General features: G+C 40.3%; 2 protein-coding genes across 6 annotated transcripts in view; one reads left to right on the top strand and one right to left on the bottom strand.

The window, feature by feature from the left end:
* Positions 1-118,318: 118,318 nt before the first annotated feature.
* Positions 118,319-238,506, bottom strand: CEP170 (centrosomal protein 170; the record flags this gene model as incomplete). Of its 5 annotated transcripts, XM_080699142.1 has the most annotated exons (19): positions 118,319-118,608; positions 121,007-121,058; positions 122,248-122,341; positions 138,829-138,917; positions 140,734-140,904; positions 143,538-143,685; positions 150,213-150,447; positions 159,020-160,861; positions 168,609-168,735; positions 171,854-172,003; positions 186,691-186,984; positions 187,170-187,333; positions 192,748-193,224; positions 201,177-201,311; positions 202,765-202,927; positions 203,018-203,074; positions 218,462-218,542; positions 229,305-229,394; positions 238,402-238,506. In XM_080699142.1, 19 exons carry the CDS (start codon positions 238,504-238,506, stop codon positions 118,319-118,321), a joined length of 4,764 nt encoding a protein of 1,587 aa, XP_080555268.1. The 5 variants fall into 5 exon arrangements, with proteins under 5 accessions (XP_080555268.1, XP_080555269.1, XP_080555270.1 ...); XM_080699143.1 differs by lacking the exon at positions 186,691-186,984 and having other exon boundaries at positions 143,508-143,685; XM_080699144.1 differs by lacking the exon at positions 186,691-186,984.
* A 31,469-nt stretch (positions 238,507-269,975) lies between these two features.
* SDCCAG8 (SHH signaling and ciliogenesis regulator SDCCAG8) overlaps positions 269,976-288,358 on the top strand; it is a gene marked incomplete at both ends in the record, with an annotated part of 250,021 nt that continues 231,638 nt past the window's right edge. The window contains 2 exons of the mRNA XM_080698322.1: positions 269,976-270,042; positions 286,688-286,840. Coding sequence (XP_080554448.1) covers positions 269,976-270,042; positions 286,688-286,840 — 220 coding nt within the window. The remainder of the gene's footprint in view (positions 270,043-286,687; positions 286,841-288,358) is intronic.

Genomic DNA, 288,358 nt, shown 5'->3' with positions numbered 1-288,358 from the left:
TGAGGCAGCATTCTGTATAATCACCTGTGCCCTGAGATATGGATGAGTACCTACACCTCATAAGAGAACACATACATGTGTGGAGGGGAAAACACATCAGTTATACCAGTAACAGATGAGGGCCTGGTGAGTAAACCTTTAACCTTTTCATAATATCTTCTATCTTCTTTCTCCTACACTAAATATATATTTTCAATAAAAATGGGAATAATATCATTACAATATTACATGATCCCTTTTAGCTCAGTACAATTACAACCAAAACAGTCTCAAAAAACAACCCCTAAAACTGCCACCCACACCACCAAAAACAACCTTCAACTCTGCCACCCACAACAGTAAAACACAACCCCCAATGCTGCCACCCACAACACCAAATAATACCCAACCCTGCTACTTACAATAACAGAAACAACCAACACTGCCATCCACAACACTGAGAAACAACACATAAACACTGAAAAACAACCCCAACACTGCCACTCACAACAATAAAAAACAACACCCAACACTGCCACTCACAGCACTGAAAAAGAGCCCTCAACACTGCTACCCCAACATGGAAAATCAATCCCAACACTGCTACCCCAACACTGTCACCCACAATAGTAAAACACAACATCCAACACTGCCGCCTACAACAATGAAAGCAACACCCAGTACTGCCACCCACAGCACTGATCCTGGCCTTTGAGAGTTGCTACTTAATTATTTGTTTGGGTCATTTTTTACTTTTATTTTTTCCCCTTTGGAGATTTAATACAAGAGCTTTCTACCTCTGAGCTACACCCAAATATTTTCTGTTTTGAAACAGGGCCTCACTAAATTGCTGCGGCTACCCTCTAACATTGTGATCCTCCTGTCTCTGCCTCCCAAGTACTGGGATTACAAACCTGCACCACCATGCCTGAGTCAGATCACACTTTTTAATGGGTGGCAGGCTAGCAATTAAGGGCTGCAGGGTAGGAGAAAAGCACATGTCATACCTACTTTTATTGATGCATTGTAATTATACTTCACAGTGAGGCTCAAAGCGACACAAACACACATGCGCACAGCACTTGCTCCCCTCCATCTCCCTCCCCGCACCCCCTCTTTCTTCCCTGGGCGTGTTAGTTAGATTGGTAGCAACAGTTTCATATATGCACACAGCATTATTTTAACTGTTTCCCTCCTTAATTTGCCATCCCACCAACAGTATATAAGGGTTCCTAGTTCACCACATCCTTCCCAGCATTTATCATTGTGTATATTCTTGATGTGATCACTGGCAGTCAGAGAAATACAAATCAAAACTACACCAAGATCCCATCCAGCTCCAGTGAGAACAGCACACACTATACTACACTTGTGAAGCCTGGCAGGCTATGAGTTAAGCTCCCAGGAGTTATTTTGCATCTTTTTCTGGGGAGGGGGACTTATTGTCTCATTTACCCCTGATAGGTTTTTACTCGCTTAGTCTTAAGAGATGCTGTTTTCATGAGGGCCCCTGACTATCTCAAGTTCCACCAATGTACTCTACTTTCAACTCACAAATGGATAGGAAAGGACTAAAAAAAAAGAATGAATGGTTCTCCTCTCTTTCTTGTTCTTTGTGTTGTAAGTTTTAATGTAAATGGCTGGCTAATACAGAGAGGCAGTGGAAACAGAAAGGCTATGACAGGGCTCCTCCCCACACACATCACTTAATTTGCTCTTCCTTTCTATGTTGGAAGCAATTCCTATTTTAATGGGAACACACTTACCTTGAGTCTCATAAACTCCTGTGTTTCCCAAATACATCAGAATTCCATGTCTGTGGGGCATCACAGACACTATCTGCTCATGGAGTGGCAGGGATTGGTGGGCAAGCATCTTCCACATCTCTCCTCTCTTCGGGAGCGTGCACCACTGTCTCATAAACTTCTCTTACAAAAAGTAAACTCAAAGATAAAATTAGCCAGGCTGCAGTGCACTTCTGGAATCCCACTACTTGGGAGGCTGAGATGGGAGATCACAGGTTAAAGACCAACCTTGGCAACTTAGGGAGGCCCTGTTTCAAAATAAAAAAATCAAAAGGGCCGGGGGTGTAGTTCAGAAGCACAACACTCCTGAGTTCAGTCTCTAGTACCAAAAACAAAAGACCTCTGTGTTTATAGACTTGTAGCTAAGCCGTGCCCTGGTTTACATGCTCTAGCACAGATGATTGGAGGTAACCATTACCCAGGAATCACCGCCAACAGTTTTTCCAACTGGACAGTGAAGCAACTGAGTCATGTCTGTGCTTTCTCTTCCCTGTCCAACTTGCTGGACAGCTTTACTGCACAGTCTTGCCCAACACATACCCCTCTAGGATATTTATTTAAAACAGGATCAGAGCCGAACTTGATGGCCCACATTTGTAATCCCAATACTTGGGAGGGTGAGTTAGGTTGGAAGCCAGCCTCAGCAACTTAATGAGGCCATCTGCAATTTAGTGAGACCCTGTTTCCAAATAAAAAAGAATAAAATAGGTCTGGGGGTATATCTCAGAGGTAAAATGCCCTTGGGTTTCATCCCCAGTACCATTTAAAAAATAAATAAAATAAAATAAATAAAGCAACTGGAACTTAAAATAATAATAATAAATAAATAAATAAAATAATAACAATAATAATAAATAAAATTAATTTACCTCTCCTTCCTCCATATTCTTAAAATCACATTCAAGAGCTATTCTATCTTTAGACAAGTTTCAGAAACCTAGTCTGTGTGCGTGCGTGCGTGCGTGCGTGTGTGTGTGTGTGTGTGTGTGTGTGTTACTGAGGATGGAACCTAGGGGTATTCTGCCTCTGAGATAATTTAACCACTCTTGCAGTGAGCAATAGGAAATTCTTAAAAGATGTTCATTTTAACTAAAAGCTGACATCTCATCCAACCAAGAAACTGATAACTCAGTTTAATGATCAGGAGCCCCCGTGACCTGTGTGACACATGCACAGTATGAAGGAGGCAGGCATGAGATAAACAGGGCCACAGCAGCAGAAAAGAGCACAGCTGACCAGCAGGCTGGGCAGGAGGCCACCTGCCTAAGAGGAGTGGGTAAGTCAGTTTCCTTCACTGTGAAAACATGCCTGGGAAAATCAACTTCTAAGGTTTCTCTCATCTCATAGCTCCAGAGGCGTCAGCCCATGGTCCGTGGCCTGTGGTGAGAGAGCACATCATGGCAGGGAGTAAGTGGCAGACAATCCTGCTCTCCTTGTGATGGCCAGGAAGAAGAGCTATGGCCTAATATCCACTTCATGAGTGTATTAGTCCACTTGTATACCTTAAAGGAGGAAAGGCTCCGCTAAATTGAGCTCATGTTCCAGAGGTTCAGTCCCTGGTTGGATGGCTCCAAGGCAGAAGCATCATGGCATCAGGCTGTGTTGGCAGAAAGCTGCTCAGCAGCCAGGAAGCAGAGAGAAAACCAGAGGAAAGGACCAGGAATAGACAGAGTCCCCAAAGTCACACTCCAGTGCCCTACCTCCTCCAGCCACACAATATCTGTCTACTGTTATCACCTTGTCCATTCTTTCAAGTTACTAATCTAGCAATGTATTTTTCCACTGATGATGTTAGATCCCTGATTCAATGATTTCGCCTCTTAACATTTTTGCATTACCAACATAGGAGCTTTTCCACAAGACATTCTATACTCAAACTACACCATGGGGTATGCCTTCAAGAGCCTAAAACCTCAAACAGGGCCCTACTTCTCAAAGGTTTCACCACCTTCCAACAGAAGCAAGCTGGGGACTAAGCTTTTAACACATGGCCATTTGGGGACCTTGAAATTCAAACCATGGCAGAGGTTCAAGATGAAGGATAACCTCAAAGTGTTAGGGACATATATCAAACTATACCACCACCCAAACTAACCTCTGGTCTTAGCATCATACAAGCCTGGAAGGATTTTACTCTTAATCCCATCAAAAATCAAGTGGAGTCTTAGATAGGTAAACCTGCTATACAATCTAATTGCTGGATTTTTCCCCTTCCTTTGATTTGCAATGTAGGCAAAAGCTACTCTGTCTTAAACCAACTGGTTGATTCAGGCAAAATTTAAGTTCCTAAGTGGAGCAGAGTCAGTAAATTTGGGTAATTTGTTTCCCTCCTCCAAGATAGAAGCAGATTGAATGAATATTCCACTTAAAAAGCAATTGTAGAGACCTCATGTACACATAGCTGAGACTTGTTCTTCTCAGCTGGCAATGCCTCCAGAATCCTGGAACCTACTTTGAAGAAATCAGTATGTAAAGTGAGAATAACTATCCTACAGAATGACTCCACAGCAGGCACCTGAGCTAAGAAGTTAGACCTGCAATTTGACACACAGTCTGTGGCCACCTAGCTTCCCCAGACAGTCGCTCCATCTGAAGCATCTCACAGAAACCACTGGAGATATGTCATCCATTCCTTAGATGAACATGAGTGTTACAGCTTAAACACAGCCCCTGGAAAAGCTCATGTGTTGGCAATGCAAAAATGTTCAGAGGTGAAACTATTGAATCAAGGGTCAATTTTATCAATAGATAAATTCACTGAAGGATTAATAATTTGAGTAGACTTACTGGATGGTAACTTGGGCAGGTGGGGCATGTCTAGAGGAGGTAAGTCACTGTGGCCTGGCTTTGGGGACTATATCTGCCCCTGGTCACTTCCCTCCACTCTCCCCCTCTTAAGGCCGCCATTGAGTTGAGCTCAGCTTTTCTCCACCATGTCTGCCTTGGAGTTGGCCAACTATAGACTGTACCTCTGAATCCATAAGCCAAATAAACGTTTTCTTGTCTGTGTTGTCCATGTCAAGTATTGTGGGCACAGCAATGGGAAAGCTGACTAAAACAAGAAGCTGTGCTGTCTGCCCATGTATGTGTTACATGAGTTAAGCAATGGGTGGGTGGAACATTAAAAAAAATCACAGATACTCCCTCAGAAAACTTTGTGTGTGTGTGTGTGTGTGTGTGTGTGTGTGTGTGTGTGTGTGTGTGTACTGTGCGGATAAAACTCATAAAGATAAAAGTCACCTGATGAAATTCTAATTACGTTATTATTAGCAGAGCTTTGTCTCTGACATAGAATGGTAACTCCTTTTGTACCTCTGTGCTTTTTCTTAGAGGAGAAAAAAATCAGTAGCTTGCTGTCAAAATTATAGCTGTAGTCATTTTAGTAATTTATGCTACAAGATTTGACCTTCATTCACCTAAGTACTGACCAAGAGCTGATATTTATGGGAAGCAGAAACTCATAAGAAAAAAGAGAGAGAGAGAAAGAGAAGCTTATTTTTGTAGCTTGGTTTTACTATATTCCCCAAAGGATGAAAGTTATTATCTCAGTAAATTTCTGCAGTTTGGTTTTAGTATTAGATATTAAATAAATATTAGGAATTCACAAATACTGATTTTGGCAGAAACTTCAACAGCCTCAGACTAAGCTCATATTCAAATCTGCTGATTTTGCTAGGACTTTTTTCTTTGGGAAAATAATGTTACATTATTGCATTTACTCCATTTCTGAGCCTGTAGGAGCAGAATTTTAGGGACTTATAAATCCCTAAAATAATTAAAGTTTAAGGTGCCCTACCAACAGCTGCAGGATTATTTTGCCAGCTCAGCGCTTGAATTTCACCTGAAGCCCTGCCTTAGTTTCCTACACCAACCACTGCTTTCTTCACAATAGAGAGGGCTCTTTGTTTTAGCACCTCCTCACTGACAGGTGCTATTTTAGAGACTGCAGGCTTCACTTGGGTGAACAGAATGGATGCTACTATATTCAGTGAAGATAGGTAAAATAAATAAGTAAACAAACTGGGGAGTTCCCAATAGTCATAAACACCGTGGACATGGCAATAATAGGGGAAGATTCCAGCAGAGAACCCAGACATGTCCATGTGACAATGTGCAGAAAAATGGAGGGTGTAAACAGATGGTGTCGCACAGCCCTGGAGTGAAGGCACCCGGCTGTGCACAGTGACAGACCTTAGCCACCCCCAGGGCTTTGCAGAGCTGAGTGTCACTAGGGCATCACCCTCCTAACCCCACTGCCAACCCCGGTGTGCTGAGGTGCAGAGGCTGAGAGGCTCCGTGGTGGGAGACTAAGGTGGGGACAGGGCGCTCTGTTAGATTAGAAATCAAGGAAGGGCTTTCTGAGGAGGTGGCATTGAGCTGAGGCCCAGATGATGAGGAGAACCTGGAGAAATGCATCCCAGCAAAGCAAACAGAAGCTACAGAGGCCTTGGGGTCAGCGCCTGGAGAACAAAAGCCCAATGAACCCAGAGGGTAATGAGCAAGACAGAGAATGGAAGGGGAAAGGCGCAGAGGCAGCCAGGACCCTGACGGCTGCTGAAAGGACTTGTGATGGGCTAGAATTGCAACAGGAAACCACTGCAGGACAAATGGCCGGACTCACCCTTCAAAGGGTTACTTTGCCACTGAAGAAGAAAAAAAGTGGACACTGAGAGACCAGTTAGTAAAAAAAAAAAAAAAAAATTGAATACTGCAGTCAGATTACCTGCTTTTCATCCCACTTTCTCCACAGGACTTGCTCAAGTTACATAGCTCTGAGTCACGTGTTCTACAATCTGTACACTAGGGTTAACAACAATGGGCTTATATTTCCAATATCTCCAAGATACAGTTGTTAGAATCAAGCGAACACAGACAGGCTTTGTAAACACAAAGTTATTCGTGCACTTAAGGAGTGAGCCACGCATTTCTGTCTTTCCTTCTTTCTTTTTTCAGTACTGGAGACAGAACTCAGGGGCATTCTACCTCTGAGCTACACCCCCAGTGCTATTTTTTATTCTTTATTTTGAAACATGGTCTCACTAAGTTGCAAAGGGCCTCACTAAGTAGTTGAGGTTGTCTACAAACCACGATCCTCCTGCCTCAGTCTCCCGAATGCTGGGATCACCAGCATGCGCCACTGTGCCTGGCTGAGCCACTCATTTCTAATCATTCTAAACTCCATGAATCCTCACATCCCACACTATTTATTATTCTATGCCCCTTTAGCTCCCAACTCATTAATTCTTTTGGAGATTCCATGATGTACTTTATAGGACACATAGTTTATGATATCTAGTAGCATATTGGAAGTACATGGTCACAAACCATAGTCCCAAACTGCATTGCTTGAAATTTATATCTTTCTGAAAAGGGGTGAGTCTTTGGGGACCTGTTCCCCATAATTAAACTGGAAACACCATCCCATGAAATACACGCCACATATATACTATACGTGCAGAAATTTCTTAGCAGTAAATATTTAATTAAAAGTTCAGATTAATTCAGAATTCAGTAGAGAGGGAGGATGGGGGAAGGTTGATAAATGGAAATTAAGTTCTAGTGAGACAGCAGTAGGAAGTTCTGGCGCGCAGTCAGGCACACGGGTGCACGCATGTAATCCCAGTACTTGGGAAGCTGAGTTACAAGAATTACAGGTCTGAGGCCAACGTGCAATGTTAGCGAGAACTTGTTTTGAAATAAAAAGAGCTAGGCTTAGCTTGAAGGTAGAACGTTCCTGGGTTCAATCCCCAGTCTCCCTCTCTCTCTCTCTCTCTCTCTCTCTCTCTCTCTCTCTCTCTCACACACACACACACACACACACACATACACACACACACACACACACACACACACACACACACACACACACAGGAGGTAGGGCTCAGTGGCAGAGCCACACTGGGTTCAATCCCTAGTACCACAGTCAATAAGTAAGAAACAACCTGGCAGCCAGGAAGAGGTTTGTGCTGATGCGCCCGGCCCTTCAGCTAGACCAAGCGGAAGGGTCACACCTGTGAGTTCATTCATTCAACCAACACACAGTGCACACTTTGCACAGTGTTTTCTTGTCTAACCTTCAGACTACTCTGTGAAGTAATTGCCATTCCCCCCACTTAATAGTTGGGAAAACTAAGGCTGTGAAGACCTGTGAGTCACAGGACATTGCTAGCTCACGGCGACACGGAGTACACACCACAGCACGGCCGCCCTCTCCCCAGTCTGGACTGCGGCTGCTAGGAGGGGGCGGCTGCCGCTGGAAAGAAACACAGATCTAGACCAGAGGAGAACCATGGTAAAAGAGTTAGCCTTGAAAAACACTGCTGTCTGTTTCTTGTGTACTGTGCAGAGGTAACTGTAAGAATCTGAAAATGAATAAAAAATGCATTTTCTATTTCCTGTGGTCTAGTTTCCAAGGGGAGCGGCTGAGCGGAGCAGCCCAGCACCATTCCTTGATCGTCTGCAACTCTTTCATTGCATTGTGATTATACATCACAGCGAGGCTCACAGCGATAGAGACACAGGCACCCAGCACTTGAGATCGGCGGCGATGCCTTCACATACGGACGTAGCGTTATTTGAACTGTTTCCTTCCTGAAGCCTCCTTTTCTCCACCCCTCTTTCCTCCCCATCCTCTTCTACTAGTCGCTCTCTTCATTTATCTAAAGCCTTCCCCCCTCCCTATTTTCTCTCTAGTTTCCACGCAAGAGAGAAAACTCACTACCTTTGACTTTCTAACACTGGCTGGTCTCACATAGCAGTTTGGAAAGGTGGTTGGATATTAACACAGCCCCTCAGGGTGGAGGATTCGCCCCCAGGGAGAAGCCTGCCAGCAGAGGCAAATGGAGAAATGAGTCAAGTTCAAATTCCAGACACTGCCCCCCTTGTGACTCACAGACTAGCAGCCTATTCGCCAGCCCATCTGGAGATGCCTGTTCAGGGGCCATGTCCAGCGTTTCCTGACATCTGGCTACATCTGCCAGTAGGGTCTCTATTGGAAGATGTCATTTAGGAAAACAGAATAGTTATTTTGGAAAACAGAGTAGTTCTCTCTTCTCTCTTCTCTCTTCTCTCTTCTCTCTTCTCTCTTCTCTCTCTCTCTCTCTCTCTCTCTCTCTCTCTCTCTCACACACACACACACACACACACACACACACACACACGTGTTACAAGACCCCCAATCTGTCCTTTCCCCACCCAATGATGCCATGACAATTCTTATCTTATTGAACGTGTTTTTCAAAGCCCACATCATAGGGCAGTGATCTAGGTGTTGAACAATATCTTACTCTAGACTTCTTTGGATCAATGTAAACAATATACTCTGCAAACTAACAAAGCATATAGGCACTAATTAACTGGACTTTCAGCACTCTAAGATTTATTAGAACTTTTAAGAATTCAGGCAGGCATGGAGGAAAACAGGCCTTTGGAGTGAAGGTGAAGGCAATCGTGGAGTTTTTTGTTTGTTTGTTTTTTGTTTTTTATTTTCCTGTTTGTCTCCTTTCTACCTATTTCTTTTTATCTCTTCTGTCCTACCTCATCACCCCTCACCTTGGTACATGGCACACTGCCTTTTTTCCCACGCCTAGGCGAGGCACTACAAGAGAACTGTAGTCGGTGTCTTTTCTACATTCTACAGTTCAGTCTTATCAAGCTCAAGATACCAAAATGGAGTAGCATTTGTTGGGGACACTTAAATGGAAGAGTCAGGAGACCCCTGGAGATCAGCTCTCAGGATGAGAGACCTGGACAGTTGAACCTTTGAACTGGCCCCACCTCCAGATAGACGCCTACCTCCCCTGAACTGTATGACCCACCCCTTGCTTCCAAACTACTTAAGATTGAGGCCCTACCCACTCCCTTTCTGTCATAATTACTGGACAATAAATGATAAGATCACCAACCCCCCTCATTTAATGCTAAAAATATAGCTCCATTTTGTAAAACTTCAATATACACTTTTAAAAACTTGAATTTATGCTTTCCCAGAGTACAATTCTAATTATCCCCAAATAAGTGTAATTTTCTTTATTCTGAACTAGATCAATTTTATTCCAGGTCAATGATTTTCCCAATAAACCTGTTTTTACAGAAGGGGAAGCTAAACTTCCAAGAGTTTAGAGATTTCACCCAAGTTGGCACAATGGTTTTTTGGTTTTTGTTCTTGTTTTGTTTTGTTTGTACTGGAAATTGAAGCCAGGTGCCATTCTACCTCTGAGCCAGACCCCCAGGGTATTGCCCAGTTGCTGAGAGTCTCACTAAATTGCCAAGACTGGCCTCGAACCTGCGATCTTCCTGTGTCAGCCTCCCGAGTACTGGGATTAGAGGCATGCACCACCACATCCGGACGACACAATCGCGAAAGAGACGCTGAGCCCGCCCTGCGCTTCTCCAACGGCTTCCCTCGCTCCTCCATTCCATGGTGTGCTGGCAAATGTTTAACAACTGGCTCTATAAAGGAAAAATCTTTGCTTTTTGCTGTATGTTATTTGCATGGTGAAAATACATTCAACAGGACTAATTTCAAACTACAGTGTGACTTGGTATCTGAACACCAAGCAGGGAAGAGATGAACATTAGCAGAGTATCATATAGTAATGCCACTGTGTAAATACAACAGACAGCTCCCACAAGCACAGGTAGATAGGAAGCAATGAGTTTGTTACATATTTATTGCCTGTTTTTAAGCACATTATTTAAACAATTTGATTTCGTATAATCGGTGTGCTTATTGAATAACTAGCTTGCAAAATTCATGAAAACTTAACAGTGAGCTGTAGTGAGCCAGTGTTAGCCACTCTATAGAACATGCAACTGCTTCTTAAACATCCTTAAAGAGAATCCAGTTTTAGAGGAACTGGGGAAGGAAACAACACTCAGATGGAAAGAAAATTATGTGAAGAAGGAAAAAAAAAAAAAACCTCAAGAAGCTGGGCCTCGAGACTGGAAAGACAAACATTTGTTAAACTATAAAGTGACATTTAGAGCCGGGCGTGGTGGCGCACACTTGTAATCCCAGCATTCGGGAGGCTGAGACCAGAGGATCGCAGTTCACAGACAGCCTCAGCTACTACTTAGGCCCTTTGCAACTCAGTGAGACCCTGTTTCAAAATAAAGAATAAAAATAGGGCTGGGGGTGTAACTCAGAGGTAGAATGCCCATGGGTTCTTTTTTTTTTTTTTTTTTCTTTTTGGTGGTACTGGGGTTCCTGGAAACCCTTCTACCTCCAGGATACACTCCCAGACCTATTTTATATTTTTATTTGGAAACAGGGTCTCTTAAGCCAGCAAGGCTGGCTTCAAACCAGTGCAATCCTCTTGTCTCCGCCTCCCAAGCGCGGGGATTACAAGTGTGCACCACCACGCCCAGCTGCCCATGGGTTCTATCCCCAGTACTGAAAAAAAAAAAAAACATTCAGAGTTTTAGATATATTTGTCAGAAGTTTTAAAATTCAGTTCAGTAGATAAAATGAGTGGAACCATGGGCTGCTTGCTTATTGACAATTGTGAAGTTATACACAAATGTGAGCCAAATGACTTCTCACACAGAAAGAAATACGGAATAATAATGATCATCATTACTCTGAAGTCAGAAAATGTTTGTCTTGATTTTGAGAGATAGAAAGATATCTAATCAAGACCAAATATTTTTTGTTCAACATCTACTTCTTTTTTTTCTATTTTTTTAATTTTTTATTGAACATAAATAGTATGCATTTAAACTATACTTGATGCCCACTCCCCCCTCCCGCCCCTGTTTTCCCTTCCCCCCTCCCAACAATGATTGTCCCAGGTAACCATGTCATATTCATAATTTTACACATATTCGGATGTGGACCCTCGTTAGTCAAGTTCAGCCTTCCTCCTCCTCTATCTTTCCATTCTAGCTTTGCTGGTATTTCCCCTCCATTATCTGGAGTACCACTGGTATCCTCTAGCTTCCCTAGTTTGGGCATATTAGAGGAAACATATGTACCTTCTCCTTCTGTGCTTGGCTGGTCTCACTTAACATAATGCTCTCCAGGACTTTCCATCTTCTTGCAAATGGTATGATTTTGTTCTTCTTTATGGCTGAGTAGAATTCCACTGGGGAAAAAGGACTTCTTTTACACTGTTGGTGGGAGTGCAAACTAGTTCAGTCACTATGGAGATCTGTGTGGAGATTCCTAAGAAAGCTAGGAATAGATCCACCATACGATCCAGCTCTACCACTCCTGGGTATTTTTCCAAAAGGGTTGAATTCAGAGAACTATAGCAACATATGCATACCTATGTTCATAGCAGCACAATTCATAATAGCCAAAATATGGAACCAACCCAGGTCCCCATCAACAGATGAATGGATTGCAAAACTCTGGGAAATATATACAATGGAATTCTACTTCTAAGCACTTTTATATTGAGCCGGGCGTAGTGATGCACTCTTGTAATCCCAGCATTTGGGAAGCTGAGACAGGAGGATCATGGTTTCAGACAACCTCAGCTACTTAATGAGGCCCTTTGTGACTCATTGGGACCTTGTTTTAAAATAAAGAATAAAAAAGGCCGAGTGTGGTGGCACACACTTGTAATCCTAGCATTTGGGAGGCTGAGACTGGAGGATATGTTTGTGGCCATCCTCAGCTACTTAGTGAGGCCCTTTGCAACTCAGTGAGACCCAGTTTCAAAATAAAGAGTAAAAAATAGGGCTGGGGGTATAGCTTGGAGGTAGAATGCCCCTGAGTTCTATCCCCAGTAACTGCAAAAAAATTAAATAAAAATTTAAAAATAAGCCAGGCGTGGTGGTGCACAATTGTAATCCCAGCATTTGGGAGGCCGAGACCGGAGAATAGCGGTTCGTGGACAGCCTCAGTTACTTAGTGAAGCCCTACGCAACTTAGTGAGACCCTGTTTCAAAATAAAGAATAAAAAATAGGGCAGGGTGTGTAGCTGGGAGGTCAAATGCCCATAAGTTCCATCCCTAGACCCTCAAAAAGAAAAAAAAGGAAAAAAAAGAAAGATTACAAAATAAACACTGGAGAATTTCAAAGACTAAAAATGATTCCCCAAATGTTTTCACATCAGTCCTTCTGGTGCAGGAGCTGGAGCAAAGTGCCACATATTGTAATGGTGTGGATTTAGGATCTGCCCCTGGAGATCCTAGTGGAAAAAAGGTAGCATATTGGAAGTGGGGCTTGGTTGCTAAGGAGGGGCCCTGGGTGTGGCCCTGGGGCTTATATAGGGCCTCTCCTCCTCCTGCTTGCTCTCTCTACTCCTGGCCTCTAAGACGTCTAAGAGCCCTTTTGTCACTCTCCCTCTCTCCCCTTCCCACCACTACACCTTGAGCTCCACAAACACCAGCCTCACATGCACTGAACCCCAAAATCTCCAAAAGCTGTGAACCAATAAGTTGTGTGGTCAGTCACTTTGGATTGGAGCAGTGAGGATTTTGACTGAGACTTTTGCTGTCACAGGTGGGGAACCAGGGACCAAGAGGGGCCGGGACTGGATTGTCTTGTAGAATACGGACAGGCTCATCGGTACAAGCCCTGGATTCCATTCTGCACTTTTCACTTACTGTCTTATGAAGATAAGTAGTTTCTGCCGCCTCAGTTTACACGCTCCCAGATGATCACCCCTGGCCTCTCTGACTGCGTATTCCTATGCAAGCGATGATGGCAAGTATCAGCCAAGTTTCTGGAATTCCATTCACCTGGAGAAAGTGACTGAGAATGCAACTTTTGTCAGGCACTGGGGCTATGATGATGATCAGAACAGACAAGGTCCCTGCCCAGGAAGAGTGTGCAGTTTACCATCAAGTGAAAGGTGGTGAGAGGAGGGAAAATCTATGTCCAGTGTATGAACATCTCTTGTTATTTGTTGTTCAAGAACATTAACTGGCAAAATTGAGAACTGAGAAAAAGTTGATAAACATCCAGAACTTGTAGGATTGTCTACAGACGCCTGAAATTTGTTCAACCTTATACTAGTGGCATGGATGAGTTATGTTTATGTGATTAAAAGGAAAAGAGTTACACTATGATCATGATTTACATAATTAAAAAGATGCATCATTAGCACCAAATCCAAAGCCAAGACAACTCCTACTCCTTGACAATATTTTTTACTTTAAGAAACTAAATAGATGGTTTCATTACAAATAATATAATTATAGGATGAAAAAGCCAAGATAAATTTATAAAGGCATTTTCTATCCTCTCTTTCAGGGCTGGTGTTGATGACAAGGTTAGTTTTAAGTTGGACCCCAGCTATTTAACCTTGAACATCTGATTTTCATTTGCATAGCAATAAGTTCTGGCCCTTGTACTAGAATTAATGGCTTGCAGAAGCATTATAAAATAGGAAAGTGAATTCCAGGTTTTCTCTTCAGTTTACTGCGAAGCAGGTGTCAGCATATCATTGTTTTCCAACTATCATTTTTCATTTATGGTTTCTCCCAGTAAGAAAATTGGGTACATCATGATTTGGATTAAAAACAACTGATTAGAATGGCCCAATAGGACACAAGGTAGCATAGTAGATGGTAAATGGAGAGGTCCTGGGCTTTTAAAGACACAGAAATTTATATTTATTTTTTATTTTGAGAAAGTGTCTTGCTAGACTGGTCTTGAACTTGTGATCCTTCTGTCTCAGCCTTCCAAATGCCTTAACTAGGTATGATAAATGATTCTGGGAGGTAAGCTCCTTTCGTCTGCTCATAAGGTATTTAGTAAGCCAGGCATGGTGGCACACGCTTGTAATCCCTGTGCTTGGGAGGCTGAGACAGGAGGATCGCACAGGTTCAAAGCCAGCCTTAACTACTCAGTGAGTCTCACTGCAACTTAGTGAGACTCTGTTTCCAGATAAAAAATAAAACAGGTCTGGGAGTATAGCCTGGAGGTAGAAAGCCTCTGGGTTCCACCCCTAGTACCACCAAAAAAAAAAAAAAAAGGTAGTCTGTTTTTAATCCCCAGGTTCCAAATAAATCAGCTTTCTGTTTCATATCTCTTTTGAGCTCTATCCAAGACAAAAACAAAGTTAAGTGAACAAACAAAAAACCAAAACCCAGTAGCTGGAATTTTGCTTCCTGAAAACAGCATTTTTTATAGTTCATCTTAGTTATTCACTCCAAAACCATCCCTAAACCCAGGATTATCTGTCTGTGATGGTCTTGAGTTAACATCCTAGAATACAAATTTATTTTTATTGCATATCTGCCTTATGCCCAGCTGTATTCTAAAAAGGAAGAAAAAACCAGGAGCAATAATAGTCTGTGGTTAAAATCAGTTTCAAGAAAGAACAAAAACTAAAATATGATATAATAAAAAATAAAATAAAGAGAAAAACTTAAAAAAAGAAAGAACAAAGTTGTAGGCTCTTGAGGCTGCGGAAGAGAGAGGGGAATTAAACAAAGTTGACATCTGATGAACGCCTAAACTTGAGATGAAACCGGAAGACTAGATAGGGTGCTCAACAGCAGAACTATATGAAGAGAGAGAATTCTAGAAGAGGTGAAGACCATGAAGGTGAGAGCGAGTCCCATGAGCTCATGCTCAAGAAAACCTGAAGAACGGAGTCCTCATGGGGAAAGAGTTTTGGAAAAAGAGGAAGATTGTGGAGGAAAGAATTTTTAAGATGTGTTTGGTGATTTAAAGTTGAAATGTGAACTTCCCAAAGCCTCCTCACCTCTCTGCCTGAGTGAACTAGCTTATTTTATATTTTTAAACATACATTTTAAGCCAGACATTGTAGTACACATCTGTAATCACAGTACTTGGAAGGTTCGAGGCCAGCCTCAGCAACTTAGTAAGACTCTCAGCAACTTAGCAAGACCCTGCTTCAAAATAAAAAATAACAAGAGCTGGGTGTGTGGCTTGGAGATAGAATCTCTCTCAGTTCAGTCCCTAGTAGCCCCCTCAAATATATAGATGTAGATATAGATATATACACATTTTAAAACTCATTGTGTGAACTCTATCAGATGTTCTGCTGGGCTGGAGAACAGATGGTGGATGGAAGTTGTTTCAGTCAGCATTCTTCACTGTGACCCAAAATACCTGATGACCACAAGTTAGAGGAAAAAAAGTTACTTATCTGTAATGAAATATATATACATATTATTTCGTTTTACACCAGCTACTGAGCAGGAGCCAGGACTGCCAGTCCTTAAGGCAAGATGGTGGGAAGCAAAAAAAAAAAAAAAAAGAGTCAAGAGCCAGAGAGGGTTAGAGCCCTATGCTGCAGCTGGGTGGAGCTGGGACGCACACACACACACACACACACACACACACACACGGCACTTGGCCATGCCCACAGGGACCCACCTCCAAGCATGACTGCCACCGGAGCATGAGTTCCAGAGAACATATTAGATCTAAACCATAACCGTAGTGTTAGTCATGCCCTTGAGGAGCCTACGGACGTATAAAGGAGTGGCATAACCCCATCATAGCAGTGGTTATTTTCAGGCTATAGAGTTATGGATAGCTTTTATTTTCTCATTTATAATTTCCTAACTTTTTTCCAATTTTCTGACAGAGGAAAGGGTGTGCTATTATGAAAATAATAATGTCTATACAAAATGTCTGCTGTGATAAATAATATGATTGAGTTAAGAAGTGCTGTGTTTGGGGGAAAACATAAAAGCTGAAAAACATAATCCAAATTTTTGAGGGTAAGGTTTTTTTTCAAATATATTCATAGAGAGATACTGTAACAGGAGGGTTCTTAATTCACCCAAAAGAAAATTATTAGGGTGAGTATTCCAAATATAATAACTCTACCATTTAAAACAGCACCCTGGAGACTGACCATTTACGCGTACCAGTCTTTAGGCTTCTCATGTCACTCTGAGAAGGTGGCAATGAAGTCAGGGACTCAGTTCTAGTTCCACTTCTTCTCTCAGTAGTTCTGGGTGTGCCTGTCAAGAACAATTTGAAGCTTGGATTCCTCCAATCATCTGCCTTTCTCCAACAGCATGTGAGCAGAAAGTTTTTATCACAACCACAACAACAGCTAGAGGGCAACAGCTAGAGTCTCAAAGGTGGAAGCAACCATCGGAGAACATCTAATGCCCCCCACCCCTGTATCTGTTCCTCCCTTCTCTCTTCCTTCTCACTTGCTTTTCTAAAGGAGCAGAGAGCAACTACGTTTTTGGATTTACAGCTGAACAGTTTGGGACCTTAGGCTACTTATTTACCTCTTCACACCCCTTAAGGATTATTTTCATCTTATATAAAATTGATATGTGTATGAATGTGTGAATGGATAGATAGATGATAGATGATAGATGATAGATAGATAGATAGATAGATAGATAGATATAGATATAGATATATAATGGGAGGCAAGAATATTCCATGAGGGTCTGGAGGAGTTCCCAGTAGCAGTGAGAGGGGAATGCAACTTAGGATCAGTTAGGTTCTTGTTTACAAAGCAGAAAAGAATTTTAGCACAAGCTAGTTAGAACAAAAAGATTTATTTAAAATAGTAAAAATATACATTCAAGGGAAAATGTAGGTCACCTCCAGAGTGAGAGACATGCTTGCGGTTTTATGGCTACCCTTTTAAAGAAACCTTTGTAAATGGAGATGATGAGAGGGGTTCTGTTGACCTAATGAGCTCAGTTCCTTGGATCATGGAGCATGAAGCAGGTGATAGTATCTGGTTCCTATCAGAATCTCCAGTTTTATATTGCCTACTTGATGCATAGCACTTGAGCTGTACCTATATCATTGGCCTTTGACCAATACCTTCCTCTAGTCTTCTCTTAATCAGTCTAAAAATACATTGTGTAAGCTAACAAATTATATACTCTAAGGTGTATTGGACCTTTTAAAAATTCAGTCCTGGAGGGAAGAAAAGGCCTCCAGAGCGGAGGGGAGAGTGATCATGAAGATTTTGGATTCAAAACTACAGTCCTACTTTCTTTCCCTGTTTGTCTCCATGCTTCCACTGCTATCCCAAATCTAATTTTGCATTTAATCAGTTATACTTGCACATACTTTTAAGAAATTAAATAGTTCTACAAGTTTTCTCAAAAAGAAAATGTTATTTATAGTAATTCCTTTACTATTCCATTTTCTCCTCCATGAGAGCAGAACTCAACTCTTTGGACATATATGCTGTATTTATCTCCAGATCTCTGAACAGATCATGATTGGTCAGTGTTAGGCATTATCTATCGACTTTCCACAGTGGTGAATGAAGATGTGGCTCTTGTTGACTGGCAACCTCCACTCCTCTGCTGGTAAGCTCCTACTCACCCTGGCTTCACAATTCATTAATTTTGTTTTGTTTTGTTTTTGGTGGTGCTGGGGTTCCTGGAAGCCCTTCTACCTCCGGGCTACACTCCCGGACCTATTTTGGACATTTTTTATTTTTGGAAACGGGGGTCTCTTATGCCAGCGTGTCTGGCTTCGAACCTGCACAATCCTCCTGTCTCTGCCTCCTAAGTGCGGGGATTACAAGCATGTGCCACCACACCCAGCTACAATTCATTAATTTTGACTAGATTAATAATCAGGGTTTACATTATTATAACTCTGTAACTCTGTAAACCAGTGATTATCAAGCTGGCTTAGTAATGCCAGTTAAGAAAAAATTTGAAATGTGAATTAGTATTTGGTTTGTCAAAGTACTGATACCATGGGAGTAGGGTTGATCCTGTGAGGGTCCAAAGGAGTTTTCAGAGGGACAGAGAGGGGAAATGAAACTCAGGACCAGCAGAATCCTTGGTTTGTGTGATGGAGAAAAATTTCAGCACGAGCCAATCAGAGACATAGACAGAGGTTTTATTTAGGAAAGCAGGAAGTACACATTCAAGGATGAATGTTGACCATCTCCAGAGTGAGAGATGCATTTTGGGGTCCATGGCTCTTTTTTATGAGATGTGATAATTAGATATAAAATGGCCCCTTGAAGAACTCAGAAATTGGTGTTTGGAGTTGATGTAATTAAGTCCTGAGGGTGATAATCCCAGCAGTGAACAAATCCATTATAGTGAAGCTACTTAGGTGGTGGCCTAGGCCACTAGGATGTGCTGGAGAAGGTGGGTCCCTGGGGGTGTGGCCTTGGCGATTATACATGGTTCCTCTTCCCCATGATCTCTCTGATGATTCTGGCCTCCCTTTCTCCACTTCCCACAGCCATGCCCTGAGATTCACAGTCCCCAGTTTCATATGGACTGAACCCCCAAAACATGAGTTAATAAATCTTCCTTCCTCTAATTATGTGGTCCACTTTTTTAGATTATAGCTATAAGAATGCTAAAACAGAAAATGGTGCTGGGAGTGAGGTCATAGTTATATCTAAGTCTGACTACCATGTCTTTTGTGAATCTTTGAAACTGGTTTGTGAGAGGGAATTGGAAGACCCAGAATGCAGCTAGAAAGGCAGGTAGTAAAGACTGTACTCAGGAAATTTTAGAGGGCAAAGAAGGTTCCATAGAAAAACAGAATAGAGGCCACATGTGTTATACTATGGCAAAAACCTTGGCATCCCTTCCTTCACCTGTATGTAAGTTACTTTGGTCTAAAGACCCTCATTTTTTGCTCTCTATCGGGACTAAAGCAAGAGTTTTCTATAAGTATCTGAGGAGCTGTCACCAACTGGAATGGAAGAATCAAATCCAAGATCTATTTGCTTCTTAAACTGACTTTCAATTGATGGTTCTGCATTACCTTCACTTTGACCTTCCTTCCAGAGGTACCAGACTTTTTTACTCCCCAAGGATTCCCAGCACATTATAGCAAAAGGCCTGCATATGAGTTAGACATTTCTCTGCTTCTCCCACTAATGCCTTGGGCCTGACAAGTCAGGTCTTTTCTCAGGCTGATGAATCAGACGCCACTTGTCCCTCTACTGTCCAAATTCCAGTTGATGTTACTCTGATGTTCTTTTCCATTCTCTTTGTATTTGTGGCCTTTACCTGTTCCTTTAAATTTCTTTATAGTCATTTTAGTGGGATATTTGAGAAGAATAAGAAGAAATTAATGAGTAAATGGGACCCATTGCCATTTGGGGTTTTTTTTGGTTTGTTTTTGTTTTGGTGGTACTGGAGTTCCTGGAAACCCTTCTACATCCGGGCTACACTCCCAGACCTATTTTATGCTTTTTTAAATTTGGAAACAGGGTCTCTTAAGCCAGCGTGGCTGGCTTCAAACCTGTGTGATCCTCCTGTCTCCACCTCCCAAGCGCAGGGATTACAAGCTTGCGCCACCACGCCCAGCGACCCATTGTCATTTTGGAAGTTCCATGATTTGTTCTGTACACAGCAGCCAAAGTCATCTTTTAAAATTTCAAACCAGAACCAGGTGTGATGGCGCACACTTGTAATCCCAGTACTTGGGAGGCTAAGACAGGAGGATACTGGCTTATGGCCATCCTCAGCTGCTTAGTGAGGCACTTTGCAACTTAGTGAGACCCTGTTTCAAAAGAAAGAATAAAAAAAATCGGCCTGGGGATGTATCTCAGAGATAGAATACCCCTGAGATCAATCCCCAGCAACACACACACACACACACACACACACACACACACACACACACACACACATTAAAACCAGGACAATGAGACAGTAGGAGTACAGATTTAAGGATAGCATTAGCAAGTCAGCGAGATTCTGTTTCAAAATAAAAAATAAAATCAGACTGGGGATGTAGCTGGGAGGTAGAATGTTCCTGGAACTCTTTCCTATTTGGGCCTTTCTTCCTGGTAGGCTTTCTGGGGACTGGAAATGGCCCATCGGCATCAGTGATAGCAATGCATATCACTGTTCTGTACTAAAACTCACCCTAAAGCACCCTCACAGACACATCCAGAACATTGTTTCCAAATATCTGAGCACCTGTGACCAGTCAACCACAAAATTAACCCACAGGATACCTGACCTTGCTCAATAAATATGTGTTGCAAGAACAAATCAAGTCTCCAATCCTCACAGAGATAGACCAGTTCAGGTGTACTTGGAAGCAAGGACATCTCCTTTTGTGGCCCCAACTCCAACCACCAGCAGCAAGAGCTTACCAACTTTCTCAGCTGCTTGCCAATTTAGCACTGAGCCTGTTTGGCTGAGGCCAACAGGGCTGAGGCCAGCCTCCCACAGGCTCCTGCCTCTGTCTTGGCACCACTTTGGTGGTGACTCTTTTGAATATGCCCAATAAGTTTCCTGGTCTCAATACACATAGCAAACAGTGCTGGGGAGAGACTTTGGAGGAAGGGTCTGGTGCCTCCAAGAAGAGCACTTTGCAGAGGTGGAAGAAATCCTTTTGAGGTTAGGAGATTGATGATGATTGAAAATGGTCCTGTGTGGGCCAGAATGGGACCTTGGATAGCCCACCCACAGACCTTCCTAAATCTACCACCATAATGACCTCCCTCCAGGATCCATGGGTAGGAGGGCTTCTAGGAAAGCCTCTGAGGGACAGAGCAACTATCCCAGGATGCTTTCCAGACGAGGTGTTGCACATCAACTCCTTTCTTACAATCTGTTTCTGGGATTGCAACTCTTAAGGCTGTGTGAGTATTGAACGAAGCAGTGTCATCTAGTTATACCAGTGATGATACCGTGGGGAAAATAAAGCATCATCTCCAGTTTCAAGATCACAACTTGTTGGTTTGACAAGACATAATCCATTGCTAATGTGGGTGGCAGAGGATGCACCAAGTCCTGAACTTGTTAGCTGGGGGTGGGGAAGATGGAAAGTTCCAGAGTAGGGCGAGAACATCTTGCATGTGATCACTATATCTGAGAGACATGTATCACAGTAAATGGTGACTCAGTAGTCCCCCGGGGCTTCAAGCTTATGCCATGGAGTCAAGCTTCTTGTAAGGGAGATAGGGTTGGAAAATTAGGATCCCTAGCATGAAAAGATTCTTTTGTGGCAACCCAGGTATTCCCATTACCACATGGCAATTTTTGTACTTTTACTGGTGTGTTGTTATTATACATCATAGTTCCCATATGGCTTCTCCCCCCCTCTCTTTTTCTCTCCCCCCCCGTGTGTGTGTGTGTGTGTGTGTGTGTGTGTGTGTGTGTGTGTGTGTGTGTTACTAGGGATTGAAACCAGGGGCATTCTACCTCTGAGATACATCCCAGTCCTATTTTATTTTATTTGGAAACAGTCTTGGTAAGTTACTGCACACTGCTGAACTCTAACCCACAATCCTTCTGTCTCAGCCCCCAACTACTGGGTTTATAGAGGTACACTACCACACATGGCTTCCATGCGGCTGTGGCTATTTTTTAAAGAGGGCACCAGTCCTTAAAACTTCCAGAAAAAGCATTCTCAGGGAAGCTCAACACCCATGCTTTTTGCCTGTGGCAGTACTGTACCCAGCCCAGCACAGCACTCATGCCTGGGGCTCACAGGCAGCTGTCTTTTGCCTGCTTTCATTCTAGCTCCCCAGGACACAGCCTGTGCCGTATGCACCATCATATGCCAAACAAATGTTTAAGAATTAGTCAATACTCAATGGCCACAGCGAGGTCAGACAATAATAAACCTGGGAGTAATAAAAACTGGGGCAATCGAGAAACTAGTAGAGTGTGAAGTTACCTGTTCTAGCCAATCTCAGCAATAATAGGTAGCTATTAAGCTGCATCAGCAGGTATGTGCTAGCTATGAGATAGAAATTGAAAGTATTTGTCAGAAACACCACATTTCCTTAAAAATCACATCAGAATATTCAGAAATCACTTGTGATTTTAGGGATGGGAGAGAGATGGGGGCAGTTCTTGGTTGCAGTGGAGTTTTGCCCCTTTATAACAAACCCAAAGCAAGAGGCATTCTACCTCTGAGCTGCACTCCTAGCCCTTCTTATTTTGAAACTAGGTCTTGCTAAATTGCTGAGGATCTTTTTAAATTACTGGGGCTGACATCAATCCTGTCTCATCCTCCTGAGTCCTGGAATTACAGGCATGTACCACCACACCCACTTATAATCATTTTATTATTTATTCCTACCTTTCCCCCTTTTCCTCTCAACACACACAAACTAATTAGACGAGATAATCCTCATCTTTCCAAAACCAGATTACAGGCAATGATCTCAGAATGTCTGTGATGGCAGTGTTGCTCCGATCCCACCAGATGCAGAATAAATTTGGACACACCCTCTACTGGATACCTCCTTATTCAGACCACACTTTGTTCACTTGCCGATGTAATGATGCTTCTGATTTTATAGATTAAGGTTCTTATCAGGAAGTATAGCATACTACTGTAATCCTAGTCCTTGGGAGGCTGAGACAGGAGGATCATCAGTTCAAGTCCAGCCTCAGGAAATTAGCGAGACCCTTGGCAATATAGTGAAATCCCGTTTCAAAATAATAATAAAAAATAAGGCTTAGGGGATATGTCAGAGGTAGAATGCCTGAGTTCAATACACAGTGCCACAAAAAATTAAGGTTCTTCTTTCAGAATTTTACAAAAAAAAATTGCTGGTGGCTATTCAAAGAGTTTTTCCTATTTTCCAGCTCTGGATTTCCTACAGCCTGTTCTTTTTCAAACCTGAAGACCTAGTGTCATTAATTTATTAGACACATGCCCATTTAAGCTCAAAGTCCATGGCATGGTTAGAATCACTGGGAACATATTCCAGATCCTACTGTCACCAGCTTGGCAGGTACATTAGCTAGTACAAGAGAGAAATCAAAGATGGTTAAGAAATAGAGGATTGGAAATAACCATTCAAGCCAGGTTTGGTGGTACACACCTATACTCCCATTATTTGGGGGACTGAGACAGAAGAATCGCAGTTTTGAGGCCAACCTCAGCACTTTATCAAAAATCTTGTTTTAAGCCGGGAGTGGTGGCCCATGCTTGTAATCCCTGCACTTGGGAGGCGGAGACAGGAGGATTGCACAGGTTCAAAGCCAGCCTTGCTGGCTTGAGAGACCCTGTTTCCAAATTTAAAAAAAATTAAATTAAAAAAAATCTTGCTTTAAAATAAAAAGGGCTGAGGTAGCTCAAAGGTAGAATATCCCTAGGTTCAATCTCTAGTACCAAAAGAGAAAAGAAATAATCATTCATTGCATTGATTTGTATAACAAGGTAGCTACAAAAATAGAGTGACTGCTTCTTAGGCAGTGTGGCAAGTCAAAGGGTGAATAGTATTTATGCAGCTGTGTGTTGGGAATTTGCATATGTATAGGTAACATAGCAATATTCATAATTATGTTGTAGTCTCTTAGTGTACTTGTGCCATTTTGCACACAGTTAAAAATGTGTCTAAAATTGTGTTAGATCCACCCCAACCCGCAGGAAATGTATGGCCAGCTCTGTTTGATGTTTTCTTGTTTATCTTGCACAATGGATGTAATTAGAGAGGACGTTTACCATTCATATATACTTGGACTAAGGACTGAGCCCAGGGGCATTCTAACTGCAAGCTATACTCCCAGTCCTGTTATTTATTTACTCATTTACTTCTTTTGAAACAGAGTCTAAGTTGCTGAGGCTGCACTCAAACCTGTGACCCTCTGCTTCAGCTTCCCAAGAGCTGAGATCACTGCCTTGCGCCACCATGCCTGCCCCACCATTCATTTCAAGCGTAAAACATGCAGTTCCTTCTTGTACTCAGCTCAGACTTTAACCCTATATTCCTGCCTGATCCCTTGGGCTTAGGGTTTACAAATATACAGAATCTTATCTTGTCTAGTCAGCTGGGAAGTTTCCAGGGAACGATAAAACTCGCCATCCAGGATGCAGTTGTGATCCTGGCTAACACGATAGTCTCTCCTGGACTACAGATAAGACTTTGCCTTCTAGTCTGACACTGAAGCAAGCCTGGCAGATTTGGACAGAAGAGGGATGGGAGTGACTTCTGCCCCAGAAAATCTGCTCTGGGAGAGCATGTCTTACTAAAGTTAGCCAAGGGCAAGCGGTGAGCATTGTATATTAGAAAGAATGGATGTGGACTTCGGTGTATGTGAGACGTTGGGGAGGAAGAAGCCAGGCGGTGTAGACATGGCACCCCGTCCAGGGGTGAGTCAGAATTCTCCATCTTGCTACTTGCTCTGTGCTTTAGTACCATCCACACAAAGCACAGAAGCCACAAATACTTTTTTTTTTTGGGGGGGGGGTTCCTGGGATTGAATCCACAGGCATCCTATCTCTGAGCTACCCATCCACCCCTGTAACCCCTATTTTGTTTTTGTTTTAATTTGAAACAGAGTTTCACCAAGTTTCTGAGGGTCTTGCTAAGTTACCACGCTGGCCTTGAACCTGTGATCCTCCTGCCTCAGTTTCCCAAGTACTAGGATTATAGGCCTGGCTAGATTTTTTTTTTTTTTTTTTTTTTGGTGGTGGTGGTACTGGGGTTCCTGGAAGCCCTTCTACCTCCAGGCTACACTCCCAGACCTATTTTATACTTTTTATTTGGAAACAGGGTCTCTTAGCCAGCACGACCTGCGCGATCCTCCTGTCTCCGCCTCCCAAGTGCGGGGATTACAAGCGTGCGCCACCATGCCCGGCTAGATTTTTTTTTTTTAATATTCTGCCATTTGTTTTAAATCATACTCCAGAGAACATTCACCTGCTGTGACTAAGCAAGATTTGCTGTGTGCTTTTTTTTCTCTCCCTTGATCTTTTCTCTCTGGGCTGGGAGAAAACATAGAGGGGAAAATGAGTTCAAATGAGAGTAACTCTCTCCCTACGCTCCCCCCAAATTATTATTCTCTCAGCAAATGCAGATGCCCCGTGCACCTCAACTGGGATCATCCCTCTGAGAGCTCAGCTGATATTTCAAACAGTGGTACCCACCTAGACACACTGGACTTTATTGTTGCCTTTTCTTGGGGAAGGATACCAAGATGGAAAGATAACACAGCAGATCAGAAATCCATCTTCAGTCGAGTTTATACTGCCCCTGTAGATTTCAAATTTGACTGAAATTTTCTAACCAACTTAAAGGTGAATGAGCCAGGGAACCAAGGAAAATAGTTTGCCTCTTCTATTTAGGTGAAATCAGGGCACCAATCTCTTTAACTCTCATGCAGAGGTCTCCAAAATGCCGTGGAACTCCCAAAGGAGTTCATTTTCAGAGAAAGAAATACTTGCTTTGGCCAAGGGGTGAGAGAGAGTTCTCTTTGCAGAACATGCAATTTAAAGGCTAATTTGGTGCTTGATACACAGAGGACAGTCACTCAATAAATGCAATTGACTGGCAAACAACTTGAAAGGCAGTCGGAATGGCCCTGGTATTGATGAGTTCTTAGCCGTCTAGTGTGTCTTCGGCCTGGCATTGAATCGCCATCCTCAAGGCTTCTGTTTTAAAGAATAGGGTCATTGAGAATTTTTTTAGATTGTTAAGATGTCTTGCAATTCCACTGATGTCAACGGTTAGGGTCAATACATCTGAGATGCCTACAGTGTGTGTTGGAGTTCTGCCTCCTGACGTTTGAAACTATCCTTTTTCACATCAGGTCGTTGTCTAAGTACACAGAGAACTAAGCCATCCTTCCCTACTTCCAACTAGGTCCCGGGGGCTCTGGTACCAAGGACATTCCAGGAAATGCAGAATGATGTCCAGGTTCAATTAACCTGCCACCTCTAACTTTCAGATGCGCTGAGCAGTGTGACCAGAAAGACAGCGTCACAGCTCCCTCTCTGTCTGGACTGCTGCTTTTGCTCTTGTCTTGGAATAGGGGGTTGAACTCAGTCACATTTTACCTCTGAGCTACACCCCCAGATCTTTTTATTTTTGAAACAGAGTCTCACTAAGTTGCTAAGGGCCTCACTAAGTTGCGGGGGCTGGCCTTGAACTTGTGATCCTCCTGTTTCAGCCTCCCAAGTACTGGGATTACAGGCATGTGCCACCATGCCCAGATTCTTACCTGTTAAAAAGGCATTGTTTAGATGGGCGTGGTGACACATGCTTGTAATCCCAGCATTTGGGAGGCTGAGACAGTAGGATCACAGTTCGCAGCCAGCCTCAGCTACTACTTAGTGAGGCCCTTTGCAACTCAGTGAGACCCTCTTTCAAAATAAAGAATAAAAAATAGGGCTAGGAGTGTAGCTCAGAGCTAGAATGCCCCTGGTTTCATTCCCAGTACCACAAAAATAAAATAAAATAAAAAGTTTGCACTAATTGTATTGAAAGTGGTCTCAGGAATCATTCACCGTATTAAAATTGTTTTTCAGATGTTTTTAAATGTCAGGTTGCTGTTCCTGTGAATGCCACACTGTGCTAGACTCAGCCACTCAGGAGCTCCGCTGTGTGAGAATCAAGGAGATCGTCATAGTTTTTCCCCAAGTCAGAAATATATTAAATACCTCATGTCATGCTGCTTGTCCCAACATTGGCTCCTCCATAAAACTTAGTTCCACAGACACTGAAAGTTGGACAAGGCTTTAGAATAAATCTAATCCAATCCAATGAAATGGCTTTTTAAAAATGAATGTGAGCTGGGTGTGGTGGCACACACCCGAAATCCCAATACTTGAAAGATTGAGACAGGAGAATCACAGGTTCAAGTCCAGCCTCGGCAATTTAGCAAGACTCTCAGCAACTTAGTGAGAGTCTGTTTCCAAATAAAAAATAAAATAGGACTAAGGGTGTAGCTCAGAGAAAGAATGCCCCTGGATTCAATTCCCAGTACCAACACACACACACACACACACACACACACACACACACACACACACACAACATAATACCTTCTGAGTTTCTTTTTCTTTTGCTCATAGGGTTTGGTTGGTTGGTTGGCTTTGGGTTTTGTTCTTTGCTTTGAAATGAGAAGATCTCAGGATCTTGCTTTATCTTGTTTTGCTAATGTATTACAAACATAAGTATGAGATAAACTGGGCACAGTGGTGCCTGCTTATAATCTCAGTACTTGGAAGAGTGAGACAAGAGGATTATGGGTTTCAGGCCAGTGCCCAGTACTTAGCAAGACCCCATTTCAAAATAAAATATAAAAGCCGGGCGTGGTGGCCCACACTTGTAATCCCTGCACTTGGGAGGCTGAGACAGGAGGATCGCACAGGTTCAAAGCCAGCCTCAGCTACTTAGTGAGGCTCTCAGCAACTTAAAGAGAGCCTGTTTCCAAATAACAATATAAAATAGGTCTGGGAGTATAGCCCAGGTGTAGAAAGCCCCTGAGGTCCACCCCTAGTACCACAAAAATAAATAAATAAATAAATAATATAAAATATGGCTGGGGGTATAGCTCAGTGGTAGAATGTCCAGTGGTTCAATCCTCAGTGTCTGTCTCTCTCTCTCTCTCTCTCTCTCTCTCTCTCTCTCTCTCTCTCACACACACACACACACACACACACACACACACACACATCTACAGTAGGGACGAGATATAAACAAATTTTGGATTCTTATTTCCATGGCTTCAGCAGACAGCATAATCTGCCCTCCCCCAGGCACAGCCAGGCAACTTCTTCTTCCCTCTCTCCTTTCCTCCCACCCTCTCCTCCCCTAGCACTACCCTGCCTCCCTGTGGACACCCATGCTCAATCTAATACAGGATTTGAACACCCAGGATTTTGAGTACCTTGCCTCAAACGATCCCTGCTACTGTGTTGACCAGCAAATGTGAATGTGCCATTGTTCGCTTTCTTTCTTCAACCTTCTCTATCTTTGGGAAGCAGTGAGAGCCGCAAGCTCTCGGCAGAGGTGAGGGGTGCCTAGGTGGCAGGAGGCGGGAGCGTCTTTATCACTCAGATCACAGCTTTCTGACAGCTCCTACCATAAACAGCTTGTCTGACCTTGACTGTGAAGCGCGTCCCCCAGGGAGCTCATTTGCATTCAGAGTGAGACAGCTGGGTGTCTGCCACAGATGCTGGGACTGGCCTGGGCTACCTGACATCCCCAGGCACAGTGCAGTGAGTCCCCAGTAGAAGAACATCAGTCCTCACATCTAAGAAAGAAGACAGTTCAACCCAGGCAGCCACGTGACCCCCTTTGACAGCTTGATTTAATGCTCTAAGTCCAGGTCCTTCTACAAGTCGTATTGTCAGTGCTCAGGGGCAGGACAGGTCCAGGAATCCCTAGAAGCCGACGCTGAGGGAAAAGGGAAACTCTACAGAGGTAACAACATCATTGGTCACGTCGGTCAACTCACAAATATGTGCTGACCCCTTGCTCTATTCCAAGGACTGTACCAAATAATTATGAAGACAAAAAAAGGAAGAAGGGGTTTTGCTCTACAAGAGTCCACACTGTAGGGGAGCTCTCAGGCCTATAATAGTCTGTGAAATGGAGAACTTGTTCCCGTTTTGCTTATTCATTTATTTATTTATTTATTTATTTATTTATTTATTTGGAGGAGGTTACTGGAAATTGAACCTTCAAGCTATAACCCTAGTCCTTTTTATTTTATATCTCAATGTTGTCAATACTTTTTTAGGTATTTGAAATACATCTTTATTTTGATTCTAAACAAAAGAAATGGGAATGTCACTAACAAACGAGATTTTACCACTGAATATTGTTATGTGACTGTAGCAGTCAAATTTGAAACTCAACAACAAAACAACTGCATTCTAAATAGCTAAAAATGCAGGTCCAAAAAATAAAGGTATTTTTTAACTGCCACATTCACTCCAAAGCCCATTCATCTCCTTCAGTATTCTTAAAACGAAGCACATATCTGCTTAGCGAGATTTTAATAAAGCGTCACACACGGTGCACGCTGACGTCACAGGGCAGTTGCCTATTAACTAGACTCCTGCCGCTGGGCTCCGGCTTCACGCGCTCACAGGCCGTCATCCTCGTCTGGGAGTTGCCCAGGGCAGTTGTCTGAGCAGCCTCCAGATCGTGCTCATACTGCGCTGCCAAAGCAGGGGCCATGACAGCCTCCGGCAGAGAGCAGGTGTGGCCTCCGGTGAGCATCCTTGAGAGCCAGAGAAAGGGCTTCTCGAAGTTGTAGTTACTTTTGGCAGAAATGTCACAGTACTGAAGATTCTTCTTTCGGTGAAAAACAAGCGATTTTGCTTTCACTTTTCTGTCCTTAATATCCACTTTGTTGCCACACGATATAACAGGGATGTTCTCACACACTTGTACCAGATCTCAAGTAAAGATACACACTCGGGTAAAGCGCTGTCCATCTCTAAAGGCACGAGAGCGGCTGTGGGGAGAAGAGCAAGAGCTGAAAAAGCTGCCCCCAAATGGCCCCAAATCAGAACGGCTCCAATGGCTTCAGTGCTTTCATTAGTGCATTCATTGCATTATCATCAGGCTGAGGCTCCGAGGGATATCCACACCTGCGCACGGCGGGTACTTGGTGTGTTCCTCCACATCCCACCCACTCCCCTCTCCCCGTACACGTTGCTGAGGTTGATAGTGAGACCTTCACATATGGACACGGCATTATTTGAGGTGTTTTCTTCCTCAAGCCTCCTTTTCAGCTCCTTTTTCCACCCCCAATCTCTCTCCTCTGTTCTAGTGGCCTTTCTCTTTTATCTGAAGTCTTTTTTCTTTGCTATTTTCTCTCTAGCTTCCACATATGGAAGAAAACATACCGCTCTTGACTTTCTGAGACTGGATGATCTCACTTAGTATAATGTTCTCTAGTTTCATCTATTTTGCCGATGACATGATTTTGTTCTTCTTTATGGCTGAGTAAAACTCCATTGTGTGTATAGACCACATTATCTTAATCTGTTCATGTGTTGACAGACACTCAGGTTCATTCCATAAGTTGCCTATTGTGAACTGTGCTGCTATAAACACAAGTATGTGAGTATTACTACAGTACTCTGGATCTTGCTAAATTACTGAATCTCGCTAAGTTGCCGAGGCTGCCCTCAAACCTTCAGTTGTCTTGTCTCAGCCTCCCAAATACTGAGATTACACTACACCCAGCTACTTGCTCCTAATCTAAACCCTACATGCCACGAGAGGACCTAGACAAAAAAAAAAAAAAAAAAAAAAAAAAAAAACCTTGTGAAAGCTTCAGTACAACCTAACTGATGTGTTGTCTTGTAAATAACATAAATAGGACCATTTCCAGGAATCATTCACACACTCCAGTATCTACATAACCCATGAAAATGAATAAATTATCTAAAGCAATGATAAGTTATATGTTAGAATGTAGTTGGTAATCCAAGTAAGACAGCAACTCTGTCAAAAAGTGACAAATGTCTGGAAGAACAAAAGAAAACCATAAACCAAGCCAGGTGTGGTGGCAGACACTTGTAATCTCAGGACATGGGAGGCTGACACAGGAGGATCACAGGTTTAAGGCCAGCCTTGTCACATTAGCAAGGATCTCAGCAACCTAGTGAGACCCTATTTCTAAATAAGAAATAAAATGAGGCTGGAGGCATAGCTTGGAGGTAGAATACCTCTGGGTTCAATCCCCACCATCAAAAACAGAAAAAAGAAAGTCATAAATCAAAGTGATTACTGCTCCAAATCACACTCAACCCATCTAAGACTCAACTTAGTAATTGACAAAAGCCCCAGAAAGATTCAGGGGCTCTGTAGCCTCCAAACCAGGTATGGGGTTACTTCCTTAATTGATCTGTTTCTTTTTAACTAAAAGCATAACTTGAAAAATACCTCCTTCAAGCCAGGCGTGGTGGCGCACACTTGTAATCCCAGCATTTGGGAGGCTGAGACAGGAGGATAGCTGTTCACAGACAGCCTCAGCTACTTAGTGAGGCCCTTTGCAACTCAGTGAGACCCTATTTCAAAATAAAGAATTAAAAAAATAGGGCTAGGTCCCTAGGAGGTAGAATGCCCCTGGGTTCCATCCCCAGTACAAAAAAAAAAAAAAAAAATACCCTTCAGATTCCTGTAGCACAAGCCATTTTAATGAGGACACAAACAATGTAAGGTGAAATCTCTGCAAGGACACGATGCACCATGACCTGGATCAGCCACCTGCTTCTGACTGTCACTGTGAGTCACAGGATTCATGTTGGGTCCACTCTGAGGAGCTGGCACAGAAAGACAGAGTGATCCCTGGGAGCCAGATGAACGGCCACATGCGGAGGTCCCAGCCTCAGGGCTGGGGGCTCGTTTCTCTCTACAGCAGCTCTGGATGCTGCCCCAGGAGTTTACCGTCTAGGCTGGGAGTAAGAAGGTAACCATAATATTTTAGCTTGAAAATGAAGCCTTGATTAAGCTCTGTTAGGACAGGGAACTAGGAAAGGAAGAAAGAGTGTGATCAAAACTGTCAGACTGATTCTTGTATGGCTGTCAGTGTATTCTTCTCAGCAGAGATTCCCATCTGCTCTATAAGAAGACTGTGTAAAAAAAAAAAAGAATCTGTTCTTATGCTCCAATCTCTTTTAAAAACTTGAATGTTCTTGAATTTGTATGTTTAATAAAGCTATTCTTTTATTTTAAAAAAAGAAAAAGATTCTAGAACATACAGGATGAGCCACTCAGGGGTGTAGGAGGGGATGTGAATTATACTGCCCTAAACATGGCTATGCATGTATTGCTATAATATCTAACTTTAGTTCTTTTGGGAAAATGCTGAGGAGTGGTCTAGACAGCTGGGTCCTATGGTGGCTCCATTCCTAGTCTTCTGAGGAGCCTCCATTCTGACCTCCGTAGTGGTTGTACTAATTTTCAGTCCTGCCAGCACTGTGCAAGAGTTCCAGTTTCCCCACATCCTCGCCAGCATTTGTTCTTGTTAGCGTTCTTGATAATTACTGTTCTAACCTTATTAGTTTCCCTTTTTTCCGTCCTCAAGGAAACTCTGCAGACAAGCATGTGCAATATAATTATTATATTGAGCTTGCAATATAAAGTTGAGGTTGATGCTTACAGAGTTCAGTTCATCTGTCCAATCGTGTGTGACAGTACTCGTTTTCAGCTGTTGAGAGTGCTGGCTGTGTCCGCGCTAGGTGCGAGGCTGGACTGAGGGACTGTGTGCTCCCTGCCTTTGGTTCTGCTGTTCTGTTTCCGTGTCTGAATGGATGCGCTGACATTCGTTAGCTTCAGGCTGCATGGAAACTGGTTTTAGAAGGCCCAAAGTGAGGACAGTATTTGCTGCCATGGTGAGGTTGGAGGTCTCCTGAGGGCTGGACTCCGTTTGGGAAGCCTGCCACACATCATGCTCAGGTTCATACTGCTCTTAAGAAATCAATTCTCTCCTGGACCTATGGCTAGCTGGTGTTGTTAAGAAGGACATTAATCCTGTGGTCACTTTAATCACATTCCAGAGCTGCCTGCAAGCCAACTGGTACAATAAGGACTCCTGTGCCACTGGACATGGAGCACTGCTTAAATGACACCCTGGCTCCGAGCAGTGCCTTCAGGGTGCTTTTTGTTTTTGTTTTGGGGGGGAGTTATGGGGGGGGGCTAAACCCAGGGGCATTTTACCTCTGAGCTACACCCCACATCTCTGTCTCCCTCCTTTCTGGTGTCGGCCCCATCTCCCTCCTTCTTTATAACGTGCATGGAGTCCTGCCTGTTGCCTCGCTTGGGTCAGGCTGTCCCCTGAGTTGCTGATCTGACATTTGCGAGCCTGCTGCTTGTGGCCAGCCTTGGAGCCACATGCGGCCACACTGTCCACGGCTAACCTCAGGAACCGGATGCTAATCTACATCACAGGGCAGTCTGGGCAACACCGTGCGGCCCATCACCTGAGGCCCTACGCTCCCCTCTTCTTAGTCTCACTTTATATTAACCTGTGTCTTCTGGGTCCTCAGTCCCTCACTGCCTAGCTGGGTCTTGTTACCATTTAAATGGTGCTGTGGGCTCTTTTTCTTATTCAACTAAAGTTTGTTGAACAGAAAAATTAAAACTAATAGGCAGCTTGGTGCAGCTTTAATAAATCTTAATTACAAAATCAGTAAGAAATAGAGAAGAGAAGAAAGAGCAGCATGCAGGCACTCACGCTGGAGAGCCTGAGAATGGAACTCTGGCCCCTCTCCATCCCTAGCCTTTTTTTTTATTTTGTTTTGTTTTTGAGGTACTGGGGATGGAACACAGGGGCATTCTACCTCCAAGCTACACTCTCAGCCCTATTTTTATTCTTTTTTTTTTGAAATAAGGTCTCACTGAGTTGCAAAGGGCCTCACTAAGTAGCTGAGGCTGTCAGCAAGCCTGCGATCCTCCAGTCTCAGCCTCTGAAATGCTGGGATTACAAGCGTGCGCCACCACGCCCGGCCATCCCTAGCCTTTTAATAGATTTTGTACTGGTATCCTTTTTTCAGTGTTGCCAAAGCAATGGGCTAGTCACTTATTTCTTAGGCAGGTTGTGCCTCTTTGTTTCTGGACAGTGCACTTACTAAGTGCAGGGGTCAACAACCTGGCCTTTGCCTCTATTGTATTGTGCAGTATTGGTTGCTCATCAAATATGGGTGCTTTGAAGCAGCACACAGAATTTACCTTTTCTATACCTAGGCCAGGTCACAGAGGAGAGGAGGTAAACAGAGGCACTAATTGCCTCTATGTATTTTTAGAGCTAAAGGCTTTAGATTAAGACAATTAAAGGCTTTAATTGTCTCTAAAGCTTTTACTATAGGTTAATCATTAGAACAAAGGGCAAAGGGGGGGGGGGTTGTGTTGTAAGGACTGCTGCCCCTTCCTGCCTAAAAAGTACTCCCTCTGAGTACTTTTTACATTTTGGGAATTAAGACCAAAGCAGTTTTCCAATACCAACACAGGTCTAGCTCCTCATTATCAGTCCACTTGGTGCCCACCACGAATGAGGGGAGTCTTTGCTGCTAAACTGGACTTGCTTACTCTTATCTTGGCCTCTTGCTGGTTCCTTACCTCTTTCCTTGTCCTATGGAGTATATCCTGTTCTTCTAGAATCATACTCCAACTTGCCTCCACTGGAGAACTTGCTAGGTCTTCCCCTCCCCCTGCATCTTTCAATACTGTGTTTTCCGCCTCGCTAATGTACAACCCCCTTCAATCGTATGCCTGGACCCAAATGTAAATTCTACCTAGTCTTAAGCCAAGGACTCTACGTGATGAGAAAGAAACACCAGAAATGCCAGGGTCTGTGCACTGGCCGGTTCTTTCTTTGGGGATGTTAATGGACCAGAGAGAAATGCGTTTCCATCAGAGCTTGGAAGACAATGGTTCAAATGCTTCCGTATTCTGTTGCACTGTTGGAGTGCATAACAGTTCTCCATTTCTAGGGGGGAATCAAGCACTTGAGAATGCTGGGGTAGGTGGCTCTCAAGTTACCCCTGTAAGTTCTGATGACAACTGACCATCAGATGGAAACCACTTAAAATGCTTATTCTCCACAGAACCTTACTCTCAACACTCAATTTAGAGGAACAAAGAGCTTGAAGAAATGAAACAGGAGGTACTGACAAGTGGAGAATGCACTTGCTAGTTAAATGTTTTTATTTTCTACGTAGGTGTTCCACTCAGGAGAATAAGAAGGTCAGGCAGGTGAAGAGAATGTGTGTGCCAAGGTCATATAAAACCATTCTAACAACACAGTAAAGCAGTGCAATAAACTCCCTGGCACTTAATATCCAGGATGGCTAGCAATCTCGAGCTTGGGAAATTTCCTTTCTAGAGGATGAGTATGTCCTCAATCAAAAAAGGCTGTAGGTTCAATCCCCACTACCACAAAAGGGCTGTGGACCTGGGCACTCATTTGCATTTTGTTGTAACATAAGATGGTTTGCTTCTCCATGGAGAAAATAACCCTCCCGTGGGTGCCGGCTACAGGGTAAGGTGGTAAATGGGACTCTATACGTATTTGCCATTTTAAGTCAAACAGGCACTTTCTGTTTAGGTCCCCTCATTTGTTGTGACAAAAAAGTGAAAAGGGGAAGGATGGAAAGCAGAGAAAAGCCTCTGCTCTTTGAGAGATAGATTACAAACTCCTTTTTCTTGGATACATGCAATTTTATACAACTAGACACTCTTGAATTTGAGATCTGCCAGGAAATATATACAGCAACCTGTCACTAGCCAGAAACCATAGTGAATTGTTAAGAACCTGACTCATATATCTTCAAGGTGTGTTTAAAAGACAAGCCTTGCTGGGCCTGGTGGCACATGCTTGTAATCCCAGTACCTGGGAGGCTGAGACAGGAGGATTGCAAGTTCATAGCCAGCCTCAGCAAATTGTGAGGCCCTCTGCAACTTAGTGAGACCTTGTTTCAAAAGAAAGAATAAAAAATTGAGCTAGTGGTGGAGCTCAGACATAGAGTGCCCCTGGGTTCAAGCCCTAGTACCACACACGCACACAAAAAAAAAGACAACCGTTTAAGAGGCTTAATTTCCACTGGGCATGGTGGTGCATGCCTGTAATTTCAATACTTTGGAGGCTGAGACAAGAAGATACCAGGTTCAAGGCCACTCTCAGCAACTTTTAGCGAGTCCCTTTTTCAAAACAAAAAATAAAAATGGTTGGGGGTGTAGCTCAAGAGGTAGAATACCCCTGGGCTCCACACCTAGAACCTCCCTCAAATGCCACTTTTCAGCCTCTCTGAGGGCTGAGGCAGTAAAGTAACCTAATGAATCAGAATCATGCTGCCTCGAGGAGGGAAGAACACACCGATGTCCCATTTCTGACCAGTAGAGAGGAAATAGAGATAATCCTCAGAAGACAAAGAAAAGAACTCGGGTTTCATCAGCATTTCAAAACTTTAAGCTAAACCACTTTCTGAAAAATCTATTAGTCATGTGACACTTGTTCACTGAAGACAAGGCTGAGGAATGTTCAGCAAGGTCTATGCTACACTTCATAGGAGATAAAGGGTTTTCACAGGTCTAGAAGCCAAAGCTTAGCAAAAGTGAACTAACCTGCGTACTCCGTGGTAGGCGGTCTCTGCAGCCTTCAGGCTGTTCAGGAGTAGGAAGGAAATCAGTGGGTGCTTACATTGCTAACACCTTCTGAGTATCTGGGGCACATTTTCTTTAAGTTCTAAGAAATCATTGCAACAATTTTAGGGAAATGAAAAAACAAAATTTTTAAACACATACATGCTTCCAATTTAACTGCCTAAAATCATCTGAGCTGATTATTTAAATCCTCAAAGGACTTCAAAGGACTTGTGCAGAAAAATTAAAGGTGTCTGAAGACTAAATGTTCCACACTGTTGACTTTTCTTGAGGTGGTATATTTCTGCAATAGGACATAATACAAATATTGGTAGAAATCAAAATGTGAATATTCATTCCACACGAGCATTTTCCAGGAATGATGCAAACATTTGAAACAAGATCAAGCAGAGCGCGGTGGTGCACACCTGTAATCCCCACGCTTGGGAGGCTGAGACAGGAGGATCGCAGGTTCACGGCCAGCCTCAGCTACTTAGTGAGGCCCTTCCCAACTTGGTGAGGCCCTGTTTCAAAATAAAGAATAAAACACAGGACTGGGGGTGTATCTCAGAGGTAGAATGCCCCTAAATTCAATTCTCAGTACCACAAAAAATAAAAATAAAAAATAAAACGAGATTAATCTAGATTAGCAGCGGTAGTTAATACACCATTAATAAAGGTTTAATATTTAGGATTTAATACATTTTCTTCCTTCTCATTTAAACAATACATACCATTTTTTAAAAAGGGAAAACATATTTCCTAACATAGATACAGGGTATTTTTGTTTTTTCTCACATGTGGAAGCTATAAAGAAAATAGGAAATAAAAGGGACTTTATATAAATGAGGAAAGAGACCAGTAAAATAGTGGAAAGGGATTGGGGGGAGGAGGAAGGAAGGGGAAAAGGAGGCTTGTGAAAGAAAACAGTTCTAATAATGCTATGTCTGTATATGAAAGTATTACTCCCAAGCTCACTGTCACGTAGGGGGAATTGGGTAGCAGGGTGAGATGCGGAGGGAACACACCAGGCTCTGTGTGTCCACATGTTTATACCGCTTTGAACCTCACTCTGATGTATACTTACAATGCACCAAAAAGTGTTTTAAAATGCTTGCTGAATAAAGGCTAGCTTTGACAATTACTGTGTGTTTATGTGTGTGGTAAAGAAGATTGAACTCAGGGACATACTACCTCTGAGCTACACTCCCAGCCCAATTTAATTTTTATTTTGTAACAGGGTCTCCCAAAGTTGGAGAGGGTCTGACGAGGCTGCTGAGGCTGGCCATGAGCCTGCAATCCACCTGTCTCAGGCTCACAAGTACTGGGATTACAAACATAAGCCACCATACCTGGCTTGATTACTACTTTTAAAATAGTATTTTAAAAATAAATTAGTAGTTTTATTGCAATAAAATATAAAAATAAAAATTCATAATTCTATATTAAGTAAATCCATAGAGACAAATCAATCCGGACACTATCTTGGTATTTTAAGAAAGATGTTAATTTTCAGAGACATAAACCTACATGCATGAACATAAAACATTGTTTTTGTTTGGGGTTTCTATGAGAACTCCAATTTCTTCAGTTTCTGGCCAAAAAGAATATTTCCTCAGTTTTATTCCAAATAGAAATTCCCTTTGATGGTACCATCTGCTACAAATCAATCCTTCCTCAGTCTACGAGAGCAGAACTACCTGTGCCCTGAAACTCAGACCATCTTCCATACTCCAAACAGCTAGAAGAGAGCAAGTTTTAAGGCATTTGGCACCCTAAAGGGACAAAAGTGATTGTGCCTCTTGCCATCTGTGGTGACTGCTGAGCAGCTGCATGTTTACACCCATTTCACAACCACTTCCAATTCTTCATGGAAATCCAGGGCTCAAGGACCAGATTTGGGGTTGCTCGGAATACTGGCCATCCTGCTGGAAGGGTGGTGTTGATGTCTACCTTCACAGTCACAAGGGTTTCATTAGGAGGGTTTTGTTACTGTTGTTCTTCCAGTTTCATAGGTGAGAACACAGAGGAAAAGAACTTAGATGGATTGTTCAGGGTGTCCAGCCAGAGTGGAGCCCTATGGCAGGTCCAGGCCCCTGGGCCCCAAGCCACAACCTCTGCCCAGTGCGCCTCTGAGCCCCACCGCGCTGAGTGGACTCCCGGAACTCTTTGTCTTGACTCACTACACAAGACCTGTGGATCATTGACTCACAGTCTAGAACCCTGGTGAATCTCATCCATGAAAATCAAGGGTGCGAACAAGAGAATGTGCTGACCTCCCTTCCCCAATGGGGGAAGCTTCAGGAGGTGAACCTAGTTGAAAGGAGGGATCCTGTGGGTAGATTTTGTCTGTGCACACCTCTCCCCTCTCTCCTCTCCCCTCTCTCCTCTCCCCTCTCTCCTCTCCCCTCTTCCCTGTCTTCTCTCTCTCTCTCTCTCTCTCTCTCTCTCTCTCTCTCTCTCTCTGATGTTCCTCTTCCTCTCTCTTCTTGACCCTCCCTTCCCATACTCTGCTCCTGGACTCTCCTGTGGAATTTATCCAATAAAGTTTTTCATGGCTACCTAATGGCATCCTCCAGATGAAATCTTTCTTTTGGGAAACAAGAACCAAAGGAATCCTCCTGGCCCCACATAGCAGTATAATAATATGTATATGTATATGTATATGTATATGTATATATATATATAATATTAATAGTAGTATTATTGTAGCAATACTATTACTGCTGTGTGAGTCAGTAGTCACCTGGAGATACTTTCTGAGGTGATTTTGTATTGTTTGTGTCATCAAAACAATACTCGGCACCCCATTCCAATGTGAAAAAGGGGCGAGGGGTGAAGGTCAGTGGTAAAGTACCTGCCTAGCTCACAGAGGGCCTGGGTCCCAGCCCCAGCACTGCCCGCCCAGCCCCAAAAAATAAATTTTAGACACAACCATGTTCTTTAAAAAAAAATACACATTTAGACAGTTATCACCTAATGTCCAATCTCAAGTCCCAAAGCCACACTGGATCATTTTGAAGCAAACCTCAGACATTTTATTTGCAAGCATCTCTGCATATAATAGTTGAAAAACAAAAAGAAAACCAGAACCAAATTCTCACAAAGGAGAAGAAAGGAGGGGGAAGAGGAAAATCTCTTAAACACACAATGTACTTAAACATATCGAAGTCAACCACTAAGCCGAGCAAGGGAGGGAGGGACAGGGAGGGAATGGGGTGGGAAGTGGGTAGGGGGTAAATCAGTGAAGTGTACATGTCTGTACACATAAGTTTTTTACCCCAATATGATGTATGAATATAATGCACCAATAAAAATTTAAAAAAAGAAAGAGATTTTTAAAAAATTAATAGTAATTTGGAGCCAGGCGTGGTGGCACACGCTTGTAATCCCAGCATTTGGGAGGCTGAGACAGGAGGATTGCAGTTCACGGACAGCCTCAGCTACTTAGTGAGGCCCTCTGCAACTCAGTGAGACTCTGTTTCAAAATAAAGAATAAAAATAGGGCTGGGGGTGTAGCTCAGAGGTAGAATGTCCCTAGGTTCCATTCCCAGTACCACACAAAAAAATTTAATAGTAACTTGGTATTAAATATTTAATCAACATTCACATTTCTCTGATTGTCTCCTAATTTTGTCATATGTTGTTTGAATGTCATGTTCTTCTCTGTGGTAATTATAGTGGGTAATCATTTTCCGAAGTGTCTTTCCTGAGATAGTAATTCATTTGATGCAATTTTTTGGTACTAGAGGTTGAACCCAGGGGCATTTTACCTCTAAACTATTCAGCCATATTTTATTTTTTATTTTGAAACAGGGTTTTTCTAAGTTATTGAGTCTCACTAAGTTGCGGAGACTGGCCTCAACTCTGTGATCCTTCTGTCTCAGCCTCCCAAGTACCGGGACTACAGGCGTGCACCACCATGCTTACCGGAGCTGATGCCATTTCTAAAGGGCATCCTGTGAGTCAGTAAATTCAGAGGACACAAAATTTGACTGGGTTATATAGATTTCTCCGTTGTAGGCATTCCTTAAGGCTTCAGTGTGTTAATGTGCATTGCAGCCCTCCAATAGAGGGTTCATTGTGAAGGTATTCGCAGATCCCTTTGAACAAGATCTTCCCCCTGAAACTTATCTTGGGAAATGTTGTCAGACAAGTGTCTCGATTTTTGTCTGTTTTCTTCCCCTGTGCGAAAGTCGATGGAGTTGGTTCTGGCTTCCTAGACATTTGAATGGGGTCAGTTTCATCTCTACAAGCTTGGTGCTGTGAACCATGTGACATTTCAGAACAATGGCTACAGAGTTGGTGTGTGGGTAGAAAGTTTTTGTAAGCAACACTTCAGGATCTGTTGGACTGATACATGGTTTGAATGTATGACTTACAGAAAATGCAAACTACTGAAACTGAGGAGGTAGAAAGGAAGGTGGCAGATAGGGAAGAGGCCTGGGTAGAAAAACTTAATTTCCTGAGTGGCAACGAATACTAATTAACTTCCAAGGCTCCTAAAAGAGACCAGCTCTTCCAAGGTTCAGAGATAAGAATTACCAAAGCTTCACAAAACCATCTGTTTACTAATCAACAAACCCAGGAGACATCACTGGAGCAAGTCTGACACTCCTACTGAAAGGAGACCCTCAGAGGACATGCACATACCCTATGCAGATTTTAAGAACTGCCTTCCAGACTCCAACCAACAGAAGACATGCAGAAATATATAAACCCCTAGACCAGTCACCAGGACGGTTACCCACTCTGGGAACCCCGCCCCGTTGGGGAGCTTTTCTCTCTCTTTCACAAGTTGTGTTGTCTTTGATAGAAGGTGGGGTGCAATTGAAGGCACTTGGCCCGGGATACACTCGGGTAGTGACCTGAAGGCCTCTGCTGGACATCAAGGCCGACCAGGGCCCCTAGGGGTGACCTGCACTTCCTTTCTGGCAGATCAGATGGACTTTGGGAGAAAGCAGCTTGCAACTGAAGGCACTTGGCCCAGGCTACACTCGGGTAGTGACCTGAAGGCAGCTACTGGACACCAGAGCCCTGATAGCCCTTAGGGGTGTTCTGCCACTTCCCCTATTCTTTTCTGGCAGATCGCATGGACTTTGGGAGAAAGCAGTAGTTTGCAACAGAAGGCACTTGGCCCGGGCTACACTCAGGTAGTGACCTGAAGGCAGCAGCTGGACACCAGAGCCCCAATAGCCCTTAGGGGTATTCGGCCACTTTTTCCTATTCCCTGTTGCTTCCAATAAACCTTTTACTCCCCTTCCTGCAGTCTGCGGGTGTCATTCTTCGCTCACCGCAGACAAGAATCCAGTAAGGAAATGCTGAGTTTCTTCTCAAGAAACTCCATTTCATCTTAAGGAAACGCTGTTTCTTCTCAAGAAACCCCGTTTCAAAAGTAGCTCTGTTTTTAGAATGCAAAGCCCCTGGTCAGATTCCATCAGAAAAAAAAAAAAAAAGTCCATTCTTACTATATAATAACTTCATGGCAACTATGTTTTTCAAAACTGATAGAACTAGCCAGTCGTGGTGGCACATGCCTGAAATCCCAGTACTGAGAAGGCTAAGGCAGAAGGATCCCAGGTTTGAGGCCAGTGTACGATACTTTAGTGAGGCCCTCAGCAATTTAACAAGACCCTGTTTCAAAATGAAAATTAAAAAGGATGAGGATTGTAGCTCAGAGGTAGAATGCCCCTGGGTTAAATTCCCAGTACCAAAGAAAGAAAAGGAAGGAAGAAAAAGAGGAAGGAAGGGAAGGGGGAAGGGAGGAGGGGGAGGGGAGAAGGAGGAGAGGAGGAGAAAGAAGGGAGGAAGAAAAGATGAAAGAAAAAGTGATAGAACCCGCTGTGTGCAACGAATATTTGTATCACAAGAAACTAAGAATAAATGATCTGAGAGATATAGACTGAACTGGGAAATATAAGCCTATCCAGGACATTTTATCAGTTTACAGGAATAACAAGGCAGAACACAGGAAATCAGGCGTCTTCAAGAGACTTGAGATGTGCTCTTTGAAGGAGGAATGGCTTCTTAGGCTCATATGGTACCAGCCTTGAATTTCCAGTATCTCCTGTGGTCTGTATTTTATTTCTACCATTCACTCCACTATCCTAAAGGCAATCCTATAGAGAAAAGGTGACTCCATTTGTGTTTCAAAACAATGGAAGCAGTACAGACGGAAGACAGGTCTTTCCCATCTCCTATGATGGGGTTCAGGGAGATAATGGCATGCTTAAAATAATAGTGTTAGGATTGCTTCCAGGTGACCCAGATACTCTTGTAAAATCCCCCAGAACTCGCCCTCCACCCCCAGGGCTAGTGTTTGAAATGCCCGCCCTGCGTGGGGTGGTGCACATCTGCCACCAGCTTTCCAGGGCCTTTGTCTTTTAGGACAATGGTGAGGGCTCTGTCCCTGGGCTCCTGTGTTGCCTCAGGATTTCCTCCAGCTCACTCGGCTCCCTTTGGGCAGAAACAGCAATCCACGTGAGTGGTGCTAACTGGTGGGCCAGGGGATTCCTATTTTCTTTTGCACTGACTGCTTTGAAAGCAAAGTTAGAAGAGTTTGTTTCTGCTGGCAGCCTTCTGGAGCATGACCGCAATTACTGTGCTCATTTTCCAAGCAAGGGCCATACAGAGTGAAGAATGTCGTGTCTGCTTCCATTGTAGCAACACTGGAATTGCTAGTCGGTGTGAGTTGCTCTTTCCCCTCTGGCTCATGACAAGGTGCCTGTATTGAAACATTAGCACCAGAAACCTGAAAGTCATTGGGCACCAGCCATGGTACCGGGGTTATAGCGATAGAGAGTGGGGACTTCAATCTTCAGGGTTAGCATCTAATTAATGGGACATTGCCACATTTCTTAAAATAAGAGCATCCTTTAGCTGCAGTTCCAATATCATATCTAAGAAAACTATAATTCTCTCATACCATCTGACATCCCATGAATATTCAAAAATCCACTTGGCCCTAAACCTCTTAGAACAGTTTTATTCTAACTAGAACCTAATTAAGGTTTATGCATTAGATTAGTAAGATAGTATCTATAAATCTAAAATGGTCACCACAGCCAGGCACAGGCTCACACCTGCAATCCCAGCACTTGAGAGGCTAAGACAGGAGGATTGCTGGTTCAAGACCAGCCTCAGCAATTATGGAGACCCTTGGCCACTTAGTGAGACCCTGTTTCAAAATTTAAAAGAAATGGAAAAGGGCAGAGGCAGAACCCAGAATGCCTCTGGGTTCAACCCCCAATATAAAGCAAACAAACAAACAAACAAACAAACAAACTTCACCATCACCATCTTTGTCAGACACTGGCTTATTGAGTCATTGAAGAGATTAGGTTAATTACAGGCGACCCTACTTTCTGGGTCTGTCTGATTGCTTCCTTGTGGTGTCCATTAACTTTTCTATCAGTGTTTCCTTTAAACTAAAAATTAGGCTTAAAAGCTTCATTAGCCAGATCAAACATGTTGAGCAAGAGAATATAACACTTTCTTGCACTGCTGGTGGGAAGGCAATATAGTGCAGTGGCTTCAGAAAACAGTCTGCAGGTCTACAAATTGCAAATGTGGAGTCACCACGTGATCCGGCAAGTCGGCTTCAAGATATATGACCAAGAAAATTGAAAACACGTGTGAACAAAAGTATGCACACGAGTATTCATAGCAGTATCATTAATGCATGTGTGAAAATAAAAATAGGTTCACATATGGTCATAGAAATACTAACAATAATAGCCCAAAGTTGCTGGGCATGGTGGTGCACGCTTGCAATCCCAGCATTCAGAGGCTGAGACAGGAGGATTGCGGTTCACAGACAGCCTCAGCTACTTAGTGAGGCTCTTTGCAACTCAGTGAGACCCTCTTTCAAAATAAAGAATAAAAAATAGGGTTGAGGGTATAGCTCAGAGGTAGAAAGCCCCCGGGTTCCATTCCCAGTACTGCAAAATTATTAATAATAATAATAATAATAATAATAATAACAACAACAACAACAACAACAACAACAACCCAAAGTGGGTAGAGTCTATTAACTGATGGATAGACTGTGCACAATTTATCTACATGGTGGCATATTAGAAAAGAAATGGGATGCTGACACAAAAATGGCCCTCGAAGATTCCCTGGATTCAAGAAGCCAGTCACAATATTATGTGATTCCATCCTATGAAATGTGCACATAGCAAATCTATGCACAAAGAAAGTTGATTAGTGGATGCCTCGGGCTGGGGACAGGAGAAGGACATGAGTGAGTGCCAGCGGACGTGGGGGCTCTGTGGGGTGATGAAATGTCCTAAAATTAGAATCTGATGATGATTGTACAGCTCTGAGAACATGAAAAAAGCATGAAATCGTGTGCTTTAAATGGGCGGATTGTATGTATGTGACTTTTATTTCTATAGCACTGTTTTAAAAGTGAGAAAACCTTATGGACAGCTTGTGCAGTTTTGTATCATGTCACACCAAGAGACCCATGGGGTGACCATGGGTCTCTCTGGAGGAAAGGTTGCTTTCTCTCTGAACATTGTGAGCTATCTCTGAGAACGATGGATTGAAAGTACATAAATAGCCTGCTCCCCCAAATCTGACCACAGGCTTCAGCATGTGCTGACAAGCCTGCCGAATCAGGGATGTCACTGGGGGTACCAAATGGCCCACAGACTCACTCAGATGGCTCGACAGACTTCCCAGGACCACTAGTCAAGTTGGTGGCTCAACAGGACTAAAACCCAGGCTCCCTTTCCTAGCTCACTGCCCTAGGTTGCCTTCATCTGCTTATAAAGAAAAATTTTCTTTGTATTTTTGATGATTGCTATTCTAACTTGAGTTAGATGGAATCTCAGTGTAGTTTTGAGGTACATTTTTTGATTGCTAACAAGGTTGAACATTTTCATGTATTTATTGGATATTTGTGTTTCTCCTTCTTACAAATAATAAATGCTGGTGGGAAAATGGGGGGAAAGGAAATCATATTCCTTTCCTTTGGTGAGATTATAAATTAGTAAACCACTAAGATCAGTGTGAAGGTTCAACCAAAGACTAGAAATGGATTCACCATGTGACTCAGCTATCCCAGCCCTTGATATCTTTCCAAAAGAATTAAAGTCAGAATACTATAGTGATACATGCTTATCCATGTTTATAACAGCACAATTCACAGTAGCCAAATTATGAAACCAACCCAGGTGTCCATAAACAGATGAGTGGATAAAGAAAATGTAGTATATAGCTGGGCGTGGTGGCACACGCTTGTAATCCCCGCGCTTGGGAGGCGGAGACAGCAGGATCGCGCAGGTTCGAAGCCAGCCGCGCTGGCTTAAGAGGCCCTGTTTCCAAATATATATATGAGTGTAGCCTGGAGGTAGCAGGAACAGGGGTTCCTGGAAGCCCCACCAAAAAAAAAATGTAGTATAGAAACACAATGGGATTTTACTGAGCAATAAAGAACAAAAGTTTATCATTTGCAGGAAAATGGATGGAAGCAGATAATATTATGCTAAGTGAGATCAGCCAGTCTCAGAAAGTCAAGGGTCAGATGTTTTCTTTCATATGTGGAAACTAGAGAGAAAATAGGGGAAATGGGACTTCAGATAAATCAGGGGAAAGACCAGTAGAAAAACAGAAGGGGTTGGGAAGAATAAGGAGGGAGGAAAGGAGGTAAAACATAAGTGAAGGTATCACCACCAAGCTCACTAACATGTCCGGGAGGAGGGGCAGGTGGGACATGGAGGGAAACACCCCAAGTGCCGTGCACATGTGCACCTGTATCACTTTGAACCTCATGATGATGTAAAATTGCAATGCACCAATGACAGTATATAAAATGGAAGGTTTCGCTGCATTGAGGTGCAGAAGAGCATTGAATGAGGAGTATTCTAGGAGCAAAGCCACTGCCTCCTCCCCCAGTAGAAACCCAGGAAGACCTCTGAAAGAAGAAGAGCGCCGTATCTCATAGAGACTAATCAGGAACACACAGAAGAGTTTGAGTGCAGGGCGAGCAAAGAGTCCACCAGGTACAGCTTGCACTCAGAGGGAGAACATTGCTGGTGGGCCGAAGAGCAACTAGTTAAGATGGCAAACTACTGTCAAAGAGCATCAGCTCTAGAGCCCGATTTCCAGAAGCCAGGCATTCACTATCTACGCAACCTTGAGTGAGTTACTGAACTGCTCAGAGCCAGGATTTCTTGGCTGCAAAAGGGGAGTAACAAGAAATACCAGCTTCATAGGGTGGTTGTGAGAATTAGATGTGTTTGAGAACCATTCCTGGCAACAGCAAGCCTTCGAAAATGTTAGTTATCGTCACACTCCACAAAGAGTCTGGATAGCACTTTGCAGAGACTCACCAAGGGCCAGCTGCCCCTCCCTCAGGAGGCGTGGTACTGCCTCCTTTATCCACCCATTGATCAGAAGGAGCCTCGTGAAATAATCAATGCTACAAGTATGTAAGCTTGTAGATTCTTTCACTATTGCTATAAGGCATACATAGTTCCACTTGTTGATGTCATGAAAGCTCTGCTTTCTTTAATATTTTTTGTACTTTTGTTCAGCAAACTAAATCTGTGAGGAAAGAATGTGACCCTTTATTTGCATGAAGTTCTCTTTGATGCTCATAAATACACAATCTGAAACATCGCAATGTGTATAACTGAGAAATATCAGATGGAAAACAACCAGGGGTTTCCTCAACTAGACATGTCACATGTGACATTTTCCTTTTTTGCGTTATCTGAGGCATAACAGGCACTGATTCTGCAGTTACCTGCCTGATTGACTGATAGTCTAGTTTATAGTGGGAAAAGGAAGGTAGGAAAGGTCTCCATAATCTCGGTGGCTCACCACAACAGCTATTCTGGTGAAGCATTCTTTGTTGTTGTTGTTGTTGTTGTTGTTGTCGTTGTTGTTGGGGTTTTGTTTTACTTGCCATCCACTCTCTCCTGCTCTAGGTGAAGAGCTGACATGCGAGCGGCCCTGCCGCTCATTTTATAAGAACCGAGGTCCTCAGCCAACAGCCGGGCGGGTGAGCCCCCCCGCAGCAGCTCCTCCAACCTCTACACAGCTGCAGTCCCGGCCAACACGTGTTCGTGTGTGCATGTGTGTGAGTTTTCCTGTCTCTGCATAGGCAGGTCCCATCATGGTCTAGCCAAAACGGTAGCATCTTCCAGTGGATGGCCCAAATCCAGAGAGATGTGTTAGACCGCAATGCATCTAGACAGATTCCTAGACTCTTAGTTCTAAGAATCACACAAGGGAGTATCATTCAGTCACCATTTTAAAATTGATTTTTATTGGTGCCTTGTAATTTTACAGAACAGCGAGGTTCATAGGACAGATCCACATATGCACACAGCATGCATTGGTCCGCTCCCTTTCCCACACCTTCCCTTTCTCTCCCTTCCTCCCCGTACCCCCTCCTGACTTTCACGAGGTCGCTTCTCTTTCCCATTTTCTCTCTGGCTCCCACATATACGAGAAGCACGTGGCCCTTAGTTTTCTGAGTCGGGCTGATCTCTCTCAGCCTGACGTGCTCCTGTTCCAGCCAACACCTTGACTACAACACCTGGAGACCCTGAGCCAGAACCAGCCAGCTGAGCCGTTTCCCACGCCTCCCTTCAGAAACTGTGACATTGCCAAGGACTGCTACCGTCAGCGCTACGCTGGAATTACTTGTTATGTGGCAATAAGTAACTGATACGGGAGCATCCCTGCATGATTACAAGATGTCTGCACCCAGGAATGTCTATGTCCAGGTACCACTCTTTCTTCTCCTTTCAAGTTCTCCAGGTTATTACTTTAGTTTATTGTGTTGGGAAATAAAACAGGCCATGAGTTATTTTGTAGCCAAATAAAAAGAAGTAAAAAGGAAAAGAGAAGGAGATGGGATGGGATCTAAGAAGAGGTCAGAGTGGGGAAAGCTCAGCTCGCTGAAGGAAGCCCCTTCCTTGTCTCTTCCACACTCAAAATAAGCTGCGCGCCCTCCTTCTCTTCTCTTCTCGGGGAATTAAGTGGCTTTCTGGGCTTCTTATATTTTGCTGAGGAAAAAAAGCAAACTGTAGGTTTTTAGCAGCAATGGGCTATAGAGTAAGCCATGTTATCTGAGAGGAACAGGAACATTTTAATCTGGGCTAAAATGATTTTTTTTAAGGATAAAGGGCCAAATACATCTCAAATGGAATTTTCCAATAAAAGAATGTACTTTGAGTTATAGCTCTCAACTTAGTTTATTGGCTGGTCGACTAAGAAGCCAGGATTACTGATTGTATCTTTTTCAGACTAGTGTGACTAGTTTGATTTGTTTCAATGTGATGGAAATAAGTCCAAACTTCTGGGATTAGTGATTGCAGTATTAGAAACACAAGTCTCACTAAATTGCCAAGGCTGGCCTCAAATCTGAGATCCTCCTGCCTCAGCCTCCCAAGTTCATATTCTTGATGACTAGAAATCCAGAGTGAGAGATGACAGAAAAGGAAGGGACTTTAGATAAATAAGAAAACAGTGGAATAGTGGAAGGGGGTTGGGGAGAGAGGAGTGGAGGGGAAAAGGAGGATGAGGAAGGAAACCGTTCACATGATGCTGTGTCCTTTGGAGGCATCCCTGTCAAGCCCACTAACACGTATGGGAGGGCGGAGGGGGAGCAGGTGGGATGTGGGGGAGACGCACCAAGTGCTGTGTGTGTGTGTGTGTATTCCTTCAGACCTCACCAAGATCGATCATTAAAATGCACCAATAAAATCATAAAACATTAATAAAAAACTCAATAAAGGTTGTGCTGACATGACGTCACCCTCTATTCTCTGGACACTCTGTGATGTAACTACCATCTTGACAACTTAATTCCTTAAATGTTGGTATGTTTGCTTCCTGTGTCGCTGGTACAAGCCTGAGAAGGTTAAATTTAAGCCAAAACATCAGCTCTTTATTTTTATTTATTTATTTTTATTTTATTTTATTTTATTTTATTTTGCAGGTCTGGGGATGGAGCCCAGGGCATTCTACCTCCAAGCTACACCCCCTGCCCTATTTTTTATTCTTTTATTTTGAAACCAGGTCACTGAGTTGCAGAGGCCTCACTAAGTAGCTGAGGCTGTCCACGAACCGCGATCCTCCGGCCTCAGCCTCCCGGATGCTGGGATGACAAGTGTGCGCCGCCACGCCCAGCAAATCAGCTCTTTTCTGACACTTCCCACGGAGAGAATAAGCCTTGGAGGTTTTTGTGTCCGTAGGTGAGGGGACGGAGAAGCAATGGTGGGACATTTATAAAAATTCCCTTGTGATGTGACGTGGCACATTGGAATTTTTTCATTGTATAAAGTCCATTTGACGCTATTGGTTGAAAATAAAAAATCATGGGCTAGGCTCAAAAAAACAATTGCATCCATAACAGGGGGTGTAGGTCAGAACTAGAAGCAAGCAGGAGCTTCAACCCCTTTCTCATCTCACTACCCAGCAAGAAATAAAATGAATACCTGGCATCCCGTGCTGTGCTCACACAAGCGTGCCAACAATGTGACCTCTCCTCCCTTCTCTCTGCTGGTCACTGGACCAGACGCTCCCTGTCTCCTCTGACAGGTACCCTCTGCTGATGCGCTTTAAATGACCCAATCAATAACCCACGTGGCGTTTCTGTAAGAGCCTACGACTCTCCACACAACACTATTTAAGAATTCATATTTCTATACTCCAGATGTGTCCCCCTGGCTCACAGCCAATATTGATTCCCTGGCAAGAGGACATATGAGGCAGCTCCACAAAAGATTCCTCAGTGCCGGGTGTGGTGGCGCGTTCTTGTAATCCCAGGACTTGGGAGGCTGAGACAGGAGGATCGTGTTCTCAGCCCGCCTCAACTACTTAGTGAGGCCTTCTACAACCTAGTGAGACACTATTTAAAAATAAAAAATAATGCCGGGCATGTTGGCGCATGCTTATAATTCCTGCACTTGGGAGGCAGAGACAGGAGGATCACACAGGTTCGAAGCCAGCTGTGCTGACTTAAGAGACCTTGTTTAAAAAAAAAGAAACATAAAAAAATAGGTCTGGGAGTGTAGCCCAGAGGTAGAAGGGTTTCCAGGAACCCCAGTACCACCAAAAATAAAAAATAAATAATAATAATAATATATATATATATATATATATATATATATATATATATATATATGGCTGGGGATTTAGTTCAGAAGTAGAATGTTCCTAGATTCCATCCCCAGTACTGCAAAAAAGAAAAAAGAAAAAGATATCCCTATATTTTACTATAGGTGAGGGCTCCTGAGTAGGAGCCCAAGGACCTTGGTGCCACCAAAGTGCCACTGCTGGCAGGTTCCCGAACATCTGAGACCAGCCCCACTGTGGGACTGAAGTGGGCTACCCAGGAAAGCAGTGACCATCCTCCCTGGCTGCCCCGGAATCTCCTTCTAGCCATGCTCATTTGGTCCTTCGGCTGGGGCTGGAGGCCCCTCAAGGAAGACTGGAGATGGAACCTAGGGGTGTTTTGTCTTCAAGCTACACCCTAAGCTCTTTTTAATTTTTTTAATTGTCTTTTTTTTTTTGGCGGTACTGGGGATGTAACCCAGGTGCATTCTACCTCCAAGCTACACCCCCAGTCCTACTTTTTAGCCCTTTTTATGTTTGAAACAGGGTCTCACGGAGTTGCAAAGGGCCTCACTAAGTAGTAGCTAAGGCTGTCCGCGAACCGCGATCCTCCCATCTCTGCCTCCCGAATGCTGGGATTACATGTGAGTGCCACCACACACGGCTTTTTAATTTTTTTTTAAACAGAGTCTTACTAGGTTGATGAGAATTTTGATAAATTGCTAAGGCTGGCGTTGAAGCTAGGATCCTCCTGTCTCAGCCTCTCATGGATTGGAATTATAGGCATGTGCTACCACACTCGACTAGCTCCCAACACTTGTTTATTTATTTGTGTGTGTGGTACTGGAGATTGAACCCAGGGACATTCTGACTCTGGGCTATTTTATCAGCCCTAGCCCTATTTTATTCTTTATTTTGAACTAGGGTCTCACTAAGTTGCCAACGCTTGGCGAAAACCTGTGGTCCTCCTGTCTCAGCCTCCCAATTACTGGGATTACAAGCGTGCACCACCATGCCCGGCTTCTTCCAACACTTTAAACAGGAAAAAGCTGATGCTTTCCAAGACAGGGCCTCAAATGTATTGGTTTTGGGTTTTGGAATTTTGGGGGAGAGGGATTGTTTTGATTTCGGCTTGTTTGGGGTTTTATTGATGTTGTTCTTGATGTTTGTGGGGGGGGGTGTTGGAGATTTTGCTTTTCTTTTTGTTTGCAGTGCTGGGATTGAACACAGACAGGGGCATTCTACCTCCAAGGTACAGCCCCAGCCCTTTTTTTTTTATGGTACTGGGCATGTAACCCAGGGGTCTTTTACTTCTGGACTATACTCCTAGACCTATGAATATATATATATTTGGAAACAGGGTCTCACTAAGTTGATGAAAACCTCACTAAGTAGCTGAGGCTCGATTCGAACCTGCATTATCCTCCTGTCTCAGCCTCCCAAGTACTGGGATTACAAGCGTGGGCCACCACACCCGGCCCAGCCCTTTATATTTTTTATTTTGAAACAGTGTCTCTCTAAGTGGCTGAGGCTGGCCTCGAACCTGAGATCATGCTGTCTCAGCCTCCCAAGTACTGTGATTACTGGCTTGTGCTACTACCCCCGGCTTTTACTTGTGGGTTTTTGTTGGTGGTGTTCTTTTGTTTTGTGGTTTGGGGTTGTTGATGTTGTTTGCTGTTGTTTTTTGTTTTGAGATGCAGTGGTCTCCTTGCCTTATTTATTTATTTATTTATTTATTTATTTACTTACTTACTTACTTACTTACACTGTGGATTGAACCCAGGGATATTCTACTTCTGAACTACACCCCCAGCCTGATTTTATTTTTTATTTTGAAACAGGGTCTCACCAAGTTTCTGAGGCTGGTCTCAAACCTTTGATCCTCCTGTCTCAGCCTCCCAAGTACTGGGATTACAGTCATGCGCTACAACTCCCTGATTAAAACTTTTTGTTTCATACTTTGTTTTTGCACCATATTGGGGAAGGACTCAGGGATTCAGGGGTGCGAGGCCAGTGCTCCATCGCTGAGCTGCACCCCTAGCCTTTGCGGTTTTTTGAGGATGAATTACAAACACAAGTTCTCAAAACAAGTGAATCAGGAACCATGGGATGGGCTAATTATTCAGATTTGGCTTCTGTCTTAATTACTATTATGCTACACACACACACACACACACACACACACACACACACACCTGCAGCAAGTGTATGCGTATGCTGATTGCTTATTATGAATTTTAACTTAGCCCCTGGTCCTGCAATAATCGCCATTAGAGTAGAGATTCGCTTCTGCAGCCCCCCACCCCCATCCTGCAGTGCTCAGCTGCCCCTGACCGGGCCGTTTGCTCCTGAGGAGCTGACCTCAGCCTCTCAGCTTCCAAGACCAGCGAGGCTGCTGCTGCACCGGCTTCTCCACGCTGGCCAGTTCAGTTCCCCGCCGCAGTTTGTTTACCGTGACCTTTCCACCGGAAAGTAAAGCCCCTCAAAGTAAGGACTTCGTTTATGGCTGTATCTCTGAAGCTTAACCCGGAGCCTAGCATGCAGCAGATACTCAGGAGATGGTGAAGACAGGAAGCCGGTGTGGCGGCACAAGCCTGTAATCCCAGTACTTGAGAGACCGAGACAGGAAGACTGAAAGTTCAAGGCCAGCCTCAGCAACCTAGCGAGACCCTGTTTCAAAGTAAAAATTTAAAAGGGCTGAGGATGTAGTGTGGAGGTAGAATGTCCCTGGATTCAATCCCCAGCACCACAATAAACTCACCCCAGTGGGGCCGGGGTGCAGCTCAGTGGTAGAGCAACACCGGGATCAATCCCCAGTAACACACACACACACACACACACACACACACCAGAGAGATAGAGAGATAGTAGGGAGGGAAGGAGGAGCCACATAGACGGTGGAATCAGGAAGTCTGAGGTTTGATTCTGTTCTGTACCACCTCCACTCATGCAAAGGGAGCACAGGTAAGTAACTTAGCTTCTGTGAGTCTTTCTCTCAGCAGATTGCCTTGAAATAATAGGACTGGGGTAAAGATCAGATATATAGCCGGGCGTGGTGGCACACACTTTTAATCCCCGTGCTTGGGAGGCTGAGACGGGAGGATGGCACAGGTTCGAAGCCAGCCAAGGCTGGCTTAAGAGACCCTGTTTCCAAATAAAATATAAAATAGGTCTGGGAGTGTAGCCCAGAGGTAGAAGTCCCCTGAGTTCCATTTCCAGTACCACCACCAAAAAAATAAAAATAAAAATCAGATATTTAGACACATACAGAGATAGACATGGACATACTTTATGTATCTAATCTTTATATATGGCCTGATACATAAAGGTCATATATAATAGAGATGTATGTCTGTGTGTGTATGTTTATATACAAATATATGGTTGCTAGCACTACTGGAGAATCAAAACGTGGTAGTTAATCACTTGCTTTATTGGTGATATTATTATTAATAATAAGCAAAGCTCTGGACACTACTAATGATAAGCATATTGGCCTCTAGTTCGAGCATTTTGGACCAGGGGCATCCACTAGTTTGTCTCTTCTTGCTGCACTGAGCTTGGACCCTCTTGATTCAGCAACACTCTCCTGTTTTCCCAACTGTAGCGAAAGGTTTAATCTTCCTTATTCACGCTCATCCTTCTTCCTTTGTTTTCACTAACAGGCTCCCATCCTTCCTCATGGCATGGGCGCCTCAACCATTAAGCTCACCCCCATGCCATTTGACCTGAGGCCAGCACCTTCAGAGCTGAGAAGGAGCTTCAGTTTCAGCACAATAAAGCATAACCTGGCTCCACTGAGCAGTTCTCCGAATCTCCCCCCGTCAGCTGGTTGTACCACCCAGGTAGAATTTTCAGAAAGTGAAAGCATGATTCTCACGTAAGCACATAGGGAGATTTATTTTCTTCATAAAAGAGAGAATCAGAGAATGGTAAAGCCATTTCAAAGGATGATTTGAACAACAAAGATTTAGATAGACCATCAGAAACAGTGTGCTGAAATAAATTTGCTAATTTAGAGATCACATTGGTTAATGGGCTACAGGGCAATAAAATCCTTTTACAAGAAGAAATCATTTGCATTTCTAGCAGACAAAAATTACCATGTAACTTCACTCAGTCTGGGACTTAATCAATAGTAAACAGTAAGTCAAACAAAACTATATTTCCCTAGAGAATTAAAAATCTTTAGGGGACTCATAGGCACTGTACCAGCAAAGCATTGGAAAAGCACATCTTATTTTTATTCATGAACTTCAGATAATTTTTTCTTAATAGGATTTACTCCTGCAGCCTAGTGGATGTTACTGTGGTATGTAAAAATACTGTCCTGTTCTAGGTGGCCCGGTATTGTCCCCTAATTCTCAAGTGCCTGGAGAGAATACCTGTCCAGGCTGGCTTAGGTGTCTCTTCCAGGGACAGCCAACCAGGCACACAGGGCTCTTCCCACTCTGCTGTTGGTAGAGCAGCTTCTCTGTGTTAGCTTTCTATTGCTATCACAATATACTTAGATAAGTTTAGATAATCAACTTATAAAGAGAAAAAGCTCATTTTGGCTCACAGTTTTAGAGTTTACAGTCCATGGTCATCAGTCTAAGTAGTAACTGAGGCTGTCCGTGAACGGCGATCCTCCCATCTCTGCCTCCCGAATGCTGGGATTACATGTGAGTGCCACCACACATGGCTTTTTAATTTTTTTTAAACAGAGTCTTACTAGGTTGATGAGAATTTTGATAAATTGCTAAGGCTGGCGTTGAAGCTAAGATCCTCCTGTCTCAGCCTCTCATGGATTGGAATTATAGGCATGTGCTACCACACTCAACTAGCTCCCAACACTTGTTTATTTATTTGTGTGTGTGTGTGGTACTAGAGATTGAACCAAGAGACATTCTGACTCTGGGCTATTTTATCAGCCCTAGCCCTATTTTATTCTTTATTTTGAACTAGGGTCTCACTAAGTTGCCAACGCTTGGCGAAAACCTGTGGTCCTCCTGTCTCAGCCTCCCAATTACTGGGATTACAAGCGTGCACCACCATGCCCGGCTTCTTCCAACACTTTAAACAGGAAAAAAGCTGATGCTTTCCAAGGCAGGGCCTCAAATGTATTGGTTTTGGGTTTTGGAATTTTGGGGGAATGGGGTTGTTTTGATTTCGGCTTGTTTGGGGTTTTATTGATCATGTTCTTGCTGTTTGCTCTTATGTTTGTCTACACAACATGAGAGGGGAGATTTGCAAGTTCTCCCTCTCCACTCTCCACCACCATGCCTGAGCTCTGCAGACACCAGCCTCATAGGAACTGAACCCAGCGTCTCCAAAATACTGTGAGCAAGTAAACTTCCCTCCTCTAAACTGTGTGGTCATTTGTAGTTGTTTTTGGATTATAGTAGTAAATATGTTGACTGAGACAGATGGCTACTTGACCAATTCCTTAGCTGTAGGCTTGCCTTGGGATTGAGGTAGAGTAGAAAAAATAAAAGAAATATGCAAAAAGGAGACAGAAAGGGAGACCTAGGAAAATATAACTTTAATATGGAAGCCTGTGGCAAAATTCCCCAATATTATTACTCCTCAGCCAGGCCATTAGTTCCAAATCTCTGAGGAATTTTCAAGTCTTTACCAATTACCCTGAGCACTATTGACTATCCCCAAAGAGGTAATCAGAAACACAAAAGATCTGGAAAGGTGACCAGACACCGTACTGAAAATTCACTTACAAAATACCCTGAACTGTTAATTATCCAATGTAGGAATAGTTAAGCATGAGAGACCCCACTTATATTTTGGTCAGAGGTCACACAAAAGAGTAATCTTCTTGGACACTGTTAGCGGTCCCTGAATAGTCTGAACAAGAAATATTCCTACTGAGAAGATAAATAAGGTCCCATCAGAACCCTAAAAATGACTAAACACCCGAAACTATCTTTGACTACAGGACACCATCCCGCCTCACAAAAGACTCCTAAGAAGGGTCCCAACCAGTAGAAATATCACCCATTCTGTAGGGCCCCTTGTCTCTATGTGGTTAGGTCATCCGGGAAACTCAAACTCCTAGCGTGCCAAGCTCCATTGAGGCCTCATTTTCTACATCAGACATGACATACAGCTGGAAACCTATTCCAGAACCTCCAGAAGGCCCAACAGCTCTGGTTGAGCGAGCCTCTTTCCCCCACTTACTTCTGATCAGCAAGTTCCTGCCCTGAAATACAGTTGATGCTCAGATATGAGTTGATAGAGCCATGTCTTACAAATACACTCCAAAGGAGCTAAGGTGCCTCTGAAAGCCAGGACAGGCTGGGGTCAGACCTCACCCCATACCACCTCCCTGCCCAGTCTCCACTTCCCCAGGCACAGCAGTTTCGGAGGCTTCCCCCTCCTGTGGGCAGGCAGTCTGCTGTCTCTGGCCCACAGTGAGACTTCCCACCACGATGGGACATGTGCTGAAGCAAAATGCTCACCTCAGGGGAGCCAAGAGGAGAGGAGGAATGGGGCCCCACACCTCCTTCAAAGGCGCACCCCAGTGACCTGAAACCTCCCACCAGGACCCACCTCCTCCAGATTCCACCATCTCCCAGCAGGCCACCCTGAGGACCTTTGGGGAACCAGACTCTAGAGGTGTGTGGATGCGCATGTGCAGAGAGGGAGAGGACGGATGGACAGGCAATCTCCAAAGTATCTTCTGGAATGTAAAAAGAAATCTTGTTTATCACATATTTTGTCTGATGCTCTACTGGGCAGCTGTCCAGAAGACCATTAATACCTAGAAGTAGGTATTCCTCTCTGAGGTGAAGGGGGGGGAACCGACATCTCAGGATGCTGCCATTGTGTTGGTACTCACTGTAACCACCCACGCGCCACATCAGGACACATTTGAGGTCATCTGAAGTCCAGAAGTGTGAACCCCACAGCGAAAACGAAGTTCTCTTTAATTTGTTTCTGCTAATTAAAAAATCAGAGTGAAAGATACTTAAACCCTACAGTTAAAATGACATGGCTTTACATCAGCTTAATGAATTCTCTTATGAAATCAACTCTAAATGTTACCCATCATAAATTATGAAATGTAGTCTTCCTTGTTCTCTTTTGAACTTTATGGTCAATTTGGGGGATTAATGTTTATATTTTGTTCTGTAGCTTGTATAGTAAACTTTGGTCCGGAGAAATAAAACTATGGCTTTCTCACTTACTGGTGTAGTATCTTTAATGAAAAAGAAAAGTATTTTACTTAAAATAAACAATTATTCATCACCTTGATTTTGTCAGTTTGCTCTGCCCTATTCAGATAGAATTCTCTCTACATGAAACTATCAGAATTCTCCATCTGAATGCCTCCTCCAAAATCAACATTTAAAAAACTAAACTCAGCCAGGTATGGTGGTACATACCTGTAACCCCAGCATTTAGGAAGATGAGATGGAAGACTGTAGGTGTGAGGCCAATCTCAGCAATTTAGTGAGACCTCAACAACTTAGCAAAACCCTGTTTAAAAAGAAAAGAATTTGGGATGCAGCTTGCAGTAGAATGATCCTGGGTTCAATCCCCAGTCCCCACACAGATACCCCCCCCAAAAAAAAGCCTAAGCATGTGGCACATGCCTTGTGATCCCAGTACTTGGAAGGCTGAGACAGGGAGAACTGCAGGTCTGAGGCCAGCCTCAGCAATGCAGGGACACTCCCAGCAATTTAGTGAAGACCCTGTTTCAAAAGTTAAAATTTAAAAAAACCGAGAGTATAGCTCAGAGGTAGAATTCCCTTGGGTTCAACCCCTAGTACCAAAATAAATAAACAAAATGAAATACAAACTGAACTCCTGTCTCAGGGTGGATGCCATCCCCCACCCCCTCTTCATTCAAGCAGCAGCAGGTCACCCCAGCAGGGCTGCCTCTCCCATCCCTCAGCTTTACGCCCTCCTCCTCCTCCTCCTCCCCACGGCCTCCCTTTGCCTCAGCCCAATGTCGACTTTTCAATGACGTTCATCTGCAAAAGGTCTTCCTGTCTGAGGCTGCCCTCTCTCTGCAGCTGTCAGAACAACTTTGTAAAATGGGCATCTCCCATATTTCTCTGTTACTTAAACCCTTCTGTGGCCACTCTTAGGACTAAACACCTGATCGTGGACCACAGGCCCTCATATTCTGGGCCTTGCTTACCTAGCCCATCCCAGAGCCATACCACTCCCACGTCTGTATTCTGCTGCCAGGTATCTCTGTGGATGGGATGTGGGTGTCCCAGTCCATTAATGCAATGGATTTTTTCAATTATCTATTTCTGTGTAATAACACTTCAAAGCTAACCACTGACTTGTATGTTACCCGGGTTCCCACATTTGTTCAGTGGAAGGGCCCGTGGGCTGGCAGATTCATGGTAAGCCTCATTCTGGTGAATGGGCTTTGATTGGAAGTCTCGATTCACTACAACTGACTTTTCATTCTCCAGTGCAGACCATTATATGTAGTGGTCTTAGGCAGCATCTGAATACACACACACACACACACACACACACACACACACACACACACATATGTATTGAACCCAGGGGCATTCCACCTTTTAAATACATCTACAGCCCTTTTTGTGCGTGTGTGTGTGTGTGTGTGTGTGTGTGTGTGTGTGTGTGTGTATAGCAAGAACAAGAACAGATTCTTGCTATGTTGCTGAGGATTTTGATAAGCTGCGGAGGCAGGCCTTGAACCTTTGAACCTTTGATCCTCCTGTCACAGTCTCCCAAGTACTGGGATTACAGAAGTGTGACACAATGCCTAGCTAAAATATGGTTAAATATTAATATAATATATATTTTAAATATAAAATTATATTTTATACAATACTCATATATAATTTATACAATATGTAAACATATTTAAATATAAATATGTGCATATGATATATATATATATATATATATATATATATATATATATATATTGTGTGTGTGTGTATACTTTTTGGCAAATCATATTTCAAAGGCTGCCCAGATTCCAGGGCAAATAGTCTCCTTTTTTCCGTGGGAAGAGAGTGTCACATTTACATGTCTTTGCAAAGGAAAGGAACAGGGAGACCAGGTCTGGAGAAATAGATGCAGTCTGTGCCATGAACATAAAATAAATGCTTTTTAAAGGAGATGGGGGTGGGGAAAAAAAAGAGATCATGACTACTTTTCTGTCCCTGATAAAATCTGTGAAGCCTAGGTATGTGGCTGGCCTCATGCAGAGAGTGCCCCAGCCAGATAAGAGGGACCTTGGCGTTCCACTTAAAGAATATACTGTGATTTTTTCCTTATAATCACCATTCTGAAAGTGCTGTGAGCCTGGGAAGCTACCAGGAGGGATACGAAGAAAAGTTGCTGGAGCCCTCATCCATTCTCCAGACCTGTTAATTTTATCACATGGAAGGCCTTTTGTGTTAAAATTCCCAAGGACTCAAGCAAGAATGCCTGTAAAGACCTTTTTGCTTGGAGTGTCAGGAAGATTTCTTTTCTTCTTCTTTTATATACTTTTATGGATGCATTGTAAGTAGTCACCACGGTGCCACAGTAACAGCACAATAAAAAAGAGAATAAATGTCCCCCCAATCCATAAACCCAAGGTGACCGCTGCGGAGGGCGGGCGGGGTGGGCACTCACCGCCCGAAAGGCACCGCCGGCTGTGGCCCCAGCCTCCTGGAGTTCCCGCGGGAAGCAGGGCTTCGCAGAGGTCTTGGCTGGTGTCTGCTCTGACTGAAGGCCAAGTGCGTGAGCACCATGTGCCCAGGTCAGGATGTCCACGAGCAAGCCCATCCACGGGCGGGGACTCCTCCCGCAGGGTCGAGCGTGCTCCTCCACGGAGAATCCAGACCGCGCACCTTCAGCCCCGGGCACCGCCAGACAGCTTCATACAGAGGCCGGGTTTAGTGAGCTCCGACAGGTCTCTAGACCCTAGAAAACTGTGAACTGCCAAGGGAGGAGAAGCACACGGCAGCCATCTTCTCTTGGTGTGCAGGAGTTGCCGCCTGGAAATGGAGTCCCTGGGGATGAAGTGGTCTCAAGATTGACGGCAGTAAAGGAAGGTAGCCCCTCGAGGCACCTGGGCTGACCTGGGCAGGAGAGGCAGGCGGTGTGGGAGGCAGGCGCAGGGCTTCCAGACGGTTCTTTTCGGCCCTCGTTAGCTACTGATAAATGGGCAGTTTCCCTGGTTGCTGCAGCATGAGGAAATACACAACAGTAATTTCCCCGTGCCCTTACGGGGCAGGTGCAGAAGCACACCATGCATAACTGTAGTGAGTTATTTGAAAATAGCTTTTCACACTGCGCAGTAAATTAATTCAAGCGGACATTCTAATGGGCAAAAATAGGCCCCACACTGCTGGGCGTGGTGGTGCACACTTGTAATCCCAGCATTTGGGAGGCTAAGACAGGAGGCTCACAGTTCACGGACAGCCTCAGCTACTTACTTAAGGCCCTTTGCAACTCAGTGAGACCCTGTTTCAAAATAAAGGATAAAAATAGGGGGTGTAGCTCAGAAGTAGAATGCCCCTGGGTTCAATCCCTGGTACCTAAAAAAAAAAAAAAAAAAAAAAAATGAACAAAGAGCCCCAAGCTTTGGGAGCCAGGCCAGCACCCTCCTGCCACTGGGTAGAGACTGACCCACCAAAACCTCTGACGGCCGCCATGGTGGGCTCAAAGCATATTGTTAAAAAGATGAACAACAGGCTGGGCATGGTGGCACACATCTGAAACCCTCTTACTTGGGAGGTTGAGACAGTAGGATCACAGGATGGAGGCCAGCCTCAGCAACTTGGCCAGACCCTCAGTAACTTAACAAGACTCTGTTTCAAAATTTAAAAAACATGACACTTGTTTTTTGTTTTGCTGCTTTTTTTAACATGACTGTAATAGTTATAGGTCCCAGTAGGCTGAGTAGAAATGAGTTTGGTTTTGCTTGATCTCTCTAATAAAAATCATGTTCTACCCTAATAAAGGCAAAGCTACCTATAGTTAACGTTGTGTGAGCTACTTTATGTGGGGTGAATGGTGGGGGAGGGACCAGACAGTAAAGAGTGTTCTCTAAGAAAGCCAAGTGCAGCTAGACACAATGACACACACCTGTAATCCTAATACTTGAGAGGCTGAAACAGGAGGATCATAGGTTTGAGGCCAGCCTCAGCAACTTAGTGAGGCCCTCTGCAATTTAGTGAGACCCTGTTTTAAAAAATAAAATGAAATAGGGCTGGAGGTGTAGCTCATAGGTAGAATGACCCTGGGTTTAATTCCCAGTACCAAAACGAATGCTCATTCCAAGTTCTTATTTTATTCTGTTGTACTTGAGGGAGGGGTAAACTTAGGGGCATTCTACCTCCAAGCTACTCCCACAGACCTATTTTTAGTTTATTTTGAAACAAGGTCCAGCTAGGTTGATGAGAGTCTTACTACTTGCTGAGGCTGGCCTTGAACCTGCCATCCTCCTGTCTCAGCCCCCCAAGTACTGGGATTAGGGCCTGCACCACCACACTTGACTCAAGGTCTTACATTCAACAGATGAAGAACTAAGATGCCAACTTTAGACAAAACTACATTTAGTCAGCTTACTGTTACTGTAACTGAACAATGGGTGATTTGAAAAGGAAAGAGATTTGCTTTGTACACTTCTGGAGTCCAGAAAGTCCAGAGTTGAGGGGCTACATCTGGTGAGAACCTTCCTGCTGGTACGGACTCTGCAGAATCACAAGATGGTGAAGGGGTCACATGGTGAAAGGTACACACCTTAAAAACACAGCCAAACTGGCTCTTATAACTGACTTACTGTTCAGATAACCCATCATGAGGGCTTGCCTAGGGGATGGAACCCCATCCTCCAGACAATACAGCAATGTTCATCGGTTAACCAAGCAGACTGTGAGGGCTCTGATCTCATCGGTGGGTTGATTCACTGGATGTGTTAATAATTGGACACCTGGGTGCTAAGTGTAGGCAAGTAGAGCATCCCTGGAAGAAGCAGGTCTCTGAAGGACATGGCCTTGGAGTAGACCTACCCCTGGTGTCTGCTGGTCTGTCTGTCTCTCTGCTTCCAGGCCATGAGCTGAGCAGCTTTCCTCTGCCACACCCTGCTGCTGGGAGGTTTTTGCCTTAGAGCCGGCTAAACCATGGACATCGGCCTCTAAAACCATGAGCCAAAATAAACTTTTCTTCCTCTAAGTTGTTCTTGTCAGATATTTTGGTTACAGTGACACAGAGCTGACCAACACACCCATAATCAATTAGTCCAGGAACCTATTAATTAGAAAAGAGTAGCCGTGATCCAGTCACCATTCAACTCTATATACCATTAACATATGATGTTAGGGATTAAACTTCCAACACGAATTCTGGGGACAAATATTTAAACCATAGCACATAGCCTAACATATTTTCTTTCTTTGTTTCTTTGTTTCCTTTCTTCTTCTTCTTCTCCTTCTTCTTCTTCTTCTTCTTCTTCTTCTTCTTCTTCTTCTTCTTCTTCTTCTTCTTCTTTTTTTTTTTTTTTTGTACTGGGAATTGAACCCCAGAAGCATTCTACTTCTGAGCTACAGCCCCATACAGATTTATTTCTTATTTGGAAACAGGGTCTCACTAGGTTGCTGAGAGCCTCACTACTTGCTGAGGCTGTCCTTGAACCTATGATCCTCCAGTCTCCGCCTCCCAAGTACTAGAATTACAAGCATGCACCACCATGTGTGCCCAGCTCCAACATGACATTTTCATATTGACATTACGCACTTGCTTCATGTCACATTTTATGTACTTCTCAGACGGGGTTAAAAACTACAAAACTAGCCGGGCGTGGTGGCGCACGCTTGTAATCCCCGCGCTTGGGAGGCGGAGACAGGAGGATCGCGCAGGTTCGAAGCCAGCCGCGCTGGCGTAAGAGACCCTGTTTCAAAAATATAAAATAGGTCTGGGAGTGTAGCCCGGAGGTAGAAGGGCTTCCAGGAACCCCAGTACCACCAAAAAAAAAAAAAAAAAGAGACCCTGTTTCCACATAAAAAGGTTAAAAAATAGGTCTGGGAGTGTGGCCCGTGGGAGTGTATCCCAGAGGTAGAAGGGCTTCCAGGGACCCCAGTACCACCAAAAAAAAAAAAAAAAAAAAAAAAAAAACTACAAAACTAACTTTGTGCTTCAGTTTTCAGTTTTAATCCTACCCACATTCTCTGTTTCTGAATATACATTTGACCATGCTTATATGATATCTAAATTCGGGCTTTATTTTCTCAGTTCAGCAATAAATCAGACCAAATAATGGTTTAGTCCTATACTGACTTGACTCTCAAACTGTTTTCCTTTTTTTGTAGACCTTAATGTATAATTGAATTGTGTTGGTGGGACAAGTGTTTTTGTCTTGATCACCCCAAAAGTTAGACCTCGGTTCTTGATATTTCATGCTACTGAGAAGACTGAGTCCATTAATAAGGACTCCATTGTTTCCACAAACCAGAGGTTCAGAGCAGATCTTTAAAGCATGTCTACAATCATTTCTTTCCATTTACCTGTTTCCTCTGTAATTGGAAAATCACTCAAAAAGAATACAGTAAATTCTGTGAAACAAGCTATAGACATGCACTGTGGTTGTCATTAGGGCCGATTCTCCTTCCAAAAATATTGTATGATTGCAATTTCAGACCATACTTGAAGTTAGGCAAAGCCACGTGATTTATTTATCCAATGAAATATGAGAAGTGGCATGTCATTTCCAGAAAAACCTTTAAGAGCTGAAGAGATACGCATGCCCTTTTCTGCCCTCTGTGTCTTGACATCCAGAAATCTTGTCCCAAATGACCATGAAGGGAAGAGTTCCTGTGTTAATCCACTAGGATTTGGGGGGTGTTTGTTAATACCGTATAAGCTAGTTCCCCCTAACTAATCCAACGGTAGAGTGTATAATAAAGAAGTCTGTCAATGCTGAAGGGAGATGTTTTAGTCAGGATCCTATATTGCAAGTCTCAGAACTTCTCCTATGAATTCTAAATAGAAAATTAGTAAAGTCTAGTCCCTAGAGTCCCAATATCTTACCATCCTATCCTAAAATGGTGGAAGCAGCTCTGAGCTATGTCTGTAGTTGGGGAGCTCCCTCAGAGCCTGAGCCTGCAGACAGCTCTTGAGCAGATCTCACTCACTGGAATCCAGATCCTATGAACTCATTTCTACCCAGAGGTCTCACTCACAGAAGACAGGGCACTCAGAAGGCTACATGATGCCTGTACCCCTCCAGCCACCCCTAGGAAACCAACTGCAGCAGAGAAGGCAGCTGCAAAAATCATTTCAAAATGACAGGTCTGGGTATGGGGGTAAGATCTTTCTAAACTGTGATTTTTTTTTGTTTGTGCTCACTTATACTTTACTTTTGTGTGTGTGTGTGTGTGTGTGTGTGTGTGTGTGTGTGTGTGTGGTGGTGGTGGTGGTGGTACTGGGGATGGAACCCTTCTACCTTCGGGCCACACTTCCAGACCTATTTTATATCTTTATTTGGAAACAGGATCTCTTACTCCAGCGAGGCTGGCTTTGAACCTGCGCGATCCTCCTGTCTCCACCTCCCAAGCACGGGGATTACAAGTGTGCGCCACCACACCCGGTGCTCACTTGTACTTTACTGACATTTACTAAATATTATTAATGAAATGATTAACTAGTGTGGTGACTTGGCTTCATAAAGAAAAGTTCTAAAAACTGAGGGATGAGCTGGGCATGGTGTCACATGCCTGTAATCCCAGTTCTTGGAGGCTGAGACTGAGGGAGGCCAGCAGTGTGTAGTAACTTAGGGAGACCCTATTTCAAAATTTAAAAAAAGGACTGGTGGGAATATCTCAGAATGTGTGTGTGTGTGTGTGTGTGTGTGTGTGTGTGTGTGTGTGTGTGTGTGAGAGAGAGAGAGAGAGAGAGAGAGAGAGAGAGAGAGATTGGCATTTAATACATAAGATATTGCCTTAGAAAAAAGTAGAATTTCCTTAGTTACTATCAGCATAAGAGAAATACACTGATAAAAGTTTTTTTTGAAGGGGTGGGGGAGATAACTGAGGATTGAACCAAGGGCATTCGACCTCCAAACTACACTCCCAGCTCTTGTTTTATTTTTTATTTTGAAACAGGGTTTGAAATAACTAAGTTGCTGAGGGTCTTGTCAAGCTGCTGAGGCTTGCCTTGACCCTCCTGTCTTGGTCTCCCAAGTACTGGGATTACAGGCTTGCACCAACACGCCTGGCTACCCCCAGCCCTTTGTATTATTCTATTTTATTTTTACGGTACTAGGGATTTAACCCGGGAACATTCTACTTCTGAGGTACACCCCCAGTCCTATTTTCTCTTCTTTATTTTAAAGCAGGGTTTCACTATGTTGCGGAGGGTCTAGGTAGCTGAGGCTGGCTGCAAACCTGCAATCCTCCTGTCTCGGTCTCCCAAGTACTGAGATTACAGGTGTGTGCCACCATGCCCGGCTTTTAAATTTTATTTTGAAACAGGTTTTTTCTAAGTTGCCGAGGGTCTCACTAAGTTGCTAAGGTTAGCCTCAAACCTATGATCTTCCTGTCTCAGCCTCCTACGTACTGGGATTATAGGCACACATCACATCATCACAGCTGGCTCAGATTTCCTTCGTAATATACTTTTATCAGTGCACTGTGACTTTAGATCATAGTGAGATTTGAAGTGCCACGCTCATACATGCGCACAGCAGTTGGCGTGTCCCCGCCACACCTGCCTCCTTCCCCTCCCCTGCCACACGTGTTAGTTATTCCCATTCCCCAGGTGTCTGAAATAAGCACGGTGTCATTTAGCCCTTGGGATTATTCTGTGCTAAATCTGGATAATAATGACAAATATTCAACACTGATGTTCTCAGCTAAAAGAGCAATTAGCAAACTCATACGTTAAATGTTTGCCTGCTCTTCTTGGGCTCAACATAAACTCTGTTACAAGATACTTTTCTTTCATTAAATTTTGCCCCCAGAAAATAAGCAAATGTCTGAATTCTCACACTGCTACTGGAGCTTTCTTGTGGAGTGCCACGGGCTCTCCCTTGCACCACACGTGCTTTAGGGGCAAGCGTTCACTGATGTCAGGGTGCCTGGGGGAGGGGGCTAGTTGGAAGACTGCCAACCCAGGCAAGCTCATTGTGAATTCATGACATTTTAAATTCGGGTTCTGGACCCCGTAGAGGTGAAAGCTCACCTAACAACACACGGGGAAGGGAACGCATTTATGGAGGTAAAACCACCACACTAAACCATACAGAGGATAATGCACAGAACCAGGGAGCCATGTTTTCAAATTATACTGGGACTGTTGTGGTCACATGAGCAGAAACTTAGCACTGTTATGCCTAGTACAATCTCTCCACAGCAAGAATTATACGGGATGCCAAACTATAATCAGAATAATGTTTGATGAGCAAGGAACCACACAAGGGAAGTTAATTGGATGCATGTATAGAAATAAGCATCAGCCAAAATAGTAGAAGGCAGCTTCCATTTTTATAAGGTCATCATACTCGACAGAACAGCAATATTGGAGACACCTGGACTTGTCAGGTCCATAACCTCCAGTGAAGCCTTATACAAAAACAGAAGCCAAATTGCCTTTTCTATTTTATTTTTATTTTGAAACAGGATCTTAATCAGTTGATGATAGTCTCACTATTTGCTGAGGCTGTCCTCAAACCTGCAATCCTCCTGTCTCAGCCTCACAAGTACTGGGATTACAAGTGTGTGCCATCATGCCTAGCTCAGATAACCAGTTAAGGTGATTCTCCATATCTCTGTTCTGTTATTCACAACACTGAAGAGACCAAACTGAAGAGGGGCCTGGGAGGGGGTTGTCTGTGGTCCTGAATCATCACTCACAACCTTGAAATTCGGCTGGATCCTAATCAAACTTCCTCCTAGAATTTTAAACCCGTGCTGTTAACACCAGGCCAGGTCAGACTGAAAGGAAAGACAAAAGTTCTTTATAAAAAAAATAAAGTAGCCGGGCACGGTAGCGCATGCTTGTAATCCCAGCATTTGGGAGGCTGAGACCAGAGGATCGCAGTTCATGGACAGCCTCAGCTACTTAGTGAGGCCCTCCGCGACTTAGTGAGATCCTATTTCAAAAATAAAGAATAAAAAACAGGGCAGGGGCTGTAGCTCGGAAGTCAAATGCCCCTGGGTTCCATCCCCAGACCCGAGAAAGAAAGAAAGAAAGAAAGAAAGAAAGAAAGAAAGAAAGGAAGGAAGGAAGGAAGGAAGGAAGGAAGGAAGGAAGGAAAGAAGGAAGGAAGAAGAAAGAAAGAAAGGAAGGCCGGGCCTTGTGGTAAACATCTGTATACTCAGGAGGCTGAGATAGGAGGATTGCAGGTTGGCATCCAGCCTCAGCAACTAAGTGACAGCCTGTTTCAAAGCAAAAATTAAATAGGGCTAGAGGTGTAGCTTGGAGGTAGAATGTCCCTGTGTTCCAGCCCCAGTACCATTAAGTAATTAATTAATTCTCTTCCTCAATTCTCTTTTCCATATACGAAGGTGTCACCACCAATCCCACTAACATGTACGGGGAGGAAAGAGGGGGAATGGAGTGGGATGTGGAGGAAAACACACCAAATGTATATACATGTATTATTGTATCACTTTACATCTCACCATGATGTATGATTATAATGCACCAATAAAGGAATAAAAATAAATTTTTAAATGTGCAAGAAATGTATTCACAAGGTTTTTTTTGGGGGGGTAAAGGCAGATTTTATTGACACAACTTATAAAGTATATAATCACACACAAAAAAGTGTGTGTCCCCACCATCTCTTTTTACAACACTAGGAGGCATGCGAGGCCCAGGGGCTACACTGGAGACGTAGTGTTGTCTCATCACTCAGGAAGAGGTCTCCTCCGCTGTTGGTAGGGAGCAACAATTATGGTAAAGGAATAAAGATTGTTTATCAACAGGCATTTTAGATTGGGGTGGCCAGTCATTTACTGGAGTGGTAGAAAAAAAGCCAGCCACCAAAATGAAATGACGTCCGTGCCCATGCAGAAATAGATTTAGCGAGGAGAGAGGAAGAGGTAAAAGGCAATGCTAAACTAGGGCAAACTGACTCACAAGTTTTTAAACATAAAATTGGATTAAGATAAAACATCAGCAAATGCAAGTAGATACAGAAAAAAATGATGGTAAAATAAAACTTTAGCTTACTCTTCTAGTCTCATAATATCGCAAGAAAGGAACAAAAACCGCTACACGAGGCCTATGTGTATACACATAACTGTATAGCAGAGCCTATTACCAGAAAAAGAAAACACCAAAATTTTACATGAAATATTTACAAAATCAAGCACATATCAAACCCCCCCAATCTTAGTAAATAACATAAAAATGTTATTGGTGTTATTCTCTGATCAGAATCCAATAAAACTAGAAATTACAATGTGGACATTTAAGAACTGTCTTCTCATTCTTTTGCCAAAAAGAATTCAAAATGCAATTTTCAGAATACCTAGGAAATAGTGACAGTAAAAACACTACATGAGCTGGGCGTGGTGGTGCACGCTTATAATCCCCGTGCTTGGGAGGCTGAGACAGGAGGATCACACCGATTCAAAGCCAGCCTCAGCTACTTAGTGAGGCTCTCAGCAACTTAGTGAGACCCTGTTTCCAAATAAAGTATAAAATAGGACTGGAGTATAACCCGGAGGTAGAAAAGCCCCTGGGTTCCACCCCAGTACTACAAAAAAAGAGCAACTTGGTGAGACCTTGTTTCCAAATAAAAAATATAAAATAGGTCTGGGAGTATAGCCTGGAGGCAGAAAAGCCCCTGGGTTCCTCCCCCAGCACCACACACACACACACACACACACACACACACACACACACAAACCTACATGTGAAAAAATATCTACAGCAGAATAAAAATAAATATATTAAGTATTCAACAAAAAATACAAGTAAAAGAGGAACTACTCCTAGGAATGTAGAAATAATATATTAATAAATGTGAAATCAGGAACTAATAAATTAGAAAACAAATGCATAGAACAAATTCATAAATCAAAGTGCTATACCCCAGCAAAAAGGAGAAAGGATTCTGAGTTAAAGGGAGGAAAAGACACAGAGAAGAGAAGACAGAAAACACTCGAGGAGCACAGGGCGGGCCGGGCGTGGTGGTGCAGGCTGGGAAGCCCAGTGCCTGGGAGGCTGAGGCAAGAGGATCGAAGGCTCAAGGACGGCCTCAGCAATGCAGCGGGAATCTCAGCAACCTAGAAACTCAAGCAAAGAGCTTGGATATAGCTCAAAGATAGAATGCTCTTGGGTTCAGACCTCAGTACCCCACACCCCCAAAAATAGCAAAGTCATCAGGAGAAGCAAGGCCACCAAAAGATGGCAAGGGACCAGGAAGAAACACCCCACTGCCATGTGTCCCGTGGCAGCCCCGGAGAACATTTCCTTCCTCTCTGGAAGGAACATTCTTACTTCCACACGTCTTTTGAAATAGCCTGCACTTTCCTCCTGTGAACGAAGCCACCACTTACCCAGTGCCTATTCTGGGCTTAGTCTTCTAGGTAAAGAAAGTGAAGTTCACACAGCCTGAGTAACTTTTCCCAAGTCACATGGTGAGCAACTCAAGCCCGAGTCTATCTGTACTGAAGCCGAAGCCAAGCTTCTCTCATGGTCTCTGCTGCCTCTCCATGGAAAGAGGCAGAGACCACATTAGAAAAACCTCCCTCAGTGCAGGTGATTGTCAGGGAAGGACGGCTCGGGTGATTAGCAAAAGCAGAAATCAGCCGGGCGTGGTGGCGCACGCTTGTCATCCCAGCATTTGGGAGACTGAGACCGGAGAATCGCGGTTCGAGGACAGCCTCAGCTACTTAGTGAGGCCCTTTGAAATTCAGTGATACCTGGTTTCAAAATAAAGAATAAAGAATAGGGCAGGGGGTGTGGCTCAGAGGTCGAATGCTCCTGGGTTCCATCCCCAGACCTACAAAAATTTTTTAAAAAGCAGAAACCAAACGTCCCAACAACCTGCAGTGATTGGCCAGCACTGACTCCAATAACTCTGAGGGCTAAGTTCAAAGTACTATATTTGGGAGTTAAAAAAGAAAAAAAGGTTTTGCTGGGTGTGGTGGCACATGCCTATAATCGCAGGATTTGGGAGACTGAGACAGTAGGATTGCAGGTTCAAGACCAGCCTCAGCAATTTAGCTGAACTCTCAGCAACATAGTGAGACCTTGTTTCACACACACACACACACACACACACACACACACACAAAGGTAGCTTGTAGGTAGAATACCTCTGGGTTCAATCCCCAGTACTAGAATGTTAAAAAATAAAAAATGGTTTTACACATTTGGACTCCAGGAGATGAGGTCTTGAGAAGTTCATGTGAAAATCCCTCCATATTTAAATGGCCCATAAGTTTCCTGTATCAGGGTCCCAGGTGGGAATAGTTGACCTTTGCAATGGTCAGCTACAAAGAGTTTAATAAAGGGTCTGTTTGCATGGCTGAGGGAGATAACCAGAAATGTTGGGACACTTGGGGACCAGCACCGTGACTTCCCACATAGGCCGAGGCCATGAGTATAAGGAATGACCCATTGTTATGGTTTGGGTTTTGTTGGGTACTGGAGACTGAACAGAGGCAGTCCACCTCCAATCTACACCCCTAATCTGTTTTTACTTTCATTTTACTTTTTTGTTCTGAAACAGCATCTCCCTAAGATGCCAAGGCTCGCCTCAAGCCTGTGATCCTCCTGTCTTGGCCTCCCAAGTACTAGGATTACAAGCATCCGCTACCACACCCGGCCCATTGTTAGGTTTTTAAGTAGTTCAGTACCTCTTGGCTCTTATGCTGCAGGGGCTCCTGTTAGCAACCCATCAGAATCCAGAGAGCAAGAAGATGTGACTAGAAGTCAGCCTCCCAGGAGGGAGTCCTGAGGCAGGACAAAGAATGTAATAGGTAGAGAAGTGAAGGGGTGGCTGTCCCTCCCACCCGCCTCCAACACAGGATACAGATGTTGAGATAACAGCACCAATTCAGCCTCAGAGTCTGCAAACATACATTCTATGCCTTGTCAGAAATCCCAGGGCTGTTATCCTCTGTACAAGCCAGAACCTACTTGGACACCATCATCCTCAACCTGAACATCCCCACAGAAGAAAATCTATACACAAGTGCATACTGAGAAGGCCAGCTGGTGTGTGTGAGGTAGAACAGAAGAAATAAGGAGGCGCACGTCTGTCATCCCTGTACTTGGGAAGATGAAAGGAGGATCTCATTTTCGAGGCCAGTGTGCAAGAGACCTTTTTTGTTTGTGGTACTAGGGATTGAACTCAGGGGCATTCTACCTCTGAGCTACACCTCCAGCCCTATTTGATTTTTTGTTTGCAAACAGGGTTTTGCTAAGTTGCTGAGGCTGTCCTCAAACCTGTGATCTTCCTGTCTCAGTCTTCCAAATATTGAGATTATGGGCACGAAACCCTGTTTTAAAATAAAAACTCAAAAGGGCTGGGTGTGAAGCTCAGAGGTAGAACACCTCTGGATTCAATCCCCAGTGTTAGAAATAAATTTCCATGGTGTCCTAAGAAAAGACACGTGTTCAAAAATGGCTCAGCAAGTCAATTTTACTTTTTGAAAAAAAGGTTTTGCCACCAGGAAATCCAGGCATGAAAGCACACTGGACAGGAAACCAAACCAAACCAGTTTTTATATTCCTAGTGTAAAATTCTACATTGTACTCTTTTGGTGGGAGCATGGTATCAGTCTTAAAATGGTTGGCTAATTCATTTAAAACAAGAACGCTGGGGGAGGGGCTGGTATTTGCAATTTCAGGAGATAGAAACTCACAAGTAGGACCTTATACAAGGTTACAAAAATTAGTGGTTACATAAATTAAGCTAATATTTTAGCCCGGCATGGTGGCACACACTTGAAATCCCAGCATTCGGGAGGCTGAGACCGGAGGATGGTGGTTCGCAGACAGCATCAGCTACTTAGTGAGGCCCTCTGCAACTTAGTGAGACCCTGTTTCAGAATAAAGAATAAAAAATAGGGCAGGGTATATAGTTCAGTGGTCAAATGTTCCTGGGTTCCATCCCCAGACCTGCAAAAATGATACTAATACTAATACTAATAAATTAAGCTAATCTTTTGATAGAAAAGAATTATGTTTCCACACCAGTACCCCCCCGCACACACATACATACATACATACAAAGACCAATGAAATCCAGGTGTGGTAGTGCATACCTGTCATCCCAGTATTTGGGAGGGATTACATAAGTAAATTTAATTGACTAATTACTTAATTAATTAAAAATTTTAAAAGGCTGGAGTATAGCATAATGCCTTGGGTTCAGTTCAGTCCTCAGTACCACAACAAAGAAGAAGAAGGACCTGCTAAGGCTGAGCAGAGGTCCCCTTCCCTTTCCTTGGACCTGATGCAGTGACATGTTGACCTTACAAAAGGTAGTGCTTTGACTCTAGGGTAGAAAAGGCTCAGGCAGGACAAGAGTGAAGGCTAATTTGAGGTGGTCCAGAAAGCAGACATTAAACACCTGCAGAAGAGGTACTGGGAAGCAGCATCGCTCTCCACATAAGGAACATGTTCCTGATAGCCAGTCAGTGACGGGAACTGCGTTGGAAAGAATAATCCCATCACTAGTAGAATTCACTCACAGACTAGGCTGCCACCTGCTGTTGGGGCTGAAGAATAGGAAACAAAAAAGACCAGATAAATTAAGATGGACCAGTAGAATAGTGGAGGAGGACAGGGGGAAGAAGGCAGGGAGGAGAAAAGGGAGTGGAGCAAGGAGACAGCTGTGTCCGTATATGACGATGTCACTGCCAGTCTCACCGTGTGGGGAGGGAGGTGCTGAGGGACACCCCCCTTGACTTGCACCTGTGCATTTGTATCACTTTGAAGTCACTGTGGTGTATAATTTCAATCCACCAATAAAAGTATAAAAACATAAGGAAAAGAAGAAAGGAACAGTCCTTCTCCACACTGGGCAGAACACTGGCAGGAAAGCGCTTTCTTTGTTCACAGCACTAAGATTCTACCTCAGCGCGCTGACACCAGTACCAAACAGAACAAGACCAAATTGATAGGCACCGTGGTGAACGCCTTAAATCCAGGACTTGGGAGGCTGAGGCAGGAGGGTAACAAATTCCAGGCAAGCCTCAGCAACTTAGTGAGATCCTGTTTTAAAATAAAAAGGGATGAGCTGGGAGTGGTGGCCCACACTTGTAACCCCAGTACTTGAGAGGCTGAGATAAGGAAGACAGTGGTTCGAGGACAGCCTTGATAAGTTGGGTCCTGCATTCATGTGACTTCGTGTCACATGACCTCTGCAGGGCAAGGGAGGGGCTAAAACCCCCACGAGAATTGGGCGTTCCCGCAAGTAAACCCCCATCTCGCGAGATGCATACCTTGAAAAGGAGAGCCGCGTCCTCTAGCTTCAGACAGGCGCATGGGCCCCACGGTGCCTCGCCCCGATCCCCAGGAGAGCCGTGCCATTAAAACTTTACATGCCATGTGTACCGGACCTCTCTGGTGTTCTTCACACTCTGCCGTACTCACATTATTTTTTATTTTACTCGCATAATTTTTTATTTATTTTTTTATTTATTTTTTTTATTGGTGCACTGTATTCATACATCATAGTAGGATACATACTTTTGTAGACATACATGCACACTTTTCCCAGTCAGCCCCCACCCGATCCCCACCCCACTCTCTCCCTATCCCTCCCTCCCATGCTTGGCTTAGTGATTGACATCTAGTATTATAGCAATTTATCAAAAATTAAAAATGATAATCTCACATAATAGTTTCATTTGTCTGATACCAAGCTTTTGATGACTTAAAGATAACATTTCAATATTTCTTTTTGCTTTCTTTCTTACCAGAGAATTTTTTTTTCTATTTTTTAGGTGAAACTATCATATATTTATATATTTATTTTTCAGAAAAAAATCTATCCTAATATGGAATATGGACTCTAGATACCCAAAACGATCTTGAAAAAGAACAAAGCTAGAAGATATATATTTTCTGATTTCAAACCATATAAAGCTACAATAATTGAAACAGTGTAGTACTATTCTAAAGGCAGATATATAAACCATTGGAGTTAAATAAAAGCCTAGAGCTAAATTCTTCCCTATATTGTCAAGTTATTTTTGACAAGGTTTCCACGAACATTTGGTGGTGGAAATATTAATCTTTTAACTAAATATTGTTAAAAAAATAATAATTACATGGAAGAGATTAAAATTGGACCCTTACCTAATCTCATATACAAATATTAACTCAAAATAGATAATAGACCTAAATATAAATCTTAAGACTATAAACTTTTAGGAGAAAATATGGGTCATTAAACCTCACAACATTGAAATTGGCAGTGATTTCTTGGTTATGATTTCAATGGCACAGGCAACAGAGGAGTATACAAACTCCCTAAAAAATAAAAAAAAATATTGTATATCCAAAGACAATGTAAACAGAGTTTACAGTTACTAATAGAATGGGATAAAATATTTCCAATTGCTATATCTGAAGGTATATTAATATTCCAACTAGAAATCCTAAAAATTAACAACAATAAAGGCAAACAATACCCTTTAGAGATAGGTAAAAGACTAACATAAATAATGAATCTCCACAGATAACCAATCTTAGTTGTCTGTTGGATGGAAAATCTTGTTTCTCTGGTTCTGGTGTGTGTTACCTATTTCTTCTTTGTAGCTAATCTCTTTGAGTATTTTCTCTAGTGCTGGTTTTGAAGACATAAATTCCTTCAGTTTCTGTTTGTCATGGAAGCTTCTTATTTCTCCATCTAATTTGATAGAAAGTTTTGCTGGGTAGGAAATTTTTGGCTGGAAGTTGTTTTCTTTCAGAGTTTGGAATATGTTACTCCAAGCCCTTCTGGCTCTCATGACTTGGTTTGGGAAGTCTGGAGTGATTCTAATTGGTTTGCCTCTGAATGTCACTTGGCCCTTTGCTTTTGTTGCCTTTAAGATTCTCTGCTTGACTTCCACATTGGTCATTTTGACAATTATGTGGCGTGGGGATCCTCTTCTCCGATCCTGTCTAAAGGGAGTTCTATAAGTTTCCTGGACCTGTGTATCGGCCTCTTGCTCGATGTCTGGAAAATTTTCTGCTATTACTTCCTTGAAGAGATTGTTGATCCCTTTGGTTTCACTTTCTTTTCCCTCCTCTATTCCAATTATTCTTAGGTTAGCTCTCTTAAAATGGGCCCATATTTCTTCAATATCAGATTCCTGCTGTCGGATATTTTTTTCTAGATTAGAAACTATGCGTTTATTTTTGGTTTGCTCATCTTCTAAGAGTGAGATTCTGTTCTCCATGTGTTCTAATCGGTTGTTTGTGCTTTGAATTGAGGCCTTTACTTCATTAATTGCATCCTTTATCTCTTTTTGGCTCTCTCTGAGTTCTTTTTGAAGCACCTCTATTATTTCTACAGTTATTTTCCTGATTTGATCTTCTAGAAATCTCTGATTTTCAGTTTTATCGGGTTCTGATGTTGTGGGGTTGTGGGCATTCATTGCTCCAGTATTATTCCTCTTTCCCATGATTTCGGATGTTTGTGCCTTCTCTGGGTTCTTCCCTTGGGTCACTATGACTTCACTTAAGGTGTTCTGGAGCTCGAGTCAGTAGTATCTCAGACCCCACTACTCCTTTACTGGGTTGTATCACAGAGTCTCTGACCCAGAGAGTCGATAGAGGCTGCTTTAGACTGTGGGGGGTGCCAGGTTGCACGTTCTCCTATGCTGTGATATCTCTGCCACAGCCACTCCCCCACTGGGTCAAGTCCCAGGGAGTACAGTACTGGGATTTCTCCTCTGTGGCCCGCAATTTGACTCACTGTTCTTGAGTACTCCGATATAGCTGTACTGGCCTCGCTGAATTCGGTGCTGCTGCCGCCGGTGACAATATGGTGCCGCTGCTATGCCCTCAGCTGTGGGGCTGGTGTTTTTCTTCTTGGTTTTGATTTCCACTCTGAATCCCTGCAGCGTGTGCTGAGCTCAGCCACTGGGAGCTTTAGATGTTCTCTGCATGGAGAAATCCCGCCTGGCTGTTCTGCAGTGGCTCACCTCGGCTTGCTGTAGCCGTCCCGTGAATTCGCCGGTGCCGCCGGCAGTATGGCGCTGCTGCCGCGTCTGCCGCATCCTCAGGCGTGAGGCCGGTGTATCTCCTCTGTTGCTCTGTTCTCAGTCTGCTTTCTCTCTGGAGACTGGCGATTTTTTGTTTCACTGGTGATGGTGTTTTCTGGCTATGAAAGGCGCTGATTTTGTGGTAATGGAGATTTGTTGTTAGCGGTGCTCTTAAGCCCCGTTTTTCTCGGTCACCATCTTCCTGGAAGACCATAATTTTTTATTTTACTTATCATTTGGTGCCGAACCGGGAGAACTCTTGGGTCCCTCCCCTTTTTTTTCTTTTTTTCTCTTCTTATTTTTACTCTCTTTTTGAGCCCCGGACTCTCCGACCCGCCAGCAGCTCGACTGCAGGCGTTGCTCCCACCACTGCCACCGCTGCCGCCCCATGCCTGCCCGAACCGTAAGCCTTCTTCCCCAGCCCCGCGGTCTCCGGAAGAGCCGGCGGCCTTCTTCCCGCCCCGGGCTCTGCTGAGAGTCCGCGGCCATCTTTCTGGCCCCGAGCTCTGCTGAGAGCCGGTGGCCATCTTTCTGGCCCTGCACTCTGCTGAGAGCCGGTGGCCATCTTTCCGGCCCCGAGCTCTGCTGAGAGCCCGTGGCCATCTTTCCGGCCCCGCACTCTGCTGAGAGCCAGCGGCCATCTTTCCGGCCCCGTGCTCTGCTGAGAGCCGGTAGCCATCTTTTTCCGCCCACGTGCTCTCTTCCGGAGTGCCGGCGGCCATCTTCCACTGCCACCGCGGCCGCGGCCGCCACCGCCGGGATGTGTAGGCTCCGCCGGCCGCCAGTTCCACCACCCCCCCCCCAGAGCCAGGCTCCCTGGGGGTGCTGACACCGGCTCTGCCCGCCGACCGCCTGCACGGGCCAGGACCTCTGCCTGCCGCTTGGACCTCCTAAAACCACCGTTCCAGCTCGGCGCTCCTCTTCCCTATCTCTTAACCTCCGTTTCTGAACGACTGAGCAAGGAAATCCGGGATTCCCATTTCCTGCTCTTCGTTTCCGCCCGCAAACCAATTATGGGAAGCTGAACCTTTATACTAGCAGATGCCCTGAGAGCCTGTCCGCCTTGATACGAGTTGGAAAATGGGTTGCAGTGGCCCAGGAATAGTTAGGAACTTTTCTAAGCGGTCTGGTATCCCTCCAAATGCTCTCCCCTATCAGCTGCCATTTATTTTCCCACCAGCCGCCATTTTGTGATGGCGCACAGTCGCTGCCTGGTGACATCACAGTCGCCATCTTGGCCCCCACCAGACTACAATTTTGTTGGGCGGCTGCCCGGCCGCTCCACAGGGTCTTAAACGCGCTTGGCTTCTGGCTCCCTTTCCAGACTGCTTGGGCACGCCCTACGTGCTGCGGGAAACGCCAGGCCGGGGCTGGGGCGACACCCTCTGCCCATGGGGAGTCTGCGTTGCCATTCTCGCCGGACACCCGCCGCCCTGGGACGCGCTCTTTGTGTGTGATCCGTCGCAGCTGACAGAACCTTAACATGGCATCTAAAGTTTTAATTCCAGAGAGAAACAGGCGGAGATGGAGCATACACTCCGACTTTGCCAAAAAGCAGATCCCTGGTAGCTGCCCTTCGACTGGCGATGGCGGCTCAGCCCTCTGGAGTGCCACCTAGGTGTGGAGGACTGCAACGACGACTACCTCCAGGAGCCTGCCTGAAGTGGGGCGAAGCCATGCCCACCAATCAGACTGTGCCCGGCGTGTGGCCAGGAGGGCCACTGGAACAGTGCCCTTGGAAAAGGGTGAGCCCCAGGTGCCTCAACACAGGGGGAGCACCTTTCCAGACCAGGCCCCGCTGCTGGCCCTATTCAGCCTGGCTGAAGACTGACGGCTCCTGGATCCCTCAACCTCCATCCTCTTTGCCAGCTCAGGGTAGCTCTCCAGGTACTTAGTAAGCCAGTCTCCTTTTTGGTCGCCTGCTCCATCTCATGATTTGTTTTTTTCTTTAATAGCCCTTGCCTGTGCAAGCCTCCTCAAGCGCACATCACTAAGCTGTCCAGGGTAACCTCCAGTTCTCACTGCAGCTATGCACCCACCTGCACCCCCTTCTGGGGGACTGGACTCCTGACTCCTCCTGGCCTGGGGCCCCTTACGACGCCCCTTGACAGCAGGAAGAAGCTAGAGGGTCCAATCGTCATCCGTTATCCCTACCATTAAAAGGCCGGGATGATAAGTTGGGTCCTGCACTCATGTGACTTCGTGTCACATGACCTCTGCAGGGCAAGGGAGGGGCTAAAACCCCCACGAGAATTGGGCGTTCCCACGAGTAAACCCCCATCTCGCGAGATGCATACCTTGAAAAGGAGAGCCCGCGTCCTCTAGCTTTGGACAGGCGCGCGGGACCCATGGTGCCTCGCCCTGATCCCCAGGAGAGCCGTGCCATTAAAACTTTACATGCCATGTGTACCGGACCTCTCTCGTGTTCTTCACACTCCGCCGTACTCACATTATTTTTTATTTTACTCGCATAATTTTTTTATTTTACTTATCAAGCCTCAGCTACTTACTGAGGCCTCTGCAACATAATGAGACCTTATTTCAAAATAAAGAATAAAAATAGGTCTGGGGGTGTAGCTTGAAGGTAGAATGCCCCAGTACCACAAAATAAATAAATAAATAAATAAATAAATAAATAAGGCTGAGGTGTAGCTCAGACGTTCAATCCCCAGCATCACAAGAAAGAGAAGAAAAGACCCAAGAGTGGTGGCACATGCATGGAATCCCAGTACTTGGGAGGCTGAGACCAAAGTATTGCAGGTTCAAGATTGGCCTCAGCAACTTAGCAAGGCCATCAGTAACCTACTGTTTTAAAACAAAAAATAAATTTTAGATAAAGGGCTGGGGGTGTAGATTGGAGGTAAAATGCCCCTGAATTTAATCCCTAGTGGAAAGAGAGAGAGAGAGAGAGAGAGAGAGAGAGAGAGAGAGAGAGAAGGAAGGAAGATGAAGGAGGCCCAAACTGCAGTGTTAAGCAAGAGATGGCTCCAGATTTTGGACAAATGTTCATTTTGAGAAGAAGCACTCCCATACCCTTCCTCAATACCACATTCATCAGATATTTACTGGATATGGGGAATGAGCTGAGGAGGGCTGGCCTCAGAAGCAGGAGGAAGACTGTGGTTATCTAAGAAGAGATGATAAAGATAGAGCCCGAGGACGCTGGAGGAGGAACAATTTGAAAGTCACCTAGGAGATGAATGCCTGTGATTTGTTTAATGTCAACAAGCTCTATGGCTGGACAAAATGTTGTTTCTGTTAGTCAAGATAAGACAAAAAGAAAACAGAGACAGCCTACATTTGAAAAGGGGAAATTATTATGGTTTTGAACAAATAATAGTTAAAGTTATAATTCACAAGATGCCTCGTATGTGCTAACTAGTATGTGCTATACATTTTCTCTCCCTTTTACACTTTTATGGGTGCACTATAATTGTGCACCATAGTGAGGTTCAAAGTGGCACCACACAAGGCGCCCAGCCCTTGGTGTGTTTCCCCTGCACCCTCCCTCCCCAGCACGTTAGTGAGATTGGCACTGACACCTTCAAACACAGACACGGCAGTATTTGAACATTTCCTTCCTCAGTCCTCCTTTCCCCTCCCACCTTTGTTTCCTAATAATATGTAAGGTATACAACATGCGCCTTTGAGGTACACCTTGATACAAACAGTCCAAGGATCACTGCAGCTTAATCGGCCCACCTTGTCCCTTTCCATAGTTACAGTGTGTGAAGCACCTGAAATGTATAGTCTAATAAAAATTTCACTGTTCAATACACTGTTAGCTCTAGTCCTACTAGAATAAATTTCTTGTTTTGTTTTCAGTGTGTGTGTGTGCGTGTGTGTGTTACTAGAGATTGAAACAAGGAGCATTTTACCTCTGAGTAACACTCTTTTTACATTTTGTTTGGAACCAAGGTCTCACTAGGTTGCTGAGGGTCTTACTATGTTGCTGAATCTGACCTCATCCTCCTCAGTACTGGGATTACAGGCTTGCGTGAGCACACCTGGCTCAACCAGAGTGAATTTAATTAGAGACCAAGCCCAAAGAATCTCTGAGTAGATAAAGCCAGTTAGGCCTTGTAAGTGAACTTAACCTTGCTTGATTAGCAAACATAGGTGAAACTTTGGGCTATTTCTTGTAAATGCCTATGCTAAATAAAAAAAAAAAGGGTGAAAGGGAAATTCTCTAAGGCACATGATGTGCGTTCACAAACATATCAAAGTCAATCACTAAGCCAAACATGAGAAGGAGGAAAGGGGAGGGAAGGGGGCAGGAATTGGGGAAGGGCTAATCGGGTGATGTGTGCATGTGTGCCTCCACCATCTTGTACTCCACGAAGATGTAGGACTACAATGCGCCAATAAAAATTTTTAAAAAAGAAAAATAAAACATAAGGCTAGCTAATCAGAAGCCACCAACTCACAACTAACTAGGGACTTCCTAGCAGGATAGACCAAACAAGGTCACTATGCAACAGCAACATAGAGAATGCTCTTTAGCTCTCAAGGCCTGGGATTAAAGGCATGCACCACTGCACCCAGCTCTCAGTGTGCTTTTGATTTATATTTACCTGGTAATTAGTAATGATGAGCATGTTTTCATATACCTACCTGCTCATTGGAAAAATATTTGAGTTCCATTTTTATTTTTATTTATGTTTCTGTTCTTTTTTGGTACTAGGGTTTGAACCCATGGAGCATTCTATTTCCAGGCTACACCCCCAGGCCTTTTTATTTTTTATTTTGAAACAGCGTCTTGCTAAGTTGCAGAGGGCCTCATTAAGTTGCTGGCTCTGGCCTCGAACCTGCAATCCTCCTGTCTCAGCCTCCCAACTACTGAGATGACTGGCGTGTGCCACTGTGCCGGGCTCGTTTCATGTTCTTACTAGTTAACGGGCCATTAAGTGAAAACCCAGGACTTTGTGCTCTGTCCCCTGTGGTATCCCTGTTTCATTCCCCTCTAAAAGTAGTTTTTAATTCCTCAACCTTAAAGGGGTGTTGTTTTTATGAGGGTCCCTTGATGTCTCACTCTGCCCATTTTAAACCAGATTATTTTTATTATTATTTTGGTATTGAGTCCCATGAGTTCCTTCAATATTTTGGATATTAGTCTCGTATTGGGTGTGTGGTTTGCACATACCTTCTCCAGTCCCTAGGCTGTCTTTTCATTTTGCTGGCCATCTTCTTTTGAGTTTGCTATAGTTCTGCTTGCATTTTTGTCTGGTGAGCTTTGGGTATGATATTCAAAACCGCACAGCAAGAGCTTCCTCCTGGTTCTTCCTTTAGAAGTTCTATGGTTCTGACAAGCTGACTCTGTGTCTGGTGTACGGTCCTGGCTCCATAACCAGTGGCGCTGTCCAGTCTTCTTCAGTGAGGACTAGCTGTTTCTCTTGAGAACACCTGTGTAATGGGCTGTATCCGCTTGGCCATACACAAGGGGGAATTTCTTTTTGTCACTGTGCATTGTGAATCTCTGAGCAGATTGCCTGTGGTGCACACCACATTCTGGTTTAATGCTTACTTTACTAATAAGCTGTTTTGGTGGTACATGCTTGCAATCCCAGGACTTGGGAGGCTGAGACAGGAAGAATGCAGGTTAAAGGCCACTCAGCAACTTAGTAAGACCCTGTTTCAAAATAAGAAATAAAAGGGCTGGGGATATACCTCAGAGGTAAAATGCCTCTGGCTTCAGTCTCCAATGAGACACACACACACACACACACACACACACACACACACACATTAACTTGGTGTCTAATTTTTTTATTTTTGTTTGGTTTGGGAGGGTTGTTTTTTTATTGTCATGTTCTTGTTGTTATTGCTTTGTAAAATCTGACAACCTCCAGAGGTAGACCCTAGCCTCCTCCCACTGCTCCATTGCATTTTCCTAGAAAAAACACACTTTCCAGACATTTTCCTGGAGTAAAATAGTACAAGTGAGGAAATCTGAGAGCCCGTTGGATCTAAAGGGCCTTGTTGAAAACAGAATGGATTTTACTGCCATTAATTAGCAGGTTTGCAGGTTTAAAGTTGTTCTCACCCTGCCTGCCTCCAATGGCTAGGGAATCTTCTAAAAGATTAGTGAGATTTGTTATGAAGAAGTAAAGAAGCTAGCCAGACATGGTAGAGCACGCCTGAAATCCTAGTACTTGGGAGGCTGAGACAGGAGGAGCAAAGTTTTAAGGCCAGCCTCCACAACTCAGCAAGACCCTTAGCAACGAAGAGAGACTGTTTCAAAATAAAAAGGGGTGGGGTGTAGCTCAGAGGTAGAATGCCCCTAGGTTCCATCTGCAGTAATAAATAAAAGTGCAGAAGCTGCATTTTCCTTTGCATATCTGTGTAACACAGATATGAAAGTTTGGGCCTTGCTACACTTGGAAGCGATGCTTGGGGAAGTCTATGGACAATTCCTCACACGGAGGGAGGAAGGTGCCAGCCCTTTGGAGGAAGCCTGGACCCTCCAGCCTCGCCGAGGTAGATCCGGGTGCAAGGCCTTCTGTACCTGTCCAGGGAAAGTATCCCGAGAGCACATGGCTTTCTCACTTTCTGCCATAAAAAGCTGAGAATCTGCGGAGGTCCACAGGGGACTTCTGCAGACTACTAATGGGCAATTAAGTTAAACTCAGCACTGAAAATTTTTCCTTTAACAGACACCTGAGATCCTCTCACCAGGAAGGAATTATGCTTTCTACTTCGCAAAGCTTTTATGAAGATTAATAAGTTGATGCTTTCAAGAGTGATTAAGAACTCAAGATAAGTATCTACATTGTCGGTATAGAAATGTATGAAAATGCCAGGCGTACGTGGTGGCGCACACTTGTAATCTCCATGTTTGAGAGGCAGAGACAGGAGGATCGCACAGGTTCGAAGCCAGCCACACTGGTTTAAGAGATCGTTTCCAAATAAAAATATAAAATAGGTCTAGGAGTGTAGCCCGGAGGTAGAAGGGTTTCCAGGAACCCCAGTACCACCACCAAAAAAAAAAAAAGAAATGTATGAAGATTTGCATTATTGAGGTATTTACTGCATATTATAAATACACACACACACACACACACACACACACACACACACAGTACTGGAGTTCTATGCCACACGGGCCTGTCACGTGTAGCTATCAAGCACTTAAAATGTAGTTAGCAGGACTGAGAACTGAAGTATATACTTTATTAACTATGTGTATAACTGGGGACTAACTAATTGACCTAAAGGCATTTCACCTCCAAGCTACACCCCAGCCATATTTTATTTTGAAACAGGGTCTCATTAAGTTGTGGAGGCCTCACTAAGTTGCTGAGGCTGGCCTTGAACCTGCAATCTTCATAGTGTCCCATAGATTTTGGTAAGTTGTGTCTCTGTTTTCATTTATTTCCCAAAATTTCTTTATTTCTTTCCTAATTTCTGCTCTTACCCATTCATCATTCAATAGTGTATCATTCAGTCTCCGTGTATTTGAATAGTTTCTTTTGACTTTCCTGTTGTTGATTTCTACTTTAATTCCATTATGGTCTGAAAAGATGCAAGGAATTATATTACATCTTTTGAATTTGCTGGTGCTTTCTTTGTGTCCCAGGATGTGATCTGTTTTGGAGAAGGTTCCATGGGCTGCTGAGAAAAATGTGTATTCTGTTGTTCCTGGTTGAAATAATCTGAAAATGTCTATTAGGTCCATTTGGTTTATGGTTTCCTTTAGTTCTAAAGCGTCTTTACTCATCTTTTGCCTTGAAGATCGATCCAGTGGTGTGAAAGGCGTATTAAAGTCTCCCAGAATTATTGTATTTGGGTCTATTTGAGATCTGATGACCTGAAGGGTTTGTATTACAAACGTGGTTGCATTCACATTTGGAGCATAAATGTTTACTATCATTATATCATCTTGGTGTATTGTTCCTTTTAATAAAAGGAAATGCCCTGATTTGTCTCTTCTGATGTGTCTTAGTTTAAAGTCTGTTTTGTTGAATATCAGGATTGCTACCCCTGCCCTTTTTTGTTCTCCAGTAGCATGGTATATCTTTTTCCATCCTTTCACTTTCAGTCTGTGAGTGTCTTTGGCTGTTAGGTGAGTTTCTTGCAAACAGCATATATTTGGGTTATGTTTTTTGATCCACATTGCCAGTCTATATCCTTTGATTGGTGAATTAAGTCCTCTGATGTTAAGAGTTATTATTGAAATATGATTTTTGTTTTCTGTCATTTTGTGTTCTGTCATCTGTTTGGTAGCTTTTTCTTTCTTTCTTACTTAGAAGCCCCTCTAATCACTATCCGCTCTTCTATGGTTCTGAAGTCTGCTTCTTTTTCCTTCTTTATGGTTTATTTCTTTGAGTATTTTCTCTAGTGTTGGCTTTGAATTCATAATTTTTTTGAGATTTTGTTTATCTTGAAACACTTTTATTTTGCCGTTGACTTTGAATAGTAGTTTTGCTGTATAGAGCAGCTTTGGTTGGAAGTTATTTTCTTCCAAGGTCTGGATCACGTTATACCAGTCTCTCCTGGCATTCATGACCTGGGTTGTATAGTCTGGGGTGATTCTTATTGTTTTGCCTCTGTATGTCACCCGACCTTTTGTTCTCACTGCTTTTAAGATCTTTTCCTTGGCCTCTATGTTAGTCATTTTAACTATTATGTTGCGTGGGGAGGTTCTTCTTTGATCTTGTCTTAATGGTGTTCTGTATGTCTCTTGAACATGAAGAATCTATCTCTCGTTCCATGTTTGGAAAGTTCTCCGAAATTATTTCTGTGAAGAGATTATGGATGCCCTGGTCTGTACCTCTATCCCTTCTTCAATGCCTTTTATCTGTAAGTTAGTGCATTTCATGTTGTCCCAAATTTGCTGTATATTTAGGTTTTGTTGCTGTAATGCCTTCTGTATGCTATTGACTGTGTTTTTGGTCTTGGATGAACTGTCTTCTAACAGTGATATTCTACTTTCCATTTCATCTAATCTTCCAGAATTTCTTTCTATTGCTGACTTCATTTCATTTATTGACTCTTTCATTTCATTCCAGACTTCTTTCTGATTCTTTCTTAGTATTTCTAACTCATCTTTCATCTCCTCTGAACTTGTTTTCAATCCTTTCATCATATTGTAGATCAAGATTCGGAACTCCCCTTCTTGCATTTCTTGTAGGTCAGTATTTGTGACATTTGTCATTTCTCCATTATTCCCAGTTCTTGTATTTTCAGAGCTCTCAGGCCTGCTTTTCTGCTGTCTTCCCATTACTAATGGGTATTATTTTTAGCCCAGTCTTTGTATTAGGACTTTGGAAAAGTCAGCTAGTAAGCAAGACTGTTTCGAGTGGTGGGGTTTGGGTGATGGTGGAGTAGCTAGGGTGATGGGTACAGGTGTCAGGTAAGGTGGAAAATATGATTAGGTGGTGGAAGAATTTATACATAATAAGGTTGTATCCAGTTGAGAATGGGAGAAGTTTAGATAGTAAGGCTGTTGTAATTATTGGAATATATAAGTATGGAGATGTGAGAAATTTTGTGTATTAAACAGAGATACATTTAGGGGACAGAGAGAAAGTTTTGAGGGAAGATAGTATATAGCCTAAATTAAAGACTTTGTGGATGGGGTGGGAGAAAGGAGCAAAGACAAACAGATAAAGAAACAAAATAAAGTACAAAGGCTAACTTTTATACATCATGTATAGACAGCAACTTCGACAAAGAAAGAAAAGATACCATCCAGAGAGGACAGAAAAGATTAAGAGAATAAACAGGATGAGAATAAACTAAAATAAAACAAAACTCTAACTGCCATATATATAAATAAAAAAAGAAGGAACCAAAAACTTATCCCCATAGAAAACCAAAAACCAAATCAAACCCAAAGACCCAAAAAGTAAAACAAACAATACCAAACTGCAATAATAAAAAATAAAAGGATAGAAAAATAATTTAAAAAAATAAAAGAGATAACAGTCCTACTATATTACTGATATATAGTGAATGCACCACTGTCTTGTATTTGCTTGGAGTGTCGCCTTGTGGCGCCGTGCAGGTATCACACCTTAGGCACCCTTCTGTGATACCAGAATTTGAGGTGGCCCACTCTGTGCGCACTTTCACTCAGTTATCGCACTCACTGTGTGCTCACCGGGTCCGTGGCTCCTCTGAATTCACACTGGCAGTCCAATCTGTGGCTCTGAAGCTCTGGCAGCTCTTCCGTATCCTGCTGACTTTCCACTCCCGCGGTGAGCAGGTCCACTTCCCGGTCTCTGCAGATCTCTGGGCGTGTCTGAGGGGCCGCCTTTGGTGGGCGAACAGTGCCGCTCAGGAGTTCCAGTTAGCTCGCTACTTCAGGTACTGGAACTCACTGGACACTTTCAGACTTTAGAGCCTCTCTGGGAATGTTAAGGACCCAAACTTGTATAGGCAGTCTGCGCCTGCGCCTATACTTCACCGGCTGCCGTGTCTTCAGCTCACTATCTTCTTTCTTTGTGTGTTGTGGTGAATCTTGCAGTTCAGTTGCTGGATTTTTTCTGCCGTACTCCCCAAGTCTGTTTTGGATCGTACATTTAATTTTTTATTTATTAAGACGCTTCTGTCTCAGTAGTTGAACTTAATTTGCTTCAGCTAGTGAAGAACGCTGTCTCTCCATCGCCATCTTGGAGCTCTCCCGATCCACTTTAAAAAATAAATAAAAATAATTTTTTTAAAAATGAAAAAATAAAGAATAAAAAATGAGGCAGGCGGTGTAGCTCAGAGGTTGAATGCCCTTGTGTTCCATCTCCAGACCCCACCCCACCCCATTTTTTTAAAATTTAGACCTAAATAGCCACATATGGCTAGTGGCTACATATTACACAAACACAACTATAGAGAAATCACATAATACAAGCATTTAATATATAAAGGGTAGCCAAAGCAAGGCCCCAAGAATCTTAATAATACAGTTTTCTTTTTTTTTTCTTTTCTTTTGGTACTGGAGATTGAACCCAGGGGCATTTTACCTCCTAGCTACATTCCCAGCCCTTTGTTTTTTTATTCTTTATTTTGAAACATGGTCTCACTAAGTTGTGGAGGGCCTCACTAAGTAGCTGAGGTTGGCCATGAACCTGCGATCCTCCTGTCTCAGCCTCCCAAGTACTGGGATAAAAAGCATACATCACCACATTTGGCTTTTATTATGAGTATTTTAACATCTAAATACTTCCAAAGCGATTTTTCAAATGACCTCTACCCCTCAGGAAATATTATTTAATAACATGGTTGACTAAACAAAACTAAGCAGGACTTATCAAGTACTTTACATTATTTTTCATTATGCATATCTAAGAACAAGATATTGCATGCAGACTTTTTCAGTATTTCTCCCAATCTCATTTATTCCTCAAGCCTCTTTTCTCCACCGAGCGCCTATTAATTTCTCCCAATATTTTCTTTCTTTTTTGTGGTATTGGGGATTGAACTCGGGAAATTCTGCCTCTGCGCTATACCTACAGCCCATTTTATTCTTTATTTTGAAACAGGGTTTCACTAAGTTGCTGAGGGCCTAAGTTGCTGAGGCTGGCCTCAAACTTGGAATCCTGTTTTAGCCTCCCACATACGAGGATTACAGGTGTGTGCCACTATGCCTGGCTTTCTTGAAAATTTATGTTAAGGAAATATCCTAAAGCAGAGTTTTGGAAATGCTGGTATGGGGAAGAAAACAAAACAAAAACAACAACAACAAAAAAGAGATACAATAAAATTAAAACCTTGAACCCACATATATTTCTTTTGAAAGAATCTATATGGGGTCACAGCATCAGGACCTGTGTTACGCATTACTTTGGAGTTGATGTTCTTTTTCTACCACTATTCTTACCTTATTCCTCATCCTTCAAGGGCCCCATCCTACATTCTCTGGGAGAAACTCCCAAGATACTGTTTGCTGTGTGCATGTACATCACTGTCAACATGATTTACATTATGATATGAGGCTTTAATGCACCAATAAAAACATACTAAAGAGAAACAGCTGGGCGTGGTGGCGCACTGTAATCCCCGTGCTTGGGAGGCTGAGACAGGAGGATCACACAGGTTCGAAGCCAGCCTCAGCTACTTAGTGAGGCTCTCAGCAACTTAGTGAGACCCTGTTTCCAAATAAAATATAAAATAGGTCTGGGAGTATAGCCCAGAGGTAGAAAACCCCTGGGTTCTACCCCCAGTACCACACACACAAAAAAAATTAGAGCCAGGCGTAGTGGCACACGCTTGTAATCCCAGCATTTGGGAGGCTGAGACCGGAAGATCGTGGTTAGCGGACAGCCTCAGCTGCTTAGTGAGGCTCTCTGCAACTCAGTGAGACCCGGTTTCAAAAATAAAAGAAAAAAAAATAGGGCAGGGGGTGTAGCTCGGTGGTTGAATGCCCCTGGGTTTCATCCCCAGACCCGCAAAGAAAAAAAAAAAAAGTTAGCCGGGAGTGGTGGCACATGCTTGTAATCCCAGCGTTCAGGAAGCTGAGACTGGAGGATCACGGTTAGCGGACAGCCTCAGCTACTTAGTGAGGCTCTCAGCAACTTAATGAGACCCTGTTTCAAAATAAAATGTAAAATAGGTCTGGGAGGATAGCCCGGAGGTAGAAAAGCCTCTGGGTTCCACCCCCAGTACCAGAAAAACAACAACAACAACAAAAAACTGTTTCTATGAGAGTCTCTTTGTTTGCATGTGATACTGAGGATCGAACTTGCAGCCTCATGCATGCTAGGCAAGTGCTCTGCCACTGAGCTCTACACCCAGGCCTAGAGTATAAAACTGTTGCTTATTTTTTTTTAATTTATTTTTTATTGGTGCAATGTATTTACACATCATAGTGGTATAAAGAAAATACTTTTGTAGACATACATGCACATCTCGCCCAGTTAGCCCCTACCACGATCCCCACCCCATTCCCTCCCCATCCCTCCTTCCCACGCTTGGCTTACTGGTTGACATCTAGTATTATAACAATTTATACAATATTAACATTGATAATCTCACATAACAGTTTCATTTGTCTGGTACCAAACTTTTGATGACTTAAAGATAACATTTCAATATTTCTTTTTGCTTTCTTTCTTACCAGAGAATATTTTTTCTTTTTTTTTTTTTTAGGTGAAACTATCATACATTTATTTATTTATTTTTCAGAAAAAATCTATCCTGATATGGAATATGGACTCTAGATACCCAAAACAGTCTCAAAGGAGAACAAAGCTAGAAGATGTATGTTTTCTGATTTCAAACCATATAAAGCTACAATAATTGAAACAGTGTAGTACTGTTCTAAAGGCAGATATATAAACCATTGGAGCTAATTCAAAGCCTAGAGATAAATTCTTCCATACATTGTCAAGTTATTTTTGACAAGGTTTCCATGAACTTTTGGTGGAGGAAATACTAGTCTTTTAACTAAATATTGTTGAAAAATAATAATAAATGAAAAAGAATATGGACCCTTATCTAACACATATACAAATATTAACTCAAAATAGATAAAAGACCTAAATATAAATCTTAATACTATAAGCTTTTAGAAGAAAATCTGGGTCATAAAACCTCACAACATTGAAATTGGAAGTGATTTCTTGGATATGATTTCAATGGCACAGGCAACAAAAGAGTAAATAAACTCCCTAAAAAATAAAAAAAACATATTGTATATCCAAAGACAATGTAAACAGAGTTAAAAGTTACTGATCCTCTTCCAAGAGTTCCTCTTATGACCCATTTCTCCCTAACTCTCACATATTAGGGAAAGCATCTGATTTCTTATTTTTTGTGCCTGACTAATCTCACTTAGCATAATGTCCTCCAGTTCCATCCATTTCCCTGAAAATGATGTAATTGAGTTTTTTTTGATGGCTGAGTAAAATTCCATTGTGTACATATCCCACAGTTTTGTAATCCATTCATCTGTTGATGGACATCTTGGCTGGTTCCATAGTTTGGCTATGGTGAATTGTGCAGCTATGAACATAGATACACATGCATTAGTTTGGTAGTTTGGTAAACTGTTGCTTATTAACTTTCTTTAGGCATAGTAGCAGGTTTTTTAAAGGCATTCTTATAGACAACTTAATAATCTTCATATGAAGCAGTTCAAAACACTATGTTGTTACTATAATGTGTTTCAGATGTACCCATAGACATCGACTTGTAGCCATGGATGTGAGACAGGGGGATCACCTACTGAAGTCCTCTGCAACTTAGTGAAACCTGTTTCAAAATAAAAACAAAAATAGGGCTGAGGGTGTAGATTGAAGGTAGAATGCCCCTGAGTTCAATCCCCAGTACCCCCCCCTACACACACAAAGCTACCTGGCATTTTCTCAGGATATGATTGATTTTTGTGTTTTATTTTAGTTATAAAAGTATTAAAAGGTCACAACTTACATATGTAAGTAACCGTATGTAGTAACAGGGCTTTTTCTGCTTTTTTTTTTTTTTTTTTTTTGGTGGTACTGGGGTTCCTGGAAGCCCTTCTTCCTCCAGGCTACACTCCCAGACCTATTTTATATTTTTGAAACAGGGTCTCTTACGCCAGCACGGCTGGCTTCAAACCTGCGCGATCCTCCTGTCTCTGCCTCCCAAGCGCGGGGATTACAAGCGTGCGCCACCACGCCCGGCTTTTTCTGCTTTTTTTAAAAAGCAGATAATTTATAATTACAGGATACTTTCAGGCTAAAGAGATTTACCATGTAAAACTTTATCCCCAAATTAGTCCACCTGAAATTTCATTTTCCAGTCAAACTACAATAATGTGAACCAGATCTATGTATCCCAAACAACTAAAACAACAAGCAAAGCATCTAAAATGACGGTTTGCAGAGACTGGACAGGTAGGACCCTGGACACCTTGGGAAAGGGACACCTGGAAGGGCTCTGTCAATGTGTGTTTTAGAGTTGCCCAGCTTGCTGCCTAAAGGGAGCTTCCAGCCAGCCTTGGGGATCCAGACAGATCAAGGTGGCTAAAGTCCACAGGACCAATTACCAAAGAATATAGAGTTGGACTCCAGAGGCTAAGACAGAAGACTCTCAGGTTCATGGCCAGTCTCAGCTACTTAGTGAGGCTCTCTGCAACTTAGTGAGACCCTGTTTCAAAATAAAGAATTAAAATAAGGTTGGGGTGTAGTTCAAAGGTACAATGCTCCTGAGTTCAATCCCTAGTTCCTGAAAAAAATAGAGTTGAGCAGAGAAAGAGTTAGGAACTGCAGGGGGTTCTCCCTTCATTCTTTAGCCCAGTGTTAATCAGAACATATATGTGCCTGGTGTGGTAGAAACGAACACCTGTGATACTACTGATAAGTCAGGTCCCTCCCCTCCCCGACATGATCTCGCGGGGACAGGAGGAAGAACCCTGGAAGCGAGATATTGCCAGACTTCAAACTTCGCGAGACATACTTGAGATCAGAAGACTACAGATGTTGCCAGAGAATCGGCGTTCCCAGACTTAATCCTACCGCCCCAAAATGCCAGTTTAAAAGCAAGATCATTCCAACCCGCCATGTGGGCAACTCAGCAGGCCGATCTGATCTGGATTGTGCGGTGGGACTCTGCAGGCAGATGGCTAGTCGGTCTCTTCCCCCGACCTGCTGACCTCACCCTGAACCCCCGAATCCCAAAGGTGCCAGGTTCTTTCAGATTAAAGCAGATTTTTGTTACCTCGGTGGGTGCTTTGCCTCCTTCGCAGTCTCCCCAACCCCCAACACTCCCGGTTCACCTTTCAACTGGTGCCAACCCCATGAGGATTTGGGTTTTTTTTTCCCCTTTTATTTTCTTTTTTCTCTCTTTTTGACCCCTGGACTCTCCGACCCACCAGTGGCTCAACCATGAGGTCCCCCGCTGGCGCTCAGCTTGCAGGCGCAGCTCTGCCCACCATCGCCGCTGTCGCCGTATATCTGCTCCATTCCCACCACTGCTTGCAGGCTCTGTGTGGCCACAGTAGGTGCTGACAGCTGCCTGGCCGCCAGCTACCAGAGCCACCTGCCACAGGCACCCCTGCCACCTCGCGCTAGGCTTGGCTTGCAGGTGCAGCTCCACCTGCTGCCGCTGCTTTGTTCTGCCCACCCCAAGTGGTGTGCCCCTGCAGCAGTGCACGCCCTGCGGCCGCCACTGCCACAGGCACCAGCCAACTGGCAGCCATTTTGATTCTGCCTGCGTGCCAGCCGCCACTGCCACCCACAACAGGCACCTGCGATGCATGCCCCCAGCGCCACTGCTTCCCCACCATTTCTCAGTGCTCCTGCCACACCCAGTAAGCTTCCCCCCTTCCCTTGGTCAGCTGGTTCCTCTCCCAGTTTGGGCCTACTCCAGGTAAAATCCAAATGTTTGGTGCCCATTTTCCCCGGGGTGACCTGATCTCCCTTCGGTCGTGTCAAGAGAGTGAACCTTCTCGACCACGACCCCCATTTCCAGACATTAAGTAGGATTATTGAGGACACCTGTTTCCTTTTTTTTCATTCTTGCCTGCGGACCAATTACGGGAAGTTGAAAACCAGCAGGAGACTTATGCCCTGAGCACCTGTCTGTCCTCGATACAAGTTAGGTAATGGGTTGCAGTGGCCCAAGAATGAGTCCTTTATGTCCAGGCTTTCTTTTTCCTGCAATCCTGTCCCTCCAAATGCTCTCCCCCTTTATCCACCATTTTCCCGTCAACTGCCATTTCATAATGGCACGTAGTTGCTACTTGGTGATGTCACCATCACCATCTTGGTCTTCATCTTGTGATGTTATCAGTTACCATCTTGGCTCGCTCCAGCCTGCAGTTTTGCTAAGGCACCACCGGCGTCTGACCTGGCTGGGTTGCAGGCACCGCTTTCTGAGGATCTTGAGCCACAGGATCTGTCCTCACCACCCACTACCATCCTACCCCAGGGCAGCCTCCTACTCTAACCTGCTCCTTTTCCCTCCACAAGCCTCCCTTAAAGAATCAATTCAGGAGGCCTTTACCCTCTATACCCTCTTACATCCATCTACTGAGGCAGGATCTGTGGTATTGGCAACTCATTTTATTGGGCAATCAGCCCGATATTCAGAAAAAATTAAAAAGGCTAAAGATGGTTCTCAAACCCCTATCTGAGATTTGGTGTACATGGAATTTAAAGTTTCTAATTCCAGAGAAGAGCAGGTGGAGGTAGAATGTACACTCTGACTTTGCCAGGAGGCAGATTTGCAAGCCTGAGCCCTGGTAGCTGTCCTGTGGCCAGCAGAGGAGGCTCAGCCCTCAGGGCAATGAATGCCACCTAGGGGTAGAGGACAGCAATGAAAACGACCTCCGGGAGCCTGTTTTAAATGTGGACTCAATGGTCACTGGGCCCATAGTTGCCTTCAACCACAATCCACCCACCAGACCGTGCCTGGTATGTGGTCAGGGAAAAGTGAGTGCCCTTGGAAAAGCTGTGAGCCCCAGATGCCTCAACACAGGGGGACCACCTTTTCAGACCAGGCCCTGCCGCTGGCCCTACTCAGCCTGGCCAAAGACTGACGGCTCCTGGATCCCTCAGCCTCCAACCTCCTTGCCAGCCCAGGGTAACTCTCCAGGTAGCAGGTAAGCCAGTCTCCTTTTTGGTTGCCTGCTCAGTCGTTTCAGGTCCTAGTTTTCTTTTTCCAATCTTGGTATAGGGGATTAACAGCAAGCTCTCCTGCCTACACACTACAGGCCCTCTTTAACAGGACAAAATTGCTCAGCACAGTGGCCAATGTTCTATGCTTGGACATCATCCCTTGGTTTGGACTCCCCAATTCCTTACAGTCTGATAATGGAGCAGCTTTTATTTCTAAGGTTACCCAACAGGTGGCACAAGCCCTTGGCATTTCTTGGAAGCTTCACATTTCATATCAACCACAGTCACCAGGAAAGGCACCTTCTTAGGGAACATGCTGACCAATATCTTCCCCAATGGGACTGAAGCAGCTCCACACCTGGCAGCCAAGGCCCTTAAGCCAGGGGATCAAGTCCTCCTCATGTTCAACCAAAACATCTACAATCTACCTCATATCTGGAAGGGCTCCAAGGGCCAACATCTGATGGGCTCCTTCCCTTCCGGGCAAGGGCCAGTAGCTGATGGGCTCCTGCCTTTCCTGGGAACCGCTCTCACGATTTGCCTTTTCTTTTAATAGCTCCTGTCTGTTAAAGTCCATCCAAACGCACATTGCCAAGCTGTCCAGGGTAACCTCCGACTCCCACTGTAGCCATACTCCCACCTGCCTGCTTCCGGAGGACCCGACCTCTCCTGGCCAAGGGGCCCCCTACGATGCCCTTGACAGCAGGAAGTAGCTTGACTCAGTCTCCACCCATTATCACCAAAAGGCCGAGATGATAAGTCAGGTCCCTCCCCTCCCCCATGTGATCTTGCAAAGGGGACAGGAGGAAGAACCCTGGAAGCAGAGATATCACGAAACTCCAAACTTCACAAGACATACTTGGGATCACGAGACGACAGATGTCGCGAGAGAATCGGCATTCCCAAGTGTAGTCCCACCCTCCAAAATGCCAGCTTAAAAGCAAGATCATTTCCAGCCCACCACGTGGGTGACTCAGCGGGCCGATCTGGACTACGCGGCGGACTCTGCAGGCAGAGGGTTCGTTGGTCCCTTCCCCGACCTGCTGACCTCGTCCTGAACCCCCAAATCCCAAAGGTGCCAAGTTCTTTCAGATTAAAACAGATTTTTATTACCTCGGTGGGTGCTTTGCCTCCTTTGCAGTCTCCCCAAACTCCAACACCAACCCCAGTTCAACTTTTTATCTAGTCCTGGAGAGGCTGAGACAGGAGGATCACAGGCTCGAGGTTAGCCTCAAAAACTTAGCGAGACCTTCAGCAATTTAGTGAGGTCCTGTTTCAGAATTTAAAATAAGGGCTGGGGTATAGCTAAGAGGTAGAATGTCCCTGGGTCCAATCCCCAATACCAATAAACTAACTAAAAATAAAAGAAACCTTGGAAAGATTTGTGCTACTGGGCCAAAGACCAATTCTACTTTGGACACTACCAGTTCCAAATATATATGCTTCCGGGTGTGGTGATGCACACTTGTAATCCCAGTACTTGGGAGGCTGAGACAGGAGTATCACAAGTTCAAGGCCAGCCTCAGCTACTTGGTGAGGCCTTTTGCAACTTAGTGAGACCTTGTTTCAAAATAAAGAATTAAAAAAATAGGACTGGGGGTGTAGCTCAGAGGTAGAATACCCCTGGGTTCAATCCCCAGTGCCATCACACACACACACACACACACACACACACACGCACGCACACTTTTCAGTCTCTTGTTTCCAGGTGACAGAAGCTTGGGGCTCCACCAGCTCCTCGCTGCCCAGCTGCAGCCACTGCTGCTTCTCATCCTGTGGAGGGATCAGGAAGTGGCCTTTTCAGAGGCTCCCACTGAGCAGAGGCCCCTGGGGCGGAGTCCTGCTGAGGGTCACCGTGTGATGGGAGAGGCCAGCATATCACAGAGCTTCAAAGGAGGACCTCCTCCTGAACACCATCATAGACCTCCGCCCAGGGCAGGACACCAGCAGCCAGCTTTCTGCCTGTTGACACCATTGCCTTTGCCCAAGAAGGGCAAATGGCGTCTCATGAGGTGGAAACTGTGGTAAGATGCAAGATGCTTGTTATGGCTAATTGAAGACTCATGAGGCTTCAGAGCCATTCACCAAGAGTGAAAGCACAAACTGGGAATCTGCAGTCACCACGGCATCTGCGCTTAGCTCACTCTCAGTGTCCAGAGGAAGCATCCGATCCTGCATGGCCATCGCTGTTCACTTCTCAGACAAACCCCAGAGAGGCGCAAAACATGAGGCGATGAAGAACATGTGTCTTCTCTGCTTACAGTTACGATTGGCTCGAGAGGCTGAGACAGGAGGATTGCAAAGTCAAGGACGTTCTCAGCAAAGTAACGTGACTCTCAGCAACCTAACTAGACTTTGTTTTAAAATAAAGAAGGGCTAGGGGTGTAGCTCGGAGGGAGAATACCCCTGGGTTCAATCTCTAGTCCCACAAACACACAAAAGTGATAACGTCCCCCTTCTGGTCTCGGGTTTGTTAAAGAACTCAGGAGTTCTAGTTATTAGCAGCAATCTTCATTAAGCTTATGGGTAGTGTTCACAACTAGTCTTCTATGGGGCTTCCTAATGAATCTCTGATGCAAGTAATTCAGTGTCACATCGAAACTGTCTCTCTTTCCCACTTTCTCAGCTCTTCACTCTAACGAGTATAAAAATTTTCTCTTACCTGGATATGATAGTGCACACCTGTTAATCCCAGGACTCGGAAGGCTGAGGCAGGAGGATCACAGGTATGAGGACAGCCTCAGCAGTTTAGCAAGACCCTATTTCTAAATAAAAAATTAAAAGGGCTGTAAGTGTAGCTGAGAGATATAATGCCCCTGAATTTAAGCCCCAGCATCAAGAGGAGGGGTAGGGTGCTACATAAGAAACTCATTAAGAAGTGAGCACTTTTATTTTTATTTTGGGTTGATCTGTCTGGGATACTACATCTGTAACTGCTTCTGTCCACTTCTTCTCTTTTTGGCCCGTGAAATTGTGGTGCTGTTGGTCTACAACCTACAGACCACTAGCGGAGAAGCCCTGCTCAAAGCAGCAAGCCTCACTGGGAATGGTGGTGCACGTCTGTAGTCCCAAATACTTGGGAGGTGAGCCAGAAGGGTCGCTGGAGCCCAACAGTTAGAGATCAGACTGGCCACAGTGCGTAGTGAGAACCTGTCCCTAAGAAAGAAAGGCAAACTCTCCTTGGGCCCCCTCTTTTATGGGGGACTAGAGATTGAATCCAAAGTATTTTACATTTGTGCTACAGTCTCAGCCCTATTTATTTATTTATTTATTCATTTATTTATTTTTGAAACAGTGTCTTGCTAAGTTGCTGAGTTTGACCTGAAACCTAAATTCCTACTGCCTCGACCTCTCATGTACTGGGATTATAGGTTGGTGCCATTAACACTTGGCTCTTGAGGTCTTAGAGAGATGCATTGGACATGAATTTTCATAGCCCCCCTTGATGGTTTCCCATCAGAGCAGCTCTGGCTGGTTCCTAAACGTCTGCAACATTCCCTGCTCCCTGTTGCCCCCCCCCCGACCCCCGCCACTCTGAACCAACCAGCCTGCACTCTGGATATTTCCTGTGCTTTGTTCAGCAATAAAATGATTGTGGTGCTGGGGATGGAACCAGGGGTGTGCTGCCTCCTTTTTTATTTGGGGTTGGCCTCACCCTATGAGCCTCCTGTCTCAGCCTCCCAAGTACTGGAATTACAGGCATGCTCAACAAATGTTTCTTCCGTGAATTCAGAGGCTCATTGCTGTCTGGACCCAGACCTCGGCTGGTTCCTCCTGGTCACTGACTCCTTGGGTGCACTAAATTATGGGAGCCAGCTGCATCTATCTACCTACGTCTAGGTTCTGAATCTTCAGTCCCCCCTGCCCCATCTAGGCCACTCTCCCTCTCTGGGCCCTAACACTCAGGGCTGACACTGGGCTTTCCTTCATTGGGATCTAAGGCCAGTGGGAGATCAAACTCCAGACCAATCTCATTGCTGTTGCTGAGAAGGTGTGAGCACACACACAGTGCAGGCCTGAGGCCACAGAATTGATAAGAGTGCTGCCCAGGACACCACAGCTGCTGCTGAATAGGGATTAGGGAAGGACTCCAGCAGCAGGGAACTCAAGGCTCCACATCGCCACCTGCCGACAGGAGCCAGCCACTGATGTCATTGTATTTCTCCCTTCCCTATTGTAAAAGAATCTCACAATATCTCTGAAGCACAAAATAACTCTTCTTTTTTTTTTTTTTTTTTTTCCGGATCTGGGGATGGAACCCAGAAGCATTCGACCTCTGAGCTACACCCCCTGCCCTATTTTTTATTCTTTATTTTGAAACAGGGTCTCACTGAGTTGCAGAGGGCCTCACTAAGTAGATGAGGCTGTCCACGAACCGCGATCCTCCGGTCTCAGCCTCCGGAATACTAGGATTACAAGCGCGCGCCACCACACCTGGCTACAAAATAATTCTTAAAAAAAAAAAAAGACAGAGAGAATGAGGCTTAAGCATGCTCCGTGTGTTCAGGAGTTGCTGTTATAAGGGGAATTCTTTATTCAGTGACCCCCCTCTACCTCTAGGATTGTGTGTGTGTGGTACTGGGGATTAAATTCAGGAGCATTCTCCCTTTGAGTTACAACTTCAGCTCTTTTTTTTATTAAATCATGAAACAGAGTCTTCTTAATTTGCTGAGAGTCTTGCAAAACTGCCGAGACTGGCCTTAAACCCAAAACTGTCCTGTCTCAGCTTCCCACGTACTGGGGTTGGTTATAAGCATGTACCACCATGCCCTGTCTCAGATCCTGCCTTCCTAGAGGATACTCAGCACTACCACTTGAACCCAATGCAATCTGGGGATAAATATATGGTGGCTGCATAACGATTTACTTTACCCAGTGAACACATGGTCAAAGAGCTGAGCTCTAATTTGGCCCATGGGCTAAAGGCTTGATCTTCAGCTTGCTGCGATGAGGAGGTGGTGGAGCCTTTAAAAGGTGAGGCATGCTGGGTGTGGAGGCACAAACTTGTAATCACAGCACCTGGGAGGCTGAGACAGGAGGACCACAGGTTTGCGGTCAGCCTCAGCTACTTAGGGAGGCCCTCTGTAGCTTAGTGAGACCTTGTTTCAAATAAAAGAATAAAAAACAGGGCTGGAGGTGTACCTCGGATGTAGAATGCCTCTGGGTTCCATCCCCAGTATCCCTCCCCAGCAAAAAGGTGGGACCTAGTGGGAGTAAGTTATGTCACTGGGGGGGGGGGACACTTAACGGCGTTATGGAACTCTGACCCCTCCTCTGTCTCTTTTTTGTTTACTTACCTCACACATCTGCCATAGTGTACAGCTTTGCCAAAGGCCCCTAAACAATGCAGCTCACCAATCATGAACTGACACTTCCAAAACAATAAGTCCAAATAGCTAGGCGTGGTGGCGCACACTTGTAATCCCAGCATTCAAGAGGCTGAGGCCAGAGGATCAGGGTTTGCAGATAGCCTCAGCTACTTGGTGAGGCTCTCTGCAACTTAGTAAGACGCTGTTTCAAAATAAAGAATAAAAAATAGGGCAGAGGGTATAACTCAGATCAAATGCCCCTGGATTCCATCCCCAGACCCGCAAAGAAAAAAAGTCCAAACCTTTTCTCTTTGTAAGTTGATTGTCTCAGGTATTGGTTATAGCAATGCAAAGCTGACAAACACAAGTTGTGCCAGTCAATCGCAGTTGGTCAAATGGCATCTTTAATTCAATCAGGAAGGTTGTCATGTAGAGGAATCCTATGGCAAATATTTTTGTAAAACCCCCAATCCTCTTACAATATAGTTATCTTTTATATATTGTGGGGAATATAAATTCATGTGGTTGCATACAGCCTGGCCCTCAGAACTGCTCGGAGGCACCCCAGCGTAGCTTTCTGTTTGCTTAGGTGCTTGTCTTTAGCTCTGCCGCATCCCTACATAATCCATCTGCTCTTCTAGTACAGGGCTTCCTGGTTATTGGATTCTGTCAGCACTGTCTCATGCCATGAGCAAAGAAGGTACTTGTAGTTTTTAAATAAGTAACTCTACGGAAGTCACATTTCATATTGTTTTATATAGCAGCCAACAGCTTCTTTAGTACCAAGAAGTGATGCCAAATAAAAACAGAAATTGGCATTCACAAACATATCAATCACTAAGCCAAACATGAGAAAGGGGGAGGGAGGAGGGAATGGGGTGGGAATTGGGGAAGGGCTAAATGAGTGATGTGTGTGTGTGTCTCCACCATCTTGTACTTCATTAAGATGTATGACTACAATGCACCAATAAATTTAAAAAAAATTAAACAGAATAGGATGGAATAGAACAGAATGGGAAGGGCCACAATGGAACAATGTGGAACAGAAATGGAGTAAGGTTAAACCTTGACTCCTAAAGCTTTGTTGAGAGAGAGAGGGAGGGAGCACACGCACACAAGTGTGCATATGTGTGTGTGCACTGGTATGTGCATGAGATCACACTTGTACACTAGGTTAGGATGTACATTGCACTTCTTTTTTTCTTTTTGGTGGTACTGGGGTTCCTGGAAGTCCTTCTACCTCCGGGCTACACTCCCAGACCTATTTTTACATTTTTATTTGGAAACAGGGTCTCCTAAGCCAGCGCGCGCAGCTGGCTTCGAACCTGCGCGATCCTCCTGTCTCTGCCTCCCAAGCGCGAGGATGACAAGCGTGCGCCACCACGCCCGGCTACATTGCACTTCTGATTGTATGTTACCATTTCAAAAAAAATTATTTTCCTGCAAAAAAAAAAAAAAGAAAGAAAGAAAAAAACCCCAGAAATTGGCTTTGAGAGGGCTTCACTACATTCAAGAATGACAGCTCCTCCAATGATACGAGCCAGATGGCATGCCCGACTGGGTAGAGTGGCTGCCACAGTCTCTCATAAATCCTCCCTCAGCACCATTGTCAGAACCAATCACATCTTGTCCAGACGGAGGGTGGGACGGGGCGAGATTGTCAGAACCAATCACATCTTGTCCAGACGGAGGGTGGGACGGGGCGAGAGGAGAGGCAGCTCCTGAGGAGATGGCCAGTGGGCTGGCCAGGCAGGGGCAGACCAACTGTAAATGTCTCCCAGGCTAGACTGAAAGTCTGCATCTACCTGATTTTGTTAAAATCCTAGCAGCAGAATAAGAATTACAGGAATGGGTAAATGTTAATAATCTTAAATGGAGCTGTTTGTCCATATAAAAACCACCTCCCTCCCTCCCTCCCTCCTTCCCTCCCTCCCTCCCTCCCTCCCTCCCTCCCTCCTTCCTTCTTTCCTGTGGTCCTGGGGATTGAACCCAGGGACATTCTACTGCTGAGCTACAACCCCAGCCCTATTATTTCAGTTTAGTTTAGTTTAATTTAATTTAGAAACAGGATCTTGCTAAATTGTGGAGGGCTTTCCTATGTTGTTGAGGCTGGCTTCAAACCTGCCTCCTTTCTGTCTCAGCCTCCCAAATACTGGGATTATTGGTGTGTGCCATCATCCCTAGGCTTCCATGTTAGAACTTACTACTCCTTTGAAAGTCAAAGGCACTTCAAAACATATTTGAGAGTACAAAGACAAAAGAATCAGGATTATCTAATTTCATATTTAAATAACTTTATTAACATTATTCATGACTTTGGTGTGCTTTTGGGGGGGAATTATATTGGGGATTGAACTCCTCCACCCTGCCCTTTTTATTTTTTATTTTGAAGCAGAGCCTCATTAAATTGCTGAAGCTGGCCTCAAATCTGCAATCCTCTTATCTCAGTCTCCCAAGTACCGGGATTACGGGCCTGCACCACAGCATCTAGCTTGGTATGCATTTTGAGTACTTATAGGCTAGCCCATAAATTGTTCACAGTCGAGCTGGTGAAGCTCACATCCAAGCCAGGGAGAAAATTCAGTAAATATACAAGCGCGGTGCATGGATGGCTTTAATGTTCAATACCTCGAGGACCTGGGAAGACTAAGCACGCCTGGCCAATCAGGAAGAAGCCGTGGAACAGGACAGTGCTTGGTGTGGCCCTTGGCGTCCTGACTCGCAGGTGCCCTCTCCACCCCTCAGATTACTTTTACCTTTCCTGTTCCCCCATTCCTGGCTCCCCAATTTGCAAATCTAGCATGTCCAGCCTCTGTCCTCAGAGCACTGGGGCTGTTTGTCTGCACCAGGAGAGAACTGCAAGTGCCTGGGGATTTAAACTCCCCCAGCCCACACCCCCAGGCAGCCCTCCGCAGGAGAGAGTGATGCTCAAGAGGATGGAGTCCAGGTCCACTCCCCAGGCAGGTGGCAGGCGGGCGGCGGCAGCCTTGCCCTGGAGCCACCATGGCGTCCCACTGAAGCCGAGCTCCAGGGGCTCCACCTGAGATCCCACTTTGCTCGGCTCTTTTCAGTCCCAATCCTCACTCTTCCTCTCTAGGCCTTTCTCCCAAGATCATTTCCTTGTTGCATGCATTTTCACTGAAACATGTGCTTCTGAGCCACGGACAGGTAAGGAGTAGAGGAAAAAGGGTGTTCCAGCTAGAAGGAGGCCCACGTGCTGACTGAGGCGTGAGAGCACACAGAGGGGAGGACTGTGGCCTGGGCCGAGCTGGGTCTGGAGAGGATAAGAACAGTAAGCAGAAGCCGGTGTAAAGGATCCTGTAATGCCATATGCAGAAACTGGTCCTCCAGCCCATGGGCGGTGGGAAGCCAAGGGGGTATGTAAGCAGGAGACACGTAGGAGTGCGGAGTTCAGATGTGTTTTAGGACGCCTTTGGTCTGCTGTGGTCTCCCTGATTCATGTTGAAGCCCTGACCCTCCCTGTGATGGGATTTGGACATGGGCCCTTGGAGAGGGATTGGTGTTAGAGGAAGTCGCTCTCACCTTGATTTCTGCCCTTATGAGAAGAGAAGAAGCTGGGTGTGGTGACACACATCTGTAATCCCACTACTTGGGAGGTGGAGACAGCCGGATCACAGGTTCAGGACCAGTCTCAGCAATTTAGGGAGACCTGTTTCAAAATTTAAAAAAGGGCTGAGGGTGTAGCTCAGAGGTAGAATGCTTCTAGACACACACACACACACACACACACACACACACACACACACACATACACACTCTGGTGGATAAATATGATGTGATTATATATCATATATAGAGTGAAAGGAACATATATGCACACAACTCCTAGAGCATTTCCCTCCAGGTTGCACCTCCATGCACGTCTTTGATGTTGGATGTGGTACATAGCATTATTTCAATTGTTATATTCATATGTCTCTACCCTCTTCTCTTTCCTTCCCCAAACCTCCTTCATCACTCCACTGGAGTCTCTGCTCTTCTATTTGATATCACCCTTGTCTCCTAATTTCTAGCTCACTTCCATATATAAAAGAAAGCATAGAGTTATTCATGTTTTTGAGACTGGCTTATCTTACTTAGCATAATATTCTTGAATTCTATCCACTTTTCTTCAATGACATAATTTTGTTCTTCTTTATGGGTGAGTACAATTCCATTGTATGTACATACCACAGTTTTACAATCCATTCATCTGTTGATGGGCACCTACACTGGTTCACAACTTGGCTATTTTGAATTTTACTGCTATAAACATGGATATGCTATAATATTTGTGTGTCACTATAATATTCCAACTTCAATTCCTCTGGAAAGATGCCCAGAAGCAGCATTGCTGGGCCATATGGTAGTTCCATCCCAGTCTTCTGAGAAACCTCCACAATGATCTCCATAGTGACTGTGTTCGTTTGCAGTCTCGGTTTTCCATCTGTAGAAAAATGGAATTAAACCCAACCTCCAACTCGGCACAAGAGTCAACCCAAAGCCGGGTGTGGTGGCACAGGTTTGTAATCCCAGAATTCGGGAGGTAGAGACAGAGGATCATGGTTGGGGGACAGCTTCAGCTACTTACCAAGGCCCTTGGCAACTCAGTGAGACCCTGTTTCAAAAGACATAAAGACTAAAAACATAGGGCTTGGGGTGTAGCTCGGAGGTAGAATGCCCCTGGGTTCCATCCCAGTACAAAAAAAAAAACAAAAAAAACAAAAACCCTAACAACAACAACAACAACAACAACAACAAGAGTCAACCCAAGATAAATCAAAGACATTAGACCAAGAGACTCTGAAATTCCTAGAAGAGAGCATAGGACCAACACTCCAACATAGGCACTTGTAGAAACTTTCTCAATAAGACCATGACAGCTTAGGAAATTAAAACAAGAATTAATAAATGGAATGACATTCAATTAAAAAGCTTTTGTGCAGCAAAGGAAACCATCAAGAGTCTAGAGTTTACAGAATGAGAAAAGCTCTTTGCCAGCTACTCTTTTTATAGAAGACTAGTATTGAGAATATACAAAGAATTTTAAAGACTTAACATAAAAAACCCAAATGACCCAATTAAAAATGGGCACTTGAACTAAATAGTCTCTTCTCAAAAGAAGAAATACAAATGGCCAACAAGTCTATGAAAAAATGTTCAACATCACTGGTAATCAGGGAAATGCAATCAAGACTACACTGAGATTTCATCTAATTCCAGTTAGAATGACAATCATCAAGAACACAAACAATAATAAATGCTGGAAAGGATGTGGGGAAATAGAAATTCTAAGAACTACTTCATTCATATATGAGGATTTTTTTGTGTGTGTGTGAGGTACTGGGCTTTGACCCAAGGGGTGTTCTACCTATGAGATATACCCTAGCCTTCTCTGTTTTTTATTTTGAAACAAGGTCTTTGAGAATTTACTGTGTGCTGGCCTCAAGCCTTTGATCCTCCTGTCTCGGCCTCCCAAGTACTGGGACTGCAGGTCCTCATCACTGCACCAGCTTTTATGTGATCTTTTATGGACATATACATTCCCCAAAGCTCATTTTGCATAAAATCCACTGAGAGTAGGAAGATTTGTGTACAGAAGCACAATTTACTCTCAACTGTCTCACCATATCTACTAAAAGATGATTTAAGAAATCTATCCTGTGGTAAACTCATGTAACCCAGTAATTTAATAAGTAAATAGATGAATGAATTACAAAACTATGGTATATACACACAATGGAATTCTATTCCGCCATAAGGAACAAAATCATATCATTTGCAGAAAAATGGATGGAACTAGAGAATATTATGGTAAGTGAAATAAGCCAGTCTTGGAAAGGTATGTTTTCTCTCAGGTATGCAAGCTAGAGAGAACATGGAGAAGAAAAGAGTTGATAGAGGAGGGATACTGGTGGAATGATGGATGGGAACTAGCATGGGGAGGGAGGTGAGGAAGGAAAAGGGATGAAGGAAACAGCTCACATATAAAGTTATCAACGCCGATCTCAAGAATAAGGAGCAGGGTGGGCCCCAGAGGAAACATTCCAGGTGGTCTGTGCGTGTATGCTTCTCTCACTCTGAACCTCATTATGATGTATAATTACTACATACCAATAAAAGTTTACTAAGAAGATTTTACAAGTAGCACATGAAAAAAGTACTCAGAATCAGTAGTCAGGGAAACGAAAATTACATGAGTTTAAAAATAAAAAAGACCCTCAATGACAAATGTCTACACAGCTACTATCAAGCTAAAAAGACTGACAAAACCAAGTGTGGGTAAGATGGAGGGACTGGAACTCTCCTGTGCTGCTGGTGGGAGTGCGGAGTGCCAGCAGCTGCCTTGGAAAGCAACACATTGATAGCTTACATATGATATGGTCTCATGTGATTCAAGGCTGTTGGCATGTCCCCAAAGAAATGAAATATACATCCATATAAGACTTGAATTTGAATGTTCATTTCAGCATTGTCCAAATGCGCAGGAGCTGTGTGTGGTGGCACATGCCTGTCATCTCAGTACTTGGGAGGCTGAGTCAGGAGGATTGTGGGCAGAAACAGTGGCACCCTCAGCAACTCAGTGAGACCCTATTTCAAATTACAAAAAATAAAATGGGGTTGGGGGTGTCACTCAGAGAAGTAGAATGCCCCTGGCTTCAACCTCTAGATCTAAAAAAGAAAGGAAGGAAGGAAGGAAGGAAGGAAGGAAGGAAGGAAGGAAGGAAGGAAGGAAGGAAGGAAGGAAGGAAGGAGAGGAAAGGAAAGGAAAAAAGAAAAGAAAAAGGAATGGGGTTGCTGGGAAGGCAGCAGATGGAGCAGGTCTGAGTTGGTGGGAGGTCAGGGCTTGCTCAGTCTGGAGTCTGGGACATGTAGGCAGGTTCCCAGTGCACCTGGGAGAAGCAGAATGTGCACTGGAGCCACCATCCCTGGGCCAGGTGGCAATGCTGGCCTGACCACATGGAAGCTCTGAGCAGGGGAGGCTGCTCCTCACATCTCCCCTCACCTAAGCGCCAGGCAGTAAGACACACCTGCAGTTGTTCTGAACATTTGCTGATGTTAGAGGAGAGTTTCACACACTACAGAATGGGGTAGAAAGGGCTTTGCTGCTGCTGCTATGGTTCACTGTGGTCTCAGAAAAGAGGCTGCTGGCTGCTTTAAGAGACACACCAAACAAACACATCTTATTACCAGGAATTCCACGATTTTTGGTGCTTGGAAACACTAAAGTTAATGAATATAGTGCTTGCCTAGCATGCATGAGGCCCTGTGTTTGATTCTTAGCACCACACACAACCAAAACACACACACACACACACACACACAAACACACTCATCCCCTAAAAAAATACCAGGTGTGGTGCCACATGATTGTAATCTCCATACTCAGACCACTTCAAAATTAAAAGGAAAAAAGGAAGAAACAGAGGGCTAACGGAGTTAGCTCTGAGACAGAATGTCCCTCAGTTCAACCCCCAGTCCAAAAAAAAAAAAAAAAGTTTAAGTTAGGTTACCTGGCAGGAATAAGAGGGAAGCCCACTACTCCAAGATGCCTGGCTCCTCCCAGCACGGCCTCTCCCTGGCTTTGTAGAGAGCACCCCTGGTCACAGCCTGTGCCTAGTCACAGCCTCAGGGGCTGAGAATGAGCAGTGGGAACAGGTGCAAAGCACTGCAGGCATCTTACCTGCCCCTCGCTCTGCTTCTCATAGCTGTGGGGACAGGGTGACCACTCAAACCCTGCACAGGCTTCAGTCTTCTTACCTGGGAAATGGCAGGAGGATACTGCTTCAGGTTAGGGTTAAATAGTGTGTGCTCTTTCCATGTTTATCATATTTATATAGGGCTGTATATTAGTATACTTTATAAACATTTCCTGCCTCTTTACATTTATTTATTTATTTATTTATTTATTTATTTATTTATTTATTGGTTCTGGGGTTTGAACCCAGGAACATTCCACCTTGGAGTTACACCCCAGGGCTTTTTATTTTGAAAGAGGGTTTTATAACATTGCTGAGGACCTTTCTAAATTGTCCATGCCAGCCTCAAACCTGAAATCCTCATCTTGACTACCCAAACCCTGAGTTACACGTGTGTGCCACTGCATCCAGCTCTTCATGTCTAAGTTTATGGATTGTGGATGGATCTCTTGTCCACAATTCATTAACTTGGATGTACAAAAAAGAAAAAAAAAAGCACTTCCCCCAAACTATCTTTCCCCTTCAAGCTCTCCATCACAGCAGGCTGGGAGGTACTTGACTTCAGTTCTGAGGTATCCCACTGCCCCCACAATGGCAGATGGGCCACAGAAGGACCTCAGAGAGGCCACTGTTCCAGGAGCCTGAGAGCAGGATCTTGGGCTCTGGGATAGATGGAGTACAGAGGAATCCACCCAGGCTGCTGGGACTGCCTGCCTGACCCCTGAACTGGAGGCCTCCTGCCAAAGATGTCTTCCCTAGAAGTGTTGCAGTGAAGCTACTGGACACCTGCTGGACACCCCAGAGCCTCATTTTCTAATATGGAGAAGACTCTTCCTTTAAATTTCAGCTCAGACATCCTGACTAAGCCTAAGAATCTGCTTACTTTTCATTTCCTTAAAAATCATATAATTTCTCCCCCAAAGGGGAAAACTTCAAAACTAGCCAGAATTACCACTGATTTTTGCTTTCTAGCCTGCTATATCTCTCCTCAGAATACAAGCAACTGAGTTGGCTCAAAAGGAGAAATAGGGAGAAAATTTCCAAACGACTACTCTGGTCAGGTATGGTGGCACAGGCTGCCTGTAATCCCAGTACAAGGGAGGCTGAGACAAGAGGGTTGCAATTTTGAGCCCAGCCTCAGCAACTTTGGCAAGGCCCTGCTTAAAATAAGGGGGTGGGGAGTTCAGAGGTGGAACACCCCTGGGTCAATCCGTGGTACCCACAAACAAAATAACAGGAATTTTCATCCTTCATTTCAAGATGAGACCTTGTCATCATAAATGTCTGTTGCATACTGCAGTACAAGACTAAACAATGAAACAGCTTCAGGGGCAAAGTGGTATGCTAGGCAGAGGGGCCAGTGAGGAGCTTCTCCTTATGGTCAAGATGGAGGAAAGGTACAGCAAGCAGATGTCAGATGAACAGCTGACGCTGGGAAAGAGAGAAAGCAGGGAACTCACCTGGCTGGAGATCAAGAAAGCCAAACAAAGCTGTTCCCAGAGTTAGGAGTTCAGATATTCCTGCGGGACCCATTGTAGTGTTCATCCCAACATCCAAATAGCTTAGACGTGGGCTTCCCCAAAGCCAGGATGCTCTTTGGGGAACTTGCAAGCAGCTTCAGGTGGATCCAGATGCCTACCGGGCCTCTCAAGGGTGTGCGGGAGCACCTCCTCAACTTCTGTAAACCTAGTCTGAGCCTGCAATAGAATGAAAGTGACTGCCAGGTGGGCCAAGAGACTATGGGATCAAGAGGAATGCAGGGGTAAAGGAAGATTTGGAGTCAGATTACAGAGAGTTCTTGGAAGCCAGAAGAGAAATGTAAGTAACTATATCTGAATTTACTGAGCAGCGTGTACTGCCTTGTGACTAGGTCTCCTAAGAGTAAACAAGTCACTGTAACATAGGGTAGGGTAGGACCGTTTCCTCTTGATCCGATCTCTCTGGTTAACTTTCACTTTCTGTCTGCCTGGATCTAAGGTCTGCCGGAGCAGTGCTTTGCTTCCACGCACCGCCTGAACCCTCAGTGCCAAGGACAGTGCATGGCAGTTCAGCCCTCAGCCCTGGGCCTGTGCTCAGGAGACCGATGTAGGCCTTAGCTCAGGCCTAGGGGCTGTGAGCACAAAAGGAGAGGAGGAATTTCACATGACAAATATCGTCCCCCAAGACTCCGACCCGCAGGGGCTTAGAGAACGACACAGACACCTTTTCAGCTGAAATATGAATTCTTCTTTAATGGATCCTTAACATGTCTCTTAATATGTCTCTTCTCTCTCTTCTTCTTCTAATTCTAATATGTCTGACAATGCGTACAACAATATATATCAGCATCATAATCCCTCCTTCTATTCCCTACCAACCCCAAGCTTCCACAGCTAGGGCATGCACACTTCTGACTTTCTCATAGGCAGGCTGGTGGTAGGCGTCACTGATCATTCTGCAGGCACGTAGCATGGCACACTGCGCATGCTCAAGGAGACGTCCATCTTGTGAGTCTCATGACTTGGCTGCAAGCCTAGGCGCCATTTTGAATCCACGCTGGCAACAAGCCTGGGTGCCATCTCGGTCCAGCCGAGTGGGCCCCGACATCTCCCCTTTTTGTTTTATTAAAATAAGGCTCGGGATCGTGCCTGTCTTAGGTCGTCGACCCTCAAGGACCAGTCTTACCCGTCATTGGGAGAACAATAGCATGATTGTTTCCCTGTCTTAGGTTGAAAGGTCCCGGGGAAGATCTTACCCGTCACTGACTACCGATCCAGCATACTGAGCCATACATGGGGAGATGAGCCAGCTTCAAGGGCTGCCATAGCTTGCACCAATATACGTTGTTGTTGCAGTGTGCGTTGTCGAGTTCGTCTGATATATCCAATCAGGAAACAGCATGCTACCACCAGCAAGAATGCCCAGAATGCCATACCACCCCAATCTTTTAAGAAACCCAAAGTTCCATGTATCAAGTCCATCCATTGTTGTACTGTGGCGACTTCCACACGGGTTGAATTAATTGCAGTGATGGACGCTCGGAGCTCAATCATGGTGTGTTCAAATTCACGGCTCCAAGTCCCTAGAAGCATCTTGCTTAATTGCCGAGACAAATTACCTGCATGGGAGAAATTCTGATACTGCACATATGTTATACATAATCCAGACAATTTATGAATACATGGTACCATGGCCATTTGCCCTAGAATGTCAACCTGTTCTTGTAACAGGTCTACTCTTTGATTTACCATTAATATGCCAGCTTTAAGTTGTCCATTTATTTGAGCTTGCTGAGCCATGGCAGTAGCCGCATGTGAGGATAGGGCATTCATAGTGGCTGCAGTATTTATAGACGTCGCCAAAGCGGCAGCAGCTGCAATTGCCGCGGTCACAGAGGCCACAATTACAGCAATAAGAGCAGAAATTCCAAAATCTCTCTTTTCTCGGTTCAGCAAAACTGGAAGGGAATTTACATCCACTCTTACTGGCCAAGGGACTGCTATAGGCAGTCGCATTACTACTGCCCAAGGGTGCATAGAAGCATTCCAGCAGAAAGTTAGAAAACAGGTATCAATAAAACAACCTAGACTATCATTAACCAAGGAACTATTAGAAACAAGCCAAAAAAATGGAGTAGTTACACAAACCGGAGTGGGTCCAAACGGGAGTTGTGGTCCCATTGAACAATTTACTTTGACGCTATTTTCAAAAGTATTGGAAAAATTCTGAGAATAGCTGCAATTTTTTACAGTTCCCCCTAAAATCATAGACATAGCTGTTATATCAGTACAGCCTCCTGCTATCCCACAGAGAAGCCAAATATTAAAAGGATTGGGTGGCTTATACTGTATAGGATTTTGATATGCATAATTATATCCTGCCCAAGTATGATTGCGCATAGTAGATATGCCTGGAGAAAAACTTAAATCATAGTCTGAAGAGGCCCAGACTACCTTAGAGTCTTGGCAATCAGTCCATTTAAATGGCCAGCTACGTGGGCTATAACATTTTGGAGCCCACCGCGGCTGCAAAGGAGCTATTTTATTTTCAGGATGTTCATATTTAGAAAATGCTAAAGGAGCATATCCTTCCAAGACAGTAACATTTCCTATGGGACTGGAATCATTAAATGGCTGAAATTTTCCCATAGTTTGATTATATAACTGCACACATGGATTAGTACTATCATAGGTATCATTCAAAATTTTATTAGCATAAAAACATAAACTACCACTTAAAGTTATATTGAAGAATGCATAAGGCCTAATTTCTTCATCAAAGGGAATCCATGGCAAATTTAAGGAACTATTGGTCGTAAAGAACCGAGGAAAAATGGTGGCAGTGGTGGACACAGGCAAAGGAAGAGGGAAAGCAGAAATAATTCCCCAAAGATCTTTTTCACTCACTCCAATGTTGAACATTACCAACAGAGTTAGCCATATCCATTTGTTGCTTGGCATCTTCCATTGGTTCCTGTACATGGCGCACCAATCTTTCAGGAACCCAAATCGGCGAGTCTTTGTCCTGTGGGAAAACACACACCGACCCTCGAGCCCACGTTAGCACTGGATCTGGACCATTCCATGCTCCTGTAAGAATATCTTTCCACATTGCTTGCCCTGCATAGCGCTCATGAGGCCTGTAATGTCTTTCCGCTGCTGTTCGTCCATTGGCGTCCAACGTTAAAAAATTTAGAATAAATAATATAAGATTTAGTTTATCTTTAGGTGGGGTGCTCTATTGAGCCCCTATTCCCCCTTTTTGTTTTAGTAAAGCAGATTTAATAGTGGCATGGGCTCGTTCTACTATGCCTTGGCCCTGTGGATTATATGGTAATCCATGATTTAATTGTACAGCCATTTGAGTACAAAAATGAGAAAATCTTTGAGAAACATAAGCAGGTCCATTATCAGTTTTAATTTGGTGAGGGATGCCCCAGGCAGCAAAAGCTTGCAGACAATGGGAAATTACATGTTGAGCTTTTTCTCCAGTATGAGCAGAGGCAAAGATGACTCCAGAACATGTATCCACGGAAACATGTACATATTTAAGAGAGCCAAATTCAAGAACATGCGTGACATCCATTTGCCATAGGTGAAGAGGTCGCAAACCTCGAGGATTTACTCCTGTAGTAGGCTGTGGCAATAATGTCAAACAATTTTTGCATTGCAATACAATGCGTCGAGCTTGTTCTTTAGTGATTTTAAATTTTAGTCTCAGCGTTTGGGAATTTACATGAAATTTATTGTGAAATTCTTGAGCCTGTAAAACTTTGTCTTCATTTGAAAAAATAAGTACAGTTCGAGTATGAAAATCTGCAATAGCATTGCCTTCAGCAAGCGGTCCAGGAAGTCCTGAATGAGCTCGTATGTGGGTTGCATAGAAGGAACATTTTCGGTTCCAAATATATTGTTGTAACTTAGCCAGTAATAGAAGAATAGTAGATTGTCCCTTAATATGTCCTACACATTCAAGGCTATTAAGTGCTTGTACCACATATAAGCTATCTGAAATTAAATTGAATGGAGTGGAATCATAGAGCATAAATACTTGAATCACTGTCAAAATCTCTACTGCCTGTGCTGATGAATGAGGAAAAAGAAAAGTTTGTGGATCTGAGCCTTCTTTGAATATCACGCCCATACCTCCTTTGGATCCATCTGTAAAAATATTTGGCGCTCCAGCAATCGGTGCAGATCGAGTGATTTTTGGAAAAATAATAGGATGAGCCAAAACAAATCTGAGCCATGGATGTTGTGGATAATGATTATCAAATTGTCCTGTAGCCATTACATGAACAATGGCCCAGTCAGAATTGGTGGCAGCTAGAGTGGCAAGCTGTTCTTTAGTATATGGAGTGATGATAAGATCAGGCTGCATCCCAAATGCAGTCAGAGTTGCCTTTAATGCCTTAATAATTATTTGTGCAACACAGGCTGGATACCATGGCAATACTTTTTTAGGAGAATGAGGGAGGTGTATCCACATTATGGGACCCTCTTGCCACAACACTCCAGTGGGTGTGAGATCTGTGGTAAGAATGCATAACAGTAATTTTTTCTGATAATCTATACGATCTACTTGTGCTTCAGATAATCTTTCCTCTACAAGTTGAATACATGCTCGCGCCTCAGGTGTTAAAGATCGCGAAGAAAGTAAATCTGAATCCCCTTTTAGCAAATCAAACAAAGGTTTAAGGTCAGCATTACTAAGCCTGCAATATGGTCGAATCCAATTTATATCCCCTAAAAGTTTTTGAAAATCATTTAAAGTTTGTAAATTGTCCACCCTCAAGCTAACCTTAAGAGGACGAATAATATTATCTTCTAATTTGGTGCCAAGATATTGTTTAACATTTCTTTGTTGTATTTTTTCTGGAGCTATAATTAAATTCCATTGTTTAAGACATAATATAGTTTTTATAAGCATATCATCCAAAATTTCTGGGGTTTTAGCACATAATAAAATATCATCCATATAATGATAAATCATGGAAGAGGCAAATTCTCTTCTAATAGATTGTAGGGCTTTATCTACATATATTTGGCACAATGTGGGACTATTAGCCATACCCTGTGGTAGTACTGTCCATTCATATCTTTGATCCACTTGCTGTGGGTACCCATTTTGATTATTAGCAAATGGTCCTTGTCCCATAAGCATAAGGCAAAATCTCTGTCCACGGACTAGCCTCAGATGTCTTCCGCCTATCAGACTTTCCTTTCTCAGTAAGATATGGTGGCGGGCTAGGAGAGGGAGGGGGAGGAGCAGAAGGTTCAGGATGTTTCTTTTTACTGTGACAAGACACTTGGAACCTGCGCCAAGATTCTAACAAGGCTTCTTCCTCCTTATCTCTCTCTGGTGGAACAGGCCATGCCTCTTGTTCCTCGGAGGAATCGGGGGAGTCGCTTTCAGAGGACTCCTCGTCCCTGTGAGAATCTGTCTGTCGACCTTGCTCTGAAATCTCTTCTTTTGCTTCCTCTAAAGCATTAGAGCCTTCAGCCAGAACTTGACTATACCTTCCTGTTTTATCCGCCAGGCATGCTTTAATTAAACTCCAAATAGCCAATGTCCCAGGTGGGAGAGCCCCTTCTGCATCGGCCTTAAGAAGATCCTGACCGAGGCGCTTCCATTGAGATATATTCACATATCCTTCCTCCAGGAACCATGGGGCTACTGCTTTAATTGTGCTAAGAAAATTTTCTAAAGTGGCTGCTTTCACTTTCACTCCTCCCTTAGACAGAATGTTACAAAGAGCCTCTTTGACCTTCATGGTAGCAACCTTAGACCCCATGATAAATTTTACTTTGTTATAAACTCCTACACCCCTTATCGTCGGATTTACCTCCGAGCTTATCGTCGCATCTACCGCGAACTTATCGTCGGAATCACATCCGAACTTATCCTCGCATTTTATCTGCGAACTTTTGACAGCTGTCCCTCGCTTATCCGCGAGCCTCGCTCATCTGTGAGCTTTATCTTATGTCCCTCGCTTATCCGCGAGCCTCGCTCATCTGTGAGCTTTATCTTATGTCCCTCGCTTATCCGCGAGCCTCGCTCATCTGTGAGCTTTATCTTATGTCCCTCGCTTATCCGCGAGCCTCGCTCATCTGTGAGCTTTATCTTATTTTGTTACTTACCTGCAAACTTTTTGTTACGTTCTTCTTTTTCCCGGGTTTCGGCGCCACTTATCGTCCCCCAAGACTCCGACCCGCAGGGGCTTAGAGAACGACACAGACACCTTTTCAGCTGAAATATGAATTCTTCTTTAATGGATCCTTAACATGTCTCTTAATATGTCTCTTCTCTCTCTTCTTCTTCTAATTCTAATATGTCTGACAATGCGTACAACAATATATATCAGCATCATAATCCCTCCTTCTATTCCCTACCAACCCCAAGCTTCCACAGCTAGGGCATGCACACTTCTGACTTTCTCATAGGCAGGCTGGTGGTAGGCGTCACTGATCATTCTGCAGGCACGTAGCATGGCACACTGCGCATGCTCAAGGAGACGTCCATCTTGTGAGTCTCATGACTTGGCTGCAAGCCTAGGCGCCATTTTGAATCCACGCTGGCAACAAGCCTGGGTGCCATCTCGGTCCAGCCGAGTGGGCCCCGACAGACAAAGACTCAGGTGTTTTTTTTTGGCACTGGAAACCTTTCTACCTCTGGTCTACACTCCCAGACATCTATTTCACACACACACACACACACACACACATGTTAAATGCATAACAAAATAACATAAGTAATAAATGTAACTATATATATATATATATATATATATATATATATATTTTTTTTTTTTTTAATTTGGAAACAGTCTCTTAAGCCGGCGAGGCTGGCTTTGAACGTGTGAGATCCTCCTGTCTCCGCCTCCCAAGCACGGGGATTACAAGTGTGCGCCACCACGCCCGGCTCAGGTTTTTTGAAAAAACAACCATTTTGTAAAGTTACTTGAACTAGGAGAATAATATGAATGATGATTTTGTAGTGGGACGAGGGAGAAAGGCATTTATGGCCTTGGAAATGGGTCTGCATCGCAAACATCCAAGTTTAGTTTTTTCCCAAAGTTGGAATTCTATCATGCAGAGATAGTGCAAGCAAATCCAAGGCACGGAGAAAGTGAGGTGACACAGAAGTTTGTATCTAGTCTATCTAAGAAACAAAGATTATTTTAGTGACCAGAAGAGAAAGAATATACAGGCATATCATGGGGGAAGAAAGGGAAGACGTAAGTGTGTGAGGCCCAATTGACAGTTCTCAAATTTACAATTTCTAAGATATTTCAAATTTCTACTTTGGTCCCAAAATATATCACTGCCATAAAATTTTCAGACGATCCAAGTCTGGATAAAAAGAAAGGACTTGCATGTGTACATTAAATTAGGGTATTAAGCTAAGTGCATTATATTGTATTTACTAAAATTTGCTAAGAAAATATTTTTCTTTAGTAAAAATAGTATTAGGATTTAACATGATCACTTATTAATTAGAACTGGAAGTTTCTTTCCTTTGTTAAGCCTTAAAAATGGTTCATAAATAGTTATTTGGTAAACTGATAAGTAGTAGTAAATCAGATGGCAGAAGAAATAAAATATATAGCCATTGTATAAAGTTCCAGAAACACTTTATTTAAAAATGGAGTTTTTAAATGCATAACAAAATAACGTAAGTAATAAATGTAACAAAAATAAATAAGGAGAATAATGTATTCATACAAAATAAAAATAACATAGTAAAAGGCCAAATGTTTAGAATTGAACAAAACTGTGTAAACAAGCAAGAACATACATAGACTATTTCCTAACTCCTTACCTTCTACTTCCATGTGGATATAATCAGTACCCAAACATTAAATAAAAGAGGGAACAATGGCGATTATTTTGATCAACTTTTTCTTCAAATGGACTGACCCTGTTTTAATGTTTTATTTATTCCTTCAAGGCAATTATATCTTTTATGTTTTTTAAAACCTTTTTTAGTCTTTGTTCGTTAGATAGAATGGGGAATTTAGCTTTACAAGGAGAATAGCTCATTTACCTTTTTTTTAAATTTAACAAAAAATAAGAGATCCATTATACAACAGACTTTTGTTTTTACAACTCTACAAAAAGATTCTGCATTTTTATTAACTGTTGCAAGAGTACAGGATTTTAAAACTCCTGTAACATTATGCAGTGTACAGAGTTACTTTGTTTCTTAAACAAGGTAGTACAGGTTATTGCTGAAATATTAAAGACTACTACACAAAAGTTGCAAAAGTTGCAGCTTAAGGGGGAAACCCAGGTCTAATAACATTTAACTGAATTAAGATTCTCCCAAATTATAGTGTTCTGGAAACACAAGGATAATTACTTCCTTTTAAAAACTTATCCAAATATAAACTTACTGAAAAGGGAAAACAAAAGCAAGTTTACAGAAGTTTTTCACAGGCTTCTTTCTGTTGGGTAGCATGAGCCCAAAGCCTTTGTCAGTGTGGCCTTGCAGGGTCCTTAGAATTGTGTAAGACTGGGACAGGATCTACTACTGGGTCCTATAGGGAAACACACAGGAGCAATTCACTGCTGGGAAGTGAAACTATCAACTAATCTTATGACTACTGGTTCTCCAAGTTTCCTAGTGAAGAAAATTTAACCTCATGATCATTTCAAGGGGAATTTTTTTTCAACTGTCACATATAAACTTGGTAACACAGGACCAATATATGTGTTCTCAGTTTTAAAAATATACTCCACCTAAACTGTCTAGTTTAACCTTTCTAATTATCATTTAATCTAAAATGAGAAAAAAATCTTATTTCCATTAAAAAAAAAAAACTAAAAAAAAGTGCCAAATTGATCTTTTTGAAAGTGGAGTAAAACACTGTGGGGTTAAAACAAATACAGTATTATCAATCTGCTATGTACAAAAGACAGTTAGTCCTTACTGATATATAGATATGTCCACCTACCACTCCCAGTAAATCTTAGTGCAAACATAATAGTTAATCTCCGTAAATCCCAAGACAAGTAACGTAGCAACAAAGTTATATAAATCACAGCTATGTTGGAAAATTTTAGGACACAGAATGATTTCCGTGAAGGTCTGCTCTACTGTAGAGAACACCAAGTCATCGTGTCCACTGAGCACTAATATAAATCTCAGTCAGAAGCAAACAGAAAGGTTTAACAAATCTGTACAGCTGAAGAGGAAGTCCATTTCAAAGAGCAGCTTGGCACAGGAGACATGGGGGTTCAGAAATGTTGGACATTTAGTTTGCTTGCAGGTCACAGCATGGCTTAAAAAAAAAGAAAAAAAATCTATGAAGGGAAAATATGTAATAATGTAATTCAATTTGAAAAGCACAAATCCACAAAAAAATAAAACTGTCACAATTTGCCTTCTCCTACGCGTGTATCAAGTAGTTATCTAAACCGTTTGAAATGAGTGATGTGACACTACAATTACAGGTAAAAAGTAAATGAAATTAAGAAGACAGGGATAACAAGATCGTAGTTGACCAAGCTGTCTTGTATGTCAACACTATGGTGCTTCCAATATTTTCAGTCATTCCACAGGTAACTGAACAATCAAGAGAAAGTCATTCATGTACTGTAACATCTTCCTCTTCCCCCTCGGGGTTGAACCTATTGAAATGTATACTGAAATCAGCCTCAGATTCGGCATTCTCAAATTCAGCTGAGACCGAGGCAGCAGCAGGATGAAGAACCCTAGCTTCTGGCTGGCAAAGTGTTGGTGTCTGACCCGGGCTGCTGTGGTTATTCACAGGGCTGGACTTCTGTTTTGGTGGAGATGGCAAGATGGCACTGGGAAAACCCATATTGTTCAGAGCCTCCAAAGTTCCATCTGGGTCAATCATAGCATTGATGGCTGAAGAAAAAAAATCAGTAGAGGGAAAAGATAAAATTTTAGATGAAGTTCAACCTAGATATGAATGTTTTTTTATTTGGATAGTATTTTGACGATCTTAAATGTAGCTAATCTTTCCAATTCTGTTTTAAAAAACCCTACTCTTAGTAATTCTGTGGCTAATCTATATTGTAGATTATACAGATCTGAATGTTTTCTCCAGGTGTCTTGATGGACCACTTATTAGCATTTCAGAAACTGTTATACAAACAGAATTTGCTGATGCAGAATTTAAGAAAGACCTTTCTGAGACTTGCTTTCATTATTGTTAGAGGGCAGTGAACTATCCCTCAGTATTAGAGAATTAGGGGGGTTCACTGTAAAGATGGGGCTCAGCATCACCTCAAAGACACCAAAAGAACATGAACATTTTAAAATGCTGCCAGGGCAGGTTGTGGTTCATGCTGGTAGGGCATCAGCTGTGCATTCTAGTGAGTGGTGAGCATCCCTCTCATAGCCTAGATACCAGGCAGGCCAAACATCTTGCTAACTTCATGGGAGAGGCCAGTGAAACACCAGCTTCCAGTCTGACAGATCTTTGAGTAGACAAGAGAAGCTCTTAAGTGGTGATTTTCAACTCGGTACTAGGCAAAATAAGGAGTTGGGAGAAGGAAGTATCTGTATATAAGAATCACTAAGGCTGGGCATGGTGGTGCATGCTTGTAATCCCCATGCTTGGGAGGTTGAGACAGGAGGATCGCAAAGGTTCAAAGCCAGCCTCAGCTACTTAGTGAGGCTTTCAGCAACTTAGTGAGACCCTGTTTCCAAATAAAATAGAAAATAGGTCTGGAGTATAGCCTGGAGGTAGAAAGCCTTTGGGTTCCACCCCCAATACCACCAAAAAAAAAAAAAAAAAAAAAAAAAAAGAATCACTAAGGAGCCTTTTCAAAACTATAGTCCCATTCTACCAGTTCACAATTATGGTGTGAGCAAGCCACTTTTACCTGTGAGGCATTTCATAACACTTAGATGTGATGGACCTGAATAAAGGTCAGGAGGATTGCAGGTTTATGGCCAGCCTCAGCAACTTAGTGAGACTCTTTCTCAAACTGAAAAGTAAAAAGGGCTGGGGGTGTAGCAACAAAGGCTGTGCAGAATCAGCCGAGGGCTCCTGCTTGGTGGACCACCGGGGATTTCTAGGTCAAGACATGCCCAAGAATTAATACACAATCAACCTCTGGCAAGAACGAAAACATCTGTCAAAGATTAGGAAACACACAGTTGTTTTCTTTTTCTTTCCTTCCTCTTCTAGTTCCTACAACTAATATGCACTCATATCTTGTGGTCCATCCAAACATATATTTTTTTATTTTTGCAGTACTGGAGATGGAACCCAGGGCCATTCTGCCTCCAAGCTACAACCCTAGCCTTATTTTTTTATTCTTTTTTTTTTTTTTTTTTTTGGTGGTACTGGGGTTCCTGGAAGCCCTTCTACTTCCAGGCTACACTCCCAGACCTATTTTATACCTTTTTAAAAAAATTTTTGGAAACAGGGTATCTTAAGCAGGCGCGGCTGGCTTTGAACCTGCGTGATCCTCCTGTCTCCACCTCCCAAGCATGAGGATTACAAGCGTGCACCACCACACCCAGCACTATTCTTTATTTTGAAACAGGGTCTCACTGAGTTGTGAGGCTGTCCTCGAACTGTGATCCTGTTTCAGCCTCCCAAATGCTGGGATTAAAAGCATGCGCCACCATGACTGGCATCCAAGCATATTTTATCCACATTAGAATATAAGTTCCTCTGAAGTTACACCAGCAATATAATAACTGTCAAATTAAATAATGCTAATTATTAACAAGCACTTCTAGCTGTATATATACTTATTACTTTATATATATATATATCTTATTTGTACATAATGTTGAAAATAGTTTATAACATCTAGCCTATTGTCAAATCTAAGCATTCAAATATGCTCAAGAGCTTAACTTTAATATATTTTAAACTTTTTATTTATTTTATTTAATTTTATTTTTTTGGTGGTACTGGGGTTCCTGGAAACCCTTCTACCTCCGGGCTACACTCCCAGACCTATTTTATACTTTTTAATTTGGAAACAGGGTCTCTTAAGCCAGCACAGCTGGCTTCAAACCTGTGCGATCCTCCTGTCTCCACCTCCCAAGCGCAGGGATTAAAAGTGTGCGGCACCACGCCTGGCGTTATTTTAAACTTTCTATATCAAGTTTTAAAACTTCTTTTTATGGGTAATTTGAATATGCAAAATGCTGTCTTTTTATGACATCATAAAGTTTAATCAAGTATTGTCTCAAAATAAGAATATATCAAGAAATATCTTTTTGAATGCATTTGTCCTTAACTGTTATCTCTTAAAACCTAATTTAGTAATAAATTTACCTTGTAACTGCTTTTCAACTCTTTTTAGCTCCTGTAAAATAGATGAAATCTCCTGCAGGAAAAGCAATAACAAAAATTAGCTTACCTAAATAAAGCATTTTCAAATGACAACCAATGAACTTTATTCACATTCTATTTAGAACACAACCTCATCTACATGGTGCATCATTAGCAAATGATATGAAATAATTATGATATCCAGTAAACAAGATTTAAAATTAGAATATTTAGTAAGTCATTTATTACTATAGAAGAAAATGTTTTGAAAAATGTGTATTGATCAATCTTGGAATAATGTTGTACCTAAGGGTTTTCTTTGGAAAAATGTGTAAGCTGCAACCTCAATGTTAGAGTTGTACTCTGAGCAATTAAAATCTATATGGATTCTTTAAAAAAAAAGGGGGGGGTGGACACAAACACTAATAGTAAATGAAAATAATGCAGCCAGGCACAGTGGTGCAGCCTGTAACCCCAGCACCTGGCAGGCTGAGATAGGAGGATCACAGGTTAAAGCCAGCCTCAGCAACTTAGAGACCCTATTTCCAAATAAAAATATAAAAATAGGACTGGGGGGTGTAGCTTGGAAGTAGAATGCCCCTAAGTTTAATCCCTGAGACTACAAAATAAGACACATACACACACACTCACAATCACACAAATATATATATACACACACACATATATATAGAAAAACTCATGTCAACTTAATATTTAAGTTTGGTTATTTCAAAATTGCTTATTTGTAATGTATAAGAACAAGATATATGCCTGGGCATGGTGGCACACATTTGTAATCCCAGTACTTGGGAGGCTGAGCCAAGAGGATTGCAGGTTCAAAGATAGCCTCAGCAATTTAGTGATCCCCTCTGCAACTTAATGAGACCAAAATAAAAAATAAAGTAGGGCTGGGGAAGTAGATCAGGGGCAGTGTTCCTGGGTTCAATCCCCAATAGCACACACAGACACACACACACACACACACACACACACACACACACCCCCCCAAGATATGCAATAGTGAGAAACACACAAGGTTCCTTCATCTTCATATCCTCTGTACCACTGACATAAGCAACATGTTAAACCCTGTGATAGTTGAAGGAATAAAACTTCCCAAAATTTTGCATTTCTATTTTTATTTCAAAAGTAAACTAACAAATGTCTTTAAAATACTTGTTATTTTCCCTTTAAAATAAAATCCTCCTACTGAAATGTCTTACTCTTCAAGGCAATTAGCATACCATGCTTGAGGTTTTCACGATAGGGACTTCACTTTCAGCTCTTAATTTGCTTTCTATTTCATCCCAGTTCCGATCTTTGTCTTTAAATAATATCCTATAAATTAAAAAAAAAGCATTTTACTTTCACATTTTTGTCAATGATAATACCAAAGCCACATATTATTTTAAAGCTATACAGTGAAGAAACCAAACAATCAGTATGAACTGAGAACCCAAAGTACCAATTAATTCAATTATGTGAAAGTCAGGCATGAAAAAGGCAACTGGACAGTTATTAATGCATGCACAAGCTCTTCAATGGTTATCTCATTCTTCACTGAAAACCAAATGTAAAATAAACATAGTTAATGATACAGCCTTCCCAATTTAATATTTGTAATTAACAATATAACCCGCTATGAGCTGCTTTGGGGGCTGAGGCAGAAGGATGATGAGTTGCTAACCTGAACAACAACACAGTGAGACCCTGTCACAGAAAAAGCAGCTCAACTGGCACAACTGCTACTAATAAAGAGAACACAACTTTGTTCTGATAGCATATATGCAGCTTAGTAAAGTTAAATGAAAATAGGATGAATTAAGTATGAACAACTATGTTAAAATGTCTTTATTTGAGTAGGGTGTGGTGGCACACTCTTGTAATCCCAGTGCTTTGGGGGGCTGAGACAGGAGGATGGCAAAGGTTCGAAGCTACTTAGTGACACCTTGTTTCCAAATAAAGTATAAAATAGGTCTAGGAGTGTAGCCCAGAGGTAGAAAACCTGGGTTCCACACCCAGTACCACAAAAAAAGCAAAACAAAACAAAACACAAAAAACCTTTTTCAAGAAAAGGCAATCTTTCTGAAAGAACAAAGCATAAACATATTTCTAATGACTGGAAATCAGAGAATGTACTATGCTATTCTTTGAAAATCTTATTTCATGTTAGTATATTTGCATAAACCTACTGAGAGTTAAGGAGTTAAGATACCGTAACTTTTTGATAAAAATAGGGGCATTCTACCTCCGAGCCACACACCCCCACACCTATTTTATTCTTTATTTTCAAACAAGGTCTCTGTAAGTTACAGAGGGCCTCACAAATTGCTGAGGCTGGCTGTGAACCTGTGATCCTATTTCAGCCTCCCAAGTACTGACATGCATGTGCCACCACACCTGCCTTGAAACTAAATTCTTTTTTTCTCTCTTCAGTACTGGGATAGAATCCAGGAGCATTCACTCTCCAAGCTACACCCCCAGCCCTATTTTTTAGTCTTTATTTTGAAACAGGGTCTCATTGAGTTGAAAAGGGCCTACTAAGTAGTAGCTGAGGCTGTCAGCGAACTGTGATTCTCCCATCTCAGCCTTCTGAATGCTGGGATTACAAACATGCACAACCACACCCAGCAAAACTAAATTCTAATAACTTAAAAATTACCACATGCCGGGCGTGGTGGCGCACGCTTGTAATCCCCGCGCTTGGGAGGCAGAGACAGGAGGATCGCGCAGGTTCGAAGCCAGCCGCGCACGCTGGCTGAGGAGACCCTGTTTCCAAATAAAAATGTAAAAATAGGTCTGGGAGTGTAGCCCAGAGGTAGAAGGGCTTCCAGGAACCCCAGCACCACCAAAAAAAAAAAAAAAAAAAAAAAAAAAAATTACCACAAAATTTTGATTTGCCTTTCAGATAAGAGATACTCCTCTCTCTAAAACTTCAAAATCTGAGACATCATTCAGCAGTTTTAGAAAGATCTAAATACTAGCTACCACTTTAGGTCTCTTTAAAAATTTCTTCAGTGAATCAGCCTGCAAATCTAGTTTAAATGCCTTATTTGTAAAAATCAAAACTGTACAACATTAAGAAAGTAAGCTACTATTACTAGTACTGGAAGCTGGTTAATATCTAAGTAGTAAATGAATATTCTTACTGGAATTTCTTCAAAAGTCAATGTGTTAAGTCTACCTTATTTAAAAATATGAAATCTGTCAACATAAAATCAAGTCTAGGACATTTGCAATTACATAAAACCATGTTTAACAAAGGCATCATAATGGGCCCAGAATCTGGTATAAGAATATTTTTGGGGGAACTTCCAGGAAGATGGTGACCGAGAAAAGCGGCATTTAGGAGTCCCACTAACAATCGATCTCTATTAACACAAAATCAGCGCTTTTCATAGCCAGAAAACACCATCAGCAGAGAAATAAAGACTATAAATACAAGGGACAGAGAAAAAGAAGGCTAGAAGAACAACCAGAGAACAGAAAAGAAACCAGCCCACATTGCCATGGCAGAGGCGCGCTGGCGCCATCTTCCCTCGCAGCACCAGGCTTCATAGAGGAGGGGGGGACTCAGAACGGAGCAAAAAACAAGAGAGGAGACATGCCGGCCTCACGGCCAAGGACACAACAGCAGCACCATACTGCTGGCGGTGGCGGCTAATACACCAGACGGCTCCAGATCAGCGCACTCAACAACCCACCAGGCTCCAGAGAAGAATGGTGGACAGGGAGCTGAAGTGAGCAGCTGCGGAATAACCGGGTATAAATCAGCAGTTTTAACAGCACAAGGAGTATCTAAAGCTCCCAGGGGCCAGTATTAGCATGCCATCCAGGGACTCAGAATAGAGCTCAAAACAAGAAAAGAAATATGCCAGCTTCATGGCTGAGAGTGTGGCAGCGGCACCATATTGCCAGGGGTGGTACTCGAATCTGCAACAGCTCCAGATCAGAGCACTCAACAATTGTGAGTCAAATTGCGGCCCCTAAAGGAGAAATCCTATTACTGCACCCCCAGGGACTCGCGCAGCTTTGATAATCTCCCTGGCTCTGAGATTTTGCAGTCCAACCAAGAGAAGGAGTAGTGGTGGCAGAGATACCACACCCTAGTCACAGCTCCCCGTGGGAAAACATCCAGCCTGGCACCCCCACGGTCTCAAACAGCCTCAATTAACTCCCTGGGTCTGAGACTTTGTGAAACAAACCAGTAAAAAAGTGGTGGTAACTGAGATTAGCACAGACTCAAGATCCAGAGCACCCTAAGTGAAGTCTTAGAGACCCAGGGAAGAACCCAGAGAAGGCACAAACTTCTGAAATCATGGAAAAGAGGAATAACAATGAAGCAATGAATGCCCACAACCCCACAACATCACAACCTGATAACACAGAAATTCAGAGATCTCCAGAAGATCAAATCAGGAATATAACTGTAGAAATAATACAGGACCTTCAAAAAGAATTCAGAGAGGGTCTAAAATAAGTAAAGGATGCAATCATTGAAGTAAAGGCCTCAGTTCAAAGTATAAAAAAGTCAATTAGACCACAAGGAGAATAGAATCTCGCTCCTAGAAGATGATCACTCCAAAAATGAACACATAGTTTCTGATTTAGAAAAAAAAAATCTGACAGCTGAAATTTGACATTGAAGAAATATGGGCCCATTTTAAGAAAGCTGACCTAAGAATAATTGGAATAGAGGAAGGAAAAGAAGGTGAAACCAAAGGGATCAATAATCTCAAGGAATAGCAGAAAAATTTCCAAACATAGAGCAAGAGGTCGATACACAGGTCCAGGAAACTTATAGAACTCCCTTTAGATAGGATCAGAGAAGAGGTTCTCCATGCCACATAATTGGCAAAATGACTAAAATGGAAGCCAAGGAGAAAATCTTAAAGACAACAAAAACAAAAGGCCAAGTGACATTCAGAGGCAAACCAATTAGAATCACTCCAGACTTTTCAAACCAAGTCAGGAAAGCCAGAAGGGCTTGGAGTAACATATTCCAAACTCTGAAAGAAAATAACTTCCAGCCAAAAATTTCCTACCCAGCAAAAGTATCTATCAAATTAGATGGGGAAATAAATAGCTTCCATGACAAACAGAAACTGAAGGAATGTATGTCTTCAAAACCAGCGCTAGAGAAAATACTCAAGGAGATTAACTACAAAGAAGAAATAGGTAATACACGCCAGAACCAAAGAAACAAGATTTCCCATCCAACAGACAACTAAACAAAGAAGAATAAACAGTATCTCAAACAGAAATAAAATCTTAACATGTTAGGAATTAAAAATTATCTCTCAACAATCACACTGAATGTAAACGGCCTCAACTCCCCAATAAAAAGACATAAAATGGCAAAATGGATTAAAAAACAGAATCCATCCATCTGCTGCTTACAAAAAACACACCTTACAAGTAAAGATAGGAACAAACTCAAGGTAAACGGCTGGGGCAAGGTAATCCATGCTAACGGAACTCGAAGGCAAGCAGGAATAGCAACTATGATATCAAACAAGTTAGACTTAATACCCAAACTTATTAGAAGAGACAAAGAAGGTCATATTTTACTGGTAAAAGGAATTGTCCAGCAAGAGAAAATAACAATAATCAACATCTATACCCCAAACATAGGTGCAGATACTTTCATAAATCAAACTCTTTGTGACATGAAGTCACACATAAACCTCAATACAATAATACTGGGAGACTTCAACACACCTCTCACAACATTAGACCGATCTTCCAGACAAAAGGTCAGTAAAGATGTCTCAGACTAGAGAACGCCATTAATCAAATGGACCTATTTGACACATATAGAATATTTCACCCAACAACAGAGGAGTTTACATTTTTCTCAGCTGCTCACAGAACCTTCTCCAAAAGAGAAGATCACATCCTGGGATAGAAAATGAGCACTACCAAATTTAAAAAATGTTACATACTTCCCTGTGTCATTTCAGACCATAATGGAATGAAACTAGAAATCAACTATAAGAAGACCCAGAAAAACAACATAAACATGTAGAGACTGAACACCACACTTCTGAATGAAGAATGGATCATAAAAGATGTAAGAGGTGAAATCAAGAAATTTCTAGAAGCAATCAAAAATAGAGATACAACATATCAAAACCTCTGGGACACTTTGAAGGCAGTATTAAGAGGAAAATTTATAGCTCTGAGTGCTCACATTAGAAAAACAGAAAATCTTAAAATAAATTACCTAACAACACACCTCAAAGCCCTTGAAAAGCAGGAACAATTGAAGCCCAAAGCCAGCAGAAGACAGGAAATAATTAAAATCAGAGCAGAAATTAATGAAGTAGAGAATAAAAAAAATACAGAAAATCAACAAATTTTTTTCTTGAAAAAAATTAACAAGATAGATAAACCACTAGCCAACCTAACTAAAAAAAAGAGAGAATTGACCCAAATTATGAAGATAAGAGATGAAAAAGGAGACATTACTACTGACAGTGTAGAAATCCTGAGGATTATCAGAAACTACTTTGAAAAACTATACTCCAAACAAAATGGAAAATCTGGAGGAAATCGACAACTTCCTAGATAAATACAACCTTCCTAAACTGAGTCAAGAAGATATAGAACACTTAAACCAACCATTAACAATCAAAGAGATTGAAACAGCAATAAAGAGCTTACCATGAAAGAAAAGCCCAGGACCAGATGGTTTCCCAAGTGAATTTTATAAAACCTTTATAGAAGAGCTAAACCCAATACTCCTCAAACTATTTCGTGAAATAGAAAAAACCGGGACTCTCCCAAATACATTCTATGAAGCCAACATCATGCTAATACCCAAACCAAATAAAGACAGTTTAAGGAAGGAAAAGTACAGGCCTATATCTCTGATGAACTTGGATGCAAAACTATTGAAGAAAACACTAGAGACACACATTCAAAACCACATAAAGAAAATCATACACCATGACTAGGTAGGGTTCATCCCAGGGATGCAAGGCTGGTTCAACATACAAAAATCAATGCATGTAATTCACCATATAAACAGAATCAAAGACAAAAATCACATGATCATTTCAATAGATGCTGAAAAAGCATTTGATAAAATCCAACATCCATTTATGATAAAAGCACTGCAGAGAATTGGAATAGAAGGAACATATCTCAACATCATTAAGGCAATCTTCAATAAGCCCACAGCCAACATCATATTAAATGGGGAAAAACTTCAAGAGTTCCCTCTAAAAACAGGAACAAGACAAGGATATCCATTATCACCACTTCTGTTCAATATAGTACTAGAGACTCTAGCCAGAGCAATTAGGGCAAGAAATGGAAATCATAGGAGTACACATAGGAAAAGAAGAACTCAAACTTTCACTATTTGCAGATAACATGATACTATATTTAGAAAAACCAACAAACTCAACTAAAAGGCTTATAGAACTGATCAACAAATTCAGCAAAGTATCTGGATACAAAATCAATCTTAAAAAATCAGAAGCTGCCGGGCATGGTGGCGCATGCTTGTAATCCCCGCAAGTGAGAGGCAGAGACAGGAGGATCGCGATGGTTCGAAGCCAGCAGCGTGCGCTGGTGTAGGAAACCCTGTTTCCAAATAAAAATGTAAAAATAGGTCTGGGAGTGTAGCCCGGAGGTAGAAGGGCTTCCAGGAACCCCAGTACCACCAAAAAAAAAAAAAAAAAAAAATCAGAAGCTTTCCTGTACACCAACCATAAATCCACTGAAAAAGAAATTCAGAAAACACTTCCACAAAAAACAGGATCTTCCACACACAAAAAAAAAGTACTTAGGAATAAACGTAACCAAGGAGGTAAAAGATCTCTGCAAAGAAAATTATAAAACACTGAAAAAAGAAATCGGAGATCTTAGAAGATGTAAAGATCTTCCATGTTCATGGAATTGCAGAATAAATATCATTAAAATGGCCATCCTTCCAAAAGTGATCTACAGATTTAATGCAATGCCCATTAAACTACCAAGATCATTCCTCACAGACATAGAAAATCAGTCCTTAAATTTATTTGGAATAAAGAAAAGCCCAGAATAGCCAAAGTAGTTCTCAGCAACAAAAACTATGCAGGAGGAATCACAATACCTGACTTTAAACTATACTACAAAGCCACTGTAATAAAAACAGCATGGTACTGGCACAAAAACAGATACATAGACCAATGGAGCAGAATAGAAGACCCAGAAGTAAGTCCATACACTTTCAGGCAATTGAATTTTGACAAAGGGGCCAAAAACATACACTGGTAAAAAGATAGCCTGTTCAACAAATGGTGTCGGCAAAACTGGTTAACCATATGCAGAAAATAAGACCCCAAAGGTACAATAGATTAAAACGCAAAATCAATACATGAGATTGCATGAAACTGAAGAGCTTCTGTTCAGCAAAGGAAACTGTCAAGAACCTCAATCAAGAGCCAACAGAATGGGAGAAGATTTTTGCCACCTACACCACCGATAGAGGACTAATATCTAGAATATAAAGAGAACTCAAGAAACTCAACACTAAGAAAACAAAGCATGCAATAACAAAATGGGCAAGTGAATTAAATACACACTTCACAAAAGAAGAAATTCAAATGGCCAATAAATTCTTGAAGAAATGCTCAACATCACTGGCAATCAGAGAGATGCAAATCAAAACTACCCTGATTTCACCTAACTCCAACTAGAATGGCAATCATTCAAAATACAAACAACAACAGATGCTGGCGAGGATGTGGAGAAGTGGGAACTCTAAAACACTGTTGGTGGGATTGCAAATTAGTGCAACCACTTTGGAAAACGGCATGGAGAATCCTCAGAAGAATGGGAACAAATCTACCATTTGATCCAGCAATACCACTTCTGGGTATGTACCCAAAAGATAGGAAGCCAAATACCAAACTAATGCATGTGTATCTATGTTTATAGCTGCACAATTCACCATAGCCAAACTATAGAACCAGCCAAGATGTCCATCAACAGATGAATGGATTACAAAACTGTGGGATATGTACACAATGGAATTTTACTCAGCCATTAAAAAAACTCAATTACATCATTTTCAGGAAAATGGATGGAACTGGAAGACATAATGCTAAGTGAGATTAGTCCGTCACAAAAAATAAGAAATAAGATGCTTTCCCTAATATGTGAAAGCTAAGAAGAAATGGGTCATAGGAGGAACTCTAGATGAAAAAGGAAATCCTATAGAGAAGCAAACAAGACAACCTAAATGAGGATAAAGGAGGGGGGGAGAAGGAAAATCTCTAAAACACAATGTACTTAAGCATAGCGAAGTCAAATACTAAGCCAAACAAGGGAAAAAGGAGAGGGAATGGGGTGGGAATTGGGTAGGGGTTAAATCAGTGATGTGTACATGTATGTACACACACTTTTTTTTACCCCAATATGATGTATGAATATAATGCACCAATAAAAAATTTTAAAAAATTCTACTCTGCAATAAAGAAGAACAAAATCATGCCATTCGCAAGAAGAAGGAAAGACCTGGAGAATGTTATGTTAAGTGAGATCAGCCAAGGACAGAAAGAGAAGGGACATGTGTTTTCTCTAATATGCCCAAACTAGGGAGTATTAGGAATACCGGAAGGACTCTAGATAATGGAGAGGGAAACTCAGCCAAACTAGAATGGAAGGGGAGGGGAGGAAGAAGGCTGAGGTTGATTAATGGAGGAGCTACATTTGAATATGTGTAAAAGTGTGAACATAGCATGGTTAACCTGGACACTCATCATTAGGGGGCAGGGGAAAAGGGGGCACCAAGCACTGTCTGAATGTTTGCCATTTTCAATATGATCCACATAAAAAATAAAATAAAGGAATATTCTTTTGATGTATTATTGCGTTTTCTAAACTCAAAAGACTACACATCATTGCCACCCATCTTTCTAGAGCTGTTACTCTAAGAAATATGATATTAAAGATGAACCAAATTATTATGTTTGTTTGGTTTATTTATTTATTTTTGTGGTACTGGGGATTGAACCCAGGGGTATTCTAGCACCGAGATATACCCCAGCCCTATTTTTTATTCTTTATTTTTATTTTTTAAAATTTTATTTGTTTTTTGGTGGTACTGGGGTTCCTGGAAACCCTTCTACCTCTGGGCTACACTCCCAGACACCTATTTTTTGTATTTTTATTTGGAAAGAGGGTCTCTTAAGCCAGCGAGGTTGACTTTGAACCTGCACAATCCTCCTGTCTCTGCCTCCCAAGCATGGGGATTACAAGTGTGCACCACCACACCCGGGTATTCTTTATTTTTAAAACAGGGTCTTACTAAGTTGCTGAGAGCTTTACTAAGTAGTTGAGGTCGGCAGCGAACCTGCAATCCAACCTCTGCCTCCCAAGTACTGGGATTACAGGAGTGTGCCACAATACAAGGCCATTATGTTCTCTTAAGAGCCCTTGCAGTACTGGGTCTGAGAAATTAAAAAATGACTTGATGGACCAATTCAGAAACATGATGGCCTTGCACAATGAAGAATGCCCACGCTTCACCAGGTGGCACTAAAGAATCATAGCTTTTGCCAGAAGATATTTACTGAGTATTATGCCTGTGCTTTAAAAAATATTAAGCCAGAGATGGTTCACTTGTAGTGAAAATGGCCGAGCATGGTTAAAGTCTTCACTGGAAAAAATAATCCTCTTTGAAGAACTTACTTTAAAAGATAATTTATAAATATTATGGTAGGGATTAATAAAGATAAACCCATCATTTTGGCTTTAGGAAGTAAATTCTAATATATAATTATATTTAAGGAAGGCAGGTATGGTTGCATCCACTTGTAATTCCAGTACTTGGGAGGCTGAGATAGGAGAATCACAGATTCACTGCCAACCTCAGCTATTTAGTGAGACACTCTGCAACTTAGTGAGACCCTGTTTCAAAATAAAGAAAAAAAAATAGGGCTGGGGTGGTAGCTTGGAGGTAGAATGTTCTTGGGTTCAACCCCCAGTATTGCAAAAAATAAAAATAAAAAAATATTAAGGAAACCAAAAAACACATCAAGAAATTACTCTGGACCAGTCTATAATGGTTAGAACTGTTTTTATTTGATTAGTATAACTTCACATAAAAAAAAACCATATCTTTCAAAGTCAAGTGATGTATGCATATATTAATGCTTTTTTTTTTTTGGTGGTGGTACTGGGGTTCCTGGAAACCCTTCTACCTCTGGGCTACACTCCCAGATCTATTTTATTTTTTTATTTGGAAACAGAGTCTCTTAAGCCAGTGAGGCTGGCTTTGAACCTGCAAGATCCTCCTGTCTCTGTCTCCCAAGGGTGGGAATTACAGGCATGTGCCACCACACCTGGCTTAATGCATCATTTTGAATTTCACTATGTTATATAACGACAATGCACTAATTAAATTATTTTCTAAAAAGTTATTTTTAGATTAACATTACACATAGAAAATAATTAAGCTTTAGCAAGAAAACACATTAAATTCCAAAATTTATTCCCTTCAATAATTTAACTATAAAGCTTAAAATCTCGTTTGGTAAAACCACTGGTTTGGGGGGGGAAGTCTGAATTCAGTGCCTTTGCTAAGTCCTATATCATCTCTCCTCCAGCACTGTCCCTCCACACATGCAACTGGCAGTCCTCTGATACAGACCATGCTACACAACTTGAAGGGGTCACTTCCACATAAAGTACAAGAATGTTATAAAACAGGAGTTCCTGCATAAATATTTTAAAATTGAGTTCATAGTAAGTATTCAAATAACTTAAAGATGAATACTTTTACTGACCCTAGCAGGCATTTGAGTTTGTAAATTCTGGCACAAAGCTTAAAGACAATCACTCCCTAAGGTACCTTGGCACTTGCTACATGGGAGGCAAAGTCTCAGAAAAGTCGGTCGAGATCAACTAAGATAGTCAATTGGTCAATCACTTGATCAATCAGTCAACCAATCAATCAATGTGTTCTTTGGTCTCAATTCTAACTAACTGCCAAAGTTACAAAAGTTATTTCACAGCTGGGTGTGGTGGTACATGCTTATAATCCCAGTACTTGGGAGGTTGAGACAGGAGGATCACAGGTTCACAGCTAGCCTCAGCTATTTAGTGAGGTCCTCCACAACTTACTGAGACCCTGTTTCAAAATAAAGAATAAAAAGAAAGAATAAAAAATAAAAGAAAGAATAAAAAAATAGGGCTGGAGGTATAGCTCAGAGGTAGAATGCCCCTAGGTTCAATCCCCAGTACCACACAAAAAAGTTCTTTCTCTTTGGGGAAGACTAAGGGTGACTTCAGTGCAGACTGTGAGAAAGATGCTGTGTGGTATTCAGCATGTATGAGAGAATGGTACAATGCAAGAAGTTTATGACAATCTGTTGAATGAATAAATGGTAAGGATCTAGGATTAGGGAAAGAGGACTTGTACTTCAGTGGGTGGGATGAAATAACATGGTATATTCATTCACAGGAAAAGGAGAAACCAACATTTTCCAGCAACCATATGGCTAAGCAATGAGACTCTCATGATTTATATATATATATATATATATATATATATATGTAATTTGGTGGTACTGGGGTTCCTGGAAACCCTTCTACCTCCGGGCTACACTCCCAGACCTATTTTATACTTTTTTATTTGGAAACAGGGTCTCTTAAGCCAGCAGGGCTGGCTTCAAACCTGCATGATCCTCCTGTCTCTGCCTCCCAAGTGCGGGGATTACAATTGTGCGCCACCACGCCTGGCTCTCATGATATTTTTATGGATAACGTTAAGTGTATCCAAAGAATCACTTGATATATTCGTTTTCTATAGCTTTTTTAAATTGCTGAATTCCTTATCAAGTTCTCCCTAACCCAGACTGTCCTACTGCCTATCCCTAATCCCTCAGGACTTAAATTGCATGGCAACTTCTCCAAAAACTATTCTCTGGATTTCACTAAGGAACCTTGATATGGGTTCCACAGTAGCTTATCCTATATTTCCCTTTCTACCCTGACTACACTAAATTGTAATCACCAGCCTACTGCCTTCTGCATGCAAGTGTGAGGGCATCCAAAACAGTGTTGGACAAATAACAAATCATTCATTCAATGAATGAACCTGCAAACTTTATTCTTTTTTTAAATTTTTTTTTTTTTTTTTTTTTTTTTTCAGCACTGGGGATGGAACCCAGGGGCATTCTACTTCCAAGCTACATGCCTAGTTCTACTTTTTATTCTTTATTTTGAAACAGGGTCTCACTGAGTTGCAAAGGGCCTCCCTAAGTAGCTGAGGCTGACTTCAAACTGTGACCCTCCGGTCTCAGCCTTCCGGGTGCTAGATTTACAAGTATGTGCCTCCATGCCCGGCTTCTATTTTTTTTTATTTTTATTGGTACATTGTAGTCAAACATCTTAATGGGGTACAAGATGGTACAGGCATACATGCACACAACACTCATTTAGTTCTTCCCCAATCTAAAAAGTATTCTTAAATAAAATTTTTATTTTTTGGCTATGCTAGGGGTTGAATCTTAGGGCCTAGCATGTGATGTGATAGCAAGCATTCTACTACTGAGCAATATCCCCAGCCCAATTACTACATAAGATGATTTTAACCAGTGTTTATTTCATTTACTTATTCCTTGGTTAATAATCTATCTATAATGCCCCCATTTTGGAATATAATTTTAGTAGAAATGAATTAAAATCCTAATATTATATATGTCTTTTAACTACACTGAACACTTAAGCCAACCTGGAGGTGTGACTCCTGGCATCGAGAAGCAGGTACATGACTGGGGCCTATGGATGCTCATTCAAGTGTAATCACTAGTCAGCTAAGCTTAATTTTTTCCTTCTACAAATACAGTTGTGCTCTCCCACAAAGCAAATTGCACAAGTCCTGGGCCACATACTGCAGGTACACTGGAGGGTGGGTTGTGATGATGAAGTGGAACTCGCCTACTTAAGGAGACAGACTGATGAGACCACTGAGGGAGAACACACCTCATCTCACATGGCATCAGAGTGTGATCATTTACTCACTTAACATGAGTAGAATAAAAACAACAGAATCACTTATAAGCTCAACCAGACTTCCCCAAATCAATGTCTATAAATAGCATGCAACTAATTTCTCTAAAACCAATTATGAGTCCTAACTTTTAAAATTTTATAAGGGCTCAATTTACTTAATTGAAATTAATATTTTTATTTTTTCCATGTAACTAGTGATTTTAAAAATAAAAAGGAGCCGGGCATGGTGGCGCACGCTTGTAATCCCCGCGTTTGGGAGGCGGATACAGGAGGATCGCTCAAGTTCAAAGCCAGCCACGCTGGCTTAAGAGACCCTGTTTCCAAACTTAAATAGGTCTGGGAGTGTAGCCCGAAGGTAGAAGGGCTTTCAGGAACCCCAGTACCACCAAAAGTAAAAAATAAAAATAAAAAAAAAAAGATATTGATTGGGGTATGCAAATGAAATAATGAAACCAAAACAAATCAGGCCACAGAAACACCCCAAGGTGACTCATTCAAATAAATAAGCCAGAATGCATATCCCATGCAAGCAAAGGTCTTTATTTTGCTGGTGTCTAATTATGAAGTACACCTAGAATGCATTTACTATATATATTATATATTCTTATTCCACATGGTCGTGGAGGGCCTAAGTAGCTGAGGCTGGCTGCAAACCTGCAATCCTCCCGTCTCAGCCTACCAAATACTGGGATTACAAGTGTGCATCACCATACCTGGCTTTGATGATCCCTTTTGTACGACTTTTGAGAGAAATGAGGCTATAGGGAAGAGGCACACATATACAGAAACACACATGATATGCATATGTGTATGTTTCTGGATTTTTTTTTTTTTTGGGGTGTGTGTATACTGAACTCAGTGGCAGAACATACAAGCATGCTGTACTGAGCTAAACCCCTAGCCCTTGTTATTTTTTGTTTTGAAATATGGTCTTGCTAAGTAGCTGAAGATGGTCTTAATTAAACATGTGATCTTCCTGTCTCAGCTTCCAAAGTACTGGGATTACAGGAGCACACCACCATGGCCAGCAATATACTTGTTTTTAGCTCATAAATTACTTTATTAAAAATGTAACAGTTAAAAATAGAAAACCAGGATTAGACACTGCAGATTACACTATTTTTGTTAACAAGAAATTTAGATAACTATTCTTCTAGAAGACAAAGTGAGGAGAGGATATGGTACATTTTTAAAGAATATAAAGATATAAACTCAGGATATAAAATAAAACTCTCCAGGCATGGTGGTGCATGCTTGTAATCTTAGTACTTGGGAGGCTGAGATGGGAAGAACACAGGTTCAAAGCCAGCATCAGCAACTTTGTGAAACCCTTTTCTCTCTCTCTCTCTCTCTCTCTCTCTCTCTCTCTCTCTCTCTCTCTCTCTCGTATGGTACTGGGGATGGAAGCCAGGGATAATCTACCTCTGAACTACAACCCCAGCCCTATTTTTTATTCTTTATTTTGAAACAGGTTCTCACTGAGTTGCAGAGGGCCTCACTAAGTATCTGAGGCCGGCTGTGAACCTGGATCCTCCTGTCTCAGCTTCCCAAATGCTGGAATTATAAGCATGCACCACCAGGCCTGGCTGTGAGACTCTATTTCAAAATAAAAAATAAAAACAGGGCTGGGGTGTAGCCCAGGGGCAGAAGGCCTATGGGTTCCATCCTCAGGACAAACAAACAAACAAACAAAAAAACCCCAAAAAACCCCTCAACCTAATCTATGCTACAAAATGCTTTTACATTTTCTTTTTTCTTTTTTTTTTTTTTTTGGTGGTACTGGGGGTGTAACCCAGGGGGTTTCTATCTCCGTGCTATACTCCCAGACCTATTTTATATTTTATTTGGAAACATGGTCTCACTAAGCTGCTGAGAGCCTCACTAAGTAGCTGAGGCTGGCTTTGAACCTGTGCGATCCTCCTGCCTCAGCCTCCCAAGCGCTGGGTTTACAAGCATGTACCACCACTCCCAGCTGCTTTTACATTTTCTAAATGTCTGTTGTTAAAGAATTTAGCCCGGCATGGTGGTGCACATTTGTAAGCCTACTACTTCAGAGTACAAGAAAATCAAAGGTTTGCGGCCAGCCTTGGCTACGCAGTGAGGCCCTCTACACCTTAGTGAAACTCAGACTCAAACAATAAAAAATAGGGTTGAGGATGTAGCTCGAAGGTAGAAGGCCCTGAAGTTCAATCCAAAGTTCCACAACAAAGAAAAAAAACACCTTAATCATAATATTTAGAAAAAAAAAATTTTGAAAAAATTATTTTAATGGTTTCTGTTAAACTAGATAATTAACCTTACCATTCAACAAAAGTGATGTTGAATGTGTTTCCATGGTTATTATACTAATGAAACACCGATGAATGCATTATTTCAGTATGTATGCAATATAAAAATTGTATTTTTATGGATTATAATTCAAAAACCATGTTCAGACCTGATTTCATATTTAAAATTTTTAATGCAGCCATGGAATGATGGTGCACTCTCTCAGTACTTGGGAGGCTGAGACAGGAGGATCACAGGTTTGAGGACAACCTCAGCAAATAGTGAGAGTCTTATCAACCTAGCAAGGCCCTGTTTCAAAATAAAAATAAAACAGGAAAAAATTTTATTTATACAACTTAGAAATAGATAAAGCTGGTCAATGGATTTTTGAAGTATTATTAGATAAAAGCTTTAACTCTAAATATTTTGAATGACTAATAAATTTAAAGTTATAAAATAATACTTGATAAGTATTTATTGTGGAACAAATTTTCCCCAAGATTAACTATGCATTCCAAAGATGGGAAATTTCACTTTGAGAAAAACCAACAAAAGCAAAGAGGGGTATAGTATTACAGTTAAACAAATAGAAATGCTACGTATATGTGTTCACAAATGAAGATTTCATTCTCTTTTCCTTACAATGGCTCTCTGAGTAGTCAGTGAAAGTATATGTTGTCCTCCTCAAGATGATGCAGCTGGGGCCAGAAGACAGCGAGCAGCTTGTTCCAGGTCACAGAAGAGTAGCAAGGCAGAGACATACTCTCAGTCTTCTGCTATTTAGGCTATCCCTCTTTTCTCTACATCTTACTAGATCCTGTTTTCTTTTACCTTTTTCACTCCCCAAAAGCTCAGTAATAAAGTCCTGACTTTTTCCATCTCTCTTTTCAATGACTCTTTTCTAAGAATAGTCAAGCAAAACAAAACAAAACAAAAAAAACCCAAAGCCATTTCTTTCAATTATTCATTTCAACAAATGATGACATACGTTTCTCATGTAAGGAAATGAAGGATGTAATCTCAACATAATACAGTCCCCTATGTACAAGATTCAGGCTAGTGAAGGGCTTAGATATCGAAAACATTATTATAATTTGAAAGAAATAATGAAAGGTATTTTAAAATGTGTAACTAAAACTCCAGTCTGTAGCTGTTCATAAATTTCCCAAGTCTTATAAGAGATCACATACTGTACCCTTAGTCAGTGACAAAGATGATGCTGTACTAAAGTCTGAGGTCTTACAAAAGAACTTAATACTTATGTAAATTTAAAATATTATTCTGTGGAAAGAAAAATGTTTCTAGTTATTAATAAAGTGAATCTATGTGATTACAGCTGTTAATTCTCGATTACAATGGGCTGGTTATCCAAGACATTTGTTTAACTTACTGTCATTAATTCTATCTAAAAAGTAAGGAGGATGGTAAAGGCAACAGTACATCAATTCCAATGTTTTCACTAGTTCCCTTATAGCTGTGGTAGCAGGCTTCAAAAATGGAAGAGGTAACTGTTAAAGTAAGAATGCTCTGTTAACAGAAAGTACCTGATCTTTCCAGCTGTTTTATCTATAGATTGTCTTATTTTCCTAGAAAACTGAAAGACAGATGACAATAGAAGATTATCTCCCATGACCTGAAACATCCAAAGAAAAAAGTAGGTATTAAAATATTACCACTGTATTGTACAACTATAAAGAATATTTTCACAACTTACACTAGAGGCATTTAGTAATAGAGCTAATTTTAAAGTGAAGAAAGTTATTAGAATACTCCATGTATAACTAAACAGATATATAAAAACACTAAAACACAAAAGAGTTCCACTGTTAAATAACTTAAGTTTCTACATTATTTTGCCTATCATTTTCAAAACACAATCTAATATTTTATCCCATCTTCAACTATTATCATGACTCTGTCTTTATTTCCATTCAAATTATCATAAAAGGGAAGCTATAAGTAACTTAGAACACATTAAGTGTACTGCTTATTTTTATTTTTCTAATTTGTAAAACAAGCATAAAAGATAAATTTATTTTGAGGGGTACCACTTTTCTTAGTTATATAATGAGGCAGTTGAAGAGGAGAAGATAGATATTATTGGATATCTTCAAAATCTATGAATACAGATACATAGACATGGGTAAAACAAAATGAGTTGAGGATTTGGGAGTATCAAAACAATTCATCAAATTAAAAAATATATTTACGAAGAAATCATTCAAAATAATAACATGTTCAAAATAATACTGCATCTATTTTTTTAAAATTTTTTATTGGTGCATTGTAGTTATACATCTTAGTGGAGTACAAGATGGTATAGGCATACATGCACACATCACCCAATTAGCCCTTACCAAATCCCGTCCTATTTCCTCCCCCCTTCCTCCTTCTCATGTTTGGCTTAGTGATTTAGTTTTCTAGCTGAGCATGGAGGCCCACACTTGCAATCTCAGTATTTGGGAGGCTGAGACAGGAAGATTGCAGGTTCACAGCCAGCCTTAGTTACTTAGTCCCTCTACAACTTAGTGAGACCCTGTTTCAATATGAAGATAAAAAATTAGGAGCCGGGCGTGGTGGTGCATGCTTGTAATTTCCGTGCTTGGGAGACGGAGACAGGAGGATCGTACAGGTTGGAAGCCAGCTGTGCTGGCTTAAGAGACCTTGTTTCCAAATAAAAAGTATAAAAAATAGGTCTGGGAGTGTAGCCCAGAGGTAGAAGGGCTTCCAGGAACCCTAGTACCACCAAAAAAAAAAAAAAAAAAAAAAAAAAAATTAGGGCTGGGGGTGTAGCTTGGAGGTAGAATGCTCCTGGGTTTAATGTCCAGTACCCCGCCCCCCAAAAAACCACCCTAGACTTCTCTTAATATGCACAATGAGTAGAATTTCAGATGGAGTAACTCTGTAATCTAATGTAGTATGTACCTGAGAACTGTTCAGAGGGCCATATATGAACACATAAATATATAAACACATCACTTTGAATCTCACTGTGTTGCATAATTACAATGTACCAATAAAATTACTTCAAAAAGTCATTTTCACAGATTGAAAATAATTAAACTTTAGCAAGAAAACGGATCAAATTCCAAAGTTTATTCCTCTCAGTAATTTAACCAGAGAGCTTAAATCCGTTTTGATAAAGCCATTGGTGTTAGGGGAAAGACGTCTTGGGTTTGTATTGGGTAAATCCTCTATAATCTGTTTTCCAGTACTGCCCCTCAATACATGCAAGCAGGGCCATGTTGCACAACGTGAAGGGGAGTACAACGAAAACACTGCAAAACAGGAGTTCCTGTATAAATATTTGTCCTACAGTTTTGCTTTTGCCACTTAAGAACTTAATTTGGATGCTGGGATGAAATTTCATTTTCCCTATCAGGATGGCCACTTTCCCCTCAGCCTTATTAACACCTCCTCTGCCCTGTGAACACTGATGGCTTGCTTACTTCATCTCTGCTCCAGGTTCTCCGTCTTGTAATTGTTAAGTGATCAGGAGCCTCTGCTGGTTGAGGTCTTGGATCACCAGACCGACCATTGTTTCCTTCTGGTGTTTTAGAATGAACTAATGGAGGGATCTTTCGGAAGTTGAGACTTTCATCAAAAACACGATCAACCAACTAATAGGACAAAAGCAAACACTTATGAGAAGAGAATAATTTGGAAAAGTATAGATATCGGCATTATATTTTTAATGACTAGACAGTTATTCATCCTCAAGTAGTAACAGAAGCATGGCATCTTCAATAAACCAATTACTTTTTAAAATAAATACATCAAAAGTATTTCCTTTATAAAATAGATGTTCACCTACATAGACCTTATTTTCAGAATCCAAATTAATAACTATAGTAAATTCAATTATTTTATGAATCTTCTCCAATTGAAAAAAAGATGCGAAATAGAAAAATTCAGAGCCATGTAGATGACAATGGGTTCATTTTACTCACATCATCTTACCAGTATAAAGTAATGTTTCTTTTTCTTTTAGTTTTCTATTTTGTTTGTTTCTGTTTTCCTCCCCAATCTAGATTCCAAATATCTTCATGGATTACAAATTCCAATTAAGTTTACAAAAGGAAAAGTTTTAAATCCATGTAACAATTTTAGTCTTAGTCGAATAAATTAACAGTACTACGAAATTACATGTTCCAGTAAAAATGATCAACTGCCACCTAGAGTGCAAATTACAGAAATATATTGCTAGGTAACCTGGGTTTACTGAAGAGGAAATAAACACTAGTATAATATTTTGAAGAAAAAAAAAAGGGAAAATGGAAGCCTATTCAAAAGAAGCGTTTGAGTAATTCTACTGGGTCTGAGTGAATGTATAATCATGTTAGGTAAATTTGGTTAGAAAGCTGAAAAACAATGTCATTATAAATGTACCAGAGATATGTGTATGTCTTGCCACCAAGAAGATCCTTTCGTTTTTAACCAATCAGAATGACTTTATATACCATCACAATTGATCAATGTGGTAACAAAACTACACAGATTGATGACATATCTTTTATTAAATTAGACAACATATGAAGAAAAAGTAAACAAACAAAAAGTAATAATTAAGAAAGTATATTAAAAAAAGAATGTCACAAAAAGCAACTGAAGAAAATATCAGTATAGTTTGCCAGAATTAAATCTGTTAAAAAGGCTAGCCATTTGGGGCTACTATTTAGAACATTATATTATAAAATTTAGAAAGTGGAGCCATCAGCATCAATTTTAAAGGGGTTATTTTTCTGACAAAATTTTTCTGAGGACAGAAAATAAATACATTGAGCTTTGTTGCCAGACAATCTGTCTCTGCCACCCCAGCCCAGAAACAGCTAAGAGCAGGGATATGATGCAATAAAACTTTACAGACACCGAATTGTGAATTTCATATAGTTTTCATGTTATAAATCATTAAATTTCTTTTGATTTTTTCAACCACTTAAAATATTTTAAAAATTCTAGGTTTTAGATCATACAAAAAAAGGCAGTAAGGCAAGAGTTTACCAACACATATTCATTCTCTGAAATGCCAATCCTCTACATTTCTGTTCCAGATCAGAATAGTCAACATGGCTAGAGAGCAACTGACCCTTCATAGCCACGGATTCAATCAATTCAAGATTGAAAATATTCTTTTGTCTTTTCTTTTTCTGGGTGGTACTGGGAATTGAACTCACAGGCACTGTACCACTGAGCTATACCACTGCCTGCCCTTATTTTATTTTGAAAATGGGTCTCACTGAGTTGCCAAAGCTGGCCTTTAATTTGATATTCTCCTGCCTCAGCCTCCCAAGTACTGGAATTACAGGCATACTCCACCCATGCCTGGCTGAAAATAATTTTTAAAAACAAAAAATTGTGTCTGTACTGAAAATGTTCAGACTATTTTTCTTGTCATTTTCCCCCAAAACAATGCAGTATAACAATTACCTAATATTGTCATTGTATTAGGTATTATAAGTAATATACAAGTTAAAAAATACTAGGAAGCTATGCATAGATTATAGGCGAATACTGTATCATCTTGTAATGGACACAAGCATCCTCAGAAAAGAGAGGGGTCCTAAAACTAATCTCTCATGTATACTCTATTATTAATTTTATAGGTTGAAGGGCCTCTTACGTAACAACATTATGCAAATGATGCCCCTGAATTACTGCAAGAGGCCCTGGTTTTAGATGGGCAACACTCTATACATACTAACTTATACTTCAGAGTTCATAATAATACTCTGTATAGATATGCATTTTGTTTATCTATATGTATATGTACATTTCCATTTTATCATTGTTAATTCACCAACATCATTGTCATTTATAACAGTGAAAACTGTAGACTCTTTTTTGCTATTAGAGCTATCGGCTCATTAACTAGCTGTGAAAATACCTGTTTAACTGGAATATTTTCAGTCAAACTTTACAGAAACTTTATACAATCAGGTATCAAATTTTGGTTTGCTTTTCAAATTCTATCTATATTCACATTTCAAGTACAACTATGGACCAGAAATCAGCAGGCAAAGTGCTTTTTCTAAATGACTTTCCATCTTCATGTTATTAGTAGACCAAATGTTAGCCTTTACTAGTTTTGTTATAAAAAACATAAAAGAAATGTGTTAAAACAAAGTTGGAAAGTGCAGAGCTTCATGCAAATAGGGAAAATGGACATAACTAAAACAAACTAAGCAAAAAGCTAAAAGCAAAAGAAATAAAGAAAAGAAAGAACCTTATGCATTTCTCCATGAAGATCTCCTACCTCTTCTCTAGTGTCTATGGCAGAGCCAGGGGTGGTGGCAGCAGTGCTTACTGTGGTACTCGGGGCAGTGCCTGATGAAGTCACTGAATCGATCTCTCCTGCTACATCGTTGATCTCCCGAGCAATGAGAGCAAGATCTTGGCTGATCCTGGTGGTAATTTTAGAAGAGACACTTAATTCCTTTTAAATAACAGCTCTAGCTTATTCATTTAAGATAGAATCAGTTATATCAGTTGCATATTTAATTAGACATTTGTACACTAAACTTAGGATTCTTTGGAAGTGCAATTAACTGTCTTGATACCAGAAATCCAAAATTAGTATTAATGAAACTAAATTCCAAATAATCTTCAAGATCTCATCTAGAAAATACATTTTAAACACACGGAATTGAGATACATCATTTAATATATACTGTTCATGTTAATGAGGAGCATTAATGTAACACAGGGCATCTTATACTTAGAGGCAATAGAATTTAAGGACTTTCTGAAGTTACATGAGAAGAAAACAATTACTTTGTGTGTGGTATTGGGGTTCCTAGAAGCCCTTCCACCTCCGGGCTACACTCCCAGACCTATTTTATATTTTTATTTGGAAACAGGGTCTCTTAAGCCAGTGTGGCTGACTTCAAACCTGCGTGATCCTCCTGTCTCTGCCTCCCAAGCGCGGGGATTACAAGTGTGCACCTCCTTGCCCGGAAATTACATTATTTTAAATAACAATATAATTAAAGACAACAAACCATGGTAGTATTAGCAATGCTGGTGATTTTTGTTACCAACAGAAATATTATAGTTTTATAGATATTTCAAAACATTTTCAGCCATCACTTCTTCAGAATTACTAGCTATTAGACCTAGTTATACTGTATACAGTATACCTAAGTTTATACAGTTATAACTAGTTATACAAGTTATACAGTATAGTTATAGTGATACAGTATAAACTACTTATACTGTTTTATTTAGTATGCTAATAAAGAATATTATGCTACTCTATCACTTTGAAGTATTTTGATAACTATATTTCAATGTAATTGGGGTCTTTGTAACTCTTAAGTATTTTATATCTATGCATTTAGATACAGAGAGACAGCTCCACCAGATGGTGAGTCTATGGTAGCCAAAAGTTAGTAGCTGACACAGCCTTTTCTATTATATATTACTTCATTTGAGGACCAGAGTTCTGAGAGGTAGGACTTGAGTCCAAAGTAAGTACAAAAAAACATTTTTTTAAAGTTCTGTAAAATGTGAGTTTGAAAGACTTTCAAGGACTGCAGTAATTGCATAAAAGACAAGCTTTAAAATGATCTTCCTTGAAGATTATGGACCAACTGAAGCAATTTATAGTGAAGATATAAACTTTATAGATATTTACTGATCCCTTGTTATTTGCCAGGCACTATGTTAGGTCTGAAGACTTACAATGGTGAGGAGGTAGATATGGAACCCCGTCCTCATGGGACTGAGAATCAACACTGAGCGTAACGTGAGTACAGTATAAAGAAACTACATTCACCAACTCCCTTCATTCTCACACTCTCTAAGGGAAGTAACGATCATCTTGCTTTACAGATAAGGAAAATGAAGCTTAGGAAAAGTCGTGTGACCAATTTTAGTTTAGGGTCACAAAGAATGAGTTATACCTAGATCTTTTCATTATGTCACGATACACTGCACACTACTGTTCCAACATATAGTTTTTTCAAGGTATTATGTTCATGTGACTATTTTCAGAATAGGCTTAAAGTGTTCCCTTAGAAAAACGTCAAGCATTGCTAAGATGAAAATCTATAATCTGAAATGCTCCAAAATCCCAAACTTTGAGCACCAATGACATCACAAGTAGAAAATTCTATACATGACCTCACATGATGGGTAACAGTCAAAATGCAGAAACACTAAAAATATTGTAGAAAACTATCTCCACAGTTGGGCTTAGTAGAGCACATTTGTAATCCCAGTACTTGGGAGGCTGAGCCAGAAGGATGCAACTTAGTGAGACCCCATTTCAAAATAAAGAATAAAAATAGGGTTGGGGTATAGCCAAAATGTAGAAAGCCCCTGAGTTCAATTCTCAGGACCACAAAAACAAAACAAAAAATTATCTTCAGGTTATATGTGTAAGGCATATATATACATACACACATACACATACATACTTATTTATATAGAAAATTTTGTTCATAGGCTTATGCTCTGTGATATATGCAAATATTCTACAATCCTAAAAAATCCCCAAATGTACAAAAACTAGTCCTAAGGGGATCAGATAAGGGATGGCCAACTTGTACAGTCAACTGTTTTCTATAATACATGAACTAGAATGAGAAACAGAATAGCCAAACTTAATACCAGTATGAATTAGAAAAAATACAGATGAGGACCATCTCCATGGCTTATGCAAATAAAGTAAAAATTTTATTAAAATGAGAAATTCATAATGTATAAACAGCCTATATTGCTCACACAATAAGCACCCCAAAAGTATGCGTAGATGCCAGATGTTTCTTTGTATGGCAATTCCTATCTTAAAGTTAACTCAATAATAGGTATCATTAAATTAATTTAAATTTATTGCTTAAAAATAGCACCCTAAAGCTGGGCTTAGTGGCGCATGCATGTACTCCCAGTACTTGGGAGGCTGAGACAGGAGGATTGTGCAGGTTCGAAGACAGCCTCAGCTACTTAGTGAGGCTCTCAGCAACTTAGTGAGACCCTGTTTTCAAATAAAATATAAAATAGGTCTGGGAATATAACCTGGAGGTAGAAAAGCCCATGGGTTCTACCCCCAGTACCATAAAAAAAAAGGAAAGAAAAATACTATTAACTAGAATTTTCTACTACATAAATTAATGATAAAATGGTGCATGTAATATTATAAATCACAGAAATATCTTTAAATACCTTGTGATTCAAATAGGAGTTATCAAATCTTCCAGTACCATTTTTTAGGGTTAAAGTATCTTTATTTGCTCATCTACTAAGGTGGTGTTGTAGCTGTTTACCCCAAGACTCATAAAAACATTATACTTTTTAAAATTCCTACTGGGAAGCTGGGAACATAGAGCACACCTGCAATTCTAGCACTTGGAAGCCTGAGCAACAGGGTTGCAGGTTCACTGCCGGCTTCAGCAACTCAGCGAAACCCTGATTCAAAATAAAAAAGGGCTACGGATACAGCTCAGAAGCAGAGTGCTTCTGAATTCAATTCCTAGTACCACACAAAACAAGAGAAAAATACAATCCTACTGGAATGAAGTCTATATCCATTTAATCAGAGAAAATGAGGCAGGAGCTACCTGCCTCAGGCATCAGGTATACTCAGAGGAAGTTTCCTATCATTATTATTATTATTATTACTGTTGTTTTGTTGTTGTTGTTGTTGTTGTTATTATTATTATTATTATTATTCTTTGTGGTACCAGGGACTGAACTCAGGGGCATTCTACCTCTGAAATACACTCCCACCCCTATTTTATTCATTATTTTGAAACAGGGTCTCATTAAGTTGCAGAGGGCCTAAGTTACTAAGGCTGGCCTCAAACCTGAAATCCTCCTGTCTTAGCCTTCCAAGTACTGGAATTACAAGCATGTGCCACCATGGCTGAATTTCCTCTTTTAATCGAAAGACCTACTATATTGTACGTTGCTTGTACATTTTATTTGTAAATTTATTTTGTTTTAAAATTGTTTTGTGCTTTAAATTTAAATATACAGAATTAAGATTAATAAAGTGCTAGTTAAGTAAAATAGCTCTAAATTCTAAGCAAAAAGGATATGTCAAAGCAAAAAGCATTTATGTAATAAATTTTGTAATTACACTTTTCAGTTAAATTATCTTTACCTACTATTTTTCAATAAATATTGCTCTCAGCATGGGAGTTTCCTTTAAATGATAGTAGTAGTTCACTTAAAGATACAAAATTTTCATATCCTTCGTTTTTGATTTACAGCCTTTTAAAAATAATTTTTCTTACATTAAGCTAAGAGAATTACAGCCCTATAAAAACATTAAATATCAACATTGTTTTTCCTTCTGTATTTTGTGTGCGTGTGCGTGTGCGTGTGCGTGTGTGTGTGTGTGTGTGTGTGTGTGTATGTATGTATGTGCATGCACATGCCCCTGCACACAGTACTAGGGATTGAACCTAGGGGTGTTCTACCTCTAAGCTACATCTCTAGCCCTATTTTTTATTCTGTTTTTTGAAATAGACAGAGTCTCACTAAGTTGTAGAGGGACTCACTAAGTAGCTGACGCTGGCTGGGAACCTGGCCTCACTAAATAGTTGAGGCAGGCTGCAAACCTATGATCCTCTTATCTCAGTCACATGGCACATGGGATTAAAAGCATGTGCCACCATGCCTGGCTTCCTTCTGTATTTTCTATCTTTCCTTTTATTTATCTTCCACAAATAATGACAAACACAACAAACAACAGTTCTCTGGCTCTGAGACATTACACGACTGAAAAATTAAAATCCTCAAGGTCAGTTTTACAGCATCAGGCTACAGACAAAATACAGGGAAACGGCATGAGAAACATCACAGGCTAAGCCACTGGCCTTAGAATTCCATCACAGACAATCCAACACACACGGCAACAATGATACAGTGCACATACAGTGATGTCGACTGAGAATGCACTTGGCATCATAACTATCCTATGGGAGAGAGCAAATGAGTTTGGCCCACAAGAAGAAGGTCCTTAGTCTTTCAAGGTCAGGTGGAGAGAGCTTGTGGGAGGCCTCCTAAGGAGAGGGGCGTGTGTTTTAGTCCCAGGAACCACTGGCCATGTGTAGCTGGATGTTCCCCACAAAAGGGAAAGCTGCCCTTGCCACTGTGCCAGAAGGAAAGGTGTCAGGACCCTTCACCTCAACCATCCTGTGGGCCCAGATTCACACAGGCCTCTCTAAACCAACAAATGGCTTAAACAGTTCAGAAACGAGTCTCATGAGAAAGCCATCTGTACACACACAAAAAATGTTTTAAGCAGCACAGCGAGATTATAGGTCATGCTCCCTAAAAATGAAAGTGATTACAAGTGAAGTCATAAAAAGAAACAAACTACTAAACATTTATGGTAACATGTGATGTTTTAAAAGCATCTATGGATTATTAGTATATATACTCTTTAAAAATGCTACCAAGTAAGCTGGGTGTGGTGGCACACACATTTGTAATCCCAGCATTTGGGAGGCTGATACAGGAGGATCCAGTTCACGGAGAGCCTCAGCTACTTAGTGACCTCAGCTACTTAGGCCCTTTGCAACTCAGTGAGACCCTGTTTCAAAATAAAGAATAAAAAATGGAGCTGAGGGTGTAACTTGGAGATAGAATGCCCCCGGGTTTCATCCCCATTACCACAAAATCAATCAATCAATCAATCAGCCAATCAATCAATCAATCAAAATGTTATCAAGTATAAACCCTGAAAATGAGCTTCTTGAAATAAAGACAAATAATTTTAGCATTATGTGGCAAAAATGTTTAGGTAATATATGGCATACTACAGTAAATTTTAATATCTTTAACTTAAAACAACAACAACAACACAGCCCTATCTATCATCTATCTACGTACCTAACTACCTGTCTTTACTGGAAATTGAACCCAAGGGCATTCTACCTCTTAGCTATACCGCTAGCTTTTCTTATTTTTTATTTTTTTAAAAAAAGGTCTCACCAAGTTGCTGGGGGTCTCACTGAATTGCTGAGGCTGGCCTCAAACCTGTAATCTTCTTATTTCAGCCTTCTAAACACTGGGACTACAGGTGTGTGTGCACCACTGTGCCTAGCTAAAAACCTTCTACTTAAACAACTGTAGTACAGTCTCTTGATTATACTATAATTATATTAAACTGTAGCATAATCTACTTGAGCATAATCTCTCTTCATAAAGTTATTAATCATACCTACAGAATAAATTTTACTTTCTGTATATAATCTAAAGGTTATAGTGTTAACTTTTCATATTTAATACTCAACCGTATTTTGATTTTATTAAAGGACTGAATTAACTATACTTAATGAACTCATGAAAGTTTAAGGAAAAATCCTCTCACTCTAATTCTCCCCAAAGAGGCATTCACAGTGTATCTTTAACAAGTAAGGATATTTCTTCTTTGGAAGGTAAAAGGACAGAAATCATAAACTGCTTGCACAATTCTTGTTTTTCAGTACTAAAGACTGAACCCAGAGGTGCTCTATCACTGAGCTACATCCTCAGCCCTTTGTATTTTTTTTTTTTTTGAGACAGGGCATCCCCCAAAAGGAGGCTGGTTGGTCTTGAAAATTACATCATTCTACCTCAGTCTTCCAAGTAGATGAGACTGCAGATTTATACCACAGTACCCAGCCACATTTCTTAATTACGTAGAGCTGATACGACCTCTCAAAAGTTTTACTTACTCATTAGCATCTCTACTAGAAACTTAGAAAAGAAGAGATCAAATAAATTAATTCTATAATATGTTAGTAGCAATGGCATTAAATTTTTTTAATTTAAAATTAAAAAAAGCTAATGGGTAGTAATTCTGCTGACAAAACTGAGTTCAACCAACATCATGTGTAGATTTCATAAACTATGAATACAAATTAAGCAAGAGTTAAACTTTGTTACCAAGTTGAAATGTTGATGAAAAATTTCAACTTCTTCAATCCTTAAAACTAACCTGGCTATTTCTTCTCGATGAGCAGTCCAGTCCCGGATGTAGTCTTCCTGCTCTTTAATCCGGTGCTTGAATGAAGAACTAGTAGGCATTGCTGACCCAGTGCTCTGCAAGCGAGTGGTTTTCAGGGCTGGAGAAGTACGTAGACGGGTATGTTTAGGGGAATTACGGTTTGATCCAAATTCATCTTCTGAGGTGGAAGCATAATCAGTAGGAAAGCGCCTCCATCTTGAATTTACTAAATTAGTTTGATTATTAAAAAAAGAATTATTATGTTATCATTTCAAGGAGATAAAATAAAAATCATGATTTCAAAAACACCATGAGAGCGCACACACAGCACGATTTTCAGTAACTGACACACACACCTCACAAAAATCCTCAGTCTACTGTTCCTTAAATATAGAAACATTACACGCTGTGGTGAATTAAAAACAATGAGTTAAAAACAATTCAAAGATCATGTTCCATAAGTGTAGTGATTAAACATTCAGATGAAAAGTTCTACTAATGATAAATGACTGAGCAAGCTCTATTCATTAATGTTTAATTCAGGTTATTTTCCAGTTGCAAGTATTTCTCATTTGAGTGGAGATAATGGAATTATTTATTTTTTAAAAATGACAGCAACAACAGCAACAATGACAAAAAATAAAAACAAGGGAAAAGATTTCCTCATGCCACATAAACTTTCAACATGTAGATGGTAAAAACCCTCTTTTCCCAACATACAAATGTGCATAATTCCTGCTGTGGAAATTATGCCTTTATGGCAGAAAAAAACATTACCTCTGTCATTCAACATCCTGTTATGCTATGGTTGGAAAAAATCTTTTTACATGGTAAAAAAACACAACAAAGCATCTTCAGTACAATTCTGCTGCTTTGACACTGAAAGCATATGGTGAAAATAGACAATGGCATAAAATTTACAAAGAGCGAGCAAAACTGCGAGCCATTCTCACAACCATTGACATGTAAGGCACAGGAGATACTGTGAATAGTCACTTTAAAGAAAGTGAAGTCACTTTCTTATTTAAAGTTAGTAAAGACATCTAAAACATAGTATTGCTGACGCATTTGAAAAGTCAGAAGACAAATTAATGCAGACATTTCATTACTAGTTAATATGAAGTCAAACATACAAATAATTTGTGAGGCATAAGTTAAAAGGTGGCAATAGCTAATTCGAAGCAAACTTCATGAGAGCAGGAACATGACCATTTAATCTACTAATGTACACCTAGTATCCAGCAAAGTGCCTGCCTAGCAAATATTTAATAAACATTTTAATAATAAATTTCTATATAAACAGTATACCTAATAAAAAGCATTACATATTGTTGGTATTTAAAACAACAAAAGTTAGTACCTACTGCTGTAAGTTCTAACTACTCTTACTACTAAAACAAATTTTCTTCTCTTTTTAATAGACACTAACCCTAAGTTGCATTCATTAATGAGGGTCAGAATTTCCTCGTCCTTTTCCATTAGAATTTCACATCTTTCCTATCAAAACTATATTTTTCCTGGGGCTAAAGCTGAGCTGGCTCTTCAATGAAGCTAACATAAAGTGCCACAAGAGTCAACCTGAGATACAAAACTCTATAATGAGTATAACATAAACCAGAGCCTCATTTATCCTGATTCATGCTCTTATTTCTAACTCCTATGGTAGATACAGATTCATGGGTACAAGAAAGTGAACAGAGTCAGAAAGCTCATGGCTCTCTGTAAAACTGTATATGTTAATCCATATACAGAACTCTTGGTAATTGAACACAGATTTTTTGGGAAGGGGGGCTTAAATACAATTTCTGATTATAATATTGTGAGATAATTAAACAGTCATCACTTTGACCACGGTGGGAATTTACTCCTTTGTAGATATACAAAACTCCTACAAACTGAAGTTACTCTAGAACTTAAAATTTTTTCATAAAAGAGTTTGGAAACAAGAGTAAAGAAAATTTAGAAAGTTTGAAATTCATGTAAATGTATGTTTCTATCACACTAAACCTCAATATGATGTAATTTTACAATGCATTAATAAAAGTTAAAAAAAGGTTAAAATATGGCAAGCAAATTTGTACTTTTCAATAAAGCCATTTCATTAAATGTTAAATGTTTGATATCTTGTAATATTATTTATAAATCATTTATTTGTTAGCTTAAATTTCCTTTTCTATTATTGGCTAACTATGGTCACCATACCTATGATCAAAAATTTTTTGGAATGAAAAGAAAAACAGTAATGCGTGTAAATAAACCGCAGAATAAATGAGACTGAAAGTATGATATAAACTAAGGTAGCTTAGAAAGAATGGAACCCATGGCTGACATGCTTCGTAAGTGGCAGAATACAGGGAAGCAGAAAGGAAACTTGAGTATCAAATGTGCACGTGCGTGCATTGTGTGTGTTGTACTGGGGATTGAACCCACAGGCATTCTACCTGAGCTACACCCCCAGCCCCAATTTATTATTTTTCTTTTGAAAACAGGGTCTCACTAGTTTGCTGAGTCTCACTAAATTGCTGAGGCTGGTCTTGAACCTGTGATCCTCCTATCTCAGCGTCCCAAGTACTGGGATTATAGGTGTGCAACATCATACCTGGCTACTAAGTGTTATTAATGTATATTGAATATCAAGTGATAATATATAAGCAGAGCTGCATTACAATAAACTCTTCCTGGGTATGTTGGTGCATGCTTGCAAGCTCAAGGCCATCCTCAGCAACTTAGCAAGACCCTGACTCAAAAATAAAAAAGGGTGTTAAGAGTGCCCATGGGTCCAATCCCCCATACTACAAATAAATAAATAAGGGCTTTTAATAACTTGAGTCTTAAGTTTATAAAACAATTATATTTTCAGAATAATAGTAAAAGAAAAAAATCTTTTTACAAGCTTCTCACCTATTTTAATAGGTCTATCTAGAAGTGTGTTAAGAATATTAAAGTGTCTAATGATACAAAGCAACCAAAAGAGTAAAATATATTTTAGACACTGAAAGATAACATGTTTAAATTTGTTCTCTTAAAACCGAGGGCAAAATGAGAAGATAAAATGAGTATGGTCAAGCAGAAAAATGAAAATGTGGGTCACTAAATCTTCAGGTAATTAAGAGTTATCTAAGGGAAACTAGCATAGAGGGACACTATGAAGAAAAGCTCAAGTTACATCTATACACCCTTTAGCCTTGTACCCAAAGGAGAAACTGAGTGAAATGATGGCCACAGGGAAAAGGGGCTGGGAAAGGGGCTTAATGATTTTAATCTGCTATTTCTCAAAGAATTCTCAAAATTTTCCTTACCCTCTGAAAATCCCTCACAATCTACTAATTAAAACAGAAAAAAACTTCAAAACTTTAAGTTACTATGGTTTTTTTTTTTTTTTTTTTTTTTTGTGGTACTGGCGTTCCTGGAAACCCTTCTACCTCTGTGCTACACTCCCAGACACCTATTTTTTTTATATTTTTATTTGGAAACAGGGTCTCTAAAGCCAGCACAGCTGGCTTCGAACCTATGCAATCCTCCTGTCTCTGCCTCCCAAGCGCAGGGATTACAAGCGTGTGCCACCAGCCCAGCTAAGTTACAATGTTTTTAACATTCCCCCAAACCTTCTTCCTTCAAAGAATTTTAGAACCAAATGACCTTAAACATTGACCAATATAAATTCTTCAATTCCCAAAGAAACAAATAAGTCTAACATAGATCTTGAGTTGCTTAAGTCAAAATGTAAGGCAGGTCTACTGACTCAGAGTCCAAAACTAATTCCTTGCTATTCCAAGCATTTTACAATTAAATGTTAGAAAAGTCTAATTTTTCATTTTCAATAAAACTAAAGTTTTTTTTTTGTGTGTGTGGTACTGGGGATGGAACCCAGGGGCATTCTATCTCTGAGCTACACTCTCAGCCCTCTTTTTATTCTTTATTTTAAAACAGGGTCTGAGTTGCAAAGGGCCTCACTAAGTAGCTGAGGCTATCTGTGAATCACGATCCTCCTGTGTCAGCTTCCCAAATGCTGGAATTACAGGTGTGTGCCACCATGCCTGGTTCTAAAACTACACTTTTTTTCTTTTTTTTCTTTGTGGTACTGGGGTTCCTGGAAACCCTTCTACCTCGCCCTGCTAAAACTACACTTTTAAAAGACATCCTCAGTCACCTGTGGTGGTACTTGTACTCTCAGTACTTGGGAGGCTGAGACAGGAAGATTGAAGGTTCAAGGCCAGCCTCAGCAATTTAGCAAAGCTCTCAGCAAACTAGCAAGATCTTGTTCAAAGAGCAAAAAAATTTTTTAAAAGGCTAGGAATGGAGCTCAGAGGCAGAATGTCCCTGGGTTCAATTCCTAGTACAAAAAAAAAAAAAAAGACATCCTCATTTTTTCATGGAATGAATTTTTTTTCTGACTTCTACCTATGTTGAAGAAAAATTTCACTTCTTTCTCTTTTATTCTGCTTAATGAAACAACTTACAGAAATAAGGCTTATTTGACAGATTACTATTAGTAAGGCACTTAATGAAAGATCATTAAATTGAAAGTTTGTACTGGAGGTGTTTGAAATGCCAAATTCTAAAAGGCTTATAGGTTGGTAAAGTGCTAGATAGCACATATATTAAAATCATATATTAAAATTTCCAAAAGAGCCTTAATTTTACAGCTCACCCAAAACTTATTTTAGCCACAATATTTATTTTAAAACCTATTTTAGTTATAAAATGTGTAATACTTCCTCTTGTGAAAGTAATAACCTACTATTTCACTATAAAAACATACTATCATCTACAATTTCTAGTCATTCTCTAGAAACTACAGTGACTAGTATCACCTATCTATGAATCCTCTAATTTCTTTTAGTGTAATTAAATTCTGTTGGCCCTCAAACACATTTCAATTACAGATTTAGCAAACTTAGTACAGAAAACACACATTACATCTCTGTACTATATCAGAGTATTTTGTTTGTATATCTTCTTATGAGCACAAAGCAGTAAGATCATTTTCAGGAAAAATATCCCTGACAAAACTATGTTTCTGGTCTTTAACCTGGAGGAAGAATTAACTGAAGCCATGTATGCCCTATATCTAATATTTACTGTTTCTAAGTCTGATAACTAAAAAAGGGAAACAAACATTTTAAAGGCATTCTAAGGACATTACACATGTTTTTATTTTCCAAAATGTATACTTAAAACAATGAAAACCCATTGCTTTATATAACTCAGGATCTTTAATTTTAAACACATCAAGATAAATCTGGACATTTCAATTATAACTTGATATTCAGGATTCACTAGAAGAATATGGAAGGGGAGTGATTAATTAAACTCCTAGAAGCAAAGTTAGCAGAGAAGTGTAAGCCAAACATTTCCAATCAGTTTTTGTCATATACATTTCTTAAAAAAACTGTTAAGGACATTGTCTAAAAAGTATAATTTAAACATAACAGAATTATTTCTAATATGCCAATTTGGACAATATTACAGGAGCTGTCTGATAATTCCAGGATATTTAAAGTTTACACAGCACATAGCAATACAGATCAGTTTGATTTCATATTCTTTTAAATCATATTCCGCCGGGCGTGGTGGTCCACACTTGTAATCCCAGCATTTGGAAGGCTGAGACAGTAGAATCGCAGGTTCAAGGCCAGCCTCAGCTACTTGGTGAGGCCCATTGCAACTCAGTAAGACCCTGTTTCAAAATAAAGAATAAAAAACAGGGCTGGAGGTGTAGCTCGGAGGTTAAATGCCCTGGGTTCCATCCCCAGTACCAGAAAAAAAAAAAAAAAAAAAAATCAAAGGATAAGATTCTTATTTTCTTTTTCCATTCAAGATATCATAATCATCTTAAATAAGACTGTCATAATATTAAAGACATTTCCATTAGCAAAATGTTTTGATAACTACCTATTCCCCACAGACTGGAATTTTGTGGCCATTGTCCTTCTAGACAAGATGTAAAGGTATAAAATAGATATTTTTGGGGAGTCTGAGTATGCAGTACTGGATCACAATGTGCTTAAGGCCCTAAGGTGAAACAGAGAACTGGGTAAAATATGAAAATTGTGAAGATTTTTGGTGCTGTGAAGTGAACACCACCAAAACTGTTATGTTGTATGTTAACTTTGTGTATTCTTGATAACAATGCAATAGATTCCAGCTGTCTTTTGGAAATCAGCAAACAATATGACTATTTCTTAGAAAACAAATGTGGTAGAAAAGCAACTGGCTAGGTATCAAGAACCCTGAACTGACATTCTGCCCCTGCCAGCTCACTGATCACAGCATGTTATTTCGTCTTCTGGCCTCAGTTTCCTCAAGGAAGTATCTCTTCTCTTAAATCCCATGACTGCAATTATTTAATATATTGTTAGTATGCTGAAGGCCATTATCATTTTGCCTAGGGAATTTCATTAAGGAATCAAGACTCTTTAACACAGAAAACAGAATATCAAGTTCTATGTTCAATGCAGAAGATAAAATTTATCTATATAAATAGATGGCATCTTATAGTTGATTTTTAGACTTGCTAAATTAATCATATTTGACCCTCATGCTAAACAATGAGAAAGAAAACCAAATCAATGGTAAGAGCTAGTCAACCAGCATAGAAGAGTGAGCTGCTCCATGCTATTTTATAACAACTTAGTTTAAAAAGTTTAGGTTAGGATGGAAGAATAATTAAATATTGTAATGTACTAAGATAAGGTGATAAAGCAAGCAGTGTGGCAGAGGAAATTTTAGCAGGTACACTTTATAGAATACAGGACAAAGGAGACAGGAGTTGAAGAGGTAGAGCCGAAAGAAACAACAGAGCAACAATAATGGATAAACAACACAAAAAAATAGTTAACTGCCAAGTACTTGGTAAGAAATTCATAAATAACCAAGCAAAGCTTGAAGTGTAAAAATAAGGACTGGAGTAAAGAGGAAACTGCCTTCTGTTTTGTTTGGAACCATGATTATATACTATCTAGCTTCAGCCTTTATTCACTCCTGCCACCAACTATAATTACCGAACCCCTGACTAACAGAGGTGAGAAGGTAAATAGAGCAGAGGAAAGTGACAGTGAAGAGGAGAAATATAAAGTTAAAAAAAAGTATATATATACATATTCAAAGTACCTTTAGTTTGGGGTCTTGTAGGTTATACTGTGGTAGATGCCAATAAAACAAAAATAAAAAGATAAGATTATACTCCAACTTTCCCTTCACTATCAATTCAAGGCTAGGCCTCACTTATTCAAGGCTTTTTGACTGACAATCATAAACCTTCAAGTCCTCTATCAGCTGGTCTCCCTTACTGGCCTTGTAAGGCACGCCCACACACACAGCTGATTATGAAGTAAGAAGACCATGCTTGCAGGATGCACACAGATACCCCCTGTATCACTCCTATATTCTAAATGGCTTCAGCTTTGAATAGGAAGTATATAAAAAGACAAATGCACTAAAAGGAGCTGAATTCTGGCGAGAAGTAAGTAGTTCTGTAGTTATTCTGTTCAATTATGTCTAGTTACCACAGCTAAATGCTATAACAGCACTTCATGAAGTACTGATAACAAGTAGCTAAATTTCTACATCCCAGTTTGACCTATATGTGCTTAGTGATAGCCCCATGAATCCATCTTCTTTCCACTGAAATAAATTAAAGAGTTAGTTTTTACCAGTTCCAACCGTAAACAAGTTTAACTTTGAAATGTGTAAGTATATGTGACATTTCAATATAAGTAGACCATAAAGGAAAACAACAACAAGAAACAAAAACAAAATAAAAATACCCACTATTAACCTCTGAAAGGACTAAAGGGGACACTGTTTCTCTTTAGGTTCATAAGGGCTTTTGAGTATGTGAGGATATCTAAAAACTATATATGTTTATATAAGTACAATGTTAGTTCTCACTATTTAAACCAGGTAGTTTTCTAATGTAAAAAACTACCTGGAAATCCAGCTATGTTACAAACTGAATTTTTTTTTTTTTTTTTTTTGAGGTACTAGGGATGGAACCCAAGGACATTCTACCTCTGAGCTGTCTATGAATCACAATCCTTCTGCTCAGACTCCCAAGTACTGGGATTACAAGTGTGCATCACTACGCCTGGCCAACTGAAAAATTAAAACTTCTAAATCAGTTCAATTAATTTTTAGTCTTGAAATCACTATTTTAACTAGAAGTGTACTAACCTTGGAATATCCCACTTACTAAGCTAAACCAAATTGTGTTTCTAGAAAAAACTCCTCTTTCTCTTCAATTTCCTCTTTTTGGAAAGGCAACTAGAAATTTAATACTTTAAAAAGGAGACCCAAAATGGGCATAGTGGCACATGTTTGTAATCCCAGTATTTGGGAGACTGAGACAGGAAGATCACAGGTTTGAGGACAGCAAGTAGTGAGATTCTCATCAACTTAGTGAGACCCTGTTTCAAAATAAGAATAAAGCCGGGCGTGGTGGCACATGCTTGTAATCCCAGTACTTGGGAGGCTGAGACAGAAGGATCGCACAGGTTCAAAGCCAGCCTCAGCTATTTAGTGAGGCATTCTACACCTTAGTGAGACCCTGTTTCCAAATAAAGTACAAAATAGGTCTGGGAGTGTAGTCTGGAGGTAGAAAGCCCCTGGTTCCACCCATAGTACCACACACACACAAAAAAATAATAATCAAATTAAGAATAAAAAAGGGCTGGGAATGTAGCTCAGATTGAGCCCAATCCCCAGCACCAAAACAAACAAACAAACAAACCCACAAAAAACAAAGGAGCCCCAAAGCAGAAAATGTAAATGTTATTAGGAATATAGGAACAATTTACCTGAAGAAGAGCCATGAGCTGAGGTCATACTTTTGACCTTGGAGTCTGACAGTCGAGAGATACTGTTAGCTCTAATTCTAGGAGAAAATTTATCTGATGGTACTAATCTGGCTCCACTTCTAATGATGGCTTCTGCTGTACGTGAAGAGGCACTACTTCTAGATATTGTTGCTTCAGAGTCACTACGAGCTGATAATGAGCCAAGCCTTGTCCTACGAGGTTGAGCCAGTAAGTCGATCCTAGAGATGTTTCGCCTTCCTGTGGGTGGCTTTGATGTGGAGCTTGTTGTGGATACTTCGGAAGCAACAGATGCTTTGTCAGCATCCGCAAGTTCACTGTCGGAAGCTTCTCCGAGCCGGGCTCTACGCAAGAGAGAAGTCCTAGTAGGTCGCGGCCTTGGAAGAGTGGTTGATTTACTGGACAAACCAGACGCTACAGGAGAAGTCTTAGATTTTGTTCCTTTCCCTCCTTCCAGTTTGGAATGCACATGCTCATCAGTAGAGGTAAGTGGAGTTCTTCCATGAGATTTACAGGAGTAAGTTTCCTGATCAGATGACATAATGTCAGAGATGGCAGAATGAGGTACACTAGAGGTCTGGTCATCATCCGTTAAGTCTACGGAAGGCTGCCTTATTCTTCCACTGGACTGTACAAATTTACGACCATCTGCTCGAGAACCTACATCAGCGGAACGACTTTTTGTTTTCTTTTCATTTTTTTCCCTACCACCTGAAGAGGATGATTTTGTAACATCTTTAGAAGGAGAGCCTGTGGAACACCTGTCTTTATAAAGGCTGGTGAAACTCTTTCGCTTTTGGGTTGACTTTCTTTCAGTCTCTCCAGTAACCAGGCTGATTGTGCTAGCTGTATCCACATCAGATTCTGGTGAAATAGAATTGTCTCTATTATAACTGGGAGTATCTGGGCCTTCATCAGTTTTATTATCTTCCCGCAGTTTGGCTTCTAGAAAAGCCATTACTGCTTCTGTGTCTTTTAGAATAAGGGTTGTATCCATACTAGAATCAGTATCCATGGAGTCACTTCTTTCTCGTAGCCTACTTGCAGATGTTAATGCTAGTGAAGGGGGAGTGGATGACGACGTCTGTTTATTGATATGAGGAATAAGTTCAATGGGTATGTTTGGGCTAGGCTTTTCTATTGTGAAGCTCCCTTGTCGCACTAATGACTTGGAGGATTCTTTCTTGTCTCCCCCCTTTGAAGTCTGACATTTTAGAATCTCTTCGGCTTTTCTTCTCTTGCTCTCATTTTGTATCCCTCTTTCTCCTTTGCTTATACATTGTCCTAGAATTTTCTCGGGGGGTTGAGACTCTTGTTTAGAAGATTCCTCTCTACATTTATCTACCTGACCTGAAGAATTTTTTCCAGACAGTTTAGTAGGTGTCCACTGGGCCTGCTCTCTCTGCTCTTGTTGCTGGATTTTAGCTAATGTTTGCTTTACCAAGGAAGTTTCCTTATCAGCTTCATTCTTCTCTTTCCCAGGAGAAGAGCTGCCCAAGTGAGGCAGGGTCTGACTTTCTCCACCAGTTTTGAGAGTCTCACCATTTACTACCCGATTCCCTTTACTCAGTACTCTGTCAGCATCAGCATCATGTTTATCTTTCTGTGGTGCTCCTGTGGGGGCTTCTTTCTCCTGCAGTTCTGTGTCTTGTTTTTCTCCAATCTCTGACCTCGGGGTTATAACCTTTGCCCTAGAGCTCTCAAGAGACTTGTCTTCATTTGGAAGCTGGGGAAGAGTTCGTCTCCTCCTCTCTCCCTGACCAGCCAAGGAACTTGAAGATCCAATACTTCTCAGTGAAATGCCAGATTCACCAATATATGTCTCTATAAAATAAAAACCACAAAGAAGGAATGAGTCATGGCAAAAAAAAAAATCAAAGAAGTATATTACATTAAAGTTTTGAAGTGTAAGTTAAAATGAATTAAGTATAAAATAAACGAAGCACTCTGACTAGTTTATATAAAGCAAAAATTCCAAGATTAATAATCTGCCTAGTCACCCAAAATTCAAGAAAGCAATATATGTGATGAAAATTAGATCCATTTATGATCTTTTTGTCCTTTGACACATTTTTAGTAATCAAAAATTATATTTATGGCATATAAAAATGTTCTGATTATGTACACATTGTGGAATGGCTTAACCAACCTAATTAACATATTTACTGCCTCATATTAAGCTTATCCTTTTTTATTCAAAGATCTTCTAATCTTAAACCTACATCTGTTGTCCTTTTTCTTTTAATGTGTATATGTGTGGATTTTTTCCTGTGTGGTACTGGGGATTGAATCCAGGGACATTCTACCTCTGAGCTAAGCACCCAGCCCTATTTTCTTTTTATTTCGAAACAAGGTCTTGCTGGTTGATGAGAGCCTCACTACTTGCTAAAGCTATCCTTGAACCCACTATCTTCCTGTCTCAGCTTCCCAAATGCTGGGATTATTGGTGTGAGCAACCACATTCAGCCTCCTAATGTTTTATAAGTAAAGAAGCTAAGCTCATTTATGTTTGTGTGACCTTCTGTCCTCAAGGTCTACTTAAGAAAATAGAACCTAGTATGTTACAAAATTACACACAAAATGTCTCATATTGTTTAATTGCTATAAACTAGATTTATTTTAAATAATATAGTTATTTGTTATTTGCTATACTTTCTGTGCGGTATTGGAAAATTGCTTTGATATTAATTTCTAAAATGTAAAAAGTAGCCAAAGCCTAGGTGCTGTGCAGGCACTCAGGCAGGGAGGGGTGGCAGTTTTTACAATGCAGAGTTCCTCTCTCTCTCTTTGCCCTTCATTCCAATGATTAACCTAGAGTAAGGATGTAAATAAAATTAAAGCTTTTAGCCTTAAAAGCCTTAAAGACAATTGAAGCCTTTGCCCTAAAAATGTATAGAGGCAATCAGTGCCTCAGTTTACCCCCTCTCCTTTGTGACCTGGTACGGGTATAGGAAAAGTAAACTCCATGTGCTGCTTCAAAGCACCCATAGTTGATGAACAACCATTGATGCCCAGTATAATAGAGGCAGAAGCCAGGTAGATTATTGACCCTTGCACTTAGTAAGTGCACTGTCTGGAGACAAAGAGGCACCACCTGCCTAAGAGATAAATTACTAGCCCATTGCCTTGGTAACACTGATAAGAAGATACCAACAAAAAATCTATTTAAAGGTTGGGGTCCTGAAAAAGAGGTTGTAGTTCCATTTTCGGGCTCTCTAGCGTGCATGCCAGCATACTGCTTTTCCTTCTCTTCCCTATTTCCTACTGATTTTGTAATAAAGACTTGTTAAAGCTGCACCAAGCTCCCTATTAGTCTTAATTTTCCTATTCAACAAATTTTAGTTAAATAAAGGAAAAAGAGCCCACATCACCATTTAGGACCATAACTCTTTCGCGTGTGTGTGTGTGTGTGTGTGTGTGTGTGTGTGTGTGTGTGTGTGTGTTGTTACTGGGGATTGAACCAGTGGAATCCTACTTATGAAATACACCTCTAACTCTGTTTTATATTTTATTTTTTGGTTTTAAACAAGGTCTCACTAAGGTGCAAAGAACCCCACTACATTGCTGAGATTGGCTTTTAACCAGCAATCCTCCTGTCATGAACCTGGCTCTACACTTTCTATGCAATTTATTTGCTATACTTTGTTATATATAGTAGAAAAGAACAATAGTATTTAGTATTATCCATTTGAAAGAATTATAAGTTTGGATTATCTAAGTCAATGGAAAATGAAGAACTTTAACAAGGTTTTAAAAAAATCCAAAGTTGATTAAAATAATTTTTAAAATAGTATGAAAAAAGATTACAGGATATGTCATAATCATAGAAGCTGAGGGAGTTTTAAATCATAGTTTCCTAGTATATTAAGGCCATTCATAGAAACACACAACCCTTTTCACATAAGTATAGGCCAGTGAAAAGTATATACTTATCAATTTCCATATGAGAGTTTGAGACAACTTAAAGACAATGTTCCTGACTTAAAATAGAACATATTTCTGAGAAAAGGAATGAGTATTTTCAGGAAAATGTTAAAGCATTCTAGTCTTTAAAAGATAAATGGGTGAAAATACTAGATATAGTTTACTTGAGTCTTCCCTTTCCCTTTCCCCTTTTATTTTCTAATCTTTTAGAGAAAAATGGGACAAAATACTATATATAGCTTTTATAGGTCTTTTAGATATCTTTTATAGGTTTTTCCTTTCCTTTCTTTTCCTTTCTCCCCTTCCTGATACTGGGGTTTTAACTCAGTCTACCATTGGGCTATATAACTAACCCTTTATATTTTTACTCTGATAAAGGGTCTAAGCTACACAGACTGACCTTGAGCTTGTAATCCTCTTGCCTCTAGGATTATTATAGCTGTGTGCCACTGTACCCAACATTTTGCCCTTTATAAAATCCTAAAGCTTTAGCAATTAAAATTCGTAGCAAAATAATGGTAATGATGTACAAAAATGCCAAAGTGCTGGGCATGATGGTGCATACTTGTAATCCCAGCATTTAGGAGGCTGAGACGGGAGGACTAACATTGTCATAACAGCCTCCACTATGTAGTAAGCCCCTTTGCAACTCAGTGAGACCCTGTTTCAAAATAAAGAATAAAAACTAGGGCTGGGGATGTAGGTCGGAGGTAGACTGCCCCTGGACTGGTTTCCAGTCCCAGTACGGCAAACAAAACAAAGCAATCAATTTAACTTTAGTTAGCAATTAATCATGTTTTTTATTTATTTATTTATTTATTTATTTATTTATTTATTTATTTATTTTTTTTTTTTTTTTTTTGGTGGTACTGGGGTGGAACCCAGAGGCTTTCTACCTCCGGGCTATACTCCCAGACCTATTTTCTATTTTTATTTGGAAACAGGGTCTCACTAGTTACTGAGAGCCTCACTAAGTAGCTGAGGCTGGCTTCGAACCTGTGCAATCCTCCTGTCTCAGCCTCCCAAGCGCGGGGATTACAAGCGTGCGCCACCACGCCGGCTTATATTTTGTTTATTCTTGTTCCTGTATATATCTTATCTCTTTAGTGTACTTAATACCTAAAATACAATACCTAAAATGCACTTAATATCTAAATTGCAATCTATTTTATCATTTTAAACATTTCTAGTATTTACCTCCCCCCTGTCCTGCTGATAAAACATATTCAACATATGCTTAACAAAATCATTTTAGGATTTAAGTGAATTAATCAGCTTACCTAAATAAATTAATTTGGAATTGATAAAATAGAAAGATCATAAATGATCTATTATTTTTCATGACAGGGTAGAATTTTGCTTTTCATAGCTAATACTTAATAATTTTACTATGCATTCCTTGACAAGTCATGTAGTCCTTCTGTCTGGTTTGTTTCCTAAATTGTGACCAGTTTACATGAACCAATTTGCAAAATAATCTGCCCTCTCCAGTGACTTTTGGAAACGCTATCGCTTGTGGTTTGTATGAAAATAAATGATGCAGCTTTTCTAGTCACTACTATGTCATGTTCTTAAATACTTGCTACCTATGTTTACACAATTCTTAAAAGAGATTTTTGGGGTGCCACAAGCCAAAGACACAACAAATTTCCATTTTCAACAAGAACAAAATTATACATAAAAAGCCACATTACATGATATCACACACAAAACATATGTAGGAATAAACCTAAGGAGGTAAAATATCTCTTTAAAGTATATTGCATTAAAAAAAAAAAGAAATTGAAGAAGACCTTAGGAGATGGAAATATCTTCCATGTTCGTGGATAGGCAGAATAACTATCAAAATGGCCATTCTTCCAAAAGTGATCTATCTACAGATTCAACGCAATACCCATTAAATTACCCCGGCCATTCTTCAAAGACATAGAAAAATCAGTCCTTAATTCATTTGAAACAACAAAACCCCCAGAGTAGCCAAAGTACTTCTTAGCAACAAGAACCATGCAGGAGGCATCACAATACCTGAATTCAAACAATACTGCAAAGCCATAGTAATAAAAATAGCAGACATTAGCATAAAAATAGACACATAAACCAATGGAGCAGAATACAAGACTCAGAAACAAATCTTCACTCTTACAACCAATTGATTTTTGACAAAGGAGCCAAAACTATATACTGGAAAAAAGATAGCCTTGTCAACAAATGGTGTTGGCAAAACTGGTTAACTACATGCAGAATGGAAATAAACCCCACTTTCTCATCTTGCACAAGAGTCAATTCAAAATGGATCAAAGACTTGGAAATCAGACCAGAGACCCTGCAGCTCCTTGAAGAGGGCATAGGTCCAACCACTTCAACACACAGGCACAGGTAAAAACTTTTTCAGCAAGACCCCAAAGGCATAAAAAATTAAAAGGAAGATCAATATGTGGGTTTGCATTAAACGGAAGAGCAAAGAAAACTATCAAAAACTTCAATAAGAAGCCAAAAAAATGGGAGAACATTTTTGCCAACTACTCCTCTGAGAGATAATTAATATATAGAATATATAGAGATGCAAAAAACTGTTAAGAAAACAAAAAACCCAGTCAAAAACTGGGCAAGTGAACTAAATAAAGAAATTCAAATGGCCAATAAATGTAGGGCAAAATGTTCAACAGCATTAGCAATCAGAGAGATATAAATCAAAACTACCCTGAGATGCCATCTAACTCCAATTAGAATGGCAATCATTAAAAACACAAACAACAAATGCTGGCAAGGATGTGGAAAAATGGGAAATCTATTACATTGTTGGTGAGATTGCAAGTGAGTGCAACCACTCATTTGGAAAACAGTATGGAGGGTCCTCAGAAGAATGGAAACAAAATCTACCATATGATCCAGCAACACCACTTCTGGGTATCTACCCAAAAGAATGGAAACCAAACTACCAAACTAATGCATGGGTATCTATGTCCGTAGCCGCACAATTCACCATAGCCAAACTATGGAACCATTCATCTGTTCTATGTCCATCAACAAATGAATGGATTACAAAACCATGTGATATGTATACAATGCAATTTTGCTCAGCCATAAAGAACACAATTACATCATTTACAGGGAAATGGATGGAACTGAAGAACATTATGCTAAGATTAGCCAGTCACAAAAATTAAGAAGTCAATGTTCACCCTAATAGACGGAAACTAGAGAGAAAAAGGAGGCATCACAATACCTGAATTCAAACTATACTACATAGGAGAAACTCTAAAAAAGAAGAAACCACAAATGAAAAAATAAGGAGGGGGAAGAGGGAAATTCTCTAATGTACATGATATACATTCATAAACATATCAAAGTATATCAGCAAGCCAAACATGGGAATGAGGGAGGGAGAAGGGAATGGGATGGAAATTGGAGAAGGGCTAAATAAGTGATGTGTCCATGTATGTCCCCACCATCTTGTATCTCATTAAGATGTATGACTACAATGCACCAATAAAAAGTTAAAAATAAATAAATAAAAAGACAAACATTTTCCTTGAGGATTATTGTTTGTTTTTATAAGTGTCTCTTGAACAAAGTTTTAATATGTTAAATTAACAATTTGTAATTGTATACTTAGGAAGTAACAGTGATGATTCCTGAATACAATATAAATTTTTTTTTTTTTTTTTTTTTTTGCAGTGGTGGGAATGGAACCCAGGGGTATTTTACCTCCAAGCTACACCCCCAGCCTTACTTTCTATTCTTTATTTTGAAATATGGTCTGAGTTGCCAAGGGCCTAAGTAGCTAAGGCTGTTGGCAAACCACGATTGTCCTGTCTCAGCCTCCCAAGTGCTGGGATTATAAGCATGTGCCACCACAGACAGCTCAATATGAAATTATTACGTGATTATTTTCTTTTTTGTGTGTGGCACGGGGGTGGAACCCAGGGGCTTTCTACCTCCGGGCTATACCCCCAGACCTATTTCATATTTTATTTGGAAACAGGGTCTCACTAAGTTGCTGAGAGCCTCACTAAGTAGCTGAAGCTGTCTTGAAACTGTGCGATTCTCCTGTCTCAGCCTCCCAAGCATTGGGATTACAAGTATGCACCACCACGGCTGGTAAATGATTATTTTAAAATCTATGTAACATATTCTTATATATATCCTTTACAAATTTTATGCAGTTAAGATTATATACCAGTAATCAAAAATCATATATCTTAAGATATTGGTGTATAAAGAAAAGGTAGGAAGAATTTTCAGCTAGAAATAAAAACAAGTTTTAAGAAGAAACATCCCTCAGAAGAAATTATTAAATTCTACCAGGTATTCATTGAACTTAGAAGTTAAGCACTTTTAATACAAAATGTTTTAAAGGAAGTAAAGGCTTTTGAGGCAGGGAGTATAGCTCAGTGATAAAACATGTACCTATCACATGCTAGGTCCTGGGTTAGGTTTCTAGTAACACACACACACACACACACACACACACAGCCTTTTGAAAATTTTCCATTGTTAAAAACCTCTTGAAACAAAAAATGACTAACGGAGCTCCATATTTGCATGAGATCAAGTACTGTTTTATATGTTTACTATTTGTATTTTATTTTTAGTGGAACTCTGTTCAGTTTTCTTTAACCATTTTATTATAGTAATTATTATTTTATGAAGTTTTTTGATGGAGTTTTGTTTACTTAGGATATTAGCCTTCATATATAATAAGGTTTTTTTTCTGATATTGTTCTTTGATTTCTGACATGGTTTATGGTTTTATTTGAACATCGTGGTAACTTTTAGTTTTACAGGGTATAGAACATTAGAATTTTATGACATCTAGGCTATTTTTATACTAAGAAAATAATTCATTCTCTAAATTAAAATTCATTCTTTAAAAGCATTAAGCTTTTAATTTTCCCTATTTTTAATTCACATAAAATTTGTGATACATTTAGAATTTATTTCAGTGTAACGGGTGATATGGTAGTCTAATATTTTTCCAAAATGACAACCGATCATAAAACTATTATAAAAATATTTATAGAAAAGGTATATTACTTATTCCACCATTACTTATAAATTTGTTTTTATATTATAATTCATATATACATATTAAATATATACTGTATAACAAATTTTTACAACATTTTTATTTTTCTATATATTTGTTATAATAACCTCATGTGTTTTAAATCCAATAAAGTACTTTCTCCTAAAAAAAAAAAAATCAGCTGAGAGTGGTAGTGCATGCCTGTAATTCCAGTACTTGCTGAGAATGAAGGACCACAGGTTTGAGGCCAACCTCAACAACTTAGAAAGAGGCTATTTCAAAATAAAAAATAAAATAGGGCTGGGGGTGTAGTACAGAGGTAGAGTGCCCCCTGGGTTCAATCTCAATACCACACATACACACAAATTGACTAGTAAAAATTAGCTTTTAACTTCTAAAAAAAAAAAAAAAAAAATATATATATATATATATATATATATATATATATGTTCTCCAAGTACAAGCATGAAAATATGTGAATATATTTATTTATACTCAGTTTATTTTTCTCTCTATAACTTTAGCTTGTTTTTTAAAAAAAACTGATAGATAATTCACAAAAAAGAGAAAGAGGCAAGGAAATGGAAAAAGAAGAGAGAGGAGAAGGAAGAAAAATACCATTTTCTAAAGGAACAGGCTCGGACAGCTCCATGGTTCTTTCCTCCTGCTCATGCCTGGTGTGATTAGCAGCCAGGCTAGCCCACTGTGAGACCCAACGCCTGCTTCCAGATGAAGACACACTTTCCTGAAGGAGAAAATCACAAGAACAAAGTAACATCATCAGCTCAAATCTCATTCTAATGAAAAACAATTTCACTCAGTCATATTAACATGTCATACTAAGCCATTATTAATCTCACTCTGCTATCATTTATTAAACTTCCTCATATGAAGATTATGTTTCTTTCTTTTCTTTTTCTTTCCTTTATTGCGGTACTGGGGATGGACCAGGGCATTCTACCTCCAAGTTACACCCCTAGCCCTATTTTTCATTCTTTATTTTGAAACAGGGTCTCACTAAGTAGCAGAGGGCCTCAGGAGCTGAGGCTATCTGTGAAACGCGATCCTCTGGTCTCAGTCTCCCTCCCAAATGCTGGGATTACAAGTGTGTACTACCATGCCCAGCTTTCTATATATCTTTTTAATTCCAACTTTTTATTATTACTGTTGATGCAGTATAATTTTCTGAACTTCTCAAATATTAGCAATGGTACCAATCTTAAGCTCTGGAGCTTAAGATTTACTGAGTTGTCTGAAAAGTGCTGGTGTATATCATAAGTTTGTGGCTCTAACAGTAGAGTTAGTTTTACCCCTAAGGCCTATCCCCAAGCCCTCTTTTCAAGCCCTCTAAATAGCTCTAAAAATTCAGGATGGTTCCCATCTCAGGAAGAATTAAATCTGCTAGGTCATCTTCAGGGATTTAAAAAAAACCTCAAAGCTTTAGACTTCTCTCTATAATACTTTGACATTTCCAAAAGGAGCTAGAAGTCACTCAATCTTTGAGTATTTCTATACCAGTTTGAACCTATACCTGTGTTGAGATTTGTCCTTAAGGCAAGTGCTATTCGAACATATAAGTCAAGTGTGGATTGGAACTTAATTCATTGTATCGTTCTATATACTCATAGACATATGCTGGTAATTTTTAAGACCAGAGCAATTTAGTCATTCAATTTGAAAGACATAGGGAGTATAGGAAGGGCATTAAAAGTGCTACATCTTAATAAATAAACCTAAGCCAGGGCTTCATACTGAAACTGAAATGACAACTAGGGAATGAAAAGCGAGGACAGAAAGTTTATTTTGAACCATTCAAAACAAAAACAAATATTTTGTTAAAAGTATCAGTTTACTGTTGCCGGGCGTGGTGGAGCACGCTTGTAATCCCCGCGCTTGGGAGGCTGAGACAGGAGGATCGTGCAGGTTCGAAGCCAGCCTCAGCTGGCTTAAGAGACCCTGTTTCCAAATAAAATATAAAAGAGGTCTGGGAGTGTAGCCCAGAGGTAGAAGGCCCCTGGGTTCCATCCCAAGTACCAACAACAACAACAAAAAAAGTATCAGTTTACCGTACTAATGATGGACACACAAGACAATGAGATTTCACACAGCACATACTGTATGATTTCAAAAATAGCAGGTTAAAATATAAGTATAGAGAATAACACATGCAAAGTCTAAGCACAAAAACTTGCTGAATCCTTGAATTCCTCTTCTAGGTTTTGTGGTACCTGACCACATTTCTGCATACTGAAGGTGGGACTAGGTCATTTGAAACCATGTGTATGTTTCTATGAAGGGTTCTAATGCCTAGTTGTGTGACTCCTATAAAGGCAAGAATACACTGGGGATATATGGATTTTACGTGGCATAGATTGAGGAATAGAAAATTGAAGAAAAAAATCTATTTAAGTTCCTATTAATAGCTTGAGATGTAGCCCAGTGGTAGAGCACTTGTTTAGCATGTGTGAGGCCCTGGGATCAATCCCTAACCAAACCAAAACAAAATTCACATTCACCATAGCCATTCATGGATTATTAAAATATCAACACAGTGCCTTAAATAACTATTACCTACTATGAATAAAAAAAATTAAATATCTTGTAAATTTGAAACCAGAATAAAAATTTCCCAAGTCAAAGGAATAAAGAACACTAAAATGCTTTGAAACTTCTCAGGAAATGGCAAACCATAGAAACAATTTTAACGTTAATTTTAAAAAGTCTTATTTACCTGTGTATAAAAATATTTTACATGTATTTCATACAAATATAAATGAGAAATTATAAGTAAAATGTTATACCTTATAATTATACACACACACACATGTGTTTTTTTTACCCTTCATATATTCTAAATTCCCTCCTTTTCTAAGAGGCAATATAACATGAGTAAGAGAATGAATTAAGAAATCATGATTGCTAAATTTTCAAATTCTGTTTCCACAACTATTAGTTGTAAGAACTTGTCCAAATTAATTTTTTCGTACTTCCGTTTCCTTATTTGTCAAATGGCACACTGAAAGCTTCCATTGTGGAGGAAAAAACACCAAGATCTGTGTGCATGTATATTTTTGTTATATTAAACCTCACTTTAGCCGGGCCTGGTGGCGCATGCTTGTAATCCTCACACTTGGGAGGTGGAGACAGGAGGATCCGCACAGGTTCGAAGCCAGCCACGCTGGCGTAAAAGATCCTGTTTCTAAATAAAAAAGTATAAAATAGGTCTGGGAGTGTAGCCTGGAGGTAGAAGAGCTTCCAGAAACCCCAGTACCACCAAAAAAAAAAACAAAACAAAACTCACTTTGATGTATAATTGCAATTCACTAATAATAATAAAATACTTCTGACTTACATACATGTTTTATTTTCTTTCTAATACATCAAAGTGAAGAGCAATGTTGACACCATAATTATCACCACTAAGCTGTCATCTTACTTTATCTAATTATATCCTGGCTTACCATACTTGCACTTAATGAGGTATAAAGTTATACTATGGAATAATATCTTTCATATGTTTCCTGGCAATATCTTAAAATTACAAATATATCCTAGAAAAAAAATATATTTTTTTTCTTGTTTTGTCTTGGAATGCCAATCAGAACAATGAGCATATAACTCATTAACTGTTTACTAAAATATACTAATTTCCCCATTGACTAGAGAATATTAATATAAAGAACATAATGAAAACTAAGCCTAAATTCCTTAAAGCTTTCCTCAGAGGTAAAAATGTGTAAGCGTTTAAATTTTATAAGTGTGTCACAAAGCAATATAATCATTACTTATTAATGTAATCTGTAAATGGTAAAAATCTACACTTCATGCATATGAAGAGTTAGGTCCAGAGAAGAGATGTATACCTCTGAGTTGCGAAATCCAGGTGTATTTAGTGGTTTTCTTTCTTCCATTACTACTGCAGCAGAACTGAGAGCCCAATCCTTTATCAGATCTTTATGCTTTTCATTGATAATAGGCCTATTATAATCCTGATTGTCATCTACTCCAAACACCTAGAAGGGGAAAAATATTGTACAAATGAAAATTAAAGTGAACATAAGATTAATATGTGAATGTTATGTAACTTCAGAAACAAATAAAAATATTCTAAAATAATTTCAATTTTAATAAGAAAAATTTGTTTAATGAGAGGGTTACATCAAATTTGGAGTGGCAGTCGAAGAAGGAGACAGACTAAACTATTGCTTATACCAGTGTGACTAATTTTTTAACATTTAGCAAATGTCCTGGTTGATAAGAAATAAGAAGTATTCAGGATGAAATTATTCAATTTGTTAAAATATCTGATAATGTTAAAAATTACAATATCAAAGAGGAAAGATGATTTCTTCAGTTTATTTTAAGCTTTTTTCTCTATTATATTTGAAAAACATATTGAAAACCTATAAGCATATGGCTCTTTTTATCTCTTCTTTCCTTATCAAATGTTTAATACTTACATGTGAACTAAATTTTTACATGGAAGTTTCCTAAGGTGTCAAGTAACAGATTTTATTGTATGAGTTTGGTATAGACCACAGCATTATTCTCAAATGTAGTATTTGCCTCACAATCTTTTAAAGACCTCTGCTTGAAATACAGATTCTAGGGCCTACTAACAAAGAGCCTATTGCCAATGAGTCAATGGTCAACACTTCTAAAAAGTTCTAAATACAGAAACAAACACGTGTGTGTGTGTGTGTGTGTGTGTGTGTGTGTGTTTAAGAAGGACCTGAGCCCTACTCAGTTCCTGATATTCTAAAGACCTTGGATATTGTTAAATATACTGGGCAAAGTTTCAGTCATATAAACTTTTAACATTCCATTTTACTATTAAGATTCTACTTTGTTCTCAATGAATATTCTTTACAGCTATTGTTTGTGGCACTAATTATTATAATCAAAAAAGTAGAAAGCTGGGAATGGTGTCGCACGCCTGTGATTCCAGTGCTTGGGAGGCTGAAACAGGAGAACTGTATGTTCATTGCCAGCTTTAGCTACTTAGCGTGGCCCTCTGCACCTTAATGAGACCCTGTTTCAAAATAAAGAATAGGAAACAGGGCTGGGAGTATACCCCAGAGGGAGAATGCCCCAGGATTCAATCTCTATATGAGAAAAACAAGAAAAAAAAAATAAAAGAAAGAAAAGTAAGGCTGGAGTGGGGGAGCCCAGTGTTAAGAACACTTGCCTACCATGTGTAAAGCCCTGAGTTCTATTCCCAACACAAAAAGAAAAAAAGTTTGCATCTGAATTACTAATTTGTAGAAAGGATCTTTAGAACATGTGATGACACATGCCTGAAATCTCAGTACTTGGGAGATCAAAAAAGGAGGATTGCAGGTTTGAGGACAGCCTCAGCATCATAGCGAGACTCAGCAACCTAGAGAGATCCTTTTTCAAAATAAAAACATAGAAAGGGCTGGAGGTGTGGCTCAGAGGTAGAATGCCCCTGGGTTAAACTTCCAGTAAAATCACATACAAAAAAAGGGAAAAACATACAAACAAAAACAATTCAATATTTTGGGGGTCAAGAGTGCTTTCACATCGCCCTCCCTATCCTATTCCAGAATCATGGAAAAAGCCCTCAATTATTACTTCTCAAAATACGCATCTGAGCCGGGAATGATGGCACAAGTTTGTAATCCCCACGCTTGGGAGGCTGAGACAGGAGGATCACACAGGTTCAAAGCCAGCCTCAGCTACTTAGTGAGGCTCTCAGCAACTTAGTGAGACCTTGTTTCCAAATAAAATAAAAAATAGGTCTGGGAGTATAGCCCAGAGGTAGAAAGCCTCTGGGTTCCACCTCCAGTACAACCAAAAAAACCAAAAACAAAACAAAACGAAACAAAAAAACCCAAGATATGTACCTGACATCTGAGATCTGCTATGAATTGGATCTGGACTGCATCACTCCCCAAGAGCCCATGTAGTAAGGCTTAGTCTCCAATGCACCAAGGTTCTTGGGGGGGGAGCATAGCTGGAGGAAGGGGCCATTGGCCTTGAGTACTGTATCAGCCCCTCCCCTGCACTTGCAGTAGCCTAGGGTTGAGATTTCCTCCACCATGCCCCTCTGCCTTAGAGCCAGTTGCGTATAAACTGAACCTCTGAAATCATGAGCCAAATAAATACTCCCTTCTCTAAGTTGTTCTTGTCAGGTATTTTGTTAACAGCAACAAAAAGTTGACTAATATAGAATCTCATTTTGAGATTTCACATCTATATCTCAGTGGCCACTCTAATAAACCATTTTAAAAACTTGTTACTAGCCGGGCATGGTGGCGCACACTTGTAATCCCCTCACTTGGAGGGCTGAGACAGGAGAATCGTGCAGGTTTGCAGCCAGCCTCAGCTGGCTTAAGAGACTCTGTTTCCAAAGTAAATATAAAATAGATCTGGGAGTGTAGCCCGGAGGTGGAAGGCCCCTGGGTTCCATCCCCAATACCACCAAAAAATAAATAAATAAATAAAAACTTGTTACTTAATCCAGGCACGGTGGCACACGCCTGTAATCCCAGCATTTGGGAGGCTGAGACAGGAGGATTGCAGTTTGTGGACAGCCTCAGCTACTACTTAGTAGAGCCCTTTGCAAATCAGTGAGACCCTGTTTCAAAATGAACAATAATTTGGGCGTGGTAGCACATACTTGTAATCCTAGCATTTGGGAGGGTGAGACAGGAGGGTTGCGCAAGTTCAAAGCCAGCCTCAGCTACTTAGTGAGGCCCTCTGCAACTCAGTGAGACCCTGTTTCAAAATAAAGAATAATGCCGGGCATGGTGGCGCACGCTTGTAATCACCGTACTTGGGAGGTGGAGACAGGAGGATCTCGCAGGTTCGAAGCCAGCCATGCTGGCTTAAGAGACCCTGTTTCCACATAAAAAAGTATAAAATAGGTCTGGGAGTGTAGCCCGGAGGTAGAAGAGCTTCCTGGAACCCCAGTACCACCAAAAAAAAAAAGGAATAAAGCATAGGTCTGGGGGTGTCACTCAGAGGTAGAATGCCCCTGGGTTTCATCACCAGTACTGCAAAAACAAAAAATAAAATAAAATAATAAAAATAAAAAATAAAGAATAAAAATAGGGCTGGGGGTATAGCTCAGAGGTAGAATGCCGCTGGGTTTCAACCCCCCCCCCCCGGCCCAGTACCACAAAAGTAGATAAATAAATATATAATTAAATAAAAACCTGTTAATGAACTATGGTACACACTAACTATAGGCTACTGGGGTACTTACTACAGAGGACTGAAATGTCTGTATGACAGTCTTTGCTCTCAGGAAGCTACATCTAACAAGGAAAATTATGAAAAAACCAGGAAGGTTACCTGAAAGAACCATGCATGATTCTTTAAAACTATGCTTAAAATTAACTTTCCATATAATCAGCCTATATTTTTAGATTTAGTTTCATTTATTTATTTATTTATTTATTTATTTATTTATTTATTTATTTATTTATTTATTTCCGGGTCTGGGGATGAAACCCAGAGGCATTTGACCTTCAAGCTACATCCCCTCCCTATTTTTTATTCTTTATTTTGAAACAGGGACTCACTAAGTTGCAGAGTGCCTCACTAAAGAGCTGAGGCTGTCTGCAAACCATGATCCTCCAGTCTCAGTCTCCTGAATGTGGGGATTACAAGTGTGCGCCACCATGCCCGACTAGATTTAGTTTTAGATAAAAAAAAAATCTAAACATTCTCCAGATGATGAGACAATACAAACCAAGCATTCAACAAGTTCTACCTTAGGCCAGGCATGGTGGCACATGCTTGTAATCCCAGCATTTGGGAGGCAGAGACCAGAGGATCGCAGCCTAAATTACTTAGTGATGCCCTTCACAACTCAGTGAGACCCTGTTTCAAAAATAAAAAGACTAGCCGGGCGTGGTGGCGCACGCTTGTAATCCCCGCGCTTGGGAGGCAGAGACAGGAGGATCGCGCAGGTTCGAAGCCAGCCGCGCGTGCTGGCTTAGGAGACCCTGTTTCCAAATAAAAAAGTATAAAAAATAGGTCTAGGAGTGTAGCCCGGAGGTAGAAGGGCTTCCAGGAACCCCAGTACCACCAAAAAAAAAAAAAATAAATAAATAAATAAATAAATAAATAAATAAAAAGACTAGTTGGGCATGGCAGCGCACGCCTGTAATCCCCGTGCTTGGGAGGCTGAGACAGGAGGATCGCACAGGTTCGAAGCCAGTCTCAGCTACTTAGTGAGGCTCTCGGCAACCTAGTGAGACCCTGTTTCCAAATAAAATATAAAATAGGTCTGGGAGTACAGCCTGGAGGTAGAAAGCCTCCTCTGGGTTCTACCCCCAGTACCACAAAAAAAAAAAAAAAAAAAAAAAAAAAAAAGACTAAAAAATAGGGCTGAGAGGTGTAACTCGCGGTACATTGCCCCCTGGGTTCCATCCCTGGTAACTGCAAAAAAAAAAAAAAAAAAAAAAAAAAATTCTATCTTCATTCTTTTCAAAACTGTATTATTTCTTTTGTGTGGTACTGGGGATTGAACCCAGGGGGATTCTACCTTTGTGCTATAGCCCAACTCCTATCTTTTATTTTATTTAGAAACATGGCCTCACTAAATTGCTAAGGCTGCCTGTGAAGCCCTGATCCTCTTGTCTCAGCCTCCCAAGTAGTAGGATCCCAAGTGTGCAAGCACCACCATGCCCAGCTTAACATGTTAATTATCGTCACCATTATCATTTAAGAGCTCAGACTGTATAGAAAAAGCACACAGTTCTAATTCTAAAACTATAACCATGTGGAGAAGGAATAGTAGTATATCAAATCCTTCACAGGGATGAATATTCAGTGACATCAGATATAGGGAGCTTACTAACTGTGACAGCAAGTAAAGACCAATGACAGAGCCGGGGGAGAAAAGTTGCATTTCAAGCACTGTCTGAATGTATGCCATTTTCAATATGGGCCACATGAAAATAAATAAATAAATATGGTAATACAAAGTATAGCAATAGCCTCTTGTTTATTAGTTTAAAAAACATCCAAATGACTTGCAATTTAGAATTCACCTTCCCATAGGGAAAAATAAAAAAGATAAAAAATAAAAAAATAAAAAAGCCAAGCTTTTGTGGGCTTGTTTTGAAATAACAATGAAAGAAAACCAAGGTGTCAAGGTAAAAATGTAATCACATTTCAATCTCAGATGACAAGAACATTTTTCTCCACAGGAATAAGCAAAGCAGAGACTCTCCCAGTTCAGATCAATGTGGAGGTTCCCACATCCTACAAAAATCAGCTGACACAAAATACAGAAGATTAATGCAGATTTCTAGTCATTAGTGTCAAGGAACCAAATCAAGATGATTTAGAGAAGGACTTTTAAATATTTATAATCTTCCATAAAAGTTTAATTTCACTTTTAAAAAGAAAAGTTCCTTAAATTTAATGGAATAAATGATTTTGAATGTTTAACAACTGTGATTTTTGTAACATATTTGTAATCAAATTCAAATTTAAAATTCAAGAAAAAACTGTTAGAAGAAAGAACTCAGAAAGGGGTTAGTTATTTTGTAATTTATAATTTGTCAAGGTGCACCCATAAAAGTATCTATACCCACATTCATAGCAGCATTACTTACAAAAGCCCAATGTAGAAACAAATCAAATGAATACATAAAATCTGGTTTACTCACACAGTGATAAAGGGAATGAAGTACTAATAGATGCTACAATAAGAATGTACCCCCAAAACATTATTTAAGTGAAAATAGTCATAAAAGGCCACACAGAGTGTAACTCTCTGTGAAATGTCAAGAATAAGCAAAACTATAAAGACAAAAAGTAGATTGCCAGTTTCCAGGGGGCTGAAGTAAGAAAAATTAGAAAATAACTACTTAATAAGTAGTTTTCTTTTGGGGGTGATGAAAACATTCTGGAATTAGACAGTGCTGACTATTGCAAAATAGTGCAAATTTATAAAAAGCCACTGAGTTAGTATACTTTGGGTAAAATAACCAACTTTATGTTACATAAATTTTACTCCAGCTTTTCAAACGCACTACATGACTCTATCTTCTATACCTCTGGGTAAAAACATGGTCTTAAATTTCTGTCTTCTCTCTTAACTGGTCCTGTATTAGGGTCAGGATTGGAATTAGGGTCGTTGATTCTCTTCATTCCTTAAAGACCTTACATCTATAATCTCTTCCTTTTTCATCACTTTCTAAATTTTCTCTATTGGCCCCTTCTTTCAAATATACAAATTACCCTCAGATTTCATCTTGTTTCTATATAAAAGATACTATATTTTGTCCTCGTATCATGCATCCCCTCCCTCTACCCCTAAAATCTAGCTGAACACAGATGATCATCGCCGTGTCCTCTCCTTGACAAGCAGATTTTTTTTTTTTTTTTGGTGGTACTGAGGGTGGAACCCAGGGGCTTTTCTACCTCGGGCTATACGCCCAGACCTATTTTGTATTTTATTTGGAAACAGGGTCTCACTAAGTTGCTGAGAGCCTCACTCAATAGCCGAGGCTGGCTTTGAACCTGTGAGATCCTCCTGTCTCACCTTCCCAAGAGTTGGGATTATAAGATTATAAGTATGCACCACCACGCCTGGCATGACCAAGCAGATTTTAAGCTGGAAATTGTTATTTAGGTATTGCTAAAAACTCAGTGCTGACTTTTGTCTTCTACTAACCAAGGCAACTCTGCTGAAACATACACATTTCCTTTTCTTTTGACACAAACTATATTCTGTGTATAGGGGAAGGGGTACTGGGAATTGAACCCAGGGGCACTTAATCTTTCTGAGCTACATCCTCAACCATATTTCATTTTTATCTTAAAACAGGGTCTCAACTACATTGCTCAGAGTTTCACTAAACTACTGTACACTGGCCTTTAACCTGCAATCCTCCTGTCTCAGCCTTCCAAGTATTAGGACTTCAGGTGTGCGCCACCACGCCCAGCTGCAATCTATATTCTTCTGCAACATTTGTACTTACTATTATAAAGCTAAACTTCCACAAGTCAAAAAAGATCATTCCAGAGAGGACAGGTAGAAGGAAAGTAAACAAGGTAGACGTGACATTTATAAAGCCAATAAGCCAGGCATGGCAGTGCAGCATACCTGTGATCTCAATACCTATTGAGGCAGAGATAGGAGCATCACAGTTCTGAGGGCAATGTGAGGTATCTTGCAACACCCTCTTTCACAATAAAAAATAAAAAGGGTGGAGGTGTAGCTCAGTGGTAGAATGCCCCCAGGTTCAATCCCCAGTGGTTAAACACACACACGTGCACATGCGCAGTGATCTGATGGGTAGGATTCAAGAGGTAGAATGCTGGAGTGACTTCAGATAGGGCAGTCAGAGACAGTGTCTTCAAAGTGAATTATGAAATGAGCAGTTTCAGTTTTTTTTAATATAAAAAGAATTATGAGAATGGATGAGAGTGATGGTCATACAACATTATAAATGAATTTAATGACACTAAACTTTCCCTTAAAACAGAAAAGTTTGCAAATTTTATTAGTTATTTTACCACAATAATAAAAAAGAATAAAGTTAATTATCAGAAGCTAGGTATGCCAAAAACACAAGAAAGACCTTACTAGACTGAGGTAAAAGTAAGCAGCAAGTCTCTCGAACAGAAAAATAAATCATATCTCACACAATAATAAAGAAAGAAAAATAAGGGTTCATATGTTAAATATCAGGCTTCTGAATGAAAAACAGGAGGGCATTCTCTCTTGAGGCTTTACAAAATAATTTAGCAGGAAAGGTTTTCTTACACCTAAGAAGGAAATGGAAGTAGTTAAGGATTGGGGAGAATAAATGAGAGACCAAAATTAAATTCCCCTGGTAGAAACCCTTTTTTAAAAAACTGCTCAGTGAAGAAAAAAAAATTTAAGCCAAAATCAAAGTGTTGTTTTGTTATTAAAGCCAAATTTTATTGCTCAAGACTTTTATTTGATCTCCTGCTCCCTTGGTTCCCAAAGTAAATGGTCTCATATTTATTTATATGGGCTCTGGATATGCTCCCTTTTCTGTGCTCCATTTGGTACTGGCCACATAAGTTTTGATCATGGTTTATCCTGCTGTTACCTTCAGGGTCTGGACTATTACCCCTAGACCCACATTTTCTACATTGAGTTTCTTAGGCTTTTTGGCTCACAGACACATATCTTCTTCATGTGGAGTCTCTAATCTGATTGTAATTCTCCTGGTTCTGGACTCTTTCCTACCACCTTTTGCTTCAGAATCAGCACTGACCAGGGGCCATAAGAGAAGAGAATATGCTAACAACAGGCTCTTGGGGGGATATATGTTAATACAATGAACAGTTACCAAAGGGTAGAACAGAAAAAATACTTTGCAGACTTCACAAGTCTGTGGTATAAAATTTAAGAGGAGAAATATCTCTCAAAAGGATAAAGAGTAAAGCCTCTATAATGACATATAATTTTCTTATTCATTCTTTAGCTGTCTGTTTTCACTATAAGTCATTTAGCTTGAATGGCGAGGAAGTAGTATCCCTGACATGGTCTTCCTATTCCCTCAACACTATCTGTTTTGATGGAGGAGTATGGAGAAGAAACTGGTACTGTGATGAGTTCTCTGGGAGGTAGCTGTTAGAGAGGCGGAAGAAGGGAGATGGGGGAAAATTATTACTGTGGAAGATGATTCTCTGCAATTCAAGCAGTCAACAGCATTTTCTTAGTATAGAACATTTCCATGTAAGCTTCGATGTGAAGCATAATACATCTTTAGAAATATCAAGCATGGGGACATACATTGTAATCCCAGTACTTGGGAGATTTAGACTTGGATTGCAGGTTCCTGGCCAGCTTCACCTACTTAGTGAGGCCCTCCGCAACTTAGTGAAAATCTGTTTCAAAATAAAGAATAAAAAATAGGAATGGGAGTATAGCTTGGAGGAAGAATGCCCCTGGGGTTCAATCCTTGGTACCACAGAAAATAAGTAAGTCACCATTATAAAAAGTGAACTTTGGGTCATGCATAAAATACGATTATCCACTGAAAGACACAGCACAGAAGTACAAACTAAAATGCTATAATTTTATAATTTGGGGCCTGGGGAAGAGGAAGGATATGGCATTTTGGCCTGGTCATATCTTTGGAAAGATTATATATATATAATTTCTTCTGAGATAAGTGCAAATACACTTTCCACTCATCTTTAGATACTAAAATACGACGTTATTTGGGGGAAAACTAAAAGGCACTTTAGTGTTATCATCTCAACATCAGTCTCAGCTCTTAATTCTCTCTATTCAATCGCCCTCTATTTTCTAATAATTCCCAAATCTGTACTGTTAACGCACACATCTTACCTAAGATCAGATGATTTTAACTAATGATTACTGGACATGGTAGCAGTTTTTAAATTTAGTTCTCTGATCTAGTTTTTTGAATTTTCAGCCCATACTTCGTACTTCTACCAATGATTGGACCATGTTACTGCCCTACTTACAATTTTTTTTTTTTTTTTTGCGGGTCTGGGGGTGGAACCCAGGGGCATTCTACCTCTGAGCTACATCTTTAGCTCTATTTTTTATTCTCTCTCTCTCTCTCTCTCTCTCTCTTTTTTTTGCGGGTCTGGGGATGGAACCCAGGGGCATTCTACCTCCAAGCTACACCCCCTGCCCTACTTTTATTCTTTATTTTGAAACCAGGCCTCACTGGGTTGCAAAGGGCCTCACTAAGTAGCTAAGGCCGTCCGCGAACCGCGATCCTCCGAATGCTGGGATTACAAGCGTGCGCCACCACGCCTGGCTTTACTTACAAACTTTAATAACTCTCCACTGCCTTTATGAGTCAGAGTAAGATTAAGGTCCTTAGTATACACAGTAGGCACAAGGGACTTCAATATCTAGTCCAATCCCATCTCTCCAAAAGCAACTCTCCTAGAACAAGGGTAATAGTCCAGACCCTGAAGATAACAGCAGGATAAACCATGATCAAAATTTATGTGGCCAGTGCCAAATGGAACTGTGGTCCTCTGAACAAGTCTTAATAGTCATGTACTATTGAATATATTATTCCAAAATTTTGGAAAACCCTAGCGACAATGTCTATGGGATTAATAACACATGATGGAGCCAGGTGTGGTGGTGCAAGCTTGTAATCCCAGAGTTTGGGAGGCTGAGACAGGAGGATCACACAGGTTCAAAGCAAGCCTCAGCTACTTAGTATCACTCTCGGCAACTTAGTGAGATTCTGTTTCTAATAAAATATAAAAATAGGTCTGGGAGTATAGCTCAGAGGTAGAAAGCCCCTGGTTACATCCCCAGTACCAATAAAAAAATAACACATGATGGAAGTTAGTTCAGCTGACAATTAGATTCAGTGTTTTATTTATTTATTTATTTGTTGGTGGTACTGGGGTTCCTGGAAACCCTTCTCCAGGCTACACTGCCAGACCTATTTTTTTTATATTTGCATTTGGAAACAGGGTCTCTTAAGCCAGCAAGGCTGGCTTCGAACCTGCGCCATCCTCCTGTCTCTGCCTCCCAAGCGTGGAGATTACAAGCGTGCCTGGCTAGATTCAGTATTTATTGAAGACAATTTCATATGCTCACACTAGGTTCCTATAGTCATGGAGGTACATTTCTGTCTCTCTCACTCCCCAGCAGGAGTGAGAAGGCTAACAAATAAATGGGGAACTAATGACATAGTGATAAAGCTTATAATTAAATTGAGACAAACTGAAGACAAAAACAAGGGAGAGGTGTCTTTGGAATGGAATGGCTAAAGACTTCTCTCAGAAAGGGGTTTAGCCTAAGGTCTCTTCTTTGAAGCTACTAATACTTTACCTTTCCTTCAATAGCTTCTATCTATCAAAGCATTCAGCATAATGTTTTAATTTGCATCTTTTTTATTTATTTTTTTGGGGGACAGGGTCTCACTATGTTGCCCAAGGTGGTCTCACACTCCTTGACTCAAGTGACCTTCCTGCCTCCATCTCTCTACTGCTAGGATTACAGACATGTATCACCACACCTGGCTTTCACTTATTTGTATTTCTATCCAACTGAACATTCATTTCTTGAGAGTAAGAATTCAGTCTCTTCAATTTGATTCACCCTCTCCTAACAAAAAGCCTTGCTTATTACCACTGAGATAAAGTAGTTCCCAATTATCAAAGTGAAAAAGAGACCCTATGAAAGTTTTCGGGACAAAAAACATTTAAATTCAAGTGGACAACTGCTGATATCCCTTATTCCTATCCTGCATAGCCAAACTCAAAAGGGAGAGCATAGATGACAGAGGTCGTCGAAGGGACTGTCAAGATGCCTGTCTCTACCCCGTCCTCCCAGAGTGCTTCCTAAACCTTCAATCCCCCTCGTCTTGGCCTCTGTTTTCTCTGCTCCCACAGGTTATTTAATCTTCTATAGACATTTGGTTCCTGGATCCCTGCTCCTATTTCCCTAGAGTCTGACTTTAGCCCAAATCTGGTATTTATATGGCTTTCACCATAGCTATTAAAATTTTAAGTTATTGGCCGGGCATGGTGGCGCACGCTTGTAATCCCCGCGCTTGGGAGGCAGAGACAGGAGGATCGCGCAAGTTCGAAGCTAGCCACGCGCGCTGGCTTAGGAGACCCTGTTTCCAAATTAAAAAAAAAAAAAAATGTAAAAATAGGTCTGGGAGTATAGCCCAGGGGTAGAAGGGCTTCCAGGAACCCCAGTGCCACCAAAAAACAAAAAAATAAAGTTATTTTCTTATTCCTTTGGTAGTCACAATATTAATACAGCAATCCTCTAGTTTCTCCTGTAGTATGGTGTTAGTTTTGCTTTTTAGTTTGAACTAAGAACTACAAAATTATTTATCTAATTACATAACTGCCATTATTCCTTTAAGTATCCTCTGTGATTCTCATACCAGCAAGTTGCCTAACATTTATCAGAACATATCTCTGTTGTTATTGTTGTTGTTGTTATTATTATTATTAATATTATTATTTATTTTTATTTTTATTTTTTTTTTTTGGCAGGTCTGGGGATGGAACCCAAGGGCATTCGACCTCCGAGCTACAACCCCTGCTCTATTTTTTATTCTTTATTTTGATCCAGGTCTCACTGAGTTGCAGAGGGCCTCACTAAGTAGCTGAGGCTGTCCATGAACTGTGATCCTCTGGTCTCAGCCTCCCAAATGCTGGGATTACAAGCGTGCGCCACCACACTCGGCTTCATATCTCTGTTACTGTCTGAATCGATAGTGAATGCCCATATTTAGAGAACAATAAAAATGTAATATGGGGCATTTTTAAAAAAGCAAATAAACTCTTGCTAAAATCCTGGGTTTCTCTACCCATCATGTGATCATATAATTTGCTAGCAAAACTGGGGCTGTCTTTCAGAAGGAAAACGTGCTTATAATAATTACAGGCAACAGGTTAATCAGGGGACCTGATTTTATCATCCTCTTTCTATCCAACAGCTTCCTAAAAAGCCTCATCTTCAAAAATTTTTTTCTTGGCTCTCTTTTGTCCTGGCCTGGCTGGTCCCTTGTCCTGAGATCACATTTTGGCTTCACATTTGACACTTATAGTGCTGATAGAACTTCCCAGGATTTGCCAGTACCTTGTGTAGAGATAAACAGGGCTAATCTTTAAAGGACTATCATAAGATAAACATAAAACTTTTATGTTTTATGTTTTTTTAATTCTTTTTAAAACCTAGTAAAAGTCCTTCCTGTTTTTTTTTTTTGGGGGGGGGGTTAACTGGGGATGGAGCCCAGTGGCATTCTACCTCTAAGCTACATCTTCAGCTCTGTTTTTTATTCCTTATTTTGAAACAGGGTCTCACTGATTTGCAAAGGGCCTCACTAAGTAGCTGAGGCTGGCTTCAAACCTGTGCAATCCTCCTGTCTCAGCCTCCATTTGAGAGACAAATAAAACACAGGCTTAGAGGTTAATTTACCCAATGGTACAAATTAGTACATGCAGAGTTTATACTTAACCCCAGATTTTTACCTGCAAGTATACATGTTTTTATTATTGTAAATATTTATTTATTTATTTATTTATTTATTTATTTATTTATTTATTTATTTATTTATTTTTGGTGGTACTGGGGTTCCTGGAAACCCTTCTACCTCAGGGCTATACTCCCAGACCTATTTTATATATTTATTTGGAATCAGGGTCTCTCTTTTTTTTTCTTTTTTGGAACTGGGGATCGAACCCAGAGTGCCACACCTGCAAAGCAGGCGCTTTGCCACTGAGCTACAATCCGGCCCCTGAAAACAGGGTCTCTTAAACCAGCTTGGCTGGCTTTGAACCTGCAATATCCTCCTGTCTCTGCCTCCCAAGCGCGAGGATTACAAGCATGCACCACCACACCCGGCCAAGTATACATGTTTTTAAATACTGTAATATATATATAAAGCAATTGACTGCAAAATAATCTTTTAATGAAAAAAATCAGTATGAATGAAATAGCTAGTGTTTATTAAAACCTGTATTTCTCTTCTTAACAACTATAATATTATTGCTTACATATTACCTATTTCTCTTAACAACTATAATATTATTGTTTACATATTATCTATTTCCTGGACAAAAGGGTCTCTAAAAGTTTAGAGTTACGCATTCCCATAGGAAAATACTTTTGACTATGTACTACTCCATGATAAATGTATATTTAGAAATTATATATGCATACCAATATAATGCCAATGTAGTAATAAATGGCATACACTAGAGAACACACTCCAAAGTATAAATAACAAATATTAAGTCAAAAGTAAACATTAACCCTAATATTTTTCCTGCATTCCAAAGGGTTAACTATCTGGCCCACTCCTTGAGATACCATTCTGGAAACTCATCATCTAAACTAGTGCATCTCCAATGGTAACATGCATAGGAACTGCCTGGTGATCTTGTTTTTAATGCAGAGCATGACTGTGGGAGTTTGCTATGGGCCTCCTAAATGATGCTAATATTGCTTACTCAGGGAGCACACTTTCTTGAGTAACAAGAATTTAAACAAGAGATTAATGTTTAGCCAAACTTATGTTATTTTCCAGAAGGTAAATACCTGATTTTGAAAGTCAACTTTCTACTGCCATGGAAACAATTGGGAAAAATTATTTTGTAAACAATCATTATACACCTTAACCAGTATCATAAAAAAAGTATCTAAAATGTAGATAATCACCATGACTTGGAATAAACCTGGCTAAATATAAAGATAATATAAAACCTTGATTTTGTTTTCTTATGCTGCTTTCCCAACATCAAAAACAGCAATGAATTGAAGTAAATAAAATAAGGACAAAGATAACTAAAACATATGTATTTTCCTCTGCTTCCAATATAAAAGCAGTAGGCAGGAAAATTGTGGTTAACATTTACACTTACGTTATCATAGTCATGGCAGTCTCTTTAGTTGTGATATAAAGAAATGCAAAGTGAGAATGTCCAAAGTATACTATTCTTAAAGCCTACTTTAAATTTACACAGCTTTTGAAGGTCCAAACAATGTAAGTGTACAGGACCTTACATATGAAACTCAGGCAAATTCAGACTGTAAGTAATGAATAAAGTAAGATAGCATTTCAGTCTGTTAGTCTTGCAGCTCCCTTACAAACCCTGAAGTTCCAACATCACTGGCTGCACGCAAACAGCCCATTATTGACTCTCCAGTGATTTCCAACAGTCAAGTATACCACACGACTACCATCACACCCCGGTTTGAGTTATTTACCTTGTCAATCATTTTTCTTGCTTCCACTTCCTCACTGTTGGGATTCTCTAACTCAATGGTATAAGTACCCTTGTCACTTTGGTCATCATCATTATCCTTTTCAGAAGTAGCAGAAGTAGCTTGGTTTTTTAACATATTATCCATCTCCTGGCTTGGTCTGTGCCCAAGACTCCCTGAACTTCTTAATAATGCAGTTTGTAGGAAGGGTATTGACACCGATGGCTCCTCTGATTTCTGTTTTAACAATTTCCCATGTGGAACACCATGCCCCCCTCTGTGATGCGCAGAGCTAGTCTGTAAAGACAAAGGAAACCACTTTGGCATCTGCTGTTGGAGATTTTGCTTTTTCCAAGTTTTGTTTGTGGTGCTGAATAAGTAGTTTCCTGAAATGAGATCCCTATACTTTGAGTTAGAGAATAGGACCTTTTTCTGGGATCGTCTTTATCAAAGAATACAATCATAAAAACAGTTTGACTTACAACAGCCTGGTCTTGATGCTTTTCAGGAGCCTGGACCTTGTGTAGCCTTTTCTGTTCTGAATGGTGGCGCCTTAAGTGTTCCTCAAGAGTAGCACGTTTGCTACAACGCCTGTGAGCCCCAGCATTTTCTGAGTCGCTTTGGGTACCATCATCATGTTTATTTCCTAGACGCAAAAAAGAAATCACATAACAGAGAAGAAAAAAATCCCATGTAGAAAATAGAAAGCATATACAAAAGTGCTATTTGTTTTGAACCCTCCCCCTTTTCGATCCAAAGTCATATGTTCTTTCAGTAACAGGCTCTGCAGACTTCCCTCAATTGCAATGGTTACATTCCAATTTTATCAAGCAACAATGAGAGCCTTTATAGACAACTGAATAGGGTTGCTTTTCTTTCTCTAAATTTTAACTTTATATGATTAATTAATGCCTTAACAGATATGCAATGCTCTATCATCTGTCATAGTTTGTATTTAAACCTTTTTAACAAAAATTTAAGAAAAAAAGCAAGTCAAGGATGATACTACTAATAACTTTTCATCACACAAAAAAAGGAACACAAATAACAAAAATGTGACAATATTAATTTGTGAAAATGTTCAATACTTTCAAAAGTTTAGCAGGCCTTTCTTTTTTAATAAAAAGATTCAAATATTTATTTCCCATTAATAACCACACAAATTTTCCAAGTGCTTTTCTAGCTATGAGAAATTTTGAAAACTGCATTTGTACTATAATTTCTGGTAGCTTAAGAGTTAAATAAAAAATGAGAAGAAGCCTATTAAGAAAAAAATAGTCTTTGAAATCATTAAATAAATCTAAGCACCTACTCAGCATCAACATGATGCCAACAATAAGCAGAAGTTTTCTCCATAAGGCATATAAAGTGGGAATATATTTGAATCTGGAAAATCACATTTTTTTGTGTTACTGGGGATGGAATCCAGGGACATTCTACCTCCAAGCTAAACCCTCAGCCCTATTATTATTATTATTATTATTATTATTATTATTATTATTATTGAAACAGAGTCTCACTGAGTTGCAAAGGACCTCACTAAGTAGCTGAGGCTGCTCGCAAACCATGATTCTCCTGTCTCAACCTCCCAAATGCTAGGATTACAACTGTGTGCCACCTCGCCCAGCTTTGAAAATACCACTTTCCTTTCACCATTAGGTACTTAATTATATCTCATAGTTCTGCTAGAAACTGGAGAAAATTACAAAAAAATTGCTTGATTTTTTTAGTGATTTAAAATTTTCTTTACCTAATAAGTACTTTAGAATAATCACATGATAATTACTGTATTATTATAATTTATAATTACTAGAAAGTCAAAAGTCATTCTATGTATGTTTCAGATGGACTCACAAATCAGGGCTTAAATGATAAATTCTTTCTTTGGAAGCTATAAATGAATCTAGTACACTGGAATGCACACTGGCGTATTTCAATGCTTCCAGGACTAAATCTCATTTTTAAATTTTCTGAGCTACAAATTTTAATGTGAACACCAATTGAATAATATGACAAACAAGAGCAAAAGGCATGTCTAAGGAAGAAGTTGAAGTTACCAATTGTGGTAATAATTTAACACAAAAGACCAGCTGTAAAAATGTGGTAAAAGGCATAAGAAGACTCAGAGAAGAGAATGGGAGAACACACAGGAAAAGGGTAATGTTTTGGAAAAGCAAAAGGAAAGGGAAATAGGGAATGAATAAAATACAAAATATTAGAGTTTAGGGTGCGTTCCCATTAAAGAGATAGTAATCAGTAAAATAAAAACTCAGATATAATAAACAAATCTGAGACTCTATTCGGCCAGTGTAGTGGCATATATCTGTACTCCCACTACTTGAGAATCTGAGACAGGAGGATCTCAGTTTCGAGGCCAGCATGTGGTATCTTTGTGAAACCCTATTTCAAAATAAAATAAAAAGGGTTGGGTATAAAGCTCAGAGGTAGAATTCCCCTGGGTTCAATCCCCAGTACCACAAAAAAGCCAAACAAACAAACAACAACAACAACAAAACTATGAACTACTCAAAAATGTAACCTGAAAAGAAAAAAAATGGAGCTTAATTAATGGAAATTCTGGCTTATATAATTAATCTAGAAATTACAAATTTTCATCTTAGATGGAAAGTAAAACCCAAATAAAACCACTAGTTCAAATACAAAAGTTGTTTAAAAAAATTACAGTTAATATCTATTTTACTAGCCAGGCATGGTGGTACGCGGTTTTAATCCCAGTACTTAGGAGGCTGAGAAAAAGAGGATCTCAGGTCTGAGGACAGCCTCAGCAAGTGGTGAGACTCTCATCAACCTAGAGAAACTGTGTTTCAAAATATAGCTGGGGGTGAGCCGGGCGGGGTGGCGCACGCTTGTAATCCCAGCATTAGGGATTAATCATCAGGAGGCTGAGACCAGAGGATCGCAGTTCGCGGACAACCTCAGCTACTTAGTGAGGCCTTCCACAACTTAGTGAGACCCTGTTTCAAAAATATAGAATAAAAAAACAGGGCAGGGAGTGTAGCTTGGAAGTCAAATACTATTGGGTTCCATCCCCAGATCCGCAAAAAAAAAAAGGGAGGGGGCTGGGGGTGTACCTCAGAGGTACAATGTCCCTAGGTTCTATTCCCACTAAAACACACACACACACACACACACACACACACACACACACACACACACACACACTAAAATTTTAAAACCCTATCTTACTGTTATATTGAATATATTAAAAAGGAAATCAGTTTGTAAGGACTGAAAATAACATAACTATTTTGTATAAGATAAAATAACATAAAAATGGACACTCAAATATTTTAATGAAAATACTATCTGTACAGAATTTAATTTTTAATTCAATATATAAAATTTGGCATTTAGTGCTATCAGATCTTTTCAAGTATATTTACTATAACATAGTTTAAAACTTCTACTGTAAACCAGGCATGGAGATGCACACACACCTACAATCCTAGTACTTGGGAGGCTGAGGCAGAAGCAGAGCAGGTACAAAAGCCAGCCACAACAATTTAGTGAGACCTTATTTCTAAGTAAATTAAACAGGACTAGGGGTGTAACTTGAAGGTCGAATGCCCTGGGTTCAATCTCCAGTACCATTAAATAAATAAATAAATAAATAAATAAATAAATAAATAATAATAAATAAATAAATACTCTATCTCCTACTATAGATTAAGATTAGCTATTTTCTTTTATGGAAACATTTCTTCTTGTATCTTTCAGAACTGCACAGGGTGAGACATCTGATCAGAGCTGCATGGTTTAAATTCAACAAAAAGATCACTAAAAAACTCTCCTCACCAGGAATTTTTTTTTTAATTTGGTCCCTTTTGCCTGTCATTAACCATGCTTCCATGTACTGAACTTCTTTTAATATTTCTTGGGGTAGGTCAGCCGTACCTAGTCAGTAGCTGTAGCCAAAAGAAGCTGCAACTCTCCTAAAGGGTGAAAGTGTATGGGCTTTGTGAACATCATTTTCCTCACTGTCCCAAAGCGCGTGCACTTTACTCTTGTAGGAGCAACGTGTTTTTGTTTTGATTTGTTTACTTTCAATTTTTTAACTGATTTAAACACAGTTGCTGAAATTCTAGTTTCTATAAGATTGTTAATAACTGCTATAAAATTGTGTTTTAGTGAGAGTCTGAGTGTATCCTTTTGTATCCTATATTGTGGGAAATTGTTACCTAATGACAGTAGCTCTGACTTTTGGAGAAAGTCAAATATCATCTCTAAATCTGGAGAAATAAAATAAATCTATCATGGATCAAAAATGAGTTTTACTTACAAAACCATCTTCTTGGATGGCTTATAAAATGGCTTAAAGCAAATCCCAAAGAAGATTTCACAACAATGCACCATACTGAAATATATGTCTACTTATAAATCAACTTTTAAAAACAGTAATTTGATTATTTACTTTCTGGTAAAGTTTTTAAATACCTAATGATTAATGTAGAGATACAGTGTGCATATGATCTTTAATTTTATTTGAAATTAGGATCACAAATGTGCTTTGCTCAGTAGCAGGGAACGTCTTAAAAATGAATATTTCACAAAGGAGTAGCTTTTACTTATAAGTTTTAACTGATACTTACATATCTAGGTCTCACTTATCTACTAATATTGTTTAATAGAATTAACAATCACCTCTCACAAGTACATATGCCAGATAATTGCTAATGACTACAGTTAAATATTGTAATGGGTGTGAACAAAGAATCACATATAAAAATCCTGAAATATCTGATTAGAAGCTAATCAGAAGTATAATAGTATGTGCATGTACAAATATAATATTTATCAACAAATTGGTTATTTATGTATAATCATTATGCACCAATTAAAAAAGAGAAAGAAAAATAATTAAGATTCTTGGGGCAAAAGTTTCTGGATTAAGCTAGGGCAGTCTTGTCACTAGTCATTTCTTCAGTTTATTCAAATTATTCAGTACCCATCACATAACATGCTTAAGTGCCAAATGAAGTAGAATCATAATTTATTCAAAATAATTCCTTCAAAGTAGCTTATTAAATAAACATGTTATTAACAAATCTGTATTCACTGATTTTTTTTAGAAAATTAAGCTGTAAAACCAATGGAAAACACTGATCAACCGATGCCATGAATATATAGGTATAGAGTTTTAATAATTTTTGGCAAAGTGCTAATACCAAAAAGGGATATGTAGTAATTTTCATAAACTAACATTCAACTGATTCTCATAAAGTCTTAATGTTGCAAGTTTTTAAAATTAGATGAATAGATAACTAATAAACATATCTCAGCTAAAAATAAGTGTTTTATGAGTAACCGGTAAGAAAGAAAAGTTGAAGCACTCCTAATCAAAACTGTGACTATATTCATCAAGTGGAACTTTCAGCTCATACCAAATGGCCTAAAATTTCTTCCACAATCTAGATACAAATATTTAATAGAAGCATCATGAAAGAGAAAAGAACTGTATATATATTTCTCTTAAATCAAGAAATGGTTAACCGGATTAAGATTTTTATTTCCATGGGGGGGGGGAAAATATATATATATATATATTTATTGTGTGTGTGTGTGTGTGGGGTGTAATGGGGATGGAACCCAAGGCCTTCTTCCTCTGGGCTATACTCCCAGACCTAGTTTATATTTTATTTGGAAACAAGATCTCACTAAGTTCCTGAGAGCCTTACTAAGTAGCTGAGGCTAGCTTTGAACCTGTGTGATCCTCCTCTCTCAGCCTCCCAAGTACTGGGATCACAAGTGTGTAATCACCCAGCAGAAAAAAAATATTTTAATGGCATAAATAAAAATTCACAAAAATAATTTTTTTGCAAGAGGTTTTGGCAAGAAAATGAAGAAGAAAAACTATTTAGAATGAGTAAATTGGACATGGCAGTGTGGCTTGCTTTTGAGCTTTAAAATTAACTACAAGATTTGAAATGGCAGATGTTTTCTTGGTCTAAGAAGACCAAGGGATTTTTTGTTTTGTTTTTTTTGTTTGTTTGTTTGTTTTTATACACAATAGGGAGTTCTGAAATGATCAATGCGCTTTACCTTTCAACCTTTTCAAGTACACCGGAACATCACTTTTGATGCTTTTGGAATCCTCTTCTGTTCTTTCCCATACCATCTGGGGAGGATTGTTCTGTGCTAGCCAGTCGGCTACTTTGTTTTCCGGAGCCATCATTCCTGTTTGAATCCCTGGCAAATCTTGTGTTCCAGGAGAAGACTTCTTTGACTTGTGGCGCTGATCAGAAGCAAATTTTGTCACATGGTCTCTAATAGTTACCTTCCCTGGGGTACTGTCATCAAATTCAATGGTAAATGAAGCATGCCCTGCACCTGTTGTATGGGAACTTGGTGTGTCTTTTGTTGGGATTTCATGAATAGTGCTTTCTGCAAGTTGTGATGGTTGCTGGAATTCTTTTGTAGGGATCTCAAAATAACTTGGTTCTCTACAGAAAGGAAAAAGTACTTCTTCATTTGCAGCTGCAGACTGTTCCTCAACTTGCTTGGCATCTACGCTGCACCCTAATAAGAAAAATAAGAGAGAATTCAAAATATTTGGGAGCTTTTAGCATTTGAGAAAGATTGGTAATGACCATTTGCATTACTATATAAGAATCAGAAGGGAGATCAGTCTGGATGAAAAATAATGGAATTTATAACACAAGGAAAAAAGTCACAGAGAAGAAAGGATCTTTATTATAAAGATGCCAATTCATTATGCACAAAAGATGCAAGATAAGCAGCAGCAATGGCAAAAGAGATTAATGCAGTTAAGAGACGAACCTTGCACAGCTAAGACTGTAATTTTTCCAACATAGTTCAGAAATCATCAAAGTGCAAAAGAAATAAAATTACATGAAGATGGAGAAGCAGGTTTGATATATATATATGGAAATCATAAATTTCCTAATCAATTCAGCAGAATGAGCTATTTGTACTCAAATGAGGTTATAAACATGAAGTGAATTTGTAAATGATGTTCTGGAAATGATGATTCCACTTACCATTCTTTACCACTGCACTCAGAAACATGACTTTTTGGATGACAAAAATAGTATTACTAACGTGTGATCCTTGGAAGAACTTAAGACACATTTGAGGGTGGGTAAAGATAACACATGTGGTCTGCTTTCAGCATGACAATTTGAGCAGGAGTATGAAAGAAATATGTAAAAATAGAAAACGCAGTTCCCAGCCAGTAACTCTGGAAGAAAATTAGTTTACTATTTTACATAGACCAGAATATGCACAAGTGTAAAAGCAGTGCTTGAAGGAAGGCTGAACTGTAAGTCGCAGATCATTAACACAAGGAACAAGCAACTTTGGAACACTATCAAGAGTCTTTTGTTGCCTCAACACCAGGTATAAAATTTGATGTTTTTACAAATGAAACACATTAAGCTACACAAATAAAAACAACTAAAATGCTTTAAGTATTTGTTATTACAAAGTACAAATGTGAAAAAGAAAAATTAAAGATTAAACTGCCCATTGTGAAGGAAGTGAAAGAACCATGTCTATTATCAAGATGGTCTACTATCAAGGAGTTCAAATGAGATGATGTTCTCTAAGCTCAAAAATCCATTGTTTTTAAGCAGTTTGGTAGAAAACTCATTCCCTGACAACTTGTATTAAGAAAAGGCAATACAAGACAACTAGGTTGTTTCTAATCATTTCCTTATATTATGTCAAGTGTTTAATATTTTCACCTAACTTTCCAAAATTCAATTTTAGTGCATCAGGTAATATCATTAACTTGTCAACAACATTCTGAACATTAAATAATCATAAAACTATCTGCCTGTAGATTACAGAAAAATAGGACAGTGAGCCAGGCAGGATGACACATGCTTATAATCACAGTATTGGGAGTCTGAGACAGGAGGATAGCAGATCAAAGCCAGCCTCAGTAACTTAGCCAGGCTCTTATTAACCACGTGCAACCCTGTTTCCAAATAAGAAATAAAATTGGAAAGCCAGGCATGGTGGCTTGTAATCCCTGTGCTTTGGAGGCTGAGACAGGAGGATCACAGAGGTTCAAATCCAGCTTCAGCTACTGAGTGAGGCTCTCAGCAACTTAGTGAGACCCTATTTCCAAATAAAGTATAAAATAGGTCTGGGAGTATAACCCGGAGGTAGAAAACCCCTGGTTTCCACCCCTAGTACCACCAAAATAAATAAATAAATAAATAAATAAATAAATAAATAAATAAATAAATAAATAATTGGTCCAGGGATGTAGATTGAAGGTAGAATGCCTCTGAGTTCAATATTCAATACCAGAAGAAAAAAAGAAAGAAAGAAAAAGAAAAATGGGTAAGTAACATCCCTATACGCAAACATGTGGGATATAATAGTAAGTCAAGCTCCATTTTTAAAATAAAAATAATGAATTATGAAAAAAATCTAAGAACGAGGCAAAGAGAATATCTGAAAACAATTTCCAGTGTAAAAATTATTCTTTTCAAAATCTACTTAGTTTTGCTAATATAAAAATGAAAGAATGATATTGGAAAAACTCTACATTATCAAAGCAAGTGCTAGAGACACAGACAACAACAAAAAAACCCCCACACAATTAAAAACAACAACAACAAAAAAAACCCTTAAAAACATTGCTCTATTACTACTCAGTATACTGGGCAACCTTATATACCTCAAAGGTTCCTGAAGACATCATTTTAAGATATTGTAGTTCAATAATTGATACTCAAAATTACAATTTTGAGTCATAAAGAAAAAAAACTTAAATTATACTCAGCCTTCTCTGTTTCCTAAGAAAGCAGTGATATGAGTAATGCTTTAACAGAAACTTAGAAAATGGTTAAACTTTTATAAATTGTCACTTGTACAAGTTAAAGTTCAATCACCTTGAAATGCATTATGTGAAGGGGATTCATTTTCCTGAGGATGATAAAAGCAGATGGAAGTATGGTCCTAATGAAGTACCTGCTAAAAAGATGATTAGTGGTCTTCAAAATTAAGATGAAAAAAACCCAGCTTTCCTTTCTTAGAATACTGATGACATATTCTGTAATTTACAAATCTAATCTTCAGTTCTCTTCAAAACTTTTGTTTACACCAAATTAAACTAGATGACATACTAAATATTTGTGTGCATCATCATCATCATCATCATCATCATCATTATTATTATTATTATTATTATTATTCTGGGGATGGAACCCAGGGGCATTCTACCTCTGAACTACACCTCCAGCCCTATTTTTTATTCTTTATTTTAAAACGGGGTCTCACTGAGTTGCAAAGGGCCTCACCAAGTAGCTGAGGCTGTCTACAAACCATGATCCTCATCTCATCCTTCCAAATGCTGGGATTACACGTGTGAGCCACCATGCCTGGTTTCTAATATTTTATTATTAATCTCAATGACTATATTTTAAAAAATGATTTAATAACTTAATAAGCTAGAATTGAATTCTGCTTATCTAAAACAGAAGAGAAACTGATGCTGATCTGCTCATGTTTCTAAGGGATTTTATGATTATGTGACTTTTTTTTTTTTTTGCGGGTCTGGGGATGGAACCCAGGGGCATTCGACATCCGAGCTATACCCCCTGCCCTATTTTTTATTCATTTTTTATTTTGAAACCGGGTCTCACTGAGTTGCAGAGGGCCTCACTAAGTAGCTGAGGCTGTCCGCAAACCATGATCCTCCGGTCTCAGCCTGAGTGCTGGGATTACAAGCGTCTGCCACTACGCCCAGTTTGATTATTATTTTCAGGGTTACTTATAATACACATAATCCAGAATATATGTTCACTTCATTCTTCTACACTAAATATTCAACCTTAACCCTAAATATTCAACTAATTCAAGATGACAAAGACTGTAATTACCATGGCTCATTCTGCTTAAGACATCCACCCAACACAGCCTAGTGAAGTACTTCAAATGAGGACTTCTACAAAACTCCTTTTGCTAAAAAGAATTGAAAGCTTCCAAATTTATTTGATTGGATTAAAAATCAATATAAAATGAGCCAAGCATCTACTACTTACAGTTACATGCCTTTTCAAAATGTATACAACATTCATAGGCCCTGAAGGCAACTTATAACTTAATCTTGATACTTTAACAGAAGAACTCATTAGCTAAAATGAGGACAAACTTTCCTTAGTCTGATTCAAAACTTACACATTTTCAGGAAAGCTTGGTTATTCTAATGTAAATATTTGCTTTTAAGTTTTTTTCAGGCTTTATGTTGTTAAGTGAATTCTGTATATATGTGGACCCACAGAGGGAAATACAAAAAATGACTAGGTAGCAGACACTCTATAATCGTTTCTAGAAAATGCACCTTTCATAGTCAGTATTAAAGAAAACATGCCTCTTCTCTTTCTGTGCTTGGCTGATCTCACTTAACATAATATTCTCCAAGGACTCCAGATAATGGAGGGGAAACCTCAGCAAAGCTAGAATGAAAGGGTAAGAGAGGTTGAATAATGGAGGAGTTACATTCAAATATGTGTAAAAGTATGAACGTAGCATGGTCAATCTGGACACTCATTGTTGGGAGGAGGGAAGGGTAAGTAAGGGGTGGGAGAGGGCACCAAGCACAGTCTGAATATATGCAATTTTCAGTATGATCCACATTAAAAAAAATAGCCAGCATTAAGGTTTTTTTTTTTTTGTTTTGTTTTGTTTTGGTGGCACTGGGATTCCTGGAAGCCCTTCTACCTCCGGGCTACACTCCCAGACCTACTTTATTTTTGGAAACAGGGTCTCTTAAACCAGCTCAGCTGGCTTCGGACCTGCGCGATCCTCCTGTCTCCGCCTCCCAAGAGCAGGGATTAAAAGCATGCGCCACCACGCCTGGCCTTAAGTTTTTAAATTCTAAAAATTGGTAACCAAGATTGGAAGGCTGAGACAGGAAGATTGCAGTTCATGGCCAGCCTCAGCCTGCAACTTAGTGAGATCCTGTTTCAAAATAAAGAAAAAATAGAAACTGGGTGTGGTGGCACATGCTTGTAATCCCAGCATTTGGGAGGCTGAGACAGGAGGATCACAGTTCGAGGACAGCCTCAGCTACTACTTAGTGAGGCCCTTTACAACTCAGTGAGACCCTGTTTCAAAATAAAAAATAAAAAATGTAGCTTGGAGGTTAGAATGCCCCTGAGTTCCATCCCTAGTACCATGAAAAAGAAAAGAAGAGAAAAGGAAAGGAAAGGAAAGGAAAGGAAAGGAAAGGAAAGGAAAGGAAAAGAAAGAAAGAAAGAAAGAAAGAAAGAAAGAAAGAAAGAAAGAAAGAAGGGCGGCCTGGAGGCATAGCCTGTAAGTAGCCCTGAGTTCCATTCCCTGACCAGAAAATAATAGTAATAATAATAATAATAATTCTTAAAAATACTTTAACATCAAGATGATAAAATTAAACTTTTGGTATACATTTCAAATCTGATTCCATAATTTTTGCTGACTTGATAAATTATTCCAGGTAAATAAACTTTTTCCTTCATCTTGTATTTTAATCTACAAATTACAAAAATGAAGCAGTAATATTCTCATAGTAATGAGAAAACAAGTAGAAACTTCATTGGGCTATTGGTCAGCAAAACTTGATAGAGCACAAGACAGAAATCACTTAATCCAGCCTGGCATGGTGGCAAATGCTTGTAATCCCAGCATTCGGGAGGCTGAGATAGGAGGATCATGGTTAACGGACAGCCTCAGCTAACTTAGTAAGGCTGTCTACAACTTAGTGAGACCCTGTTTCAAAATAAAGAATAAAAAATATGGCAGGGGTGTAGCTCAAAGGTCGAATGCCCCTGGGTTCCATCCCCAGACCCGCAAAAAATAAATAAATAAATAAATCACTTAATCCCTTATTCCCAAAGCCATCTCAAGATTATAAGACAGTTTTCAGTCATCTGAAATGACACTTAATGAGACAGTATGAAACTTACTGTATTATGCTGAGGTATGAGGGGTCAATTTTTAATGCCTGTGTGTTTTTAAAGTTTAAATCTGTGCACTGTATGAAGTAGACTCCTTTTGGAGAGGTGTGTATATAGAGTAATAATGATCATTAAAATTTTAATTGCTTATAATTAAGAGCAATGGCTTCTAAGTCGGGCTACCCGAATTCAAATTCCAGCTCCATTATTTGCTAGCTGGAGACTGTGGTAGTAAATTAACTATCCTTAGGTATAATGAGGATTAAATGCATACAATGCAGTTAGAAATGTTTCTGGGTAAGTAGGTACCAGGTAAATGGGAACTATTCTTATAAATCATAGCTGTGTCTACTATACAATATTTATACATACTCTAAACCATAAAATTTATGGGTTTCACACATCCAAAACCTATATATTTTAGAATCAGGCTTTAAGACTTTGGTATCATTTAATATCTGTGTTTATATGTCCCTCTTGAAGAAGAGGAAGCAGGAATCAGCATAATTTGTATGGGGATGCATTGGGAGAGAACTCTGAAAACAGAAAAGGCCCACAAGGGAAAGTGGGGCAAAATGAGAGAATGCTGACATGTAAGACCTGAAAAGAAAAAAATCTTAAAATTTGGTAAGCAGAAGGGAGTCACTATTGTTTCTTGAAAAAAACTGAAAGATCAATTTAGAATTTTTTATGTAAAATAAGCTTCAAGAGGACTGAGGCTTAAGGTAAGCTCAATTGTGGCTCCGTGGGAGAAAAAAAAGCAACATAAGTAGGTAGGTAAATAGATAAAGTGAAAGGAGAGGAAGATGAAAACTTTTCAAATAAAGTAGGCATTCTTGATTGCTTTCTACTATCTTTTTCCTTCCTGTAAGGACTCCAATGTTCTCTAGTATCCACTCTTCCCTGACACAGCTCAAGTGCCTTAGAGAAAACTCAGCTTCAAGGTAAACAGGAGCAGTGTGTGGATAATGCTGTACGCCTCACCAGGTTCTGGTTAAGAGTGGTATATGGATAATGCTGTATGCCTTAACAGGTCCTGGTTCTGAAATAAGCAGGTGATGTATCCCTGAGCCTGTGAGAGGCCAATGAGAGATGGGCTGAAGACTTGGCAACATTCTTCTTTTACATTCGGGGAGGTCTTCTGGAAGCAACCTTTTCTTTTTTCTGCCGGATGTGCTCAAAGTAGAGGCACCCCTGACTGCTGTTGGTAGGCAGTCTTTTGAGTGTGAGAGGAAACTCCCTCAGTATGCAACTGCTGTGGACAACCAGCTAGATAACAACAGCCTGAGATGCTGCACTGAACAACCTGGAAGACCTCAGACATATAGGTAGGTAGAGAGCAGTTCTGTTATATCTGAAGGCATGCTGAATAATACTAATACCGCGTGCTTGGGCATGAGGAACACTGTGTTGGTGAAAGAAACAAGTTGTGATGAAATTTATTTGCAAAGTTGACAGCTTCAGTTTGGGACCCATAAGAGCAAGTTGATAATGTCAGTTTTTTTAGACTTGTATCCTGGTATAATCAGAGAAAATCTAAACAAACAGCATTCTTATTCTCCAGCTAAGAAAACTGTCTTATTTATCTTGTAGAACTAGAATCAAAGGTCAAAAATTGAGAAGAGTTCTGGTGGAATATATCCTAAGTATGCCATACTGATCCCTGAGGCCTGTACTTAATTTCTCCAGTTTTAAATCCTTAGTTGCAGATGTCATGAAAACTGGCTGCTTTGTCCTTCTGGTGTCTTTTCAATGTCTTTACATCACAGACAACTTGTGACCTCCATTTATTTCTTGGAAATATTGGTTTTCTGGTTTATGGACCACTGAGCCATTCCATCAACTAAAGAATATGTTCCTTGACTACTAATTTGAGAATGTGACTCAGAAAGATTTCTTCATTCTGGCTAAACTCAGTAATGTTGTTGTTACCATATCCCAACAAAATGAACATGGTGAAGTTTTAAAGAAGTTGTAATTTTATTCCATTTCTGAACATGATAGAAATTATTTTAAATTATGATTCTATGCTTATAAAATAAATAAAAACATAAACTGTGTAGCTGCCATTTTGGTGAACTCTTTTTTTTTTCTTTTCTTTTTGGGGTGGAACCCAGGTGCATTTTACCTCTGAGCTACACCCTCAGCCCTATTTTTTATTCTTTTTGTATTTTTAATAATTTTTATTGTTACATTGTAGTCATACATCTTAATGAGATAAAAGATGGTGGAGACATACATGCAATCATAAGCCAATTAGCCCTTACCCAATTCCCAGCCAATTCCCTCCCCATCCCTCTTTCCCATGCAAACTCTTTTAAATAATCATTTTAAAATAATTAAAATGTCATTTATATAATTACAAACGCATAAGTTGGAAAAATACTTTAAGTGAAAGTACTTTATATTGAAATTCAATTAGTATTTTATGTGAAAAATAAGGCCACTAAAACATTCTTTTAAAAAATCAAGTTACAGAACAATGGCTCATCTCTTTTCAGGGTAGACAGATTTTTGCTTAGATTATAAGACTAAATACTTTCACTGAGATGTGTTTACCTGACGTCCTGGTCTCGTGGTTTTTGTCATCAGGCTTGCAGTTTGGCTTGCCATCTCTTTTCTCATCCACCTCATCATCCCCCCACCATGATGGCTGCCCATACAATGGAGTGCCACGAGGCATAGTAGAAACATCTGGAAAGAGATGGGGGAAAAAAATCTGTCTAAAGCCAATGAAGCAACAACAGAAAAAGTATGCTTTTGCAGAATGTTAGAACTGCCTGATTAAGAAAAAAAAAGTATAGTCTAGATAGCTCTACATTGACTTAGTATTTGTGCTAAGCCTTACACAATGCTGGATATGACTAAGTAAATGAAAATTTGTACAGGGCTGCTAAGAAATGAAAGCTGACATATGTAATCAAAAGCCTGCACACACAAACTCTCTCACCCCCCCCCCGACATGCATGCATGCACGCACGCATTGCTGAGTATACATATAAAGGCACTTATATATAAACAGCTTTTTGTTAAAGAATCTTTGGTACATAACTGAACCACTTATATTGGCCTTTGACTTGAAAATTTAGGCAGGAAGTGACCTCCATAGAACACATTTGTTGAAACTAGGTAATAACAAAGAAACAGCCTGATCAGAAATGTAAGGCTAAATATAATATATATAAGTTGAAACTAAAGCAAATATTGGCATGATTAGTCATTTTTTAATTTTTCTAAGTCTAGGGACACAATTTTTTTTTTCTTTTTGCAGTACTGGGGATAAAACCCGGGGCATTCTACCTCCAAGCTATACCCCCAGCCCTATTTTATTCTTTATTTTCAAACAGGGTCTTACTAAGTTGCAGAGTGCCTCACTAAGTGGCTGAGGCTGGCAATTCAACCTGCAATCCTCCTGTGTCTCAAGCCTTCTAAGTACTGAGAGTATGCCACCATACCCAGCTTAGTAAATAAATTTAAAATAGTTGTGAATAGATTTTTATTGAAGCAAATGTAGTATCTATCAATTTAAATGTTTCTATTTGAATGGGATTATTTACGTAAAGAATTTTTATAGTTTTTAGAACTATAATTGTTATAATGATGTAGCATCACTGAGTTAAAATTTCCTTTTATTTTGGCTGTTAAATGTAAATAAGCATGAAATAATAACAATATTAGTAGAAGATAAACTACAGTTGTAAACTATAGTTCCATCAAGCATTTAAATTATATTATTTCACAGGGCATGGCGATGCAAGCTTGTAATCCCAGTACTCGTGAGGCCGAGATAGGAGGATGGCAATTAGAGGTCAGCCTCAGAGCTACTCAGTGAGGCTCTCTGCAACTTAGTGAGAACCTGTTTCAAAATAAGGAATACAAAATAGGGTTGGGGGTGTAGCTTGGAGGTAGACTGTCCCTGGGTTCAATCTCTATTACCACAAAAATGAAAAAAAAAAGTATTTCCTTCAAATATATAAACCTAGTAAGTATCCCTACATATGGAAAGCACTGGTTGCATTACGATGTACTGGAAATCATCTTTCTTATGAGATACTTTTATATAGACATGACCACGTCTTTGAGAAGGAAAGCGATCACATCTTTAAAATCAAGTGTAGCCATGCAGTACTTTCTGAAGCTAGCTCACCTACGGCTTTCTCTTCGGACTTGAGTGCTTCTGTGGGCTTGTGCTGCACGTCTGCAGCAGCTTCTGCTGCCTTTGAATCTGTGCTTTTGGCACTTGCAGATTTTGATAATTCTGATTCTGAAGATTTCTGGGACAACTGAAGCTGAATGGTAAACTTCTCATGCTACAAAACATTTAAAAATGAAAGTGAAATATCTACTAATGAAATCAACACTAGCAATGGCAAAATCACAAAAGAAGGAAAAGCTTTTACCTTAAGAGCTTCTTCAGGAACTCTCATTTCTCCTCGTACCACAGTAAAAAGATTTGTATGTAAACAGGGCTAAGGAAGAATATAACTTAAAACAGTCATCAAATATAATTTAGAAATTGTCCTATTTCAGGGTAATTAGAGCAGAATTCTATATCTCTCTTAATTGTAAATGGTAAAATATACTTAAAAGTATAAAAGTTTTCATTTTTAAACACTAAGAATCTTAAAATCCAGGAAGTATTTCTAACTTTAAGTAATAATGACCTTTCAGCAGCAAGTATCTGAGTAATTAATGAGAACACAAAGACATTTTTAATTTTTACAAAGGACAATATGACATAAATGCAACGAAGAAAAGCCAGTTGGATCAAATTACACTGAAAACTAGTTACAAAAATATAAGAGATGTATCTCACAAGTGATTACCAATAGCAATTTTGAGGTAATTTGATTACTCACTTTCATAAACTGATAAAAATGAAGTTCATTTTGCAAGTGCAAAGGAAATGCTATAATTAGGATCCATATAGCAACCACAAGTACCGCGTTTCTCTATGTATTGCAATCAAGATCATATTATCAAACAGAGATCCTATACAGATTACAACCAAGTGGTAGATATAATGAATGCTTTCATTATTATGCCACAAAGAACAACGATTCTGTGTATTAAAAAGAACTATTCACTAAAAAGTAGAGGTCACATTTCCCACCATTACTTAACCCTATAATGAAAGGCCCTTTATAATCATGTACTGAGTTCTACTTTTTTTTCCCTCAATTTAAAGCACTCATCAATCACTTCAAGGGTAGAAAACTAGAACTACTTGGGGGAAGGGGACTTCCCAAAAATAACATAAAGTGATCAACTTTTTAACACAGTCTATGTTAAAATACAAACATGGAAATGTTTAGAATTATAAAAGAGCTTTGGAGAATATCCTGATAAATTCTATTCCACGAATGCTTCTTCCAATCTACAGGTAAAAAATTTGGGTAGTGCAAAGATGTAACCCAAAACAAGAATCTAGCTATGGAATCCCAGTTCAGGGCTTTTCTATCACTTTTTATTGTTTATAGCTTTAAAATATTATTTTTTCCTTTTCTGTCATGTACATAAGTAGACACATATTTGCTGGTACATAAAAATCATAAATATATATATTGTCTGGTAACTTTGTTTTAGCCCCCAGAAATTCATTAACACCTGGAGAAGATTCACAGAATTCCTATTTTTCCAGTGGAAATAATAGTACTTTTTAAAAATTGACAGACATTTCCTTTTTTCAGTGGAAAACATAAGTGATTTTAAATATAAATGATAAATTTTGTATGTGATGAAGGCTAAAGATCAGGTTCACCTCCTGGAAGTCCTGGAAGGTTATTCCCCAGGGCTAGAGCGCAGTATCCCTTAGACTTACATACATTTCAGGATAGGGAAACCTTGAAAGAGTCATCCTTCTTAAGTTCAAAGATTCCTGTGTGTGGAAATGAAGATGATCTCTTGTTTAGGTCATGAATTTGCCTGAGAACTCTGGTGTAACTCTTAAGATTTTGAGACTGCTCTAGCCCAAGGTTGACCTCCAAAGATACCATCTTTAGTGGTACAGACTAAGGTGAGTTGTTTCTAACTTGTTACCCAAGAAAAATGACAAATTGAGGCACCTGTGGTATTAGTAAGTTATAAAATGTTTAAATTCTTACTTATTAAAAAATCACAATTTTAACCTGTGGTGGCCCATAATCCCAGTACTTGGGAGGCTGAGACAGGAGGATCATAGTTGTGGTTGGCCTTAGCAACTTACCAAGACTCTCAGCAATCCAGGAGAGACCCTATTTCAAAATAAGTCAAAAAAGGGTTGAGGGTGTAAGGTCAGAGTTAGAATGCCCCTGGCTTCAATCTCTAATACAAAAAAAAAAAAAAAAAATTGTAATTTTCTAAATTATTTTACCACTTCTTTTTATGACGATGGTTGCTACTCTAAATCATTCCATGCTCAATTTATTTAAGCAAAGTTTATCTAAAAGTAGGATAAAGCCAGGCGCAATGGTGCACACTTAAAAAATCCCAGTATTCAGAAGGCTGAGACCAAAGGATCACAGTTCGCGGACAGCCTCAGCTACTTAGTGAAGTCTTCCACGACTTCTTGAGACCCTATTTCAAAATAAAATAATAAAATAATAGGGCTAGGAGTGTAGCTCGGAGGTAGAATGCCCCTGGGTTTCATCCCCAGTACCGCAAAAAATAAATAAATAAAAAATAAATAAATAAAAGTAGGATCATGGAAACTCACCTGCATAGTGGTAATCTGATTTTAAATATCTCCCTTTTATCTTAATGACAATTAAGGCTAAAAGCAAAGCAAATATTTAGAAAGTTTTAATTAGCTGGGCATGGTGGCACACGATTGTAATCCCCCGCTTGGGAGGGGAGACAGGAGGATTGCACAGGTTTGAAGCCAGCTGTGCTTGCTTAAGAGACCCTGTTTCCAAATAAAAATATAAAATAGGTCTGGGAGTGTACACCGGAGGTAGAAGGGTTTCCAGGAACCCCAGTACCACCAAATAAATAAATAAATAAATAAATAAATAAATAAAATAAGAAAGTTTTAATTATCCCTAGAGGTATATCCTTAAAACATAGAGTATCAGATACTGTATACACATCTATAAAAAATAATTTAAAATCATTGTTACTCTATTTGGGATATACTGATAAGAAATGGAAAAAATTCCTTTTTAATATATTCCTGATATTACATAATAAGCCCTTATTGATGAGAATAATTTCCAGTAACAAAACATTTGAAAAAGTACTAAAACTGGGCTTGGTGGAACATACTTGTAATCACAGTACTTGGGAGGCTGAGACAAGAGTATCACAGGTTCAAAGGACAACCTTGGCAAGTAATGAGACTCTTATCAACCTAGCGAGCCTGTTTCAAATTAAAAATGAATAGGCTGACGTAGCTGAAGGCAGAATGACCCTGAGTTCAATCCTCAGTACAAAAAATATATATATAAAAGCACTGTATTCACAAATAATTTAGATGAATACTAATACAATCTTTTCTAAAAAACTACCACTCAGTAAAAAAAAATCTCATTCCCATGGGTTGAAGGTACTGTTGCCAAGTAAGAGAATATATGATTAAAATTGCTTCATGTAGCTGGGCGTGGTGGCGTACGCTTGTAATCCCCGCGCTTGGGAGGCGGAGACAGGAGGATCGCGCAGGTTCGAAGCCAGCCGCGCACGCTGGCTTAGGAGACCCTGTTTCCAAAAATGAAAATGTAAAAATAGGTCTGGGAGTGTAGCCCGGAGGTAGAAGGGCTTCCAGGAACCCCAGTACCACCAAAATAAATAAATAAATAAAATTGCTTCATGTAATGGGAATATGCGTTTTTATAAATTCACATATTTTATATGTGACTTTAAACAAATATAAAAAGGCAATTATTTAAAAAATTATCTCTTAAGGTACACAAAAACCTTTTTGCATCTACTCACTAGCAATATGGGAGATTTCATTTACTTAACTATAACTGATTAGAAAATATACAATTATGCCACACTCGACAGGCTTTAGGAGGTTCAAAGGTGTAAAAATGTTAATGGTAGAAATTTTCCCCTACCAAGGGGGAAATTTTAATCTAGCTATTTACTTTTGTCATACTTGAAAAATGTCATTTTATTTTTGCAGATAACATCTTTCCAACTTGTATAAGATCCTGTTCTATAGGAAGATAGTTTTCAAACAACTATTTTAAATTTTCTTCTAAATCACTCACTCCCTTTTTTCAGTAGTCATGTCTATTAGTTTCTTAAGTTTGGTTATTTTCAGCTTTAAGAAATGTCATATAAACCAGGCGTGGTGGCACACGCTTGTAATCCCCATGCTTGGGAGGCGGAGACAGGAGGATCACGCAGATTCGAAGCCAGCCGTGCTGGCTTAAAACATCCTGTTTCCAAATAAAAATATAAAAAAATAGGTCTGGGAGTGTAGCCCAGAGGTAGAAGGGTTTCTAGGAACCCCAGTACCACCAAAAGAAGAGAGAGAAAGAGAGAGAGAGAGAAGAAAGAGAGAAAGAAATGTCATATATTTTTGAAATTTGTAAGTATGTTCTGATTTGTTGAGGATATTAACCACATTAATTAGAAAAAAATTTAATTTCTTTGAAAAAAAAAGTCCTTCATTTGTAATTGTATTTACCCTCGTATACACACAGCCTTGACCGCTTTAACACCCATTATCTGGATTGCCCAGCAAACTGGGCTACATATAATAATTTAACAATATTTGGCTTTTGATTTTACTGTGTTTCTAGGATAATTATCTTAAATCACTTTGCGAACCATTGTGCAGTAACACAACTTCTCCTCTGAGAAGAAATGAAACCCAATTTTAGAAGAGAAGGTATAATAATAACTTATAATAACTTACATGATAGGAATTATGGTAAGAAAAGACCTTGAGATTTAAAACATAGGCAATGTTTAAGTATTTCCACTAATGGTGTAGGCATGGAAATACCCTGGTTTCCTCCTAGCTCAGGAGTGGCTCCTGCCCAGTCTATTGTATTAGTCCATCTCATCAACCTCTTGATATTGCAATGAATCAGGTTTCAGTTCTTGGAACTCTTACAATCTACATACACTGCACTCATTCAGTTTCAAGGTTTCAAGTATTATTTATAAAATGAAAACTAAATTCTCATAGCCCACACTTCTCCCCTGGATTAACTAACATAATGCAACATGCCCAAAATCAACCTTTCAGACTTCTGCTTCTAGACAAGATAGAGTAAAAGGAAACAAATTTACTCTCCTGAAATAATAAAAAAGTGGACAAACATAGTTTACTAGAATCTAGCATCATATCAGGTTACAAAAGAAAATGATCCATGAGAGAAGAGAAACAAGTCAAGCTGAGCCCACAAAGTGCCCTAACACAGTACTCTTAGAGTTTCTAGGTCACACTGCAAGAAGGAATAATCCAGGCAGAACCTTGGCAGACTCCCTGAGCTGTGGAGGAAACAAAGATGAGGAACTGAATACATAAGCTACACAGAGAGAATTCCAGACAACTTCAGAGGTTCTCACTGAACTACTTAGTTGAGACTGATCAGCTTATGAGAAAACTACCCAGGGCTGCAGTAAGAGCCCCTGAAAGTTATTAGAAGTAACAGTCTCCAGTTCTGTACCTGCACCCAACAGCCATGCTGGAAAACCTCGATTCATGAACCACTGGGTAGACAGAGGTCCATAAGCTTTTTCTGTAAAGGAAAAGTAAATATTTTAGGCTTTGGGGGCCATATGATCTCTGTTGTAAATACTCATTTCTGCTGTAGTAAAGTAAAAGCAGCTATGAAAGTATGTAAATTATCAGACAAAGCTGAACTGTCATAAAACAGGCTAAAGGCCAAATTTAGTAACGTGTAGAGTTGGTAAGGTCTCAAGTAAGTAGTGATGAATAATTATCCCTGATTAACCACAGAAGCCAAACACATCTTAAAATATACAGCATGATAAAACTGCACCAAGTAACTTGTGTTCCAGAATACTCGAAAATATTTATAGAAATACAAAAGTATGTATACAACATTCAACAGGGTGAAATTAGTAGTAGCTAATAAAAAATTACCACGTATAAAAAATTGAAATCAACTCACTGCTGATAAAAATGTTAAAAAGTTTTTTGTGCTGCGTGCGGTGGTGCATGCTTGTATTCCTAGTGCTTGGGAGGCTGAAACAGGAAGACTGCAGGTTTGCGTCCAGCCTCAGCTACTTAGTGAGACTCTCCGCAACTTAGTGAGAGCCTCTTTCAAAATAAAGACTAAAAAATAGGGCTGGGGATGTAGCTTAGATGTAGAATTCCTCTGAGTTCAATCATCAGTGCCACAAAAACGTTTTTTGCTAAAGCAGTTATTAAAATCATACTTCATATGTTCAAAAGGTTAAGTCGAAATTTGGAATATAAAAAAAAACAAAATCCAATTCAAACTTCTAGAGATAAAAACTACATTGTGTGAGATGAGATATATACTCAATGAGTTAAGGTAGATTAAATGTTGCCAAAACAAAAAAGGATTAGTGAACTTAAAAACACAGCAACCAAGTCGAATTACAGAGGATTAAGATAATAAAAATTAAGAAATGAGCTTCAGTGAGCTACAGGATGAATTTAAGCACTCTAATATACACTTAATTGGAGTTCTTGATGAAAAGTATACAGGACAGCCAGGCATGGTGGTGCACGCTTGTGATCCCAGAATCTGGAAGGCTGAGACCAGAGGATCGCGGTGCACGGACAGCCTTAGCTACTTAGCAAGGTCCTTCACAACTCAGTGAGGCCCTGTTTCAAAAATAAAAAAGACTAAAAAACAGGTTTGGGGGTGCAACTTGGAGATACAATGCCCCTGGGTCCCAGGTTCCATCCCCAGTACCACAAAAAAAAAAAAAAAAAAAGAAGAAGAAAGTATAGAGGAGAGAAAAGATATTTAAAGAAATAATGGAGAAAAAAATTTATAAATTTGACCAAAACTATGAGTTCACAGATCCAAAGAAATTAACAAGTACACAAAAAATGAAGAGAACTGCACCAAAGCATATCATAATTAAAAGACTCAAAAACCAGAAATGAAGGTAAACAATAAAAGGAAGAATTCAATGGAGCAAAATCTTGAATATAGTAGAAGAAAAGAAATGTTAACCTAGAATTCTACACTCATTATCTAACTAACTAACTAAACAACTAAGGACAAATACTTTTCCAGAAAAGATGGAAGAACTCATGGTCAGCAGAGCCATGCTACAAGAAATGTTGGAGGAGAACAATGACACCAGATAAAAATATAGGTCTATGCAAAGGAAGAAAGAGTACCAGGAAGGCTGGCTTCAGAGGTACAAGATGACAATGGAACAAGTTAAAAATGTTATTCTAAAATCAAGTCTCCTAAATAACTGACTTTTCACTCAGAACAATATAGTATGAGATTTTTAACATGCAAAATACTAGACTACAGCACAATGATCAGGAAAGAAAATACCACAGTATACTACTTAAATTTACTTAAAATGGTTGTCAACTGAAGATGTAACTTCAACTTAAAGATTTAAATCTAAAGCTACCATTAAAATAGCTTTAGGAGGGAATGATTATAGTTAATAAGCTAAAAAAGGAAATGAAATGGAATAACAATATTTGAATAATCTAAAAGTAAAAAAAAAAAAAAGAAAACTTAACACTGACAGGACAAATATAACACAAATGTCAGGATGATAGATTTAAACCTAACCATATCAGTTATCAATTAAATGTGAATAAACTAGATCCCTAAATAAATTATATTGAATTAAAAAAGGGCAACTACATGCTTCCTGCTTTAAATGTAAAGACATAAACGGGTTAAAAGAACAGAAATAGATATATTAGGCTAATACCAAGAAAGCTGGAGCATCTATGCTAACATCAAAACAAATGAGATTTCAGAGCAAAGAATATTATTGGTAACATAGATAATTTCATAATAATAAAGGCAGTGAATTTATCAAGAAACCATAATCCTAAATACATCACACACCTAAAACAATAAAGCATAGAAAACTTACCACCAAACTCACTTACCCTAATGAACATTTATAAAACATTCAATCCTAAAGCAGTGGGATGCATATCCTTTTCAAGTTCATATGGAACACTTACAAGTATAGAACAACTTCTGGGCCACAGAACAAGTCTCAATTCAAAAGGCTGAGATACAGGTTTGCTCACTGACCACAGTAACGTTAAATTAGAAATCATAACAGAAAGATGTCTGAAAAACTCTCCAAATATTTACAAATGAAATAACATCTAGCCAGTCATGGTGGCGCATGCTTGTAATCCCAGCATTCGGGAGGGTGAGACCAGAGAATCGTGGTTCAGGGACAGCCTCAGCTACTTAGTGAGGCCCTCTGCAACTTAGTGAGATCCTGTTTCAAAATAAAGAATAAAAAATAGGGCAAGAAGTGTAGCTCAGAGGTTGAATGCCCCTGGGTTCCATCCCCAGACCCGCAAAAAAAAAAAAAAAAAAAAGTCACATCTATAACCCATGTCTCAAAAAAGACATTAAAAAGAAAAACCAGAAGGTGTTCATAACATTAAAGCAGAATTTAGAGGAATTTTTATAGCACTAGCATCTGCATTAGAAAAAGTCTCAAATGGCCTTAGCTTCCACCTAGAAAAATGAAATAATAAACACAACAGAATATAAATAGCAAATAGAAAATAGAGATAACCAGGTGTAATGGTGCATACTTGTAATCCCTATACTTCAGAGGCTGAGACAGGAGGATTGCAGGTTCCCAGCCAGCCTCAGCCACTTAATGAGGTCCTCCACTCCTTAGTCCATTTTCAAACTAAAGAATAAAAAAAGAATTATGGCTGGGGGTGTAGCTTGGAGGTAGAACGCCCCTGGGTTCAATCCCCAGTACCAAAAAGTCAGTTAAAAGCCTGGTTTTAAGACAATGTTTTCCATTTTTCCCACAAAACCAGATCTGCCCATATAATTCTGGCACTTAATGACTTCATTTTTACAATTGCCATATGCTTGGATTCATCCTTGATTCGTCTATGCCTCTCATTCTGCATCCAATGTAATTAGTAAATCTTACTGGCTCCACCTCCAAAACATACACAGAAATCTATTATGTTCTCACTACTTTCACATCCACTCCCCTGGTTCCGACTTCTTTTATGGACTGGGACTTCTGCAAGAGAACTGCTCTCCCTCTCGCTACCCCTACTCATCTCCACCCTTAGTCTTCTCTGAATAGGAGTAGCTTGAAGATCTTTTCAGACATATAAGCTATACCTTGTTATTCTGCTCATTAAAAACCTCCAATGGCCTATTTCATTCATAAGTGAATTTCTTCATAATGGTCTAATAGGGTTGTTGGTCTAGCCACCAATTTTCTGGTGTTTTTCTCTGGCTCCAGCCAATCCCCCCCCTACCCCCTGGGCCTGTTGTTCCCCTGAAGAAAAGACCACCATGAGGCCACTCCAACGTCTGGAGGAGCTCTTTTCTCTCTCTCCGGGTAAAAAAAGTCACATGGATAAAACCTAGTGTGACCATGCAGCGTGAAGAGACCACACTTGCTTTTACATGCTGTTTCTGGTGCATTCCAGACACGCTTATACATCGAGTCCTGTGCACAGCACTCTTCATTTGGCCTGAAGAGCAGTTTCTTCAGAGAGCCACATGGCCACTCCTTCCTTTTCACCACCTCTTGGCTCTACTGATGGCTTCTCAGTGAGGTCTTCATGAATATCTTTTTTTAAATTGAAACTTCACACTCACCAGTACTTCCTGTATCCCCCTTTGACTTTTCCATAGAACTCATCCCTCTCTAATATCCCACTTCTAGTGCGTGCTGTCTACCTCTCCAGCCCCGTTAAAGTACAAGCTCCAGGAGGACAGTGACTGTGACCTGTTTTATTCACTACTATACCTCAAACCACTGGGACTATGTCTGGTGCACAGCAAACAGCTAATGAACATAAAATGAACCAACTTGGACTTTCTTAACCTGCCCCAGTTTTGGTCACTTAGAGATTGACTAGAACTTTCTGTAATTTACCTTGGTTACTGCAGCATTTTAGTACCCCTAATAAGTTTATTATCATTCTGTAATTTTGGATATTTCATTGAGTATGTAATTTCCCGAATTATTTAATTTCTATGGTTAGGAAAAGTCTCAGTCTATCTTAATATGTCCTTCCTATTAGGTGGCTTTTTAAAAAATGTTTTGTGGTACTGGGGATTGAACCCAGGAACATTCTACCTCTGAGCTACACCTCACCCCTATTTTATTTTTATTTATTTATATTATTTATTTATTTATTTATTTATTGCAGGTCTAGGGATGGAACCCCCTGCTCTATTCTTTATTCTTTACTTTGAGACCAGGTCTCAATGAATTGCAAAGGGCCTCACTAAGTAGCTGAGGCTGTCCAAGAACCACGATCCTCCCGTCTCAGCCTCCTGAATGCTGGGATTACAAGCATGTGCCACCACACCTGGCTTTATTTTTATTTTGAGATAGAGTTCTCACTAGGTTGATGAGAGTCTCACTACTTGCTGATGACCTGCAATCCTGTCTCAGCCTCTCAAGTACTGGAATTATAGGTATATAATACCACACCACACTGAGGTAGCATTTTAATTAGTGTTTTCCCAATCTAAGGTATAGCAGTTTGTATACTGGGTACTAAAATTAATTTAATTATGAATAGAACAACAATTTATTTTGCTTAGGTAAATACAAACATATAAAAAGTTCTTAAAATTTCATCCTATGTAATAAAATTTCTGCCACTGTTAGTCATTTGGGATGTTCATTTATAAAAAAGACTCAGAATCATAAGCAACACAAGATGTCACTTTAAAATAGAATTAAATAAGCCTTGCCTAGGCATTTGAACAGTAGTTCTGGCTCAGCACTGACTGTATATCCCTGAGGAAGTCCGCTGGGACAAAACACTCGCCCAAGAAATTTTAGACATATTAAGAGCTTGCATATAAGAAAAAAGTTACTTCGCTATTACAAAACTGCTGTATAATCTATACAAGTATGGGTTATTTCTCAATTTTTTTAGGGACAAGAAGTCATGCCATATTGCACAGGCCGGCCTCAAGTAATCCTCCCATCTCCTACTGAGTAACTGAGACCACAGGTACATCCCCTTAAGCCAGTCTAAACAGTTTTCTCCTTAATTAAAATTTGAAGCTAACTTCCTAATGTTTTGTTAAAGCTCAAATGTCTTAGTGTTTTCTCATATTTTGAAACAAAAAGATTTCAGGTTTGTTAGAGGTAGTACTTAAATACAAAACACTTGTTTTTTGGTAGACGTTATGCTGGCTGGTCATAAAATGATTCATTCAACAAGGTTTAAATGCTAACACTTTTTTATGCTTTTATTGGTACGTATTCTCTCATATCATTATGTAGTTCACAGGAATAGTAATGTACATGCACAGAGCACGTGTGATCTTTGAAGACTAAAAATATACAAGTTTTAATATTTAATGGTCTGGCTTTAAGTATAAATGTTATGATGTACTGTAAAATTTTATTTTAAATTTTAAAAGTTAAAATTTTCAAATTTTATTTTTATAAATCTGAAATATCAGTAAACCATCTTATACTATGTGCACATTTACTTTAGGCACTAACTTTACTTTAGAATTTTCTGCTAAAGTGGCAAAAGTCTACCCAGACTGCCTATTAAAAATATTCTTTATAATAAAAATGTAAATGTAAAAAGCTGAGCATGACGGCACATGCTTGTAATCTCAGCATTTGGGAGGCCGAGAAAGGAAGATCATGGTTCACAGATAGCCTCAGCCCTTTGAAACACAGTGAGACCCTGTTTCAAAGTAAGGAATAAAAAATAGGGCTGGGGTTGTGTATAGTCCGGAGGTAGAAGCCCCTAAATTTCATCCTCAGTACTGAAAAAAAAAGTAGGACTTCCGGGAAGATGGCGACCGAGAAAAGCGGGGCTTAAGAGCTCCACTAACAACCAATCTCCATTACCACAAAATCAGCGCCTTTCATAGTCAGAAAACACCATCACAAGAGAATCAAAAAAATCACCAGGCTCCAGAGAGAAAGTGGACTGAGAACAGAGCTCAGAGCCACAGAGGAGATACACCGGCCTCACGCCCGAGGACGCGGCAGACGCGCCATACTGCCGGTGGCAGCGGCGAGTTCACCGGACGGCTACAGCAAACCGAGGTGAGCCGCCGTGGAGCAGCCAGGTGGGATTTTTCAGCGCAGGGAGCATCTAAAGCTCCCAGTGGCTGAGCTCAGCACACGCTGCAGGGACTCAGAGTGGAACTCAAAACCAAGAAGAAATAAGCCAGCTTCACGGCCGAGGGCGTAGCAGCGGCGCCATATTGCCACCGGTGGCAGCAGCAGCAAATTCACCGAGTTCAGTACAGCTACATCTGCGAACTCAAGAACAGTGAGTCAAATTGCGGGCCACAGAGGAAAAATCCCAGTACTGTACTCCCTGGGACTTGACCCAGTGGGGGAGGGGCGGTGGCAGAGATATCACACCATAGGAGAACGTGCAACCTGGCACCCCCCATAGTTTAAAGCAGCCTCTATCGACTCCCTGGGTCGGAGACTCAGTGATACAACCCAGTAAAGGAGTAGTGGGGTCTGGGATACTACAGACTCGAGATCCAGAGCACCTTAAGTAAAGTCATAGTGACCCAAGGGAAGAACCCAGAAAAGGCACAAACTTCCGAAATCATGGGAAAGAGGAATAATACTGGAGCAATGAATGCCCACAACCCCACATCAGAACCCGATAAAACAGAAAATCAGAGATTTCTAGAAGATCAAATCAGGAAAATAACTGTAGAAATAATAGAGGTGCTTTGAAAAGAACTCAGAGAGAGCCAAAAAGAGATAAAGGATGCAATTAATGAAGTAAAGGCCTCAATTCAAAGCACAAACAACCGATTAGAACACATGGAGAACAGAATCTCGCTCTTAGAAGATGAGCAATCCAAAAATGAACTCATAGTTTCTAATCTAGAAAAAAATATCCTACAGCAGGAATCTGACATTGAAGAAATATGGGCCCATTTTAAGAGAGCTAACCTAAGAATAATTGGAATAGAGGAGGGAAAAGAAAGTGAAACCAAAGGGATCAACAATCTCTTCAAGGAAGTAATAGCAGAAAATTTTCCAGACATAGAGCAAGAGGTTGATACACAGGTCCAGGAAACTTATAGAACTCCCTTTAGACAGGATCAGAAAAGAGGATCCCCACACCACATAATTGTCAAAATGACCAATGTGGAAGCCAAGCAGAGAATCTTAAAGGCAACAAAAACAAAGGGCCAAGTGACATTCAGAGGCAAACCAATTAGAATCACTCCAGACTTCCCAAACCAAGTCATGAGAGCCAGAAGGGCTTGGAGTAACATATTCCAAACTCTGAAAGAAAACAACTTCCAGCCAAAAATTTCCTATCCAGCAAAACTTTCTATCAAATTAGATGGAGAAATAAGAAGCTTCCATGACAAACAGAAACTGAAGGAATTTATGTCTTCAAAACCAGCGCTAGAGAAAAGACTCAAAGAGATTAACTACAAAGAAGAAATAGGTAACACACACCAGAACCAGAGAAACAAGATTTTCCATCCAACATTCAACTAAGATTGGTTATTGTGGAGATTCATTATTTATGTTAGTCTTTTATCTATCTCTAAATGGTATTGTTTGCCTTTATTGTTGTTAATTTTTAGGATTTCTAGTTGGAATATTAATATACCTTCAGATATAGCATTTGGAAATATTTTATCCCATTCTATTAGTAACTGTTAACTCTGTTTACATTGTCTTTGGATATACAATATTTTTTTATTTTTTAGGGAGTTTGTATACTCTTCTGTTGCCTGTGCCATTGAAATCATATCCAAGAAATCACTGCCAATTTCAATGTTGTGAGGTTTTATGACCCAGATTTTCTTCTAAAAGTTTATAGCCTTAAGATTTATATTTAGGTCTTTTATCTATTTTGAGTTAATACTTGTATATGGGATTAGGTAAGGGTCCAATTTTATTCTTTTCCATGTAATTATTATTTTTCAACAATATCTAGTTAAAAGATTATTATTTCCACCACCAAATGTTCGTGGAAACCTTGTCAAAAATAACTTGACAATATATGGAAGAATTTAGCTCTAGGCTTTTATTTAACTCCAATGGTTTATATATCTGCCTTTAGAACAGTACTACACTGTTTCAATTATTGTAGCTTTATATGGTGTGAAATCAGAAAATATATATCTTCTAGCTTTGTTCTTTTTCAAGATTGTTTTAGGTATCTAGAATCCATATTCCATATTAGGATAGATTTTTTTTTCTGAAAAATAAATATATAAATATATGATAGTTTCACCTAAAAAAATAGAAAAAAATATTCTCTGGTAAGAAAGAAAGCAAAAAGAAATATTGAAATGTTATCTTTAAGTCATCAAAAATTTGGTATCAGACAAATGAAACTGTTATGGGAGATTATCATTTTTAATTTTGGATAAATTGCTATAATACTAGATGTCAACCACTAAGCCAAGCATGGGAGGGAGGGATGGGGAGAGAATGGGATGGGGATCGAGTGGGGGCTGACTGGGTGATGTGTGTATGTATGTCTACAAAAGTTTGTGTCCCACTATGATGTATGAATACAGTGCACCAATAAAAAAAATTAAAAACAAAATAAATGTAAGCCCATCATGGTGGCACATACCTATAATCCCAGTACTTGGGTGCTGAGACAGGACCATCATAGATTCAAGGATAACCTGAGCAATGTAGCAAGACTCTCAGCAATCTAGCGAGATTCCATTTCAAAACAAAAACAGGAAGGAGGGACTAGAAATGTAGCTTGGAGGTAGAATGCCCATATGTAGAAATTGAAAAAATCTAAAACTTAAGAAAAACATTCAGTTTAATGTGAAATATATGTATTTTAATTAAATATAAATAAATCTTTTTTAAGACAAAGCTTTTTGTATAAACATTTCTTCTTCAACTATGTTCTTTCTCTTTGTATGACATAGTCATGCTTCTGTTGGGCCTGGCTTAGTGGTGCAGCATGCCTGTATTCCCAGTACTTGGAAAGCTGAGACAGGGAATCACAGGTTCAAGGACAGTCTCAACAACTCATTAGCTTAGCCAGACCCTGTTTCAAAATAAAAATAAAATAGGGCTGGGAGTGTAGCTCAGAGGTCAAATGTCCCAGGGCTCACTCCCCAGTACCACACACACACACACACACACACACACACACACACACACACACAGAGAAAGACTGATTTTTTTTTTTATCTAAGGAACTTCATTTACACACTAAATACATGATGCAGTTAACCAAGGAGTGTCAATCTTTGAAGACTTAGGATATTGGAAAGTTTGAATTAAATAGGCAACACAGACATAATACATAAAACAGAATAAGGATAGGGATTGGAAAGAAAGATTTTTAACTTCCTACAGTCCTCCCAGAAAGTTGATTTATATCAACATAATCCCCCTGAAAGGAGCCCCAGGGCTGGACAAAATGACACACTCCCCAGTCACATACTTGGATCTCTAAATCACATATATAACGGCACTGTAGGGAGACTGCTGGTGAAAACGCACAAACAGTAATAGAGGAGGGGAAGAGGATCTGAGTCCATCTAATATTCCAGAGTTATTTTTGGAAGTGACATAGTAACTAAAAATATATATTTTTAAAACATGTAGCATTTTAGAATATAAAGGTAACCATAAATAAAGATTTCTAGGATACCTATAATGTGAATTCATATGTTTCAAGAAATGTTAACTTACACCAGAGTATTTTGAATAAATTTAATAAATGCACAAAATCATATAAGGATATCATATCCAAATCTCAGTTTGTCTTCAAGTTTCAAGGTGATATAAGTCTGCTCTGGAATCCTTACATCATTCACAAAAGTCTACAAGGAAAAGAAAAGGATGTTAGGTTACATATTAAGTATTAATTCTCACATTCCTGACAACCAAGTCCTCAAAACTGTAACTTAAAAAGACATACTGTATGGTCGTTGACACCGTTTGTGTATTTTTAAGATGTGTTATGCCTCCTACAGCATAAATTATTTTATAATAGGCTCTTTATCATTATTATTGGTAACCCAAAGAACATAGTGCTGCCAAGACAGACTGAGAAAATCAAAATCACTTTGAAAACAATGTCAAGAAAAGCTCTTAATCTGAAGCTGAAAGACTATAAAGGATGAAATGATTAACTGACTTAGCATCAGAGTTCACTGAGTCTAATTTTAGCTTTTTGAAAAACTCTGTACAAACACTACTACTTCATTACTTTTTTTCTTATTTCAAAGAATAAAAATTTACTTAAAAAATTGAATAATAAACTGGATATGGTGGCATATGCTTGTAATCCCAGTACTTGGGAGGCTGAGATAGGAGGATCACAGGTTTGTGGCCAGCCTCAGCAACTTAGGCCCTCTGCAACTTAGTGAGACCATTTCCAAGTAAAAAAATTAGGGCTGAAGGTCTAGGCTGGAGGTAGAATCCCCCCCCCATACCTAATCCCCAGCCCCCCCCCCCACAAAAAGACGGAAACTATTCTATGGTAAACAATTGCCATATGGGCCCTTTGGATCTTTTTATGAATCTAAGATGTATTATGGAATCTCAGTGAACTAATTTTTACTGTTTCTTGAGATTCTGCTAATTCATCATCATAGTAATTATTTCATCTTTAATCATTTCCAACAATGCTGAAAATGACTAAAATAGCAAGATGACGAAAGAATAATTAAATTACTTAGGACAGCATTATCCATGAAAAAATAAACTTCATGCCACAAATCAAACCACATATAATATCAAAATTTTTAATGTACACTTAAAAAAGGTAACAAGAGAAAGGTAAAAATAGTTTTAATAGTGAATTTTATATATATATATATAAATTATTTTGGGGGAATACTAAGTCTTTAGAACTTCAACAAGTTACATTTCAAGTACTCAATGACTACACAGGCTGAGACATGAGGATTCCAAGTCTGAAGCCTCAACGAGTGAGTGAGACTCAGCAATTTAGTGAGCCCCGGCTTCCAAATAAGAAAAAATAAAATAGGGCCAGGGTGTAGCTTGGAGGTAGAATGTTCCTAGGTTGAATCACCAGTATCACAAAAGGGCAAATCAAAACAAAATGACACACATGAAGTTTCTCCTCCATTATCTGAAGTCCCTCTGGTATCCCAATCACTCCCTAGCTTCCACATATGAAAGAAACCATAATACCTTTCACTTTCTGTGACTGGCTAGTCTCACTTAGCATACTGGAGCCAGGAAATGGTATAGGGGAAGGGAAGATCAATGAAGGAATCACTTCTGATCCACATATGTACCTTATGTCCATATGTGAGAACACCAACACCAATTTTAGATCCTGCATGGAGAAGGTGGGAGTGGGGAGGGAGCCAGGGGAAGCCCACCATGTGCTTTGTACATGAAAGTCCCTATTACTGTAAACTGTATTATGATGTGAGACTACAATGCACCCATCACACACACACACACACACACACACACACACACACACGCACGCACACGCACACACATGCACGCACACGCATCTGGTAGATACCATAGTGATATTGCATTAACTTTCCAAGAAAATATAAATATCTGGTGACACTATGTTATTAGTAGTTTTTAAGCTATCAAAGAGCATAACCGAAAACTTAGAATTTTTAATTTAATGTCTATAAAGGCAAAGAGAAAATATAGGAAGATATTTTTTAATTATAAGATGTCCACAAAGAGATAGCAATACTCTGGACTATGGTAATAATGACAAAACTGAGAGCATAAGCAAATTAGTTCATGAATCTACAGATAATTTCTAATGAATTATCCTTTTATGTCAGAATTGATGAAAACATGTTTTTAAAGGCATAAAGGTGCCGGGTGTGATGGCGCACGCTTGTAATCCCTGTGCTTGGGAGGCGGAGACAGGAGGATCGCGCAGATTTGAAGCTAGCTGTGCTGGCTTAAGGGACCCCATTTCCAAATAAAAAGTATAAAGTAGGTATGGGCGTGTAGCCCGGAGGTAGAAGGGTTTCCAGGAACCCCAATACCACCAGGAAAAAAAAAAGGCATAAAAAGGTGTTTTTTAATTCAGTCATTCTGTGAAAATCATGTAATATTTTACAGGAAGAACCTAATCTGTTTTGTATTTTTTAAATATGATAATATTTTTCTTTTTTTAAATTTGTGCTCCAACATAAATAATGTTTCTTATGTTTGTTAGTTTGTGATGGACAAATACAGCAAGTACCTATATAAAGGTGATAGAAGAAAAAAAATGATGTAAAAATAAAATTACTGGATTAATCCTCTACTTGCTTATAAATCTAAAAAACATTATGCAATTACAGAAAAATATGGCCATTCCATTACCAAAATTATAAGGTGCTAAAAGGTTTTAAAAATTGTGTGCGTGCACAATACTGAGGATTGAACCCAGGAACATTCCACTTCAGAGCTATACCCCCAGCTCTATTTTTTATTCTTTATTTTAAAACAGGGTCTTACCAAATTACAGAGGGCCTAAGTAGCTGAGGATGGCTATGAACTTGCACTTCATCTGTCTCAGCCTCGCAAGGACTAGAATTACAAGTGAGCACCACCACACCTGGCTATGTTTATTATTTTGAAATAGGGTCTTGCTAAGTTATTCCCTCAAACCTGTTGATCCTCCTGTCTCAGTCTTCCCAAATTCTGGGATTACAGGTGTGTGCTACTATATTCATCTTAAAGAACCAGAAGCAAGCTAAAACCAACTGGAGATGTACACAACATCCAGAATCCACATTTATAAAAGTGGATATATGTTCTAGGTAAATACATAACAAATGATGAGAACAGTTAGCTATTTTTTAAAAAAAACACTGCCCTTTCTATCATCCTTTTATTCTTACTTCTGAAGAGTGTTTGTAAAGAGTTGAATAATACTTATATAAAATAAAAAAGGGTCTATTGGACATATATAATAAAATGACAATTTTTCTTGGCATTCTGGGGGTTAAAAACCTAGAAATTGCCAGAATTATGAAGCACAGAACAAATATTATCTTTCATTGTCCAAAATGTAAATATGATATACAAAATAAGATTCTTTGGTATGATGAAACTTCTATTAGTCTTTCCTCTTTCCTCGTTAATTCTTTTTGTTCCATTCTATTTCATCAGGCCATACTATTTTGGGGGGAAGGTTCTCTCCATGGTGAGGAGGTTTAGAAAGGCCCTGAAGGGTGCAGAAGAAAGTCCTTAAGAGTATGTTATTATGGCTATATTCTCAAATTCCTCAACACAATTAACTCTTTGTAACATGTCATAAAATAACAAATTCAGAGTCTACAGTAATTAGAAAAAGTGGCTATCTTAATTTCAGTCACAAACACATGGAGACAATTAAATACCACTAAAACTCAAGATCACGCCTTAGCATGACTCACCAGTAACTTAGTAGTAGTAGTAGTAGTAGTAGTAGTAGTAGTAGTAGTGCTGGAGATTGAACGCAGGGGCATTCTACCTCTGAGCTATACCCCCAGCTCTATTTTCTTTTTATTTAGAAACAGGGTCTGACTAGGTTGATGAGTCTCACTACTTGCTGAGGCTGTCCTTGAACCTGCAATCCTCCTGTCTCCTTCCAAGTACTAGGATTACAAGTGTGCACCACCATGCCTGGCTCCCCAGTAACTTTAAATCACAAGCTTCTAATAAGATATGCAGAAGGACTAAAGTGGTAATGTAAAGAAAATGCAAAGGTTTCTGGGGTTTATAACTTCCAATTTTAGCTTTATTTCCAAAATAAACATTTAAAAACTTTTGAGTTTATCAAAATATAAAGCTTTTAAAAGATGAGAAAAATGAAGGCAAGAAAAACTAAAATATTAATTCCTGATATTTGGTACACACATGGTAAAGAGCTAGGTATACTGTGTAAGAGGAATGTAATCATTTTGATCCAATTTTATTTAATACTGTCTAAAAACATAAAACACCATATTTACTAAAATGGCACAAGATGAGCTATCAAACCCATTTAAAGTCTATGATTGCTGAACTCTCTTAAATTTAAAGCTCCTACCATGTGTTTAATATATGTATTAGGCATTTTTCAGAGATCATGAAACATTTTAATTCTAACATGCTGTCATTTATTACAGAAATACTTCTTAGGGTCTAAAAAGGCTTAGTAAATAAGCCAGACCGAAAGTTTCAGCTTACAAAAATGTAAGGGAAAACATCTGGAAGAAAATAGTCTCCTACAGGACTAAAATTACATAAGGAAGAGAAATTTCAAAAAGCAACAGGGATAAATCATTTTAGTAAATCAAATCTGAAGCATGTTAATAAATCACACATGGAAAGAAAGACAAGTTTCGTTTCTATGCCAGTGGCCTTGATCACACCTCTTCCTGGTGTGCAGGGCAGTGAGCAAAAGGAGGCAAAGAGGAGAAGCAACAAGACTCAGTGGTCACAAGCGGTAACCTTGGGTTTAAACTCAAGTCTCTGGGGCTGGGATGTAGCTCAGTGGCAAAGCGCCTGCTTTGCAGGTATGGCGCTCTGGGTTCGATCCCCAGTTCAAAAAGAGACCAAAAAAAAAAAAAAAAAGAACCCCTTTAAACTCAGGTCTCTGAACTGCAAGTCGTATTTCTTCTCCACATCAAGGAAGATTAGGTGCCCAAACCAGCTCCAAATTACCCCCTACACAAACCACTATCACACAGAAGTACAGAATATCAATATTAAATTTATATATAACTAAATTATACAAATGGTAGTATCAAATCAAATCATATAACCACCATGTTCTGGGAAACTAAAGGCAGTGACTCCTACGTATCCCCCCCTAAAGTTCTAGGGAGAAGCACTTGTCACTCTCTGCCACACAGATCTGAAGCTGGCAGGAGCTCCAGTGTGCGAAAGGGATACTGCAGAAGCTCAAACAGACTGCTGAAGAGAGACACAAGCAGGACTGGAATAGATGGGAGCTGTGGGGTAGATGCCATGACGGTTAGCTAAGCAGTAAGAGCTCCAGTGGAAGGAGGAGGCAGGGAGCGGTGAAGGCAGACATGGGTTCCCATAAAAAGCTTCAACAGGCTCGCAGAAAAATGGCCCACTAAAACACCAGCAATAAGAAGCAGTTCCAGCTTCCTTTGGCTTCTTTTACTCTCAGTTCTGGTGGCAAATAACAAGGTATGAATTTAGGTCCCTTGGGACTATATTTTGGAGTAAGGTAAAAGGGAGTAGGAGTGGAAGTGATCATTTTAGTTAGGTTTAGTTGGTAAGGGCTTTTCTTTAAAATGTAACAGTGTAGCCAGGCGTGGTGGCGCTCGCTTGTAATCCCCGTGCTTGGGAGGCAGAGACAGGAGGATCACGCAGGTTCGAAGCCAGCTGCGCGTGCTGGCTTAGGAGACCCTGTTTCCAAATAAAAATGTAAAAATAGGTCTGGGAGTGTAGCCCGGAGGTAGAAGGGCTTACAGAAACCCCAGTACCAACAAAAATAATAATAATAATAATAATCTAACTGTATTCTTTAAAAAATATATAGGGTACAGGATGCTAAATGGGTATGTGGTCCTAGAGATTGAATCCAGACACATTCTACCACACTACATCTCCAGCCCGTTATATTTGTGTTTTCAAACAGGGTCTCATTAAGTAGCTGAGAGTCTCACTAAGTTGCTGGGGTTAGCCTCAAACCCGTGGTCCTCCTGCCTCAGCCTCCTAAAGTACTGGGATTACAACTACCATACCCAGCTTCTTAGCTGCTTTTTAAAAAATCATAACAACTTAATATTTATTGAATATTTATTATGTACTATTCTAAGGGTTTAAATTTAACTTATTGATATCTTTACAACAAATTAATATTAGTACTAATTTATTATTTCTTTCTTTCTTTCTTTTTTTTTTTTTGTGGTACTGAGAGTGGAACCCAGGGGCTTTTCTACTTCCAGGCTATACTCCCAGAATTATTTTATACTTTATTTGGAAAAAGGGTCTCATTAAGTTGTTGAGAGCCTCACTAAGTAGCTGAGGCTGGCTTCAAACCTGTGTGATCCTCCAGTCTCAGCCTCCCAAGCCCTGAGATTACAAGCATGCAACACCATGCCTGGATATTATTTCTATTTTTTTAAATTGAGAACAGAGAAATCAAGTCATTTGTCCAAGACTATATCACTAATAAGAATTAAAACTGGCTCATAATCACTCCAATGAATCCCACCTAATTCTGAAATTACTATTTCTAGTCTGATGCCCAAAATTCTAGGATGACATAAATATTAAGAGTAAATAGGCTATGGCTGGGTGCCTTGACACACGCTTATAATCCCAGTACTTGGGAGGCTAAGATAGGAGGATCATAGGTTTGTAGTCAGTCTCAATAACTTAGTAAAGCTCTCTACAACTTAAGGAGACCCTTTTTCAAAATACAATAGGGCTTGGCATGTAGCTCAGAAGTAGAATGCCCTGGATTCAATTCCTAGTATCACCAAATAAAATAAAATAAACATGCTATAAGTAAAAGGCATATAATAGCTGGTATTTCTCAGATTTTTTTTTCTTTCTTTTTTTTTTTTTTTTTTTTGGTGGTACTGGGGGTGGAACCCAGAGGCTTTCTATCTCTGGGCTATACTCCCAGACCTTTTTTATATTTTATTTGGAAACAGGGTCTCACTAAGTTGCTGAGAGCCTCACTAAGTAGCTGAGGCTGGCTTCGAACCTGTGCGATCCTCCTGTCTCAGCCTCCCAAGTGCAGGGATTACGAGCGTGCGCCACCCCACCCGGCTTCTCAGATTTTTTTTTTACACTATTTGGCTACCAAAGTCCTTTCTAGCACGTTTCCCAGGTTGTCATATGCGTGGAACAGAGCTCTCATTTGTGCCACTGTAAGCTCTGTAGTAGGCACACCCATTCACATTTCATCTTTGTAACAATACTACAGAAGTCGTTACAGTATTTTATAACCAAAGCAAGGCACTACATTTTACATTGCATCTGTACTTTCATAAATTCCAACTTGTTACCTTTTTACACACCTCAGGAGACTATATCTATACAAGGAAATTGCTTTTTTTTTTTTTTTTTTTTTTGCCGGCTGGGGATGGAGCCCAGGGGCATTTGACCTCCAAGTTACACCCCCTGCCCAATTTTTTATTCTTTATTTTTGAAACAGGATCTCACTGAGTTGCAGAGGGCCTCACTAAGTAGCTGAGGCTGTCTGGGAACCGCAATCCTCTGGTCTCAGCCTCCCGAATGCTGGGATTACAAGCCTGCGCCACCCACTTTGAAGAGATTAACGAATCTGCTCAAGTTATATCAATGGTAAACTTCAGATCTGAGATTCAAACCCAGGTCCTAAATCAAGGTTAAAATAGAGAAGATATTCTACATGAATTATTATCTTTCATAAAATTATTATGTATAACCATATAATAGAACTATCACTCTAGAAGTTCATATTTCATCTAATTTTTTTTGTGTGTTGGGGTCTGGGGATGGGACCCAGGGGCATTCGACCTTCTGAGTTATACCCCCTGCCCTATTTTTTATTCTTTACTTTGAAGCAGGGTCTTACTAAGTTATGGAGGGCCACACTAAGTAGCTAAGGCTGTCTTCGAACTGCGATCCTCTGGTCTCAGCCTCCCAAATGCTGGGATTACAAGTGTGCCCCACCATGCCCAGCTTCATCTAATTTTTAAACAACTAACACCAAATAATTTTCATATTTGATCACACTCTTGTAATTTCCTAAAATTATAATGTAAAGACACAAAAGAGCTGGGTGCAGTGGTATATCCCTATAATCCCAATACGTGGAAGGCTAAGAAAGGAGAATCGGGATCACAGGAGACCAGCCTGAGCAACTTGGTAAGACCTTTCTCAAAACAAAAATTAAAAAGGGCCAGGGTATAACATAATGGCAGTGTTCCCCTGGGTTCATCCCTAGTATCACACATACACAAGCACATGCATACATGGTGACAGACATAAGAATAGTATTGTGTCAAGATTAAACTTTCTGGACTCAAAGGCAAAATATAACACTGTTAAAATATTTTACATAAAGCCGGGCATGGTGGCGCTGTGACTTATATATTGAGGCAAAGAAATATTAACTATTCAGAATAGACAGAGATATAAAAATACATTTAACAGAAAACCAATAAAACACTCAAAATAAGAGTTAAAATGTTATAGGTAGCCAGGCGTTGTGACACAAGCTTGTAATCCCTGTTCTTGGGAGGCGGAGACAGGAGGATCACGCAGGTTCAAAGCCAGCCGCGCTGGTTTAAGAGAGCCTGTTTCCAAATAAAAAAGTATATATATAAAAAAAAGGTACTGCGCCGGGCGTGGTGGCGCACGCTTGTAATCCCCGCGCTTGGGAGGTAGAGACAGGAGGATCACGCAGGTTTGAAGCCAGCCGCGCGCGCTGGTTTAGGACCCTGTTTCCAAAATGAAAATGTAAAAAAATAGGTCTGGGAGTGTAGCCCGGAGGTAGAAGGGCTTCCAGGAACCCCAGTACCACCACCAAAAAAAAAAAAAAAAAAAAAAAAAAAAAGGTACTGGGAGTGTAGCCTGGAGGTAGAAGGGCTTCCAGGAACCCCAGTACCACCAAAAAAAAAACCAAAAAACAAAAAAAGTCATAGGTATAGAGAAGGGAAAAAAGTAATCCTAACATAAAGAACTTAGAAATCAAAACTGCTGATTTATATTCTTCGTATTAAATAACAATTTCTACCTTCTCTGTACATCTCTTTTTATTTTAATCTTTTCAACAGTTCAACAACATCAGCAAGTTACTATTCCTAAATTCAAGAATCTTCTCTTTGATCCCTTCACCAATAAGTGGAATTTAAGCTTTCTTTTTAAAAGTAAGTAAAAGTTCTATAAATGGCAAGGGAGATAGGAAAAATATTAGGCTGGAAAAAAATGTAACATCTATTTGGAAATCTATTTGAAGGAGGAAAATAAAAGACTACAGTTTTGAATGTGTAGCAAGGCAAAGTATAGTGGAGCACAAGTATGGAAAAGTGGCTAATGCCAAATGTGAGGAATTTGAGTGCAATTTTGAAGAATATTGACTTAATTCATAGAAAGAAACAAGGACTTAAAACAGCAAAACATGCATATTTTAAAAAAAGTATGTCAAAGAATAAACACAAAAATCCTTCAGAAGCAGGTCAATTTAGAACGAGAAAAAAACTTTTACCTTATTTGCCAAATTTCTGCATGTTTTCCATATAATATTAAATGCATACTGTGAAAACCAGTAGCAGCCTGAAGTAGCTGGAATATATTTAATTTTTGTTAAATTAATTTTAATAATTTCAAGAGGTTAGGAATGTGGCTAAGAAATCAAGATAATTCAATATGTCACAATACTTCAACATTTTCTTATATTCTCTGGTTATAAATGTAGAAAGACAAAATTAAGAAATAAGGGAAAATTCACTGCAGTAACACAAAAAGTATGAAATCAATGAAAGAATGAACAAGGTGCTATGGTAATGTACTACATTTGATAAGGAAGATGGTTATTTCACGGTGTTTTTAACCTTGTTATAGGTCCTCCACTATCTGGCACCAAACCACATATCCATGTTTATTTCTTAAAGTGAGTCCATATTTTTTTATCTTTGAGAGTGTTTTTGCCTTCTCACTGTCATGACTGTATTCTGTTTCCTACATAAACTGCAACCACATAGTGAGGTCAAGCTTAGTTCTCATTTCCAGAATAAAGTCTTTAACTGTTACACATAATACCAACTAACCAGTTTTGAGTTTTGTTTTGCAGCACTGGGGGTGGAAGCCAGGGGTCTTCTATCTCCAAGCTACACCCCCAGGCCTATTTTTTATTCTTTATTTTGAAACAGTCTCACTGAGTAGCTGAGGCTGTCTGCGAACCTGGATCCTCCTGTCTCAGCCTCCCAAATGCTGAGATTATAAGTGTGCACCACCACACCCAACTCCAACCAGTTTTTTTTTTTTTTTTTTTTTTTTTTGGTGGTACTGGGAATGGAACCCAGGAGCCTTCTACCTCCGGGGTACACTCCCAGACCTATTTATATTTTATTTGGAAACAGGGTCTCTTAAGCCAGCTGAGTCTGGCTTCGAAACTGCGCGATCCTCCTGTCTCAGCCTCCAAAGTGTAGGGATTACAAGCATGCTCCACCATGCCCGGCTCCAACCAGTTTTTTAATTCCTATTAAGTGTTTATTTCTAGTTTCTTGGGAGCATGAGCTAATTTCATATTGTTATATGACCCCCTCACAAAGAGCAAAATGCCTAGCCAATATATAAAAGTGTCCTACATCTATGCATGGTGGTACAGGTCTATAATCTCAGTACTTGGAAGGCTAAAACAGGAAGGAGGTCTGCAGGTTTGAGGTCCCTGCATGGTAACTTAGTGAGACCCTATTTCAAAAGAAAAAATAAAAAAGACTGGGGGTGTAGTTCATAAGTAGAATGCCCCGGGGTTCAATCACCAGTGCCATTCACAACATAAAAACAACACAAAAATGTTTTTTCATAAACTACAAAGGAAAGGAAAATGAAATGTAATACAAATAGGAAATGCAATATGCCTTCTCTTCTTATAATATTAAACAAATTTTCAAATAAGAAAAACTAAACTTGTCAACTTACCCCATTCAGGCTGCCTAAGTCTTTCACCAAATGTTCATCTGTAGAGGCATCATAATTGATGACTGCATGTTGCTTATCCACGCTTCGAGACTGAAAGGAAGTTTTTAAGTTAATAAATACAAGAAAACACTAGAATATACCCCCCAAATTGGGAGTTAGATACCCAACGTTAATAGGACAGTAGATAAACATGGGAAATATCAATGAAAAAGTAGATTAAGTTTTACTATATAACACAAATTTGGCATCAGTCCTTACAGAGGAAAGAAGCCAAATTTTTGAAATAGTCTTTCTACAAATTTACATGTTCTCATTCTGAAAGAATTTAAACTGGCTAACTTTACTGAATATATTAAATTACAATGTTTTAGATTTTGAAACTGTAAGATGGGAATCACATAAATTATGTTTTACAAATCATTATAAAATATTTATCCTGTAGGGTTTTCTTTCGAGTATTTTTTTGGGGGGTATTTGGGATTGAACCCAGAGACACTCAACCACTGAGTTACACCCCTAACCCTTTTGGTTTTATTTATTTTTTATTATTTTTTTATTTTTTGGTGGTAGTGGGGATGGAACCCTTCTACCTCCAGGCTACATTCCCAGACTTATTTTATATTTTTTATTTGGAAACAGGGTCTCTTAAGCCAGAGAGGCTGGCTTCGAACCTGCGCGATCCGCCTGGGTTCATGTATTAGAGACCTGTAAGAAGTGCAAGGTGACCTTGTCACTGAGGGCACCGCCATCAGAAGGGATTAAGTAGCTCTCCTGGGATGCTGGTAACTTCCCTTCACAGTGGGTTGTTATAAAAAGCAAGACTAACTCCTCCTAGCTCTCTGGCTCGTGTTCGTTCCTGTGCTCTCTCTCCAGCCATGGGATCATCTACCACGTGATGACCCTTACCATTCAAGCAAATATTAAGTACCATGTTTTTGAACCTCCAAAACTGTGAGTTCAATAAATGTCTTTTCTTCATGTATCACCTAGCCTCAGGTGTTTTGTTCTAGGTACAGAAAACTGACTAATCAGAGTAGGGCGTGGTGGCACATGCGTATAATCCCAGTGCTTGGGAGGCTGAGACAAGAGGATCCCAGGTTTAAGGACAGTCTTAGCAAGTAAGACTCTCATCAACCTAGCAAGACCCTGTTTTAAAATAAAAATAAAATAGCCATGTGTAGTTGCACACGCTTATAACCCCATCATTTGCAAGGCTGAGACAGGAAGATTGTGGTTCATGGGCAGCCTCAGTTCCTTAGTGAGGCCCTTTGAAACTCAGTGAGAATTCTGTTTCAAAATAAAAAATAGGGCTGGCGGTGTAGCTTGGAGGTAGAATGCCCCTGGGCTCCATCCCCAGTACCGCAAAATAAATGAATAAATAAATAAACAAACAAACAAACAAACAAACAAACAAATAAATACAATAGAGCTGGGGGTATAGCTCGGAAGTAGATTGTCCCTGGGTTCGATCTATAGTAACAAACACAAAAAAGGACAAATCTATGTAGGTTCTTAATAAATATTAACCAAATCATGGCAAATAATCTCTCGGTAAGGAAAAGAATATATAGAAAAAGTAGAAGTCCTTACAATAGTGCACTTAAAGGAAAAAATCTCTAAGGTGAGAAAAAGAAAATTCCTTGGGAAAGTTATCATTAGATTAGGAATGTAGAAATTAAATGGCTATTCATGGAGCCAGGGAATTATGCCATGGTATGGTCAACACGGATCAGAGATACTGAAGAAAAAATATGATTTGGGGAGAAAATAATTTAGGGACACCAACTTAACTAATTTCACAATTTGCCTGGATATTCTTAATCTAATATGCATCCTGTTTTACAATTTTTTATGGTGGTAAATAAATACCTGAGTATAACAGAAGAAAGTGCTAAAGACATAGAGAACAAGAGAAGTTATTGATATAAGATATTTTCCAACTCTAGGTACTGGAAAATGAGGAAGATGTTACTTAGGATGGAAAAGCATTGTGCTATAATAGGAATTAAGGCAGAAAACCAAGATTACAGAACAAAACAGTCTAGTGAGTGGTCAAGGAAAACTGGGGGAATAAGGAGGGTAAGTTATTGACAGCTGACTATACAAGCCATAAAACCATTCTATTTCTAGATGACCAAATTCACATTTCCTCTAGATTAAACTAAGCAAAGAGAAACTACATTGTGACTTAATTTTCACAATCCATTTGCATACTTCTTTTTATTCCTTCTGTATCATCCATGATAACTTTTTAAATATTTATTTATTTATTTTTTATTGGTGCATTGTAATCATACATCACATTGGAATGCAAGACTTGAGAGCATATACAAGCACACATCATCCAATTAGCCCTCATCCACTCCCCATCCCATTCCCTGCCCGTCCCTCCATCCCATGCTTGTTTGGTGATTAACTTTAATACAATTGTTTACCTACCTACTGAGTTTTAAAGAGGCTCCATCCTCCCCTATCTCATACCCTCTGTTTGGTCACCTTATTTGCTTCGCTATAGGGCCCTTTCTATACCTTGACCTCTTCCTGTTACCACTTTCCTCCTAGTTATTGCTGATTAGGGGAAGCATCAGTTTTTCATTTTCTGCGATATTTCTCTGTGCATGCCGCGTTGCAAGTACCTATCCCAGTAGTGGCCTGGCTATCCGGTGGACTGATCCAGACCTCACTGGCTCAGGCACTGGCCTTGCCTCCTGGTAGGCCCCGATTCTGGCCTCACTAGCCCCCACACCAGCCTAACCCCTCGGCTGACTCCAATCCAGGCCTCAGAGGCCCCAGCACCGGCCTTGACTCACAGCAGGCTCCGGTTCCGACCTTGCTGACCCCGGCACCGGCCTAACCCTTCGGCAGGCTCTGATCCTGGCCTCGAAGGCCCCAGCACTGGCCTTGCCTCTAGGCAGGCTCCTGTGCCGGCCACTGGCCCCAGCACCGGCCTACCCCTCGGCAGGCTCCCATCCTGGCCTTGGAGGCCTCAGCACCAGCCTTGACTCACAGCACTGGCCTAACCACTTGGCAGGCTCCGATCCCAGCTTTGCTGGTCCCAGCATCGGCCTACCCTCTCAGCAGGCTCCGATCTTGGCCTCGGAGGCCTTAGTAGTGGCTGTGCCTCATGGAAGGCTCCAATCCCAGCCTCGCTGACCCCCGCACCAGCCTTACCCCTTGGCAGGCTCCAATCCAGGCCTCTAGAGCCCCAGCAGCGTCCTTGCCTCACGGCAGGCAACAATCCTGGCCTCGCTGGCCCCAGCACCGGCCTAACCCCTCAGCAGGCACTGATCCCCGCCTCGGAGGCCTCAGTAACAGCCTTGCCTCAAGGCAGACTCCGATGCCGACCGCTGGCCCCAGCACAGGCCTACACCTCGGCAGGCTCGGATCCCAGCCTCGGAGGCTCCAGCCCAGGCTTGCCTCACGGCAGGCTCCAATCCCCAACCTTGCTGACCCCGGAACCAGACTAATCCTTTGGCAGGCTCCAATCCCGGCATCGGAGGCCCCAGCACCGGCCTTGCCTCACAGCAGGCTCCGATCCCGGCCTCGCTGGCCCCAGCACCAGCCTACCCTCTCAGCAGGCTCCAATCCCAGCCTCGGAGGCCTTAGTAGCGGCTGTGCCCCATGGTAGGCTCCAATCCCGGCCTCACTGGCCCCGGCACCTCAGTAGTAGCCTTGCCTTACGGCAGGCTCCAATCCCAGCCGCTGGCCCTGGCACCGGCCTAACCCCTTGGCAGGCTCTGATCCCGGCCTCAGAGGCCTCAGTAGCGGCCTTGCCTCATGGCAGGCTCCGAAGCCAGCCGCTGGCCCCGGCACCGGCCTAACCCCTCGGCAAGGCTCCAATCCAAGCCTCGGAGGCCCCAGCATCGGCCCTGCCTCACGGCAAGCTCCGATCCTGGCCTTACTGGCCCCGGCACCAGCCTAACCCCTCAGCAGGCTCCGATCCCGGCCTTAGAGGCCTCAGTACCGGCCTTGCCTCACGGCAGGCTCCGATGCCAGCCACTGGCCCCGGCACTGGCCTAACCCCTCGGCAGGCTCCAATCCCGACCTCGTTGGCCCCGGCCTAACCCCTCAGCAGGCTCTGATCCCAGCCTCGGAGGCCTCAGTAGCAGCCTTGCCTCACAGCAGGCTCCAATGCCGGCCTCGGAGGCCCCAGTGGCGGCCTTGCCTCACGGCAGGCTCCGTTCACAACCTTGCTGGCCCCGGCACTGGCCTCCATTTGCATATTTCAACATAAATTAATAATCATCATTCAGAAACAATTCAAATCTGAGCAAGATTGCTAAATTCATCAAGTCTCTGGACTAATGAAAAACCCATAGCTGACCCAATCTTAAATTGCAAAGACAATCAATTTTGACAGGGCCCTTCCTTGTTCCTGTCACTTTGAGCTTTAAATAAAAATGCAAGACTCTCTACTCACTGTCTGCTTGTGGTACTTTTTCTCACAAGAGTCTATGCTTCTTTCCTCCTGAGTTTTTCTCTTTGTTTTAGTTTTTACTCTTTCCAAGACCATGTAATGTACTCTTCAGTTTGCCTTATTTCAAACTCCTTTTTGTTTTTAAGCTATTCGTAGATGGTTATTTCCTATACCCTTCCTTTAAAATCTGGCATTCCCTCTGAACTCTAATTCTACTGCACCTCTCCTAAATCCCACATCCCATTAAAATAATGGTGTAAGAAGTCTCCAAGTTTACTATGACTTCTAGACCATGACTCATCCCCTTCAATAAAAAACACTTTATTTTCTTATAAAGGTCCATTTATATTACAAAGCTAGTGAATTTTCAAGGAAAACTGAGCGAATAGATACACAAAACAGAGGAAAAGAATGGAGAACCCAGAAATAAATTTAAATATATATATTCAACCATTTTGAGAGTGTACCAAGAGAACATAATTAAGACAGTATCTTCAACAAATGGTGCTTAGAAACTAGATTTCCACACCCAAAAGAATGGAATCAGATCCTTATTTTATACCATATACAAAAGTAAATTAAGACTTAAGACAGGAAGCTATAGAATTCCTAGAAAGGAACATATAGGAAAAAACTCCCCAGACACTGGCTTTGGCAATGATTTTTTGGATATAACAGAAGCCCAAGTCACAAAAGCAAAAATAAATAAAAGGGACTATATTTTTATAAAACCAAAAAGCTCTGCACAGCAAAGAACAAAATGAAAACTACAGCCTTTAGATAAGAAAAAAAAGTATGCAAATCATGTATCTGATAAGGGGTTAATATCTAAAATTTATAAAGAACTCATACCATCCAAAGTGGAATAAGAACCCAATTTTAAAATGGTCAAATAACTTAAATAGACATTTCTACAAAGACATAAAAATGTTCAACAGGTATATGAAAAGGCACTCAAACATCATTAATCATTAGGGAGATGAAAATCAAAATCACTGAGATACCAGCTCACATCCAATAGGATGACTACTATTAAAAAAATCAAAAGACGCTGGGACCCGGACCAGACCCCTGGAGAAACCGGGCCCAGTACCCTGGGTCCCAGGCGGGGGTCGCGCGGGGAACGCCAGCCGGGTCCCGGGTCGCAGGACTCTGGGCCCCGGGCCGAACTGCGCGTAGCACACCAGACACCTAGAGAAACCGGGCAGAGTACCCTGGGTCCCGGACGGGGGTCACGCGGGGCATGCCAGCCAGGGCCCGGGTCGCGGGACCCTGGGCCCCAGGCAGAGTAGTGCAGAGCACTCTGGACCCATGGGGAAACCGACCAGGTCACAGTGCTACTGAGTGCCTGATCCCACTACCTCCTCAAACCACATATACTGTCTTCTCTTATTTAAAAAAAAAAAAAGGAAAAGAAAAAGAAAAATATCGAAGAGGAATTAAGAAAGCCGCTGCGGATGCCAGGACGCTGGACATGCAGACAAAACTTATCTAAATGCACTGGAACTTATAGAAAAATTCCCTGTGAAGGAGGACTGCTGTTTCTCTATAATGTTAAGAATCTTGGACATCACCTGTAAGGAGAGAGTTTAGCGGAGACCACGGAGAAAGGCAGTGTTGAAAGTGGTCTCCGTGATGGAGGTGGAGACTTGTATTCAGGAGAAGCAGAAACCGGATCCTACCAACCTTATTTTTTTGGAGAAATTACACCAAATGTCGAATGCTACCATCACGCATGCTTAGGAACACTGGACAACATTCAGAGTGGAAAAAGAGCCTAGGAAGGATTTGAAATGGTGGAGGCAGTGGTAATGGCAGTGGCTAGTACTCAGGGGAGGCAGAGATCTGATACATTACACCTAGAACCTTTGAAATAATAACCCCAGAGACAGTGATCGGAGCCTGCTGAGGGGTTAGGCCGGTGCCGGGGCCAATGGCCGACATCAGAGTCTGCCATGAGGCAAGGCTACTACTGGGGCCTCCAAGGCCGAGATCAGAGCCTGCCGAGGGGTTAGGCTAATGCTGGGGCCAGTGAGGCTGGGATCGGAGCCTGCCTTGAGGCAAGGCCGGTGATGGGGCCTCCGAGGCCGGGATCGGAGCCTGCCGAGGGGTTAGGCCAATGCTGGGGCCAACGGCAGGCATTGGAGCCTGACAGAAAACAAGGCCACTACTGGGGCCTCCGAGGCCGGGATCGGAGCCTGTAGAGGGGTTAGGCCAATGCTGGGGCCAACGGCCAGCATCGGAGCCTGACAGGAGGCAAGGCCGCTACTGGGCCCTCCGAGGCTAGGATCGGAGCCTGCCGAGGGGTTAGGCCAGTGCTGGGGCCAGAGACGCCGGGATCGGAGCCTGCCGAGGGGTTAGGCCGGTGCCGGGGCCAATGGCCAGCATAGGAGCCTGCCATGAGGCAAGGCCACTACTGGGGCCTCCAAGGCCGAGATCAGAGCCTGCCGAGGGGTTAGGCTAATGCTGGGGCCAGTGAGGCTGGGATCGGAGCCTGCCTTGAGGCAAGGCCGGTGCTGGGGCCTCCGAGGCCGGGATTGGAGCCTGCCGAGGGGTTAGGCCGATGCTGGGGCCAACGGCAGGCATCGGAGCCTGACAGAAGACAAGGCCACTACTGGGGCCTCCGAGGCCGGGATCGGAGCCTGCAGAGGGGTTAGGCCGATTCTGGGGCCAACGGCCAGCATCGGAGCCTGACAGGAGGCAAGGCCGCTACTGGGCCCTCCGAGGCTAGGATTGGAGTCTGCCGAGGGGTTAGGCCAGTGCTGGGGCCAGAGAGGCCGGGATCGGAGCCTGCCGAGGGGTTAGGCCAGTGCCGGGGCCAATGGCCGGCATAGGAGCCTGCCGTGAGGCAAGGCCACTACTGCGGCCTCTGAGGCCGGGATCGGAGCCAGCTGAGGGGCCAGGCCAGTGTCGGGGCCAGCGAGACCAGAATTGGGGCCTCCCATGAGGCAAGGCCGCTGCTTGAGCCAGCAAGGTCTGGATCAGTCCACCAGGTAGCCAGGCCACTACTGGGGCCGTCAAGTGTGGGATCGGTACTTGCAATGCGGCAGAGAAATATCGCAGAAAATATAAATCAGATGCTTCCCCTAATCAACAGGAAGAGGATGAGCTATAGAAAGGGCCCTATAGTGAAGCAACTAATGTGACCAATCAGAGGGTATAGAATAGTGGAGGACAGAGCCTCTTTAAAACACAGGAGGTACATAAACAACTGTATCAAAGTTAATCACCAAACAAGCATGGGATCGAGGGAGGGGAAGGGAATGGGATGGGGGATGGATGAGGGCTAACTGGATGATGTGTGCTTGTATATCCTCTCAAATCTTGTACTCCAATGTGATTGATATATGACTACAATGCACCAAATAAAAAATAAATAAAAATAAAAAATAAAGCTTGTAGAATTCAACTGGGAAAAAAAATCAAAAGACAACAAATATTGGCAAAGGTGTGAAAAAGAAGCTATTTACACTGCTGGTAGGAATGTAGATTGCTGTGGCCATATAAAAATGATATAAAAATTTCTAAACAAATTAAAAATAGAACTGCTGCTGGGTATGGTGGCGCACGCTTGTAACTTCAGCATTTGGAAGGCTGAGACAGGAGGATTGTGGTTTGCGAACAGCCTCAGCTACTCAGTGAGGCCCTTTGCAACTCAGTGAGACCCTGTTTCAAAAAATAAAGAATAGCCAGGCGTGGTGGCACACGCTTGTAATCCCCACGCTTGGGAGGCTGAGACAGCCTTAGCTGGCTTAAAAGACCCTGTTTCCAAATAAAATATGAAATAGGTCTGGGAGTATAGCCCAGAGGTAGAAGGCCCCTGGGTTCCATCCCCAGTACCACCAAATAAATAAATAAATAGATAGATGATAGACAGATAAGAAAGAAAGAGAAAAAGAAAGAAAGAAAGAAAGAAAGAAAGAAAGAAAGAAAGATAGATAGATAGATAGGGCTGGGGGTGTAATTCAGAGGTAGAATGGCCCTAGATTCCATCCCCAGTACCAAAATTAAAAAAAAAAAAAATGCCATTCAACCCAGCAATTCTTCTGTGCATAAACCCCAAAGAAATGAAATTGTCACTGTCTAAAGATAATCTGCACCCCCCAAGTACATATACACAATGAAATAGTAGCCCTAATAAAGAACTTCTTGCCATTTGCCCCAACATGGAAAAGGAATTTGGAGAATATTATGCTAAGGGAAATAAAGCCAGACACAGAAGAAAAATATTATCTGATCTCATTTATAAGTGAAATCTTACACACACACAAGTTCCCAGAGGCTGGGGAGATGGATGCAGAGGATGGGAAGATACAGGTCACAGAATACAGAGCAGCGGATATGTAAGATAATGAGTAAATCTAGAGATCTAATGTATAAAATGAGAAATAAAATTGTCCTGTATATGCAACTCAAGCTACATGAGTATATTTTATCTGCTATTATTTCAATAATAACAAAAAATAGGCAACTACATGAGAGGATGAATATGTTAGCTATTACTTATATGTATCCTACAGTGTCCTGTTTTGTACCTTAAAAAATATATATATATATACAATAAAAATTTAGTATTTTTAAAAACTAACAATCGTTTTGCTCAAACTAATAGCAGCATAGTAGGAAAATTTTATATGAATTCTAAGTTCTGAATAGACACAGAGAATGCAGTACAGTTACCTGCAACATGAGTTCACAGTCATCTCTTCCAACAAAAATCATTTCTCGTGGCAGCCTGTGGCGAGTGCCTCCACTGCTCACCAAAAACCACGATGTTAAGCTCATTTTCTGCTTAGCTTCTAGTCTTTGGCAAAGCTACGTCATCCTGTAAGATAGGAAGAAAAAAAGATACATTTGGGCATTTTTAACTTTAGTAACCTACAAGTAGGCCTAGGAATAGAACTGCATTCATCAACACTTACATTGGATTAATATATGCCAAATTTTCACCAGTGAAGTAAGCTCACAAACTCTACTAAGAGTCAAGTTAAAAGCAGAACAACTAGGTTAAGCCACATGGCACAAGCCTATAGTCCCAGGTAGTCAGGAGGGCAAGACAGGAAGATTGCTTGAGCCCATCAATTCAAGACCAGCCTGAACAACATAGCCAGACTTGCCTTCTGAATGCCCTGGATTCAAACTGCAGTACCATTAAAAATAAATACACACATAAATAAAACAAGCCAGGCATGGTGGTGCATATAATCCCAGCTCCTCAGAAAGGTGAGTTAGGAAGATCACATGTTTGAGACAAGACCCTGCCACTCTATCTCAAAAAAAAAAAAAAAAAAAAAACTTAAAAGGCTAGAAATGAGCTGGGCTTGGTGGCACAGGGTTGTAATCTTATGGGAGGCTGAGACAGGGGAATCACAGGTTCAAGGACAGCCTCAGCTACTTAGTGAGACCTTGTTTCAAAATAAAGAATAAAAATAGGGCTTGGGGGTGTAGGTCAGAGGTAGAATGCCTGTGAATTCAATTCCCAGTACCTCAAAAAAAAAAAAAAAGGGCTAGGAATGTAGCTCAGTAGTAGAGCACTCCTGGAGCCAATCCCCAGTAGTATGTATAAATAAATAAATAAATAAATAAATAAATAAATAAATAAGAAAGATAGATAGGAGGTAGTAAATTTATACTCCTGGAAGGCTTTTAGAATAGTTTGTAAAGATCTATAATCCCAGAGCATGGCATGGTGGCACACGCCTGTAATTCCAGTACTTGTTAAGCTGATAAAGGAGAATCAGAGCAACTCAGCAAGACCCTATTTCAAAATAAAAATTAAAAGAGAGTAGGGTATAACTCAGAGGTACAATGTCCCTGGACCCAATCCCCTACAAACTCAGGCACAAACATAAAAAAAATATAATTCTCAAATGTTAACATTAATATAATCTTATCATAGAACAATAAATCATAGCTGGGCATGGTGGTACATGGTTGTAACCCCAGCATTAGGAAGGCTGAGACAAGAGGATCGTAGGTTCAAGGACAGTTTAAAAAATTAGTGAGCCTCCTGTCAACCTAATAAGGCCTTGTTTTAAAATAAAAATAAATAGGGCTGGGGGTGTAGCTCAGAGATAGAATGCCCGAGTACAATCTCCAGTACCCCACGAAAAAAGGAAATTTTATTGCTCTTGCCTTGCATGCACTTTACTATATTTTCCTAGAGCAGTAATTCTTGAACTTTTTGTTCTTGTGATTCTTTTATACTTCTAAAAAAATGGATTGCTAAGAACATTTGTGTATATATGGGTTATAAAGCTATAACCATATTCTAAATGAATTGAGAAACATTTAATTCATGTAAACTAATAATCAATTTTATTTAAAAGTTACTAACATTTCAATGGAAAAGTAACTACATCTTCTAAAACAAAAATGATAGTGAGAAGAGCAGTTGTATTTTGCATTTTACAAATCTCCTGAATACTGGCTTATCAAAAGGTTCTCATGTGCCTTTTATTCACTCCATTGCCACATACTGTTGAACTTGAACAAAAGAAAGAAAACCTGGCTTATATATATTTTTAATTTTTTGTGGTCCTGGAGATAGATCCCAGACCAGAGCCTTTACCTCTGGGCTACACCTCCAACCTATATTATATTTTATTTTGAAACAGGGTCTCACTAAGTTGCTGAGAGCCTCAGTAAGTAGCTGAGGCTGGCTTCGAACCTGTGCAATCCTCCCGTCTCAGCCTCCAAGAAACTGGGATTACAAGCATGCGCCACCATGCCCAGCCAAGGGAGACATAATTTAATAATTTTTTCAAATAATTACAGTCCCCTTAGATATAACATCAAATTGTCACACATGGCAGTTTTTTAAGGGTAATATTGCAATAAGGATTCTGAATCTCATCTCTCACATTGTGTCACATAAAAACCTGTCTTCCACTTCTATGGGATTATGCAACATCACATTGGTCCTTTGGAAAATACTGGTTTACAAAGCTATGCAGACCTTCTAGATGTTGGCATGTTTCACTATACCATTTTAAAACACATTTATTATTAACACCACCCATCTCAAGAGAAATCTTTAAGTATCAGGGAGCTGTTAAGCTCACAGTGGCAGAATTTCCTCTTCAAAGCTCAAATTTTATCATTGTTAAAAAAAATTCTGAACCAGGCATGGTGGCACACACTTATAATCTCAGCATTCAGGAGGCTGAGACAGGAGAATTGAGGTTTGCAGGCAGCCTCAGCTATTTAGTGAGGCCCTCTACAACTCGGTGAGACCCTGTTTCACAATAAAGAAAATAGGGCTGGGGGTGGAGCTCAGAGGTAGAATGCCCCTGGGTTCCATCTCCAGTACCGCAAAAAAAAAAAAAAAAAAAAAAAAAGAAAGAAGGAAGGAAGGAAGGATTGATTCTGTCACTCCATTCCTCAGGTTCACTTGCCTAAAAATACCCGTCTACACAACTATAATTTGTCTGTCTGTAGTGGAGTAAAAATAGTGTTTTATGAAACTAAATATCTAGTTGAGATCACAATTCACACAATGACAAATCCTTTTCCTAGAGACAGCCATAGTACTTTGGTATACATCATAAGTGCTTTATCTATACTTCATTTAGTCGTACAGAGCATTAAAAAGATGAGACTCAAGAGTCAAGTTTAATAAAATTAATATTTTTCTACTTATCAGACATTCTTAGGTGGAACTAGCCTTTTAAAATTATTATTATTTTAAGTGTATCACAGTGATAAGCACAACTTCTACTAGTAGAGCCAGGTGTCGCTGCCTAACCCATGCTAAGGACAGTGACTTCACTACCATTGTTTTTGTATGATCAGTGTAAATATCAATATAACAATAAATGCAAATACTGCTTTTATATTTTGTAAAAAAAAAAAAAAAGGTACTGACTCCACTGAACCCTGAAAATGTGACAGGAACTCTCAGAGGCCTGTGAACTGAACTTTGAGAATGCTGTTCCTACTGACAGTAAGTCTTAATCCTGGTCCCAATGCTGTTAAGACCATTCTGCATGGCTTTAGCCAAGTTATTTATGCCATACCTAGCTCCTGTTCTGTAAAAAGAGAATACTAGTATCTACTCATGTTTTTTCTTAGGAACCAAATAACAGTATTTGTGACTAGTTTCTCCATAAAATGATATACTGTGCTGTACTTGAATTAAAAGTAAATTATATTATGGTGGAATTAAATATTATTTTTAAAAAAACCCTGTAAAATGTAAAACTTTATGTTAAGGTAAAAATCCTATATAGACTCATCTATACATACATAAAACAGATTTTACCAAAACAAGCCAATCATTTTGTGTAAAAACAAAGCCTTACTCCCTTCTCAGCTTATTTAATAGATATGATCAATTTATGAGGATTAGTAAGATCTTACTTAGCTCCTTCATGCAAATGTTTTTTAGTCTAACATCTACTTTCTGTCAAATTGCTTTTTAGGATTTCCACCCTCCTCCCTTGAGCTCATAAAGTGGTCCTCCTGGTTACATTATCAATCAAGAATCAAAATTTCCTCTACCATCTTGTACCACATTAAGATGTATAACTACAATGCACCAATATGAAAATTTTAAAAAGTCAAAATTTTACTGGAGAAAAACCTCCAATCTAAATACTGTATATAATTTACATACTTTATTTTCAAGAAAAAAGTTTTAAAGTACTATGTAACTGAAGTCAATAGTTATAAACTTATTCTAGGAATCTGGAAAAAAAATTTCAGTAGAACATGTTAAAAAGAAACCAAATCAGCCTGGCGTGGTGGCGCACGCTTGTAATCCCCACGCTTGGGAGGCAGAGACAGGAGGATCGCACAGGTTCGAAGCCAGCCTCGATGGCTTAAGAGACCCTGTTTCCAAAAATATATATATAAAAAAAAAGAAAGAAAGGAACAATCTCAACACAGCAGAAAAGCACATAGTTACAAATAACCATTATTCATATGCTGCAAATAATTCTTTACGCATTTAAACAATATTAAGCATAATCATATAATATATAAGATATAATATGTAATTCTGATATAAATATATAATTACATTTATATAGTTACATAAAATAACTTTTTACAGATTTAATCTTGACTTTCAATGAGGCTTAAAATTTAAGCAAAAGCATACATGTTTTCTGAAAAACAAAACACAATATTCAAGATGGAATATTTGAGTGGTAATGTGATATAACATAGAGCTACTACTGTCTTTATCTAGGATCCCTCTGTAATACAGCTTTCCAAAACACTGTTCTCTCACTTTTAGGAAATTCTTTTTCTACTAAGTATTCCCAATACCCACATATGGATAAAATGAAATCTGGTTTGATAGTTTCCTGAGATCCCAAGGCATATGCTTCAATTCAGGTTCCTTTAAAATGTGGTAGGCCTTTGGGGTTTGAAATTTGTATAGAATATGATCAGGTCTTAAATGGAAATGAAAGCAGTCACATTTCTTCCCAGGGCTTTTAGATTAGTCAAAAAACTTAAAGTAAATTTTCTGAGTCAAAATCCCAGTTCCTCACACTTTTTAAGTACACATATATTTATATAACATTTTTGCACTTTAGGTATCTCTCCATAAAAAGATTTTTTAAAAACCCACAAAACACACATAAGTGATAGGAACTAGATGAAGTAACTATTTATGGTAAATTTCAATCTTTCCCATGGTAGAAGTTACTATAATCCATTTCCCATCCACTATCCCAGTAGCTGCAAACCATAGCCTGGAAGCTGGGTATGGTGGCATATGCCTATAATCATAGTACTCACAAGGCTGAAATAGGTTTGCAGGTTCAAGGTCATTGTGTAGTAACTTAGTGACTGCAAGTTTCAAAATTTAAGAGTGGGAACACCGGGCATGGTGGTGCACGCTTGTAATCCCTGTACTTGGGAGGCTGAGACAGGAGGATCATGCAGGTTCAAAGCCAGCCTCAGCTGGCTTAAGAGACCCTGTTTCCAAATAAAATATAAAATAGGTCTGGGAGTGTAGCCCAGAGGCAGAATAATAGATCTTCCCCTAGGTTCAATCCCAAGTACCAAAGCAGCAGTAGCAGAAGCCTGAAGACAATCTTCTGAATTCCTGGTATAGCTGGCAAGAGCCAGGATACATAGTAAGGACCTAGTTAACCAGATATCAGATTGTATATCTTGACTGCTGCCTCTGATGATCAAGGTTCTAGCACAAAGGCTGGTCACCACTATTTCAATCCTCATAGGCCTAAGCAGCTGCCAAGGGATACATAGGAACTGTTTTTCTTTCTCCTTTTTGGAGCCATATATATATTAATCTTTATCAGGGCAATGGCTAAAAGCAGAGATGACAGAAAACACTTAAGTGGTCCTGGAAGATGGCGACCGAGAAAAACAGGGCTTAAGAGCCCCGCTAACAACTAATCTCCATTACCACAAAATCAGCGCCTTTCATAGCCAGAAAACACCATCACCAGAGAAACAAAAAAATCACCAGGCTCCAGAGAGGAAGGGGACTGAGAACAAAGCTCAGAGCCACAGAGGAGATACACCGGCCTCACGCCCGAGGCCGCGGCAGCAGTGCCATACTGCCGGCGGCAGCGGCAAGTTCATCGGATGTACAGCAAGCCGAGGTGAGCCGCTGCGGTACAGCCAGGCGGGATTTCTCGCCGCAGGTAAAATCTAAAGCTCCCAGTGGCTGAGCTCAGCACACACTGCAGGGATTCAGGGTCGAAATCAAAACCAAGAAGAAATACACCAGCCTCACGGCCGAGGGCGTAGCAACAGCGCCATATTGCCACCGGCGGCAGCAGCAGCAAATTCACCGAATCCAGTACAGCTACATCTGCGTACTCAAGAACAGTGAGTCAAATTGCGGGCCACAGAGGAGAAATCCCAGTACTGTACTCCCTGGGACTTGACCCAGTGGGGGAGGGGCGGTGGCAGAGATATCACACCATAGGAGAACGTGCAACCTGGCACCCCCCACAGTCTAAAGCAGCCTCTATCGACTCTCTGGGTCGGAGACTCTGTGATACAACCCAGTAAAGGAGTAGTGGGGTCTGAGATACTACTGACTCGAGATCCAGAACACCTTAAGTGAAGTCATAGTGACCCAAGGGAAGTACCCAGAGAAGGCACAAACTTCCGAAATCATGGGAAAGAGGAATAATACTGGAGCAATGAATGCCCACAACCCCACAACATCAGAACCCGATAAAACAGAAAATCAGAGATTTCTAGAAGATCAAATCAGGAAAATAACTGTATAAATAATAGAGGTGCTTCGAAAAGAACTTAGAAAGAGCCAAAAAGAGATAAAGGATGTAATTAATGAAGTAAAGGCCTCAATTCAAAGCACAAACAACCGATTAGATCACATGGAGAACAGAATCTCGCTCTTAGAAGATGATCATTCCAAAAATGAACGCATAGTTTCTAAGCTAGGAAAAAATATCCGACAGCAGGAATCTGACATTGAAGAAATATGGGCCCATTTTAAGAGAGCTAACCTAAGAATAATTGGAATAGAGGAGGGAAAAGAAAGTGAAACCAAAGGGATCAACAATCTCTTCAAAGAAGTAATAGCAGAAAATTTTCCAAACATAGAGCAAAAGGTTGATACACAGGTCCAGGAAACTTATAGAACTCCCTTTAGACAGGATCGGAGAAGAGGATCCCCACGCCACATAATTGTCAAAATGACCAATGTGGAAGCCAAGCAGAGAATCTTAAAGGCAACAAAAACAAAGGGCCAAGTGACATTCAGAGGCAAACCAATTAGAATCACTCCAGACTTCCCAAACCAAGTCATGAGAGCCAGAAGGGCTTGGAGTAACATATTCCAAACTCTGAAAGAAAACAACTTCCAGCCAAAAATTTCCTACCCAGCAAAACTTTCTATCAAATTAGATGGAGAAATAAGAAGCTTCCATGACAAACAGAAACTGAAGGAATTTATGTCTTCAAAACCAGCACTAGAGAAAATACTCAAAGAGATTAACTACAAAGAAGAAATAGGTGACACACACCAGAACCAGAGAAACAAGAGTTTCCATCCAACAGTCAACTAAGATTGGTTATCTGTGGAGATTCATTACTTATGTTAGTCTTTTACCTATCTCTAAATGGTATTGTTTGCCTTTATTGTTGTTAATTTTTAGGATTTCTAGTTGGAATATTAATATACCTTCAGATATAGCATTTGGAAATATTTTATCCCATTCTATTAGTAACTGTTAACTCTGTTTACATTGTCTTTGGATATACAATATTTTTTTTTATTTTTTAGGGAGTTTGTATACTCCTCTGTTGCCTGTGCCATTGAAATCATATCCAAGAAATCACTGCCAATTTCAATGTTGTGAGGTTTTATGACCCAGATTTTCTCCTAAAAGTTTATAGTCTTAAGATTTATATTTAGGTCTTTTATCTATTTTGAGTTAATATTTGTATATGGGATTAGATAAGGGTCCAACTTTATTCTTTTCCATGTAATTATTATGTTTCAACAATATTTAGTTAAAAGATTATTATTTCCACCACCAAATGTTCGTGGAAACCTTGTCAAAAATAACTTGACAATATAGGGAAGAATTTAGCTCTAGGCTTTTATTTAACTCCAATGGTTTATATATCTGCCTTTAGAATAGTACTACACTGTTTCAATTATTGTAGCTTTATATGGTTTGAAATCAGAAAATATATATCTTCTAGCTTTGTTCTTTTTCAAGATCGTTTTGGGTATCTAGAGTCCATTTTCCATATTAGGATAGATTTTTTTTTCTGAAAAATAAATATATAAATATATGATAGTTTCACCTAAAAAAATAGAAAAAAAATATTCTCTGGTAAGAAAGAAAGTAAAAAGAAATATTGAAATGTTATCTTTAAGTCATCAAAAGCTTGGTATCAGACAAATGAAACTGCTATGTGAGATTACCATTTTTAATTTTGGATAAATTGCTATAATACTAGATGTCAACCACTAAGCCAAGCATGGGAGGGAGGGATGGGGAGAGAATGGGGTGGGGTTCGGGTGGGGGCTGACTGGGCGATGTGTGCATGTATGTCTACAAAAGTTTGTATCCCATTATGATGTATGAATACAGTGCACCAATTAAAAAAAAAAGAAAGAAAGAAAACACTTAAGTGACCACACATAGTAGTATGCACTTGAAAAAATAGTTTGCAAAGCCAGGCATGGTGGCCCATGCTTATTGTCCCAGCATTTGGGAGTCTGAGACAGGAGGAGGATCTGGGTTTGCAAACAGCCTCAGCTACTTAGTTGAGGACCTTTGCAATTCAGTGAGAGATCCTATTTAAAACAAAACAAAACAAAAAGAGCCGGGCTTGGTGGTGCAGACTTGTAATCCCAGCATTTGGGAGAATGAGCCTGGAGGATCAGGTTCTTGGAAAGCCTCAGCTACTTATCGAGGCCCTCCGCAACTCAGTGAGACCCTGTTTCAAAATAAAGAATAAAAATTGAGCAGGGTGTGTGGCTTGGAGGTCAAATGTCTCTGGGTTCCATTCCCAGACTCGCAAAAAATAAAATAAAAATAAAAATAAAAATAAAAATAGGGCTCTCGGTGTAGCTTGGAGATAGAATGCCCCTGGGTTTCATCTCCAGTACTGCAAATAAATAAAAATAAATAAATAAATAAAATAAAGAATAAAAAAATAGGGCTGGGGGTGTAGCTCAGAGGTAGAATGCCCCTGGGCTCTATCTCCAGTTCCGCCAAAAAAAAAAAAAAAAAAAGGTTTGCAAAAGGCATAAACAGATGGCTACAGCACTAACAAGTAAGATTCAGCAATAGTAGATTTATAATGAGAAAAAACTTTGCAAATCTAAGGAAAGACAGCAATACACAAATACAAGAATCTCAACAAACCAAGCAAAATAAATTCAAGACACATGATAGTCAAATGTCAAAACATAAAGAAATGAAAATGACCCACCATATACAAGCGATCCTTAATAAAATTAAACGCTGATTTCCCTCTCAGGAACTATAGAGACCATAAGGCATATTTAACATCCTTAAAGAAAAATCTTTCAAGCAAAAATGCTATATCTAGCAAACCTATGTTTCAAGAATAAATCAGAAATTAAGATGTTTTGAATGAAACCAAAGCACAACAGTTTCTTATTAGGAGGATGCCCGACAAAAAATGAAAAGGAGAAAATACTTTCAGGCTGAAATGAAAGGTTACTACACAATAACCTAACACCACAAATAAAAAGAATAATATATATAAAGATAAGCACATAGCTAAATATAATCCAGTGTTGTACTTTTGATAGTTTGTAACCCCTCTTTTACTTGTATGATTTAATAAGCAAAATGCATAAAGCACTAATTACAAATCTATGTTCTGGAAATACAATGTAAAAGATATAATCTGTGACAATTATAAAGGAGAGGAAATGGATATTTACAAGAGTATTTGTATATTCTTTAAATTAAGTATGTGTTAGTCTAGATTTATAATTTTAAGATATTAACTATAGTATCCAAGGTAACCACAAAGAAAATAACTAAAAAATAAAGAGAAAATGAAATAAGAAAATCAAGATGCCACATTATAAAATATCAACTGAAATTTTTAAAAGGCGATAACGGAAGAATTTGAGAGGAAAACATATAACAAAACAACAGATAAATATATAACAAAACAAAATAAATGAAATAAAACCTTATCAGAAATCACATTAAATATAAATGATTATTTTCCTGTAACAGAAAATAACATTGTAGTTAAAATAACAGGATTTATCTAAATGCTGTATACAAAAGACTCACTATACACAAATATAAAGACAAAAAGAGGTTAAAAAAAAGATAAAGATAATAACCAAAATAGAACTGAGGTGACTACGTTTTTTTTGTTTTGGTTTGGGTTTTTTTTTTTTTTTTTTTTTTTTGGTGGTACTGGGGTTCCTGGAAGCCCTTCTACCTCCAGGATACACTCCCAGACCTATTTTATATTTTTGAAACAGGGTCTCTTAGGCCAGCGTGGCTGGCTTCAAACCTATGCCGATCCTCCTGTCTCCGCCTCCCAAGCACAGGGATTACAAGCGTGCGCCACCACGCCTGGCAGTGACTACGTTTTTATTGGACAAAACTAATTTAAATTAAAAAGCTTACATGAAGCCGGGCATGGTCGCACACACTTGTAATCCCAGTATTTGGGAGGCTGAGACAAGAGGATTGCAGTTCATGGCCAGCCTCAGCTACTAAGTGAGGCCTTTCGCAACTCAGTGAGATTCTGTTTCAAAAATAAAAAAGACTAAAAAATAGGGCTGGGGGTGTAGCTCAGAGGTAGAATGACTCTGGGTTCCATCCCCAGTACAGCAAAAAAAAAAGTTACATGAGCTAAAACTATTGATAGTAGGTTCAATATAGCAAAAAGATATAAAAATTGAACCAATAACACATGTACCAGAATGTCACATCTATCTGGAGCAGTCAAAGTATATAAAACTGAAGGAAAAATAGAGTTCTAGAAAAATGGAGACTTTAATATACCACTTGCAGTGATGAAAAGAATAAAGGACTTGGCAATATTACAAACCAAAGTGATTAACAGGTACATATACAACTCTCTAATAGATTCAAAGCAGAACCATTTTCTTCTCATGTGTACATGAAACATTCTGGAAGATAGATCAAATGTTAAGCCCAAAACAAGAATTAAACTTTAAAAAACTGTGATCTTACAAAGTAACTTTCCCAATCACAATGAAATGAAATTAGAAGCCAACTAGAAATCAAGAAAACAATCCTACTTATAATAGCTACAAAAATAAAAAAAAAATACTTAGGAATAAATATAACTAGTGAAAGATCTCTATAGTGATCATTATAAAACATTGATGAAACAGAAGAGGACACAAAAGAATCAGAAAACGTTCTGTATTCATTAATTAAAAAAATCATGTCTATGCTATCCAAAACAATCTACAGATCTAATAAAATCACCATCAAAATACCAACGACAGTCTTCTAAAAGGTATAAAAAATCCAAAAATGTATATGAACCCCCATACACACACTAGCCAGTCATATGAAGTAAAAATAAAACCTGTAGGCATTATACTACCTGACTTCAAAATATACTACAAAGCTGTGGTAATCAAAACAATGTGATAATGACATAAAAACAGACACATATATCAATAGAACAGAGTAGAAAGCCTAGAAGTAAACCCACATGCCTAAAACTAAGGAATTTTTGACAAGGGTGCTAAAAGTACAACGGAAAGAACTATCTTTTCAATAACTGGTGCTGAGAAAATTGGGTATCTACATGCAGAAGATGAAATAGGCCTTCTCTATCCCATCATTTATAAAAATTAGCTCAAAAAATTTCATATGAAATAATTAAATGTGAAGCCTGGAATGGTGGCACATGCTTGTAATCTTAGTACTTAGCAGGCTGAGACAGGAAGATCGCAGATTTGCAACCAGCTTCAGCAATTTAGTGAGGTCTTGTTTCCAAATAAATAATAAAATAGGGATAGAGGTAGAGCTCAGAAGTAGAATACCTCTGAGTTCAATCCCCAGTACCATAAATGAATGAATGAATGAATGAATGAATGAATGAACAGTGATTAATAATATACTATAGCAAAACTCTTTCACTGTCCATACCAGCAACCCTTATCTTTTTAACACTGTAGTAACTTGATCTTTTAAAAGCAAATTGAGCAGGGCTTGGTGGCTCACACTTGTAATCCCAGCATTTGAGAAGCTGCGACAGGAGGATCTCTGTTCACGGACAGCCTCAGCTACTTAGTGAGGCCCTTTGCAACTCAGTGAGTCCCTGTTTCAAAATAAAGAATAAAAATAGGGCTGGGGGTGTAGCTTGGATGTAGAATGCCCTTGGGTTCCATCCCCAGTACCGGAAAAAAAAAAAAGCAAATTGGATCTAATACAAAATTATACCAGTCTATCTTCTACATTTATTAAAGTGCTTAAGAAAGAAATATGAGAGTGTGACAAAGTACTAAAGTGATTTGCCTTCTTCTTTCCCCAGTTCCCTAAGGCAAAGTTAGCTATTCCTTTTTCCTGTCATCCTACAATATTTTGGTCATTATGCGATAATTTAAGTTGTAACTTTAAGATTAATGATATTATACTATAACTATATTATGTCTCTAGCCAGTGAGCTTGAAAAATTCTGCCTTCCTTCATCATGCTCTTCTTTCAACAAACACATATTATGAAGCCCACTAGCTGAATGTGGTGGCCTACTCCTATAAACCCAGTACTTGAGAGGCTGAGACAAGAGGATGGCAGGTTCAAGGAGAGCCTCAGCAATGTAGCAAAACTCTCAGCAACTTAGGAGAACTTGTATCAAAGCAAAAATAAAAAGGGCTAGGGGTATAGCTTACAAGTAGAATGTCCCTGGGTTCAACTTCTAGTATCAAAAAAATAAAATCAGAAGCCTAGTAAATCCAGGCACTCAGCTTGGAGAGCACACATAGGCAAACAAAAGAATCTTGCATCAAGGTGCTCAGTCACATAGGTAATGGCTATTAGTAGATGCCTTCACAGAGGTAAGCTCAAAGTGGTATTAGAATAAATTGAAAGTTAAGGTTATTCCAGACTAGAATGGGACACTGAAGACAGTTATTTCCAGTTAGCACAGAGCTGAATACTTATGACATTTCTTCATCTCTATATCCCCAGAGTTTCCATCTATAGTGAATTTTTTAATGAATGAATGAGTAGTTCTGGAGCTGTCATAAGTCTTGAAGTGAAAATAAACTGGAAATCTCCATACGCAGGGCAAGAGGTGAGAAATCGGTCATCTAAACTTTGCTAGCAATTAGATCTAGACATTAAATCCTAGGCAGGCTCCTCTTCAATCACTTCTCATTCCTTATTCCTTGTTACGTCAGACTGTTTTCAGCAGTTATTTGACAGAAGTTTAAAGCTCAAACATTTGGAAGTCAGACAGATGTGAATGTTGGCGGGCATCACAGTTTTACATGTTCCTAGAATTACACTAACTTTAAAAACTGACTCTCCTGAGGAATTCCCAGATAGAAGGTGGAACTCAACTCATGACAGCAAAGTCTTTGACCTATGTGATTGAAAAGAATTTTGGCACATTTCAGTAGAGGCACAAAGATTTTCTCAGGAAAGCAAGGAATACACATATACAGAAGAATGCAGGGCATTTTGAGAGAGAGGCCTTTAGGGTAAAGTGAGAAAATACATTCAAGGAAGAATGCAGGCCATTTCCAGACTGAGCACCATGTTTTGGAAATTCCTACCTCTTTTTTCAAAGGAAACATGGTGAAGGGTGGGTACAGGAAGGTAGGTGAGAATGACATCAGTCTAGTCATCACAAATAAATTTATGGTGATCTGCTCATCATCTTCTGGATCCATGACATGGTCTCCACTCTCTAATCAATAGATAATGCTGGAAAGTCCCCCAAATTATGGATTTCTCAAGATATCTCTTTGCTTAATTGATATACTCATGAGATAATTAACAGTATACCCAGTAATTAGTCTAATTAATTTTTAAGATTTACAGATTTCCTATGAATCTGAGAATGACAAAACTAAGAGAGAGAAGTGGCTTGGGGCTGAAGGTATGAAGAAGTTTACAGCACAAAGCTTTCATATTAAAGCCATATTTTCCTGGTCCTTCCTTTATGACTCCTTTCTATCTATTTCTTTTATTTCTTCTATCCTACCTCACCAGCAGGCATGTAAGAGTAACAATGATCTCCATGTACCTAGCCCACTGATTAGCACTTTTTCCTGAATGATATGATTTTCCTAATAAAACAAAACTTAAATGCGAATAAAATGATCAACTTCACCTTCCAAAATTATCATTTGAAACCAGGCATAATTTCACATGCTTATAATCCAGTACATGGGAGGTTGAGACAGAAGTATGGCAAGTTCAAGGACAGCCTCAGAAACTTAGTGAGGCCTGTTTCAAACTAAAAAATAAAATAGAGCTGGGAGTGGAGCTCAAAGGTGCCCCTGGGTCAATCCCTAGTACCCATCCTCACAAAATGTAATTTGAACCAGCAGTAAGGCTTATAAACTAAAATGAACTAAAGTACTGCATGAAAGAGCACGTCGGTTTCTAAACTTGCACCGTATCTTTTTACTCCATCATGCCAAGAACCTAAAAAGATTAAAAAAAAAATTTAGACAAATGCATACATCCAAGATTCTTATTGCATATTTACCTCCTTATGAAGTCCCTGACAGAAAACATCTCTGATAGCTGAGTGCGGTGACACACACCTATAATCCCTGTACTTGGAAGGCCAAGACAGATGATCGGAAGTTCTAGGACAGCTTCCACAAGTAGTGAGACTGGAATCAACCGAGTGAGACCCTGTTTCCAAATAATAAAAGTGGGCTGGGGGTGTAACTTGAAGGAAGAATGCCTCTGGGTTCAATCCCCAGTACTACACACACTAAAAAAGTATCTCTGACACTAAAAACCTTTCTATTTTGGAGACAGATGAGAGGGACTCCATGTTCCTCTTTTTATTCCTTTTCTAACTTCCATTTTTGACTACTATGACTGTCAGACAAGCATTGTGGCCATTTGTAGACTTTTGATTTGGCTGTGAAAGCTTTACTAGCAGATATATTCCAGAAGACTCGGCTCCCTTAGCTGTCCCCAACCTGGTTCAGGAGGAGACCCTCCCCTATCCATGACTAAGTGTGCGGTTAGCTGGTGGAGACTAGGCAGACATGAGTTTTTCTTTTGGATTCTGTTAGTAAGCTTCCCCATAGTCTGACTGGAAGAGTCTAAGCACTGCCTCCTCTTAGGTTGGAACCTAAGCACTAGGTTCCAACCTAATTGATTGGTTCCAACCTAACTTGATTTCTAGCTCAAGTACAGCAGGCTGAGCTGCTTACACTGAGAGATGGTCACACTAATGGCTGCTAGCACTGAAAGCATCCAACAATTGGGGCTGCTAACACTGAGGTCGGCTAACAGCCAAAGAATGGCAGGAAATGATGGAGAGCAATGAGACCTGCTAGCTCCAACTGCTGGAAGAGTTCCAGAAGGTTGAGAGCCTGCCCATTCAAAGCTCAAGGCCGCTAACTAACCCTAAGAAGTAAGAGCAGCTAGCCATCAAAGCTCAGATCTGCCAACACGAAGGGGGCTGTACCTTCACTATTGTGATTTCTATCAGAATGGAGAACTCTCAGCCAATTATTAACATTTTGACACTATGAATTTCTGAATATGAAAAAAATTAAGTTGCATTTCAGCTAAGGGCTAAGAATCATATAATGTATTGATTATATGTTATAAAAACAAATAGGCATAATTGTGTATAATTATTTAACAGGTGGTACTTATTGACACTGTTCTTATAGAACACAGTGTCTTATAAGACACTGTTCTAAGAACTTTGTTTTATATATATATAGGTATATATTATGTGTATATACACACATACACAAATAGGTATGTAAATATATACATATAAAAGTTGTTTTAATTACAAAAATTTCACAAGTTCTGTGAAATTGAAATAAACATTATACAGTCAAGTAAAGAAAAAGATTCCAATTTTATAGAATATCATAATATAAATTAATTTTTCTTCAATTCACAAGTACTATAGAGTGAGGTTCAAGACAGAAAAAGCTACTAATCTGACAGAAACAAAAATAAATAGTTGAATAAATGAATAAGATAACTTTAGTGATAATGGGAAGGAAAAAACAAAGAGAAAAGAATGATGTAATAATTTTAGGTGGGCTCTTTAGTCTGGGTAGTCCTAGGAAATATTTTTGACAAAATTATATATGCTTAGAACATATTTAAAACTTCAGTTCTGCTGTATTTTAATTTGTAATTTGACCTGAGACAGATAATGAAATATACTCTTGTGAAAAATCTATTTAAGTCCCTACCCTTGTTTGTACAGTTATAAAAAAAAAAATGAACCCACAGCTGTGCTTTATTTGGATTCCTACCAAGATAATGACTCCATGCTCATGTGAACAAACTCAGAATTGGGAAATCTTTTACTCTCTTATATTCATGATTATTTTGGAATGAATGCTCTAAATTTCACCTTTATCATCTGCCACATAGATTATGAATTCTTTATTAAAGGACAGCTCAAACAAATATGATCAAGAATAATTTATAACTCAAACCCAAAAAGCATTAAAGATTTAAAAAAATACTCTTATAAAAACAAGTAAAAATGACATTCCAAACACTGAGCCATTTTGAAATAACATGTTCTATATGATTTTTATATTTCCTTTTTGTGTGTGCATGGGGGGGCACTGGGTATGAAACCCAGGGGCATTCTACCTCTGAGCTACACATCCAGCTCTATTTTGTTATTTTCTTATTTTAAATAGGGTCTAAGTTGCAGAGGGCCTCACTAAGTAACTGAGGCTGACTGTGAATCTTCGATCCTCCTACCTCAGCCTTCCAAGTACTGGGATTACAAGTATGTGCCACCACACCCAGCTTGATTTTTATATTTCAAAAGAAACTTAGATTTGATGAGAAAAGCTAGAAATTTAATTAAATATTCCTTCATAAAATTATTTTATAAAACACTCAGAAAAACCACCTAAAACATATTACACTTTTACGTATCTTAGAATTAAAATCCTTGCCAAGTTTTCTCTGCCAGTTTATCAAAAATATAAAGTCTAACTGGGCATGGTGACACATTCCTATAAACCTAGTACTTGGGATGCTGAGACAGAAGGATCACAGGTTTGAGGCCAGCCTCATAACTTAGTGAGACCCCATTTCAAAATAAAAAATGAAAAAGAACAGAGTATAACTAACTGAGAGGTAGAATGTCCCTGGATCCAACACCTCCCCCCTATATGTAGATATATACAGATATACCACCCCCCCCACACACACACTTTCTTTATGAAGGCTGAAGTTAAAGGCTTACTCTAGATCACAAATCTAGTAGTTGTTAAACAAGAACCATTTATATTCAAGCCAGACACTTCTGATACTATCAGCCTTTTTCGACAATGACTATCTCCTTTGTCTTAAGAATACCTTAAAATGATGTGGGTTTGGGTATGGTGATGCATGCTTGTAATCCTAGTACTAGGGAAGTGAGACAAGAGGATTGTGGGTTTGAGGCCAGTCTGAGTAACTTAGTGAGGCCCTCCACAACCTAGTAAGAGACCCTATTCCAAAATAAAAAAAGGGCTGTGGGTACAGCAGCTTGGAGGTAGGATGTCCAAGCTCCATCCCCGGTATTACATACATACACACACGAGTTTGAGAATGACTGACAAGCAATATATTTTTTGCTGGGCAATATATGCTAACAGTTCATGAAAATTCAGTCTCTTTTCAGTCTCCCTCTTAGCCTTTTGGTTGGCCATGAGTAGGCTTCAAGATTCTCTACCTGCTAAGTCCACAGACTCAAGTTATTAAAATTAGAGACTAAAATTCCGCTGACCAACTTAGAAGAATGAAACAAATTTAGTAAATTAGGGTACTTCAATCTGAAATCTACAACCTGAAAGAACTGTAAGCTATCTCTAGATTCACTGAACAATTATGAATCTCAAAAACTTTGGCAGAAGCTGAGTGTGAAAGCACATGCCTGTAATCCCAGTACTTGGGAGGCTGAGACAGGAGGATTGCAAGTTTGCGGACAGCCTCAGAAACAGTGAGATCTTCAGCAACACTCTGTTTAAAAAAAAAAAAAAAAATGGCTGAGGGTATAGCTCAGAGCTAGCATACCCTTGGGTTCAATTCCCAGTTAATAACAAAAAAAAGTAGTGTAAAAGTATCTTAGAAGATTTAAAAACAGAAATAGTGAGCTACAAATAGATTATTTTAGTTTTATCATATAAATGTGTATGTATTTTCTAATCCTTCAACTGCCTCATCAGCTTGGATTGAATAAATTGACAACATGATAGGGTAGAAGTGAGGGGAATGGGCTATAATTATGAGAAGATGAAGAAAATGGAAAAAAAAAAAAAAGGTTTGAAGCTAGCCTGGGCAACTTAGTGAGGCCCTATGCAACTTTGTGATACTGTTACAAAATAAAAAACATAATGGTAGGACTGGGGGTGTAACTCAAGTTAGACTGGCCCTGGGCTCCATCCCCAGTACCACAAATAAATAAATGAGTAAATAATTTTAAAAAATGATGCTAGGGTACAGGAAAAACACAATATGTTGATTCAAAATGCAGAGACAGGAGGAATGCACAAACTGGGCTCAAGAACAAGAGAGAAAAGAAAGAACAAGTAAGATATTAGAAACTCCAGTGCCAGGTGTGGTGGTGCAAGTTTATTTATTTATTATTATTATTATTTTTTTTTTTTTTTTTTTGGTGGTACTGGGTTTCCTGGAAGCCCTTCTATCTCCGGGCTACACTCCCAGACCTATTTTTACATTTTTATTTGGAAACAGGGTCTCCTAAGCCAGCGCGAGCGGCTAGCTTCGAACCTGCGCGATCCTCCTGTCTCTGCCTCCCAAGCGCGGGGATTACAAGCGTGCGCCACCACGCCCGGCGTGGTGCAAGTTTATAATCCCAGCATTTGAGAGGCTGAGACAGGAGGATGGAGATTCACAGACAGCCTCAGCTACTTAGTGAGGCCCTTTGTAACTCAGTGAGACTCTGTTTCAAAATAAAGAATAAAAAATAGGGCTGGGAGTGTAGCTTGAAGGTAGAATGCCCCTGGGTTCCATCCCCAGTACCGCAAAAAAAAAAAAAAAATAAAATAAAATAAAATAATAATAATAATAATAATAATAATTCCAGTGACAAAAACTGGTACCTGAAAGGTAAATGAAGGGAACAGTAAAGACAGAGCTCTGAGGAAATTTGTTTGCCTCTCATATGTTTGAGGGGCAAGAGATGTTAACTTGAAATTAACCTAATATCCAATAGCAAAAAGATGCTAGACTCTATTAACGATTACGTTGTAAATATTACTCACAATAATCACTAGGCCTGCTTCTGTCAGCCACCAAACAGCCCCATCCTCCAGGCTACACTCCCCAGTCAGAGTTCTAAGCTTTAAGTGCACTTCATTGAATTAGACTCTATTTGTTACTACCTCTCCAATTCTCAAATTTTGAATTCTTGAGTCTTTATAGCATCCTTAACACTCTGGAATGGTTACACACTACTTAGAGTAATAAAGTCACGTTCTTTCACTTCAAGCTAAGGCTGTTACTTTTATAAAACAGACCAACACAGAATACCTCACATAGGTGAATAAGTGGAAGGGAATAAGATACAAAATTTAGAAGAAATAGCTCACTCCTGAATCTGCAACTAAGGAAAACAGTAGAACTTCTCTAGATTGGAGAAATTGTGAACATTTCCTGAAATAGCTCTTGAGCTTAAACCAAAAAACTCAATTTATCATTTTTCTTCAACACACACACACTGTACCTGCCCCCAAAGAAAGGATAACTCATTGTGTCAAATATCATTTTGGTTAGCAAACTATTTAGAAACATAGAGGTCACCACTGCTATTGAGGAAGAAAACAATGTTTTGGGGGGATTTTTTTTTTTTTTTTTTTTTTTTTTTTGCGGTTCTGGTGATGGAACCCAGGGGCTTTCTGCCCCCAGGCTACACTCCCAGACCTATTTTATATTTTATTTGGAAACAGGGTCTCACTAAGTTGCTGACAGCCTCACTGAGTAGCTGAGGCTGGCTTCGAACCTGTGGTCCTCTTGTCTCAACCTCCCAAGTACTGGGATTACAAGTGTGCTGCATTTTATTTTTTTAACTGTCATTTGTTTTAGGTAGCAGAGGTGGTTGGAAAATATTTCAATGGTGCTGTTGAAAACATTCAGAAAACAACTGAAACATAACTAACTTCCAATAATTTATGAGTATTCTTAATCATGAAATATATTGGTAACTGCAATTTGCTCTGAAATGTACCAAAATACAAGATGAAGCAGGGCACAGCATGAGCAATATCACTAAGTACTCCCAGTCCCTGAGTTTTCAAGCTATAGTCCTATTGCCTCAAAAGAGCTTACCACAGAAAGTCCTCTATTTGCACTGCTTTTTTTAACCAAAATAAATATGATACCCCATACCACCAAGTAGGCTCCACATCCCCTACCCTCGTTTCCTCAAATCAGTTTTCAAGCCAGCTGCCTGGGGTACAAAATGCCTCATCAATCTCTATGTTTTGAATTTGCACTTTTCCGATTCCAGGTCACATATGGCAAGCAAACCTTTATCCAGTAGAATAATTTCCAGGAAAAAAAAAACAATTAAGAGAAAGTTTTCCTTGTTGGCCTTGAAAAAAAAGCAAGTAGACTTGCTTACTTGCATTCTTTTTTTCTGCCTTAACTCTCATTATTTAAGATACTCTGTTCAGAATTAACGGATGAGTTTAGGCTTGGAGAGTAATATCATCTCAAAGCCTTATTGTTCTTTTTATTTTCTTAACATCATGTCCTTTCTTCTACCCCAAGAATACTTGTAAAATGATGTGCAAAACTGCCTAGGGGGATAGAATCCACAGGAAGTACAAAGCTATTTCTACAGAGTCAGAATGAAAAGTATTTTTACTTGTCACCAAGCCAACATATTTCTTCAAATACAACCACAATGAAGTAGTGCCATATTTGTGACAATAAGGGAAGAAAAGCCTTAACTCCAATTATACTTTTCATCTGCTTTTCTATCTATCTCATTTGGTTACTACAATAAACCTCTGATATAACTGGTCTATCAATAGCTTTATTTTACAAATGAAGAAATGAAATTTCTGATACTGAGTGACATACTTATATCACACAATTAGTAACACTGGGACAATTTCGGAAAAAATTCCTCTCACCGAACATCACAGCCTCTTCCATAGTGCCTCACCTGCAGCAGCCATGCCCAACTATCTAGGAAACAGGAATGGCCTATTTATGAAAACTTTGTTCAGGGATTTAGATTCAGTAGTTTTCAGGGGAGAACAATTGTGAACAGTGCTGCATCGACAAGTCAGAATACAGAGAGGTCTATCAAGTTTTCTCAGAGACTGTTCACAAGAGAACACTACTTGACTTCCTAAGGAGTAATTAGGTGGCCAAAGATGAGGCAGGCGATGCCGAGGGGTTAGGCTGGTGCTGGGACCAGCGAGGCCAGGATTGGAGCCTGCCACGAGGCAAGGCCGGTGCCGGGTTCTCAGAGGCCGGGATCGGAGCCTGCCGAGGGGTTAGGCCAGTGCCGGGCCAGCAGCTGGCATCGGAGCCTTCCATGAAGCAAGGCCGCTACTGAGGCCTCCGAGGCCTGGATCGGAGCCTGCCGAGGGGTTAGGCCAATGCCAGGGCCATCAGCTAACATCGGAGCCTGCCGTGAGGAAGGACGGTGCTGGGGCCTCCGAGGCCGGGATCGGAGCCAGCTGAGGGGTTAGGCCAGTGTCGGGGCCAGCGAGGCCAGAACTGGGGCCTCCCATGAGGCAAGGCCGCTGCTTGAGCCAGCGAGGTCTGAATCAGTCCACCGGGTAGCCAGGCCACAACTGGGGCCGTCAAGAGTGGGATTGGTATTTGCAACGTGGCATGCACAGAGAAATATCGCAGAAAATTAAAACCAGATGCTTCCCCTAATCAGCAATAACTAGGAGGAAAGGGGCAACAGGAAGTGGTCGAGCTATAGAAAGGGCCCTATAGTAAAGCAATTAAGGTGACCAATCAGAGGGTATGGAATAGGGGAGGATGGAGCCTCTTTAAAAAGCAGGAGGTACATAAACATATGTATCAAAGTTAATCACCAAACAAGCATGGGATCGAGGGAGGGAGAGGGAATGGGATGGGGACTGGATGAGGGCTAATTGGATGATGTGTGCTTGTATATCCTCTCAAGTCTTGTATTCCAATGTGATGTATGATTACAATGCACCAATAAAAATAAATTAAAAAAAAAAAAAAAAGATGAGGCAGGTGAGGGACGGCTCCTGATCTCTAAAACTACTCTCTCCTTAGCTTCTGGAGCAACACAGTCCTCTAGTTTCTTCATGCCTCTCTGGCCACATCTTTCAATCCTTCCTGATGATTTCTTCTCTTTTGCTAAGCTTCTAATGTTGACAGTATCAGGACTCCATTCTTGCACCTTTTCTCAATATTTAACTCTATAAGTAATCTCTTTCAGACTACTGGTAATGCTTAAAATACAAGTATCTTCAACCCAAACCTCTCCACTGAATTCCTGACTTACATGTCTCATTGTCTACCTGGATATTTAATAAACATTCCTAACTTTACATCCAAAACTCTTAATTTTTTTAAAACTAGAGGTTGAGTAAATTTCACTCTCCATCGCCAATATCACTAAACAATAACATGACTTTGTCTAGATCACTCCAATGACATTTCTTAACTCATTTCCCTCTTTCCATACTTGTTCCCGTCCAGTCTATTATCCACAAAGTAGACATAACTATCCTTTAAAATTACAATTTAATTGTCATTCCCCTGCTCAAACTCCCCAATGAATCCCAGAACAATTAATAAATAAAAAAAAAGTCTCTATGCAATCTCCATTCCTCCAATGGTTCCCTTTGCTCAGTCACCTACAGTAACATTGGTCTCTATTCTCTAAACTCACTCATCCCCTTCCTCTGGACCACTGCCTCAGAGTAGAATAGTCTCCAGCCAGATGCCTGTGTGGCTTGCTTCCTTATCTACTGCAAATTGGCTAAATATCTTCTCAGAAAGACTTCCCAATCAGTTAAAAAAGTGATCTTCAAGATGTAGTTTGTGGGGGGAAAAGAAAAATGTAGTTTGTGTTAAAGAGAGCGAAGAGTTAAGAATACATATATGGCCATTTATGGTAGTGCACACCTGTAATCCCAGTACTTGGGTGGCTGAGACAGGAGAATTGCAGGTTCAAGGACAGTCTAAGCAGGTAGTGAGACTTTTATCAACCTACTGAGCCCTTGTTTTTTAAAAAAACTGGGCTGGGAGTATAGCTCAAAGGTAGAATGCCTCTGAGTTCAATCCCCAAAACCACCACCAACACACACACACACACACACACACACACACACACACACACACACACTGTATGTGCTTGAATTGAAAGATACAGAAGAATTTTTTAAAAGTTGCTTATTGAATAAGGGAAAGTAGTAAAAGCACAAAGGAATTTTTATATTATTTCTTTTCAAAATACTAAAAAGAGACCCAGTTGTCCTAACTCTTTCTGTCCACCTAATTTGTTCTTTTCCTGAGTCCTTTCCAGCTTATCCCAAATTCCAAGAACAACTAGCCCTAAAGATGACCGGAACTGAGGCTGCCTCCAATAGATAAGTGTATAGAAGTGACCCTCAAGCAATACAACTTTCAGGCCCCAGCAGAACCTTGCAGAACCTAACCTCACATAATCAACTACCCCACAGTCTGACTGAGGCTGATTGACTTATGCATAATTTTTGCTCCTAGCTTTTGTCTTTCCCCCATATATCCCTGAAGCACTTGCCAATACCCCAAGACAGCCAGGCGTGGTGGCGCACACTTGCAATCCCAGCATTTGTGAGGCTGAGACTGGAGGATCACGGTTCACGGACAGCTTCAGCTACTTAGTGAGGCCCACCGCAACTTAGTGAGACCTTGTTTCAAAAATATAGAATAAAAAAATAGGGCTGGGGGTGTAGGTTGGAGGTAGAATGCCCCTGGGTTCCATCCCCAGTACCGCAAGAAAAAAAAATACCCAAGACAGCAAGACAGGGCTTAGGATGCTTGTCCCGTTATTTCTTCCCAGTATGGCCATAACGAAAAATAAATTCCTTTGGGACTCACCACCACTCTGCCCTCTAATTAGACTCTTGAGGCAGCAGGTGGCCAAATCTGGTATATGAACCAGAGTCAGGCCTCTGGCCTCTGACTGATAGAAGTGTTATTTTGATTATTATTTAATATCAATAGGGGGCTATCCAGGAGCATTCTACCTCTGAGGTTGTGGAGGGCCTTTGCTAAGTTGCTGAGGTTGGCTATAAATCTGTAATCTTCCCATCTCAGCCTCCCAAGTACTGGGAATACAAATGTGTGCCACCACACCCAGCTTAATATGGATTTTTTTTAAGCACATGAATACATTGACCCCTTGAAGCTTTTTTTTTTAAAGCATTCTTCTATTATTCACTCTTTACTCTTTAATATTTCTAGCACTATCCTTATTTAACTTCATATCATTTTATTATATATTTATCCATATCCCCCCACCAAACTTTTAGCTTCACCCATTTTTTTTAACTACTTGAGGATTTAATAGTTCTCTCCTAAAAACAAAACTATCCAATGTATCCCAGTACATTTTGTTTATGTAATATTTATTCTATTTATAAATCTGCATGGCTTTGTCCTTGGCTATAGCCAGTACATCGCCAGGATGAAGACATCAGAGGTCTGGCTTGTTAAATTTGTAAATGTCAAAAAGCCAGGAAGGGAAGCTAATCCCCTGGATGACAGAATCATGATTCCAGAAGATCTCAGCAAGTTTTAACTGTACTACATATATTCAAGCAGATGAGGTTTAACTGGTGCAAAGTCAAACAAGAGCTTCAAAAGCACCATCTACGGCTGGGTGTGATGGTGCACCCTTGTAATCCCAGCATTCGGGAGGCGGAGACCGGAGGATTGTAGTTTGTAGACAGCCCCAGCTACTAAGTAATGCCCTTGGCAACTCAGTGAGACCCTGTTTCAAAATAAAAAATAATAATAATAAAAAAAATAGGGCTGGGGGTATAGCTTGGAGGTAGAATGCCCCTGGATTCCATCCCTAATGACAAGTTGGGTCCCTCTCCCCTTCCCCGCAGGAGGCGAACCCTGGAGAAGGAGGAGGAGACTCTGCTAGGCAGGCAGGCAATACCGCTAGGCAGGCGATATGGCGAGAGGAGCAATGTTCCCATGCTTAGTCCCACCCCCCAAAGTACTGGCTTAAAAGGACTACTTCCACCGTGGAACCCAGATGACTCCAATGGCCTATTGGGACTGGCCCCTTTCCAAGGCCGGTGGACTCATCCCGAAGGGGGCTGAATAAAACAGATCGCTGGCTGATTGTCTCCTTCTGTCTCCCTCGTAGTTTTTGCATTTATCAGAGACCTAACACCTTGTACCGCAAAAATAAAAAAGCACCATCTATTGTGTGTACACAGAATGTGTGACCCACCTATATGTAAAGATATTGGTTTATGTTGACCACATTGGTAGTTTCCAAAATTTTCCAAAGAGAAGGAACATAAGACTGTTAATTTTTTATTAGTTAGTTAAGAACACTAAAATATACCAGGTGTTGTGGCACATAAGTGTAATCCCAATACCTGGGAGGCTGAGAGAGGAGTATCACAGGTTCAAGGCTTGCCTCAGCAACTTAGTGAGAACCAGTTTCAAAATAAAAAGAGCAGAGGTAGAATGCCCCTGGGTTCAAAACCCCTATAAAAAGAAAGAAAAAAAGAAAGAACACTAAAACAATTGGAAAACCCACAACCAGTATCAAAAGCACCTACTAACAATATTTCATTAAAAAGGCTACTTTAATATTAGAAAAACACAAGTACAGAATCTCAAAAAATAAACTTTTAAATAACATAAATATAACTTTTAAAAAACTATGCAATACTTTTTTTCTTTTTTCTTTTGCTTAAAACTGAGAAAGACATTAATGCTGTTAACTGACGAAACTTTAGATTGAAAACACAAGTGTATGGCTTAAAATAAGTAAAGAAATAGTTTTACTACATTACATTCAGATCATAATTACATAATTAAATACGGAAACGAGATTAGAACAAAAATAACAGCACTGACAAAACTCAATGAGTCTAGTTGACATAGCATAGGAAGTTGTAAGGGTAGAACATTTAATTTAGAAAAGAGAATATCTAGTATAGACTTAATATATTGTGAAAAACCTCACTCCTAAAGACAGAACTGCAACTCATGGAAAGAAGTTAGACAGGAAAGAAGACATTTCCATTCTACTTTGTGTGTCTGTGGTAGGGGGAAAATGCAGATGGAACCCCTGGTGCATTCTACCACTAAGCTTCCCTCCCAGACTTTTTAATTTTTTGAGACAAGGTCTTACTAAGTTGCTGAGTTTGGCCTTGAACCTGAGATCCTCCTGCTTCAGCCTTCCCAGTTGCTGGGATTATGTTTGTTACGCCTAGCCCATTATACTTTTTGAAAGCTAAGAAGGTTTTCTCCTAGTCTCTGGGAGAGGCTAGACTGAATAACATCTCAAGTATATTAATAGTGGGTGGTATATTGTTTGACTTAAAAAGCTTTTTCTCAATTCTAAAAGATGAGCGAAAGAACTTTGGCTTTGGTTAAAAGCTAAAGGTTCAGTTAAAAGCTCTACCTCTGAGTAATATGTGACAAAGAAACAGATACCTTCTATCTATGTAAAAATTTTCACTTTAAATGTGGAATTAAATGTGTATTATTTTATTTTCTGGTACTGGGGATTAAACTAGGGCATTTTACTTCCAAGCTACAACCCCAGCCCAATTTTACTTTTTAGTTTTTTTTGGTTTTTTTTATGTTTGGTTGTTGCTATTTTGTGGTCCTGGAGATGGAATCCAGTGGCATTCTCCCTCTGAGCTATACCCTCAGCCCTATTTTATTTTTTACTTTGAAACAGGGTCTCCTTAAGTTGCTGATGCTGGCTGTGAACCTGTGATCCTTCTGTTTCAGTTTCCCAAGTATTAGGATTACAAACATGTGCCAACTCACCTGGCTTTATTTTTTAGTTTGAAAGAGGTTCTCATTAAGTTACTGAGTCCAGTCTCCAACCCAAGATCCTCCTGTCTCAGCTTCCCTAGTACTGTGGGAACCACCACGCCCAGCATATTTTATTTTCAAAAAAAATGTTACATGAATTACACACACACACACACACACACACACCCCGCCTGGCACTTAGTAGGTATTCAGTATGTGGTAGATATTATTCACTTATACTATCTCTCAAAGGGTAATATTTTCTATATCACCATTAATTATTACTATACTTATTTGTTTTTCAAATCTAAGTAGTGTATGCTTGGGATCATCTTCTACTTTCATACAATCCCTATTTGTAGTAAGCAATTTTTGAGGTTTCCTTTAACCTTTTGTTTGTTTCTTTTTTACCTTTGTTTGGCACAAGAACAGACATATATAATGGCTATGTTATTCACTCTGGCAAAAAAAATGTATACTGTTGCACAATCATTTCAACTAAATGGGACTGTATATCCAGTTTAATCAACTACAGATGCTTTCTTCTTTTTATACATCAAAATGGCTAACTCATCACTGAACACATCCCTCATAAAATATTTGTGTAAATAAATCAAAACCCAATTCAGCAGTGGTAGTTATTAGCAATTTTAATTAACAAAAGTTTAATGAAAAAAGATGGCCTGAGATTTCTTCCCATTAAAAAGTAAGCTTATTTCTTACTGAAAAAGATCAACATTTAATGCCCCATCCATATTATCTTCTCATTAAGTATTTTCAGATGGCATATAATTGATCTTGTGTTTGTATTTCCATAATAACTTGCAACAGTATAGATATTTTAGTTTCAATTAAATATCATGGTGTCAGACACTTATTAGCAACCCAACATTAAAGATAGAGAAAAATTCATTACACATTAATTACAATACCAAAAAGTACTTTTCAGGAAAGGAAATGTGTTGAATAAAATAAATGCTGACAAGAAGCTTAAACACATATAGTATTTAGTACTGGGTAGGCGCTTAGATCTGATTGCTGTAAGATGCAACAATAAAACTAGTTCTTTTGCTGGGCACAGTGGCACACAGTTGTAATCCCAGCATTAGAGAGGCTGAGACAGGAGGATTGCGGTTAGCGGACCACCTCAGCTACTTTGTGAGGCCCTCCACAACTTAATGAGACCCTGTTTCAAAAATAAAGAATAAAAAATAGGGCAGGGGGTATAGGCTGGAGGTCGAATGTCCCTGAGTTCCATCCCCAGACCCACAAAAAAAAGAAAAAAGAGTTCTTTTTTCCCCCCAATAGCTAAAAGGTAACAAGAAGCATACTTAGAACAAATAAGACAAATTATTAAGCATAGAATTTTAAAAAGCACCTTGATATTTGCATTAATATGCAGAATGATGCTAATATTTACAGTGTACATTTCGTTATTCTAATTCTAAAATAGAAAACATGTTGATTACTTAGTCCCATACAAAATAATTTTAGAACATGAAATGTACTAGTAAGATACATTTAAAGTAGGACTGAATATAGTTCCACATATTAAATTTAATAATAGCTTATGTTTAAGTTCATTGAAATTTAAGGGAAATAAATTTTTAAGAACATGTCTAGTAAAATACAGTGTTAAATGAACAGTTTAAAGCTATAAGGTGAGCTGGGCCTGGAAAGAAAGGCTTGAAATCCTAGTACTTGGGAGGCTGAGACAGGAGGACTGCAGGTTTGAGATCAGCCTCAGAAACTAGAGCAAGACGCTCAACAACCTAGGGAGGCCCTGTTTCCAACCAAAAAATAAAGAGGTCTGAGAGTGTAACTCTGAGGTAGAATGTCGGTGGGTTCAGTTCCCAGTGCCACCAAAAAAGTAAAAAATAAAAATAAAATAAAAGCTAAGTTCTAGTTTAAGGTGAAAATAATGTAATAGAAAAATAATCTTCATAACTTTCTATTATGTAGAAATTTAATTTTAAGTTATGTAGTTCATTATACTATTAGAAAATGAATTTCAAAACTATTAAAGCATGTTAATTACTAAGGAGAGGGAAAACATTCCAACAATTTCTTTTCATAAAAAGCATGTTAGGGCATCATTCCTTATACAATAAGTCACTTTTTAAAACTCAAGTCCCATTTTAGTAGAATTGCTACTTTTACATCACAAAGACAAGGACTAAATAAAATTTTGATAATCAAGTTCACTGATACAGGCAACTCAGAATATGTAAAGAAGTTTCCCATAGAGTTTTGCAGGGTATGAGGACTAGGGGTTCACAGGAGAGATCATGCAAAATAGACCTTGGTTTTATTTGGCTCTGCCTTCCATTAGTTTGGCTTGGGCAGACAAGTCAGTTAACTTTCACAGCTTGTTTAGTGCACTTGGACTATCCTGTTTTAAAACATCAAAATTCGACAGTATTTTAAAAAAGCCAGAAAGAACCAAATGCAGCCCTAGTTTTTTTTAAATAATGGAAGAAAAACAACAAAATGTTCTTAACGCTATTTATCAATGCACCCATTTCTAGCGCTGAATTCCTAAGTCTTCGAAGCATAACTAGTAGAGTTCTATCAGGAAATATCGAAGTGCTATGTTCATAATGCAACTCTTGGGTCACACATTATTCCTTCTCATGCTCCTCCCCATCCTGCTTCAGCGCTGCTACGGCAAAGGGCTGTAAGCATTGTACGCTGAAGATTCAGATCATTTTAAAAGATGCATTTTCAACCGAATCTACCATCTGCTCCAACAAATTCTTTCCAAGTATATGAATTTTCATTAAGAGAATTAAAAATGTACAATGGGAGGAACAAACATATCGGGCCTATTTTTTGTTCTGATTACTTAAAAAATAAACCAGAAAGATGTATCCTAACCTACTCCCTTGGGTACACAAATGCACTACCCACCCAATGGGGGGGAAAAAATTCTGCTGGTTCATTTCCCTGCTACATAACAGCTCGGCTGTCAGGCCCTTTCTAGTCCAGGTTTCATCGTCACCTAGACATTTTATATTGATCACCTTGGCCGACTTGGGCTTCATTGATGGATACAGGCTCTGTCTTCTTTCTATTTGGTGGGGGAAGAGGCATAAGTAAAACTCTGGTGATCACCAGAAAACAGATTATACGACTGTGGATAATAAAGCCCACGCCTTCCCGCACCGTGTCTGGCAGCTGCTCATATCTTCCCCCTGGCACAAAATGCAGGGAGCCGTCCCCACCGCCTGCATTTGCATCTCAGGACAATGAAGCCGACAGGAAGCGACGCTCCGGGCCGGCGCACTACCCAGCCGGGGACCCGGCGGGAGCGGGAGCGGGCGCCACGTCGCGCCGGCCGGCCAGCGGCCCCCGCCGCCGCACCCCGAAACCAGCACACAAAGGGGGAGGCACCGGCGGGCCGCGGGCGCGGGAGCTCCGCGGCCACCCCGACTCCGCCCGCGGCCGCGCGACGCTGCGGCGCGGGGGCCGCACAAAGCCGGGCGGCGCCGGCGGCCGCGCGAGCATCCGGGCAGCGCCCTGCGCCGCCCCGCACCCCGGCCGCGCCCGGCCGCCCCGGGCGCATCACCTACCCCTGGCCAGCGGGAGGAGCGGGCGGGCGCGGGGCCCGGAGTCTCTAGCACGCCGTCCTGCCCCAGCCCGCCGTCCCCGTCGCCGTCGCCGTCGCCGCGGCCGAGCCCCTCAGTTGCGCCGGGCAGTAACGTTATTCCACACACGCCCCACACATAGCGGTAACGGCGAGGAGCGGGCGCCCAGCGCGCAGGCGCCTCGGCGAGGGCGAGCGGCCAGGACTCGCCCCGCCCGCCCGGCCGGCGGCACTCCAACGCGCAGGCGCCAAGCCCAGACAATGACCGGGGTCGCCCCACGCGCTGCCCACTGCGCAGGCGCGCCCTCAAGCCCGCCGGAACAACGCGGGGACCCGCACTGGCCCGGCCGCAGCCTGAGGGGACTACAGTTCCCAGCGGGCAGCGCGTCAGCTCCAGGAGGTCGTCGCGGTGCCTGGCCTGCTAGGTGTGGTGTCAGCCGCTTCACCGGCCAGGCGGCTCGCAAGATTGTGAGGCGCCTTTTACTGAGACTTCATTAGACCTTTGGACAAATGTCGCAACTGAATCAGGCCCAGAACTAGTGGCTTTGCTTCCTCGAGAAGCCTCGGACGTCTGCTGCAGAACAGCGCGCACTGGAGCGCCTCGGCCCCAGAGCCCTAGCTGTCAGCCCGGGGTCTGCGCGGACGAAGGATGGGAGGAGGCAGGACGAAGCGCGACCGGGCTGGGGAGGGGCGGGGCCTTCTTGCCTGTCTCTAGGCAACCGCGGGATTCGCCAGCCGCCGCGGGGCTCCTGGCCGCGCTGCCCTCTGGGAGTTGTAGTGCAGCCCGGGCTCTGGAGGCTACGAGCTTAAGTTCTACGAACTACGACTCCCGACATGCGCCTCGAGGTCCGGTGGGTGGGAAGATTCCATGCGTGCTGTCCAGGGCTCCAGGCTAACCTGTGACAGCCGCGGCAGGAGTGGGCTAGTGTGCGCGGCGCCGGCCGGTTCTCTGAGAGAGTACCGTGGACGTTTCCCCACCTGACTGCCACCTCGGAGCCCAGAGTCTGTGCATGGAGAAGTTCCCAGGGAACTCCACCCTGGAGGAGGTTCTGGGGCAGTATCAACGGAGTCTCCGGGGTGAGTCGCTCCGAACCTCCTTGCCTAGGTCCTGGGTACCCAAGGCCTTTGGGCGGGAGCAGACCAGGCGCCTTTCTAGAGCACCTGCTTTGGGCTCCAGGAGGCTGCGGAGGAAGAAGATGGACGTTGCTCTGACCTCTCAGGTGTATGGATTCGTTTTTGTTTTTACGGTTTAGCAGCCTTGTTTGCTTCAATGTCCGTAGTTACTCAAGCCAACAAAGCTTCCTGATCTTGATTCGGGCATCTTTTGTAGCCAGTTCCAGCAGAAACTCTTGGGCGGATCTCAGCCATTTATCACCTATTCCTGTACTTTGCTGTTTAATCCAATAAATTTCTGATTCATACTTTTGTTACAGTTTCCAGTTACAGTGTAGTGGATTGAATGTGATTTACAGAACCAGAGGGAAAACACTAATAGGTACTTTAATCGCAACAGCTTCTATTTGTTGGCCTAGCGTATTTACACAGTAAACCATTTAAAATTAACAATAAGCTTATGAATATCCCTGTTTAACGTGGGGAAATCGAATCTCAGAGAGGTTTGGTTATAAACTAAAGCCCACACAAGCCTGATGTGGTGGCACACACCTGTAATCCTAGTACTTGGGAGACTAGATAGAAGAATCTCAGGTTCAAAGCAAGCTTCAGCAACTTAGCGAGGCTTTCAGCAATTTATGGGGGAAAAATAAAAAATGTCAGGCGTGGTGGCTCACACCTTTAATCCCAGTACTTGGGAAGCTGATACAGGAGGATTGCAGGTTCGAGTCCAACCCCAGCAACTTGGTGAGGCCCTCTGCAATTTAGTTAGACCCTGTTTCAAAATATAAAATAAGCCTGGGAGTGTAGTACAGAAGTAGAATGCACTTGGGTTCAATCCCCAGTACCACAATAAATAAGTAAATAATAAAAATGCCCCTCAGTTCAATCTTCAGTATCACAATAAATAAATAGCCAGCCAACCGCAGAGCTGGTTAAACGTGGCAGATATTCAATTCAGCTTTTATTAACCAAATAATTTCTACTAATGAAACCTTATTTAGTTAATTCAGCTTTTACTAGTATAATGCCCATGACTGACTATCTGTAGGTGATAGCAATATTTGTAGGTGTCAGGTTAGACACCACGAAAAACCTCTAGAAATCCCAGTTCTGTTATGTGGAAGTTATCTATGGGGTTTTTGCGTTGAGCAAATGAAATAATTCACATAAACCAGTATTTCCAGACTTTTAAAAAAATTGTTACTTATAGTAAGAAATACATTTTAAGCAGGGTGTGGTGGAGCACATCTGTAATCCCAGTACTTGGGAGGCTGAGACATAAGGACCATAGGTTCAGCGCCAGTCTCCACAACTCAAACTGATCAAACTCAGTGAGGATCACATCAATTTAGTGAGACCCTGTTTCCAAATAAAAAATAAAATAGGGATAGGGGTATTTTAGCTCAGAGGTAGAATGCCTCTGGGTTCAATTCCTAACACTACACACACAAAAAAAAAAATATTTTAGGTGGGAATATGCCTTAGTAGTGGACTCTTGATCTGGTATGCATGAGGTCCCAGATCAATTCCCAGTGCCACAGGGAAAATAAAAAAAAACTTTTTATATTGAACACATAAAGTGCAACTTTTAGCAAAAATTTTTATTTTGGTATGTTTAATATGCTCTATTTTCTCTTCTATTGCATTTATGTGTAGCCTGCGTAATAGTGAACATTTAAAAATATTTAAAGCTTTCAGAACTGTAGTTTATTCAACAGATACTAATTCAGTGCCTACTATGTGTTATGTGTTAAGCATACTACATGCTGGGTTTGCAATAAGGAACAATATAAAGCCTTTGTCCCTGTGTAGTCTCTGGGTTAGTGGAAAAAATAAAATACAGATTACTCATGAAAATAAGGATAGGAACAGTGCTTGGCACATAGACACTCATTAAATATTAGCTGTTACTTATCATTTGTATTTGCAGCAAATTGAAGATTTAAAAGGCGATTAGAAAGTTTATCTTCTCATGGCGCTAGACTGTATAGGGTTTTTATTGTCTACATCTGTCAATAGTATGGCAAACTCAACATTCTCAGTATTCAAACTGCAAGAGTAGCCAAATGTGAATGTGGAGGCTCATGCTTGTAATCCCAGCATTTAGGAGGCTGAAACAGGAGGATCGTGTTACCTGGACAGCCTCAGCTACTTAGTGAGGCACTTTGAAACTTGATGAGACCCTGTTTCAAAATGAAGAATAGAAATTAGGGCTAGGGATGTTAACTCAGAGGTAGAATACCCCTAGATTCCATCCCCAGTATTGCAAAAAAGAAAAAAAAAAAAGGTTGGGATATAACTGAGAGGTAGAATGTTCCTGGATTCAATCCCCAGTACCAATGAATCAATATAAATAAATAAGATAACCACTTCTAACTTTTCATTTGAACGCAAGAAAAATACTGTGCACAACAATGTGATTTTTTTTTAGCTTGGAAAATTGTTTTGTTTGTCATTATGTTTTTTTTCAATGCTTCTCCTCTTTTGACCTGATTTTAATTTTTTCTGTAACCTTTGGGGGATTATATAATAGTAGGATCACAGGTTTGAGGCCAACCTCAGCAACTTAGCAAAACCCTCATTTTTAGAGGTGGTGGGCACTAGGGGTGGAGCCCAGGGGCCTTCTACTTCCAGGCTACATCTCCAGACCTCTTTTATATTTTATTTGGAAACAGGTCTCACTAAGTTGCTGAGAGCCTCACTAAGTAGCTGAGGCTGGCTTCAAACCTGTAGAATCCTCCTGTCTCAGCCTCCCAAGTACTGGGATTACAAGCATGCACCACCATGCCCAGCCAACAAGAACATCTTTCAACATTAAAAAAAAAAAAGGGAACCTTGGAGTGTATCCCAGACTAGAATGCCCCTGAGTTCAATCCCCAGTGCCAATAAATAAATAAATAAATAAATAAATAAATAAATAGAATTATGTTACCAAATTGTCTTACTTAATCAAAGGCTAATAAAGTGAGTCTCACCTTACTGGTTACTTCTATGATTTTTAAAATAACTATATATAACCATTACCAATATCTCCTGATTTTATTCTGAAAGGAAGCAGCCATGTAAAAATGCAAAATACTTTCATCTTTTCTATGATATTATGTCCAATTTTAATGGATGTACTTGTTTATTTAAATATAATTTTGAAGTGAGTATGGTGGCACAAGTTTGTAATTTCAGTACTTGGGAGACTGAGACAGGAAGACTGCAGGTTCAAGGACAGTCTCAGCAAGTAGTCTGAGACTCTCATTAACCTATTGAGACCCTGTTTCAAAATTAAAAAAAAAATTAGGGCTGGAGGTACTGCTTAGAGGTAGAATGCCTCTGGGTTCAATCCCCAGTACCCCCCCCCACACACACACAAAATAAATTGGTGCTATTGTGGTATATTGAGAATTAAAAGTGTTGATATGAAAAGCACAAAGTTTATTGTCTTGTTTTGAAATTTTGAGAGGAACCCCTGTCTCTCCTTGACTGCACTGATGGGGAAGCAGTCATGGAAACAGGAAGCCCATGTGCAAACAGCTCATCCACCTTTCATCCTTTCCTATACTTTTTCTTTGTACTAGGGATTGAGCCCAGAAACATTGTACACCCCAGTCTTTTTTATATTTTATTTTGAAACAGGGTTTCACTAAGTTAATGAGACAGGCCTTGAACCTGCAATCCTCTAGTCTCAGCCTCTTAAGTACTAGGCTTACAGGCAGGCTTACACACAAAGTAGGAAATAAGCTAGGTTATAGCCAAGAAAGAGTGAGAAAAGCTAGAATAATAGGCAACCCTGACTTTGTTATGCGTGTGTGTGTGTGGGGGGGGTACTGGGGATGAAACCCAGGGGCAGTCTACCTCCAAGCTGCACCCCCACGCCCTGGTTTTTATTCTTTATTTTCAAACAAAATGCCTCACTAAGTAACTGAGGCTGTTCGCAAACTGTGATCCTCTTGCTCAGCCTCCCTGAATGCTGGGATTACAAGCGTGAGCTACAATGCCCAGCCTAACTCAGTTTTAAGTATGCACACTTGAGTGTAGAAATATATTATTAGAAAGGAGGAAATTGCCATAAAGGGTGACCTAACATTGGGAACAGAATTATGTCGTATCTGTTGCTGCAGTGTTGTGTATGGACACAACTTAACACCACCATGTTTAAAAGTCTCACCTATTCATGTTGTTCCAAGCTATGTTTGGTTGGGTGGGCAAAGAGAAAAAAAGAAATGTATGTGTAATATGATAGGACCACTTAATTCTTTTCTATATACATTCTGTATGCTTTCTGTAGTTTGATGTTTCAGCCTCTAGATGGAATTTGTGGGGAGAGTATGATGAAGTTAGCTGAGAGGATATACAACCGGGAGGCAGGACATTGACTGTACTGCTGCTTTGCTGGTCACTCTCTATGTGACCTACCATTTAATAAGCTGTTCATGAATTTCTGTTTCCTCATCTGTCAAGATGACTACATGTGAGAATTACTGCCCTTAGGACAAAGTGAAGGCTGCAGGCTGTGGTAGACACTAAGGAAGGTGAGGCTCATGGCCAACCTGGGCAATTTATGTTTTTTCTAAATGTTATTCCTACTTCTTTCTTGCTGTCTTCCTTTTTTTCTTTTTCCTTCCTCCTTCCCTTTCTCCAAGAAGAGATCTAAGCCCAGTACAGCCAAGAGCCTTTTTTTTCTCTAGGCACCACGCCCTGGCCCTTGGATCACTAATGTCCCAACAACACTGGGTTGGACCATGGTAAATGATACAGGCTGTATTTCTATCTTGTGAACAGAGTTAACTCGCTACCTTGGAAGAGAGAGGGTCACTGTAGGAAGGAAATATATAATCTTTGGGAGGGTAATTTTCATTGTAAATTGCCCTAGCTCAAGAAGACTAGAGATAATGTTGATGTTTCTTGGTATCTGGTCTCTGACTGCCACATCTCCTCAGTTCCTGCAAAGTGTTTTTCTCCTTCCAGAGAAGGGCTCACATCTGTAGAAAGGCAGTGGTAATCTTCCAAGCCAAGAATTTGGCTAGTGTAATAGCCAACAGTGATATCATTGGGACCTTTGGCCGACTTAGGAAAACATGTGTTTGTATAACTTATGTAAAAGTTCCTCTTTTTCTCAGATTTACTTATAAAACCTACATTTCTTCTTTCTTTTCTGAAATGTTTATGGGATATTTTACATTATTTACCATAATATATAAACTATATATATATATATATATATATATGTATGTGTATATATATATACATATATGATTTTTTTGCTGAGTTTTTGTTGCTGTTGTTGTTGTTGTTGTTGTTGTTGTTGTTTTTGGTGGTACTGGGGTTCCTGGAAGCCCTTCTACCTCCGGGCTACACTCCCAGACCTATTTTTACATTTTTATTTGGAAACAGGGTCTCCTAAGCCAGTGGGCGCGGCTGGCTTCGAACCTGCGCGATCCTCCTGTCTCTGCCTTCCAAGCGCAGGGATTACAAGCGTGTGCCACCACGCCCGGCTTGCTGATAGTTTAAATTGTATTTTTTTTTTGTTTACATACTCATGTGGCTTTTCTTGGTAGTTAGAACATTAAATTACTTCTTATTTTACTAAAAGAAAAATTAAGCCAGGAGCAGTGGCACATGCTTGTAATCCTAGTACCTGGGAGGCTGAGACAGGAGGATCACAGGTTTGAGGACAGCATCAGGAAGTAGTGAGACTCTCATGCATCCTAGCACGATTGGTTGATAAAAATAAAAATAAAATAAGGCTGTGAAGCCAGGCATGGTGGTACGTGCTTGTAATCCCAGTACTTGGGAGGCTAAGAAAGGAGAATCGCAGGTTTGTGGCCAGCCTCAAATATTTAGTGAGGCCCTCACAACCTAGTGAGATCCTGTTTCAAAAGAAAGAATAGGCCGGGCATGGTGGCACATGCTTGTAATCCCAGCATTTAGGAGGCTGAGACAAGAGGATTGCAATTTGCAGCCAGTCTCAGCTACTTAGTGAGGCTCTGGCAACTCAGTGAGACCCTGTTTCAAAATTAAAAAAAAAAAAAAAATAGGGCTGGGGGTATAGCTCTGAAGTAGAATGCCCCAGAGTTCCATCCCCAACAACAAAAGAAAAAGAATAAAAAATAGGTATGGTGCCGGGCGTGGTGGCGCACGCTTGTAATCCCCGCGTTTGGGAGGCAGAGACAGGAGGATCGCGCAGGTTCGAAGCCAGCCGCGCGCGCTGGCTTAGGAGACCCTGTTTCCAAATAAAAATGTAAAAATAGGTCTGGGAGTGTAGCCCGGAGGTAGAAGGGCTTCCAGGAACCCCAGTACCACCAAAAAAAAAAAAGGTATGGCAACAACAACAAAAGAAAAAGAATAAAAAAATAGGTATAGGTATGGGGTTATAGCTTGGAGGTAGAATGCCCTTGAGTTTAATCCCCAATTCTGCAAAAATAAAAATAAAAATAATTTTTTTTTTTTTTTTTTTTTTTTTTTTTTGGTGGTACTGGGTTTCCTGGAAGCCCTTCTACCTCCGGGCTACACTCCCAGACCTATTTTTATATTTTTATTTGAAAACAGGGTTTCTTAAGCCAGCGCAGCTGGCTTTAAACCTGCAAGATCCTCCTGTCTCCACCTCCCAAGTGTGGGGATTACAAGCATGCACCACCACGCCCGGCAAAAAAATAAAAACATTTTTTTTTTAATTTTAAAATAGAGCCGGGCGTGGTGGCGCACATCTGTAATCGCAGTATTCAGGAGGCTGAGACCAGAGGAGAATCTCGGTTCGTGGATAGTCTTAGCTACTTAGTGAGACCCTCCTTAACTCAGTGAGAACTTGTTTCAAAATAAAGGATAAAAAAGCCGGGAATGGTGGCACATGCTTATAATCCCCTCGCTAGGGAGGTGGAGACAGGAGGATTGCACAGGTTCGAAGCCAGCCTCTCTGGCTTAAGAGACCCTGTTTCCAAATAAAATATAAAAAAGGTCTAGGAGTGTAGCCAGGGTTCCACCCCCAGTACCACTAAATAAATAAATAAATAAATAAATAAATAAATAAATAAATAAATATAGGGCAAGGGATGTAGCTTGGAGGTAGAATGCCCCTGGGTTCCATCCCCAGACTCGCAAAAATAATTAATTAATTAATTAATTAAAAATAGGGCTGTGGTGTAGCTTTCTGGATTCAATTTCCAGTACAATAAATAAATAAGAATCCCAATTTTTCTTTTCTACTATTTATGAGGTAAAATAGGCAAAAGGCAGGATTTAATAGCAAGAAAAGAGTGTGTTACAAGTAAGTTGCCATCTGGTAATAATGTGGAACCAAAACTCTGGCTTAGTGTTATGAAATTGTGAAGCCACTTTCACATGAACAGGAAAAGGCACAACCTATTGGGGTGCTGAGAATAATTACATTCTCCCTTGGAATGTGTAGAAAAAATTTCAATTATATCACTAGTTTGTGCTAAGGTTTTTGCCTTTCTACTTAGTTATAACTCTTTTCAGAGTCCAAAGATAAGAGAAGATAGCTTGAAATGCACTTTCAGGCAAACCAAAGAGATGATTCTGAGAGAACTTCATCGAAGCTCTAGATATTTAAAGGAATGATCTTAGAGAAAATATTGCATCACATGTTAGGTCTTGAAACAAAATTAAGATAGCATGCATTCTGACCTCAATTACAGTGGCTATAGCAAATGTCCCTGAAACCTGTGTTAGAAGTGAGCCATCGTGACAGTGATGGCCTGGGTTATGCCCTGCCCACCACTTCTACTATGGCAGAATAGCACACTGGTCAGCCCACGTTGCATCAGGAGGCAGTGGGAGTTACAGTGCAATAATCGGCGACTATATCAGGAAGTATCTCCTCAAGACTAATGAACGCTAGCTATCACATTTTATTGATCTCAGCAGTGATTCTCAGCCGAGAGACTTTTTTTGCCAAGCAAACATTTAGTGATATCTAGAGACATTCTTGATTATGACTTCTAGAGTAAAGGGGGAGTGCTGCTATCCTCTAGTGAGTGGAAGCCAGGGATGCTGCTAAGCATGCATGGCCCCATCTCTTATAACGAAGGATTAGCAGGTCCAAAATGTTGGCAGCACTGAGGTTGAGAAACTCTGATCTCAAGGTAACAAGACTTTGCTCACACCTCTTGCCCTGCAAGAATCATACTCGAGAGCAGTTGTAATTAAGGAAGGAGATTTTATTGGCTGGTGATTTTACCCACATTCTTCTGCCAGCCTAGCTAGAATTACTTCTTTATCAGTGGAAGTGACAAGTGCATAAGTCCTCTCAGTTGGTGCCAAAGAAATGCCAGATGTATCCTTCAGAATGGATCTAGCCAGTCTTTTGGATTTGCCAACTCTCACACATCATTAATGATCTTCCAGACACTGCTTTCTTAAGATGTTTATATTCTTGCTCAGATTCTCTTCTGCTCTTGGCCCCAAGCACTTTTAGTACATTTTCAGCTAGGAGAGTCTTAGGATAGTATCTTCTTTGTTTTTTTTTTTTTATCTTTTTCATTTCTGTGCCGTACTTTTAATGTCTTTCACTATTGTAGTTGCTGTTCACAGAGCTGACATTGTCAGACTTTGGATTATTTCTGTGTTATCTTGGTTTTAGCTACCTGTCATTGTTTTAAACAACTGTGACAGCCACCTTCTGAACAAGGCTGTGGCCCAGTTCAGTGTGGACAGGCACATGTTTCTCTTATCATGCTGTGGCTTTGTTTTTTCTGTCCTGAGCTTGTGCTGGGAACTGCAGTACATCTGGTATCTCAGCCTAGGGGATGGTTTATTGCACATTTTCTCAGAGGCAGTGGGCACTTCTCCCTCTCTGTCTCTAAGGAAATTCTCTTTCACACTTACCAGGACAGATGGAGAATATAGAAATTAATAATGCACAATATGTTTATAGCTGGTGATCCTTCCTAAATAGAGACATACCTGCTTTTTCTTCAAATACATCTTATTGAATAGAAGATATAATGGTGAGCTGGGAGTTAGAACATAGGGAGTAGGGAAGCTGGACTGAGGAAACCAGAAAGACTTGTCAGTAGTCATCAGCTTGAGAACCTTCTTAAGTGTTTGTTGTACTGAATGATTGGGATAATAGACTAGCAGAAATATTATTGATTTGGTGTTATGGTCGTATGACCTATAAGACTCAGATGTTCTGTTTATATTTGTATTCATAATTAAGTAAATGTTCAGCCTGCAGTTGGTGCTGGGGAGAAGAAATCAGGTTGCATTTGGAAATACTCCACTGTCCTCAAAGGAGAGAAGGGGAAATGAATGTTCTATCTCTTGGTTAGGTAAATCGTGCCTCATTAGCAGTGAGATAGACAATGACAACAGGAACCTACTGTCTAATCTGGTTTCCTTAAGGTTTTTAGAGCAATTGGATTTCATCTGTCTTGAATCACTTGATTCAAGATTATCCCTCAGGATTGACTGTTTGTTAAAATGTATATTGATGTCTCTCTCTCTCTCTCTCTCTCTCTCTCTATATATATATATATATATATATATATATATTGTTTTTGTTTTTAAACACTTAGCATGTTTTGAAATGTTGTATTGAAATGACTTTCCAAAGCGTGGTGGCACACACTTGCAATCCCAGTACTTGGGAGGCTAAGACAGGAGGATCGCAGGTTTGCCGCCAGCCTCAGCTACTTAGTGAGGCCCTCAGCAACTTGTTTTAAAAATAAAGAATAGCCTAGCGTGGTGGTGTACACTAGTAATCCCAGCATTTAGGAGGCTGAGACAGGAGGATCACGGTTTACGGACAACTTCAGCTACTTAGGTCCTTTGCAACTCAGTGAGACCCTGTTTCTTTTTCCTTTTTTATTTAAAATATTTTTATTGGTGCATTGTAGTCAAACATCTCAATGGAATACAAGACTTGTGAGGGTATACAATCACACATCATCCAATTAGCTTTTATCTGATCCCCATCCCATTCCCTCCCCATCCCTCGATCCCATGCTTGATTTAGTGATTAACTTTGATATATTTGTTTACGTACATCATGCGCTTTAAAGAGATTCCATCTTCCCTCATTACATCCCCTCTGATTGGTCACCTTAACTGCTCCTCTATAGGACCCTTTCTTCAACTGGATTTCCTTCTATTACCCATTTCTTCCTAGTTTTTGCATATTAGAGAAAGCATCTGATTTTTTATTTTCTGTGATATTTCTCTGTGTATGCCACATTGTAAGTTCCGATCCTACTCTTGGAGGCCTGGCACCAGCCTGGCCACCCAGCAGTCTCTGATCTTGGCCTTGCTGGCTCCAGCACCAGCTTTGCCTCACGGCAGGCTCCGATCCCTGCCTCGGAGGCCTCGGCACTGGCCTTGCCTCATAGCAGTCTCTGATATCAGCCTCGCTGGCCCTGGCACTGGCCTCATCCCTCGGCAGGCTCCAATCCCGGCTTGGGAGGCCCCAGTATTGGCCTTGCCTCACAACAGGCTCCAATCCCAGCCTCGCTGGCCCCAGCACCGGCCAGGGAGACTCTGTTTCAAAATAAAGAATAAAAAATAGGGCTGGGGATGTAGATTGGAGGTAGAATGCTTCTGGGTTCCATCCCCAGTACTGCAATAAATAAATAAATTAATTAAATTATATAAAAAATAGGGCTGGGAGTGTAGCTTGGAGGTAGAATGCCCCTTGGGTTCCATCTCCAGTACCACTGGTACTGGAGAAAAGAAAAGAAAAGAGAAAAGAAAAGAATGACTTTCCAATATCATTTACATCCTTGATCTTAGCTTCAGGACAGAGTTTTTTGCAAATTCCTTCTCTTCTCTAACCCTTATAAATAAGTAAGTGGTTGCAAAAAAATCCTAAAGCCTTGTGGATCACTTTTCTTTGGGGTAATTGTTAAACTCAGTATCTCATTACTTTACATAATATTATTTTCATAGTACAATATAGCATGAAATCTATTGTTTCAGTCTGTATTCTCACTGCTTTTACCCAACTTTCTGATGACTACAACTTAGAGGAAAGATTTATTTGGTCATAATTCTGGAGATTTCAGATATTGTAGTCCATGTTAAGCTGGTTATGTCTGTGGAGCTAAGGGAATAGCAGCAGGAAACAAAGAAAGAGTGCACAAGCAGAGGAATTCTGCTCTCACATCATGGAGTCTAGATGTAGAAACAGAAAGCAAGTCAATTTAAAAAAAATTATATATATATATATATCTCCCAGGCGTGGTGGCACACTCTTGTAATCCCAGCATTTGGGAGGCTGAAACCAGGGGATCACGGTTCACAGACAGCCTCAGCTACTTAGTAGTGAGGCCCTCTGCAACTCAGTGAGACCCTGTTTCAAAATAAAGAATAAAAAATAGGGCAGGAGGTATAGCTTGGAGGTCATATGCTCCTGGGTTCCATCCCCAGACCCGCAAAAAAAAGTATGTATGTATGTGTGTGTGTATATATATATATATATATATATATATATATATATATGAATAGCCTAGCGTGTATACACACACACACACACACACACACACACACACACACACAGAGTCCCCAAGTCCCTCGGGGACTCCTTCCTAACAACCAAATTCCACTTCAACAAGGCTCCCTTGTCTATGACATAAAGTCTGGAGTACATTCTAAATCCAAATCATAATATTCCACCACTGGCCCCAAAGACATGGCCATTATACAATGCAAAATGCAGTTATTTTATCTCCAAGAGTCCCATAGTTTTAAAAGTTTCAGTATCACTCAAAAGTAAAAAATATCCTCAGAGACTCAAGGTAAACCCATGGCTGTGAGCTCCTGTAAAAATAAAAAGCAAGTTACATGCATTCAATGTACAGTGGCACCAAGTAAATATTTGCATGCCAAATGGGAGGAGTAGAACCACAGAAAGAAGGAATGGGACCAAAACAGGATTAAAACCCAGAAGGGCAAACATTAGGTCTTGTAGCTCTGCTTCTGGCATCCAAGGCACTTGGTGTTGAGATGCAGTCTCCACAGGGCCTTAGCAGCCCAGTGCACAGTGGCCTAGTGGTTTGCAGTTGGCTTTATACTTACTCTTGTAGCTTTGCTCCATGGTTTATATCTTGAAGCCTTTATCAGTCATTATTTTACATTTCTTTCTTTCTCATGGTACTGGGGATTGAACCCAAGGGCATTCTACCTCTGAGCCACATCCCACCTTTATTTTATTTTTTATTTGAAAACAAGGTCTTGCTAAGTTACTGACAGCCTCACTAAGTTGCTGAGGCTGGCTTTGAACCTGCGATTATCCTATCTCAGCCTCCCAAGTACTGGGATTAAAGGCATTCACCACCATTCCTGATTGCATTTCTTAATCTTGGGGGTTTTTCTTGCACTTTTGGCTTCACCCTCAGTTTTACAAATTGCTCCATTTAGGCCTACTTGCAACTTAGTAAGACTCTGATTCAAAATAAAGAATAAAAAAACCAATAGGGCAGGGAGTGTAGCTCGGAAGTCGAATGCCCCTGGGTTCTATCCCCAAACTCGCAAAAATAAATAAATAAATAAATAAATAAATAAATAAATAAGAATAGAAATAGGACTAGGGGTGTATCTTATCTGTAGAATGCCTGAGTTCAATCTCCAGTACTGCAAAGAAAAAGGAAAGAAAGAAAGAAAGAAAGAAAGAAAGAAAGAAAGAAAGAAAGAAAGGAAGGAAGGAAGGAGTGGGAATGTAGCTTGGTGGTATAGTGCCCTTGGGTTCAATCCTCGATATCACACATTTTTAAAAAGGGACTGGGGATATAGCTTAGTGGTAGAATATTTGTCTAGCATGTGTGAGGCCCTGGGTTCAAATCTAGCACCACAGGACCACAGCCATGCATGGTGGCTCATACCTGTAATCTCAGTACTTGGGAGGCTAAGACAGAAGGATTGCAGGTTCAAGGACAGCTTCAGCAAATAGTGAGACTCTCAGCAACCTAGTGAGACCCTGTTTCAAAATAAAAATAAAGCTAGGTGTGGTGGTGCACACTTGTCATCCCATCATTTGGGAAGCTGAGACAGGAGGATCACAATTCACAGACAGCCTCAGCTACTTAAGTCCTTTGCAACTCAGTGAGACCCTGTTTCAAAATATAGAATAAAAAATGGGGCTGGGGGAATTGCTTGGAGGTAGAATGCCCCTGGGTTCCATTCCCAGTATTGCAATAAAATAAAAATAAAAATAAATATAAATAAAATAGGGCTAAGGTTGTAGTTTGGAGGCAGAATTACCCTGGGTTCAATTCCCAATTCAAAGAAAGAAAGAAAGAAAGAAAGAAAGAAAGAAAGAAAGAAAGAAAGGCCTATCATGATTGTAATTTAGTGAAAAAAAAAAAAAACTCTACCTATGGAAATGGTCAACTTTACAATTTTATATTTCTGATTTTTTTAAAAAAATGTATTCATACATCATAATGGGGTGAAAAACTTGTGTAGACATATATGTACACATCACCCAGTTAGCCCCTACCCAATCCCCACTCTATTCCCTCCCCAACCCTCCTTCCCATGCTTGGCTTAGTGGTTGACTATGGTATGAATAAGTACATTGTGTGCTTTAGAGCGTTTCCTTCTTCCCCCCTCCCATTCCCTCAGTTAGGTTGTCTTATTCTTTTTCATCTAGAGCTCTTCCTATGACCCATTTCTCCTTGGCTTTCGCATATTAGGAATTTTTTTTCTTTCTATAGCTTATTAGTTTTTATCCAGACAAGGCACAAATAAATAACTACTCTTTGTTTTAGAGGTAAAATCATTTGCTAGCTCCATGGAGCACACTTTTTAAAAATTTTTATTGGCGCATTGTATTCATTTTAATGGGATAAAAGATGGTGGAGACATACATGCATACATGACCCAATAAGCCCTTACCCAATTCCCACCCCATTTTCTCCCCATCCCTCCTTCCCATGCTTGGCTTAGTGATTGACTCTGAAATGTTTGTTTAAGTACATTATGTGCTTTAGAGAGTTTCCCTCTTACCCTTCTCCCATCCCTTCAGTTAGGTCGTCTTATTTGCTCATCTATAGAATTTCCTTCTTCATCTAGAGTTCTTCCTGTTACCTATTTTTCCCTAGCTTTCACATATTAAGGAAAGCATCCGATTTCTTATTTTTTGTGACTGACTAATCTCACTTAGCATAATGTCCTCTAGTTCCATCCATTTCCCTGTAAATGATGTAACTGTGTTTTTCTTTATGGATGAGTAAAATTCCATTGTGTACATATCCCACAGTTTTATAATCCATCTGTTGATGGGCATCTTGGCTGGTTCCATAGTTTGGCAGTGCTCAATTGTGCACCTATGAACATAGACACACATGCATTAGTTTGGTACTTTGGTTTCCTTTCTTTGGGGTAGATACCAGAAGTGGTATTGCTGGATCAAATGATAAGTTCGTTCCCATTCTTCTGAGGATCCTCCATATTGTTTTCCAAAGTGGTTGCACTAATTTGCAATCCCACCAACAATGCTTTAGAGTTCCCACTTCTCCACATCCTTGCCAGCATCTGTTGTTTTTTGTGTGTTGAATGATTACCATTCTAAGTTGGAGTTAGGTGAAATCTCAGAGTAGTTTTGATTTGCATTTCTCTGATTGCTAATGATGTTGAGCATTTTTTCATGCATTTATTGGCCATTTGAATTTCTTCATGAAGTGTTTATTTAATTCACTTGTCCATTTTTTATTGTTATTTGTTTTCTTAGTGCTGAGTTTCTTGAGTTATCTATATATTCTAGATATTAGTCCTCTATTGGAGGAATAGTTGGCAAAAATCTCCCATTCTGTTGGCTCTCCGTTGAGGTTCTTGATAGTTTCCTTTGCTGTACAGAAGCTCTTCAGTGTCGTGCACTCCCACGTATTGATTTGCATTATAGTTTCTTATGTCTTTGGGGTCTTGTTGAGATAGTTTTGATCTGTGCCTATATGTTACATTGTTGGACTTATGCCCTCTTCAAGGAGCCTCAAGGTCTCTGGTCTAGTTTCAAAGTCTTTGGTCCATCTTGAATTGACTCTTGTGCAGGGTGAGAAAGTGGGATTTATTTCCGTTTTCCTGCATATGGTTAACCAGTTTTGCCAACACGATTTGTTGAACAGACTATCTTTTCTCCAGTGTATGTTTTTGGTCCCTTTGTCAAAAAACAACACTTTTAATATTAATCAAGCCTTCCGTTTTATATCTAATGGATGCAAGAAAAATGAGCACTTTATTCATAGAATTAAGCACATAAATCTAAGGTCTGTGACCTAAATTGCATATCATATAACACTTTGATTTTCCTTTTTCACTGATAAGTTTCTTTAGAAAATACTGAGTTACTGGAAAAGTATTCTTGCCCCTCACATTGCTAAAGCCAGGAATGTATCTTATCTAGACTTCCTTGAAATCATGATGAGTAAGAGGATACCAGACCTAGTTAGTAATAAGAAGGAAATTCTGTCAAAGAAAGATCTGTATGGAAATAGATGAGGATGGAGAAAAATGTACTGATAAATTCACTGGGTCTCTTGTGTAGAAGAGTAAAAGAACTTCATTGTTTAGTCTAGATGGAAAAAAACCTGTTCTCTTTAGTTAAATCAAGGTAGTAAATAAGTTGTTGTAAGCAAAGAAACTATATTACCTTTCTAATAAGTAATGGTTACTGTTTTCTGTTTGTAACTTTAAAAGTTAAATGGAAGAAGTTAAAAGAAAATAGAATCAGTTCTCCATGTTCTTTATACAAATTTGATAATAAACCAGGTCTTTATCATGCCATTCCATTTTTTAATTTTGATTTTTAGTTTTTTCTTGTAGTACTGGGGATGGGATCCATAGATGTTTCACGTCTGAGCTACACCTATTTTATTTTATTGTTTTATTTTTGGGGGGTGGTACTGGGGATGGAACCTAAGGGCTTTTCTGAGTCTGGGCTATACTCCCAGACCTATTTTATACTTTATTTGGAAACAGGGTCTCACTAAATTGCTGGGAGCCTCACTGAGTAGCTGAGGCTGACTTCGAACCTGTGTGATCCTCCTGTCTCAGCCTCCCAAGCCCTGGAATTACAAGGGTGTGCCACCACGCCTGGACTTTGTCATTTTGAAACAGTAGCTTGCTAAATTGCATAGGCTGGCCTCCAATCTGTGATCTTCCTGTGTCTGTCTTCCACATACTGAGATTATAGCTGTGCACCGCTGTAACTGGCAGGAATCTTAATTACTGAAGGGAAGGAGAGCACATCCCCTGCTTAAGGGTCAGGGAAGCTCTGCTATTCAGTCTTTTTTGCTGATGGTACTATGTATACAGTGACTATCAAGAAACCTGAGGGTGCAGTTTAGTGGTACAGTCTCTGCTTAGTATGTAAGAGACCCTGGGCTCAATCCCCAGCATCTCCACCCCCTCTTCCAAGTAGAATTCTTCAACTGCATGCAGTGACAGGGAACCTTACAGATGATCAAATCTAACCTCCAACCCATTAACTTTATCTTCTCTCACTTCCTCTGGCACAGTCCTTAGCAAACTAGAAACAAAAACCCTTCTTTTTCCATTGAGTACCAGAAATAACTGATTCTTCTTTCAAGACTGCCTTCTTGAGTAAGCATTCCTGTGATTGGTCACATTTTATTGGCCCTGACCTTTATCAGATTTGTGTTTGCAGAACGTGCTAGTAGAAGCATTCACCAACTGAAATGTGCCGTGAGAGGAGGTGAGGTCACCATTGAGGAGGAAGCACTGGATCCTTCCTTGAGCAGCAGTGTTGGGAATGAGGACACTGAGAAGGCCTGGCACGAGCTGCAGCATAGCCATGCTGGTGAGTCACGACTCGGCCCTATCACAGATGACACACAGTGAGGATCTAAAATTCCATGGAATCATGACTCCAGTCCATCCTCCTTCTGCTGCTAGGATATTATTCCTGAACCACAAGTCAGGCAATCTAGTTCCTTTGCTTAACTTTATTCCTTTGCTTTATAATGCCTATAGGCTAAAGTCCAATATCCTTAGACAGAGTTAACAATATTGTTATAGTTCTTTTTTTATTTTTGGTCCCTGTGTCCAAAGTGCCTGATAGGAACAACATGGTGGAGGAAAGTTTATTTGGCTCACAGTTTCAAAGGTACAGTCTATAGTTGACCCACTCCAAGGCAAACATCTTGATGGCATGGTATGGTAGAGGGAAGCTGAGCAGAGAGACCAGCTAAAAGTAACCAGGGACAGATACAGTCCCAAAGGCCACACCCCTAGTGACCTAACTCCTCCAGACACACTCCCATTCCCTAAGTTACCACTCCATAAAACCACTTAAATTGTTAAGCCTTCAGTGGATTTATCTACCAATGAGAACAGAGCATTGATTCAATTATTTCACCTCTGAACATTTTTTCATTGCCAATACACAAGCCTTTCCAGAGGATATTTTCTATTTGATTCATAATACATATTTTATTAAGATAGCTATAAATTCCCTTTCTAGTGTCATTTTTCTATCCTCTCATCGTAACCATTCATCTCATAAGCCATATTTTAGTCATACCAACCTCCTTGTTATGATTCTGTGCCATGCCTTCTATGTTTTTGTTTGTTTGTTTGTTTGTTTGTTTGTTTGTTTGTGGTACTGGGGTTTCTGGAAACCCTTCTACTTCTGGGCTGCACTCCCAGACCTTATTTTTTATATTTTTATTTGGAAACAGGGTCTCTTAAGCCATTGCGGCTGGCTTTGAACCTACACGATCCTCCTGTCTCCGCCTCCCAAGCGTGCGCCACCACGCCTGGCAATGCCATGCCTTCTAAATGTAACTTTTCTAACCTTTTCCTGCCTGGTCAACCCCTGTTCATCAGACAGTGTTAGCTCCTCTGTGAAAACATGCATAGGTGGATATTTCCTCATCTAGTAGCATTATGCATAACTTTAAGTCTGCATATAAACTTGTTATATTGTTTTATATCTTTTTTGCTCACTGAATTCTTACCCTTTGGGGGATATTTTTTATGTTTGTCTTTGTATCCTCAGTCAATAGCATAGTTCTTGATGTATAATAAAAGTTTAAGCAATATTTGTTGAATGGTTGGAAGAACAGATAGATGATGATAAACTGTGTAAGTTTTCCATCACTATAACAAATACTTGAGAGAAATCAACTTATAAAGAGAAAAAGTTTATTGTAACTCACAGTTTTGGAAGTTTTAGTTCATGATTAGTTGGACCTGCCCTAAGACAGTGGTGGAAGTGCTTAGAGAAGTGAAATTTGCTTGCTGCATGGCAGGGGAATGAAAAAGGAAGGGGCTGGAATTGGGGCAAGTCCCCAGTAACAGAAAGACTTCCCCCTAG

This window comes from Muscardinus avellanarius (genome assembly GCF_963383645.1).
Source record: "Muscardinus avellanarius genome assembly, chromosome: 7".
NCBI lineage: Eukaryota > Metazoa > Chordata > Mammalia > Rodentia > Gliridae > Muscardinus > Muscardinus avellanarius.
This window is presented reverse-complemented; position numbering and strand designations above follow the sequence as displayed.